Source organism: Paramormyrops kingsleyae, chromosome 24 (assembly GCF_048594095.1).
Source record: "Paramormyrops kingsleyae isolate MSU_618 chromosome 24, PKINGS_0.4, whole genome shotgun sequence".
NCBI lineage: Eukaryota > Metazoa > Chordata > Actinopteri > Osteoglossiformes > Mormyridae > Paramormyrops > Paramormyrops kingsleyae.
In genome coordinates this window covers 9210515-9488500 of record NC_132820.1, presented here as the reverse complement: position 1 = coordinate 9488500, position 277986 = coordinate 9210515, and the positions used below count along the sequence as shown (strand labels likewise).

The following is a 277986-nucleotide window of genomic DNA, read 5'->3' as shown; positions in this document are numbered from 1 at the left end:
GGAAAAACTGTACCAAAATCTCCACCATCTTTTCTTATCTATATACAAATAATTAAACACACACATATGTTTATTTATTTGTTTGTTTGTTTGCAATTCATTTATTTGCTTACTTACTTTTCTGTGTGGCATCCTGGGTGGTTCCCAGCAAAGATCAGGAAAAACAATGAGGAGAAATTGCCTTTTGTCTCCAGTCACTGGAGAACTTTTGTGTATTGTTCATTTACTGCTTTGTAATGAGCTTTGAACATACTGCTTTGCCGGCAGAAGCCAAGGCTTGACCCACCTCTCTCCCCACCCCCTGCTGGCTGTAATTCTGAGAGTTAAAAGTATATTTTCATCCTCCCGTTCTTGCAAAACTCTGCCCCCCTCCATTACATTATTTCAGTACTGTCTACAATTGGACTGATCTCTCGGAAAAAAAAAAATATGATTTCCTTTTGAATAATGTATGAGCGGTGCTGGACACTAAAACAGCAGACTCAATTACTGCATCCTTTATGTATCGGGAACTTGTGAAACTCATATCCTGTGCCGCAGTGTTATAAACCCTGGGTCTTTCCTCTGTCGGGGGAAGTGAGGCCAGTGTAATGTCCACCCATCCATTCTCAGCATCCTCCAAACCAGTCGGCATCACGTCAACTGAGATCCTATCCCAGGATGCACAAGCCTAAAGATAAAGTACGAGGGGGTTGTGTTCTGACATGCGTGATGAAGGACGTGAAGGCAGGTGCTTGGCGAACAAAAATGGTTCGTTGAACGGGAATAGGGAAACAAACAAGGCCACAAGGTATCAAAACAAGAAGGCAAGTACAGAGAAGGACATAGGAAATGATCAGACTGCAGCAGATGAGACAGACAGATACTTAAATACAAAGACTAATGAGGGGTAACAAGCAACAGGTGTGGCTCATCGGGGCCACGTTAGGGAGGCATGAGGATCAGCTGGGCAGGGCGTAACAGTGGGTTATCCGTATGACAGGTTCTTCTGTCCCATGGTGTTGACGAGAGCAGTAAGAGTGGCAGATTCATACAAATGCACCAAAACACTTTATAGTAAATTGTATTGCTCGGTAAGAAGAGCGGCATACAAACAAAAGGTTATTGCAACCAGCAACCCCAGGACTCTAAGAAAACAACCCGCTGCTGGACTGCAACCCATGTAGCACCATTTTCCCATAATGCAGTGTAGACAAAAATGGTAAATGCCCCTATAAACCTATGCCGAACTCCAAACTTGTCTCTCTGTTAATTGTGCCCAGTGATCTGGCCTGGGATCCATCCGTAAAATCAAGTATTGAAGGAACTCACACTTTCTGGAAGGATCTTTGATGAAGACATACAGTGTTAGTGTATTCATATCCAGGCACACTGTGAACATAGAGAGAAAACAGAATGCATCCCCTGTTAAGCTAGACTTTATTAGACAGTTATCCCAGTGTATGAGAATCTTGTGGTCTTTGATTGTCCCCTTATTTCCATTAACTTCTAGGACTATTGTCTTTCAGAGTACATTATTTAAACACAATGGACTACTAGAATAGCTTTAGTGCATATACAGATGAGATCATTTCTACTCCTCTTCCATTATGATATACATGCCATCACTATCAATTACAGGGTTTTTATGGGTTACTGTTAATTACCACGATTCATCATAATTGCCGGCAAGGTACATTAACAGTCGGTCACGTCAGCCACCTGAAGATAAACTATGTACCTAGTGATGTGTAAACTCCGGGCTGTGAATGAAGTGTGCATTGGGGTGGATGATCGCCTCATTAGGCCAAATTTGTAAGCAATACACCCAGCTGGCAGAGCAATTCACCCCTGGGCTGGTGTGTGCCCCGGTGGGTTAAGTCACTGTGTCTGTGGACAGATGGCTGTGGGTTTGAATCCCATCCTCTGCAGAATAGTTCCATTTTTGTTGGGCCCTTGAACAAGGCTCTTAATCCCCCCAAAATGCTCCCTGAGCACCAGATAAATGGCTGATCCTGCACTCAAACATTAATACATGGGGGTGCCTTAAAAAGGAGAACATGATGGGGTATATGAAACTGATAGAATTCCAATGTACTCGTGTAAATGGAAAATAAAAGCATCATTTCATCTTCTCAGGGTTCCGCTCAACAGCGGTACTTTCTTTAAAAACTGATATAAATTAAAGGTAATACTCATCTTATTAGGTAGACTTCAGTGTACATCATATTGTTGCAGATGGGCATGGTGAAGGATAGGCGATCCACATTGTGGCTCACAAAAAGGGACTTTAATTACTCAAAGAAAGAACACAAGAAGCAAAAGGACTACAAGGGGTCAAAAATAAACCAGCTAAAAGACAATAAAAAAAATAAATAAAGCAGGGGGCAACACAGAGACTACTGCAGGGGAACAGCAACAAACACAGGGCAACAACAGCAACAAACACAGGGCAACAACAGCAGCAAACACACAAAGATCAACTGAGGAACAAGGGCAACGGCAGGCACATATATACACAGATAACGAGGGACAGGTGTGGGCCAGTTACAATCAACCAAACTGTAGGTCTGGGAAAAACGAGACAGAGGCGATGGTGATAATCCTGAAGGGCTCAGACACTAGGAAAGGGGCAAGCAGTGACACCTGCTGGTCAGGCAGGGGGTGATCCTGACACATAGCAAAAAATATATAAATACATATATCAGAGTGTCAGAGGGGGTGAGGTAATCAGATTGTGAATATTAAAGGAACTAAAACAAATTTATTGCAACAATCCGACTAGCAATGGGTGCGTTTGATTTTTAATTGCACCTCATTACGGTTTTTATATTGGGAACAAAGTATTAATGTGATACAAAGTAAGATAAATGGTGTTAGATTGTATAATTGTAATAATACGGTAAATGTGATAAATAAACGATAATGGATTGCATAGGCGGGAGAGAACACAAGCGATTACAGTATGATACAAAGTAATGCGTATTATGCTCATGTAAATGTGATAGATAATAAAATAAAAGATGAACGAGGCAGTATAATGTGATTTATAGCCGTGTAAATAAAATGAACATGATAGTATAACTATGATAGATAACAGTAACAAAAAAGATACTTTGTATAAACGCAGAAATGTAATATAATGAGATTGATGGAAACATAAATGATGAATTCTGTACTATTGTTTCATTTTTATTCAGTATTCGTAGTACAGGGAGTATGGTAGCGGGGGGTCTTTAATATTAACCATCAACCCCTGGGGTGCCGTTGAAAGCATATCATTTTGGGCCCCCAACCCAGACTAATCATATTACATTCCAAATTTTTCGAGCCCTTGGAATCCCCCTAACTCACTGCATCCCCCCCCCCCCCCCCCCATTTACGGCACCCCTGTCTGTAAATACTGGGCACTTTCATATCCAGAACATTGTGGGGGAAGTCTGACGATTCCCACTTGAGAGGAAACCTAAAAAGGCACTAAGCAGGTCTTTGAAGCCTCTGAAGACACTCTGCCCGGGTGCTCTGTTCTCCTGGCATCTCGGTGCGGATCCGTCGTTAGCTGGTTCCGTCCTCGTCGGTGATCCTGTCACCCGTTTGTTTTGTTCTAAGCCTCTTCAGATCCAGCGTCATTCGTAACGGAAATCTCTGAAGTTTTCGCCGTGAAATGTGACCTTGCTGGGGAGCTCGTCTCTACGTAATTAATTGCACCTTTTTTCTTCATGGGCCTGTTATTTAAGGTCATGTTTAAATTGCAGTGTGGCGAGATTTTTCTTTTTTTTTTTTGTGGTAATATCTAATATTTATCATGTTGAATTCCGTGTGAGCCAGTTGAGATTAGATTAGTTGCCCATTAAATTGGTCTTTCCTTTAATTGCTGTGGTAAATGCGATCTTTTGGGCGGCGGCTATTAAATTGCTATTTGAAAACTTACAGTCTGCATTAATCAATAACTGTAAGAATTTTAAATAAAGTTTTTCATAGCTACATATCCATCCATCCATCCATTCATAAACACATGGATACATACACATATATGCAAATAGAACACCCTGAATGAACTACCAGTATAATGAAATCCATACATAAAAGTATTCTTCATTCCTTTAAAGCATGAAAGCAAAGAGTAAAAGTATTTGATATTTATAAATAAATGATGCCATTCATTAGTTTAATTTAAAAGATAAAAGTTTTTGTTATTATCTCAAAAATATTATAATAAACAGTAGCATAATTGTAGATGAATCATTCTAACAGCTACCCAATTTAACGATAAACAGTCTGATTGCTTTAATCAAAGAGAAACCAAAGTAATTTTCCCTCATCTCGCTCTAATTGATAAACAGCTTACATCTGTTGCCTCGATCCGAATAGATCAAAGCAATTGTATATCATAAAGTAACTACAGTGTCACGTAAGGATTGAGACATTATTGCAATTTGCCAGTTTCGCTAATAAGATAGTCTGCGCTAATGTGCCGTCGTAATGTAATCCAAGAAAAGCTGGAGTAAGTAAAGCCATGGCCTGTCAGGAGACACACTGGAGCTGAGCTAGGAGAGACGTCAGGGGTCATTACTCGCAAGTGCCAGTCATTTGTTTTGATCAGCTGGGGCAGCCATTGACACGGAACAAGCATCAAGACACTGTCACCCTGCTGCCTATTTAGTGGACATATACAACCACAGAAGTACCACAGCGAAGACATACACGGATCACAATTACAGTTTCTCTTTGTTTCTTATAAGATTTTTTTTCATGCATTTTGTCAGCTCTAAAGACATGCGAGCAGAACGGCAGAACTATTTCCCGTCGCATGTGCGTCAGTTACCAGTGCTAATGGGCTTTTTTGCAAACCATTAGACGCAGTGATCATCTGATAGCACCGAAATCGCGTGAAAGTCCCAGGCCAAGCTAACAACAAGAAAATCTCCGCGGTTGCTAAGGCTCTCTCTCAAAAAACTGACTCAAATTGGCCTAGTCCTGCAATTGAAGACACACTTGCTGCGAATCATGCCTCTAAACCAGGGGTGTGAAACTCCAGTCCAGCGCCAGTCCAGTCCACTGCACAGTTTTTGGTTTACCCTCTTTAACACACCTGATTCAACTCCTTGTGCTAATTACAACACAGCTCTTGAGCTGAGTCTTTTGTAGCGGAATAGGAATGAACTAAGCTATACAAGGAAAGGAGACAGGATGCCGGGCTCAATGGTGTATATTATGTAGTCATAAGGGGCAATGTGGCAATGTCCCTTTCCATCACTCGTCTGCAGTGATGCAGTGGTTTAGGCAGTGTTTCCCAACGCAGTCCTCAGGGAACCCCCGGACAGTCCACGTTTTTGCTTCCTCTCAGCAACAACGTAGACTGTCCGGGGTTCCCCAAGGGCTGGGTTGGGAAATACTGGTTTAGGGCACATCCAAGCATGTCCGTTGACTTCATTCCTCCATATTCACTGTTTCTCAATCCTATTGAGAAGTTTTTTTTTCTCCCTGTAGATGGAGTTTTTATGACCACTGTCCTTACAGCCCAACGCCGCTGCTGGATGCTATATGACTGAGACTAGCAGGGCAATCACAGCATCTGAGTGCCCGGATAGGATCAGCTGTGCCGTAAAGGTATTTATCACGTTACATTGCCAAAGACACTATTTTATGTGATGCTGACCAAGGTCAGTATTGATCAGGCAAAGTTGTAGACTTTGATTTTGATTCTCAACCTAAAGGTACTTCTTATTGCACCCTAACTGTATAATATATTTGTAAATCTTAGATTTTTTTGCTCAGGATCAGGTTTGAGTTTGATCCTACCAGTATATTGCCCAATACATTTAAAATTTAATTCCAGTAAATAGGCATCTTCTCTTTTTCGCATTTCACTGTGTTGGACCGCTATGCGTACTCGTGTTTAGTCGGTAATGATTATGATGGGTTAAAATAAATATTATGCTATAATACCTACCATGGTTTCTCTGCCTCAGTAAGATGATTGGTTGGTGTTTTGCTTGTGAATTTCCAGTGAACGCTTGGATGTGTTACTGTTGTAATGCCTCGCGTGACTGTGTCAGTGAATTATGCAGTTTTGCAGCATATATTTATTGTTCAGAATGAAGGACTGAGTTTTGCAGTGAAAACGAAGACTTTTGTCGAACATGTCATTGTTTCACAGCTTTTGTTGATCGTTAAGAGAATGTGATTACCGTTACCATCACTGTGGAAAAGCAACAGGGAAAAACTGTTATGCTGTGAAGTCTTCATTTCATCCTTCCGTTTTAATCTGTTTTATAAAAACGCATGATAAGATTAGCATTAGTCTGATCTTAGTCTCAGTTTAGTTTTATTCTCATCCTTGCTATGTTTTGTTCAGTATCACAGTAACAAAAGTGCAGGTGTGTTCTGTTTTGTTTTATCTTTACGCACCGGTGCCAGTCGTTTGTTTTGATCTGTTGGTGCAGCCGTTGACACAAACAAGCATCAAGTTGGGGCTTTTGAAGCGATGACGGCCGTTTGTGCTCCAGTGTGGGGAATCGTTTACTGCCGTGGTGATAAATGAGAGCGATAGAGAGAAAGCAAGGCGAAGCACATTTCCGTGTAAGGAGGTAAAGACGTTCAGAGGCTGGGTCAGTTTGTCTGGCGGCCTAGTGGTAGGGATTCTCCTGCAACTTCCCACACTCGTTAAACAAAAGGAAACGATGGGTGCAGCAGCCACGTATCACAATGGGCACAATAAATTACAGGGAAAATCCTGGAAACGCATCCAGCCATTCTCCACAAATGTCACAATGCTAAATGCAGCAGCCGGTCTTTGCATAAAACTACCCCTGTGCATTTCCCAAAACAACAACAACAAAAATCACCCTCACAGACAAACTGATAAATCATTACCGGGTACAATATTTGCTCGTCTGCGGTGCACTTCCTGAAAATTATGACAACGAACTCCGGGAAAGACTCATTATGTTAAAAGTGCCGAGCCGAATCTGCTTCGGGCGGCGACAGATCACTCCCCAGTCAACTTTATCTCTTTCAAGGAGAGCAGGAAAGGTACAAGACTAACATATTAAACATATTTACCTCAAACACAGGCTTCAGTAACATCCCCACACCTATATTTCACATGGTTCTCAATGCTGTACACATTTCACAGTAAGTCTCTGTTCTATTTGTTCTCCTTTAGACCCCATTAGATAACAAAGGTTTCACGCCTGACCAGTCCTGACCTTTCTGCTTACTTGTAATGGAAAGGGCTGGAATCTGATCTCTAGGGACTGAAAGGCAGCATGAAGATGCTGGGATCTAGAATGGGAGCTATTATTAGCTATAATTGTGGCTAGGAAGCTATTGACAAGGAGCAGCAGATGTACAGGTGTCTAGGCCATCAAAGAGAAATGAGAGGAGATCTTGCTGAAGATGCCGAAACCCCGTATGACAACTGACAATGCCGCATCTCCATTACCGGCTTCGCCATCCGTCACCTTGGAGTCACTCTGCCATCAACAGGTTACGCATGAAGACCACGACGCAAGATCTCCTCAAGTTAGCGGTCCCTGGCTGACACGGAGTCAGGTGCCTGTCGATCTTTATAAGCAGCTCTACAAGTCAGAAATCAACAGGGGACAGTGTGGGGCTCAGGAGGTTAGGATGCTATAATCAGAAGGTTGTTGGTTCAAATCCCAGCATTGGTAGGGTGACTCCACCACTGGGCCCCTGAGCAAGGCTCTTAGTCTACAATTTCTCCAGGGATTGTCTGGCCCTGCTTTCTCAAGGAAAAGAATACAGCTAAAAACACCTGTCATATAAATTACACATACTAACATCCAAGATATCGATTACTAACATATTCAACAATGTGCTTGGCTGTTGTACCATCTACTGCCTGAGTTAAAAATATCTGCCTGAAGCTCAGTTGGCTAAGACACTAATCTGGATCACTCAACAGAACAATATCAAAGCAATCATTTGCTACTTGGAATCTGAACCTTTTCCAGCAGATAATCAATCATTTGCATGACAAATAAGACAGAAATTACTGTAGCAAACTGCTGAGAGAAGGACGCAACAAGGTTAGTCCCACAAGCTGCGTGAAGCGCACTGAACGTATTTTAGGGTACTTAAAAATGGCGGATTTATGAATAAGCTAAGCAAATTTAATTTTGCCACTTTGGATTCCTCATGTAAAGGTTGTTTTTTTAATGTGAATGCTGTTTCAACAGGGATAGCCAAATATATTATTTATCTTTGTTTATTTTATCAAATATCAAACAATCTGGGGAAAGTTATGGATTTGTTTCGTATATAAAGGGAAGTCTAATTTAATTAGTTTCTGATAGAAAGCAGTCAATTTCACAGTAAGGGAGAGAGCAGATTTAAAATTGGGGCCACGCTGGTTTGATATATGAGCCAATAACCTATAGTGTAATGAAGTCACCTCCAGTGCAAGACCTCTGTCAGGGAAGTAAGAATGAATTATAAGTCGTATAATAGTATTTAGGTTTGACATGGCAGTCACTGGATAAAGTGAATAAAGTGTGAGTTATACTGTCTGTGGACAGAATGCACAGAGGCAAATTTGTTCTGCAAGCTCTTTATTGTAAGACATAACTTTGAATTATATAAGAAGGCTATATATCAAGCTCAGGACCGGTAAATTTTGCAGTCAATCGTGGGTGACCATCGACACATGGACCAAAACGCCGTGTGTGGGACAGACCTGATACATTAATTAAGCCCCTGGCAGCTCACCCCTCGGTATAAATGGAATAGCATGTAGCTTGACGTCGTTTGGTAATGGTGGTTGGAACGTAGTCAATTAACCCGGTTGATACCCAGTGAAAATCTGTCAAGGGGAGACTCTGAAGGAGGTGCTCTTCACCGCTTGATGACATGCTTCAGGTCCGTAGCGGCCGGCGAGGATTCCTCAATGACGGCTCAACTGGACCACTGCCTGCCACCTGCTACGTCTCTTAATCAACAGGGCGACGGGCCCAACTCACCCCCACTCTGCCATTCCACCCTCGAGTGACAGATACACCCCCCCACGGTGAGTCCAATAAAAACAATGGGGAGATGCTGGAACAAACATGAGGTGTGAATCTTCACCATAGAAGAAGATACAAGTGAGCCGGACAATCTGTGTCTGGACAAAGCAGAGGCGGAGATGTCAGGTCCAGAGAGTAAAAATCCAGACCAAGATTTTGTTTCAACCAAACAGATGAGTACTTGGTGACTGTGACTATTTATACTCAACTGGTTGGTTGAAACAGGGGTCTTTGTGGTTCAGTGAACTTTATCCACACCAGACTCACCCAACCATGCATTTATGGACCTTGCTTTGTGCACTGGGTACAGTCATGCTGGTACAGAAAGGGCCTCTTCCCCAAACTGTTACCACGAAGTTGGAAGCATAGAATTGTCCAAAATGTCTTGGTATGCTGAAGCATTGAGTTCCATTCACTGGAACTATGGGGCCCAGTTCAACCCCTGAAAAACACCCCCATACCATTATCCCTCCTCCACCAAACTTTACAGTTAGACTCGACCATCAGACTGCCAGACAGAGAAGCGTGATTCGTCACTCCATAGAACACGTTTCTACTGCTCCAGAGTCCAGTGGCACCGTGCTTTACATCACTGCATCTGACGCTTGCCATTGGTGATGTGAGGCTTGCATGCAGCTGCTCGGCCATGGAAGCCCATTCCATGAAGCTCCCGGCACACAGTTATTCTGCTGCAGTTAATGCCAGAGGAAGTTTAGAAGTCTGCAGTTACTGAGTCAACAGAGCGCTGGCGACATTTACGCACTATGCACCTCAGCACTCAGAGACCCCGCTCTGTCAATTTACATGGTCCGCCACTTCATTGCTGAGTTTCTGTTGTTCGTAAACGCTTCCACTTTGCAATAATACCACTTACAGTTGACCGTGGAATATCCAACAGGAAAGAAATTTCACAGACTGGCTTAATGCAAAGGTAGCATCCCATGACTGCACCACGCTTGAATTCACTGAGCTCCTCCGAATGACCCATTCTGTCACAAATGTTTGTAAACCTGACTGCATGGCTGGGTGCTTGATTTTATATGCCTGTGGCGATGGGTCTGAATGAAACACCTGAATTCAATGATTAAGAGGCGTGTCCAGGGTGGTTGGTGCTGCTGCTTCACAGTGAGAAGGTCCTGGGTTCGGTCCCAGGTCTTTTCTGTGTGATGTTCACACGCTCTCCCTGTGTTTCTGTGCGTTTCTGCCAGAGGCTCTGGTTTCCTCCCACAGTCCAAAAGTGTGCAGGGCAGGTTGATTGGTGAGTCTAAATCTGCCCTGTGGTGTGTTGGCAACTGCCCAGGGTTGGTGCCCATTGTTCCCAGGATAGGCTCCTGTGACCACAGTTGGGATTAAGCAGTTATGGAGGTGGGTCCCAATACATTTTCCGATATAGAGTATCGACACACACGTGTGGTCTTTCTGCTAGTTCTAAAGCTTTAACGGGGCAGATCTCCGCAAAGCTAGACTCCACACACCAATCATATTTTTCAAATGTATTTTCTGGCGTTTTAATTACCACAAGAAGAATGCCATTCACTCGCATTGTATTTCAGAGATGCTGACATTTCTACGGCCAGTATCTCCAAAACTAGGCAACTCCCAGCAGAACAACCTAGATGGATAGATAGTACTAAAGCCCTTCTAAAATATATCTATTTCAGTTTTGGGGTGAATTGCACCATTAACAATTCTAGCCATTATCCTCTAACATTTCTAATTAGCAAGGTGCTTGATAATAATCGTATAGATCCCCATGGGGAAATTCTGTTTTTACCACCCCAATCTTGCTCTCCATGAGAGCAAGTTTGGCTGTGAAAGGCAACCACTTGCTGTGGCACCTAGGGAGTTGTCAGTAAAGGGGCCTGCTAAAGAACATGCCGGAACACTGAGGTCAGGCTTGAACTAGCAACCTTCCGATCACAAGCATAGCGCCGTAGCTCGCCGAGCCACACACGGCCCTCACTACTGAACGGGGGCTTAGTCAACACTCTCTGTTTGTCACGCCATTCTCTGTAAACTCTACACACTGTAGTGTTGGAAAATCTCAGGAGGGAGCCTATTTCTGAGATGCTGGGACCTCCATGTGTGGTAGCAATAATCACGTTCGGCCATCTTAGCCTTTGGATGATTATCTACACAGTCACTGTCTGCCTGCTGAATGTGTTCTCTCGCTGCCACATGATTGGCTGTTTGGAGGAGTAGCCTGTTTGCTTTAGTGGACAGGCATGTACCCAATAAACTGGTCACTGAGCACACGCATCTCATTGTGTGCCACCATTCGGCTGGAAGAAAGATATTGTTTATTCTGGTGTACTGTTGTGTTCCAATGCTCAACAAAGCCTCATTAAACCTGCTGTCCCTGTACAGTGGTCAGTGCCATGATTAGATCTCTAGAGAGTCACGGTAAATATGTCAGCAGGCTAGGTTCCAAAATCCAGGACTTGCTGCTCGGCAATTGGTCAGTTGACCATAAAAACACATAAGAAATACTGCCAGATTTTTTTTCATAGCACACCAATCAATGGAATACATGCAAATATTCCTTATATCTGACGATTCCCTTGTCTCCCACTCTGTTTTTGATTTCTCGTAACTAAAGCAGAGTATTAAATTTTTTAAGGGCAATTACTTTTAAGAATCCCGAGAACTGTGACGTGTCAGGCTGCATTAATACACGTCGCATTTTTAATTCCACATATTATTGTCGGTCTCAAAGTCACCTGACGAGAAATATCCCCACAGACCAACCCAATGTAAACTTTCTCGCACACACAACACATATACTCAGGAAAAAAGAGTTATTTATGATGAAGTGCTTTTGCACAGCTGAACAGTTCGGCTAACCTAATATGACTCCGCGCTCCCTAAATGCTCCAGTTTCTGCTGGTTGCATCGTTCTCTTATTAGGTTTTTGATTTGTTTGGGAGATGTTGTGTAGCTCTTGCTCCAAAACTGCTTACCTGTATGTGGGCATTCATTGGAAGCGCAGCCTTGCTGCACTTATGCCGAGTCGACTCTACAGCAGCACATGTGCTTGTAATGAGCTACTTACTTCACTTTGAGGTTCTTTGGACGAAAGTATCTGCAAAATAAAATCAACGTAAAGGTAGATGAACCTTGGCTTCTATTGGTCAATGATGTTTGTAAAACACCACATTTTCATGCTCCTGGATGTTCAGAGGATTGGGAAGGTGTACCTAATTACCACAAGGAGGCGCTGTAGTTAACAGCATAGGTTTGTAAGCTGACAGTCCCAGAAGGAGTCTTCCTGTCATGTTCTATCATACATTTTTTTAAAAATCTTGTAAAGTTGTGTCGGGAGGACCTCTTGCGACTATTCTCCCGCCAGCATAATGTCAGTAAGAGAGAAAAGGAGTTACATGTGTGTGAGAGAGATAAATGCACGTGCACAATCGCTGGCGCTTGTGTCATTGTGCGCTGGTGTGTGTGTTAGCCTGTTAGCGCATGCAGCTATGCATGATTGCACATCATCTTGCGATATCGTGTTGTGTAGGATCCCCATTGCTGGGGGTGCACGAGATTTGGGGGCCTCTTCTTGACCACATGGAGTGACTATGTCGGGGGGGGAGGGGCGGGGGGCCAAGGTGACTTTTTGAGCGTGAAACAACAAACTCACCCTTGCCCACAATCAGAAACAGCTTAGTCCTGATTTACAGGAGAAGAATAAGCAGCAACTTGGAAGCTCGAGAAATGTTCCCTTGAATGTTTATTGTGATAAATTCCAGTGCACTGTTACCTTCTGCTGCAGTGCCTATTTATTTAACTTTATTTATTTATTTACCAAAAAAGCCACACGCCGCTCTGTTCCGGAAAAGCCGCCCCGCAGTGGAGACGATGCGGACGCCTCCCACTGCAATTCGCGCCCCCGCTATAAAAACGGCCTCCGATCTGCTCCGACTGTGGTAACATCATCATTAACCTCTCAGTGTCGGTTGTCGCGCGCCATCAGGCTCTCCTCAGGGTCCGAAATGATGCACATGTGTCCTCTTTGTCTCAAAATGAGCGATAAGTAAACGTGTCGGTGCGCAGTGAAGGCCCCCCCCCCCCCCCCTCAAGACTGCAACAGAATTCCAGTGGTTCAAATTAATTGAATTTGTTCCTTAATAGCTGCAAATGCCCCTTTTATGTAAATAAATTAAGCTTGCCAGCCTAATTTATTTCTGTTATTAGTTGGTTTGTGTGAGATTTTATTCGGGGATAATTGTTAACCTGTGTAGCCAGGTTTTCAAAGTATAATGCATCTAGGTGACCCTCTCGCCCCCTTAAAACTACATGATTAAGCCCCTAAGAATTATGGGAATTATAGATGTTATGGAAGATGGCCATAGATTGTGTACAGAGAAAGTAGGGCAGCACAGGCAGCTCTGCTCAGGGAATTAGTGCAAATGGTACACTGAGCAAGATCTACGCTCATGGGAGTTTTACTTACACAAAAATGTTCTTTCTGAGGGCAGAAAGAGCAATGATTGGTGTAGATAGATAACCAATCAGATTGTAGAGGAGGTGGGTCCAAGCAACTAGAGGAGGTGGGACCAACCAATCAGATGTCTATTGTTAATGTCTTAATTTATATGATGAGTATACTTACGTTGTTAATCTGTAAACAGCTGTATGATGTTTTCTGGGGCAATAAATAACTTCTCTCTAGTTTCCCCCATAGGCCAAAAACATTTGCAGTTGCCAAGTTTCCTGCAGGTGTGTGAATGTTGTATGTGCCTTGCGATGGGTGGGCGCCCCACCCTGAGTTATTTTGGGGAATGGCTCCCCCCCCCCCCGTCCCTGCGTAGGTCAAGCGAGCATGGAAAATGAATGGATGAATGCACATTAAATGTCGAGGAACAGCCAATGTGAGACTGATTTTTATTAGATGTCCATAAATAAAATGCAGTTGTTTATTGTGAAATTAATTTTAAAATCTATTTTTCCTGCTGATATTTCAGTAAGCAAGTGGGTTGTGAAGGTATCACCAGACACCGAGTCCTGGTCTCCACTTTCATCCTGCAGGTTCGAATGCAGCCCTAAGCCCTTGTGAACGTCATGTCTACGTCGTCTCTTCCTTTGACCACGTCAGATCACCCCTAATTTTCCTCATTCTTCCATATGAAACGAAATCCCGAAGCAACCAAAGCTCGCTCCACCTCCTTCCCAGGATAGGACCTGGAAAACTGCAATCCAGAGCAGATTGTGATGGATTATGGGTAGGAGAGCAGGGATCAACTAAATATACAATTTTCTCCTAGACAGATCCTGCGTCAGCTACTTCCACAGTCGAAACTGTAAATCACTCTTGGATTCTAATAACAATGTACATCCTAGACTATGTTTTTCCAATTTCTTTAAACCACCTTCCCTCATTTCTTGAATTTATTGGCTAGGTAGTACACCATAGCAAAAGAGAAACAAGCTTGATAAGCACTATTAAGGTTTTTGATTTGATATCAGCTGACGTACAGCAGGTGATAGAAGAGCATCTGACTCGCGTCCCTCCTGGAAAAGATCAGCTCACCTGCCAGGCTTTCATGTCGTGGTGGGAGCTAAAGCGGCTACCCAGAATGCTCATTGCGGTTCGTTCTCTGACGAATCACGGTACGAGTTCAACCCACATCAGCATTCAAGGTCTGAAGTCTGCAGAGTCTGAGGGAACTGACCAGGAATTCAAACCAGATCCAGTCTTTTCTTTTTGGGGGGGGGGATGCATCAAAAATAATTGCCCTCCTTTCAGACTTCCAAGGCATGTTTTCAAATTTTAAGCTTGGCAGGAACATTTGACTTGATTGTGCTCCCAATTGCAGGGGGCTGTTTAAAATTTCAGAAGGCTCACCGTAGTCATTGTCACAATGAATAATGCGCCATTGATCATTCCATGTCTCTGAGTGTGATGTCTTATTTTAATGTGTGAAATCTGCTTGGCCCTTGACAGCATTCTTCAGCAAACAGTCCGGGAGATGAAGTCAGAGCAAATCTGAAGTATTTCCCCAACAAGCCTGGGCGCTTAAAGGCCAAGAGCGGCGCATATGGAAAGACCCCAGAGATTTCAGTAAAAGGGCATTATCATACACACTTAGTGTGTGTTAGGATGATCTAGAAAGGCAGCATGTTCAAGAGCAAATCAATATTCCGCCTAAATATTCACTTCGCAACCCGTTGTCTGAGATGTCGCTAGAGATTTTGGGCCCCGTGAAAGCATATCATATCAGGCCCCCAACCCAGACCAATACAATCATGTTCCAAATTTCGGGCCCCCAACCCAGACCAATACAATCATGTTCCAAATTTCAGGCTCCCAACCCAGACCAATACAATCATGTTCCAAATTTCAGGCTCCCAACCCAGAATAATACAATCATGTTCCAAATTTCGGGCTCCCAACCCAGACCAATACAATCATGTTCCAAATTTCGGGCCCCCAACCCACACCAATACAATCATGTTCCAAATTTCGGGCTCCCAACCCAGACCAATACAATCATGTTCCAAATTTCGGGCCCCCAACCCAGACCAATACAATCATGTTCCAAATTTCGGGCCCCCAACCCAGACCAAAACAATCATGTTCCAAATTTCGGGCCCCCAACCCAGACCAATACAATCATGTTCCAAATTTCAGGCCCCCAACCCAGACCAATACAATCATGTTCCAAATTTTGGGCTCCCAACCCAGACCAATACAATCATGTTCCAAATTTCGGGCCCCCAATCCAGGCCAATACAATTATGGTCCAAATTTCAGGCCCCCAATCCAGGCCAATACAATTATGGTCCAAATTTCAGGTCCCCAACCCAGACCAATACAATCATGTTTTTCGGGGCCCCTGTCACTCAGGGGCACTTGGTCATGGTTACACTCAATACTTGCACATATTGAAGACATACAAATTCCTCGTCATGATAGCACATCTAGGACTTGAATGGTGGACGGTTGACCCTACCCTGTAGCCAGGGGTTTTAAACCCCTCCCCCCCAAATAAAAGTACACGGATTAGTTTAAATACTGTGTTCTCATTCGCCTTCATTACAATCAGCCCCCCTCCCCCCCAGTAAAGGCTTAGCCCCCCTTTTCAAAAATCTCTGAAGACGCCCCTGACCTTCGTTACCGGAATTTCAGGACCGGCAGTATTCTGGACGCCCGTAGAGCACACAATCATGTGGTCACACCCCAGCTGTAGAAGACCGGGAGACGGCTAATGACCCCCGCTGCCGCCGCCACACTCCCATCGCCCAGAGCTCCCATTAAAAGCGGCAAATGCCGAGTGAGTCACGTAGGTAATTACCGGCTGGACCTCTGGCCGTAGTCACCGCCCCAACCCACCGGCCGCTTAAAGCTCACCGCCGTTTTCTTCCTCATTTCCTCTTCTCCCTTGTTTTCTCTTCTTTTTTTTCTCTGTCCGTGGTGGGGGTGCGGGTCTGGCACAGTATAACGATGCTGGATTCGGAAGCTGCAGGCCCAGCACCTACTGCAGCTCGGGATTCGCCCACTGCCCCAAATCCACATCTCCGGGGCTCGTGCTCGGCCAGTTGACGTCACCAACGTGTTTCCGTCCTCAAACCCCAGTATTATAAGAATTAATTAGTAGAGGATTAGAAGACAAAAAAAACTGAGTTTGCAGAGTAAATTGTTCCTAGTGGCGATTCTAGGATTTTTTAAGGGGGGGAGGGGATAAGAGGGGCCATAATTCACACAGTGGGGACAACCTTACCATTAGCCAATCATATGCTTCGAATCGGTGAGTGACAGGTGAGGAGGCACTCCGGGGTCCAATCAGCTTTCAGCTGGGGTCAGTGCCCCTGTGGCCCCGCCCCTGTAAAATTGTGTTAAAGCGCATAAGTGAACCAATTTGTGGAGCTAAATGTGCGGCTAATTCAATTTGTAGAAACCACACCATATCAGAGTGACACTGTTATTTATTTACTGCACTATTCCACACATCTGAGCTCCAGCAAACGTGTCCTTGACAGCTCAGTTACCTTCCGGGGCTTGTTGCTTCGTGATGTCCCGGTTGTGTTTGCTGGAGGAGGAAAGTGACATAACCTTTCCCCGTCTCCCAGCCCTCTTTCTCGGCAGACATGCCAGTCAAGTTAATCAGGCCATCTCGGATGCCCAGCAACGGTGCCTTGGCGGTAGATTTCCGGAACCTTCTGCCCCCACTTCACATGGCTCAGCAGTCCCCCCCCCCACCTCTAGTCTGCCAATTAGCAGCGACCGTGTAAGCTGTTCTTTGTCACCGGTTCGTTTTGGTCAAACATGCCAGGTCACATGACCTCTTGACACTGTCTGAAATACTTTTTAAAAACCCTTCTACTGAAATAATATCAATGCAGACATTCTTTGGCTGGCATTTTCAAGAAATAGGGGCTTTTCGCATAGCTAGGATGTACTTCTGATATTGTCATGTGTGAAGATTTGAGGGTAAAAAGTAAAAAAAAAAAAAAATGAGTACTGCCAACAATGTCCACTCCTGTGCATAAAAACAACAAAATTATCAACATTTATCAACATCATGCTCAGATGATCACATCTGCATCACAACGATGGCTCATATGAGTTTAGCCATGTCAATCAGCATTCAAATTATTCTTTGGCCAAATATTGTATTTCTAGTCAATTTTATTTTGAAAAAATATTTTATAATTTGGGTATTTGGCACTATTGCATTGCACCTCTGGGACCAGGGTTCGAGTCTCCGCCATGGCTCCAATGTGGGTGGAGTTTGCATGATCTCCCCGTGTCGTCGTGGGGTTTCCTCTGGGTCCTGGGGTTTCCCCCCCAGTCCAAAAACATGAATTTAATTGAAGCTACCAAATTGCCTGTAGCTGTGAATGGTGTGTGAGTGTGTGTGAGTGTGCCCAGCGATGGGTTGGCGCCCCATCCTGGGTTATTCCCAGCCTTGTGCCAGTAGCTTCTGGGATAGACTCCAGACCCCCGCAACCCTGAATAGGACAAGTGGGTACAGGAGAAGGATGGATGGATGGATGGATAGATAGATTTTATAATTTCTTTTAGCCTTGTTCACCTTAAATGCTAATTGGCAAGTGATTAAACTAACCAGTTATGAGAAAGTGGTCGTTTGTATGACGTATGTCAGGTAGTTTAGGTCAAAACGTAAAGGATTTAAAAAAAAATTCCTCTGTCTTACAGTTTTCCATGGTTAAGAATAAGTATAAAAAAAGTTTATGCTACTTCATTATCTTACAAGCGCCTCTGACGGTTTCACAGGCTTCATAAGGTGATATACCCAGCTGTATTGTGGTGCTACTCTAAAAATACATTGTGCTTTCAAGAGAGGAAGTAAAATGTTGCTTTTTTAAATTCAGTTTCTCTACAAAAGATGTTTTTAAAGGCTTGTTTGAGTTTCACTTTCACAAAAAAACGTCCTGAGGGCAGAAAGAAAAATCATTGGTTCAGAGAGATAACCAATCAGATTGTAGAGAAGGCAGGACCAGGACATCTGATTGGTTGGTCCCGCCTGCTCTAGTTGCTTGGATCCACCTGCTCTACAATCTGGTTATCTCTCTGAACCAAACATCTTTCATTTTGCCCTCAGAACATTTTTGTGTAGGTAAAACTCCCATGAGATTTTTAGGGAGGAATGTTACCGTGACTTAAACAGAGAGATTAGTAATGTCTGGATTTTTTATTTCAGATTTATTGAACTAGGGCAGCAAGTTCAAACCTAGGCCATCTCTGAATCTGGATTTATTATGCAATATTTTTTTTGTCTTAAATTCATAGTTTCCCTAAGGAAGATGTTTCCATGGAGGAATGTTACCATGTCATGGAGCGATTAGTAATGTCTGGAATTTTTTTTTTTTTTCAGATTAATTGCGCAAGTTCAAACCAACGCCATCTCTGAATCTGGTTCAGTTGGTACAGGCAACCCTTGCCCCCCTCCCCCCAGCCCCCAACCACACTGGAAGCTGTGCAGGATCGCCCAGATGTGAAAGCTTCCTAGGATTTATGCCTCACCACTTCCGGAGGGGCCAAGGTTGTCATCAGCGACTTCTCTATTTATCTTAGCGCAGGAGAACGGCTGCGACACAGTTAGGTGGTGATGAAGTGCATCCCCTAGTCCCCCAGTCTCCACGGTGGGGGGGTGCATAGGGGTCACATTCCCGGCAAGGAATCAGATTTACGGCTGCCCTCTCCAGAGTCAAAGGCCCCATGATCGCACGAGGACGGGCCTTTAAGCACCCGGCCCATTGCGCTAGATCCTCCAATCTGACTGGATGGGATTATTATTTACAGGGCCAGTTGGAGACCAATCAAATCACACCATAAAGTAGCATAGACACCTCGCTTCAGCGGTCTGTCCCAGCAACCATAAATCTTTATTACCTACAATAACACCTCCCTTACTTTCAATTATGGCTGTGACATTGCTATGTTCTTTTGGAGAACCTGAAATGATCTTGGGCGCCCACTGAATCGCATGAATATCGTTACATGTATGTATTCATTACAGTTCATTCAGTCCAATCTGCAGGGTTCCGGTCCGGGAATTGAAAAGCCGGCTCTGGGAATCTGGGATGCTTCGGAAGACGTGTCACAAACCAGTCATCCTAGGAAATGCATCTTCTTCAAGTACATGCTGAAATTTGTGGGGGGTCTTGGTGATCATGTGGTCTTATCTGTGTCTCAGTATCTGTGCAGAAAGCATTGCCTACTCTTTTCCTAATCGGATTTACTGGTGTTTGGGAACAGGCCACCTGCAAACAGTAATTTTAGACGCTGAGCAGCCAGTATTCACCGCTCTAAAATAAAAAAAAAGTCTTGTTTTACAAGTGGAGTCCATTAGGATTAGTGCAGATGGAATCTCGTATCACAGGGAACATGCTGACATCATTCACGCGCACGGTCAAGACGGCCGGACGCTAAAAGCCAACCCATCGAAATCTGCTCCTTTTTTCCCGAAACCTTCCATTTTGAATCGTTCTAATTTTTTTTATATGTATTTCTCAGGTATCCAGGTAACAACTAAGCATAGAACATTAAAAGTATTTTTAAAACCCGCACTTCCTGCCTTTCCTCTACTGTTCATATTGCTGTATCGCTCCTGAAACTTATAACAATGAATGGCAAAAGTGGGTGGTGTACTCCGATGGAATAATTTACACTGCTCGGGAGCAAAGATTATATCCCAACATTATGATGCAGATGAAATATTACCTTTTCGCAATATATAGTTGCTTTTCTCAGCGGGGTGATTAATGATGCAGCTGGGAAAGTGATTTGGTTCTGAAGATGACATGTACATTACCACAGTTTATGTTCAATAGTTCATCCCACCCACCCCAAGGAAAATAGTTTATTGCGCTCCCAGAAAACAAAAGAAATTAATCTCATTTTAACTCGGCTGTAGTTGAAGAACTCATCGGAAAATGTAGAGCCCTTGCACGGAGTTTATTTATTCCACTCTCCGTGAAATGGTAGCTCCAGAAAGTCGACTGATTGAGATAATACATTTGAAGTGTTAATAACGCCATCTTAAGTGCCGCTGGTAGAAGGGGGCAAATTAATAGTCTCCATGCCTGGATCTCTGGCGGCTGAATTATCCCTTGATTTATGAAACAACAAACTTAGATAGGAGGGTAACCTTGAGTCTGAGGAACTGAGTGCGAAATGCGATCACCGTTCCGAAGGCGAGATTCTCCCCAGCCTCAGTAAGACCGCTTTGTTCTGCACGACTGTTCCGGTGATTAACGCCTTTTTTTTTAATACGGCCCCGTTTTAATAGCCATCGTGTGTTTGTTTACATAAATTATTTCTGAGGACGCCGCATAATTAACCGCCGTCACCTTGGGAAAAAACGATAACCCTTAACTGGAAAAGGTACTTGAATTCCGATCGTTTCGTGAGCTGCCCTCATAAAACGGAATGATTGTTCGGTTCCGTTGCCTTCAGCTCTGGTGTCGAATATTTTCAGGTATAATTTTGTATCCTTGTTTGAATCGGGATTGCAGCGAGAACACTGTACGTGTTTGCTTATTCAATAGTGTGTACTTAATACAGGGTACACCCCCATCTCGTACCTTATTCTCTCTAACCAGGATAAGCAGTTGGATGATAGATCCTGTTTGTTCTTCCCTCAGTCCTGTTCTGACTCTCTGACCATTTGATGCTCTGACTGTCTGATGTTCTGACTCTTCGATGCTCTGATTCTCTGACACTGTGAAGCTCTGACTCTGATGCTCTGATGCTCAGACTCATTCACTCTCTGATGCTCGATGCTCTGACTCTCTGACTCTGACCCTTTGACGCTGACTATCTGATACATGCACTCTCTGACACTCTGACTCTCTTAACTCTCTGATGCTCTGACTCTCTAATGCTCTGACTCTCTGATCTCATCCTCAGCTGTTAATGTTTTGTTCCTACAGTCCTATCTAGCCACCTCGTGTCTGTACCTTCGCAGTCAGCAATCCCATCCCTGTCACTACTTTGTCCTCAGTGACCAACTTGTCTAAAAGAAAGTCAGAAAAGCTGAAAGGCTGGACACCACATGTGCCCGTGGCGTGGGGTGTCAGTTTGTTGATGTGCATTTTGAACGTTAAAGTTACATTTATTTTGCGCTTTTGTAATTCCTTTATATTAACACCCCAGTATCTACACAGCATTAAAACACAGTTGGGCTGCTTATGATCAGTGTGCAGCAGCAAGGCGTGTCACAAACCCATTGTGGGAATAACATCCGGCTGCTTCCGATGTGTTCAAAAATATTGGCCCCCATTGGATGCACAGCTGGTCATAATTACGCCTCTGAAATAATTACACGCATTGTTGAGTTTTAGAAAAGTTAAGTGTCACATTAAAAATCTAACTTACGTGGGAGCTGACGCTTATGGGGATTTTCTGTAGCTCTGTTGGTTAGAGACCTATGGCAACATCCAGCAGGTCATGGGTTTCAATCCCCCAGCCAAGCAAGTAATTACATCTCTATAGGGCTCTTACACATCCCCAACTAATCCAGGATTGCTGGTTGGCTAGGTGGGCTGTTCCACAAAGCAGGATTTCTTAGTTGGCTGGGTCAGCTTAAGCTAGCAGTTATGATCGTCCAATAAGAGTTTAGGTATAGAGCATTCCTATTGGACAATCATGACTTAAAGCTTAAGGTAACTTTTGGACAAAAGCTTCTGATGAATAAATAATTTATCTGACATCTGAAACTGGACAGTGTAAAACTGAAGACAGGATATACAGAGTCTGTGTTTCATTAGTTCTGGTATTTCATATATATATATATACACATATGCACTATGTCAGCCCCAATGTGGTTATACAGTCTTAGATTTACATCCACCTATAAAATCTGCACCCCAGGGTCCTCTCAGCCCCCCCCCCCACCACCATCCCCAAGACGCCAAACCCAGCAGTTCACGAATGGGGAAGGGCGCGGTACATGGTACGTGCCCCCATGACCAAACTGAGACTGGGAAAGGAGACCCACTGGTCCAATCACTGCTGAGGAATTATTTATTAGCTAATTAGCGCGACACAGAGCAGATAAACCGCACGCCTTGTGTACGGATAACGGCAGAAGAATAGTGATTCAGACATGGCGGCTAAGAACTGCAGATTATAGGCTTGTGACTTTAAAATCAAATCCGTAGAGATAGATTCGTACCTAGAAGGCTCAGTCTGGAGGCAACGCTAAATCATAGATAGTGTAAGTTCTCTAGATGTGAAAGTGTATCCTCAGAAAGCTTCTACGGTGTGAGGAACACAACTGGAAATCCAAAATGTCACACTGTCAGCTGAGCAGCCACACCTCTCCGCCAAGAAGCTTCACTGTAAAGAACTTTTATGATTGACGGTTCTATACTTAGACGAATATAGCCACAGATGATGACTGTTGATTGCCTCCGAGGTGCGAGAGAGCCTGACATAAAAATTCCAATAATAGCGTAATGTTGAATGTAATTTAAATGTATATTTGTGCCTGCTTTAATGACGCCAGACTTCTGTCAGAAATACATGATATGTGTCTGTGCTGGTCAGTCACATGATTCAGGATCAGGGGCGATTCTAGGATTTTTAAGGTGGGAGGAGTAAAAGGGGATATTCTTCACAGAGAGGGGGCAACCTTATCATTAGCCAGTGATATGTTTTGACTTGGTGAGTGACAGGGGAGGGGGAACTTGGGGGCCAATCAGCTGGAGGTGGTGCCTCTGTGGCCCAGCCTCTATACATGCCTCTGTTCATGTTCATTTTTTTAAAAGGCCGCCACTGTTATGAAAAGCAAAGATAATAATCAATATTCCCATTCGCCAAAGTAGGGAAAGTGATTTTTTAGGTAGACAAATCCTCCCTCTGCCTCTTGTTTTAGCTGTCGTTCTAAAAGCCGTTACTTTAAAAGAACTCGATTACAACAGTGATAAAGCTGACCTTCTGCACCATAGGGTTGTAAAAGTATGCAGACACACATGCACGCACTTACAAGCCCGCTATGAAAGGTACTCTTTAATCCTGGATCATAGACTGGACCGTACCATCTCGGTTCTTCATGGGGTCCAAAACAGGGTGCCCTAAAATGGTCCAGTCCGGAAAAATCGATGGAAAAGTTATCTTGTGCTTTCCTGGGCAACAGGCTACATAAATTGCGCAATAAATGTTTTATTTCGCACAGGAGCCCAGGGAAACTAATTCTGCATCATCGATTGTGTATGCATGCGCGAGTTCACTTTAATTCACTTTCTGAAAGTCCGTGTGATGAACTTATTTGGTGGGAAACGTGCAAGTGCATTAGCAAGATTAATTACTCTCATTTTACTCAATATATTAATTTCTAAGTGTTATATTACTGTTACAATATTTACTGTAGTTTTAATAGCCTAGTTATGTATAAATATAATTTCCAGTCCTCAGTAATAGTGTTTTTCAGCCTGATTGTATAATATTCAAAGTGGCTGTAATTATTTACGCAGTCTCATAATTCTGTTTCATTCCAATAAATTCAGTCGGGGCTGCGACGCAATGTCTGACCTACACTCCGGCAGACGCCTGACCTGTTACCCAACGCGCATTAGCGCTCAATTAGTGTTGTCATGACACGGTAGGGCACCGGGTTCCAGAAGAGTGACAGGGTCTCAGGAAGGAGCAGTGCTAAGCCTCCTTTGCTAGGTGTTGAGTGGGTAAATGATGAGCTACTGGCAGTGACACGGGGTAGGCCTCTGTGCCCATCATCAGGTTGCCTGTTCGAATCCCATCCTTGGCAGAATAGCCACATATCCATTGGGCCCTTGAGAGAGGCCCTTAACTGCCCAAAATATGTCAGGAGTACCAGATAAATGACTGACCCAGTGCTCAGACCATAAACTTTGCTCTTACCTGTATAAATGTGTATGTATGTCTCAAAAAGTTAGTAAAATGGGATATGTGAAAGCAGTTCTGGTGTATTTCTAAATGGAAAATAAAGCACAATTTCAGGAAGCCTGCTGCTGGCTCCCCAAGTCTAGCTAAAGCCCGGACTCCTTTGTAAAACATGGTTATGGTGACAGTTTTTCATGAGAATAACACGTTACAGGTATTTCCGCTGAGTCCGTGAAAGTCGAGGATATATTGTTGCAGGACAGTAAGAAGCCGGTCATGAATCTATACAACTATACCCTCCGCACCTTGTAAAATATTAGACACGCGAAATGTTTTCCTTGTCGTCTATAGGAATTTTCGTCGGAAGGCTATTCTCAGTAATACGATCTGGAGTGACACACTCAATCAATAGGGCAGCCAGGTGAGGAAAGTGGGGGGGGGGGGGGGAATTGGCCAAAGGCGAATGAGACCCCAAAGGACGTTAAAGCAGGAATCGTCCTCGCCAGACCCAGGGCTGTTTGTTTCCAGGATGTCGCAACAACAATGGCGAAGACACGTGAACAAAAAACAGTTTTTTTATTTATTGACGTGCAGACGAACGGTGGGCGTGGGACACCTGCTCGTGTAAATCTGTGTGCCGTGCATATCCAGTGCGGCTCTGACTTTCTGCATTCATTTGGTCAAAAATAAGACAGGCTGTTCGCTGAATTCGACTCGAATTACATTTTATTTATTAAGGTATTAAAAAAAGAGGATCGATCCCACCCTGCACACACACTCCCACTGGGGGGGGGCATTGCACATGTCTGCCTCATATATTTGTTGCATGAAACGTAAGATGTGACTTAGGATTCATTAGTCAATGGTGATTCTTTAGCTGCATTCCTGGACCTTTCTGGTCTGAAGACGAACTTGTGTGGGAGTGTCAAAACAGAAACCAGAGCTCCCAGTGCTTCTCTGTTCAATTCAGGATGGTATACTGGTTTCTCCTTTCTCCTCTCCCCAACCACAACCAGTACCAACCAGGGCCACACAAAGACATGGCTGAGCACCTGAAAAACTCTACCCTTCCTGTGGTGTTATCTGCCTCCCCTGCTGCCTGCTCGCCCTTCTGCCTGTGACGTCTCTCCTTCATGCCCTGCTGCTGTACCACTGTTCGTCCTTCCATCTAAAGCAGCATCAGCACCGCCTGCCCCCCACTTTGAGCCTCAAACGTTAAAGTTAGGACAGTGTGAACTGGGATTTTTCCATCTTGTTCATTTGACTCTCCCTGCCAGCCCCTGGAGGATGGGCTCCCCCTTTGAGTCTGGTTCCACCCAAGGTTTCTCCCTTCTACGGAGTTTTTCCTTGTCACTGTCGCCTCTGGCTTTCTCACTGGGGGCTTTTAGCAGGGTTCATGTAAAGTGCTTTGAGACAATGTAATGTTGTGAAAATACGCTATATAAATAAAATTGAATTGAATTGAATTGAATTGAATTGAATTGAATTGAATTGAATTGAAAATTCTACTGCCCTCACACACTCATTACCGCTCCCTGGTGTCTGGCCCACTAAAAGTTCTCCCCTTTTCCCTCCAAATGTGCAGCCCTGTCCCCAACACACACACACACATACACACAGGTTTGTAATTATATCTTTGTGGGGACTCTCCATTCATTTCTATGTGAAAAACTGTAGTCCCAACATGACGACCTTAACCCCCATCCAGCCCTAAACTTATCCATAAGTAGCTAAACAAAATTCGAGACTTTTGCCATTTATACTTTTTTTGCATTCATAGATCTTTGTGGGGACCTGAAAAATGCTCCCCACCACATCCAAATAACAGGTTTTTATTACATTGTGGGGGACATTTTGTCCCCACAATGTAATATAAACATACTCCACACACACATACACACACCCATCACCTCCCCCACAGCCGTTTGCTCCTTGTGTTCGTTTGTTCCACTTTCCCCAACCGCTCCCCCCCCCCCCCCCCCAAAAAAAAAAAACTCATTTGTTCTCCTTTCTGTCCTAAAGGAACCATTAGCAATAGAGCTATGGGGGTAAGAATGAACTAGATGCGTCTTTTTTTTTGTTCACCACGGACCCCCACCCCATTCCCCCACAGGACCCATCTCGAGGACCAAGGCCAGAGCAGACAAATTAGCATCAACACGTATGCATGGGTCAAGTGCATAGGGGGTCACCAGTTAATTAGCGCAGGCTAGCCGAGCCGGGCTACTTATGTCTAGACTGGGGGGGATGGAAGGTTATATAAATGATTGGGAGGAGGCGGACTCCAGCGTCGAGTGTTCTGCCACCTCGGTTTCACCGCCACTTACCCACGATGCAAAGCGTAGATCCTCAAATGTCCCATTTAAACTGTGTCATGTAGAAGAAGTCAATTAACAAGCAGAGATGAGCCAACCCATTAAAAGCGGGATGACTCTTTCAGAGTGCCTGACACTTGTGTCAAAAATGGGAAATATCCTTGGTCCTACTGGCAATAAAATCCAACAGGCAATGAAGCACAGAGGTCACAAGATTCTGACAATACGAGAAATGGGAGCATTTGGACTTATAAATCCGATCCCTCAAACTGTGGCATTTTAGACGGTGGCTTTTATGGGGTCAAGCATGAATGCATGTCTGCTACACAATTTAAGGGGGATTTTATGTAGGGTCAGGCTGTGGGTTATGAGAAACTTAATATTATGAATGAATCTAGAAAAAAAATGTGTTACGTAAGTGTTAAAAATGTGCTTAAACGGTGTTAAGATAGGAGACCTCATTCATAAAGTATTAATTAAATTATAAGAGATATATTTAAATTGTCCAACTCAAACCCTCAAAAACGGTAGTACAGTTTTTCCAATTAAGGGTTTAATTAGTGTAATCTAAAAGCTGCACCACTAAGCGATGAATTTAAGACGATGAAAAATGCTGCTCTCACAGTAAAAGGGTCTAATGATTCATTCGGTGACGTGAAATGAAACAGTGCGCTTAATCTTTAAATTAAGTTAGATTTCCGCGGAGATTAGTAGCCCTGATCACGATGGCGGTCTTCATTATTTATGAATCAGATGAACTTCGGGCAGCCAATAACATTTGTTCTGTCACATAAACGGGGAGGGGGGGGGCTGATTTTCGTCGCCAATGCCTCGGATAAGAGGCAAGGAGCAAATTTATGTCGTCTTTGTGTCCCGCTATCTTGTTTTTATCGCATTTTGTGTTAGGCCTACTATCGCGTTAGTCCACGTGCTGCCGTTTTGGTCTGAGGATATTATCTGTGGGAGGCGGGGCCGGTCAATCATATAGGCGACATAGGCGGCTGCCTCGGGCGCAAAACCTTCACTTTGCCTCGGGCTGGGGGGCGCTGACGTTGATGCTTGCCTAGGGCGCCACATTTGGGGGGGGGGTGGCATTAAAACAACTGAATTTGCATGAGATTAGACATTGAACTTTTCATTATATTTGAAACCACTCAATTCACAGGAAAGTAATTTTTTGTTAAATATGGCAATGTGTGAATGTGTGCGTTTACCTGACTATCACACAGCCAATCACTTATCTTACTGAAAGAGAGGAAGGTAAATATTTCAAAAATATTGATTAAGAATTGGTTATTTAAATAAAATTATATTTTTTGGATCTCTACACATTTTACGATATCTTACTTAACATTTTGAGCCAGACTTTTTAAGAATTCAGTAACAGCTCGTTCATCCTCCTTTATCATCCCACCTCGATATGTCGATGATCATGCAGCCTGACCCGTCCTGTCAGCCCCTCACTGGCCACGCTTGCTCTCAGTCGCCTCTCTATGTCTTTCCGCAGCGGAGAATGATCTCTCACAAGAGCAGGATGCGAGAGCAAAGTCGGAAAGAGCGCAGACAGGGGGACATACCGATCTGCCTGCAGACGAGCGTCACTGAACGAGTCCGGATTATACAAAAGCAAATAGCACGCCGGTGCACACAATTATTTCTCAGTAAGCGCTGAAAAATTATGTAAACACCAGACGCTTTGTTCTGATCGTTCTTGATGAAATCTTCCGTGCTGCGCGGACTAAAGACTGCCCTAAATATCATGCATGGGGTGCATTTTTCATGTAAGGTGCAAAGGATTGGATACTTCCACCTCCTTATAGACCAACACCACTCATTAAAGTAACGATTCAATTAATATCGTTTCTCCACTATCAGTTTAAAGTCGTAGAAACAGGGGTTGAGTAATTTGGTACAAACCACTAAACACTTTAAAAGCTTCCAGGTTTTCACTACATTTCAAAATCAATATTTCATTAACGGGATAGAAAGAAGAATAAAAAACTGTTATTCCCGGTTTAATGGCGAAAGTGTCTCCACTGGATCTAACGGGTCTTGAGCCCTTCTCTTTATGGCGTTAATGCTCCGTGGCCGCGCAGCGAGCGCTCGTGTGGATGTGGCCTAAGGTAATGTTGCGATGTGAAATACGACGTCTATGGTACCAACAACAAGACGGGATGTTTTGGATTGTGTCATGGAAAGCACATGATTCTAAAATTGAAGGTTTTATGAGTGACGTTTTTTAAAAAGTCTTTCTCATATGTAATGTAGTGGATACGGTGTATTTGGAATCGCAACGCGTTTATGGGGACTGCAGTTACTCGGATTTTAACACTCCCACTAACAATATCTGCATCAACCAGGTGACTAATACCAAAGTACAGGTCTACTACATTACGTGTTATAGGCCTATAGATTGCATCTTGTTAATAAAATAACTAGTTCAAAATATAGCATTACAGAGCTATTTATTTCAAACATAAAAAGTCGAAAGAACACAATATTCCGCTTATTTATGCATAAGCTCGGAAAACGGGTCCAAGTGGAGTCATGATTTTATATAAATGAAATAGAGGCCTATAAAATGTTATGCGTAACAACAGTGACGCCTGCAGTGAGACAGCGGACATTACAACAAATTCAGCGCTATAAATAGACAACGCAGCTCCAGCCACAATCCGATGGACAAAATAAATGTAACAAATTGCAAATATGCATTAGAACATGTATATCTATTTGCAATTCTTGGCGTGAATGTGTATGTTTAAAATGTAATTATCTACTTAGGTTATATAAAGGCCTACATGCACATTTCCCGCTAGCTTTTGCAACTGTTTATTAATGGTGTATGTGTATAACTTGGAAAATTTTACTTTGACGATACTGATAGTCATACAATCATGTCAATACAGTATAATTAAACTTGATTGAAATTTGCCGCTAGGCATTTAGTTTTGGTATCAGCCTGCCTATGAATATTTAGCGTATGAATAATTGTAACCGCGAATAAATACATGCACATAATTTCCTTTAATTAACAAAAATGTTTAAATACTAAATATTTGGGTAACTGTTGAGTGAATTTGTTTGTTTATTAGAAATTTGAATATATGAATAATCAATACTCCATAAAACAACGTTATCATCCTGAGATAAAAGAAATTGCATAACAACAACAAAAACAATAATAATAATAATAATAATAATAATAAAAAATATGTTAAATCGTTTTCAGGAAACCAGTAACTATAATCTATATCTTCAATTCATATACCATACACGGTTTCAAGAAACAGACATGTAAGAGTTGAAAGCTTGATTTTTTATTTTTGTACTTTTAATAGAGGTAGCTGAGCGACGGGGGGAATGCAAAAAATAGTAAGCAATTAACATTCGCAAATAGCAGGTAGGTTCCCTGCAGCACCAATGAGGGGGCTTGCTGTCAAAATGACGGAAAAACAGGAAAAAGGCGAAGCGGGAAAATAGAAAGAGAGACGCGATAAAACGGCATCTATATATTTTCCGTAACAAGGTGATAATTTCCTGGTCACGCGCTTTGCCTGAGGTCCTATATTATGGGAACAATTAAAAAATGACACCTGGACTAACGTATAATCTGTGCATATAAAAAGATATTCACTTACCATTTACCTGTATATCATTAAAGGTAATTAGCGGCAGGGGGGTAGATCCTCTCTTAGCTCCCGGTCGAGGTCACGTGCTTGATGAGCTTTATTAGATGGATGCTGCACTTAATCGCTTTATTAAAAGCGCGCCAGTTTTTCACGTTTCAGTTTATTTTTAAGAAGCGTTTCTTCCGGGTATTCGGAGCATCACGATAAATCATTTGATTAATCTAAGATTTTCGGGATAATATTTATTGAGTTTTCCCTGCGTAGTGTTGCATTTGTACTAATATGTAACCTCTCCACTGACTTACGAACTAACTTTGCTATTAATGTGAATTCTTATGCGCGGACAGATATCATGATTCAAGCGATTATTATTATAATTAGAACGATAAAACACTGCCTGTGGTGTTTATATGCAATGCATCTTCCCTGAGTGCTAATCCAGTCCGGGGTTGTGGTGTCTGGAGTCGATCTCAGGAAAAACAGAGCACGGGACTATAGGCAAGATGCTAATGCATCGCAGTGCACGAAGACATTCAAATGTTGTGCATAACTCAGAAATGCCAATTCACATAAGCCCATATTATACTGTGCAACTCAGCCACCTAGTGTGCAAATATCATCCCCCAGAAATGCCTTTATACTGCCAAACACATTTTAGATTGACACCTACATTGCAATCCCAAAATATATCATTTTCACATCATTCAGGTCAATGTATTTTAAAATGTTTACACCTTTCGTTCAATTCCCCCTTGTGAAAAAAACAGCACACTCACAAAAATGACATAACAAATTCTTTAATTTAACAATACAGCCTTTATCGATTATCCACCTAAAGGGAATACCGGGAAAGTGCCAGGAGTGGTCTTTACATTTGCAAGTTTTCACTCCCTTGTGTAACCAGTAGGGTGTGGGGTCTCGGCCCATCTACAGCGAGTGAATAATGGTGCGGTTCCTCAGCTGCTGGACGTACTCCTTGGCCTGGTCGAAGTTGGTCTTCTGCTCCACCTTCGGGGGCAGCCCCTCTACCAGCTTCACAAAATAGTGGCAGTGTACTTTGTCCATGATCCCAAACCGGCCCCTGCCATGAATCCTGATGCGTTTCAGATACATCCCCTTCCCAGAGAAGGACTCAGCTGCCAAGCAGACAGACATTGACTTAAACACTATACATTTGTATTCAAACGGCACATTGAACTGCTCAGTAAATCAGAGTATATCAATGAGGAAAAACTACCTGGGAATCAATAATTCAGACACATTATTTATGTGAACAATCCAATCCAATCGTTCTATATAAATCTATGCAGGATGTTTTTTGCCTGTCAGACATTTGTAAAGGAAATTTTGTCAGTCTCCAGAGATTCAGGATGATGGTTCCCTCCATAATTCTGCAATAAACATTTCTACCATTTTCAGTTCCACCCAAAGTCTTAAATCTCTAAACTCTCAAATCATACCATAAGAATGCTTTTAAGGGTGGTGGTGGTGGTGGTGGTGGTGGTGGTGGTGGTGGTGGTGGGGGGGGGGGTGTTTAGCAATGGTAAAATGTGTAAACCCCCAATACACTTACCGACATATAAATTGGATCTGTACTCTACATTGTGGTTTTTAACAGCCATTTCTTGGGCCTCTAATAGGACCTAAAATTGAAAAAGAGATGTTTGTATAAATACGATGGCTAATTAATGCAAATTGGATGTACCACTCAGCTTCAGGGGGAAAGTGGGGGAAAGTAGGTGCAGCAGCCAAACTGGTGGAAATGAATTCAACTGAATACGTAAGAAATGTTAAAGCATAGATAGTTACAAATCACGTACCTCCTTGATTATCTTGGCCCCCTTTTTATCACTGAACTCAAGCTGTCCGAGGGCCTGGTCTATAGTCATCCCTCTTATCTATACAACAAAACAATATTACCCAAAATATTTATTATTATATGTGAACAGAATGCACAAATATACAACTTACATTAAAATTTAATTTCACTATACAGTAAAGCTAAATGGTATACAAATTACCTTGGACGAAAGAAAAAATGTACTTACCAATTTTGCTAGATACCACATCTTATCCTTACTATACTTTATTTGGTATCTGCAATGATGTATCTCCTAAATAAACAAATACGTGTAATTAGTAAACTGATCTTGCAAGCTTGGGCATTTAGACGACACAAGGCAAACTTGTGAACAATCGATGATCGTACGTTTACTTTACAACGATTACCCAGACGATGGTAATACAGTGCTCAAAACTCACGGCTGGTCTGCGTGGCTCTCCTGGTAATTGGGGAGGATAAACTATACGATTCTTTCTCTCCCAGTTTTTGGCATCTACCGTTGCGGTTGTGTGGAAGTTTGCATGATGGAGATTGCTGAATGAAGCGAGTAACCTGAAAAGCAATGCAGGAGCTGGATCAGACTACCAAGTAACGGAATCCAAAAGACATAATGACCACAGGAAAAACCTGTAAAACCATGCCATATATACAAGATGGTTACATTTTACAACTCTGAACTGAAAAACAAATATGCTGTCTTTCATTTTTCCTATTGCCACCTATCACAGGTCACGAACACTAGCCAGTTAATTAACTTCTCTTTACCTTGAATGGATCTGTCGCGCAAAGTTTCCAATGAGAGAGAACCCTAGAATAATAAAGAAACTGTAAGTTTAATCGCAGTAAAAATGTAACATTGTATGCAGAATTATTCTTTAAAAAATTATATTGGCCGTACCCACTCCTGCCACACTGGAGGTCGCCATGTTACATCTTTTGACACAAATCACTTTACGGTAAAGTTCAGTAAGAGAGATATAACAATACTCATACGCAGTATTAAAAGTGCAAATGAAAATGGACATGTACCGTGTAAAAGAAAAGTACTGAATAATATATAGTTCAATATCCGTTTCCCCATTTACAGTTAAATGATGCCATTGATTATATATCCATTGTCCTTTAAAGGACACCGTAGTTTTTGCGACGCTGTAAAAGGTATCGGTTTTCGGTACTTTTGCTATGCGGCGTGATAAGCCTTGAAATGCGTGAGAGTGGCAGTGGTGCTCGTTGACGATTTGATAACTGTTACACAGTCGTGAATGATTTTCTTGGCGTGGCATTTTTGGATATTAGTGTCAGAATGCATGAGCGACTTCTTCCAGCTTCTCCAAACTGGTATTGCTCCCGGTCCAGTGACATAAATAGCAAAGGAGTTTTTGGCTTTGCTGCTAAAAACACTATATATTTAATCAGTGTAACCGAATCCTCGACTGCAGTAGTGGGTAAGCACAGTGTTTTTCCTCTTAATGTTTTATTGCTTTCTTTACCCAGCTCCACTGTAGTAGTTAGAGAGCATGTTACATCTATGCAGTACGCACATCATCCATGCTTTTTTTTTTTATCCAGTATAAGGTATATAAGTTTTAAAACATTTTAAATTTTTGAAATGATGTTACATTAGTACGCGCAATAGTTCTTTCTTGATAATGGATCCTTTCTTTGCTCTCAGGTGAATTGGCAGGCCACAGAGAGAGAGTATCGGGCTTTACGTTCTGCCACCATCCCGGTCAAGAAAATGTATGTGCAAGTGCCTCTGACGACGGAACGGTTAAAATCTGGGACATCGAGCAAAAGGTTTCACTGAAAGACCATAAAGCTCACCAGGTAACGGCTTTCAAACTGCCATTGTTCAAACACACATAAAAATAAAAACTGAGAATCTTGCCTGTTGCCTCTTAACTCCCGGTACCTAATGGATACTGTTCCTTCTACTTGTAAAAAGAATGAGCCAATATGATGCCAGTCTGTTTTTCCTTCAGAGCACAATCACAGCCCTCCACTGGTCTCCAGTCCAGAAGGACTTGGTGGTTTCTGGTGATGAAAAGGGCATCATCATCTGCTACTGGCACAACAGGAATGAGACTCTCAGCTTCTTTCCAGAGCCCAGAAACATCTTCTGCCTGTCTTGCTCTCCTCATAATGAAAATCACATTGCAGTGGGGTAAGCTCTGATTCTGGGGGAAACCCCCATGTGTGGTGCCACCTGTGGAATCATTGTCATGACGACCACAGAAAATTCCATCATTGATATCTCCAGTGGTTATTTGACACATCACTGTAATCTTAGCCTTGATTTGAAAGTATGCAGATCTTGGCTGTTTCTCAGTTCCAAGAACGCAAAGATCGTACTTGTGCTTTTGGCAAGATCGGTCTTGCTAAGTTGCCTCTCAAGAACGAATTTGGGTTTGATCTCATTTGGCAAGGATGCAGCCAATGTATCCTTGATATTTGGGGCGGGGCTCTAACGATATCTGGGATGTTTGCCGCCTTCTGAGTATTGGAACTGGTCTCCGGCAATGAAATATGACAAAAAATGTGTACGCGACAACACGAGTGCGGTCAAGTGGACCTTGAGATGTTCTGATAGTGATTTTTATTTTAAAGCTACAAAGATGGGATGATCATAGTCATGGACATCAGTAGGAAAAACGAGGTGGTCCATCGCTTAAGAGGCCATGATGACGAAGTTCACGGCCTCTCCTGGAGCCCTCAGCCCGGCGAGGAACTGCTGTACAGTCGCCTTGGGGAGAGCCCAGGTTCGAGAGTCTTCAGGGCTTTGCGTCTTTCTGAGTGACGCGGTGAAGCACACAGGGTGCGATAAAAGCTTTGGGCTGAATAGTTGCAGTGAGGCGATTTTTAACTTCTGGCTTGGTCTCCAGAGGCAAGCAGTGAGGTGTCAACTGGTGTTGAGACAGGCTGCTATCTGGCTTCGGGGAGTAAGGACCAGACCGTCCGGATCTGGAGCACCGCAAGGGGGAAAGGTAAAATAAAATTTTAAAAAAATCAAAGTGACATTTTTATATAGATCCGGAGCTTCAAGTCTGCACGTACTAGCAGTGCTACTGTGCTACTTTGAATATTATTGGGTTAGGCGTGTTGTCTGTCCCCCGACAGGTGTGATGACCCTTAAGCTGCCCTCCCTGAAACGCAGGGGCGTCGGAGTCGACCCAGGAGTCAAGGAGAGACTCTGGCTGACGGTGCACTGGCCCAAGGGGAGGCCGACGCATGTCGTCTCCAGCTGCTTCGGGTAAAACTGCAGCCAGTGTTTTACAACAGTCATTCAGATGCGATCCATTAATTCTAAAGCAAATCTGCTCACGCTTGGCTGCTACATATACGGTTTATTCGGCGTCCGCTTTGATTTGAAAGCAGCTACATATTAAACGTCCGGTGATGGTCTGACTCGGCTGGAAAACGTCCAGGTTTTTTCGGAATTAGAATCTGCTTTATTTGAGGAAATTCCCAGAAACTATTTTAAGAATTTTTATTTATTTTTTTAACCCTTGGCCCTAATGAGTTGCACTAGTAACTCTTACTGCTCCAGCCAAAATTTCAAAAGAAGCCCCAACAAAGAACACAGTACGTCCATCTGTCCGCTCGCGTTCGCATTTGGGACTGGGATCACCGGACACAAGTCAGTTCGGGCCTCGATAGCTGTCCATCACGTATACATTACTGTATGCTTACTGAGTTATATGCTCGATATGGACAGTGGGCCATTGAACGGTTGATGGCCCATTCTCATGCACCTGTTACACTAAGCCTGGGTGGGCAATAACATTTAGGTCAGCTGTTCAAACCCAGGTGTAGAGGACCTGTCAGTCCTCTAATTAGTAATCTAATTAGGGAGCTTCAGCGAAAACCCACATACGCAAAGGCCCTTTCTGAATAACATTGCCCACCCTTGCACTAAGTAATAGAACCACAAACATTCTGTGTATATTACTTAATGTGGACTTTGGACATAAATGCGATTGGACGCAACTTGATCAGGCGTAACTTGGCTTTTTTTTTTTTCCAGCTGCTTCAGGTCACTTTTGAGTTCCTCTTGGTCCTCAGGTTGGGTTTTTTTTTTCCTCCCATCCCTTGATCGTTGCACTTTTAGGGGCGAGCTGGTGATTTGGGATCTCGCCAAATCGGGCAAGCAGAAGTGGAGCCTCCTGGGGGCGGCGGCCGACAACCAGGCGCACAGTCGCATCGTCTTCAACATGAGCTCCGTGTGCCTGGGGGAGCACCGACTCCTGCTCAGCACCTCCATGGACAGGGAGGTGAGAAGCTGGGACCGGGAAGCACTTGGCGGATGAACGTTCCGGTCACATCCACAGCATAAGCGCTACACGACGTTAATAATCAACTTTTTAGAAATCAGTCCAATTACTGAACAGATGGTAAAAGTTACCTTTAAAAATCAACGGGACCGAGTCGTCTGTGCGATGTGTCACATGGGCAGTACTAGGCGGATTCAAGTGAAGATCCGTACGTGTGTCCTACGTGTAAAACTCCTTTAACTCTTAAGCACATTTTTTTGTTTTGTCCTTTGAACTCCCTCAGGTTTGGTTACCATTTTACTGACTCTTCAGAAGACTAATTTAATAAAGTCAAGCCAGTGGCTTTTTCTGTTATATGTCTTATCGTGCTAATCTTAGCTATTTTATTTAGATAATTAAATAATAATTAGATAATTAATTGGATAAAAGTTTTTCCATTTTGGTTATTCAGTCTGTATTAATGTCCATATACTCTCGCCGTGAATATAGGTCTAGTTGCTGCCATGGCGTTAAGAATCAACCTAGCTAGCTAATAAGCGCTTTGCTGCCCTCTGGTGGTAATGCATAGTTTTTTTTTTTGTGTTTTTTTTTAATTGGGAAAATTGCTCCTCAGATTAAATGCTGGGACCTGGAAACCATGGAGTGCTGCTGGACGTTGCCCACCCTAGGGGGCTTCGTGTACACGCTGACCTTCTCCCCGGTGGGCACGGGCTGCCTGGCCATGGGGGTGGGGGACAGTATGATCCGCGTGTGGAACACGCTCTCCGTCACCAACAAGTACGACACGAAGACCTTCTGGCAGGGCGTCAAGTCCAAAGTTACTGCCGTGAGTGTCTGGAGGTCGCTCCTCAACGACGCCATAAAGTGCCGTGAGAATCTCACATTAACCCCGCCCTTTCCTCGACTCCTCCCCACACAGTTGTCTTGGCACCCAGCAAAAGAAGGATCGTTGGCGTTCGGGACCGATGACGGCAAAGTTGGCATTTACGACGTTTTCTCAAACAAGTAGGTTATTTCTATTCAAGATCGATATTTCCCACGGGGGAAGTATGCAACTCGCCTCAACTCGCATTTTATTTATGAATCATATTATTTATTGTTACATTCTATTCTATTGTCTATTTAAGTACTTCACGATATGTCGCTAAACGCCTTATGAGATGTTTACGCTTGCAATTGCTACAGAGACCGTAAGCATGGATGCCACTGTCGCCTGGCATCAGTAGAAAATACCGTATGCCGTTGAACGTGCGTCGCAATGGCACCGTCGTAAAACGGGGAGCCTCAATACTGTTGCTCTGTGTGATGTTTACACTAAGAGAGCCAGCGACCTCCTTTTGTTGTGCATTTGACAATAAAGCTGACTAACTTAATGTTTTTGTAACGGTATTTTTGTTTGTTGTTTTTTCGAGAATGCATATTGACCTCGCCTACGTTTTCATACTTTCCTGTGTTCATTTATTTTTGTTTGTTGTTTTTTCGAGAATGCATATTGACCTCGCCTACGTTTTCATACTTTTCTGTGTTCGTTTATTTTTTTCTTGCGTTGGTAGTGCATCCAGCGTCTGTCGTCGTGACTTTTCTACCCGTGTGGCTTGTTTGAAGACACTAACGCGCAGTACTTTTGCAGACCACCACAGATATCCAGCACTTACCATCGCAAGACCGTGTACACGTTGGCATGGGGTCCCCCTGTCCCCCTTCTGCCTGGTAAATAATTTAAAAGCATCATACCAAAACACCCCCATCCCCCAAATCTTGCAATTGAAATTTGCTCCTATCCTGCTGGCTCTGACGGTAAATGTCATTCTAGCGGGGGCCGCTGAGACCTGGACTGGGTGGGTGGCACTTTTTTACGAGCAGCTTTCTCTGTCTGTCCCAGGGCCGGACGAGCCCCCCTTCAGCCTGTACAGCTGTGCTGGGGAGGGCATCATCTTCCAGCACAACCCCTGGAGGTTGGCGGACGAGGCCGTCGACATCGACGGGATCATCCGCAGAACCAACAACATCAAGGTAACTGCGCGTAGGAGTCTGTGGTGGTGTGGGGCTCAGTGGGTTTGGACATGAGCAGAAGGTCGTTGGTTCAAATCCCCGGGTCGGCAGAGTGATTTCACCATTGAGGCCCTTAACCCCAATGTACAACATAAATATGTTAATTATGTCTCACTTTGTACCTTCATACATTCAGGCCTTGGAACCTGTCCACAATACGACGTTTATTTTTTCGTCAAAGGTGGGTGGGTGTTGCAATGGTGTTTACTGTGTTTACTGTGCAGCACAAGCTGTCCCCCCACACGGATCTCAGCTGGAAGCCAGACGGCAAAGTACTGGCGATCGGGAACGAGGATGGGTGCGTAGTGATGCCGTGTCCCGCGCCCCCACCCCCCACCGTGTTTCCATGGTGACGCCCTCTCCGCGCCCCTCAGGTCCGTAGACGTGTACCAGGCCCCAGCTCTGCGGCTCCTCTGCAGCGTGCAGCAGCACCACAAGATCATTAACGTGCTGCGTTGGCACCACGAGCACGCCGGCCAGCCTGGCGTGGGGCACCTGCTGGCGTCGGGCTCCAGCAACGCCGTGGTCTACGTGCACGACCTGCAGGCCGTCGTTGGTGAGCGTCCAGACTCTCTCCCACTGCTGCCTCTTAAACGTCCCCGCCCCAGGCTTCCCCTGTCGCTGCTGCCTCTTACCCCCCCCCCCCCCCCCCCACACTCTGCTCAGAGTCCCCCCCCGAGAGCCCCGTCCTGATCACGGAGGCCTTCCGCAGCCTGACAGGACACACCGCGAAGATCACTGGCCTGGCCTGGAGCCCCCACCACAGCGGGCGTCTGGTGACTGTCTGCTATGACGGCACTGCCCAGGTCAGTCACCACCGGGGGGCGGGGGGGGCAACCCCTGGCGGGGGCTCATTCCCGCCCGTTGCCCAGGCTTTTACTGGACCCCTCGGTGCCATTTATCCATGTCTCAGAATTCCCCACGGAAACATGCCGCCTTTCTTTTTCTGGACATGCGTATGTGTGACCGGGGAGGGCTGATTTTTGCCCTGGGGAGCTGGAGAAAGGCACGTCGACCTGGGGGCCGCATCACACCGAACGACGGAGCTCATGTGCCTCTTGCTGTAGTCAATAAGTTTAATAAAAAATAATAGAGTGCGTGTGAACGAGGCAGTGTGTGGCTCCGCGGGTCAGGACTCGCTGGTCCAAATCCCGGCATAGAGATTTTGCCATTGGGCCCCTCAGCAAGGCCCTTAACCCCCAATGGCTGCAGGTACTGGCTGACCCGCTTTCTCAGTTGTACATCGGCTTAGGTAACAAACGTAAATGTAAACCCGGTTTGTCACACAGGTGTGGGACGTTCTGGGCGAGGAGCCCGTGCGCAACTACAGGGGCCACCATGGCCGCCTCCTGTGTGTGCAGTGGTCCCCGGTGGACCCAGACGTGGTCTGGACCGGTGGCGACGACTTCACCGTGCAGGAGTGGGCCGTGTCCAAGCAGGAGCACACCCGACCCCCCCGAGGTGAGCCACTGGTGCGCTCAAGGTCGCGTCTCAAGGGACGCGACCTTGGCCCGATGTGCCTGAAGGCGGAACACCCCCCAGCCCACTGGGACTAATTAGCGGTGTGCGCCGTTTATGCTAATGCTAATACCAGCACACCCCCAGAACCACCAGAGGGGAGCGTGATATTAAGTAGAGGGCAGAGGAGAAGTATTTAACTCCAGAAATGGCCTGTTTGTTTGTATCAGTGGCCATTAAGGCGAAACACTCGCTCTAGACCAGTGTTTCTCAACCCAGTTCTCAGCGAACCCCAGCCAGTCCACGTTTTTGCTTCCTCTCAGCTCCCAGCGCACCTGTACCAGCTATTCGGTGTTCCTGATTGGCTGGGAGCTGGGAGGGAGCAAAAACGTGGACTGGCTGGGGTTCGCTGAGGACTGGGTTGAGAAACACTGCTCTAGACTGTGTTTGAGACCTTTTGGCTCAATCCTCATACTCTGCTAGCGACGCTTGGCATATTTGCCACAGAAATTGCTGGAAACGGGGTTTACTTTTGCAGTTTTTTCATTTCTGTGCATGCTGTTCGCGCTGATCCCAGCTCTTAAGGCCAGGTTTGTTCGACCTATTAAGATGATGTCATCAGCATCACCCACTCCCATTGGTTGACGAGCCCGTTGCCCAGGCGACATGCAGGAAGTCACCGCCGATCACTCTAAATGGCCCTCCCAGGTAAAAAAGGCATGGAGCTGGAGAAGAAGAGGGCACTGCAGCCCAAAAGCAAAACCAAGAAGAAGAAGCCTGCAGATAAGGGGCCGGCCAGGACGGAGGAAGCGGAAACCCCGAACGGGCAAGAAGAGAGAGCTGGAGGAGAGAGGCCGTCGGACAACGACGAGGCTGAATGTGAGGCCGTCGACAAGCTAGCCCTCTCGGGTATGGAGCCGTCTGCCTCTAGCACAGCTCTGCCCCTCAACTCTGAAACGTTCTGCAAGGTTAAGTTGTCCCTTGCGGAGATGATAGTAATAATTCATGTTTCCTAAAGCCACCTCACTTTCTATATGACAGAGTTTCATGAACATAAGTCTGAATTTATTGGGGGGTGATCATTTGTGCTTGTGGTCGGAAGGTTGCTGGTTCAAATCCCAGGGTCAGAGCCGTGATTTCACTTCTGAGCCCCCGAACAAGGCCCTTAAACCCACAGGACTGGCTGACCCCACTTGCAATTGTACGAGGATAGAAACGTTTGCTTAATAAGTAATTATAGTTGAATTACACTGTGCATTCAGTGTAATCCACCCAACGCTCTCCTGTCCGCCCCCTCCAGCAGTGAAGGAGCCCAATGGCCTGGCAGACAGAGGCGTCCCGGAGAAACTGCAGAATGGAGGGAAGCCTCCCCCCTTCGCCAAGAAGGAGAGCAGGGATGACAAAAGACGAGAGAGACCAGGTTCGTCCCCTGGTGCGAGTCTCCAGAGTCACATCTGGTGTCAGAAACTAAAACGAGAGGGTCAGAAAATCCTGTACCGCTTTAAAAGCTTAAGTTAGTTGAATCAGCTCTTCACTGCTGTGTTTTGATTAGTCGTACAGACTGATGGTGGCTTTGTGGTGAGCGGTGAACTTTTCCCTCTAACTGCTGTCCGCAGAGACCCTCCTGAAGAAGAGAAAGGGACGCTCCATCCTTCCCCTGAGCACCTCCATGGACCACCGGCCCAAGGAGGAGCTCCAAGAGGACTGCTTGACGCTGGCTGCCGTCAGGCACTCGGAAGGTCAGACCAGCTCCTGAGCCAAGCTGAGTCTCTCCGTCGAGGTCCCCTCTGGGGTGGCCATGCCCATTGCCTGTAGATAACCACCTACTGTCTTCCCTAGCAGTGCCCAGTCAATGCCTACCCGGATCGGGAGAGCATCTGCATCTGGGCCTGTTTGCGGACAGGCAAGCGCTCTACAGGATGTTCCAGGAAGAAGGTGAGGAAGACTTCTGTGATAAGGGTTGCAAGAAGCTGTTTTGATCACTTATGGATGACTCTCTTTCAATTGGACAGGGCAGAGTCACGTAGAGGGAGGTCACTATGACTCTGCCATCTACCTGCTGCTGTGGAAGGGGGACATCACGGGGGCACTGCAGCTGGCTACCGACAGAGGAGAACTCACTGACCATCTGGTCTCCATGGCTCCCATAGGTAGGGGACACCAATGGCTAGAGGTCATTCAAAACATCCGATTCTTGGCTTCCATAATCTGGGAAGAACATATCTCATTTTCCGGTGAACCGGTCTTTCGTGAGCAGACGAACCAGACTCCCACCTCTTCTCCTCTTAGCTGGTTACCAGGTGTGGTCCAGGACGGTGGAGGCCTTCGCCAAGCAGCTGAGCTTCCAGGAGCAGTTCGTGAAGGCCGCCTCGTATCTCCTTTCCATCAACAGAGTTTACGAGGCCATCAACCTTCTCAAGTCTCACAGCCTTTACAGGTGAATGATAGGTGGAGCACTAACAACTACAACATCATGTAGCAAGTAGCAGAAATCTAGAAGGACCACAAGGGAGCGCATATACATTAAACCTTCTAGTCAGTGTGGGAGAGACCATAGACTAACCCTTGCACACCTGCTTTCAGGGAGGCCATAGCATTGGCTAAAGCCAGACTGCAGCCTGATGACCACGTGCTCAAAGACCTCTACACTACCTGGGCAGCTGTGCTCGAGAAGGACGGCCATTACTCCACCGCTGCCAAGTGGTACGTGACGGAAGGCTGGTCCACCTCAAAACTTCTCAGCCGTATTCCCATGACTATCAATCTTTATTTTTACCGGTTAAGTTCCTTGGAACCTCATGAGCTTTGATGTCGTAGCTACCTCGCGGCAGACTGCCCCTTCGAGGCGGCGAAGGTCATTGCCAAGAAGGGGGACATCGCCTCGATGAAGACCGCCGCCGAGCTGGCGAGGATCGTGGGGGAGAAGGAGCTGGCGCATTCCCTCGCCCTGAGGTGCGCCAAAGAGCTGCTGGCAGCTCAGGATTGGCTGGGGGCCCAGGAAGTGCTGAGAAGCCAAGACAGCTTATTGGTCAGTACCATTGTCTTGCCACACCCATAACAGGACGTCGGTACCACTTATCTTGACATTTTTTTTTTAATATACAGGCAGAAATTTTGCAATTTAAAGGAACTTTTCATGTAAACTCCTCTACCAATAAGCCAATCCTGATCCACAGGGACACCAGTTATTGTTCTGCACCAATGAGCTACTTCTCGTCAGGCTGGCTGGAACCAATGGGATCGGTCCAAGCTCCAGCCCCACCCACAGCTGGTCGGTGCCTCATGCCCAGAGCTTCCTTGAAAATGTGAAGGACGTGTGGGAACAGGAGTTTGGTGTCTCGCCTGACGAAATGGAGAAAATGCGTGCAGTCCACAGCCAGCTTAAGGCATTAGAGAATCCCTCTGTGGCCAGTAGTGTCACCATGAAGCAGGTAAGCCTGCATGTTGGAAGTTTAAGAAGCTGAAACGGGATGCGGTACAGAAGCCTGAAGGACTTTTATTATGGTGACATTAGTCATCCGATGCAGGACTTTTATTATGGCGGCATTAGTAACTTGATGTCGGTGTAGAAGATGGCAAGTAGAGTATTGATTGCACTTTGTGACTGTTTGTACCCTCTTCTTTTGCCCCCCAAGCTGCTGTTCCACGTGTCCCTGGACATGACACACTGCGTGCTGAGCTGGTTGCTGGGAGACTGGGGGGCGGGGCTGGAGGAGCTGCTGGGGGCAGTGGCCAGAAGTGGGGACGTGGGGAGCTTCTGCCTGATGTCTGATGTCTGTCGGCTGCTCTTTCCCCAAGGTGAGCTTATCCCTGGCATCTTGGGGCGGGGGTACACTTGCCAGTCCACGGGACACGTGAACACACATACACACACATACATATTGGCATACCTATCTAAATGGGGATCTTTCATTCATTTCTACAGGAAAAACCTCATTCACGAATGTCTGAAAGTAAGGAGGCTTCGGGTTTTACCCCCCAAATATGGTCTATGCAAACACCCACACACACATGCAGCGGAGGCTGGATTCGAACCTCCAACCCTGGAGGTGTGAGACAGTGGTACAGGCTGCTTCCCTTTAATCAGACTTTGAACAATCACTAGATCTAGGGGGCATATAAATAATGCAGATGACTTCAGGAACTTCGCAGCACCAAAACTCCCGTGAGGGTAACCGTGACTGATGAGGTACTTAGGAGGGTAATAGAGAGAGCAGCCTGACGTCCTGAGAGGATTGGTCTGTTTAGCCCGTCCGCTGACTGACGTGTATAAATGTACTGGTTTTCAGGCATCGAATCCATCTCCCAGTACAAAGCCAAGCTGGATCCCAGTGATGAGCAGGGCGCGGCCGTCGCGAGGGGCCTGGAGGCCTTCCTGAGCTACGTGCAACTGTATGCAGTGTGGTGGGCCAGCAGCGGTACCACTGAGACCTCTGCTGGTTCTCTTCTGGAGAACAGGCTGGAGGGAGGTCCGGATGTGGAATCCGGTTCAGAAGTGGGACCCGGCCTGGACTTCTGCCAGACCCTGCTATCGGAGCCCCATGCCTCCTTCCAAGCCACGCAGAGAGCTATAGCTGAGGTTCAGCGGAGGCTGTCCAGCATGGTCCAGCAGCACACCCAGACCCAGAAGTCCCAGGCCACCGCCGGGGACTCTGAGTGCGGAGAAGCCCCAGAGCAGAGGTGCTGTGCCTGGTTCAGAAAATTAGCGATTAGCTTAACATTAGCATTTAGCATCAAATTAGCGATTAGCTTAAAATTAGCAATTAGCATCTAATTAGCATTTAAAAAGTACTAGAGCTGCCAGTGACCTGCAGCGTTCCTGTCTCCCTTTGCCTTCAGCTTGTTACCGTTAATCCTTTCTGCAGCTCTTATGTGGCCACACTGTGCCCTTATCCTGCTAGGGACTGAAATGGTTTCTTACCCCTTGGGTTCTGGTTAACAGCTCGGAGTCCCTGCCGGCCTTGATCGCCCGGGTGTCGGAGCACCGCAAGGAGCTGGCCGCTCTGCCTGACCACCTGAAAGTGAGTCGTGTCGGTCTGGAGCCTCTGTTCTAATCTTGATGGGAGGGTGAGAGAGGTCAGTGACTGGAGTCTCTTTTTCCTCCCCCCCCCCCCCTTTCAGAATATTCCCTTCCCCGAGGTCGTCGAATGCTGCCTTGTTCTCCTGTACATGGCCAGGACTCTCCACACTGTCCCTCCCCAGCTGACAGACCAAGCACTCCAGCTGCTACGCAAACACGGACCTGCTGTTTACCCCAAAGCCTCCCAGAATGCCTTAGCGGACTACCAGCAATGCTCTGCTCTTATGACGCAGACCAATAATGTCTAACTGTCCTTTTTTTTATTATGATGACATATCTATGTTTAGTATGAGCAGAATAAAATTGTAGATGGAGGGGCTGCCAGCCTGGGGCCCCCCCCTACCCCTGGGGGGGAACGTCATCCATGTGCATGAGAGTCCGATTTTTATACCAATTCACCAGCAGCAGCTTCTGTTTTACGCCTATAGAAATGTTTGGTATTATATTGGAGTAATTCACACCACGTCTTGGGTAAAGTTTAAACTGGGACAGTGAAATATTTTCACTGGGATCGCACCTGAGAAACCGGAAGCACATCAGTCCCAAAGCGGTGATCCCAAGACGCTTAGTCTGGCGTAAGTTTGCAAAATGTCAACTTCACGGTCGGCACCGGATGCTGAAACATTTCCCGAAAACTGAGCAATTGTACCTGTTTTACTTAATAGAATTTAATATATGTCCCCCCCCCCCTTGTAATTCATTGTCAGTCATTGAAGGAAACTGGCCAGCAAAATGGGGGGAGAAAAAACATGCCAATTCAACAAAAGGCCAGAGGGTGAAGTATGCAGAGATGGGAGGCTAAGTGGGCATTTCCACTGGGTACACTGGCGACCGAGGGGCCCCAATCTCCTGCTAGGGGCCACAGGAGCGCAGCACCAGGGGAAGCTTACTGTGGCATCAGGTTCAACTGCTGCCCCTCCCGTACCTCAGCTGGGGGTTAAACGGTACAACAGCAGTCACCACCTTTGGTAGGGGTCCAATGCGAGACCACCCCCAAGGTCTGATAGCCTGTAGGTCACCTCCTGTCCTTAAATTCAAGTCATGTTCCTCGATCCGGTCGACGTGTCCGGCCGTGCAAATGTTTTTCTTTGAATTTTTACAAAAGGTATTTAAAAAAGCACTGGATTTGAATCCATCAGTTGCGCTGTAACTCTGAATAGCCAACAGTGTCCCTGTGGTTTACAGTCACTGAACAGTGATCAAATCATAAGGTTCGTGACGTGCTGCACACGAGCGCTAACGCGATTGGTCCACTCCATCACATGTCAATTTACAACTAATGCCACGAATGGCGCTAATCATGAGCATATCACAGCAACCTGACATAGCAATTTATACACTCTCCTCCAGAGGGCTCTCTAACACCTTTTTGCAGTGGTTCTCAACTGGTTTAGCCTCAGGATGTACATTATTGCTCAGTCATTTCATATTTCATGTTCATATTTATTTATTACATGGGGGTGAAGGGAGGGGGTGCTGGCAATAAAACAATAATTTACCACGAAAACACTGCATGTCCCTTGCAGCCACAATATTTCCAAAATATGTATTTTTAACCACAGTATCTGTGACTGGCAACTGTTCTGTGATCCACGTTAAGGTCACAACCCACCCGTTGAGAACCACTGCCCAGTAACACATGCCAGTCCTTTCACACGGTACACAGACACAAACGTAGAGGGTGTATGACATCTTAACCGCTTCATGTTATAAACGTTACATTGCAAATGTTACAAATTGGACAAATTACAATAAAAGGAAGCACATTTATCGATTCTATAACAATTTTAAAATTAGTGAAATGGGACTGTTTGCTTGAAGTGGTTCGTCATCAACTATACATAAAAAATGTATAAACTATAAACTCCCTCTTGAAGAAAAATTTACAATTTCCGTCCCACACGACTGCGAAAAATTCTTAAGCTGAATTCTTAAGCTGTTCTAGTGCCGCAAGGACAGAGCAGACGGACGGCCCTCTGTCATAATCCCGCAGGTGGAAACGCGACAGCCAGTCAGTGCCGAGAGGAGCCCACGCTCTTCTGGATGTGTGACATCTGCAGTATGGGCAGCAGCAGCTGAAAAGCGTCCTGGACGTATGAGGCGCTGTTGGAGGCCTGAAGACGGCGAGAAAGCAGCTCGGCGTCATCGCATGTCACATGACACACGCGTGCGCACTGTACACACGCCGTCCGGAATGAGGGGTCACATTCCCTGTGTGTTAACTAGTCACCAGCCAAGTAAATGAGACAATAAAACTGTACTGACCTCCAGAAAAACACATGTTATCAGTGGATTCAAGATCTCCCCTTTTTCATTTGACTGCAAAATAAAACAAACAACCTTTACAAATCAAATCAGAGATGAGAAGGCGCAACAGAGCAGCAGCAGGCAATGAAATGATACGAGTTATAGTAAATTAATAAGTAAAGGTTAAGGACAAATAAATTAAATAAGAATGATAAAATAAAGCAAGAAAGAAATATGAAAAATGTCAAAGTGTCCATACCAAGAGTCTGATCTGCTGTAGAATAGCCTTACTGTGACACATCAAAATGCATAAAAAATACTTCTTAATAAAAACGTACCCCAACAGTAGTCAAACACGATGTGAACTTCTTGGACAACAGGGAGATCTCCTTGCACAATATGATAGTGATTCTGCAGAAGAAGAAAATCATACATTCTGAGCTGGAATAGGCACACGCCAGTACTGAGACATACGATATGGTGCCTGGACATGAGTCACGGTGGGGGGGGGGGCACTTACTGGGAGAGGGTGCGGGCCTGGCCCACGGCGCTCGACCCGGGGCTGTCGCAGTGCAGGACCAGCTCCGCCACCTTGTGGAAGTGCTCGATGGAGCGGGCCGTCAGCTCGGCCAGAGTCCTGATGGCTGACGAGTGGATGTCCTGAAAAAGGACAGAAGACAAGATACAGACAATACTGGGAAGGTGATTAAAGCACTTCGGCTGATCAACATGAAAAGCCTTCTAACACACACACACACACACACACACACACACAGACAGACAGAGTAAAAGACAGAGACAAAGTCAGGTGACAGGCAGACAGTGAAAGAGAGAGATGGGCATAGAGAGCAACAGAGAGAGCAGGAGACAGAGACAGGAAGAGACAGGGACAAACAGACATGCAGAGAGAGAGAGAGGTAGACAAACCTCCACAGTGCACGATGGCACTCCATCTCCTTTCTCACAAGGCTCCTCCTCCCCATTCCCTCCTTCCTCCCGTGACAAGCTTCCGGTTGCCTCGGCGATGCGCTCACATGCGTTCCTGCTGGCCTTAAATGAGACAGCACGCCCCCTTCAGGCCAGGCCATGGCAGATGTCATATCAGACTTAAGAAGTTCAGTACCGTGTATGTAACGTAATGAGTCTGTCCCACATACTGCTCTCCATCACACTGCCACCGCTTATCCGAACCGTTTCCCAGGCGTATTGTCGTGCACCAACAGCTGAAAATGCTCCAAATACCTTGCTGAGTTTGTCCACAGACACGGCTATCTGCAGCTCAGCCAGGGCGTCCGTCAGCTCCGTTACGAACTCAGAACCGTCATCGTCTTAAAGAGAAACACACAGAGATCAGGACCAATGACAGCCATCCAGAAACCACAATCTTAGCATTTTCATTATACCACTACTCAACCACAAAGCTATCTTGCGACTTCTTGGTTTTGAAGTTCCTCTATTCCAAAGGAGAGATACCCCATGGGACGCTGGCCTACACACCTATCCTGTCATCGAGCTCCTCTTCATCAAAATCGACCAGTGAGAAAGGAGCACTGATGAGCTGCAGGTCCTCCTTTAGCTGCACCAGCTCCTGACCGGAGAGGGTGGACAGCACAGACTTGACCTGCAGCAGGAGGGACCTAATCAGACTAATGGTCCAGTTGCTTGGATTTAAGGATAACATTTTCCTGGGGTTTAAAGAAGTAAAAGGGGAAAAAAAAGAATAGTAATTTTAAAAAGAAATCAACCTTGGTTTCACTCTCTCTAGAGAGGATTTCTAGAGCCTCCAAGTGAGACAGACCCTGGAATTCGTCAAACAACATTCCGTAATGGGCCTTCTTATCCATGTCCGTGGAAACCTCTTCTGATGTTTCCATCTCTTCCCTCTCCTTGGCTTCCCTTAGAACCTACCGGAAACACAGAACTTAACAGGTAAGCAGCACAGTATGTTACCTTTCACGTTAGAATATTTCATCATAGCCATTTTGCCTGTTATATACCAAGTTTTTTCTCCTTTTATAATTAACTTAAATGACTACACATCGCAACTAATTCTTAGGCTTCAGGTTTGATTTCAAGACCCGTTTGCCGCATTTAAGCAATTCACCTGGGACAGTGTGGACGTCCTGTTCATCAGGCCCTTGGTTCTTTTAAATCCCGGATCCCCTTCTGCGATGACGTCCATGGTTTTCTTCCCAATGAACTCCAAAGCATCCAGACCGCCAGTTATCACCGTTTTTCCCTAGAAAAAACGGCACTCACTGTCAGCCCGCCGCCTATGTATTCACAGTAAAACATGATGATAAAGTGAAGAATGGAGACAGTAGGACACAGAATCCCGACCCAGGCTTACATTGTCACCTGACCGCCAACTGTCGGGGGAACCCAGCAAACCTCAGACCAAGTTAAAGCAGTATTAATAACCAGTAGGGCTGCAAAATTCTGGGAATTATCCCATTAACTTCCCATGGAAAGTTTCCAACTTGAAATATTTCCAAAATTCCCCAGCTTAACTTCCCATGGAATGGAGAGTTTCAGAAAAATTTCCAACTCTTGTGCAACCCTACTAGCTACTTAACCTTTACTCCAGTGTTTCTCAACCCAGTCCTCATGAACCCCCAGCCAGTCCACATTTTTCTCCCTCCCAGCTCCCAGAACATCTGTAACCAAGCAATCAAGCGATCACAGACACCGAATATCTATTAGAGGTGTGCTTCGAGCAAGCAAAAATGTGGATTGTCTGAGGACTGGGTTGACAAACACTGCTCTCCACCACTACCTACATAAAAACCGGTGATGTCACTTACGGTGCTCTGAACCACGCTTGAGAGCGATGACAACATTCCCATGGCTCCGCCCATTACGAAGGAGCCACTTTCATCCTCTTCTCCGTGGTCAGCTTCACCTGCGCAACAAAACACATTTAACATGACACAAACCACTACTCCACTCTATAATGCAGAACTTATTCATCATCAAACAAGACCCTGCTCCCCCACACAACAAAATACACGAGGTCGGTCATTACCTTCCGCTGCTGCAGCTGCTGTGGCTTCCTCCTCGTGTAGCTGTGCAGAGAGTTCTGTGGGGCTGGGTACGCCAAGTGACGTCTCTGCTTTTTCAATCACTTGAGAAATCCCTTGACCTTAAAGGACAAATTTGCATTGGAATGTGACCTGAGATTACAGTGGTCACGTTAATACAATTTTTACAAACGCCAAGTTTGACTTATTCCCTGATCTTGTACAGTCAGAGCCCTTCGGTGTAAGAGTAACAAGTCACCGTCTCCACCGATCCTCCACCAAGCTTGCCTACAGCACCCCTGTGCCAGATCGCTGCTCACCTACGCTGGCCACTGTGGCCGAGGCCGTGGAGATGATGGACTTGCCCCAGCTCCCCCAGTAGCCCCACCCCTCCTCAGACACTGTCTTAACAGGCTCCTGCAGGGGAGACAGACATATGACACATTCATCAATTGTGCATTTAAAGGTAATGCCATCTTCATAAATGATGTGTACTCGTGCAAAATATCTGATCACAATGTTTGATTTCTACGTTTCTTTATCTGACACTTTTCTCCCGAGCAACGTGTATTTCTGTGGACGCGGGATCAGACAACTCGGAGCAACTCAGGTTTAAGGACCTCGCTTACGTGCCCAACAGTGTGTATTTAACCTAAAATTTCAGCAGAACCACCTGGAATTCTGAGTTTGATCATTTGAACAAAAAGAGATGCAACAGAACTAACTGCTGGGCGGTGCTCCGCAGATTTCGGCGATTCAGCTTCCGGCTCAGTGGGAGATCTGTTCTCGGGTCTCCTGCGGGTCTTCCAGGCTGGTGCCGCATTCCCGTCATTCTCTCCTTGAGTCTCTGCAGCAGCACTGTCTGCCGTAGAGGGTGGTCGCCCCAGGGAATCCGCATTAGAGGCCCCTTCCTTCTTTTCGGCATCCGTTTGGCTCTCAGTGTCCGACATCTTAACACATTCCTGCCTCTACGAGACACACAGGAACATTTCAATACAAACCGAGGTTACATATGATTTGCTGCATTTATGATACTCCCTAGTTAATCCATAACTGCCCTTTCCACTTGCAATGACAGACTCCAATCTGATAAATGTTTTCTTTCCATAACCAATGTATGCAATCTAAATCAATTAGTCAGATAATCTCGGTTAAAACAGGTGCAAAGAATTTAAAAAAATCCTTTTTGAGGTCTAAACAAAAATTAATTAACCATAAAAAGATAATAGATATTTCAGTGCATCTTCAAGGTGTAATAGGATATTCTAATTAAAGTAAGGATACAATAACGAAATGACCATAGTGAATGCCCATTTGAGAAATATTGCTTTTTAATTTTATACGTAAACCCAAGAGCTCTACAGAAATAATAACTAATATAAAAAAAACTGATTTCTGTGGAGTCTCGTAACAGGCACATAAACAGATAGCTAAAACGTTTCTTTACTTCACTAGACCCACTTTTTCCAGATTCTTAGAGCCCAGACGTCCGGCCAAAACACCCTTAACAAACCTGTTTTTGTCCTTGAGTGATTTCGGATCTTAAAACAACGCAGCAGATCTCACCCTGACAGCCACGTCACTTTCGCTCCTTATGTTTTGGTCGAATTTTTCCCTTCAGAACCGGATATTTCGTAACTGGGAAAACTTCCGGTTCCTGTTTATCTTAAGGGTAAGCCACGCCCTCAGAAATCAGGAAGTAGATAGGCGAAGATTGAGAAATGCTGTAGCAGGTGGACAAGAGCACAATTATGGTATTAAAAAATATTGTGGGTTTTATACTGACAGTTGTCCTTTCATATTATTTTCATTACAATGATCTGTAGTTGAAATGATCAAATTTAGCTTGATAAACGGCTTTTTGTATATTGTGATTGTATCGGTATAGAACAGGTTGGATTTCTATATGTTTCAAAAATAAACTGTAGGAATGACCTAAACGGAGTGTTTTTTCCCTTTAGCTACATGACGCCTAATCAAGGTGCAAAGTGTAATTGTCGAAAGCCATCATGTTGCTAAAACGCAGACGCAGCGTTTGGCGTCGAATAGTCCTCGCATTCTTCGCGAGCCTGCTGGTCGATGTTAGTCCGGGAACTGCTCTGGAAATCTTCGGCCACAACAGGACTCACATTCCCATGCACCGGCTCGCGGAATTGCCCGCTTCCCAGGAACTGGTGGTGAAGGAGGGCTCCAGCACGTCAATTGAATGCAACGTGAATGGCACGAGGGATGACATTTTGTGGTACAACTCCAAGGGACACGTACTTGATCAGGAAGAGGGTGGTAAGTAAGATTCCATATTGGTATCAAGGTACTTTATTTTGAATTAATATATTTACTAATGTTAAAAAGACCACAACGATATGTGTTTCACCATTATTTGCGTACATGCCTATATCTGTAGGAGGAAAATGGCTGATATCGGACAGAGGAATCTTGAACATCACAGCTGTCACCTTTGAAGACAGAGGGAGGTATACATGTATAGCGTTCAGCTCGGCTGAAAGCTCGAACTACACTGTGACCCTGCGGGTGGCTTACATCCACAGTGGGCTTGGTCTGTACTACGTCCTGGTGTGCCTGGTGTCCTTCACTATCACCATGATCCTCAACATCACGCGCCTCTGCATGGTGAGCAGCCACCTGCGCAAGACCGAGAAGGCCATCAACGAGTTCTTCCGCACGGAGGGCGCCGAGAAGCTGCAGAAGGCCTTCGAGATCGCCAAGCGCATCCCCATCATCACCTCGGCCAAGACTCTGGAGTTGGCCAAGGTGACGCAGTTCAAGACTCTGGAGTTGGCTCGTCACATCGAGGAGTTGGCTCGCAGTGTGCCTCTTCCACCGCTCATCCTGAACTGCCGGACCTTCGTGGGTGAGATGTTTGAAGTGGTCCAGCCAGGTGGCTTTGACCCGGCCTGTGCTGACCTGAGGTGTCGACAGGCCATTGAGGAGAACCCGAGTAGGAGGGACGCAGAGGTGGGGTGCGAGGAGAGTGCCGAAAACCCCAAAGGCACTAACCCGGGTCCTCCTGAGAAAAGCCTGGAAGAAGTTGCCATCTGCGTTTCCATTTTGGGGACCAAAGGCACCAAGTGTGTCATTTATGAAAGTCATATATAAACCAGCAGGTCTGCATGACCTCGGGAAAGATCTCTGGTAATCAAACTTCGTAGTACAGGAACAGGGGCCATCTAATTATTCTGTACATATTGTCTTTGTTTATAGATTTTGTCGATCATATTAATGAATGGTATTTCCTAAACGTGGTGAATGAAGAGGAAATTACAAGACACAGTATCTTGGAAGGTTTTATTGAAGAATTCTTTAAAAGTTCTCATGTTGTATTTCAGTAAATGTTTTGGAGGTGAGGTCTTCTTAGCTTGAACTTAGTCATCAAGTTTCCCTTCTCTGGTGCTAGATTTCTTTCTATGAATGGTGTACTATATTGGGTGATTTATAAGTGGGTAATATTACGGTGACCTTCATGGATCACATTGAAGGATCAGTGGTTATAGTAAGTAACAGCTGACTATGACCCTTTAAAATTAAGTTGCCCCTATTGGTGAACCCTAAATAGGTTGTGCTGGACGTAGGTTGCCCCCATAATGTGTGAATATGGCTGATTGTCTGTAGCAGTCAGTAGTCCTTAGTTTCCCCAAATTCGGTCTTTTCAATAAGAAACTTTTGTGATGTCACGTCAAAGCCATTATGACATCACTGTCAGCTCGGCCAGACTTATGTGACACAAGCGGAGAGACCAGGGCTTTTCATGTATTCTTTACTCACTAACTTTCCCCTTGCCCAAATGATTTGCTGTTAATATTCCCTGAAATGAAACAGACTGGGGCAGTAACTTAAGGGCCCCAACAGATGGAGCCCTTGGCAAATAAAAGCTATGAATAGCTTAGCGGTTGAGCTCTGTGATTTGCACATATATAGAATATTATAGAATGTTTTCTATAGTACTACGCTTCATTTTTTCATTTTCATTTGCTTTAAAGTGTCTTTCCCAAAGTATGTCATTGTGATGCCCAAAGTAAATGCGATGTCACATTTTTCAGGGATCAGAGAATGTCTCCCGTCAAGTTTCTGCTCACACGTTCAAATCTCTTTATCTTCCTCAAACCTCCCATAAGAGTCTGTAATAAAGCTTAAGGGCATAATCTACGTAGGAATTGAACACAGAGTAGAGGTGCCCTACATTCAGAGCTACTTCATTTATACGTGCCCAATATCAGTGTTGTCAGCCAATCACAGACTGTGAAATGTGCTGATTTCTCTTCGGAAATAGCATCGGTGTCGAGTTCCAGCCACCACCAGAGTTCATTGAGTTTACGTGGTGCTGGAAGGTGGAATTTGGGTTTGGCCTCATCAGCCCTCTCCAGTAATGTACAGAGGGTGTTACAGCCGTATTTATCATAGCAATACCACCGGTAGGAGCAGGAATGTGTGTGAATGGGAATGCAATACCAATACTATGATCTTAAAAGACTGTTGGGTTGTTATTGCATCAAGTTATTTGGAAATAAATCGTTGCCATGGGATACTTTACAAAATGTCATTGCAGGAAATGGAGATTAATTAACCATTCTGGCCGTTGTAATTTATGCACTCTCCCTTGCCTTTAAATGCCCGTTGGGTTCAGCATAGGACGCTGCTGTTCTGTAGAAAGTAACCAAAACCTCACGAGAGATGAATACTATGATGGGATTAACTTTCGTCCAGAAGAGTTTTGTCCAGTCACGAATTCACATTTGTCCGTTTGTGGTACTTTCCTCCTACACGGCATGGAACTGCATTTCCAAACATAGACCAAGTACAACTGTAACAATGTTTCAGTTAATTGTCCTCAGTGTTACTATAGGAACTGCAGAAAGAAACAATGGCATGATCATAACAATATATTACACAAACAAATAGTTCACCAACAGCCACACCCTGCTTTGTAATACTGTAATTATGTGTGAGAACTTTATTTTTTTCTGCCCAGTAATGTTCCATGGTGCCATGAGCTGAAGGACAAATACCTAATTTCTCATTCTTAATTTTAATAATTTGATGTTTTTAATGTCTAAGGTGAATGGACTTTTCTATATATTACTCGTAATGAAATGTATATATTTGTATTTGGATTCTGTGAAAATTCGATTTCTGCATGAGCACCGTGACTCAAAACTGATATGTTTCTGGTTTTTGGACTCCTGGTCTGATGTGTTGGGCTGGAGCTCCACTGCAGGCTTTGCATCCGTTCCATTATTATTTGACTAATAACGTGTCATTTTAAGATAAGATGGAAATAGTTTTTTTTTCCTTCCAACAAACAGAGCGATGCATATTTTTTTGCTTGGTGCTAACAATTTTAGAAATCGTCATTTCAGTTGATGGTGATGATTCGTTTACAAAAGAGTCCTTGATGTCCATTTTCTATACATAAAAATATATTTGTTATTTTTTACACTTTTATTTTGTATAATAACTGCGAGTTCCTTTTTCCATTCGGTTCGGCGTGTATGGTAACAATTCAGCCTGAAAGGAACAAAAAGCTTCAGGAACGGGGGAGGAAAAACGTGAGAGTCCTCCTAAAATCTGCTATTGAGAGCTGAGGTTAAACTACAAAGCCGGGGAATTGAATTCTGGGCTTTCTTTCATTCCCTTATGCCGCGGTGATCGAATGTCATTGAGCGTAAAACAAACTGTGAATTGATTCGTGGAGGGTGAGTGTTTGTCTGCCCGTCCCTGTCCAGCGACCTCCCCCCCTCTCCCTCCCCCTCCGGTCTCTTCTGCTGACTTGCTACTTGCTTCGTGTGCTGGAGGCGAATTTTCGTTTTGCAGGGTGGTTCGGGAAAATCTATTAATATTCATGAGAGATGTGCCACCTGGTTGGCCAGTAGCGCTCATTAATAGCCATGTTAATAGCTAATTTGGTTAAGTTGTTACTACATTCGACGTGTCTATTTAAGGACATAACCTGTATTGGCAGAAAGACTACATGACGCAATTTAATAGTAACGCCACTCTACATAATCTACCTTTCCGCCATCATCCAAACCTTTGACAGCAAAAACAGGTGGCACATGTAGATGGGGCCTTTCATCGGCCAATCAGGTACCGCTCTATCATGAAAATTAATGAGTTGCCCTGAACTATCTTGTAAAACGAAAATTTGCTTGTGGGACGTATTTACCAGGTGGGATCTATGGGATTTCGCCAACCCTTACCCCTCAAATGTAAGGAAAACACTACTAAGCCCGAAGTGGCCGCTTCGTTGAGTGTGGATTTATTCTGATCACTTATATAAAGGCGATTTCTAAGACGGAGAGTCAGACATACATCGACATCTATACAGTACGTGCTGCTGTCATTTCCCAGGAAGGCAATCTGATTTCAGCGGGCAGTTTCACCCGAGTCCCCTGCGTGTGTTGAACTATATTGTGTCAAAGATGTGCCGTAAAATGACACAATAGTTACTCTTGTGCATTTGTTTTTTTTTTCTATCGTTTCGCTTTATCATCCGTGACGTATCCGATTTACGCTGCAAGTGCATTTGCCTCATCTGGGCTTTGGGGCGTTTTGTGTTCGCTTGAGAGGTTTAACAGTAACTTGCGTATTCAAGTTTCTGCTTTTATAGGTTGGTATGGAGTCTGTGGGACCAGCCATAATAATCACCAGGGTGGACTCAGTGGTAAATGTTATTTAATCTGCTTTTGAACTTTGTTCTGCTTCAGTTGATAATTAAGTGCTTTTTAAATGATTAAGTTCCCACAAAGAGAGGGCTGAGTGTGTTTGTGTTTGCTTCTATAAAAATAACAACCCTAAAAGACGCCATGTTTTTTTTTCTCTCTTTTAAAAAATTAGGGCATGAAACAATTGTAAATCAATTGCAAATCTTGTAAGATTAATTAAATTGAGAGAAGCCCACCTTAATTGTAAGCCTTGTTGTCTTGCACGTTTCCGAAGATTGGCTAAATGTGTGATTCTTTTCCCCTTGATTTTCTTTCATTTATGGCTCCTGTGTTTAAGCTTTACTGAAAACAATGTTTGGACACTTTTTAATACCCACGGTGCTCTTGAGTGTCTTTTGCAGATGGAGTACGTATTTATTAGTCAAATAAGAATATTTTTAGAAGTTTGTTACCGTGAACTGTGAAGAAGACACACGGTGGAATAAAATCAAGATTTAATTAATCGCCTTAGAGGATGTCCTTTCCGCCAGGTGATTTTATTTTTACAGATCTTGTGCTTTTATGATACACATATGGTGTGTAAACACTTTTTTGCTAAAAGTATGAAGGCTACAATTGAACTACTATATGACTTTTGTGCAAAGTAACACGTGTCCACATGCATCTAGTTTTTCAACACCTACATTATATGGATGTAGACAAAGCTCTTTTCAGATCTGACCCTCATTGCAAATTCCCTTTAAAGTTCCTTTTTCAGATTAACAAAAAGTATTTTAACGAGGGATGTGAGCACTATGCTAATTCTGAAAAACCGAATGATCAAAAAAAAAAAAGCAATTACAAAGAATGACATTTCAATGGAAATAATAATCCTAAGAAAATAAGGGTCCATTGCACTACGTGCTTTGGACCCTTAATGAAGCGTCACGTTCTTAAAGTTCAACGTGGAACAACTGGGACGTTTCCTGCGTAAAGGCTGTTCCTTGACATCGCCGCGTACGGATGGCGCCCCCTGGCGGTCATGCAGGCATGGCAGGCAACTGCAGAGAGACCAGTTCTTCTAGCTTCTGAATTCGTTGAAGAAAAGTACGCGTATTGATCTGGTTAAATAATTTATTATCTTTAATTAAGCCCCAATTGTAGAAAGTAGGTTAACTGGCCAGGGCCTCCTGAGTCGCCTATAGGGGACCCCCCACCCCACCCAGGGTGAAATTAACTTTTTGGGGGGAGGGAGACAGTTCGTTAGATCCAGTTCACCTAAAAGATTAATTCCAATTCGTTTACCAACTATTTCAGTGGTTATTCCTGTTCGCATAAAATTGATTTGAAATAATTGTGTTTGGTTTGTCAAAGAAGCCTATTATTTAGGGTTAGATAGGGTTAAATAGTGCCAATGATTAAGCTATAAATACCACCAATAAGTCATATGAGAAAAATAATATGTTACGGCTCATCACAGTCAGCTAATTAGACCAAATGCTAACAAACTTTGGTTAAAATTGCTTTAAATCATGAAAATGTTGCATCTCTAACATCAATTTGCAGCATATGAGGAGTCTCTACACATGTAAGCTATATACTACACTAGTAGATGGTGTAACCAACTCCACTCTTTCCGGTCTCTCGTTCAGCATGAATGAAAGAGGTGGTGAGTAGGTGAACGAGAGACTCTTGGATCGTGTCCAAATTCAGGGCTGCATGCTTCTAAGGCTGCATTTAAAGACTGAATGCATCACAGTAACATAAGACTGTCCCAATTTCAAGGGCTCCTTCAAATGCCGTCTAGAAATGCGTCCTCCTTTTACGAAGTTGCGAAGGATTCACCCGTCGGATCCTTCACAGCCCAACATATCCCAAGAACCATTGCATTAACCTTCAAGTAACATCCACAAAGGCTACATAGACCATGTCCTTCAAATGATGCAGCCACTGAATTCGGACACAGCTTCGGTCGTTTGTTCACTGTAAGCTTATACGTTTAGATTCCAGCCAATCATATGCTCGCTTACAGCAATTCATGTAAAATTTCTGAGGACAAGCGAAACTAACGAAAAGAACGAATCTGCGCAGGGAAGTGAACGTGTGTGTATAGTCCCCGTAAGGGACTCGTTTCCCAAGAACGAATTGTTCAGGAAAGTCACACCATTGCTTATTATACTATGGTAATGGGGTTGCGGTTTTAAAGAATTTCACAGTAAAGAAGAATCACGGAAGAAGCTGTCATCTGCATTTTCTTAGCTTAATCACCAAGGTGTCCGACAGGAGCTCAAGACACCTGACTGGCTGTTTCCATCCAGGGCATCTCATTCATGAACTGAGATTAATTGCTTTGCCCAGTTTCTATGTAGAAAGTGCCGGAACCAGAAAGATGCACCAATTGCTATTAATAAATTCCACAGAACAGTCCTGTAGCTTTATAATATTTATAATATTTAAACTCAATCTAGTAATGTTCTAACCCTAGGAATAACTCATTCGAAAATCAGCTCATCGAAGTTTTACTTACACAAAAATGGTCTGAGGGCAGAATGAAAAATGATTGGTTCGGAGAGACAAACCAATCAGATTGTCAAAGAGGTGTTGAAGAAGTGGGTCCAAGTGACTAGCGGGGGCAGACTTGATTGTTTGGTCCCATCTCCTCTAGCTGCTTGGATCTACCTCTTCTACAATCTGATTGGTTATTGGATCATTTTCACAGTCACAATCCTGGAAGCAGGTGGGAAAAGCGTTTCACTACAGAGATATACAGCATATGACTGTGTTTGTGACAAATAAAACTTGAATTTGTATATGGACAGCATGACGAAGAAGCCAACTTTACTTGATTTGAGTTTGCTAAGGAGAAGGGAGCCACACTAACAGGAATGTCTCACCCTGACCCAGATATTTTGGCTGAATTTTGGATTTTGACACCTCGAAATGGGGACAAACAGGCAGTTCCAGCCATATGGTGAGATGCCTGGCCAGGGATTGACTAAATGTTTATTAAAATAATTATTTGGCCCCACACATCTGCAGCCTGCCCCCTTCCTGTACCTTTGAGCAGGTGGCTTGGATGCTCTTGCTGCTTATTTCTGGGGGGTGGCAGCCAAATGTCACCTGACTGCCACTGTTCTGGTCGATTCTATCCATCTGTCTCTATTTGTCAGTGAAGTGATAATTCTTTGCGTTTCGTTTATCTGCCGTGGTGAACACAGCCAGACTCTGATTCTGGCCCGGGCCGGTTCCGCCACGTACAGCATATTTTCACACACGCGCTTCATTTCAGGGTTTGTGTTTCGCCTCTGTATAGGTGTGATCCTGCCGCAGTACAGACTCCCTAGAAACCTTAATAAGAGAACTACTATCCCCAATTAAGTTAATTCCCCAACCCTTATTACAGAAATCTGTCCACTAGAGTTGTTTTTACATATATTTTATATACTTTTATTAACTAGCAGATGCTCTTATCCAAAGCGACATACATTCTTGAGAAAGCAGGGACAGACAGTCCCTTGGCCCATTTGTAGAAGCCACTTTCCTGATGGTGGGATTTGTCCTTCTGATTACAAGCACTGTATCTTAACCTACTGCGCCACACACCACCTTCTTTAGCTGCTCGCGTTTCTTTGCTAGATAAATATATAAACACAAGCATGGTGAAGGTACCGCAGATATCTAGATCTGTCAATAATAGTCAAAAATGACCGTAATAAAAATTACACATTCTCCTTCGTATTCTGTAGAATGTGCTGAAAATCAGGGCATGGTTGGGTTGGTGAGAGAAGATTCACAATGTATAAAAGTTTGAGTTTCAGCCCCTGAGGCTGCCCTACCCCCCCCCAGCTAACAGCACGGGGGTTCTCTATACTGTCATAGTGAGTCAGAAAGCACCGGATCAGCAGCAGTCAGTCGAAAATGCTTCTTTTCTTCACTCTCTGTATCCCTTCCTCCAGCACATAATACAATGCAGCAAATCACCAAACGAAACCATCTCGTTTAGGCCCTGAGCTTTAAATAATTTGAGCATCGGGGATCAGGGGAGAAAAGGAGGCGGAGATCAAAACACAGCGGGGAGGAAGGCGGATGAGTGTGTGGGTCGCGGTTCCTCCTGATCAGAGTCCTGGAACGCAGGCGGCGCGCGGCCCACAGTGCCTTCAAAGGCCTGCAAGGTGCGCTAACGACGCAGCGTGATGATTAGCTTCTTCCAGGCAGAAGAAATGGCGGGAGGTGATGACAGATCGCATTCCAAAACCCACCGGCAAGATGACACTCGCAAAAACCGAAACCGTTATTTTGTCCCGGAGCTGACAAAAGCGGATCGTTCGCAGACGAAAATGTGCCGCTTCCGACGGCTTTCGTTTCCGAGTTCTCATCGCTCCTGTATTCTGTCTGTGTTGCCCGAATAAGCGCTACTAAAACAACTACGGTATTAACGAGAATGCTTAGGAATCACTGCGGTATGAAATGCAGCCCCTCACTGAAGAATCTTAATTAGGTCAAATCGGCACCGACAAGCCGTATAGTTTCAAACTGCTATTGCTATTCCGAAAATGGCCGATTAAAGCAGAAGCTGCCCTAGGCTATACCCTAGGGGCCTGGCAAATATCGGGCTCTGCCTCGAGAGAAAAAAAAAAAAAGAAAGTTAAATCAGCAACACTTTAGTGGCCGTGCTGATGTCAGCCTAGGGCCCACGGATAAATTAATCCTCCCCTGGCACTTGCACAGAACAGGGGGGTCATTTTAGGAGTAACATGACAATGCGACAATGCGAGATGGTTGAAATTCAAGAATGAGAGTATCGTCAGGCTCTGTTGTCACGTGTCAAACACAAAGGAAGCAGGAGTGGACATAAGGGCAAACGATAAGGGGTTTATTGAAAGGGAGCAGGGCAAACTAAACAGATCACATGGGGTCAAACAAAAGGCACAACCAGCCAAAGGATAGGCAGTGAAGCATACACTGAGATGACATCAGTGACTGGACTGGGGAGCACAGCACTGGGAGGCACTCTTATACAGCACTAATGAGGGAGCAGACAAGGGGCAGCTGGAGTGAGGCGCACGGGGTGAAATGAGAGGTAGGACAAATTAGCAACAGGCATGGCTCGTTAGAGTCACACCGGGGACAGAACAAGCGGGCAGGAATGCAGGGCGTGACATCAATGCCCTGAGCAGAGACTGATTCAGCTCACCACTCTCAGGATGGAAGCCTCCTCCATTTTAGAACAGCCCCCCGTAGAACGTTACATTCAGACCACGTATAACACACTATCAGCTGTTGGGTTAGACACTCGGAGCGGCCCTGACGGTGCTCGCTAATTAACTAATGCACCGTGTCATTAGCGTACTGTCATCTGCATTGATTGCACTGTGCTCTCGCTATATAAAGCAAACATACAAAATGTGAATTTTAATTCTTTTTTTAAAAGGGGCTGGCAGAGATTAATCTTTAGACAAAATATTGATTTATTTAAGGGCTGAGTTTATATATAAAGGCCGATGGGGATTCTGGTAATTAATTAATTTAATTTAGAATGTAAACAAACAAGCACTGTGCCAAATGGGATGATTTTTTTAAAACCAAGTAGCTAGAGGTACAACTCACACTAATCAAAGCACTCCAATTACTGATAGTAACTGGATTTGCGCTTTGGATTAGAACAACCCCTTTAATGCATAGTGGTGCTGTAAGTAGCATGAGGAATTTATTAGAGAACTTGGCTTTCAAGTAAAGGTGGGTGCTACCTGGGATTTCGCCTGCTAGTCTGGTTTTCTGTCACAGTCCAAAATACGCTGTTAGGCAAGCTGGCATCTCCAAATTGCCCATAATGCGAGTAAGTACCTTGGGAAGAACTTGCATCCCATGCAGAATGTTGATTACCTGCTCCTGCGATAGAATTGAGGTTTACTGTGACTTTGTACTGGATAATTGGTCATAGAAGATGGACAGATGACGATGTAAGCACATCACTTAAGAGAAAGAAAGAGAATCGGGGTCTAATTTGGTTACCTGAGCTCATTTTTATTCTATACGACGAACCAGGATACCTTTAGTGATTGACGGAGACATCAGGCACAGTGTGAATGTGACCAAACTGTGAGACCCAAAGATACCGTGACAGATTCAGCTATCAAGATGTCAGTCACAGAGTCTGAGGTAGGGGCCAGCAGTGTTCTAGATATCCAGCAATCCTTCTGTATTCCTGAACCTCTTATGCAGCACAGGGTACAGGGAGCGCAGGACATAAGGCACAGATAGATAGATTAGATAGATAGATAGATAGATAGATAGATAGATAGATAGATAGATAGATAGAATGTAGCTTTCACTCACTGCCCTTGTCAAAAAGTGAAAAAACTTTGAAGGCATTTGAGTAGTATATGTTTTCTTGCCCATGTACACCATGTGTCAGAATCTATTCCTACGATGTTTGTCATGTCCCTGTTTGGCCAGCAGATGTCACTGGTCATTCCGTTTTCTTCCTTATTCCCAGTCCTTATGAGTGGGTAATCGGTTGATTGTTCACACCTGTCCCTCATGTAGCCCTCATTATTGGAGTATATATGTGTCTATCCCTGCCTTGTTCCTTTGTTGGTTATTATAGATGCGAGTGCTGTGTTAGGTTCTGCTGGTAGTGAATTTGTTATCCCTGTTAGTGTTTCTTCGTTCCTGCTCGCCCTACTTAACCCTTTGTTTAGATTAGCAGGCTCTTTCGCGCTTCATCGCCCTACCTACCTTTGTTTTGACCCCATGTGGTCCATTTGTTTCTTGTATATTTTATTCATGGTAAAGTTTACTTCCCCGCTTCCTTGATTGTCTCTTGTTCTCCCAATCCATTTGTGACATTATGCAAATACATTTTCAAGCAGTTGTCTGTTAGCAAGACATATAAGAATATCAGCAGAAAGTCCTATAACCTTAACCCACTATACGAAGCCAGCAGTAGTTTGTTTGCATCCTGCTAACACTATTTACAACAATAACATATCACATCGAAAAACAGGGTATTATTACTGATAAAATACTGGCGGGGGCACCGCTACCACTTTTAAGTTGATTGCTATGTAAAACTGCTAATTAAACAACCTTCAAAACACAATGCTTTTCAGCTCAGATACATCAAGTAACGTAACAGAAATTAAAGGCCCTGACGTTTAGACTGTAACCTTAATTAAACGGATTAATTAATTCGATTTAATTATAAACAATGCCAGCGAAAAGCCTTTCTGTTTCATGTGAGAATTTCTGCGGCATTGTTTATAATTACAAAAAAAAACCCGCCTGCACATTTCTAGCTAACGGTTCGTTATTTTAATTCTCTGCTTGTAGGGAGCGTTGGGGTTGGTTGCGTTCCAGAAATAATTATCTCAACCAGTTGAAAACAACCCTTTTTATTTCTTCTCAGCCCACTGGATGCAGACATCAAAGAGCGCGTAGAACATGAAAGTGGGGTGGTGGTGAGGACGAGGGGGGGGCTGTTTACTGATGCTGGATGGCGGACTGCCCCTCCCCCCACCCGAAAGAGTGCGCAATTCATTGGTGAAAAGGGCTTTATTGAAGGAGGCCCGCGATAGAGCGCCGCCAAGCGGCGGGGAAAAAACACGGCGAGAGACGAGAGGTGTATTTTGCGGGCGTCCCGGGAGCACGAATCCGCGGCGTCCCTTCGGCGTCCAAGTAAAAGCGGCTGTATTCCGCTCCACCCGTAGATCTTCTTGTCAACTGTCTGTCAGGAAAATAATCATAATAATTAGTTAATTTTTACAGACATGTGAGCACAGTTCAGCGACTGTTTTTAGTTATTTCCTCTGACAATTATGTTAATTGTTAATTGTTTAAATCCTGACGCGTGTAGACAAGTGGCTGAAACAGCTGGAGTCTCCAGGAACGAAGTGCGACGGGGTGATTTAGGTTTGTGTAAAATTATAATTCAAAGGTTCGATACTAAAATGTTACATATATTGATCTAGGAGCAATAATGAGCAATATCTTGGGTTCTTAGAGATGTGCATTACAGCAGATGTAAGATTTGGGGGGTTGGATGACCTGGGGCGGGTGCGATCATGTGACAAGCCCATTCCTTCACTTCTCCAGTATCACCAATCATGTAAGATTTGATTTAAGTGTTGATGAGCCTGTTAGTACAAAACACAATAAATTTTTCTTTCTCTCTCTCCCTTTAACAGTGGGCTAACTGTCCGTCCCTGTGATTGGAAAATTGCCAGTTTGGACCAAAGCAGAAAGGTCACATGTCTGTGGGCCCTTGAGCAAGGTTCTTAACCCCCAGCTCTAGGGGCAATACACATTGGATGACCCTGTGCTGTGACCCCCCCCCCCCCCAAGCTATGGAGAGCAAGATTGGGTAGGCAAAGAGAAGAATTCCAATGTACCTGTACTTCTGCAAATGGACACACACACACACACGAAAGTGTCTCTATAGAGAACACTTACAACTCAGGAGGGGCTCACATGTACAACAGGGGAGGGATTTGAACCCATAGCCCTACTGGTGTGCAGCCTCAGTGCGCTATAATGAGCCACCGTTACCCCCTAGGTGTCCTTATGTGCCCCAATTTGTCCTAAAACTACTTATTTGTCCGAAGCTACTTATTTAAACATTAATTAAAGCTTTAATTTTCTTATAATAATTTAACTTTGCTTGAGCTGTATAAGAAGATTAAGGCCATTTTTCTGCTGTTTGTTTTTGCTCTTATATCCTAAGAACATTTCATATGCTTCTGAAAATGAGAGATTTCAAAAGTCCTGTTGTTTTAGCTTATTAATTCTGCCCAAACCACCTCTATTGATTCTTAGCAGTCGGGTACAATTGGATTTTGTTTTTAAAATGCATTTTATGAGCCGGTACCAGTGATACAATTTTATTAAATGGGTATTTTATGTTTCATTGGCTGATGCTGGTTTACCTGCAAGCAGATTAAAAGGCTTATCGATTGCCATTTCAGACACTTTCTCTTCTTGTGGTTGTTGTGAAATAATACATATTGAGCAAAGATACATTAAAGATATGTCTTTTCAACATCTTGTTGGATGTTGAAAAGAGGACCTGTGAGGAGCCAGAATGAAAATATTCATGTTTTTTTATGACGTCTTCTGAACGTCCAATATTGGGTTCTGCATTTGTCTCACACGGTCACAGACATCCAGAAAAAATCTCCTAGCCAGTTTGAACCTTTGCTTGTCACTTGGTCTGTACCTCAAGGGTCTGCCAATTGTACCCTTAGCTGTATGTAATTGTACCTTTTAAGGTATAGAAATGGACTCTGAGGAACATCCCCGAGGTACAAACAGCATTAATGTACCCCGATTGATACAAAAATGTTCTTCAGAGTCCATTTCTGTACCTTAAAAGGTACAAGTTCCTACAGCTAAGGTACAATTGGCGGACTCCTAAGGGTACAGCCCCAGTGACAAGCAAAGGTACAAATTGAGCAGACTTCTACTGACTTGAGATTTAATGGAACCGAACTAAAAAAAAAAAAAACTCACTATGACTGCAATTTAATTAATCTCATAACGCAGCCTGTCACTGACGTAAGTCGTAGAAATCACTCTTTGTTACCGTATGACAGGGGAGCCAGATGTGTCCTATAGCCGCATTTGGCCGTCGGGAGATTCTGCCGCATCCTAAAAACCCTCAAAGTAAATGCAGCACCCAGTAATCCTGATCGGAGAAGCAGCATCCTGATGTCCTCTAAGGAGAGGCGATGCTTTATATTCCAGAGAGACTTCCATCCCCCCTCCCACAAACCCCAACTGGGCCCTCGGTGTTCATGTTACGAGTCACACACCAATCACCAGTGATGGCTCTCCAGTGGAGCACGTCAGAAGCTTCAACCTTCTCACCCTCCGGACCTCAGAAAGGCTGAGGTGGGCAGAGAAACACGGGATGAATCCTCACAAGATCCTGTCAGCGCCATCTGCTCCTGAAGTGGGCCGGGACCTCCTATACCCACTTCTACGGCAATACCATGGAAAGTCCTCGCCAATGGTGTTACTGAAATACGTGCTTGTGGGTGTTTTACGTGCACAAAAATGTTCTGAAGGCGAAATAAAAAATGATTGGTTTAGAGAAACAACCAATCAGATTGTAGAGGAGGTGGGTACAAGCAACTACAGAAGATGGGACCAAGATGTCTGATTGGTCGGTCCTGCCTCCTCTAATTGCTTGGACCCACCTCCTCTACAATCTGATTGGTTATCTCTCTGAATCAATCATTTCTCCTTCTGCCCTCAGAATTTTGTTGCGTAAGTAAAACTCAATTTTGTATAGATGATGATGTAATGGATTGCCACACACTCCTGTCAAGTGCCTTGGGGCACTGAACTATGTCGTGAAAGGTGCTATATAAAAACAAGTTGAATTACTTTGGTATGGTGGAGCCACAGCTCTGGAAAGCATTACAGGATTGTGAGGTCAGACCAGAAGATCTGAGGAATGAGATGTCATCCATTGATCAGATCTACAATGATCTAAATCACTACCAGATGTTTTCCCTCAGGGGTCTGGTAGAAGGACTTTCAGGATCAGAAATCTTCCTCCCCATCCCAGCTCCATCAAAAATATCTAATTCTGGACCACTGCACTTTATTTCAATTGTTGTGCATCTAGCACAATGTTGAGGGGGTCCCCTTGTCACCGAGGACAGCAATTATGTAAATGTGTGGATTTCCTAGACAAACCCAATTACCTCTTCTGTGGAGTCCTGCCGTTCTACATATACTGTCTTTTAACATAGGGGTACCCAACTTTTTTGATATCCGTGGGCCTTTTTACATTCTACAAGCAATTCACTGACCTGTGAAACGGCCTGGGGTTACTAGCGAATAAACGAATCATGGGTTAGATCATTTCCATTTTTCAGAGGAGAACGGAACACATGAACGTGAGAGGTCATAAAAAACTGAAAATGTGAATGTGATTTTTTTGGGAATTAACAAGCCCTTCTACAAAAGTCAGGAGCCCCCTACTTTAACAGATTCGATTTTAATGCTACATATCAGTTAGCAGGGAAGCTAACACATTTCAGTGCTTTTCTTCAATTCTTGCAAGCAACAAATACGCTGCAAAAGTAAGTGGGTAATATATTACATAAATGGCTATAGTAATAAGTAACTTGTTTTGTATTCTGTTGATAAAACCAGTATTTTTATGTATATTTATGTATTGTTGATGCTGGACAAGGGTTCTAGGAAGTTCCTCAAGGAGTTTTTGTGGCTCTGCTCAGGAGCCGAATACAGATCCCTTCATTTAGTCCCTGATGGTTCTTCAGGGTTGCTGAACTCCCTTTTTCATCCTCTTGAATATAAAACCCAGTAATTATTGTCATTTACTTAATGGCTGAATACAAAATGGAGTATACTCAAGATATTTCTGAGACATCTAAAAATGGCTGAATGCCTCTTGCGGTTCTTCCATAGGCAGGCTGCACTTACACAGGAATTTCGAAGAAGTTCTTCAGCAAATATCTTACAGAGAATTAAACCCTTGACACTTTCAAAAAGCTGGATACAGAATTACTTTAATTCCAGTTAAGTTGCTCAATGATAAGTCAGCCTAGATTCTTTGACAGGTTTACCTAACTTCTACGTTTTTAGTTCTCCATTCCCCTGCTCATTACTAGGCTTACTGAAAATAATATCATGCGATTTAACAGGAAGTAAAAAGTAGCTTCAAGGTTGAACCCAAAAACTGCAGTTATTGTGATCATGTATTACTAAGGAACTGAGAGCCTTATGTAATGATTGTGCCAAATTAAAAGCCCACTCTCCCTTTTCTCTTCTGCATGGGTGTAACTTTTAATTAGAAATGTATTTCATTAACGATCTCGAAATATTACTTCCCTTGTGATATGCTCTTATTTAAACTAGCACTATGTTAGTTAAATGTTTTAATTTGTCTAATCCTCATAAATAATTTAAAGTATTAGAATTTTTTACAGGCAGCTATTAAAAAAAAAATACAATTATCTTATGGATTAACATTCTTGATTGCTGCTTAATTTTATCATAGATAGACTCATTTTGAAAAGTGAAGCTAACACTATGATGTACCAAATGTCTTGTTTTTATTTGAGAGTTATATCTAAATATTTTTTTGAAGACGAGGAGGAGGGATGAGTACAAACATGGCTGTATCCCATGAGATCTGCGGGTCTCGGCTGTTATACTCTAGATGAAGTAAGTTACAGTAAGATGAATTATGGTGCTTCTCCACCAGGAACTGAACCATACCTTAGCCAAAGCGTGAAGAAACGATTTTCCATTGCAAAGTATGCAAGCCGTACCCGAACCCTAACCATGCTGACAGGGCCAAAAGTGTGACCAAACCAAGCTGGTTATATCGCCACCATCTGATTGGTTGAAATCCACGCAGATACCGGTGATCTGCATCAATATGCATGAATCATATGAAGGGAAAAGGGGTATATTATATATATAAAATTCATTATTAGTAGTATCACGATATATTGATGCATTCCTGATAACTCAGAACTGGAATGCTAGCCAATTGTATAATGAGACGTAAATTGTACCCTACACTTGATTGATTGATAGATAGGTAGGTAGATAGATAGATAGATAGATAGATAGATAGATAGATAGATAGATAGATAGATAGATAGATAGATAGATAGATAGATAGATAGTTTTATGGTGGTACAAATCTGGCTATAGACACACATGCATTTCATGCAGCCATGCGATGTTGCAACCCTGCAGCAGGTAAAGCCTTTGCTTTGACATTTCACAGTGGATCTCAGGGTAGAGGATGTTACAAAGAAAACTATCACTCGGCATAAAAATCTTTACTGCTTGTATTGTGCAGAACAAATTTTTAGAATTTTCCAACAACTGATGTGTACCAAAGAAAAGAAAGAGGTCTTCACATGGATGCCAATGAATGAACTGGCATGTGATTAAGCACTAACCAAGAAACTTCACTGGACAAGCACAGGTCGGGACGGTGATCGCTTCCCAAATTCTTCGTTAATTCTACTTAAGGTTTCATTTGGAAATAATCCTGCTTCAAGCTTTCTGTCACTGTCTTAAGACAGAGGACTCATCAAATATAGTCTCCAAGACATTTTTTTTTCAACCAATCAGATAAAGGGGGATCAAAAACACCGAACACTGTGATTGGGCGAAGGGAAAAAGCAGGATCCTCCCTCTGCCAATCAATCCCCGACTGCTTGAATGCTCATTGATTCCCTCATCATTACTGAAACTTACCAAACATCAGGATTGCCTTTCTGATAAGACATTCCTCTGTTTACTGTTATTTTCCTTTTTATTGAATATGAAATGTATCCCCATTCACCACTGCATCTAATGAAATTATCCTGCAGAGTAATGGCGGCTAAGGTTTGCCGAAGGTAATGGGGTTTGTTTCTGCCGGTCTTTGACGCTGACCAGGGATTTGAATGGATGAGCGGCTTTTCAGGTCGAAATTACTACCTACTGCATATTTCAAAAGGGGTTTAAATCTAATGTGACAGGAATCGGCTTTGACAAAGAAGGATGCTTATGAATATAACTCAGAATGATTGTGTTCAAGTGTGGCAGCTTGGGGAGACGCTGTTGTCTCATGTCAATACGCTTCAGCCAGGAAATCATACTTAAAGTACATAATGTCCAGGTTCTTTTTAAAATGTGCTTGACCCCCCGTGCTAAATTTAAAGCTAATTAGAAACCCATGGCGATTTTGATTGCTCTTAATTAGGCCTTGAGTTTAACGGGATGTTGATATGGATTTTGCAGATAGGAAAGCCATATGAACTGCAGTTCTGGAAATCAACCGTCATAAAATGCTAAATGGTAAGCATTATGTAAATGTATTCACGATGCCTGGTGAACGCACATGGCCTTAAATCTGCTGCCTAATTAGACGTTCAGTCGGTCTGGGACGGGTGGGTGGGGGGGGACGGGGGGGGGGTTGTCTGACCATGATTGTGAATCCATCAAGATCTTTGGGCTGGGGAGAGCGGGATGTGATGCATGCTGGGAAATCTAGGGTGGGCCACCGCAAATTCCCCGTCGCCACTGTATTCATAACTCTCCAAAGACTGCATAGCAATGGCAAGACGTATTTCAGCATCGAACCTAGGAATTCTGGGCCCCCTGACAAAATGTCGCTTTGGCCCAGGGGTGCCGGGGGGGGGGATTAAGACAATTCCAAAGATCCTTGGGTGCCTGGGGCCTGAAAAAAGTTGGAAAAGAATTGGTTTTGCCCCCCATGCCCAGTTGTCCATATAATTCAATGTATTCTGGGCACCTTGAACCTCCCAGGGTATTTATGAACCACCGATAGCCCTGGTCATTCTTACCACACTTGTCCTGGGGAGGCGAAATCGTCTGATCAGATGATCCACCAATGGTAGGATGTGACTCAGGCAAAGGCGTGGTCATGAGTGGCCAGGGGCTGGGCCGTGCCACCGAAATGGATAGCCCCCTCCCCCCTGAATAATTCGTGATTTAATAATGCAGTTACCGCCTAAGACCTATGGCACAATCCAAACACTGGTGCTGACCCAAAAGCCCACTCTAGGATGGCATCTTGGTACCAGGCCTCCGGCTGCTTGTTAATCTCATACATTCGGGTTAGAAACCGAGAAATCACAAATTCAAAGGAACTGGAAAAAAAAACATGTTTCTTACCCTACACTTTTAATGAAGCTACACGGAGGTACTTTACTGCAGCAACTGAGATATATCAGGTTGCTTAGGGGAAGTACAACAAGATTTACCTATGACTTTAACCGAGAACCTTAACCACTACGCCCCCTGCTGCCCTCAAGGTTTGAGCTCATGAATAATATAGAGGCAACAGCAAAATGCCCTCTGAGACAACACATGACGAACGAGTGTGCAAACCCAAGCAGCACCACGGGGGAGACGTGATGCTCTGTTCTGAAAAAGTCAGGGTGTCTGTCGTTGCCAAGGGCAACAGTCCCCCCAGAAAACAGGGATGTCTGAGTCTGTTCGACGATCCTCCCTGCTGGATGAAAGACAAAGCGATGACGTGTGTGCACTCCTCCGAAGTCTCACGCCTTCCATGCAGAGAATGGAGGATAAACGGTGGAATGACTGCAGGGCTCCCCGCACCACTTTTCCTCACTGAGACTGACCTGCAGGGGGCAGTGTGCGGCTCAGCACGCTAAAGTCGCTATGGTTGTGACCGGAAGGTCGCCGGTTTAAAGCCCAGCATCGGCAGAGTGATTTTACCATCGGGCCCCTGTGCAAGGCCCTTAACCCCAATCGACTCTGCTTTCTCAAAAATGCACATTGCCCTGGATAAAAGCACGAGTTGAATGAATAAAATGTAAATAAATAAATGTAAAAAATTTCCTCACCGGGCTGATTGCTTGTGTATGTGAAGGTTGTGCTGGTGTCGGCGGTCGAGCCGTATCAAAGCACCCCTCCCTACCTTACTACGGTAGTGTATCCAAGAGGATTTTATGTACTGATGAGCCTACCTAATAAGCTAAACAACATCTGTGGTGAAGATCTCTTCAGAACGAGTGAAGAAGTATTTCAAAGATTTTAGTGCTTTCTGCGGCCAATAAAAGTGGGACTAACAAAAACAACACCGTAAAAATCTTCACGCAACGGCATGAGAAAGAAATAATTTTTATCAAACGGTCCGCATTTACCCAGCTGAATATTTTACTGGAAGTATTCACATTCAATCCTCTTCTCAAGTATAAAATATTACGCTCCTTCCTGGGATTGTAACCAATAACCATCAAACTACAATTTTGAAAACCTTCCCAACATATGAGCCACTGTCCTGTTTTAAAGCAGGTTCATGATATGAAGCAGTGAATTAAAAGTTAATGTTATTGTAATGTAAAAGCTTGAAATAGCCTTCATAGATCTGTTGGGATTATGTTCTGTTTGAGACCGCTGAAATATTTATTACTGCAGTAATGTACAAATCCTCTTTGTTTGAAGACTGGGCGGCTTGTGCTTTGTGAAGTGTGCAGAGTCTGTCAAAGCATTTCAGAAAACAATCACCTCCTGTCCTCACCGAGATGTTCTTCGAGAAGAACGCGGGAAGGGAAGTTTGTGATTGCCCGCCCGGGGCATTGCTCGGAATCTGCTAGAACAAAGCGTGTCACTCGTTTGTCTTTGATCTTCAGAAATGCGTTTCCTCTGCCCAGAATCCGACACCCCTTCGGGACTGACGCTCTCGTCGAGGAGACGATGAATGCAAATCGAACACGGAAGATGCTGTAAACTAGGCAGAATGCTGGCTGTTCGTCAAAATGAAAATGCAAAACCGAATGTTTCTTCTGTTTTCAAACACGACAGAGACTTGAAGTAATATCCACCCGACCAGTCACTTACCTAGGGTCACCGCAAGCCTGGGACATCGCAAACAGCATGGGGCACAAGGTAGGGGGCGCCCAGAACAGTCACACACACTGACAAACTATGGCCAATTTCAAAACAACAATCCCCCCAACTGCATGCAGGAAGCGGTGTATGGCTCAGCAGAAGGTTGTTGGTTCAAATCCCATGCTCAGCAGAGTAGCCATATCTCTATTTTGCCCTTAAACAGGTCCTTTACAGCCCCCCCCCCCTGAAAAAAATGCTCCAGGAATGCTCAATGGATGGCTGACCCTGCGCTAAAATTCCAAGCTTGTCTCTCACCTGTATATATGGTTTTTTTTTTTTAAAAAAAAGAAGAGCAAAATGGGATGTGTGAAAAAATACATTCCGGTGTGTCTCTTTTCATACTTGTACAACCAGCAAATATGGGTTCATTTCATGTCTTTGGACCGTGGGAGGACATCTGCACAACGCAGGGGGAACACAAACAGAGTGCGGCTGGGATTTGAACCCCAACCCTGCAGGTGGGCGTTGACAGCGCCACCTGCTGTCTACCGCATAGCTCTTGATACTGCTTCAAAAATGTAAAGGATCCCTCCTCGGGGAGGATGCGTGGGCATGAGGCGCGGCCGTCTGTGTGAAAACCCGTCTCGCTTAAAAATAAATAAATAAACAAACAAAACACAACTGCACTGATGCGGCACGTCGACCCTAAAATGCAAGAGGAAATGAATCTGCAGCAGATGGCCGGGCAGATGGAAACCCGAATGCAAGCCGTCAAGTCGGCTCGAGTGGCACTCCTCTTGCCGCTACCGCCGCTCACTCGCTCTTACCGTGGAGCTGCTTACTGTAAAAAAAATGGCTTAAAGGTTTCCCAGGAATCAGTTCAGCGGTGACCTGGCAAGCCAGATCAGTGATGAGATAGAGCAAGCCAGAAGACCTAGGGTTCAAGCCAACTAGTATGTCTGGACGTTATCTTCCCAACGAGTGGCAACGAACCGTGGCATACCCTGCCTCAGTGCATTCTGGGATGGGCTCCAGGTTTACTGTGACCCCGCGGTAGATAACTGTTTCAGGGGGAAATAGATGTTTAGTCTATTAAGATCTGAAAGTGAGTCCTTTAGATTATCATACCCCAATTTAGATAATTCCATTTTCCTGCATACATGATATGCCCTGTTGTTTATTTGTCTGGAACACTCTCAAACCCTTTGCAGTTGAGGGATGAAGGGATTGCATTTTGAATGAGAGTTACTAACCCTGGCTTATCTGACTATACATGCACCTGCCTTTATGATCCTTACACATTTCTGATTACAAAATTATTTTTTGTCTTTTTTTGTGAGCCATTTTTCTCCTTAGCCTTTCAGAATGTAACACAAGTAAGCTAGACTGATTAGAAGGGCTTGTGGGAGTGTTACTTACACAAAAATGTTCTGAGGGCAGAAGGAAAAGTGATTGGTTCGCAGAGATTACCAATCAGATTGTAGAGGGGGCGGATCCAAGCAGCTATTAAATGTTTCATAAAGGGCAGAATACAGAACGGCTTCTAGTTCTGTCGCTCCATCGGGCGGTGGGGGAGATTTGCTCCCGGCGATAAGTCAATAACATCACAAGTCACGTATTTTATTTCTGAAGTGGATTAGGTGCCTGAAGTGTCAAAACGTAGTGGGGAAAAGGTCTGCGGGAAGATTGTTTCCGGACCAAACTTGGTTGCCAATCGGTGTTGCACAGCGCAAGTAAAAGATGCAGGTGTGTTATTTCCTGCGTGGAGATGGTTATCGGGGGCGAGTCAAACACACAGTGCATACAGAAGGCAGGGCTGCTCTTATGAGGTCCAAGATACAGTGCATCTTATCGACATTAAGAGCTACCTGTTTGTTTACATCACCACACACCCATGACAATCTGGTCGCACAATCACATGTGCCATGGACGCCATGCACAATACAGAACAGTGCATAACTTTTAGTCAGTGAAAGAAAATGTCTATAGCTATTTATCTGCCGCAAATACTTTGCAATACAGTACATTTATTTTTTATATAGCGCCTTTCACAACAAAGTTATCCCAAAGCGCGTTACAGGGCTGTGTTGTGATACATAAAACATAATTAGAGAGAGATACAGAAGGGAAAAATGAAGGAAAGGAATTGAATAAAGAAAGTCAGAAGACAACGGAGGAGAGGGACCAAAAACTCACAAGTAGGGAGAAAAAAAACCTCTGGGGGTCTGAGGTCACCTGGCTGCACCCCCCCCCTCCCCCCCTGGCTGGGATCAAGAATGAAGACGAAGTCTATCAATGAGTCTGTTATCCATGTCGGTCCGGTATCCAATACTGGGCTGACTTTTGAGGAGGTTTTGAAATACACTTACAGAGAGAAATCATAGTCCAATAGGAAGAACATTTAAACGTCATTTTATTTTACTGCCTAAGACTCTTGTGTTGTATGCATGGATGTATTGATGTATGTTGTCTGTATTGTGCCTGTGTCACCTTCCTGCATTGCACTGCTTGAATTTGCATATCTTGCATTTACGCCCCTCTGATGTATATCTCATGTCTTGTATTTATTCTCTGGCTGCTTTATGCCTCTTTTCATTGTGTCATCAACCGTTTCATGCTGCGGCAACAAAAATTTCCGTCAGCCTCGGTCATGTGGCAAAGATTCTGATTTTTCCAGGGGGTTTTGTCAAAAGTGAGTATCTGCCCTTTATTAATTATATGGATCTTCTGCTTTTCCACGGACACCTCACTGTATTTCATTTATCTGAGGATGCGGACGCCTTTGGGGACACCCAGAGAGGAATCGCCACTGACTGTTTTTCTGCCTTATTGGAGACGAGCGTGTTTGGCAGATGGCGGACGTGGGGTACGAATTACCCGGGGAGGCGGGGAAGGGGACTGGAGAGCGTCACTGACAACATTCCCTCATCCGAGCTGACAGGACGCAGGAGATGATGGGGGGGGGGGGTGTATGGAGGATCTCGCTTGTGGGGGCTGGCGGAGGTTTAGGAATAACTTTGAGGAGAAGTAAAACACAATGTCCCTCCAGTAAGGTGCCACGTAACTGTGAAAATGTTCATGACATCACCTTTGATTCTGCAGTAAGGGGGTGGATACGGCTAATCACAGCTCCGATGTCTGTCCATCCATCCATCCCACCATCCATTCATCCATCCATCAATCCATCTATGCATATCCTAACAGCTTTTCCTGGTCAGGGACATGGAAAGAAAACTACAGTTCAGCAATAAATCAGCACAGCCGTATCCCAGCATGCTGACTCACAAACCGTATGGAACTGCAGCTTCCATCAGAAGGAACTGGGTCCTCATGATGGAACAGAGCAGAACCAAATACAAGTTTGGTCTCTCTGTCTGTCTGTCTGTCTGTCTGTCTGTCTATCTGCCTTATGTCTTGCCCTCCCTGTACCCTGAACTGGATAAGCGGTTAAGGAATACAGATGAATGGATTGGTGGATATCTTGGACATTGCTGGCCCCTACATCCATCCATCCATCCACCTATCTATCTATCTATCTATCTATCTAATCTTTATCTAATCAATCTATCTATATCTAACATACTGCCACTGCTTAGTTTCGAAATGCACATTCCCTGTTTGTCCGGCCTGACTGCGCTGATCCCAGACATTTTATACTAAATAAAAACCAAAGGGACAGCAGCTTAAGCAAACTGTAACCGCTCTGGGTCTCCACAGAGCTGCTGGTCTCCGGCTTGTCCTCCGACTGCGCACGCCAAAGCACTTGGAAATTAAGTGCATCCAACTGAGTGAGCGCAATTGGCGTTTCATTAATTAAAACGACGGCATAATTCATTAATCCCAAAATCATTAGAATCAAGGTGCCACAGAGGATTAATCGTTGTTGGACTTGAATGTTCCTTTTCAGCGTGAGACTTTTAACAATGTAAAAACAGATGCCTGGGTAGATTCCCAGGAAATAAAAAGATTTCCTGATTTGAATATTTATTTATGATTGTAGTTATTAGAACTTTAGTTTTTGTCATGTTAGTATTGAGACTGGAGGGATGTCATGTGACCTCCCCCACTCCCATCCTGTGAGTCTTCATTTAAAAACCCTGTGTAACCCCCCCCCCCATCCCCCCGTCCCCCCCACAAGACATGGGAATCACCCTGATGCCAGGTCAGCTCAGAAGAGGGACAGAGAGGCATCATCAAATGAGCGATACAATGTGGAGCACAGGATTTAAGGTAGGAGTGATCGATGGGAGAGGTGAGTTGAATTAGTGCACAGTAGTGAAAAACAATCGATTTCCTCCAAAACGGGGCTCATTTTTTTGTCTTTCATGGGTTGCCAGATTATACACGTCGTGTGAGAATTTGACATGGGCGTCTCGATAAGAGCAGCACAGCTAAAATCTGTCAGTGTCAGACTTGCTCTAATAGGTTCCAGCTGAGTCACTGCCCCCCCCGTGTCTGTCAAAGAAACACTCGTCTCCTCTGGATTCACAGATGCTCTGTTAGTCAGAGCCACTGATTGCCAAGGCAACAGCCCTGCGTTGCCCCACAGGCAATATCACGCACAATTGTGACTGGGATTTGCAATTTAAGACACTGCCCCCTGGTGGTGGACGTATGGCCTCGTTTGGTCCCAGACCTCATTAACTGGAAATCAGTGTTTTTAGCATCTGTACTGCACTGCCATCCGTGGTGGCAGATGTTTAGGAATAAATTAAATCTATATATAAAGGTTATAAATAAAGACTGTATGAGTAAAGACTGTTGATTTGGTCTCAGGAGAACTTAGCAGACGCTGTCATGACTATATAGAACGAGTTTCTCCATGTAATCAGCTGAATGCTGAAATACAGTGTTTGTATTTTACCGTGGTCAAAAGGTATAATAGCTGTGTACTTTGGGCAGGTGGGGGAGGGGGAAGCACAAGTCAAAATTTTTTCATGGCCTCCCCAAGCTGCTGGCTCGTGGGGCACGAGGTGAAAACATCCCCCTCTATGCAGATTTTCCCCACCAGGTCACATGTGTGCAGACACTTGGTGGCAGCTCATGGAGCGTCAGAGCCGAGTGCCTCACCGCCACGCCCCCTATAGGCGGAGCACAGTTACAGCGCCGGTCAGCACCGGGGGGTCCCACGGAGACATGCTGCTGGGGCCACAACGTAGCGTTTTGATTTCGCTCCACCGGAAACTGAGGCACCATCGAAGGAGAAGGATTCTATTAAACCCTCCCAGCGACTTCCGAGGCTTCTTTAAAGACCGCCTCCCCCGATGGAATGGAAATCTGGTGTTTCTGTGAAGGACTAAATTCTTCGAATGGTTTTGAAAGTGCCTCAGAAATAACCTCAAGCCATGACACACAAAAAACAAAAGGCCCCCGTCAGTCCTGCATGAGTCCACTTTTGGAGACCTGCCCCCACCCGCACAGTACAGAACCACACCCAGATAGCCTCTCCCAACCAAACATAAGTAGCTATTTTTATTTCGTTTTGTTTTACCGTGACCAGCAGTCATTATGCCATTAAAAATGAAATCCCATTGGATAACAAGCATCCTTAAAGATACATTTCAAGAGGCCCGATCCAGGCGGCCCTGTGGTTCGGGTGGTGCCGCCCCCACTTCCGACTTGGCAGGGGATTCCGTCGGCCGCATGTGCCGTTTCCGTCGGCGAGGGCGCCGTAATACCGAAACGGTGGATCTCCAGACCCACTAACGTCCCTCCGGAGAGATAATTGACCTCTAAGCGTTAGCATTATGGCTTCTTGACAAGCGCAATTTGTTATTCCTGCAGGGAAGTTGAACGAGCATGTTTCACTGTTGACTGGGGTGGCAGGGGGGCTATGAACTGCGGGGGGGGGGGCTGTTTCAACTTTACAGCAGCACAGAACAGTGATGGGTCATGAAATAAAGAAGAATCGACCGCATTAGCTTGCTCATTAATTAAAAATACTCTGGCCTACGGTACCTTATAATCTCAGGCTTCTGGCTACCCATGTCTCTGACACTGCTGCAATTACAATTACAATTACAATTATAGTTACAATTATAATTACAGCCCCCATATAACCCCTCTCTCCCCCCAGCATCAGAGAGGCAGCCACTGCTCCTAGTGTTCACCGAGAGAGGGGCGTAATCACGGCTAATGGCTCGCTGTGGCCCCACGTCCACGCCGCGCATCCATCTCCTGCAGACAGATGGCAGCGTGCTTCAGAAACCCCATTCATAATTCTATATTATCCATCTTGCCAAAAAAAGATGCCCCCCCCCCCCCTTTCCCCAGATGCCATTGATCGATCGCACTTAGAGAAGTGCTTTTATTAAACCAAGACCTTTTTTAGCGCTTGACCGTGACTTGGGTCGTAGGTAGGAATTTCACAGCTTGGGTATTTCTCTGTGTTTTTTATTCATTTCCTTTAAGGGCAAAATTTTGCATCACAGAAAAATCTGTTAAGATGTGCTGTTATGGGCGTTCATGCACATAAAGGTTATCCATCCTTCCATCTTTTACAGGATGATGGGGTGGGGGCTGCAGCCTATCGCAGACATAAAGGTGAACAAAACTGGGGAACACCGTCTGGGATGACAGACCACATCACACACTGCGCCCCCTAGTGGCCATGAGTACACCTTGTCCGGAAGACTCATGTCATGCTGCTGCTGCTCATCCAGGTTCACCATGTTCCAGCCCACGTTCTCGTCCATCTCCTATTCTGACGAACTGTCCCCTTTCCCTGCCCACAAGTTAACCAAATGACTTTGGACTGCAGTTGGAATCCAGTGCGCCGAGAGGAGATCCACACACACAGGGAGAGCATGCCAACTCCACACATACAGACAGGGGAGGGATTCGAACCCACAAGCAATAGTGCTACCCACTGAAAGGCTAATTATACAATGACAATAAACAGGTGTCTGAAAAGACACCATTCAAGACTAGGGTTGCAAAATTCGGGAAGTTTCCTGGAAACCTTCCATCCCTTTGCAACCCTACTTCCCATCAAAAGTTTGTGGAAAGTTTATGGATATTTGCCAGAATTTTTCCATTCCTTTGCAACCCTATACCCAAGACTGCAGAATATATTCCATATAGAGCTGGAGAAGCTATAGCAGGGAGTCTTTGTTCTTCAGACAGTCTTGTGGGATCTCTGCATATCATCTTCCATAGCACTTATGGCCAAAGTCGGAACTCATTTAAGGCAGAACATCTCTCCATCATTATCAAAAGGATGGTCCTAAGGGGCAAGCAGGAGCTCAGAAATGCTGAGTTTGAATTTTATCCACCGTTTTGCTCCCATGTCTGATGAGCAGGTCCCTTTTCGTTGTATTGCAAGGATTGTGTGTGTAAGTTTGGGGGTGTGGCCCACATATATAAAGAGGCTTATGGGGTGTTACCTTCCGTGCATAAAATGGATCAGGGGGTGTGGCCACATATATAATCAGAGATGATGCAGGGGGCGTGACCAAGTGTGTGTCCAATGAGGAGCTTCAGAGAAGTGACCAATCAGAACAGAGAAAAACCAGTTCACTTTTTTTTATTATCTTTAAACGACCACACAAGGCTGCCATAACTATAAGCAGTAGGCGATTTTGTGGGGGGGGTGGGGGTGCTATCTCCAATGTTACCAAAAATTTTAAATTGCATCCCCCTTGTTGACCTTTCAGTCACTGAAATTTAAAAAAAAATACTCCTTCGATGTCAAGTAAAACCCGAGATTCACATCTGAAAGCGCAAGGTAGAGCAGAGTCTGGCTTTAATCCGCACCCCTGAGCTGCGTGCCTTTATCTGTGGGCGTTCTGCGTTGTTGAATATTTTTGGCGGCTTTTCCTCGGGCCGCGGCCATTTCGCAGTTTCACAGTGTACGAGCTGCACCCTGACGCGTGGGGCCAGATTGCGAGCCAGCGAGCGGTAGATGGAGGACGCTGTGGTCATCGGTGACAGCCAGCCAGTTCACCTCACGTGACCCCTCCATCTCCACACTGCCCAGCTGGCTACAATCGAGTTAAGGGATGCTGGAAGCGTGGGTCAACTCGGCTGAAGATGGGAGGGAGACCCTGTTTCGGGTAACCACTCTTAAAAGCCATGTGTATTGGCCAATCCCATCTCAGACGTCCTCAAGAAGCTTAACAGGATCCACATCCCTACAGCTCACATCCTTTCACATCTACTTTTTATGGATCTAGCAGACTTGCAGGTTTACTGTAGCACAGCACATACATTTAGACAGTTAAGAAAGACATTTACATGGTAATAAGCTGCAGCAGTGCAAAGAATGTCACGAAAAGCATTGAACAGAATTCAGTAGTAATGATTCAGACATAAATAGTACTGCACAGCGAACAGATGACTGTTCTGGGGATGTGTCTAAGCGGTTCACGTCCATTCAGGTTAATACCCAACCCACCCCAATAGAGTGACTCACAGTAGAAGTTAATCAAATATTTACAGGGAACTGTGCAAAAAAAGGCTGCAGGAATGTCAAGATATTATTACTAAACAGAGCCGCTGCTCTGGAACATCAAAATAATGAATCAAGTAAAAGTTCTGAAAACTCAGTCATGATCGTGGCAATTATCATTGCAGTTGAATAATTAACAAACAAAAACTGCAAGACAATTTATAACAATGCTGTCTCTGTAAAAAATTTAAAAAAAAAGCATAATTAGCTTCTCTGTTTACGCATCACTCCCGCGGCATTTATCACGGAGCGATACGAAAGGCCGCCCGCATTGTAATTCACAAGCCGGTGCGTACAGCAGTTCTATCGGTAATGGCTTAGTCGTGTATTAATTTTCGGTTACAAGATCTCGGCTGCTGAGCAAGCTGCTAGGACACAGACAGTCAAGTTTGATGCCAACTTTAAAACAAACTTCAAGGCAAACCTGTAAAAATAAAATATGACTTGCCTCTCGCTCTGCAACAGAGCACATTTTATTTATTTAGCACATGCTTTTCACAAAGTGACAAACAAGTGGGAAAGCAAGGTCACACAATCCCTGGAGTAACACGGGACTAATGCTGGGTTCCGTTTGAACTTGGAAGTCGGAATTGCAGCGGGAATACTCCCTGAGGTTGGAGTTCCAGAAGAACCTCCGCAACACTGACCTAAGAATTCAAGATGGCGGCACCCTTCATCAACAGAAGTTAAAGCTGTGGTTATATACTGTTCAATAGCACTTACTTCTTATTTGTAGCTCATTAAATCGGTCGTACATACAATACTGTCTGACCGCTATCTATGGGCATGTAGCTATGGTGCTTTTATGTGCAAAATACCTGTAATGCATTGTTGTGGCGTTGAGTTGCTAACAATGGCTAACAATGAACCTGCCACGAACTGGGGCCGGTTTCAGAAAGCAGGATTTCTTACTTAGCCAGATAACTTGTCAGATTTAAGGGGTTTGTTGGTAATCCAAATAACTTGTCGGATTTAAGGCCATTTAAACTAGGATACCTTAAATCCGACAAGTTATTTGGATTACCAAGAAACCCCGCAGTTTGAAACAGGTCCCTGGTATTGCTAAATGGCTTTTCGAGTTCTTGTACTGGAACATGGCTAACACGAATGTGATGTCATTCTCAGTTCCAACTTCCAACATTTGTGGTAAATGGAACGCAGCATAAGGGCCAATGGTGACATCACTCTGTTGACCCTGGGATTTGAGCCAGCAACCTTCTGATCACAATCACAGCATCCTAACCCACTGAGCTGTACAACACAACCAAATCCCAGCGATTAGTCTGGGTTCCCAGCTTATTATTCAGCTGCCTGGAACTAACATATTTATATCCATCCCCCAATGAGGTAATTATGTTTCAGACCACAATTCTTATAAAGAAAAGGTTATTTCAGGCTTTTAACATACTATTTACAGCCCATCATTCTAATAAATGAGGCAGATTTTGTTTATTGCATTCTATGACACTTAATGTTAATGAATAATTAGCAAAGCGTTGACATAACCAAATTTAAATGTAAATTACGAGACATACACTCAGTGTGAAATACCAGATAATTAGTACCAGTCAAAACTGTGGGGGGAAAAAATATAAGTTATTAGTCAGACATGGATATTTTGAAAAATGAAACTTTGAGTGTGTGTTGATGAGAGCTGGGAATGTTTCACCCGGAGTGTTTGAGAAACTGCTGATCTGCACTCAAAGTAGAAAAACACATTTATTTAAAATAAAAATAGAGAATAAAGTTTTGCAGAGAAAGTGGAAAACACAAATAAATAAGACTCTGACTCCCCCATGGACTTCTGGGTGAACTGGAGAGTACTGCTCGATAAACACGTCAGTACATTAAGTCGAGGTCCAAAAAGAAAGAATTGAATAGCAGTACTTCATTCATCCCCATGGAGAAACTCGTTAGTCTTTGCAAATCCCTTCTCCACGAGAGACATGGACACACACATATATACAGAAGACTGCAAGCTTGTAATTAAAGCACAAACCCTGCTACCATCTAGCGCCCCCTAGAGCAATAGGAGTTAAGGACGTTGATCATATGATCAGTGCCAGCCAACCCAGTAGGTTACACTGACACCTTTCTGGGTTGCCTCCTCTGAGGAGTACAGATTTAGCAAGTCAGTTTTGGTCAGACAGCAAAGCGTGCCTAGGGGCCACGTGGCCTTCAACCAGTACTGGATATGGTTACACCACTGGTTATGGGATTCGATCCCACAACCTTCCAGATACAGGTGCCTAACACTACTCCATCTCTGGTCGGCATTACCGTCAACAGACCTCACCAGCATCACCACAGGGCCCCAGAATCAGCGCAGACCTGCTCCCTCTCTCCACACACGGTGCGGCAGAAACTGACAAAACCTGCTGCCAGGCCATGCAGAGCCTCACTCCGCACTCCGGTCCCACTCAGACTGCTTTCAATTCCCTTTTAACCTTGGATCCGCCTGCTTCCCCTGTTCGGTGCCAGAGATGAAAGAAGCGGATTGCACAACCGAGACGCAACCTCGCAGCTACAAAAACAAAAAAGTCCTAGTGCCTAGAAATTAAATCAAATACATAAATCGCCACTATAGGAAGGTGGGCGTTGTCCTGATCCGTTCAAAGATTCATATTTGGGGGGAGATGAGTGAGTCTCAACTGGAAGTTTAAGTTATAAAATACGCACCCGGTTGTGTGCGAAGCACGCTGCGTGGCCGTAGTGTGTGGGGAACGTGGATCCGTACAGAGTACCGCAGCCCAGGGGCTGAGAACAGGCTGATCTCAGGCTCAGGAAAACTGCCAAGGCTGACTTTAAACAGCAAATCCCAAATCTGCAACTGGCAAGGACCCTGTACTGAGGATGATGAGATTTAAACCCATATTTTACCCTCCGGGACCAGAATGTCATTTTTCAAATGCATTCATCTCCCTATACATCCAACAACCGAAAACAGATGGATGTTAAATTGAAAATAAAAATCCAAAGGAGATCAGTCCGGTTTTATTCAGCGTAGAGGGTTACAGGCAGAAAAGTCGCGAAATGATCCTCCGCTGGAGAGACTTTTTAAATAATGAGGAGTTTTAGGTGAGAGCTTTATAATCCTGGCCTTGGGGAACTGTGTGTATGTTTTTTTTCCCCAGTAGAATAAAAAGCTTCACATTCAGCCTCCTTCCATTGTTTCCTTTCACTAAATAAGCATAAACTGAACTTTGGATTTTCCTTTTTGTTTGTGGGGTGGAATATGACTCAAATGAACGCGAAGGGGGGTGTGGCCAAGGCTGTCATTTCTAGGGGGAGGGTGTTGTAAAGACTAAGGTAACAGTACATAGGCTCAATTAACCATTAATGAATTATATTAATGGCCCCTAGTGTACTGACTGCCTGTGGCCACCAGGGGGCTCCAAAACCTCGGGGGCCCCACGCAAATGTGTGATTTGAGTGGTGGTAAACACCGCCTCTGATTGGCCAGTACTATGATGTAACTTCATACAAGGGTCATACATAATAGCTGTAAGCATTTTGCAAGAACGTCCAAAGACAACCGGTTTTATGGACATCTCCAAAGTCGTGCAGCTCCTGGCCATGCTAGCCAGATAAAGGAGTTGCAGACGGAAAAAAAAATCCCAGGATAGCAGCTCATGCTGCCCCTGGCAACAGAGGACAGCCATCTCCAGCCAAACCACTGGGGATCATCCCAGCTCCGGTGCTTCTGAAAGCTACTTACAATGGTCACGTAACCCGCTCCATTGGGAAAACCAGACTAAAACACCAGAAAATGACTGTCTTGTGCTTTAACTGGTGTCCACATCTTCTGCCTCTTCTACCCAGCCCTGAAGTTTCTCCTCCGCAATTCTTAGATGATGCAAAGCACACGGCGCCTCTAAACTCAACTGCGGCAAGGATGTGGGGCAGCGGGAACCGTCAGGGACGGATTCTGCAGGAATTCATAGCTTCGCTGCTGTGGAAAATGACTTTCAGGGATAGAGGAAATCTTCCCCATGGCCGGAAGAAAGAATGGCAGGGATAAACGTAGAGAATGGACACTGTGACTGATTGGTAGATCAGAGGCAGAACAGATATAGCAGACGGTCTTGTGGCCAAAACACGACACGTTACTCCTGAAGGACCGGAGGGAGATATTCAACAACTAGGAGAGAATAGGGGATAAACAGGAGAAAGCTAATGACTGGAGATGTAAAAAGCAGGTTAATCTGTGAGGTCAGACCATCGTCCACAGTGCCCTAGTCAGAAGTTTTCACGGACAATGAAGCGTGGCTTGTGGTATAATTTCCCCACTGGGAAAGTTTGCCTGATGGTAGGTTATCGGGCAAATGGTGCGCATGCCTGATCGCCGATGGACCATAGTTTTCAGTTAAAAAAATAGACGGGGTTTTTCTCTTTTTTTCATCTACTGCACCAAATATGGAGGAATCCCTTCCGTCAAGCTGAATAAGTCAGTGCGTGGCAGACTGAGCCGCGCTGACACGGGGCTGACACCTGCCACGTCGCTCGGCACTTTCTGCAGACGAGGCGGCTCAGTCTCCAGTCCTCGGCTGGTTCCCGACCCTCTTTTCTTAACAACGTTAACGCCACTAGCATGGAACATACTTCCCTGGAGCGCCAAAGCCAAAGTACCTAATTCCTCCTCTCTGAATTATCAATTTCCACAAAAAAAAAAACGCAGAATACCAGCCCGTATCAGGGCTGGAAGAAGAATACCCTAACAATTGCATATTCTTGTTTACCGTAACATGTCGCACAGGGGTATTTGTTTTTATTTTTAAAATGCACCATAAAGAACTTTCCCCATTATACACCGCATAGAAGATGATGGATGGCGTGATTAATGCAGCATTCATCTCCCCCGCAAAAGGAAGCGCCGAGTCTGAGGCTGATGAGGGCAGCTCAACTACAGCACTGCAATCTCAAACATAATGTTAATGAATTCAAGCCTGTGATGGTGGGACATCGTTTCTTTCACGCTGCTGGTTTGATTACCGCAGAGACGCGTCGTCGCTCAATTACAAAGCAAATGCGGTGATGGCTGATTGCGGGGTCTAAGCGGTTTGCTCTTAGTCACGCAGCTCTGATTTACTCCATACTCTTTTATTAAACTTGTTTTTAACCTCTCTAATTAGACATTGCCTCACGGCTTTCCGCAAATTATTACAATTTATCCACTGAGCAGATATATTTTTAAGCATTTTAAACACACTTTTACATATTTATAAGCCTGGGTGGGTTCGCTAAAGCAAATCAGGCGATTTGGGAAATGGATTTGTATCTATGTGTATTAATCCATCAAGAGAACAAACAAAGCGTGAACGATGTAAGTCCCTTCTGATGAAATGGTCCGTTAAGCTCGGCAATTAATGATTATAAAAAGCCGAATCAGCGTGATCTAACTATTGTAGAATGTTAACTTAACCGCTTTTGTAAAAAGGGCTTTTGTAAAACAAAAGGTACGTACTGAGCCCTTCGTGGAATTTAACGGAATATTACAGGCAATGAGAACTCCAACGGAAATCCATGCATAAAAGAATTATGCAAATGAAATGTATAATTCACGTTAGACAGGTCCGATAGTGTGGAGGACATTATTGAGAAAGTAATTCAGGAAATTCTACGGTACATTTCCTCCACCTAAGTTTCTCATCCGACTTGTTCCCTGCATTTGTGGGCTTTCGACATAGGCCTAACTGGTAATTGTGTTTAGATTATCGATTCCAATTCGTTATTCACGACAAACAATAGTAGTATTTTAAAAATGCCTCTCTTCTGGGTCCCAAGTGCGTCATTATGGAGCCACCGTCGCCATCCCCACAAACGCCCCCCCCCACCATCATCCAGAAGTGCGCGAGATAAAGTGAAATTCGGCGCCGAACGCATATAAATGCGTGTGCGGACTTGCTCTGCTAGTTTCGCTGACCCGTTCTAAGCCCTAACTGTGTTGTTTACTCTGTGTTGACATCCTTACTGCTGTAATCAAAATAGCAATGCTGAGCAAACAGCATAGTAAAATAAACCCTTATTGCTAGATTGAGACTAACGTGTCAACTAAACAGAGGTGGAGATTTCAAGTCCAGAGAGTACAAATCCAGACCAGGATTTTGTTTCAACCAACCAGTTGAGTATTAAGAGTCACAGTCACAGAGTACTCAACTGGTTGGTTCAAACAAAATCCTGGTCTGGATTTGTACTCTCTAGACCTGAAATCTCTAGCTCTGCAACTAAACGGTTGACAAACTGGTATAGGATGAATGTTATTCTTAGAATTACCTAACCAGAAATCAATATTGTATTGACATGCACATTACTCTTTATTTATTTGTATAGAAAAATGTATAGTAAAATTTATAATGTTGGTGAGTCTGTATAGTTCAGTGCGTTAGTCAGGATTTATCTTGACAGAGCAACATTCTATGTTAACGGTGTATAAATGGTGTATACAGTACAAAATATGCCTGACATGAAATGGTTCTTCCACCACTCCATCAGTGCTGAGATGTCTGCAGACGTAGGATCCAGGCATGGAGACTCGCTTGCGTCCACCAAGTGCAACGTGAGAGAGCTCTACAACTCGGGGGAAGAGAGCCAGGCTGCAGGGCGATGGATAGATGGATAGATGAATTGGGAAGATTTTAAACATATATTCTGAGATGGTCACACCTGCACACGTACAGCGGATGGCGGCAGAGAAGAGTGATAAAGGCATCATTAGCCAAAACTCATTTTAAATAATCGTTATAGGTAATGAGTAGTAAAGGTGTAAGTGAGAGACGGGAGACTTCACAAGCAGGCGGACTGACATACTGTGGCTGTCAGCATCCATAAATATAGCACTGGATTTCAAATTTGAGGCTACTCATCTTAGTAAGGCTGTCCGTGACATTCAGGATTATATGATTAGGGCTATAAAAAAAAAATAGACGGCTTTCAGGCAACATGCAGACTCCATCCTTACTGCCCGAAGGCTATCTTCATTACTACATCTGCCACATCACCTGAAGGCAGGCATAAAACCAACTTCACAGAGAGGCAGGTTATTAATTAAACATACACACCTCACCACTGCGGGCACTGGCGGCCCATATAGGCAGTGTGGCCTACATTTTCACACACTGCAAATGCTTGGTGCAGTTTTACAGGTAATTTTATTCACATCACCACTACCAATGGAGGTATACTCGTATACCAGGCATAGACACGGTATAGACTGATCTTGTTTCGGGTATTAATGACATTCATTTATATTAATTTACTACTGCTATAATAATAATCATTATTATTATTATCATTATCATCACTATTGTTATTATTATTATCATTATTATTACTATTAGTAGTAATAGTTACTAGTAAATTACTTGTTTGTTTGTTTATTTCATATTCTGTTTTCAGGGTGTTCTATTTGTATACCGTGTATTTCTAAGTTGTCTGAACTGCATCTATTGTCTCTGCACTGGGTCTGTTTTGCCATTTATGTACATTCAATCTGTGCTGCACATGCCATGCTGCTGAACGGCCAAGCATTTACCCCCAGGATCAATAAAGTTGATCTTATCTCATCCTATGTTACTCAATCCATCCACCTTCCATAAACCTTTTATGGAGAAGAGGGCGAGGTGACGCCTGTCTCGGGAATCACGGGGCACCTTGTGCACGCCTGCTCTGGTCGGGTTGCCTGTAATTGGCTAAATCGCTCGGCAGGCTTTTAGCTGTGCGGGATGGGGAGTCGGTGGGGGATTTTTCATCTGACAGCTGACCCGCAAGCAGCCTAAAATCTTCATGGAGGAGCTGTGAATTACTGCTGCGGGCATCGTTTTACCTAGTCCTGAGCATTTGCTACAGCGGTTCAGAGGATGGATAGATGAATGATTGAATGCATGAATGAGTGGATGAATGAATTGATTGGTGAACTGATGAATGGCAAATCGATGGTTGAACCTGCTCACAGTTAATGATGAAGATTCAGTTATAGTTGACAAAAAAAGGGGGTTTATGGGTCTTTTAAGAGAAATCAGGGCCTTTTATGTGTGCTGTGCTTCAGTAATTTATTTCCTCACCCCCCCCCCCCCCCCCAGTAGTTCAATGACTGAAGAACTATTTTGTCATTAAAAAAAAAAAACAGCTGGTCAAACTTAAATGGGCTAGTGGCAGGTGCCGGAGAGGACGAGGGCCAATAGGCCGGGGCAGAGGTGAAGGACAGCAGATTCAACCAATCAAAAGGGCTCTATTATTCAAATGGCCAACGTAGCCCTAACCCTATCTGCACTGCATTACTGACAAATTCTCCCAACATCCATGCACCCATTTGACCCCTTTTAAAATCTCCCCAAGTTAATTGGTTCGGTCACAGCCAGTTAGGCTTCATTAAGTAGAGTTTGCGGGCAGAGACTATTGCGATGCTTTATCCTGGCTAACACTACAATCAACAAAAACACTTCTTGCCTATTTTCCTCCATATACTTGAAAGGCATCTGCAAGGAACAATGATTATCTTTTACCCCTGATAACTGAGACTGATTTTTATAATCACAAAATACTCTAATAGTAACACTTATAACGTTGTTTTGGATGTAGGCAAAGGGTAGTGGAAAATTTGTTTGTTCGTTTGACCCAGGTAAATGCTTCAAAAGTGTTAAGGTTTAATATTATAAAATGAGACTGGCATCTTCTAGATGGGACCATAGTGGGTAAACTGGAATAACCAGAGGGCCTTGTGATGTATTAAACGGGAAAGCGGGCGTAAAATGCATGAGCACTTACATCTCGCAACTTACCGGCGTTCCTGAAAACATCAAGAAAGCCATAATGATCCATTATAGAAAGTCAGATAAAAAAATACAGGGTTATAGTTTGGAGGACATTATGTAAAGACATCCAGCCTGGAGATTTGAAATGCAATCCGCTCGATGCTAAAGACATTTGACAGAGCAATTTTAGATGTCCGAAAAGTCATGTTATAAAGCACGACAAGGTTACCCTCTCTGCTAGCAGACGGGGAGCTGAACGTATATCGGAAACCCTGAGGGAGGCGTCCCATTTAGCTGTGGGATTCCAAGTATCTGTTGCCCGTAATGGGGCAGTTTTCGAAAAGCCTGCAGATCAATCCGGGCCAGAGGATGACGATTGACTACAAAAGCGTGCGATGGTCACCTCGCTAGCCGTGGCGTAGAAGCTGAAAGGGGAGATGAGCTAAGAGACATTGGGGGGGGGGGGGGTGGGTCCGACGAGGAATCAAGGGAGAGTCAATAGCGGCATGGGGGCTGTCCCAGAGCATGCTGGGAAGTCTGGGAAACACGTGCACTGGCTGCGGCGATCGGGCTGGGAGAAAGTGGTGTTTAATGAGGCACCAAATGAGAAGCTAACTAGATAGAGGTATGGACAGATCCAGATAGGGGGAACTCTGACTGGTGCTCATGCAGTATTGAGCAGCAGAAAGCTCGGAATGCTGAGGAAATCAGCAGCGCAAAGTCTGTTTCACCAAAATAATGTAAAATTCATGTGGTATAATGGAACAATTTAGACCCCGAAAATGTCCAGGATATGAGACTCTCCAACGCGGGAGCCGTGCATTATCTGCTGACGAGTAAAAACCCCGTCAGCTTCTCCCCACCAGGACAGCAGCTCGGGAGTTTGTTACGTCTGTACGGGAAGGAGAAACGTGTCCACATAGATGCTTCCAGGAGCAAATTAGATCGAAATGAATTACCAGACTGTGAGCAAATTCAAGACAAAAAAACGTCGACCCACTAAGTATAAGATTTATATCAAAACTCATTCTTGTGTAGTAGGCACAAAAAGACCAACTATCTCTCACACCAAGGTTCAATTTATTAGTGCAACATGTTTCTCTTGAAGAGCAATCAACCTCACACACAAGTGCAAAATTCAGCAGTCAAATTCACTAAACCTTCAAATAGACTATCTGCATAGATATAAATGCTAAATTTTTAACTTAGCTTTACAATAAGGCAAAAATAAAACGCCGCGGTTTCTTGTAGCACACATGCACTTACCGCTTTTATCACTGTCCCCGTTGTTGCTGACTTTTAGCATACAGTAAAATCCCGTTATAGTGGACTCGCTTATATATCGTTTGTAACGGACAAGGTCCGCTGGTCCTGGCCGTGCGCCTTTAAGAACATGCAGAAAAAGCATCGGATATAGTGGACTCGCATATAACGGAATTTTGCTTATAATGGACAAACAATTTGGGCGGCTTTTAGCTGTAGTTTTGTTCGGCTATAACGGACATGCAGCTCCACCTACAAGGCGTGTGGCGTGCCGGCGATATCCAGCGCAGATACGGAGTCGGGATTATTAATAATCACGCATCTGGTCAGGTAAAGTTGGATTACTACATGTACAATATAATAATCTACACCACAAGTGTGTCTGCTGGGGTGTGACATGAGTAAATGGTGTCCTGTTGTTGTGCTCTGGGCAAACTGGGCAACTCTGGATATAATGGACTGTTTTGCCAGATCCCTTGAAGTCCGTTATAACAGGATTTTACTGTATTGTTACTGTACATAGTGGTTGAATGTGGTGTTTCTGAAAAGTGCCACCGGTATATGTCACGATAACATTTCTCTCCCTCAATTATGTTTGCGTCTCTGCAAATTTCTTGAAATTTTGTTCAACAATGTAATATTTGCATTTTTTTTTATACAGTGAAAATAGAGCAAGCACCCTATGCCAGCACAAGAAGAAATCTACTGTGCATTGCATAATACAAAGTGTATTATCTAGCAATACTGGATTTTGTAATGATTCAAGAGATTGAATAAAATGTATTTCAAATGGGCTAGATACACTTATAGAGCAAAGAAAGCACTGTTCATTTGACCGCTGGGATCTTCCAAGATCTTCTGTTTTGCCTCACCCGGAATCAGTTTAAAGAATTGTCTTTGTAGCCTTAAATTGACTGTATTGATATCAACACATACCCTTCGGATTTCATGGTGCGTCGACCACCTTACAAAAACTGAGTGGACAATTACAAGCAGCCCATGAGAATTGTTATGTGGCTCATGAACTGAAGGTGATCCCATCAGCCATTAAAGTTTGTGATACAGCAATTCAGAATGATATTATGAATTTTGATACAATGTATTTGGAACATCTTAGTAAGGAAAAGTAGAATACGATTACGAGGTTTGGCATTTGTGACAATAAAAGCAAAAAACCATTTGTTCAGAAGGGATGTTTATGTGAAAAAGCCTCAATTGTCTATCAACCGTAAACATAAAAAACATAATTCTGGACTGACAATTGAACAACAATAAGAATGTGTTATTCGTCTATGATTATTCTAGGCAAACCACACAAGCACAGCATAAAATCAGAAGATATGTCTGCAGGGAATCCTACAAACAACTGTTTTTCTTTCGTTCAAGATCTCCTTGGAGACAAGGTCTTTCTGTTCTAGATTTTTTTCTAACAAATTGCTAATATTACAATGTGTGTAAGAAGTGCCAATACAAACGTTTCACTGCAGCAAGGTTAAATATGCTCTTTCACAGCATGTTGTAGGTATCAGTACTGTGTGTTCCTGTTCGGGGGGGGGCGTCTTGTTATTCAAAACATTGTAAACATAAATCCAAGCATTGATGTGCAAATCTATCCCAGCCTGCAGGGAGATGAAAAACAAAAACACAATGCTTGATAACCTTATCAACAAACTGGACTTTTCTGTTCGAAATGCTGACTGCAAAGTCTTTGGCAGGTTTCTGGGACCCCACTCAAGAATTCATTGCAGTCGTGACACTGCAGCACATTCAGCGTTCACAGCGAGCGATGTAGTACGATAAAACGAATGTGTCTGACACGCCTTTATGTGCCTGGTCAGATCAATTGGACAAAATGTTCTGTTGGGAGGAAAATAGATTTTTCTTTCTCTTTATTAATTTGGTCTTAGTAATGCCACTGGCTATTTAAAAACTGATAAAAAATAAAAATATGTAATTGAGTCTGCAGTGTGCATTTTGTTGCCAAGCGAATCGTTACAGGGCTGGCCCATCTGATTTCCTGCCAGCACACACACACGCTATGATTTCTGGCTCCGTTGTTGATAAACATAATAAGTGGCCTTTTCTGGACAGCCCATTATCATAAAAGCCGCCTCTGCGATCATAACACTGTATAGATAAGATATACTGTATTGATCCCAGGAGGAAATTTGTCTGCATGCAGCGGCATAGGGATATGAAGTCCACAGACACAAACACAGTGCAAAGACTCGAGATGAACTGTAGACAGTCCACATGTAGTGCAAACTGTAGCTACAAACTATCCACACCTAAGCAGATTCCTTCTAATAAAGGAGATTCTTCTGTAGGTGATATTCCTGTTAAATTGTATTATTTTAGGCATTTCGTAAAGCACAGATCACTTTTTACTGAAGAAAACTGTAGATATGCTGTAGTCTCAATGGTACATTTCCACTGATTAAACGCTCAAGACAAAACATCAGCGTGATAAGGGTTTGGATTCCTCCAGAAGCTTCAATGCAGGGTCAAGATGTCAGCAGGTGTCTGAGGTCATCCAATCATTTCTCACTTACAATGAGGTCGACCACAGTTCGCTTTAAATCTCGGTTTGCCTCAGGAATCGAGAAATATCTGCTGCAGCCATCTATATTATGCTAATTATAAAGTACAATTTTCACACAAGAATTGCCCAAGTGGACAATTTATTTGATTAGTATAATAGGAAGGCGCGTTCAAAGTTGTCTAATGCTTAAACAGAAGTTACGAAAATCAGGTAAATATGCTCAAAGCATGACCTCTGAGTCATCACTGCGCATCATAATGAACACTGGTAATAGTTATGCATTTTTTTAAAGAATCGATGCGGGCGATGCTTAAATGCAGGCGCTCAGGAGAAAAATGCCTTCTGGTCGCTGGAAAAAATCAACAGGTGCTGGTGTGAGATACTTAAAAATGGTCAGGTGGGTTTGCATAGCAACGCACATGGCGGGGGGGAGGGGGGGGGGGCGCTGTGAGGACACTGGTGGATGCTTCTAGAAAAGGCCTAGGCTACTGATACAATCTGATTGTCAGGACATAAACTGCATAGCACTTTGGAGAAAGTAGATTTTCTATGTCTTTTAAACCTGTTGATTTTACAGAATATTCTTTTAGGACACAAAGATAATATGACGGAGGCATTCCCAGTTTATGCTCTCCCAGCAAGAAGTTTGACGTACCAACTGCAGGCGCATTATTCACTGGTGGCAATCAACAACATGCGATCACCTGAAAGGCCTGCAGGGGGCGCTGGTGCTCCGGCCTCATGGGGTGCTTACCCCAGCCGGCTTACACCCCCCCCCCCCCTCTCATGTGTCGATCTGGTGCCAGCTCTGCTCTGCTGGTGCGGAACAGGCAGCAGATGAGCCCCCCCCCCCCAGTCCCAAAACGCGGTCCATGCGACCCAAGGGCATCATCACCAGCGGAGCCGCTAGTAACCCTTCTGTTTGTTGTCTTATTTTTTCTTTTTCAATCTGTCACCGTTTTATGTAAGCGCCCGCCAGCCCCTCCTGCCCCCCCCCCCCATCTAATTCCTGGGTGATGTAGGTCAGAGCATCCCGACAGCGGCTCTAGACGGCGCTTCCATCCTCGCCGCCAGCGTATCAGACAGAGGCTGCCCCGGGCCGGCGGGAGATAAAGAAGAGATCGTTCTAAGGGGGCAATTAATACTCAACGCCATACTTCACGGTTACTCTGGGCACCCGGCTGACAGTGTTTGTGATTCTGCAGGAAAGGCGGGGCTGATCTGTCAAAGATCAGGCTACATATAAAAAGCAGAAAAGCCATCTTTGTGCTTTCATGCACGCAGGCCTGCGTATCTTTTTTTCCATGTAGCCGAAACACAATTTCCTGTATCTGCACCACAGTACTCCACTCACCTCTCATGTTATACTCTCAAACATGAGTATTGTTACTTAATACACTTCAGTGTCATTTTCAACAGGAAGAGGTGATGCATTTTCTAGTCAGTTTCCACGTAATGTATTTATAGTCTTTCAGATATTACAGGAAGTTCTTGTCACACAAAAAAATATAACACATACACAATACTGTGCAAAAGTCTTAGGCAGTCAAAGAGTGTCTACGTATATCTTGTGATGCTTCACTTCTTCGTCATTCCGTAATGACTGCAGCCTTTAGCCAGGAGGTTGTGTCGTCAGATAGTTACCAGCACTCACTGGGTGTTTCGACCCTTAACCATAACACCCTCCTGGCTGCCAGCTTGCCTCCTCCCTCCTGCTCCATATCCACCAGGAGGTTCTCTCTGCCGCCTCCCCCAGTCTTCGTGCCGCCTTCTTCCTCTCGCTTCCTGTCAGTCCCACCGCTGTCAGCAGCTTCCAGGCTCATTGGGCTGGGAAGCCTCTGCACCCGACCTCAATCGGGCACAACCATGTCCGCCATCCTTTGTCCCTGCAGTCCTGCACCAGATCTCTATGGCGCTCGGATTTCCTCTCCAATGCCTCTTCACACGCCCCCTCACATGGCACAGTGAGCTCCACTAGGATGATCTTTTCCCCTTCGGTGGAGAACAGGACTGCATCAGGCCATAAGGTTGTGTGGATGACATCCAGGGCCTGGAACCTTCTCTTCAGATCCACCCTCAGCCCCCACGCTTGGGCTGAATGCAGGAGACTCGCCCTGATGTTAGTGTACCTTGCCGGCTTTGCTCCCCCCTTGACAAATGTGAAAATGATGCTTAAATGATCTTCATGTTGGTGTAAAATGATTGTATAATGCCGGTCAAACTGTGTCTGTTTAGCCATTTCTAAACCTCTCTTAAAGTCATCACATTTACATTTGCAGCAACCAACCTATTCAATACCCCCCCCCCCCACACACCTTCTTTGGCTAATCACACTTCCTTGAGTTTATTTAACTAATTAAGTCAAGTAATTAATTGTGCCGGTGGTGGGTACATGGCTGGGGAGCCCATGAGGAGAGGTTTGGGACCTGAAGCTGTGTTCATCTATCCATCCATAACCTTTCGGAGAACAGAAGAAAAGCTTGTTCATTTTTTTATTGTATCTCTCTTAATTTGTACACGTTCTAGTGTTAAATTGCATTTTTTTTCTGACCAAATATACAATACCCCAATAGCCTTAAACATTTTCTTTGCCTAAGACTTTTGTATAATACCATATCCATCCATCCATCCATATAACTCTCTTCCTCCACAGGGTCAAAGGTCAACCTATGGCCTAAATTAGTAGCATAAGGCACAGAGCTGGCATGCACTCCGAATATGGTGATAATCTATCACAAAACATATCCGATATATGACAACATAACTGAATTTGTAAATAATGAACACAGCATAACTATTCACACAAATGAACATGACATGACTCTTCACACAAAATCTATTCACACAAAATCCCTTTTCTACTGTGTTAAATGCCTGAATATTTCTCTGTTTATGGTGCCTTGTTACAATGGTTTTTCACACATATGCAGACACTGCAATAAACTTGACAACAAAGTATTTTTGCTTTCATTTTTTTTTTTACAATGGAGAGAAAAAACGGATGGAGACAAGCTATAATTTAAGCTCGTATTTGCTCTCTAAACGTTCCACTTTGCTTACCTCATAAGGAAACGATAATTGTGCACAAGGGCAACTTTACTCAGTACTTTCAGAAGATTTTGCAGAACGTAAATACAGTCATGTAATATATTCAATTCAATACAGTGACTAAACAGAAAAATAATCATAGTCTTTATGATTGTGTTGGTGAGGCAGCATTCTATAATGTAACAAAGGCACTGTCTGCGAAAGATAAAATTCAAGCGCACAGACCTGAAGGGTAATCATCTCCCAACTATGTTGGGGTATAATTGAAACATTGTTATATAAAGAAAGATAAAGTGTCTAATGGAAAATGCAGCTAGTAAGGGATGGTTTCACTCCCACCGCTATGTTCCAGCCATTGTTATCAACAACGCCGAAGCGGATCGCAGATTAAAACAGTGTAATGTCCGGCTGGGATCAGCCCAGCATGCACAGCAAAGCCTTTCACATCCCATTTCCACCCATAACAGGGAGCTCCTGGGAGCTTTACTCACGAAAAAAATGTTCTGAGGGCAGAGGGGAAAATGATTGGTTCAGAGAGATAACCAATCAGACTGGGTTTTTGTTATTCCCGGCACATCCATCCACGTGCATCTCACTCCAGTCCTGATTATGAGAACTTACTGTTGGACAGTTGGGCAATTATTGTTTTTGAAATTCCTTTAAAAATACCACATCCATTCACCCAGTTAAAGGGATACAAACAGTATGTTAGAGCTTTAAATAAGTTGTTTATTGTTGCTAATTATAACAAGAAACTTTTTTTCGTTATAGGCTGACCACCTCTTTGCGTCAAAGAAGTCAGCTTTGTTACTAAAAGATTTTTTTTGGTAACATTGTACTTGACGGGGTACAGATACTTTGTAATAACTTAATTGCTACTGAAGTACAAATCATGAACAGATATAGCAGCTACTTCAGAAAAAACATGCGTCACGATTCATTAATGATCGACAAATATGAGCTCAGTATTTAACTTGTGTTATTCATGACTTGGTCCTTCAGTAGTTCACAAAGGTTTACAGAATGCACAGATATAGTAACTGCTTGAGATAAAACATGCGTCACGATTCATTAATGATGAATTAACATGAGATCAGTATGTATGTGGTTAATCAAAACATACGTAATAGTATTATACTACATTATTTGTACCCCGTCAAGTAAAGAGTTACCTTGTTTCATAGATAATGTATTCATATCCCAATTTATACCTGCTTCTAATTCGCATTCTGTGGTGGTGGGACAATTAACGGATCAGCGTCTCCATTAGCGCAACTTCTTGCAATATATTTTACGTCACCTTGTCGTTTCCTTAACAGCATTCGGGGAAATTTCACCGCCAGCGCAGCTTTTAATTTGATGGTTCTGCTGCTTGATGCGCTCGCGTATCTCGGACAGCGCGTGTCGGCGTGCTGATAACTGAAAGCGGCAGATAGGCAGCAAATGCGTGTTTATTAATCTGAAATGGGCAAAAACCTAATTTGCCGGCTTTGTTTCTGAATGCATAAACTGTGGGGAAAGAAAGCCGAGAAACAAACATTTTAACTCCTAACTGGTTTATGCATGGATGTGAGTATTACTGGGCTGTATCGCAAACAGGCACCTGCATCCTGATAAGCTGAGAACAGCCAGGATAACAAGCCGCAGATATCTGGGAGGGGTAGGGGGCAGGTCCAAGGTTCGGGGGGCAAGCAGATGTTTGTGCAGATGGTTTATGCGCGTTCACGACGCGGGCGCGGCGCTCCTGGGACTGTGACATACTTTAACAGCGAACAAACACCTACTCAGCACCAAATTGCTAGCGACGCGACACTAAATAAGTATGGGAAACCCGCGGAAATATACAGACTCATTAAACCAGACCGTAAACAAACACGGCTGTTTTCACGTCTAGATTAGCGTCCCTCTGTTCCCATTCTCTCCTCGAATGTCCTAAATATTCTACATTTTAATCACACAAAATCATCATCCATCCCAACAAACATAAATTTCACCACTGTAACTCTATTAACTCACAAATTCTTTTTAATTATCGACCTAAAACATTATTATTATATTTTGCAGAAATTGACCCAGTGTAAGGCAATTAGATGTAGCCAAGGGCGTAGGAACTGGGAAGGACGTGCGTTCCCCAATATTTAATTTGCCTTCATTCCCCCCCACCCCCACCGCCCATACACACACACACACAGAAAAGAACTTTCTATTTAAATTAGAAAAGTGTGTTCTCCCCAATATCAAACTCTCTCCTGTACCCTTGACTGTAGCATTTACTTGTCACAAACAGAGGTGGCGCTAGAGTATTTGGCCCCCATGAAATCATATAATATTGAGCCCCCAACCCAGACCAATCCAATTACATTCCAATATTTTTAGGACCCCTATTACTCAGGGGCCCTCAGAATCATCCTAACTTGCAGTGTTTCTCATTCCCTCTGCTTGTCACTAGACAAAATGTCCTTGGTAGTTCGGAGCCCAGACCCAATTCCTGCTGCTGGTGTTGAGCTAAAGCCAAATGCTAACTGCTAATCGCTAACGCTAATTATTTTTTAGCTAGTAACTGGAAGCATAAGTACAGCAGGATCAGGCTTGGCCTGGCTTTGGGGGTCACGTCCTCCAGGCTGAAGCAATGTACTCCTCCTGGGAGAAAATATTCTTAATAATTTGCAGCCCAGATCCAACTCCTGCTGCCCAGAGCTGAGCGTTAGCCAAATGTTAATCATTTTTTTTGCTAACGCAAATTTTTTTTAGCTAGTTACTGGATGCAGATGTACAGCGGGATCGGACCCAACCTGGTTTAGGGGGCACATCCACCTGGCAGAAGCGATGTACACCCCCTGGTGGAAAGTACCACCGGGTTTTGACATGTGGGACCAGGCACATCCACACACCACGAGGATGGTTACAGGAGCCAGATGTGAGATTACGCCCTAAGAGCTGGGCAGGTTGGCTGGCTTCCACACAGAGAGCCAGGTCTGTTTTTAGTCTTTCTGTTGTGTGTGTTTTGGTCTTTGTTTGAAGTATCTAAATGCGTTACGTAAGCATCACAGCAGCCCAGAAGAGACAGCACACCTCCCACCCAAGATCAGGCAGTCGCAGAGGGACATGATAGCTGATGATTCACCATCATTCATCCGCTTTACTATAAAAACATTGACTGTTGCAAAAATATCGTTAAAAATACAAGGTTTATGGACACAGCAGGAAATTAATTGTGTGACCAACAGGATGGGTTTGTGGCTCATTCAGTAGCTGACCTAGTACGTTATTAATGTATGCAGAAATTAAATATTACATTTTGTTTCTATGACACCAGAGTAATACATAAGCCACCAAATTATGGGGGGGGTGGATGTTTTTTGGGGGTCAGTGGTGAGTGTGACCGAAACATCACTGGTTTAAATCCCAGCGTCAGCAGAGTGATTTCCTTGCCGGACCCCTGAGTGCGGCCCCCAACCCTCAGTTCTCAAAAATGTATGTCGCTTTGGATAAAAGCATCTAAAAGTAAAATGTTTTATTCCTGTACTTGTGCTATATTACTGTAGCTGCAGCCTGTCTTCTGTGTTGACTGGACTGATGATTTCATTCCTCCACACTCTTTCATTTAGTTCCCCCCACACCCTTTCCTTCCTTCCATCTGGGTCACATGCTTCTCCTCACATCACCACCCAGAGCAAAGCATATAGGGAAATCTCTCCCCCAGGATGATGCAAGAGCAACCCTGCATTGCTGACTTTGGCACCGCGAGTTTTTAGTCTCCCAGGGTGACAGAAACATAAGTCAGCTTGATTCATTTTCCTAAGCGGCATCTTCCCCCTGTATGAAAAGTGCTTAAGAACACATTTAGCGAGGATGTTGCAAGCAGATTTGAAGCCATTATAATGAGCTTACATCATAAGTTAATGAGTAATAAGTTAAGCCAGAGTGGGGGGGATCAGCATTCAGCCGTGATGACCCCTGGTGCCGTTTCAACGGGATGTAAAGATCCAGCCAGCTAAACGGGAAAAGACCCCCGATTGCTTCAGCTGATGCAAATGAAAATAAATAATGCACAATTTTCCTTCCCTTCTAATAATCACCCAGTAAGAAGAGACACCTCTGCAGCTGTGGATTTGTTTACCTGTGCTCACCTATCTTCAAACTATTTTTCTTCGACTCACTGGAAATATGTTATTTTTTCTTGGTCTAGATCAGTGTTTCTCAACCCAGTCCTCAGCGAACCCCAGCCAGTCCAAGTTTTTGCTCCCTCCCAGCTCCCAGCGCACCTGTACCAGCTATTCGGTGTTCCTGATTGGCTGGGAGCTGGGAGGGAGCAAAAACGTGGACTGGCTGGGGTTCGCTGAGGACTGGGTTGAGAAACACTGGTCTAGATAAATGTCTCCTACCATAAGTCCATTCCAGCTTACAGGACGATAGCTCTGCTGGTCGCTGCGGTAGCAGATTATCCGATTATTCTGCCATCCACTTTCCTCCATATTTCCTGTCCCTTTCTATCTTCATTCTTGTTCTTATAGCAGTAACCTCCAAGGAGGGCCCATTGTGAACCTGACCCAACCAATCAACAGCTTAGCCTACCTTGTCATAGGCTTGGCCCAACCAACCAAAAGCTTAGCCCACCCTGTCATAGGCTTGTTCCACCCAATCATAAACGTCACCCATCCCCCGGCCGCCTTATGGCACTTTTCCACTGTCACCAAGAACCGAACCATACCCAACAGAATGAAAAAAATACTGGTGTTCTGCACATGGAATATCTGAAGAAAAATTGATTGATGCATTCCCGATATCTCATGACCTCCTACATGAAAAGGTAACATAGAACAGCTAAACCGAATGGTTTCATAATGCAAATGAATGAAAATAAATAAATGAAATAGCACATAGTAAATCATGACATACACCGTGTGAACAGTAACTACATACCTCTTCAGTTTCACGTGACAGTCGTTCTCCAACACCCATAACGCCCATCTTTCCGTCTTCAAACTTTTATCTATTACAAGCACAAGGCATAGCGTAAAATTCCCAGCCCTCTGACAAAGTCTTACCTTGGGGCCCTCAGTGGATTTTTCCCAATCGGTGGGGGTCCACTTTGGCAGATTTTGCCAACTGGGGGGTGGGGCGATGTTGCATTTGCATTTTGGGGGCCATATACAGTGCTGGGCCCCTTGTCTAACAGAGTATCCATGCCCCCTCCGACCCCCTTCAGAGTCAAGGAGACGTTTCAAATATCAAATTTAAAATTTCAACGGGGGTGAAGAAGGGTGGACGAATGAGACGCCAGTTTGTAAGGCCAGAATCACGCATCACTTCAAGACTTCAAGACTTTTTATTGTCATTGTACAGTTGCCCGGACAACGAAATTAGCTGGCAAGACCACAAAGATGCAAGAAAGTGTCAGTACAAGATATAAGAACAATATAAAAACACAGTATATACAATGTATAGGTACAAGACACATTGGGAGGTATATGCAAGGGTGTCATAAATGTAATAAATAAGGGGGGAGGGCTTTAGTCATAGATAAGTGACACTATTGGGTAGGTTGGTAATTCCTGACATGGTAACACCATGCTAATGAATACAGATCAACTAAAAGGCTTCTTCACCCGCCCCTATGTCTTCCACTGTGACCATGGTGGACCAAGGCCACACTGTCACCTGGGGTGACATGCTTGTCCCTCATACATATTTATTGGATTTCATGTAGAGGGCATTAGTTTCCACAAACGGTATCCATGAAACTCTATTAAAGATTCATATTCTGGCTCGCAGAGATAACCAATGTGGGCTTTAGTGTTTAATCAAAGTTTCATTTGAGGTCTTAATGGGACAGTCTCTCGCAAATGAATCCTTTCAGGAATGTCACAGCGCAAACTATCTATCTATACAGTTGGGTAAATAGGCAGGGCCTTTTCAGGCATGTGTACTGGAACCATTACGGACTTGAATTCTTTTCTCTGGCACAACGCGTCTGTCGCCAGAATGGATTTGCCGAAGAAAGGGAGAAGGCATGAAAAGGGGAGCCGATCGGGAAATTTCTGGAAGCCGTCGTCTCGGGCCGTGTGTCGGCCCAGAGAGAGAAAGTCTTTTGAAGGCTTGACTTTGTCGTAATGAAACTCCTGTTTTAACTCTGGCCGTCTGGAGGGACACTGAGCTGATGGTGCAGCTGGGAGGAGGGGACGTTCCTCCCTGCTTCTGCTCTTAGAGCTGAAACCAGTGGGATTAAGACCTGCTCTGGCATCTGTGTGCGTTAATGCTCCTCAGTAAAATAACAGAAGACACATTTTGTTTGACTCATCTGCCGGCCCCTGGAGGATGGGCTCCCCCTTTGGGTCTGGTTCCTCCCAAGGTTTCTTCCTCTTAGGGAGTTTTTCCTTGCCACCGTTGCCTTTGGCTTACTCACTGGGGGGTCCTTAGGAGGCAGAAATGTAAAGCGCATCGAGACAATGTAATGTTGTGATAATGCGCTATATAAATAAAATTGAATTGAATTGAATTGAATTAAGCATCAGTTTTTCTACAAGAATAGCGCAGTTACGCAAAACACGGTAGCGGCCTCCACACAAGCAGACGGGAATTTCTCCTCTGTTGCACGTAAGTCCGCAATGCAGATGTGCATTAAAAATCGCAGACATCTCACAGATCCCGGAAGTTCAGGAAGGCTCCCGCAAAGTGTCAGAGGCTCCCTGACACCCGCAAACGATGCACAACGGCCCGGGAATCTGCCTTTCCACTATTCAGCTGTGGTAAAAAGAAGATTTACCACCAAAACTCCCGCCCCACCCAGTCGGCCAACTTTACTACCACCTCCAAATTATTCCCGTATTAGCCAATAAAATTTCCTGAGGATGCGGGGTTGGGGATATTTTTTTATTAAAATACCACGGTATACTGTGTTATCCTAAACCACTGAAACCTAGCCAGCTTGGTCCCCCCCCCCCCCCCCCCGCCTCCCTGAAATCATGCCAAAGGTGGGACGGGACGTATGAAGTTACATGTTGCTCCTTGTTCCCCCAGCAAAAAATACCCCCTGAATTTGTCCGAAAAAAGTATCAAGTCACATATACAATGCCGTCCCATTACAGCTCGGACCGACCAGGAGAACATTCCATTCCGCGGTTTTCACAATGCAGCATAATTTACGCGGGACCAGTAAACGTTCAGCCGAGAATCTACTTACCCGGAAGATTAACAGCAGTATTGGCAGAACTGTAGAAAATTGCATATCAAACCACATCTGTTACACACAGACAGGATCCTATCCACAGCGCCCCAAAAAAGATTAATTTCATCTCCCGGCGATACATTTTCCCTGTCAAAAGCATGCAGACATTTTCAGGGGATAATTCAATTCCAAGATAATCTTTGATTATTTTTGTTCAAATGCTCATTCACATGTGTATAGAGCGCAGTAATATATAGTACTGAAGTTATTGCATTTCAAGAAATATTCCCTGCAATATTTCAACGTGTAATAACCTAATGTTGAATTGGATGTTACTGGGGTATAATCAATAATTGAACATCTTGAAAAAATAATTGAAAGTCTTTTATTAATTTACATTTATTTTTTTGTGATGAGACCACCAATGACTTAAAGTCAGACTTGTTCATCATATGTTACAGTGTGTTGGGAATCCAACAAAGAACTTTCGTTAAATTTCAACAGAAAATTTCTTGAAAATGTATCCTGTCAACTGAGTGAATTTTGGATTTTTCTTCTTCAATTTCCACTATATAGACGCATGGTCTGGGTTGAATGCTGGGAAATCACTAAGGTAGGCTCAAGAAGCTATATTGTGGTCAAGTCACCTGTGGTCTGAAGAAGCTTGGTGAGGTGGTTGGCTGGTTGGGAGGGGGGGAGTTTTATAGCCTGTAGAGAGCCTTTGGGGCAATTCAAGTGGATCTAGTTAAACATTCAGCTTCATAAACGAGTGTAAATTCCAAGGCAGCCTTGAATAACACAATCAGATAAACATGTCAGAATCAGTCCCTGCTGTCTGCATTTCCCCGTTTGGCCAGCAGGAGTTGCTGGCCATCTCATTCCTCTCTTGCTTAGTATCTTTCACAGTCCCTAGTGTGTTTCCCTGCTACTCAGGCCACCATGTGGCTGAATGGAGTGATCATGCGGCTGAGAACTGAGCTCCCCACTACTGTCTTGGGGACATTGGATATTTGCTGGACATTTTTGGATTTTGGTTTTCCCCTTGTTGCGTACGTTGTTCATCTATTTCTGTATTGGTTGCTTTGTGCCTTTGTTCATGGTCATCCTTACTTGTATCTAGTCTTGTAGTAATGCTCTGTACCTTTGATTCTACTCTCTCCTAGTGATTGAGTCTGTAGTGGTTATTGGTTACACGTATCTGTTTCATGTTTATCACAGTCCCTTGTGTTCTGGTTGATTTAGTAATAGCCCACACCTGTCCCTTGTTCAAGCCCTCATTATTTGTGCATTTAAGTGCCTGCTTGCCCTTCCCTTGTTCCCCAGTTGGTCATTGCATTAGCTCTGTTTGCTTTAAGTGTTGTGTGTTCGATTCCTCTGTGTTCCTTCTACGTGCTACATTTGGTCTTGTACATTTCATGCCTGTGATTCCCGTAGCTCTTTGGTGTTTTTCCTCTGTGTTTAGTTTAGCCTGTTCAGTTAAAAAAAAAAATCCTGTCTTTGTTTTGACTCTTTGCAGTCCCATTGTTTCTTGATAGTTTGTCAGTTCCAATAAAACCCCACGTCTCTGACCTGCTTAGTGGATCGCCCCTTCCTTCATGCCCTGCTATAACAGAACAAGGAAATGAGTACGATCAATGCCTTACACAGTGTGCTGTGATCTCTTACAGAACGATGGATGTGCAGGTTAGCATGTTAGCATGTGTTAGCCTCAGTCGCTCATGCGCTTGGCCTGTGATCTTTTGTATCAAGGCCCATTCAAAACCCATAACACTTGTTAGAGCTCTCAGCTCCTGAGAGTATCATTTTGGGGGTGTAGAGGGAGGTCTGGCTGTGGCGCACCAGGTCTGCACTGTCAGCATCTCTGTTAACATGACCGTTAGTGTCCTACTCCAGTTCCAGAATCCTCATGTATATAGGTGGGAAAATTCAGGTCCAGAATGTACAAATCCAGACCAAGGTTTTGTTTCAACCAACCAGTTGAATATTCTGTGACTGTGACTCTTTATACGCAAGTGGTTGGTTCAAACAAAACCTTGGTCTGGATTTGTACTTTCTGGACCTAAACTGTCCATCTGTCCTGTATTTATACCTCTACATCTTTATCTATTAGAAGCACATTCTGATTTCTTCAATCTCTTTTTCTTCTATCCATTTTTATTCTACAGTATGTATTTTTTTTTTGTCTTCACAGTATGTTTAAATGCATGCCACCATCTGCATGGAAACAAACCCTTTGTACTTTTTCTGTTTGGCAAATAAAAGGATTTTACAGTAATTCCGATATATTAAAATATTTCTTTGTGTTAGACATGACAGGTCACAAAAAAGATACCACAGCACCATAAAATAATACTTTAATAACTGGAGTTTAAACATCCCTAAAATAATCAAATTTTTCATGACATTTGCATTTCCTACATTTCCCAATACAGAATTCAAACTGCTCTCCTGAAGACCATCACTGACTTTTCATATCCACTTATCACTCTGGAAAATGCAAATGTCGGATGTTTTTTCATTTAGAGTCGGAAAAAAACATCCAATGATGCGTGGGTTGTGTACATGAATCAGCCAATGAGGATGCGTGAGATTAAAATAAGCACGAGGCATCGAGCCCCATTAGCACTGTCATTCAAAGTGTGTCACATGTGACCCTCGGAGTCAGAAGGCCGGTTCCTCAAACGCTTCTCCGGAAAGGTCACTGCACTGTTTGCAAACTGAGTGTGACACATTATAACAGAAAACTTCAATACAGAAAATGAAAAATGTTTCACAAAGATTCCACAGGACTTTAAAGTATACTGATTTGTACTTCTGTTTAGTTTCTGCTGGAGGTACCCCAGACCGGGATAAACCATTAGACGGCTGATGGAAATGTAAGCTATTATTAGGCAAGCATCTATTAGCTACAAAGCATTAGAGAACGCACTGAGCAGTTCGACCTTGGCAGTGATTTTATGCGGGGAAATTGCTTAAAAATGATTTTTCACACACTTTCAGCAAAAGCTATGGAATCTCCAGGATGCGGCAGAGCGTGGAACACAGCTGGTGCGTTACTATGACGATATCTATGGGAAGCTGAACAATAAAGGAGAACTTTGCTGGTTAAATATCTCACAGCTCCGCATCCTCATACAGAGCAGACATGTACAGCAGGGTAGAGGGCATTGTGCTGCGTTTCTTGTGATGATGAGTCCTCATCACTTCCAGTATTGCACTCAATGCTCTCTGTTGGTGACACTCGTCAGCTCTTGAACTCAGTTGGTTCAGACTGTAATAAATGAGTCAGCTTAGATGAAAAAGGGAGATAAGAGTGAGGAAGAACGCCAGCGTAGTTTCAACTGTATGTTTGCATGCAGCTCTGGCTTGAAGTTTTAAAGGGGCTGAATCCATAATTTATGCTGGTTTATTTATCCTTGGGGGGGCGATGTGTGGCTTAGCAGACAGGCTGTGCCTGTGATCAGAAGGTTGTTGGTTCAAATCCCAGCATCGACAGGGTGATGTTACCCTTGGGCCCCCGAGCAAGGCCCTTAATCCCCGCTGCCCCCCCCCAAAATTGCTCCAGGGGCTGCCTGACCCTGCCTTTTCAAAAAAACATACAGCACTTTGCATAAAAGCACATGTTAAATAATTAAAATACTTATTTATTAATAATAATCTGTACATCCCCATGCCTCTGCATGTACAGCACTCTAACCTTTTTTCAGAACAATGGATAGGTTATCCTCTCCTGAGTGAAGACCGCAGACAAAAACACTGACATTTTCCAGCATGCTTGGTTACACACATCCAATAATAACCTCAAGACAACACATCAACAAACGTTAGCAGACACCCTTCAGTAAAATGGGCTACATATGGATATAGTCACAGAAGGCCCCAGTCCTTATTAAATACAAAATGATGTCTGAAGCGTCCTTCAGGCTAATACCTACCCAGCGAGTTTGACTCCATTTCTCCTTCTGCTTGAGCCTTCCCCGTTTCCCGCTGAACGTGATCAATCTGCGCCCGCGATGTACTTTTGACAAATGCAGTTCAGTTGGCGAGGGCGTCCAGCGGAGGTGCAATTATGAGGACGGGCAGACAAAAGGGAAGAACTGCTTCGTTTTTAGCTGAGGATTCTGGGGGAAGAAAAAAAATAACGGGGAGAAAAAAAAAAAAAAGTTGCAGAAGACTTTGAAGTAGCAGTCTGTGCCCATACGCTCTCGGTGTCCCAGAGCTTGGCACTGGAGATGCTGGGGATTGTGAGAGGTGGGCTTTTCTGCTCTCTCAGCTTTGATGAATAATAGATTGAAGCACAATTTAAAACACTTTCTATTTGATTTGAAATATTTATACTTTTTCTTCCTTCTAGGAGACAGACAGGTGGGAGTATTGGAGCTGGGAGGCAGTGGAGTGATATTTACGCCTCTTCTGCAGTGCCAGACTTAATTAGCACTCGTGAACCGATGTTTACAGAGGGTGATGACCGTAACAGTCTCAGGCGTCAAAGGAAAAGTCAGAACGCTTTGCAAACGCTTCACCGCCAACCTGCCGTGTTTAAATAGTAGACAACACTTGCATTCTAACTATGCTCTCAGATCAGCGCTCTTATAATCTGTTTAACAAAAACTCGCGCATTTGCAAAATGAGTGTTTCCGTTTAGGCGTGCGGTGTGTCAGTTGTAAAGCCCTCCACGGATGCCTTCAGGGCAAATGTGACAGGGTAGGTGACGCTTACGACCCCTCTGGCTGCCACATTGACATTCACCCCGAAAAATGCAGTCATATCTCCCAGGCTCTACTTGGATGATGTCAGAACATCAGAACCCCAAGCCTTGATTGCCATGACGGTGCCAAATTGGATGACACATTAATATTCTGCATTCATGACTGTCTGTTAGAACAAATTAAAAGCAAGTGTTTCTACGAACCGAATCTTACTGGAGGAAAACTAGCCTGTTTAGACATTTTGGTGTAAGGTGCCATTAATGTGAATTGCAGAACATTAACATAGTAATGATTTATGAATGCATTAATCCGTGCATTAAACATTTATCAGATACCCCAGAATTCTTTTTCAATCTTTATTTTAAATTTTATGTTAATATTCAGCTAAATATAGTGCATAGTGCTGAACAGCAAATGCCTTTAAGCAAACAAGTCTGAGGATTATTTCCATCATAACCATAAACACCACAAGATATTTTGGCCAAAATCACCTTTTATTAATCTCTGCCAGTTTTTCTCTCCAGTGCTGATTTGGAACGAAGTGTTCCCCACATATCACACATTTAATGTGATAGATGACAGCTTTCGAAAAAAAACAGCAATAAAAGCTGGATTAAAAAACAAAGAGTTTAAAAATGAGAATAAGAAAATGTTCCTGGTTAAGGGAATAGGCCTAATTAGTAACAATCTGCCTTTATAGTATGTATTGTGGTTACGTCATCATCACCGTCATCATTATAATAATAATCATCATCATCTATGATTACATCATCATAATAATAATCATCATCATAATCATTACCGTAAACATGATCACCATCAGCATTATCATAATCATCACCATCATCATCATCTTCATCACCAACACCATCATCATCACCGTCATCATTATCATCAGAATCATCACCATCAGATCATCACCCTTATCATAATCATCATCATCCTCACCATCACCTTCATCACCATCATCATTATCATCAGCACCTTCATCACCATGGTCATAATCATCATCATCATCATCATCATCACTGTCATCATCATTATCATTATAATCATCATCATCCTCACCAACATCATCATCATCACCAACACTGTCGTCAGCATCATCATCTTTATCACATCTTCATCATTTTCCACCACTAATCCCAATGAAGGCTGCACTTTGTAGCTACACTAATAGTCTATTTTTGATATTGTTGCTATGGTCTGTCTGAGCTCCTCTAGGGGAGAAACATGTTGTTAAGAGTTTTATATAAAAATAAACCCAATTAGCCACCTGAAGCTGGGGGGTCAGAGAGCTTGATGTCCCATGGCTCAACCTACGCATGCCTTGCCGGTCGCTTTCAATCCCCAGCGGTGTGTAAGAGAAGGTCGGTGTGTGAGCGCATCACACACTGCCAGCCTACCATCCACTCTGCCCTTTTCCCTCCAGGGTCAGACGCCACATCAGAAGGTCACTGAATATAAATTGAACATTTAGAATAAATATCATGTCAGATAAACCAGTTATGAGACACTTTCGGCTTTGTTCTCAAAGTCCAAGGGCAGACTGGGTTCACTGTTCCATTTCAGGATCATCATTGTCCAACCCTCCCCTCCTCCGTCAACCACACCCATGATCGCACCATTCACAGCGACGCTCCTTCAATATTTAATGGTGTCATAGACTTCCTGAAGATTTCTCTATTCGCAATCGAGGTCCAGCTTTGATCACAGCACTGAAATTACTTTAGTAAAGTATTCTGCTATATAAAACAGGCACTCTGAATAAAAGCACCAGCTAGACAACTAAATCTGAATCTGTTTTTTAAGCCACTCAGTAAAGGCAGTAAACAGGAAAGTGGCGACATGTGTCGATTGCCTCGGGGGCCAATTCGGGAAACTCATTGTCTTGCTGATCCTGATTACTTCAGAAAAGTCTCCCATGGACCATCTCTGATCTCCTTTCTCTTCTATATCTCCTCCCTTTTATTCCTTGAGTATCACTTGTGACCTTCACTAGGATAAGTGGTTTGAAGATGGATGGATTTATGGATGGGTGGATGGATGGATGGATGGATGGATGGATGGATGGATGGAATTTCTCTATAGTTTCAAGCAGATAGTTTATCTGCCACTTCACTATCCCAGGGCTCTCCAGTTCCACCGAAAGTTTGGAGTGAGATTACATCGGATAGGGGCACAGCCTATCAGTGCGAGACACCTTAGAGGCCGGCCAACCGCATTCATCAGATCATGCTCTTCCAATCCCACCTTGTCTGTACTCCATGTATGTGTACATCCATGTAATAACCTGCTTGCAACAAGATTACATGTAACTTATTTTGGAATTTAACCAGAAATACAAACGCCATTAATTCCATACAACAGGACACCTTGGTGGGCGTTACCCTTCGCCTCTCAGCGTGAGAAACACAAGGAGTGACGTGTGAGCGAGTGAAATGGCTGAAATCCATGTATCTCACGGTTAACGCGTGAGACTAAAAAGTTCTGCCGTCCTATTCCTGATCTACGAAGCTCATTACGATTTTGTCCTGCAAAAGGCCTGGCATCCTCCTGTCACATCCACTGACAGGCCGCACGGACGGCTCCTTCTGCGGCAGTGAGATATTATGCCCTCTGGCATAATGACAGCCTTTTATCACACACGCTTGCAGCTGTGTGATGACACCTTGTCCCAGCAGATATGTTTAGGGCATGTCTGTCCACGCTCATCAGGACCCCACAGGCTCAGCCAGACGCTAACTCTCGATAATGTTTAATCGATGCTGCTAAATCGCTAACATTTGTACAAAACACCTTTATTAATGAGTTCCTGGAGGAAATGAAAAGCGGACAAACAGAAAAGTGGCAACGACGAACCACCCATTTCTCCCGATGGGCAATAAAACTGACGGAAACCTGCAGTCCCCACAGGTGAGCAGGTTGTCAGTCAAACAGAAACACCTTTTGAAGGACCCTCAGGAGCTGCCCAGAGTCCTGCCCGACTCGACCATCCGCAATGGCTGTGTCCTTTATTGAGGAGAGCCAGGAGCCTCTTTGGAGCGTGCCAAGCGTGCTAGAGGCCTGGGGGATGTTCTGCTATCTATCATGACTGAGCCACATTTTCAAAAAGGTCTTGTGATGGGATCTTGAAGTGGACTGCAGAAGCACCCAACTCCCCCCTTTAAAATTCTCAGATTTTACAGAGGACGGGAAAATTCCCCGGATGTTGGTCTTGCTCCGCCCCAAATATCAAGGATACATTGGTTGCATCCTCACTGAACAAGACCAATCCAATGATTCATTGTCCCCCCCAGGTTCACTCTTGGAAGGCAAGTTAGCAAGACCGGTCTTGGCAAGACCACAAGTATGATCTTTGGATGTATTCGGTATTGAGAAACATTCTCTGTTTTGCTCCTTTAGCTTCTAGGATAGGCTCTGCACAGGACAAACAGCCACAGAGGACAGATGGACGAACATACAGATATTCTTCCTGGCGTTATTTTTATTGTGCATTCATAGTCTCTCACAGTAAAGTCCAAAATAAGCATTCACCTGCAAACCTTTAAGGAAAATCAAAAACTGAAAAATAAGCAAAGTATTCAGCTCCCACACACAGTGTTTGGTAGAGCAACTTCTTGTTGAAATAACAGCTCTAAGAGTTTTGATGGAAGTAGCTGTCCAGTGCTATGTCTTGCCCGACTGGACCTGCTAGTTTTCTCCCCTGGTTTGGCTATGAACTAGCCATGCCTGTTGTTCAGCTGTAGTACCTCTTGTTCCAGCACTCTTGTGGCTCACTCCAGCTGCCTCCTGTTTTTTCCCTTATTAGTCTGGTATTCGAGTATTTCCTAGTCCAGTGTCTCGGTCTGGCATGGAGGTTGTTGTCTTGTATGTTGTTTCCCTGCCTGCTGTTTCTTCCCTTATTTTGGACCCATCGAGGTGGAGTTTGGTTCCTGTCAGTGATCGCTCATGTGAATAAACCCCTTTTTGTCTGCTCCTGTCTCCTCCATGCTTAAAGTCGTGACACAGGGTGTTCGGACGTCGCTTGTCGACTCCAGATTGCAGAGAAAGCCACAGGTTCTCCATATGACTCAGATCTGGACTCTGTCTTGGTCATTACAGAACATTCACGTTTTTGTTTTCTAACCACTCCTGTGTTGCGACGGCCTTGTGCTCAGGATTGTTCTTTCTGGTGCGTAAATCACACGCGCGTGTGCTTGCCGTGTTTTTTCCCCAGTACAGTTTAGGATGTTTAATAACCTTCTGAAAATCCCAGCCCAGCCTGAGCCCAATGCCACTGAAATAAAGATCAATAAGAAGAAACTAGATGGAATCATCTGTGAAACATCCTTTTATTGCCTTTCCAGCCCTGGAGTCTCAAACTCCCTCTCCTTTGTCGCTCTCACCTGTGAGAGAGCGAGTCATTGATTAATGCGGCTGTCATTACATCTCAGGATTGCATTAGAGTGCCCAGTTAACCAGGGACCAAACCTCCTGATGGTTTTTTCCCTCAAACGAGAGGCCCGTTCATTGATTCTCGGTGACGAGACGTGAATAGCAGGATCGCCCGGACATCGAGATGGCCGCCATATCCCACCGCACTTTCTGATTTTCTGCATTTGACTAACAGTGGCTGAGAGACAAGAGCTTCCAGTAGCAGATGGGGGAAGCTGGGGCCAGACTGCCATATTCCCCTAGTGCCCCCACATTTCCTGTAATCTAATAGAAGTCTGTGATATATCGAAGCCCCTTCTTCATTTCAAGTTCACTGTAATTCAGACGAATTTATTCATTGACCGTAAATAGGAATCATTCATTCACAGATTGTAACTGGGAGCCATTCATTAATTGGTTGTAACTGGGAGTCATTCATTCACAGATTGTAACTGGGAGTCATCCATTAATTGGTTGTAACTGGGAGTCATTCATTCACAGATTGTAACTGGGAGTCATTCATCCACTGATTATAACTGGCAGTCATTCATCCTCTGACTAACTGGGAGTCATTCATCCTCTGGCTGTAACTGGAAGTCATTCATAAACCAGTTGCAATTGGGAGTCATTCATTCATGATGACACACTGAACAAGACCGGAGATTTTTTTTTTTTTTACATTTAACACCACATTACATAAATAAAAGCTAGAAGCTTACTGTCCCCAATCGGTGTGGTTTATGATTTTGCTGGGGGGTAAAAGACTTTGAAGGTGATGACTCGACTCTCTGATGACATCAGTGCCAATACCTATAGTGGAGAAACCAAAACACCATGCAAACCACGTGTCCCATTCAAGGGCATAACTTTGGGTTAAGCATTAGGAGCGGTTGAGCTCTCCACCCATTTAAGGGGGTCCTGGGGCTGTATTGGCTGATTTTGATTATTAGCGGGGTTACTGTATTAATCGAAGCCTGAATTATATCAAAAACATTATTTTTAGGTAAGGCAAATGATATTGGATACACAGTGAGTGTTATAAATTGAGATCTATCAATCAACTGTTTAGGCTGTATATTTAATGTTGCATGCCTGGCAAAGAAATTATCCCCGGCCCCCAGGTTCAGACGCATCCCTCTCTCCATGACATATACTGTGACCGTCAAAAGTCTGGACACACCTAATGGAAATCTTTTGTTTTTCAACAAAATAACCACCTTAAGCACACCTCGAGGTTATGTATGTACTGTATTATCTTATGAACAAGGAAAGAGATGGAGTGCCCCCCCAAAATCCCCCCTGACCTAAACCCTACATAACTGGTTTGGGATGAGTTGGATCGAAGAGTAAGAGCAAGGTAGCCAACTTGTGCCCAGTACTTGTGGAAGCTCCTTTAGGGCTGTTGGAGAAGAATCCTAGGTGGCTCTATCTGCAATGCTGTCATCACAGCCAAAGGGGGCTATTTTGAACAGTGTAACATTTGAGAAGATTTTGAGATGTTGAACACTTCTCTTGGTCGTTGCAGTATTTCATATGTATTACGTCATTGCCTCAAGGTCATTTACTATAAGGTGAATGTCATAGCTAAAATAGAGACATATGCATTAAAAGCAGATGTTGCCAGACTTCTGACTGGTACCCTACCTATGATCTATGATCAATTAAAGCTCTGATTGGTCCATTCCTTTTATTTCTCGGCCACTTAAGGCTTTGATTGGTCCATTCCTTTTATCTCTCGGCCACTTAAGGCTTTGATTGGTCCATTCCTTTTAACCCTGTCAATTAGCCAGTGCTGGTAAAATGAACAAAAAGAGACCTCAGACAGGGCTCATCATTCATTTTGCTTTTTGAGTTCTTTCTCCTCTTTTAAACACTCACAGCAGAATAGCCACTCGTTAGCAGATATCTAATTAATTCCCGTTTTAATTTTTTCTCCCCAAAGCTACCAGCGCCTTACCGTGGCTCTCATAATTGTCCTCGCCGACCTTCCCCCAAAACACGGCCGACTGTCTCCGCTCCTCTGGCTCATGCATATTTCAGCAGCGCCAACCCCCCCCCCCACCCGCCCCCGTCTCCGCTGCCCCCCCGTCGACCCAGCAGCACACCACCGACGCTGTTGCATATCCACCAGCGCCTCCTGGGATTTCTACTCTGGCGTGACGGAGCCTAATTTTTGATATCGGTCTCAATTAAACCATGAAGGTCAAAGCTGCAGGTTTTTATTCCAAGGAGAGAGAAAAAAGTGACATTACTGTTATTTAATTGCTTAGCTGGCGCCTTCATACAGAGGTTTAACTGGAGCAATGTGGGTTAAGTACCGCACTCATAGCTAAAATGGCCAGTCGTTCACAGAAAGGAACCAGTGATGGGTATAATCCCTGTGTTACTGGCTCGGCTACAAAGAGAGAATGATATTATACAGGAAAAGACATGGATGAGCATTAATGGTACAACAGCAGCAGCCTATAACCCACTCAGATGTTCCTGATCCTGCTCCTGCACATTTGTGGTTCACTATGATTTGTCTGAAACTTTTGAGGGAGGGGGGGGGTAAAGCAAAGAAGGGTTAGGGTTTCAGGTGAGAGGTTAGGGTATACCAGAGATGGTTTAGGGTACAGAAAAGAAGTTAGGGTACAGTAGAGAAGGGTTAGGGTTAGGGTACAGGAGAGAGGTTAGGATACAGCAGAGTAGGGCTGGGGTTAGGGTACAGGAGAGAGGTTAGGGTATGGTAAAGAAGGGTTAGGGTATAGGAGAGAGGTTAGAGTACAGCAGAGAGATGGAGTTATGGTTAGGATACAGTAGAAAGGTGGAAGACAGGGTAATTTGGGTGACCTTAGCACTCAAGTGGTGAAACAAAATCATGCCAACAGTTGGCAGGTGTACGGCTTCAGGGATCGTTTAATCATCCAGCCCGGTGACTGGTCAGGGATCGTTTAACCATCCTGCCCGGTGTCTGGTCAGGGATCGTTTAACCATCCTGCCCGGTGTCTGGTCAGGGATCGTTTAACCATCCTGCCCGGTGACTGGTCAGGGATCGTTTAATCATCCTGCCCGGTGTCTGGTCAGGGATCGTTTAACCATCCTGCCCGGTGTCTGGTCAGGGATCGTTTAATCATCCTGCCCGGTGTCTGGTCAGGGATCGTTTAACCATCCTGCCCGGTGACTGGTCAGGGATCGTTTAATCATCCTGCCCGGTGTCTGGTCAGGGATCGTTTAACCATCCTGCCCGGTGACTGGTCAGGGATCGTTTAACCATCCTGCCCGGTGACTGGTCAGGGATCGTTTAATCATCCTGCCCGGTGTCTGGTCAGGGATCGTTTAACCATCCTGCCCGGTGACTGGTCAGGGATCGTTTAATCATCCTGCCCGGTGTCTGGTCAGGGATCGTTTAACCATCCTGCCTGGTGTCTGGTCAGGGATCGTTTAATCATCCTGCCCGGTGTCTGGCTGTGAGAGTCGCTCGGGGAGGGATCCTGACATGGGAGGAAGGTATAGGAGAACGATGAACAAAACAAAAGACAAAAGAAGAAACTTGAAATTTAAAACTATTTTTCTGCCTGTCTTATGTTCATGTCTCAATACGTCTTGTTTAAATGTCTTTCATATTATATTCTGTTTATCACTGTTTCTTGCACTATGAACAAGAAGATTGAAGTTTCATCTGAACACATGTTCCATGGATGATATAGCTGAAGATGATAATAAAGATACTTTGACTTTTGACCTTTGACTTTGAAATGGACAGGTGTCGACTGGGGCAAATTCAGGGGCGGGACCACATGGACACTGGCTTCAGCTGAAATCTGATTGGTTCTCGGGGCATCCCCTCATCTGTCACTCACCAACACAAAACATATCATTAGCTCATGATAAGGTTGGCTCACTCTTATGCTCTCCACCTTAAAATGTAGAATCGCTCCCTGGCTGTCGAGTCTTGGGAAAGGGTGCAAGATCAGACGTATTTTTTTTTAAATATAAAATTACGGTTGAATTAAATGAAAAGGTGCGGATCAAACCCCCCTTGACTCAGACCGACCTGTGCAGTTGTAATATGATACACTAATTCATCTATGTTCAATCCCCTCCATCTGCTACGGCCACAATGGAACAACCTGTCCCTGATGTCTGATTTGACATTTTTTTCCTTTCAAGTGGAGGAACGATTCGCTTCTGTGGCTCCGTCAACATCAGACGCCTCTGTCACCCACAGCAACACGCAAGCATGCTGGCGTGAATATGAATCAGGCTCCCTGACGCTGCACATTCTCTGACTGTCCAGCGGTTTTCCTGCAGGACGGGTGCCGACCCTCCCCCCGTGAGAGTGTGAGTTTGGACATATGCTTAGATTTTACATTTTTTATTTAGTAGAGGCTTTTAACCAAACTGACATACAATCAAGAAAGCAGGACAGACAGTCCATGGAGCAATTAGAGGTTAATGGCCATGCTCATGGGCTCTGGGGTACTCAGCCGACCCCGGGATTCGAACCAACAACCTTCTGCACCAAGCCCTTGTTATCTGCCTTATGGTCTCTTATGCTTCCTCTTGGTTTCCAAGAAAGGATGCTCTTTTTCAGCTGAATGACACAGGCATTTACAGCTCATTCTCTGCTCTTCCTCTGCCGCTGATACATTTACCGTAACGTTTACCGCACCTCGCTAGGCGCTGCGATCCTGAACGCTGACACCCCCCCCCCCCCCCATCTCTCTGGGGGACCCGACGACAGAGTGGGATCCGAGAACAGCTCGTCCGCTATCAGCGCTAAGTGCGCCGGTGCACATCTCAGTGCCGAGAGTCTCGCATTGTCATTTCTCGCCCTGCGGAAATGCGAGAGAGCGAGAGGGAGGGATGAAGACGGGGGGAGGAAACATCGGCGGGGCGGACGCTGGCAGGGACCCGATTCTCACTCGTTTCTGTGTTATTTTTGGACCCGCGACAGAATCTCAATCCTATTTTCGGGCGTGTTACATTGCAATGCAGATGAACTGCATACACTTATGTTCTGCTGAAAACTACAGCCGTCATCAAAATAGGTGCCATGTGCAAACTTGGGCAGCAATGCAGTAAACAGTGTTTCCCAATCCGGTCCGCAGGGACACCCAGACAGTCCACATTTTTGCTCCCTCCCAGCTTTCAACACACCAGTACCAGGTACTCAGTGTGCGGGAGGGAGCAAAACTGTGGACTATCTGAGGGTCCCTGCGGACCGGATTGAGAAACACTGCATTAAACTGTAAGCACGTTAAGGGTGAGCCCTATGATGGACTGGCATCCCATTCAGAGTGTCCCTTGCCTTGTACTCTGTGCTGCTGGGCACAGACTCCAGTCCCCCCTATCCTGAATTGGCATCTAGAAGGTGGTGGATGGATGGATGGATGGATGCATGAATGCTTGAATGATGAACCCATCAGGAACAAACAGTAACAACAACAGTAACTTCCTTCAGGAAATGCTTTCCTTCTGAGGGATTATCAGATAAAGCAGCCTCGTTCGGCTCCGTTTCAGGGCACAGCGGCCTGTCACCATGGCCCAAGAGCCGTTCGGGCCGGACAGCGTGAGGAGGATCGTCACAGTCTCACGCACCAATCAGCCACCGCAACCTTCCCCACTAGTGTACGTCTAGGCAAGATGCTTTTCGTTCCTGCTGCTGGAATCAGCTGAAATGCCCACAACTACGGCACCGAGTACGATAGGACATCTGCTTGGGCCAGAGAGGAAAAGACGTTAGCAAGTTTTGGGGACAAAAGGCTCTTGTGCAGCATCAAAGCTCCTGGAAAGTCTACAGTGTCTAGCGTACTGTTTTAAGTCCGTGGAGCACTTGGTCTTGTTAAGGGCCCAACAATGAAGTAACTTTGCAGGCTCTGAGATTTGAACCAACAACCTTCTGATAACACTGAGTCCCAACCTACCGAGCTAAATAACTCACCCCATGTGATCAAACTGATGATCGCTTGCTGAAGGCGAGTAACATAAATAACCGGCACCGGTATATCATGCTATCACAAGCCCAGCGGTGCCGGTACATCATGCTATCACAAGCCCAGCGGTGCCGGTATATCATGCTATCACAAGCCCAGCGGTGCCGGTACATCATGCTATCACAAGCCCAGCGGTGCCAGTACATCATGCTATCGCAAGCCCAGCGGTGCCGGTACATCATGCTATCGCAAACCCAGCGGTGCCGGTACATCATGCTATCGCAAGCCCAGCGGTGCCGGTACATCATGCTATCGCAAGCCCAGCGGTGCCGGTACATCATGCTATCGCAAGCCCAGCGGTGCCGGTACATCATGCTATCGCAAGCCCAGCGGTGCCGGTACATCATGCTATCGCAAGCCCAGCGGTGCCGGTACATCATGCTATCGCAAGTCCAGCGGTGGCGGTACATCATGCTATCACAAGCCCAGCGGTGCCGGTACATCATGCTATCGCAAGCCCAGCGGTGCCGGTACATCATGCTATCATACCCCTGTAGTCTCTAGGGCCACCATTTCCCAGCCCATCGCTACTTCGCAGCAGCACTTTCAGGAGAAATGTCATCTCGGGTCATAAATAGATATTTAACCACCGGCACTGAGGCACTGAAGAAAGGGAACGAAGTGTCATCAATAACGTGCGGAGGGGTCAGCTCAATGAAATTATGCCCCCCCCCCCCTTCCCCCCGGGACTGATCCTTCAAGTAAACATGACAACAGGTATCGATTTCACATGAAGTAAAACAATGGATGTCAATATTGGTGGTGGGGGGGGGGGGACCTCCGCCGTGTGGAATATTAAATGGTTTACGAGCCAGACAAGATGGGGGAAAGTCACGGAGCCCATCCCTGACCCTGTTCCACCCCCACCCCCCTAGGCGAGGAGCCGGATCTCCATCAACAGCAGCTTGATTCTCAAGGGCGGTCCTGTGCACCAGCGACACGTAAACGACTTTCTGGCCAAGGTGCACATCATCTTCTGCCTTGGTCGAGCAATGGGATCAGGGAGCAAAATAATACAAATAAATGATAGATAGATAGACAGATAGATAGACAGATAGATAGATAGATAGCAATAAACAGTTTCAGTGCAAAGTTCCAGGAAATCAGGAAAGTAGTTGACTGGATAAGATTGTCACCTGACTTTGCCCCGCCCCTTGAAGCCACGCCCCTTCTTAGTTTGATGACTCAGATAGACTGGTACCATTGAGGCATCGCAGTTATGCGGACAAAGAACGACAGGAGTGACGCCGACGGCAACAGCAGGTGTGAATAAAAGGCGAGACGCGGCCGTCGGTGTTGTTTAAAATAGAGTTTTGGTACCACAGCAGGTGGGGAACCATGCGGAATCTTATTAACTTCACGTGGCTGCTCTGGGACGCGCCGAGTTCTGGAGGCAGGAAGGGTGACCTCTGACTCACCCCTAAACGGCACGCCTCGCGAGCTCGGTGAGAGATCAAGAGGAGGAGAGAGCAGAATCGCGCCCCGGCGACAACAACAGCATCGCTCCATTAAAGCTCCCCGTAGGACTGACGGCATAGCAACGGCGGAATACCGCGCAACAGTCCAGAGAGCAGAAACACCGCCCGCAATCACACCCCCCCTCAGGGGCCGCGGACGGCCTGAGGCCTGCAATTTGAAACATCTATCCGTGACCGAGGGAGTCGCAGCGCGTCCACGACTGTCCAAACAAAAGATCTTAACCTCGAGCCGCAGGGAACTGTACTGTGTCAAACAGGCGTGAGAAAACAGGAAAGACCAGCATTATTCTGTGCTGAATATACACAGAATGCCCAGAAAATAACACCTGGCTCTCTCATGCGTGTGCTATATCCACATTGACTTCAATTCACCCAAACTGGGGGAAAATGTTCTCCAGTGATATTTTACTATATCTCCGGACAAATTTATGTTACTTGGTCACCAAAAATGACAAGCAAGGGCCGGCATTAAAAAACGCTGGATCTGTGCGAGATCTGCCGACAAATATATATCTAGTCACTTTCACTTCGTGACGTTCAGGTGCAGGGTTCAGGACTGGCATCCGGTCTGGTCTGTTCATCTTCCTTGTGGCCCTAGGTTACCAGAGAAAGGCACCCCCTCCCTCCCCCCCCCGACACCCCCAAGACCCTGTACTGGATAAACATTTACATGATGGAGGGATTCATAGAGTATTCATAGAATATCACCAGTTCAAATCCTAGTGTCAGAGCGATTTCTCCACTGGGCCCCAGAATGAGGCCCTTAACACCCAGTTGCTCCAGGGTCAGTCCCTGCTTTCTCAAAGATGTACATCGCTTTGGATAAATAAATAAAAATGTAAAACGATTTTTACAAAACCTTTTAAGGTATGACTTACATTTGTCATTTTGTTAATATTTTACTAGGCAAGCAACTGCACAGCAGAGGTTGCGGCGCTGAAAGTGAGTCAAATCCCTCTTCCCCGGCATCCATATAAACCCAACACCCATTGAGGTAGTATTAACCAGTACGAGTTGAGCTCCCTACTCAAATGGACCTGGCGTTCCTGAACAGCATTGCCATATAGGATAATTCTAGACAGGATATACTGAGGAACTTATGAAAAAAAATTATGAACGCAAATAAAAGCACAGCTGAGATGCCCTTGGGCAGATGACTACGCAGGATATGACCTCACGCAGGATATGACCTCATGCACGCTTCACTTTCGTTACACATTATGTCAAGGCCCTGTGATCAGTGTCCAGGCCAGATGTTCCTTCTAATTAAGTGAATCCTCTTCAGCTGTCATTTGGGGCAACATCTGTCAAGTCTGAGACACTGAAACATGGTAGGAAAGAAGATAAATATGGAATTTTTTAGGAAATGCACACGCTTATTTACTTCCATTTAACAGCGGGAAAACTTGCAGTCACCCTAAAATGGAGTCGCAATATTCCCCTCTGATTTAGCACCTCGCCAAGGAGGACTTAACATTCTGCACACTGGTGCTGATTTCCCCCTGCAGCTGGATATTTATGTGGTCTTCTGGACATATAATGGGCTGCTCTTTTATATTCGCTAAGCACTGCCAAGCTGGCATTTGATTGGGTGAGCCACGGACCAATGGCCGAGCTGCCTTTGACCTTTCCCCTCCCTCTATGATTGGTCCCGGGCAAGGTTGCGATATCGAAGTGATTTATAGCACGTGTGGGATGTTAGCATCTAATGTCAGCTGAGTCTCTCCTTCCTAAAGCCCATTAAAGCTTAAAATCTTTGGAACGACTATTCCGAGAGTGTTTCAGGCTAGCAATTAGCACGCATCATCTTTTTGCTGTGAAAGACTTTGGCGAGGGGCCAAATGTCGATAAAATAACCTCAGGCTCTATATTAGATACATTTATATGAATTACTGTCCATTATTTGTTAGAATAAATGTAACAGACGTTTAAAACCTCTATGTTGTACTCCATTATTCATTTACGTATAACAGCTAAATGAATTGAGGAAACAGACCATAATCCCATAATTCATCGCCATGGAAACATTAGTCATTCCATTTTCAGCCCCTTCATCTTGGTTTAGGATAGAGCCCTTTTCTGGTTCTTAAGGATATTTTGTAGCATGTTTTAATTAACACCTGTTTGACGCCTGAATCACTAAGTACGATGTCTCCCTACCAAAGGATCACGTTAACGACCCAATTAAGCGCTGACGTGCAGTGAAGAGGAGCGGAGGAGCGGTGAAGAGGAGCAGATCGTGTGGATGCTGAGGATCAAGGCACATCGTCTTGCGTTTAGGAGAGTGCCTGTCCTTTTTTTCAACCCGCGTCTTTGGAAAAGGTCAGTGATTAGTGGCCGACAATTCCAACGACGTAAGAGTCCATGTGATTTAGATTAGGAAACTGATGTCTTATTATCCTCCCATACAAAGTTCCCCCCCGACTTGTGTCGTCTTCTTCTTGGACAACAGGCTCCAGAAGTCTCCAAGAGCCTCTACTGGATAAGCAGGCCTCATAACATCCCTCTCCCCCAGCACGAGGACCCTCTCTTCCCTGGCAGTAACCAAACATAACATAGACCTTTATGTTTCTCTCCATGTGATGAGAATGACCATGTGGTGGAGAAACTGTTATGGGATGGATGGATGGATGGAGTAACCAAATCAGTAATTGTAAAATCTTTTCAAGACTCAAAACACACTTTGGATAAAAAAAAGTCACCTAAATTATTATACACTCATTAAGAACCTCCATCCATCCATCCACCTGTCCATCCATTTTGTATACCTCCTTGTATGACTCAGGGCTGCGGGGGTCCTGAGCCCATCCCAGATGCTATGGGCACAAAGCACAGCATAATTAACCCAAGATGGGGCGGATATTATACAGAAAACCACGTTTCTTTGGCTACTTAACCGCAACAACGCCTTGATAAAAGATATTAGTCTGCAAGTATGACTCGCCTAATTAGTCAATCGTTGTCAAAAACAATGTTACACAATTTTTTCATTAAGGTGTGTATGTAAACTTTCTATACTCCTGGGAGATTAGTCAGCACAATAAGTTTGTAAGTAATTCCAAAAACAAAAATGCAATTAATTAAAGCTAACACAGTGCCTAATCGCATTGCATATTTTTTCATTTTCTTTCATTCGGACGTACCTTTTCCTCATTAGGTTATAAATAATAATACGGGGCTTGGGCGCCGTTAGGTCCTATATATCACTCGGGGCCCCGAGTATTTTAACCCCGATGCCAAAAAAAAACGTCAAGCCCGTGACCTTGTCAATAGCTAGAAACTCCTCTGATGCGGAGTGCATGCCAACAATGTCATACCATTTTATTCGCGGAATTTCTAGATTTTATAGACATACTAATTCGATAAATCGATTATATCACAATACGGGCACGTTTTTGTAATTTCATTTTGCCTGACGGATTGTGCCCTCAGCTAATAAAGCCGCCCAGATTTCAATTACAACCGTTTTTACTGAATTTTCTGGTGCTTCAATAGTTAACGTGCACAAGCAACAGCCTGCGCCCGTAATAAAACGTAAGAGCGACTTGCAGTCACTTCTCCCGCTGCACATGTACGGCTGCTGCAGTCTGCGTCTGCGTGTCTGCGCCTTAACGCCACAAAGGGCTGCATGAATTAATCTAACGGGAATATAAACACGTCATGAAAAGATTTTATATAATCTAAAGCAAAAAAAAAATGTTTATGATGTGCTGCCCCGGTAAGTAGGCGCGCGCTTCCCCAATCAGGGCCGCGGTAACGCCCCCTAGCGGAAGCGCTGCGCAGTCAGATCAGCGCCGCCTCGGAGTGAAACTTGTCTCCACCTGGATCGAGCCGGACTTGGGGCTTTACTGTCCGGCGAGCGGGAGAGAAAAAGAAGGGGAGAGAAAGAAGGAAAGGCGGAGAGACGATGCGACGGAAACAGAAGCGGCTGCTGCAGTTGGCGGGGCTGCTGCTGGCGGCTCTGCTCTTTTTGCCCAACGTGGGTCTCTGGTCCCTCTACCGGGACCGGGTGTTTGAGAACTCGCCGGGGATCGCAGACGGGCCGGCCGGCATCGCGCAGATCCAGGTAAGGGAACAGTGAGTGGATGTGCGCGCCGTGCATAGCGATGTATGCGGCTTCCTGGTTTAGAAGGACTCGCCGCGGTGCGGACGGTAGCCGGCGGCGGGGAGCTGTACGCTGGTAGACGGGCTCGGCCGGCGCCTTTGCGGCGTAGAGCCGCTGCGTGGCGGCGGCGGCGCTCCTGCTGTCTTCCCGTCTTTTTAACCCTAACCCTCCTCTCCCCCCTCTCTCCAAGTCCGATCTGTTGCGTATGGTTGAGTCTGATCGTGCGTGTATTTCCGAGCGGGAGGCGAAGAGGCCAGCGCGACCCTGCGGCAGGACCGACTCGCTTTCAGGAAGTCGGCGCTTTGCCGAAAAACTTTTGCGGCGTCTCTTCGCCGAACCTGCGGGCTGTCCCCCCTCGGGGCTCCGGCTCCGTGGCGTGATAGGAGCCCGGAGTCGCCACTACAGCAGCCGGCATGCTCATCTTCTGTTCCGTCGTGGAATTGCGGAGCCCCCCCACCGGCTTGCCGTGCTTCCCGTAGCCGGACCAGGCGTGCTGTCAGCCGGCGGACTGTCGGCGTGCAAACCCCCTCATAAACTGCGGGACCCCCGGAAAGATTAAGCCTAACTTTAAATGAGCCCCAGCATAGGCCCTTTGCATTCACCTTTGAAATGCAACTAGTTGCAAAACGGTGATCCGTTTTCTTACATTTATTGGCTTCAAAAGCAAATAAATGTTCCTGAATATGACGGTACTAAACTGCGATTGTACAGGTTTTTTTTTATTTTATCAAGCTTATATTAATATTTTTAGATGTGCTGAAGTGTGTTGCATTAAATTAAGCAACAGTTGGGTGGTACTTTTTAATTTGATGACCCTGTGTAATTTGATCCGCGGGATTAAACCCGGGTTTCACTTTAAAAGCATTAATTTCCCCTGTTCGTTGGGATTATTAATGTGAGTTTTTAGGTTAGCGCTGTTATGTTTGTCTGTGGCATCACGGTCTGGTTGAGCTTGAAAAAACGATTTAATTGGACTGGCCATTTGTTTAAAGTAAAAATCTAACTAATTAATGAAGTTTTAATACGGACCCCAAAGCATGTAAATAGTTTGAAATGTGCGTGACTGCAGAAAAAGACCTGAATCTCAATGAACAAAATAATTTTTTTTTTTTAAATCGTTATTTAGGATTCCTGCATTTCCGTGATTTTCTCCTCCTTTACAATTATCAGGATGCTAATATTAGACGCGGTTATTTACGTTTTATATGGGCTGCGGTTAACAAATGGCACCTCCTGAATATCCGGGCAAATTTTTAAATTATTTTTACAATGTAGTGCGATAGGTCAGTTTTTAATTTGCTCTGATTATCAAAGCTATTAATCTTCCCAAAGAACATTTTATGTACTTCCTTGGGAACAGAGAAGGGGCAGGCCTGATACACCCATTGCTGACTGAACCTTAATACGATGAATATCAGACTCCTCAGGGTTCGTAAAAGGCAGATCAAATAAACGGAGGTGAAATATTCCACTGAACCCCCTTCATCAAAAGAAAATATAGATTTCCAAAATTCCTCATTAATGTTGGCACAGTGAGATTGCAAGCAAAAAAAAAAGTGCCTGTTTAAGTTATAAGCCGATTAAATCTTACCGGCTATTGCATGTGTTGTTCCCTCTCTGTCCCCTGGAATCCATTTGTCCAAATCAGAAGGACATTTTTTTTCCCCCAGTAAATAATTAAAGGCCTTATATTTAACAAAGATAAATATTAGCGCAGTGTGTTGGGGCCTGTGGGTAATTTCAGTGTTTGATGTGTTAATCTTTCAGAGTTGGATGCTATGAGACTGAAGTCTTGCGCACACACACACACACACACACACCCCAAAAAAAAGTATCATACATTCAGTTTTGTTCTGTTACCCTGGATCAGAGACAGAAACAGGCACACAAGAGGTGTTTGTTCACCGTTAGGCAGAGAAAAGCCGTCTTCTCCCTCCCAGACAAGGCGCGCCTTCTTCCCCGGAGCCCGCTCCCGCCAGGCCTGCCCGTACCCCCCCCTGCTCTATATTCTCCTCAGGGCCCTGGAGTCGCAGGCAGGTGTTTCCCAAGGCCGAGTTTAGCGGAGCGTCTCCAGGGAGCATTTCGGCGGGCCGACGATGGGCCCCAAATGATCAAGCTGGGGGTCACTTTAAATGTGACACATTTGGGTCCTGTAAGTGTGGCCCAGTCGGATATTAAGTGTTGGTGACAGCTCCGGATGACAGTTTCCCAACCTTTGACTCAGAATGACCTTATAGCGCCAAGCTTTTGTCTAGTGCAGGGGTTCGGAACCCGTTCCGTGGAGGGCCGGTGTGGGTTTTTGGCATGGCCTCTCAATCAGCCATTAACGAAACGGTGGTTATCAACTCCAGTCCTGGGGATCCGCTATTATTGGCTGGTTGAGAGTCCATCCCAAAAACCCGCATCCACACTGGCCCTCCATGGAACAGGACCCCCCACCCAGATCTAGTGGCTCAGCGGGTTTATCTTTTGTACCCGCAATCAGCAGGTCGCCAGTTCAAATCCCGTGCTTGGCAGAGTAGCTATCTCCATTGGGCCTTTGAGCAACGCCTTTCACAACCCCAAAAATATTCCAGGGCTCCTGGACAGATTGCTGACCCTGTGCTCAAACCATAACTAACCCTCTCGCCTCTATATAGAGCGAGCAAAACGCGATATGGAGGGGGAAAAAAAAACACATTCCTATGTACCTGTTCTCATACTTGGCAAATAAAGCTTAATTTCATTTTAATTATATTATTAATAGTATTTAGTAACCAGGTGTTTTAGCAGTCTCACTCTCTTAACATCCTTTCTAATTAAGAGTATTTCTTTGTACTTCAACAATTCGTGAGCGCAACAGGCTTGACAGTTAAGTGGGTAGTACTGTAGTCAAGGAGAAAAGACCCACGTGAATTTTAACAAACAAGTTGTGCCAGCTGGAGGGGAAACAGACGCCAAAACTGGCAGGGTTTGTCTTCCGTGCCCTCCTGGGTCCTTACCGGCTTTCGACAGAGTAGCAGGCGACATTGGAGTAGGGGGGGGAGGGGGGGTGAACCAGCAAGTAAGCAGATTCCGGGGGTGGGGATACTTGACCGTGAGGCAGTCTCAAAGAGACTGGTTTAGTAGGTCTCGGATCTTCAGGGCTACATTAATATCCTGGAGCGGATTTTCGTTTTGTGACGCTAAGCTTGGCCTGGTGATCAAGTGTCAGTTGTTAATAGATGGATTTTCCAAGGGGGTTCAGAGCTAACTTTTTTTCTTCTTCTTCTTCTTCATCTGTGATGAAGCTTTTGCAGAGTCACATCCTTGATTCTTATCTTCTGTCCTCAAAATGTAACGTGTTATCCGGAGATCAGTGCACACTGGAGGCGACCAAGTCAAGTGGCTTCGCTCAACCCCGAGTGTCGCATCTGAATAACGTTGAATTTAAAGGTCCATTTTCTTCACTGTCTCAGCCTTGGGGCTTTGAGCGTTAGTTTGTAACCCGAGGTGCTCGTATGTCCCATTTCCCCAGGCAAATTCACCTTTGCGTCTCCTCTTTGCTTTCTGGGCAGGTTTCTGTATAAATAATCTTCTGTGTGCTTCTCTGGGTGTGTCTCTGCAGAAGGGTGGGAGCAACAAATTACTGCAAAGAAGTAAACTGTTACATTTGCCAATGCTTTTAGATTGACGTAGGCAACCAGTTACGCAAACTGTTACGCGAACCATTACGCAAGTCAGATTTTACGCGAGTCGGGTTTACCTTCCCGTGCCATTCAAAACACCCGATAGCAAAAAAGACCCAAGTCAAAAATGATTCTAGTAATGCGTACCAAAGAACACATTAAATAAATTAAATGTAAATGTTAAATTTACTTAATGGTGTAGCTTTTTCCGTTAATGGTTCTGTAAACTATGAAGTTCCCCCCCCCCCCATATGTCTGGATTTTACGTAAGTTGAGAACTGGGTATATAGAAAAACACTACCATAGATGGACATGTTAAGTGTGTGTATGTGTATATACGTGGTGCAAATTTGATTCCCACCTGGAAATAGGTAATATAGCAATTACGGAAATTGACATCACAGCTTCACCTTCTGGGAGACGGCCTTGTTGTGGTCCCTTTGAGTAGGGCATTGGCCTGAACTGTTCTAGAGATTTCCTGGATGTATTAAATTAACAAATGACTGCAAATTGCCCTGGTGGAAAAAGCATGGCCCACGTGAACGTTGTTGATGGTAATTTGACAAAGGAAGGCAGTAATGTGGACTTGGCCCCTTCTGTCTTCATGGCTGTGCTGCTAAGAATGATCTGAGAGTTACTGGGCCAAATGTACCTCTCTGTCAGGGGTAATTATTAACCTAAATAGAGAGAACTGCAAGAAGCTTTACATAAAATGTGAAAAGCAAAACCACCCTGTCCAGGCCATTCCTTCCTCCACCTGTCTCTTGTTGGGACGTCCGAAGTGCCTCATTCATCACATGCCTTCCTTCTGGCAAGGTTTAGGTGCATCCATCGCAGTGGAGCCTATTCTTAGCCCGAGATTCTGAAACTTTCTTCCCGCCCACATTTTTTCTTTCATATCTCTCTCCATTTCAGATCGAGCAGATCAGGTTTGGCTGTGCAATTAACGGGTGACGTTCATAATCAGCATAATCTACCTGAATGACTTCCCTGTATCGAATTTTGGCCTTCATTTCATGTAAGGTGTTGGGAGAGGGATGCACAACTGAAAATTGGCTCCAATCCGCACTGAGACTTGCTCAGTGTATAGACTTTCTGAGCGACTGAGTCTTTTTGAAGAGGCAGCGATGCCTGAGATGGCATTAGTTTAGCTGTTAGTGCAGATAAAGACCTCGTTCTTCAGAGTCACATCTCTGCAAAGGTGATCAGCGGGACCACGTTCCTGGGCCAGACCCAGCTTGATGTGCTCAAACAGCGCTCTGTCACCTTAAGTCCGCTGGGTGAAGTTCTCGTGATGCAAGGCAGATACGGCAGAAGATGCCACCACTGCTCTCCTGTCTATAATCCTTGCAGGTTCTGCCACCTGCATGGGAAACATTTTAAAAGCAAGTTTGCAGCTGTTGTTCGCTGGATATAATTTTGACGTCGCTTGGCGCCGGAGTTTCTTGTACGCTTCAGTGCGCTTGACATCTGGGATGGTTTTGCTGTTTTTATTGGAAGAAGAGGCTGTTCACGTGTTTTTTTTAATTTTTTTTAATTTTTTTTTTCCCTCCGAAGCTTTCCCTGGATCTCATGAGGCCTCACTTGCGGCTCTTGCAAACCCATTAGCTGCCTAGCGTGTGCGGCTGTACCGTAGCTGCTTGCTAAGCTCGTTATCGTGTTGGCTAGCCGCATCGGGTGAGTTCTGCTTTTTTTTTAGCGCTCCTGCTGAAATTCCCAGATCGTAGCGACCCTTACAGCTCACAGCATGCAGTGTTCACAGAGTCTTGGGACGCTTGCTTAATTCCGTAAAAATTGTGCAAGTTCATTGGTTTTATAACAAAAATTACTCCATTCGTTTGTTTATAAAAATATCACATTAGAAACAGCCAATAGTTTTAAGTAATTAATCTCAAGTAGTTCTAAAAGAGCTGTTATGAGTTAAGTTCATTCCCAAGCAGTCTCATTGGGTGCTTTTTAATTGGTAACACGTTTGCAATAACAATGCACCAAACTTTTGTGTTAGTATCCCTTTGGGAGCCAATGACTACAACTGCAATTAATAGCAAAATTGCAAGAACAGAAATGAGTCAGTCAAAAAAAAAAAATATATATAGTAAAAAGAAAATGTATCTGTGGATGTGCACAGATATGCTAAACATTGCTTGTCAATGGACTTTTGTTATGAAACTGATATATTTGCAGCTTTTTTACTGAATTAAGCGAGTGTCCCAAGACTTTCTGTGAGCGCTGTATATAATGCAGATCTGTATGAACACCGGTAGGGCTTCTGTCTAATAAGAAGTCTGCTCTCATCACCCAACACTATAACATCAGGACCCATCTCAAAAATAAAGAGCTTTTTACTCTTCAATCAACTGTTATTCCCATTTTTGCCCTAATTTCTTATAATAACCCAAAAGAACATGACTAGAGCCCTAAGGAAGCCATGATCTCTTAACCCATTGCTATTAAATGTATTCAAAGCTGTGGACAGGTAGTAGGCTGGAGTTTTCTTTATGATTAAGAAAAAACTTAAAACCACCATCTTTGTACTCTATTCTGTGCGTCAATTTGTACTGGTAGGGTTTTGTATGTGCAGCAAGTTGCCCGAAAGGTGGTCAGAAAATATATGCTGGAAGTAATCTCTAATCTAAGTCCCGCTTATTTCGGAATGATTCTCGCAGCCTGTACTGTTAAGCTGAGGTTTCGTTCGACACCAAACGCCGCGTCGCCGTGGTGTCGATCTTAGGTTGCCCGATTTACAACCCTTCTTTCCGCCTCGATGGGCCCTGTTTCTCCGCTTCAGAATCAGGGTCCCCAAAATCCGCCCCGATAGGTTTCCTCAACAGAGCCGAGTTGCCCCCTCTGTTTGTTCCCAGCAGCCGTTTTGGTAAATCGCGCATTAAAAGGTACATTAAAGTTAATTAAAAATCACTCAGGCACGTGAAATTGCCCATTTTTCCGTCCCTGCTTTTAGTCTAATTCTTCCCACCGACCGTCATTTAGAAAAAGGAAATAAAAACAGGGACGGTTTTGTCTTCCCAGCTTGTTCAAATGTTTGCGTTGCGTCCCGAATGCTAATGACGAGGGCGCCGGTTTGTCATTGTCTCTCGCTGCCCGCCGCCACAGAAACGCAGTCGTCCTACCGATTTTTACCTTAAATGGGAATTACCGTTAGAACAATGGCTGAAAGGCAGCCGTATCTTTAATAGTATATAATAGGAATGGGATCGTTGGGCATTTGCTTTTTGTTTTTTTTACCCAAAAAGCTTTGTGTAGCTCTGGAAAAGCTGACAGGCCGCTTCTACGGCCGGTAAACGTGACGGTGGCCCCAAAAACGGGCCACTCGCTGTGCCCTGGACTGTCGACTTCCTGCTGTGAACCATATTGTCTTTTTGAAAGGTTTTTACGAGGCGGTAGGGAGGTGGGTTGAGGCTTCCTGTCATCGTGTGTGACCTCACATGGTCATCTGGCAGACGCTGTCGGGGGTCAAGCTAAAGAAATTATAAGAGAAAGGTGTGAAATGCTTGACCATGGTGATGGAGTGAGGTGTTTTGTTTTTTTTTTTTAACGACAAAAAAAGTTTGTTTTGTTTGTTTTTAATTCTCACTGTAACAGGGCTTCTTGAAATGATGATGTGCCTCTTAATTTAGTGCTAGTAACAGGAAGTTGGTCATTTTTCTCCTTGTGTTGTATGTCTGCAACGATTCGGCTGGTGTAACTACTTAAGGCGGTTCGGGCCGCTCTCAAAGCACCACACCAAGCCGCGTAAACGGATAGAAATACAAGACGGATGCCGTTAGCCGTCATTGCTGGCTGGATCTTCTGCGGTTTTTTTTTTGGTCCGCTGTGGGGTCCAAGATTCATCTCCCCCCACTGGTCTGAGAAGGGTGGAGGTGCCACCTAAAATCTCCTGTGGATGCAGAAGAAGGAGGTTTCTGAAGACATCCCCCCCCCCCCACCACCAATATCCTGTCTGTGCTTCTGTTTCTCTTTTTATTTTTTATATATATATATAACACACACACACATTTTTTTTCTTTCCAGCTCAAACATCTATTGAGTGTCTTCAGTGCAGCTGATATTGCAAAGGCGTAGAGAGGCTCTTGGCCCTCAGCTGCCACAGCACTGCCTTCTGCTGACATTTACAGAAAATCTCTCAAAATCTCAATTCGCGTTCAGCCCCGCCCCCCTCAGAACTGCCACCGCTTATTTTAATTACCAATTCTAAATTTCTATTTATAAACCTATATTTAATTATTGAATATGGCGGGCTTTCCGTCTCATATTCGTAAGTAAATATTTTCCCACGTATTGGAACACGCTCCTACTCAGCTAGCTAATATGATTCTGGTAGTAATGCCGTCTCCTTGGTAACCGTGGAACACATTTAGCGCTCCTGCTGAAACTTTCTTGGTCGTTTCCCTCAGTAACAGCAACAGAATGGATTTCAGCTCGGTTAGTTAAAGCCTCAGTTAAAGTTCGTTAACGGCGTGTGAGCGGACGCTGACCGATCCATGAATTCGTACCGTAACTCGACCCCCATGGAGATGCACTCCCACACCTCGCCGTTTTGGGCTGAGGCTCATCGTAATTCAGGACTTGGGGTGTTTCTCTCCGTTGGGGGGGGGGGGGGGTTGCTCCCTTGTCTCAGGCAGCATATGTTAACACTGGCGAGATGATTGAACTGCAGCTTCAAATAGATGGTAGACACGGCATGAAAGGGCCTTGAGCGGAGACTGGTGTGTGCCCAGTACAGAGGGCCTCTCTGACGGACAAGCCCCCAACCCATCTTTGGTGATAAGAACTAATAAAACATTGATGCTCCCCTTCTGACAAAATTATGAAGCTGGCTATTTTTTTTGACTGTAACTTTAATAAATGACTGCTTCTGCTAGACGAGTCGCTTCAGCCTGGTGTAACGCCGTGCTTTTATGTAATTCCGGTAGACGGGCCAACTGTCTGTGTCAGGATCTGACTCTTACATATAAGCTGGTAACTTTTTAATATTCATTTGGCTCCACCGCTGTTCTCTTATGACATTATTTTTCAGACAGCATCTGTGTCTTTAAGAATTTATTCAAAGGGTTTGGCAAAAGAGTATCCCAAAAAGTGCTGTTTTAAATCATTGCTATCCACTTCTTTTGCCATTAATCCTGAACATTTTCTTCATGTTATGTCATTCAGTAAAAATAACACTTACCTTGTCTATGCTACACACGTCCCTGTTTGTCTTTAACAAATAAGAAATATTAGGCACGTAAAATAATGTTGCTGCTGCTTTGTAATTCGTTATTAAAAATAAAAGCTCAATATGGATTGAGGGATTGTTATCAGACGGTTATAGCAGGAGCTTCTAGGGCAGGGTTCTTCAACTCTGGACCTCGATTCCAAATCCAGGCCGTGTTTTCAGTTCTCCCAGGTAGTTAGTTTAATAATTACTGATTCTGATTGGTCAGAGGCTTCACACCTGACTTTCAGGTAAAGGAAGGCTGGAAAACCAGCAGTGCTCGGACCTCGAGGACCGTGAGTTGAACAACCCTGTTCTAGGGCATAGAAGCTTTTAGAAGGAATACCATTAGCAAATAGTGGAATTAATGCAGGGGGGCCAACCGCGTCTTGGGTGGGTGTCACAGTGTAGGGTCAGCCAATATGCAGCATGTCTCTGGACCTGGGGGCTAAGGCCTTTGCTCGAGGGCCTACAGACATGTGACTGTTTTGCCAAGACCGGGGCCCAAATCTGTAATCTTCTGTTCACAGACACAGAGACTTAGCCCACTGAGCCACTCACCGCCGATGTGGCTTAACGTGTTCGGGGGGAGGTGTGGCCAACCCAGGGGCGGAGACTAGCAGTCAGGTGACACACACGGTCCAATAAAGCTTTATTGATGTCTCAGCCATGCACAATACACAATGAAACAAAATAACGTTCCTTCTGAACCCATGCAGACATCGTGCAACATTGTGACGCATTTTCATTCAGCAGGTGCTTTTGTGCATAGTGACGTACAGGCGAGGCAGACGGCACAATGCAGACACACTGAATGTGCCGTCGAGGAGTGGCCTGGGTTTGAGGGCGACTAGGCTGAGCTTCCAGTGAATGCCCAGGTTGAGGGGTGATCCGTTTGGGAGCAGGAGCTACACAGGATCTTACAAACACGGCATTACAGTGCTAAAGACGGAGTTTTTGGAATAATTTACATACTGCAAAAAAAAAATTAAAAATCCAATATGTGACCAGCACAGACAATCGCATCTCCTGTGAATTATTACTGATCCCCAGGATCGTGTTCAGTTTTGCTTGGAAAATCCCCCCCCCCCCCCCAAAACCTTAATTCCTGCCTCTGTTGCCGTCCTTCCCGCAGTTTGTCTCCTGTTTTGTTTTTCCTCCGTTTCTCGTTCGTTTCCCCGCCCGTCGATGTTACCCTTATCTCCACTCCTCCAGCCAAACTCATCCTCGTTCCCCCCCCCCCCCCCCCGCTTGACATATCTACCTTTTACTGTTCCGATGTTTACGTGTGGCTGAAAGTGCTCTCTGCCTCAGTGTCCGGATTACTCATCTGATACACGTCATTAACGATACAGCGGAATAATGTTCGTAGTGCGCAAGGCCCGGCATAATGCAAAAGTCTGCTCTATATTCACTGTGTTGAGCAGCTTATAGATGGATCCTTGGGAGGATTCTTAAAGGTAGAACTTTTATCGACATAATAATGGAAATGGTATGATGCAGATCCACAGTTGTCGAGGCTCGAAGCTTCCGCTGGCTTTTAACGCCTCAAGGCTGTCTGTTAAGTTGTTCACACATCAGAATGACCTGGTGAATTTTTATGCTTTTTCTTTTCCAAGGTCTTGTCTATAATCTACAATCGCAGGAACATTCCCCCCCCCCCCCCCCCCTCCACTTTTTAGCTTTTTTCACTTAATTTGTCGTTAAATCGGGGTGGGGGGGGGGGGCGGGTGAAAAGGTATGTCGTCATGAGCTGTGCTGGAGGAGAGCACACATGAGAAACTTCTCTGGGCGCTGTGTGTTTCAACAGTGGCTGAACCCGAGGCCACGGAAGGAGGCGCTGGTGGGGCAGGACGGCGTGAGGAGACGAGACTGGCATGACTACGAGGTCATCAGGAGGGACACGGCACGCTCAGGTGCGCCCCCATCCTGCCGCACACTGCCAACACGCACAAAGGCGCATCATATGCAACTGGTATAATGGGATTGCTGACGTGTTCTTCTTCCCTCTAGGCAATGGAGAGCAAGGCAAGCCCTTTCCACTGACGGACGCCGACCGCGTGGATCAGGCTTACAGGGAGAACGGGTTCAACATCTACGTCAGCGACCGGATCTCCCTCAACCGCTCCCTGCCCGACATCAGACACCAAAAGTGCGTGTGCTTTTTGACACAGTAATTAACCCTAAACCTCCCCACCGTGGTAGAGGAGCAGGTTGGCCAATTCAATCCCATAATCCTTTTCACTTATTTTTCAATTTGTTGTAAAAAGCTACCTTAGCACAATTTGATGCTTTAATATGGTGGTATGACTTCTTTCCCAAATTTAAGCACGTCTTGACTTCCTCCCCAAAGATGTTTAGTGTTTCATCAAGTCTTCCTAAATTGAATTCTGCCTGGGCCTCTCCCGTAAATCAACTCCCCAACTCCCCCCCCCCCCCCCCCCCCCCCCCCCATCCTGAACTGCCCCCAAAGACAAAGGGGGCAGCGTGTGGCTCAGTGGGCTAAGCCCGTGTGCCTGTAATCAGAAGGTCGTCGGTTCAAACCTCAGCCTGCAGCTCCTTGAGCTTAGACCCTTAACCGTACGGGTGGCTGCCCTTCGCGGCCAACTTACTCTGCAAAGAGCAAGTTGAGGGAGGTGTAAAGACAATAAAGTATCGATTATTATTAAACATGTGCATGATATAGCTGTAATGCATGTAATAACTGCCCCCACACGATATGAATGTAATGCTACCAGCCCTGGAAAAAACACTCCAACTAGTAGTTCGCTAATAATTTCTTCCCATCTGTTTATTTTTCAATGCATGAATTTTAAAAAATTGCTTTTTTTGTTCCATCTTCATTAAAATTCGAATGATTTTAATTACATTTCGCAAGTAATGGTGCAGGTAGCATTGATTCTGAAATATTTGTCGTTTGGTAATTTTGCACAAACTCAAGAAATGTTGATAAGCTTTTCCTCTAAGTCAAAACCGATGAATGCCGACTGTTCCAGTAAAGAGAGGAAGGCTGATTCGCCGGTATATGCTTGTGTATGTGCGCACATTTAATTCATGTGTGACTGCAGTCCTATGACTGGGCAGTATATCTACATCTTATTTAGCTCTTATCCAAAGAGAGGTACTTCTTCGAGATGGCGGGGTCAGCCAGTCCCTGGTGCAATTAGGGGTTAGGGGCTTTGCTCAGGAGCCCTGCGGTGAAGTCACTCTGCCGACCCTGGTATTGGAACCCACAACATTCCGATCACAGACCCAGTGCCCTGACTCGTTGAGTCACATGCAACCCTCAATTCTTGCCCCCCAGATTCAGGGACATCTCTTTTCTCCACCCCCCCCCCCCCCCCCCCAGCACTGCCTTTCCTGGTTCTGGCCCCTGGTAGAGACCCGGTCATGTTCTGGTTCTTCCTAAAGCGCAGACCACTCCTGAACCCCTCCCCTAGCCCCCCCTCCCTTAGTGTGTACCCTGCCAGTGTTTCCTGGCATGAAATCAGTCAGTCCTGGGTGAAAGTCATAACAAGAACATCAGGACTGTGAAATGTGAATTGAATAGAAATTGGATTTATAGTAAAAGAAAAATAAAGGCGTCGGACACAGACTGATAGCAGGATTGACAGGCACAGTTGGGTAGAGTAACAGAAGAGTTCCTTGTATCTCCAGGGGATTGAGGCTCTGCCCATTTTAATCCATCCAGTCTTTTCCTGTGAAACTGAAAAGTCTCATTGCATCCTACTAGTTTGTCGGGTTAGTAACCACCCCCACAGCAGACGAGTTAGTCACCATTCCGATAACCCATGCGTGACATCACTCTGTCCCAACCCCCATTAAATCTGCAAATGATGTTATCATTTCAGTCAACATCCCTAAAATGATCAAAGACTTCAGAACATTGTTGTATGTTGATGAGCCAGCATAGCATTAAGATGGGGAGTGAATAGCGATCGAAATGGCTGTTGGGGTCGACCCTTCGTGTTGCTAAGGCGACGGTCTCCTTGTGTCGCAGCTGCAAGCGGAAGCTGTATGCGGAGAAGCTTCCCAACACCAGCGTCATCATCCCGTTCCACAACGAGGGCTGGTCCTCGCTGCTCCGCACCGTGCACAGCGTGCTGAACCGCTCCCCCCCGGAGCTCGTGGCCGAGATCATCCTGGTTGATGATTTCAGCGATAAAGGTACCACCCCCCACCCCACCCTCTGAATCTGCCCACTTGTGTGGCCTCATCCCCTGATATGGCCACACCCCTTTATGGCCACACCCCCACGAGTAGCTCTGCCCTAGTGTAGCCACACCCCCATGAGTAGCTCTGCCCTAGTGTAGCTACACCCCCATGAGTAGCTCTCCCCTAGTGTAACCACACCCCTTTGTGGCCACGCCCCCACGAGTAGCTCTGCCCCTGATGTAGCCACACCCCTTTTGGCCACACCCCCACACGTAGCCCCGCCCCCACATTGACACCTCTTCACATGCCGCTTTTGTTCCCTCCTATCCATCGATGAATGGTGAGGTCGACACGCAGTCCAGCCAAACACCACATGGTTAAAACGAGGCTTTATGACTAAATACTTAATTAAACTTTAATTAGACCTCCCTGACATGTCTCACATTGAAGGATGTTTACCGTCTGTATTACTAATGAATTTTTCTGCTCGTTAGAGGATGAGGGAATGGAGTTGTTAATTTGCCTTCGATCCTATGACTGAAGGGTACATGGATGAGTTCAGTCTGTATTGGGATGTTTACCCTGCCACCTCCCCCCTTTTCTGGGAAGAAATGACACCTTCTGCACCCCCATATAATGAACCAGAGGCCCCCTAGCACATTGGGATAGTGATGGTTTGGCGGTGTTCATTTGGGGCTGTATATTCATATATTACACCCCCACGTCAACTAACATGGACAAAAGCCCCGTTTTCAAAAAAGCTCCTGTAATTTCCAGGCCCCTCCTGTTTAAAAATCCAGTCACGGTGCTAACCAGTTACATTTCCCGATTTGTTGACACAGAGTGGATGAATATTTGTACATGATTTAGTTTGGATTGACTCATGGTCACTTTTAAAAAGCTGGAGCTGCCCCATTTTGATTGACGCGTAATGTCAATATTTAAAGTGACGGATGCCTCTTTTCGCTCAGTGTTCACTGTGGAGAGTTTGTGGGCTCAGAAGACTGTTAATCAGTTCTGCTTTTTCCCATTTTTTTTCTGTTTTTGTTTTCCCCACTTATCCTTCAGAAATTTTGCAACCTCTGGTTCCTAACATTTGTGCGATTGAACATCATATAGTCAGCTTTCTGCATTTCTCTAAGTAGGGAAAGTTTATATTCATGCTCATCTGATAACTTTTGGTGTTAGCTAAAGTTGTCCTAGAACATCATTTCCTTAAGCCCAAAGCACATGTGATCACTGAGCGGCATCCAATCACAGCTTAATGTGCGCCCACGATGGCTAATAAAGGTATTATGAAGTCTAGGCCGAATGCCTGGTTATTCACAGTAAGCTCTAAATTCTGTCCAATCCCTGCTTAGTGTCCGCCCACAAAGGCTTATTAATTAAGGCCGAATAGTCAATGATTGGCAGTAAGCTCCAAACCCCGCCCACCTGGGCTTTCCATCTCCCATCAGTTAATAACCGAGTAGATGCGTGATGGCTTCACCTGCACTGAGAAGATAACCGCTTCTAATGCTGCGTTCCAGTTGCCCCGTAAGTCGGAAGTCGGAGCTGGGAAGGATGTCACAGCTGAGTTAACTGCGTTCCAGTAGAAGAAGTCGGAAAGCCATTTAGCAGTACCAGTCCTAGCCAGGTTCATTGTATTTTGCACATGCAAAGACTACGTACAACAAGTCCACAGATAGCGGTCGGACAGTACTGTGTGTATACAGCCGATTTAACAAAACGTAAAGATGTAAGTACTACTTAAATATATAACTACAGCTCTCACTTCCTTCTGTCTATGAAGGGTGCAGCCATCTTGAATTCTGAGGTCTGGCCTGCAGAGGTTCCTCCGACGGAGTCGGAACTCAGAGTCTGGGGGGAGTGCAAGTCGATTTTTCTGACTTGGAACTCAGATTTTCAGAGTTCCGAGGCCAAGTGGAACGCGGCATAGACATCTGAGGCCTGTGACCTTGGATGTTTTCCTGAATGTCCGGCTTTGCTTCTGAAAGTCCAAATGCATAGGGAGACCACCTCTTTGTGGAGGGAGACCCCCTTAATGGAGGAAAGTGGTCTTTGTGGTAATGGGAATTAGGATGGCAGAACCCCCCCCCCGCAACTGAAATCAGTGTCCATAAATCCTGACAGAGGTTGTGCGTCTCTACATGTACACATGGAGTATATAGTTGGGTCTGATTTGTTTTTCACATCTTTAAATATCAGTCGATGACTGTTAGACGTCTCCTCATTCATCCTGGTAGCTCCATAAACAATGCTGCAAGCTACCCATAGATATTAATAATTGCTTGTATCCACTGCCGTTTAACGAGGGGTAATTCATCGCAGGAAAAACCCATAAGTCTCATAAGTCTCTGATAAGCAACATGTCGCACTTGTGAAGATCGGCATTGATATTCATGATACTCATGTCGCTATTTTAAGTTTCCGAAACAGAAAATAAGCAGAGAGTAAAGGCAGAACTGCACTTTTGTGTGTGTTTTGGTTTTTTTTTTTGTACAGTTATTCATCTTTAAGTCGCAAGTGGTAGCTAATGGATACGGATGCGGGATCATTACCAGTGTTTAAAACGGCGGGCCTGAATACTGGGTCTGCACTTTTCTGAAAAGGTATTGGTTTGTGAGATGGTCTCATGAGCACTAAAGATCCTGTGCTGTTATATGTGCCCTGTAGTAGATTGACATCCCACCCAATGTGTCCCCCAACCTGGGGCTGGTTTGCTAGTGCTAGTTCAGACATTCCACTCCCACCCCCCCTAGTGTAGTGACTATTTGTAGCCAACATGGGCCCCCCCCCAAATGGCTGGTTTAAGTCTACCACTGACCTCGGACTTGTCTGGGATGGGCTCCAGGGCTCTGGGATGGATGGATGGATGGATGGATGGATGGATGGATGGGCTACACGCATGAAGACATTCATATGACCAGACGTAAGATCTCGATCGTCCCGACCCGTCTGCGTCGCACCCCAGCTCTGCTTTCATTGCCGCTTTAATTTCCGCGTCTCCGACTCCCCCGCTCTCCTCCATCCGTCTCCCCGTCTCCCGTACCGCCTTCTCTAAAAGTCTGCGATCTCATTCTCTTCATCTTCGCTCAGATTCATGAGTCTCCTTCATTCCCCAGATAAGAAATTATGAGCTTTTCGTTTAGTTTTTTTTTTTTTTTAAATAAAAAGTCACTTCTTTGGATTATTTCCCCCTTAGAAGCAGAAAAGCCGCAGACGCCAGGGATTTTCTCGATGCAGTGTTTAATTCTGGCGAGAGCTCTTAGTGCCTGTTATGCAGATTTTTGGCTTTACATGTGACATTACAGTTTATTTACCTCAGTGACCAGTCAGACACCCTGCCCCCCCCCCCAGGACTTGAACCGCACCCTTATCCGCTGGGGGCAGTCCTGCCCCAGGCCCTGCTCAGCTCAGACTGGTCTGTGTCCCTGAGATGGCTGAATTAATCTCAGACTCTGCCTCCGTTATTAATTGATTTGTGTATGGGGGAAACAGGCATAATTAAAAGAGCATTTTTCTATGGTAACAAATGTGCATTCTTATCAAAAGCATGTCAAAATTAGTGTGATACCAGTCAGGACAACATTATGATAAAATCATTCATGCAGGCTGAATAAATTGTGCGCAGTGAATTTAATTTATCTTTGACATATAAATTAAAGATTAAAGTATTGATTTTCTTTTTTTTCTCTCATCAAAGGAAAAACAGTGTGGCTCCCCCCCCCCCCCAATCCCCCGCCTTAATACCTCCCCTGTAATCTGTTTCCTCACGCCCATCGATTCGGACCTTTAAAGGTCTCCCTGGTTTTGCCCGCGTAGCTGGACCTGCTAGCGTGTTTTACATGCCCAGCCTGCTGCTCCTTGTTTCCTGTGATAAACTCCTTTGATGTTATATATCTGCCTGTAATTCAGTAGTTGGGGGTGGGTGGGTGGGGGGGGGGATGGGTGATCGATGGATGACATCCCCACCTCTGGTCCTTTCTGGGGTCTTGACAGTGGCAGTTTTCCATCCATCCATCCATCCATCCATCCATCCATCCCATAACGTCGTCTCCACCACGTTGGATTTTCATCACATGGAGATACACGTCAAGGTCTCTCCTTAAGGTTGGTTTCTATCAGGGCAGAGAGAGGGTCCTCCTGGTGGGTGGGGCCGTGGGTTCTTTGGGGTGTTATGAGGGCATGTGGCAGCTCAGCAAATGGGGGGGGGGGGGGTGTATTCACAGGGTTTAAGAGGACTGGAGTCCGGATATAGCCTGGACACTGAGGAGCAGAGAGAGACGGAGGTTCCTCTGTTTTCTAATATTATTGGCATCAGGAGAACGTCGAGAACGACAAGTTCCCCACCTCACATCACCCCCCCCCCCCATCTTACAGTCTCCTAAAAGGGATAAACTCATTTCCATTAGCTTTAACAAGTGTAGCCCTGTGCTCAGGAGACTTCAATTAATTTAAACACCTCTCAGTCTTTAAATCATTAATGACTGGAGATTATATTGGCTTTGCTGTATGAGGTCCGTGAGTCACGTTTCCCGGGGGCGTCTTTGGGACGTTCAGGACCCCCCCCCCCCCGCCTCTGCCTCACCCCAAAACGACGCTGCCCTTCGTCGTCCGCAGGTCCTCGGGCGGTGAAGCGCAGTTTTGGAGACTTTCTGTGACATTTCACACTCGCCCTAAAATCCCTCCGAGGCTTTGAGTGCTTGTGTGGGTTGGCCCACGTGAGCAGTTAGTGTCTTTAAACCACCCTGTATGCCGGCTTTTCCTTCAGTGAGGAAGCCCACCAGTGTTTATATCGTCCTGGGTAACAGACGGGGCGTGTTTGAGCTGCCAGCAGAGTCTGTCAGTCGGGCTGCATTTAATGGGAAATTACAGCAAGATAAGGCCCTGTTTGGGGGCGGGTGGTCTTTTATAGGTGGGGTACGTGTCGATGAGGGGCTGGAGATTGAGTTAAAATAAGGAGCTTTGAGCTCAGATCCATACCGACTGGGGTATGAAGGACAAATCTCATCTCCCCATTATTCTCCTGTGACCTGCCGGAACCTTCCACGGGGGGCAGGGAGGGGCAAGGTTGCTGCGCCGTAAACCTGTCCAGCCCACCTGCTCTTTCCCCGCTGGGCTGCTCCCGATCGATCAGAGCACTAAGGAGACTTAGGGCTGTAATTACATAAAGCGTGAGAATGTTGCCCCCCCCCCCCCTTATGTGTCTGTCTGCTGTTCAGTTGCCCTCAGAGAGCAAATTAGACTTCGACACAGGTTAGTCAGCATCCATTTGTACGGTAGAACTTTGCATCACTGCGATTGGCCGATTTGGTCTGTCAATCATCCATCTCCTCTTATCCTCCAATCAAAACCTGCTTTCCAGACTTGATCAAAGATGCATGTTTATGATTGTGTGCAAGTCAATAGTTATTCATTACCGGTGATCGCCGTGTGTGTGTTGCGTTGGAGGTTCACCGACGGTGTCTGGCTGTACGAAGGGGATGCGTTATAAGGCACATTCCTCCTCCAGTTTTCATGGATGAAGGGCTGGCTGCTAACCGCTAACCAGATGAGACGAACGCGTAATGCACCAGCAGAGGCTCTGAGGGCTGAAGCTGGCGTCGGCTCCTCAGCTGTGTGTCTCGCACACGGGGCTAATTACGCAGTTCGGCGTCACACTGGAGGGCGTCACACTGGAGGGCGTCACACTGCCCATTAGGCACTAAGTGATTTTTGGCGGCACCTGCCCTGCATGCCTAGGTTTGCGGTCATGAGGGGGGGTTGGGTGAGGGGGGGTGGGCGGGAATCCGTGACCTATGGGCTGAGTCTATTGTCAAAATCATCAGTAAATCCAACAAAAAAAAAAAAAACAAGCAAAATGCGTTTGAAGCTGCAATTCTATTCTCTCAGCTTCATTACTGTTGACATCGTCGCCGTGGCGATTGTAGATTTCAGACCCATCATCGCTTGGCCCATGAAGCACTACCAGAAAGTTCCAGGTTCTTATTTAAAGCCAAAATTAGGGCCGTAAGTCATGTTGCTTGGTGTTTTTTTTCAGGAGTACATCAGCCTTAATACATACAGGACTGCTGGATTTAGGCTTGTAATGGAATTCCGGCTTTAAAAGCTGTAAAAATGGGGGCATAAATTTCCTTGCACAGCATCTTTCTATATGGGATCTTAGAGGCTCTGTGGGGTAGGACTCCGTGCCTCTGATCAGCAGCTTGCTGGTTCAAATCCCAGGGACAGCAGAATGAGTGACTTCAGCATTAGGCCTTTTCATTTGCCGCACTTCCGGTAAAAGCGTCTGCAAACTGCATAAGTATAAATGTGGCAAAGCTCGTTAAGCGCGGGGAGAATACTATAGGTTGTTACTTCAGTGTTACTAACCCCCTTCTTGATTGGCTTTAGAATGAGGCTGAATGTGAATGGTCCTCCAATAGTCTGTGTTTCTCCCCGAATCCTGGCCCATCTCGCTGCAAGGCGTCCTGGAGGAGTCGCGATTCTGCGCCAAGAGTCCGGGATAGAATTCAGCCCCTCGGACTGCTGAGCGTGTCTCGCGCTGCAGGTGATTGCAGGGTAATGGAGTCATCCCTTTAAGAGATGAGGCAGAGCCGCCGGGAGCATGAGAATTCATCCCGACGAGGATCCGACGGTGAATTACGGGGGCGATTTGGGAGCGTGAGGTCTAGCCCAGGAGAGAGGCACTTCCTGCTACGGTCTAGCCGCTGGGGGGGGCCCAGGATCGGAGAGGGTATTAGCGTCCCTTGTGTGCCGTTATGCGCAAGCCATCGCGCAAAAGGCAGTCTCGCATCTTTATTAAACACGGGCTCTGCGGCGACAGCCGGACAGCATGCAGTCGCATCAGAAGGTTTCTCAAAGATCTCAGCGGATGTGCATGTCTGGAGGCGTTTAGAGATGTCGCGTTCGTCCCCAGAGGACGAAGCCCGTGTTTTGAGTCCAGTGTGGTTCTCAAACGCAGTGGAATCCAGAAGCAACTGGACAGGACGCTGGTCCATCAGTGGACACGCGGGTTCATATACACGCTAAGGGCCAGTATGAGATACCAGTCAACCTGACTGCAAACACACACACACACACACACACACCTTTTACAGCTGTGATGACTATTCACTTCAGCATTGCCAGGTCTGGCATCAGGCACACAACTACATCCTAAGTATTCCATATATGACTTATTACTCATATTACTGTAGCTATTTAGGGAAAACGGAGCTTAAGGACTTTAATATGCAAACTAGACATAATTACCTTATATATTCAGCCATATAAAATGTCAAAGAAATTATGCAGTGCAAAATGAATCATGGAGTTAAGTAGCATGCACTTGAAATGCAGGAACATGTGTTTTTTTATTTTGCATGCTGGATATGGAAACCACTGGATGAGCATATTGTCATAGCAACATTCTGTGGTTGGAACAGGTTCCATAAACACAGGTGTTTTGTGCATATGAATTTCGTGTGTGAAGTATATTAGAAGGTTTATGGTATTGTATTGATTTACAATACTCTGACACTAGTAGAGTGACTGAGTTCCTGAGTTTGTGGTGATGCAGGATGATTTATTGTGGGTAGAATGTTTTATATGGCCTTATTTATAGACACGTCCAGGCCTCCTAGGCAGAGTTTGCTGCCGTTTGCTCCCGCTAAGCTTTTAATTAATTAGCTTTCATTAAGCTGTTTGGTAAATTAGCCGTCATTCAAATCAAACAACTTAAGCCTGGGGGATGATATGTGGTGGGATCAAGATGAACAGGAACCTTCCGGAGAATGCAGGCTTTTCCCGAGAATGCAGGCCTGCCCTTCCTTTTCATAAAAATGTGTGCCGTACCTTTAAATGATCAATTCATTAATCGATTGCACTTGGCCCCTAAACAATTCACCCAAATTGAATCGGATGCTAATTTTTGTGTGTTTCTAAGGAAGAATTGGGTAACTGGGGCATGTCTTAATGTGACAAAGGTGACTTTATTAGGTTGTCAGCAGAACTGTTTGGCTAGACTTAAATAGTGCAAATTAAGCCGACAGCTCTGTCAAGACTAATGAATTAAGAGCTCAGCAGTTGGAAAAACCAGCACGCCTTCCCGCTCTGGGGAGTGCAGCTTTTCCATCTCTGAGTTGTAGGATAATTGTCTGAATGCAGAGTTTTTTTTACTTGGTAAGTTCACTGTCAATTTGAAGTTTTATTTTTTCTTTTCACACCTCCGATTACAAGAAACTTCTTGTCAACCGTCCCTGGGACGTGTGAAAATTGTTCGAGACGGTGGCGTGTTGGAAAGACCCCCTTCGCCAAGTCGTGGTTAAACCTGGGGCCCAACTCATCAGACGCCGTCGCGTGGAATATCCCGTCCAATTAGGATTCTTGAATCGAAATGTCTGTGTAATTTCCATGGCAACACTGCCTTAAATGAATGCGACTTTGATGGAAACATCCTCGTTTAAGAATGTTTATCTTAGTCAAGAAATGGGTCCGTTGATGATATTTCAATAGCTGTGTCTGAAGCCTCCCCGTTAATAAAAACGTATGTGTTTCTGCAGCAGACGATCGTTTATAGAACTCGTGATTAATGGACTCTACATTTTTTTTTTTTTAATTGGTTATCAGTTTTTATGCAAAATGAATCCATTTGAGTTTGACGTGGTAACCTTTCTCCCTGTCACTTTGTGATATGAATTTGCACTGAGGGGATAATGGTTCTGACTGTTATATTATGGTCCTGTCAAAGTATTTCTGTTCGGAGGAACAAAAAACAGTCTCCGTTTGGTCATCTCATTACGGTGTTTTGTCACCTACATTTGTCATCCTGAAAATACGAAAATGCCACAGGTGGCTTATCAGTCTAGGCCATGGATTGACCATAATTTTGTTAGTTCGGGTCCCAGGAGCCTTTAAAATGAATGCAGCAGTTGTTTTGAGTGCTTTTTGAATGTCCCCGGGGGGGGGGGGGGGGGGGTTAGGGTTAGAAGGCTGTATCTGTACCATGTGGCCATCCTGATGAACTAGATGGGGGGTTAAACTTGTGTGTTTTCACAAATGCTGGGGGCTTAATCTAAGTTGTTCGCCACGTTTCCAAATGTCACAATGGCCCCCCCATTTGCCAGGATTCACGTCACACCTGTTCGTCCTCCCAGACATTCAGTGGGAGCGCCCTAATTTTGCGCAATACTGTAAAATTCCATATGGGGGCCGTCATCTGAATATTAACATTTTAACTGTGTAGCAGACAGTTTTATCCAAAGTGATTTGTTTGTTTTGTTTGTTTTGAGGAAGTCGGGGTCAGACAGTCCCCGGAGCAATTGCCGGTTAAGGGCCTCGTTCAGGGGCCCAACAGTGACATCACTCTGCCAACCCTGGGATTGGAACCGGTGACCTTCCGGTGACAGCATTCTAACCCTCCTAGCCGTATTTTAAATGTAAATGAAGGATTAAATCTAGACTTGGGGCCAGGTTACCCGGGTTAACTTGCGCTTCCATCTGTCCATCAGTCGATCAATTTCACACACGCGTGATTAATTAAGATAACTTGCAGGAAGGAAGACCGGCGCTCAAATAGACTTAACTTGTACTCCTGCATTGGTTGCAGTGAGCAAACACCCAGCCCTACACCCCTCCCAAGGTCATAAAGGATGGAATTTCCATACTCTTGCCTAATTTGTGGTTGAAAGTTCGGGAGGTTTAACTTATCCTGGATGCTTGGATCTTGGTGCTGCTGTATTTCATTAATCCCGAGTCCGCTTGTCAGAGAGCTCCTTCCATTTCCCCAGGAAAGATGTGTGTTTTTATGCTCATCTATTTATTGGAGAAGACGACTGAAATTAACCCACTGCTTCAGCTATTCATTATTTTCTATTACCTTCCAGTAGATGAAAATCTCTTCTCCTCTGATCCAGTCAATACGCCCCTTTGCACTGACATAATTACGACGTGATGGGATAGAGCTTTAATCCTGTTATGTTGCCCCCCCACCACCAGCAGCAGCACCAGCATCCCCAGTTATCAATGGAAATTAAAGCGTTGTTGTTTTGTTTTTGTTTTTTTAATAATGTTCCCGACACGTCCCATGTCACGGATAAACGGCAGGATGGGAACACTGTGGCTTATTGGCATGAGGCTGCGAGTCATACCTGAATTTGTCTGTCTGTCTGTCTCTGTCTGTCTGTCTGTCTGTCTGTCTGTCTGTCTGTCTGTCTGTCTGTCTGTCTGTCTGTCTGTCTGTCTGTCTGTCTGTCTGTCTCTCTGTCTGTCTCTCTGTCTGTCTCTGTCTGTCTGTCTGTCTGTCTGTCTTTCTTTCTTTCTTTCTTTCTTTCTTTCTTTCTTTCTTTCTTTCTTTCTTTCTTTCTTTCTTTCTTTCTTTCTTTCTTTCTTTCTTTCTTTCTTTCTTTCTTTCTTTCTTTCTTTCTTTCTTTCTTTCTTTCTTTCTTTCTTTCTTTCTTTCTTTCTTTCTTTCTTTCTTTCTTTCTTTCTTTCTTTCTTTCTTTCTTTCTTTCTTTCTTTCTTTCTTTCTTTCTTTCTTTGTGGTAAAACCTGTTACATTTTTGCTTGTGGAGACACTTTTCTAGTCTCCACAATTTAAACTTCTATATTGTAAAATACCTGTGAATGCAATCCAAAATACGAAAAAATTGTTTGGTTACATATGGTTAGGGCTGGGTTAGGGTTATCCTAGTTATGATAAGGTTACGGCCATAGAAAATGGAAATGAATGGAGAGTCACCACAATAATAGGAATACAGCTTGTGTGTGTGTGTGTGACAGAGAGAGAGAAGCTGTGTGTGAGTGAGAGAGGTGTGTGAGAGCGATAGAGAAGGTGTGTGTGTGTGAGAGAGAGAGCAATCAAGAAGGTGTGTGTGTGTGTGAGAGAGAGAGTGATAGAGGTGTGTGTGAGAGAGAGCGATAGAGAAGGTGTGTGTGTGAGAGAGAGAGCGATAGAGAAGGTGTGTGTGTGAGAGAGAGAGAGCGATAGAGAAGGTGTGTGTGTGAGAGAGAGAGAGCGATAGAGAAGGTGTGTGTGAGAGAGAGAGAGAGCGATAGAGAAGGTGTGTGTGTGTGTGTGTGTGTGTGTGTGCGCGAGTCTGCCGGGAGCCCACGTCTTGTCGCCGCTTCCTTGGAGGTTTTCAGTCGTTGTCGGATCTGATTCCTTCGGGGCGGGGGTGTCTGAGCAGCTGCTTTCGGCTTTTCGGGGTGGGGGGTCGGTCTCACCCCATTAGAGACCTGCTAGAGTGATGAATGGCGTGGACCTCAGCCTCCTCCTCCAGGGACGACGTCTCCTGCTTCGCGGCGGCTGGCTCACCGCGTTCGCATTTACTGCAGTCAACAGGGGCTGGTGATGTCGCCTGCTGGCTGGCCGCTCCAGTTCCCCCCAAAAACACACATTGACCGCAAGCCCAAGCATGTGATCGACAGGAGAGCTAAACAGGGCATCACAAGTTCTCAATTAATTAAAATAAGTCAAATGTGTTTAAGCACATTTCATACCCTGAGGCTCTGCCCTTCTGTTTCCTTGCCTGCGGACGGATAAATGCATTGTCTTGTACAGCTAGGTCGCGGCGGGTACCGAAAAGGGTCCTCTTTCCCATAATCCCTTTCTGTCTGTCATCGATGGCGACGATGGCAATCAGCCCGCAGCAGACCCCTTGGCCGTGACCTGGCACTTTCGCCACCGCCCAGCTCAAGTTGATCGATTCCAGCAAGATGTGTCCTGATAGCTGAGAAGGGCATTCGGATTTTTGCTACAATTAATGCAGGTTTTAAAATATACAGCTTATCGGGCAGCAAATCTCCACCGCGTGGAATGCTCTGATTATACTGATTTGTGTAAATTTGATTATCTCTTCCTCAAGATTTGACTGCTTCTGGGCCCGTGAAATTAAAAGCTTGAGAAATGCGTAACTATTCTTTATGTTTGCAGTTGTAGAACTGTGATCTTCCTTATAATGTGATTACCTCTGAAAACATGTTCTACCCTTTTTTAGCAATCAGAATGCCTTTAAAATTGTAGCACGCCTTCTAACAAGGATGCCAGTAGTTCTTAAAGACCAGTCACGCTGCAATCGACTTAGAAGGTTCATTTTTTCTCGCCTGATGCCTGGGTCTGGAAGCAGATATGGCAGGTGGTTGAACCAGAAGGCATTTGAGTCGTCCATCACTTGCCTGACACCCTTCTGCTTTCCTGTTCCTCCTCCGAGTTCTTCCTTGGCCTGAGGATACATCTTGAGTCTCCTACGGCTCTTGCAGCTCCCTGTTGTGTACAAGACTCATCCTACTGTCTATATCCTACTGTCCAATTTCCACTCCTTAAAGTTTGCGTTCAGCATTTAACTCCCTCTCTCTCAGCACTTCTCACTTTTCTGAAGGTTTTTTTTTAAGGTCGGACGTCACTGCTTTCCTGTCCGTGTCCAACCAGTGAAATATCTGTGGCCCGTAGACTGACTCTCCACCTATTACTGCCATAATACCTCCAGGCCAACAGAGGGGGCCAGCTGTAATTAACCACATATCTTTCTCCACCTGTCAGAGCACCTGAAGGCCTCCTTGGAGGAGTACATGGTTCGCATGCCCAAAGTGCGGATCCTGCGCACCAAGAAGAGAGAGGGCTTGATCAGGACGAGGCTATTGGGAGCCTCTGCAGCCAGGGGTGAGGTCATCACATTCCTGGACTCCCACTGTGAGGCAAACGTGAACTGGCTGCCCCCCCTGTTGGGTAAGTGGTGCCTCAACATGTTCCTCCTTCAGCGCCTGTGATCAGAAGGTCACAGGTTCAAATCCTAGGGTCAGCAGAGTGATATCGCCATTGGTACCTTTGAGCAAGGCCCATAATCCTAATTGCTCCTGGGAGGGGACGTATGTCACTTTGGATAAAAGCGTCAGCAAAATACGTGAAATGTGAAATTAACAGGGTAATGTTTCCAAACCTGGTCTTCTGGGATCCCCATATTGTCCATTTTTTTGTGCTCTCTCAGCTCCCTGCCAGACAATCCAGTGGAAAGAGCACAGTCCAGAAGACTGTGCGGGGATCCCCGAGGAAAAGTTTGAGAAACACTGCTATAGAGCAGTGTTTCCCAAACTGATCTTTGGGTACCCCCAAACAGCCCACATTTTTGCTCCTTAGGAGCTGGAAGGGAGCAGAATAGACTGTCTGGTAGGGAGCAAAAACATGGACTGTTTGGGGATACCTGGGGACCGAGTTGGGAAAAACTGAGAGGACATTCTGTTCTGGGTGCAGATGTTACCCACTAAAGGTGGCCTTTATCTTAGCTGGAATTAAGAGCTGGCCAGGGTCCTTGCCAGTGTAGGCCCTCGCAAGAGGTCACTTGTAATCCCGTGTGCCACCCGTCTTAGATCGGATCGCCCAGAACCGCAAGTCTATCGTCTGCCCGATGATCGACGTCATCGACCATGACAACTTCGGCTATGAGACACAGGCAGGCGATGCCATGCGGGGGGCCTTCGACTGGGAGATGTACTACAAGCGCATCCCCATCCCGGCAGAGCTGCAGAAGGAGGACCCCAGCGAGCCGTTCGAGTGAGTGCCCGACGGAAAAGGAAGCGGTCACCCCCTCAGAATTTACCAGACGGAAGTTTTACTTCGTTTCAGCTTCCCACCTGCCCTTTTAGAGTGAATACTATAGGTTCAGCAGCAGGCATCGTAATCGGTAACTAGAGGAGCAAAAATATATGAACGCCAAGTTGAGAAAGGAGTTTCCACATGCGTGAGAGATTCACTTTCAGAAGCACCTAGGTTAGTATTCTGGTGACTCCAGCATTGGTAGGGGGGCAATAAATTCTGTTTTCCATTCAAAACGTGACAAGATTTTCATCTACCGCGAGTTTTTGTTTTTTTTTCCCCCCGCTAGCAGCAAGAGGTCAATATAGAGGTCAATATAGTGGAAAGGGGGGCTACTTTGCAATTCTAATTAAAAAGGGACTCTATTCATGGTTGGTTTCACAAAAATCCTAGTAAGGGCAGGAGTTATTTAGGATGGGAGATTCGAATCTGGTTGAGAGGGAAGGAATTCGCAGAAGGAATTACCGTGTGTGTGAGAGACTTTTTTTTTTTTTTTTGTTATTGAACGTCTTTTACATAAGGTGTCATCTTGCCTCTGCGTTTACCTCTCTTATCTTGGCCGTGCAGCCAGTGGCTTCACAGCCCTTGAATTCCGGATCCTGTCTTTATATCCCGGGAAGTCGATGTCAGACCCCGCACCCGCCTGAAATCGCGTGTCCTTGAAGAACTCTGATATCGCCGACACCGGCGTGACTCACGGCCCCCACCGGGGCTCGGCGCATTCATACTACCTGACCCGCCCCCTCCCTGCTTTTAATTGATCTGTAAAACAGAGGCAAGAAAAACCGATCTCTTCTCACTGCGATGGCGAAGTCAAGACGCTGCCCCAACTGTGTTTTATCCCCCCAAGAATATCATCTTGTCCTTTTGATTTAAATTTCCGTTGCCATGGCAGCCGATAGCAAACGTTCCGCTGGCGCCGCGTCGGGTCGTTCCATAGCTCTGTGCCGGGTGCCTCATTAAAATCCGCTGCCCATTTAATTGTTTCTCGCTGTTCCGCGGCCCGGCAGCATGAGTCCGGGAGAGATTTCCATGACAAGACGCTTGTCAGGCGGTGATGTTTGGCTCGGGGCTGCGACTGCCGGCCGATGTTCCATCCAGGCGGAAATCTCACCCGTGTCGCTGTAATTTCATGTACAAGCCATAGTAATTACCACTGACGGTGATTTATTGCCAGCCCATTGGCAAACTGGGCCCGTCTCTCAGACCCCTAAGTGAGTGTGGGCGTCCTCGCGGTATTCTTTCTACATTTTTTGTTCATTATTAACATTATTTTCTTTCCCGTCTGTTCATCCAATGGTAGCTTACAGACACATTCATTTTCCAGGCCTGGACTTTTATTGGGAATTTGTCACTTTGTGATCCGCTAGCTTGTAAAGGCTCTTCCTTGGACACCTCAAACCTACACACGCTAAAATCAGTTACCGTTAATATATCCTCTGTTTTGCCTTTCGGCACCTGTTTGTCATCCCCTGAGAAACATGTCGGATTTTGGACCTTTTTTGTAAGATGTCTTAATTTGTTAAAGTGTCGACCTTATATTCAGAGGTGGAAATTTCAAGTCCAGAAATTACAAATCCAGACGATATTTCACCCCCGTGTACGACTCCACACGTCATGGATCTGAAGTTGACAATGAGATGCTTCGATTTTGATTGAGTAACAGCAAAGCAGAGCTGAAGTTAGCTATGCTAAGCTAAGCCGATTACTGTAGCGTTGGGTTTGTGCTCCACCCTACAGGTCTCCCGTCATGGCTGGAGGACTCTTCGCCGTCAACAGGAAGTGGTTCTGGGAGCTCGGAGGATATGACGCGGGGCTTGAGATCTGGGGAGGGGAGCAGTATGAGATCTCCTTCAAGGTATGTAACCGGAAGGGGGCTAGCAGGATCTGGGTGTTGTTGATCGTGTGAGAATCGGATAAATGATTGCCGACGGCTAAACGTGTTGCTGGTCTTAAAGCCGTTCGACGAGACCAATTTAACACCGTAAGGGGAATCTAGGGGTATGATGCATGCGGCGATTAGGCGGTGAAGAGGATCTCGCTTATTATTAAGAGATAATGGCCTGCGCTCCACTGAACAACAATCCCTCACAAGAGGAGCGCTTGACTTGCCTGGCCCAAACGGTATCCATCATATCCCAAAACGATTAGGCCGGCAGTTAGATTGCGGCATACCCATGTCTATGGGAGGGCTTCCTCACACACGCTCCCACCGTGGGCACAGAGCAGAGCCCCTTCCACTCGCTGGTCCCTCGAGTCAATGAGAATAACCGAGCAGAATCCAAGATGACGGCCCTCATTGGTTAACCGGTGATTAACCATAACAAGGTCTTACAGGAAGTGATGTTCCCTAGCTGGCACCATAGAGAGAACATTAGAACCCCAGTTACCCCCTAACCCTCAAGCAAAGGGACTCTTTCACTACAGCTGATACTAGGGTTGTGTATTGACAAGAATCTGGCGATACGATACGTGTCACGATACAGAGGTTATTTTACAATATATTACACTAAGAAAGGCGATATTGCGTTTTTTATTTGTTTATTAATTTTTATCTAATTTTAGGAAAACTTGCAGTATAAAGAACACTCCTCATGCACAAAATCTGAGTTTAAAAAAGTTAACTCTTTTTATCTTTCGGATTCAGCTATCAGTGGTAGCATTTCTAGTTAGCTAGGTTTGCTAATGCTAATGTTAGTGGCACGCACTTGCTCTAGTTTCTGTCTGAGTTTACGTTGTTCCGTTGGAGCGGAAGAGACAAATGGATGAAGATAGACTACAGCGCTGTTATCTAGTAGGCCTGTTCAAACACAACATAAAATGAGTCGTCGTTTGGCAGTAATCTTATGGATTAAAACTATGAATTAAAATTGATAGTGTTTTTGAATCGGTGCAGTATCTCAAGACATCATATCACGATACTCAAGTATCAATATTTTCTTACAGCGCTAGTTCACACCTAGAAAGACATCCAGCCATGACGTTTTTGGATACTTTTATAAATCGTTTGCAACCCATTATAATAGGTCAAGGAAGGCAATTTTTTTATGTATGTAGAATGATTCTCTGAGGAAAACCGGCCCCCAGATGCACAAGGAGCTTGCAGAAGCCTCTCACTGGGGTCGGAAAGGGAATCTGAGACCAGAAAAAGGGGATTTAGAACCTATTACTCAAACTAGGCAGTAAATTTACTCCAGGACTGTATTCAGAGAAGGATAGGAGGAAGAATCTCCTGGTACGGGGGGGGGGGTATCCCCACAACCCCATAACCGCATTACAGGTCTCCGTCTCCCCCCGCTGCCATGTCTGATACTGCTGTGGTACTGTGCTACAGTACTAAATCACCCAGCCCTCCTCACTCTGATCTGTAAGCACACTGTGTGTGGTTGTTGCAGGGGGGGTGCGTTTGTGATGTATTCATGCCGCACGCACTTCCACAGCGTGTCCCGCCCCCACACCTCTCCAGGCCCGGCTGCCATCAAATATTCTTGCAGCTGAAGCGCATTGATGAAGCAACCTCTGGGCCCATCGGAAGCTGGGCCGGACTTTGCCTCAAATACCCGAAGCATTCAGTTTGCATTTGTATAAAGCCCCACCCACACCCAGACATAGCATCTGATTGGTTCAGCACTGCTAAGGGATGCCCCTCCCTGCATCTCCCCCATTCCTGGCACAATGGTACTGAACACTATAGAAATGAAGTAGCATATGGCCTGTACCACTTTGCTGGTGAAGGGGGGATTTTTCCCCCATGTACTACTCCGACCTCCCGCGGCTCACCCCTGGTGGCTTCGCCGTCCTGCACTGTACCTGTCACTGCTGCCTCACACCCCCTTGTTTATTTAATGCCTACGTCCTCGGCTCTTCGGAGCGTTCACTTCGTTTTCTGGGCAAATCTCCCAGCTCATATAGCCAGCCTGCACAGAGATGGCCCCGAACGCCGCCCTTCATCAATCATATGCCCCCACTGCGAGCCTATGGCGCAAAGACAGCACCCCCCCCCCCCCCCCTCCATATCTCCATGTCACCCCTGTCAGTGCGGCCCTCAGCCACGCTACGTACTTTCTGGAAGCTGACACTCAATTAACCCCCCCCCCTCCCACAGGTCTGGATGTGTGGCGGCCGAATGGAGGACATTCCGTGCTCCCGGGTCGGCCACATCTACAGGAAGTACGTCCCGTACAAGGTCCCGGGCGGCGTCAGTCTGGCCAGGGTGAGTCCGGCGTCCCCCCCCGTCTCTCTGTCCTCCGCAACTTTCGGGGCTCCTGATTAATCGCCGGAAACTCAACGGTAACATTGCCCACGGCTTTTCTCTCTTAAAACTTTAAACCGTCCGCCATATCCGGCCTCGAACGGCGAGCTGTTTCTCTCCGATCTGGAGCCAGTGGACTCCGAACTTCGGCATGTGTGAGCGCTGAGCTGCTGTCCCACCGGGCCACAACTGGGACTCCAGTGAAACCAGTTTCCCGGCTGCGAATAAAGTTCTGGTTACTCCTTGACAGACCGAGAAGCATTTAAACCAACTCTGGCTGAAATATGCGGCCATGCGGTCGGGTCTCCCTACGCTGGCAAGTTCGCCGTCCTGATTTGTCCTTGCGAGGTATCGATTTCCTTCTGGCTCGCGGCGCTCTGGATTAGTGACCCTGATTGGCGATGCAGCGTATCAATTCATCATTACCGTATAATACAGAAGCTGCTTCCCACCTTCCCTGAGTTATCTCTTACCAAGACAACACACCCTGCATTCCTGCGTGGAAATTAAATGGCTTACATAAACCAATCCATGTCCGAGACCAGGTTTCATTTGGTTGAGGTCAGTGCTTATTTTTTTAATTAGTTCCGGTTGTTTTAATTTTCCATCTCGGATTATTTAGAGCATTGACTTAATTAATTGTGAAACCTTTGCAGATGGCATAAGGCCGTGGGCTTTAGCTTAAGGTTTTAGCTGTGGGTAAGTCTTCAATCGGGGGGGCGGCGTTCCCAAATCCCAAGTCTCGGACAGCCGGCCTTGACGACGGCGGGAGCACGGTGCAGCTGCCAGGCTGGGATCCTTGAAGGAGATACTGACCTTGGGCCGGAGACAGGAAGCCGTGTAGGGTCGATGTGTTTGTCAGGTCCTCTACTGCCCATCATTTCCTGAGTGGTCACCAGGGGCGGAGCCACAGGGGCACCGGCCCCAGTTGAACGCTGATTGGCCTCCGGAGTGCCCCCTCCCCTGTCACTCAGCGATTCAAAGCATTTGATTGGCTAATCTTAGACAAGTCGCTATTCCCCCCCCCCCTGAGGGCAGTGGTGAGTCTAACCAGCCCGTTTGTCAGAGATGGCCGAGTGGGGGGGGGGGGGGGGTCCTTGAGGCAGGCCCTTCTGACAGGAGTGATGCCGATGTTGCAGAACCTGAAGCGTGTGGCGGAGGTGTGGATGGACGAGTACGCCGAGTACATCTACCAGCGGCGGCCCGAGTACCGGCACCTGTCCGCCGGGGACGTAGCGTCGCAGAAGGAGCTGCGGAGCAGTCTGGGCTGCAAGAGCTTCAAGTGGTTCATGGCGGAGGTGGCCTGGGACCTGCCCAAACACTACCCGCCAGTGGAGCCGCCTGCCGCTGCCTGGGGAGAGGTAGGCTTCCGGCCCCCACCCTCCTGGGCAGAGCTGGGGGGGGTGGGGCAGTTCATGCTGTACCCTAACCCTCCCACACTCTCCCCAACTTGCCGGAACTCTCCCCCGGAACACATCAGCCGTTTCAAAGGGAATTGTAAAAAGGAGAGAAAAAAAAAGATAACATTCTCAGTTCAGTTTGTCTAACAAAAATATTGGCCTGAATGCTAATGTACCCTTTCCTTAGTCGTACCCGCGTTGAGTCGTTAGTTTCGCCTTTCCTTTCCCCCCTGATTCGTAGAAGATTTTTTTCAGTTTCGAACAAGTGATACTGGCTGCATTTTAAGGAAACGACCTCTAGGGGGCGCCACATGCTTCTTTGAAACAGTACCCATCTTACAGTGGATATGTGGGTTTAATGCTCGCCATGCCCTGCATCGAGTGGACACACAGGGTGTGCGGCCGTCCACTCGGGTTAGGGGTCAGGGTCCCTGCTCGAACGTGATTGGGCGCTTCTCTTCCAGCTACGCAACTCGGGCGGCGGCCTGTGCGTCGAAAGCAAGCACTTCGCCTCGGGGTCGCCGATCCGTCTGGAGAAGTGCCAGAAGGGGCGGGGCGAGGCAGGCTGGAGCCACGGACAGGTGAGGGGTGAGGGGTGAGGGCGGGGCCCGTTATTTCCATTGACGGTGTCCCAGAATGTTCACTTAAACAATAAGTTAGGATTTCTCTCGTGTTGTAGATCATATAGCTGTAGCTGAATTTTTGCGTATGTTAAGTCGCACAGCACTGAGCAGGATAAGTGATTAGAGGGAGGATGGATGCATGCAAATTTGAAAGGCATTTAGTGTTGAGAGCTATAGTCCCTTTTCAGGGTAACCCCCCCCCCCCCCACTTGATTAGAGAATCCAAACCTGTCATTATTAGTTTCATAGCTGTATCTGATCCACGACCCCTCTCTGTCGCCCCCCCCCCCCCGGTCAGGTGTTTACGTTCGGCTGGAGGGAGGACATACGAGTGGGTGACCCCTTGCACACTAAGAAGGTGTGCTTTGATGCCATCTCGCCCAACAGCCCCGTTACGCTATACGACTGCCACGGCATGCGGGGGAATCAGCTGTGGAAGTACAGGAAGGTACGAGGCCCCACCCCGACCTCTCTGCTCTCCCCAGTCCCCTCCCAAACTGTCTAAATAGAATCTGCGTTGTGCTCCAGTCGACGTGGACGAGCCCGCGTGTCACTATTTAAATGGTCTAGCTACCTGAGTAACCATTTCGGTGTTTTTGTACGATTATAAAAAAAAAAACACCAGGATGTTTCAATTAGTCAACTAGTTAATTAGTTGAACTGATCATACTTTAGTCTTCTGTCCTTTGTTTGCAGTCCCAAAAAAGTGCTTTTCGGTCTTGCGTTTCGGATACGACGTCTCGTTGAGAATCACAATTGGCCTCGTTAGCGTTTTGGCTCAAACCGGCGAGAAGCTGCAAACTCCCAGATCAAATATGCCGAGTCGACGAGTCACCGGAGCGTTACGAGGCCTTAATTTGGCAGAGCTGAACCGTGGCCACCGTCCCCCCCCCCCCCCCCCCGACTCTGGGTTCCTATCCTCCTGCCCATCTTTTTCGTCTCCAATTATTTGCCCTTAACTTTGCCCCCGCCCCCCCCCACGCAGGATAAGAGTCTGTACCACCCAGTCAGTAACAGCTGCATGGACGGCAGCACCTCGGAGAAGAAGGTCTTCATGAGCACGTGTGACTCCAGCTCTCCGAGCCAGCGCTGGATATTCGAGAAAACCAACAGCACTGTGCTGGAGCAGTTCGGCAACGACATCTGAGTTCCGGCGACCTCTTCCACCTGCTCCCTTCCGACGAGGAAGAAACCAACTCAGGAATGTGCTCTGCGGTGGGGTTGGGTTTGGTTGGGGCGTGGGATGAAGTAGTTTCAGTAACTATGTACATATTGAAATCACTACAGAGACCAACTGGGCCGGTTGAAATGCAGCCGTGTTTGGAGGGAGGAGGCAAGGGATGAGAAACTTACCTTGGCCAGGAGAGGGCGCCAGCAAGTACTTCAGGATCTGGACACTGGTCTGGTTCAGGTTACCTTCTGCCGAGCCAGGCTTCCAGGAAGCTCGCGGATGTGTCCTCTGGTGCATCTGTCCCCGTTACGGACGTCAGCCTCTCGCCCACGGTCCCTACTACCCCCCCCCCCACACACACACACACACGCAGCAGCACGTCCACCATCTGTGACACCGAGGGACTTCTCAGTCGGCAAAACCTAGGGCATCATTGTGGATGCTGGCAGATGGTAGAGATTCTGTGCGGAGTCTGTACCCTTGATGCTATGGGATGCTGTGGCATCGGAACAGGAGAAATGTCTATAGAAGAATGCTGTTTGTTTTTTTTTTTCTTTCTTTAATGTCAGATGTGTGGCTTATTTGAGTGTAAATTATGGTATAAGAGGCAGTCCCCACTTTTAGAAGTAAGGGCTTGGATACCATTAATGCATTACACACTTTTTTTTTTTTTTAGTTATACGCCCTCTGATAAGCTGAGTCAACATTACGGTGCATATAGTGCAGTAGATGACATGGAACTTTATCTTCAGTTGCCATAGGAGCTTCCGGAAAGAGTTCAGTAGGGGATCCCAGGGTGTTGCTTGGGATGGCTGTATGACGTCACCCCTGGACTGGCCTGGTCCTCGGGCAGCTGCCGAGGTGACACTCCTGTAACACGGGGGCACTTTAAACGTTAAACTTGAATGAAATCTCAGTGCCTTGTCGGGCGGCGGAAGAGAGAAGCGTGGCCTGGTCAAAACGCCGGCTTCTCTCGTCTCTTGTTTGGTCTGAAAATCATGCCTTCTGTCTTTCTTCCCCTGGGTATTGACTCTCTCTTTCTTTTGATGGGTTGTATTTATTCCTGTATGTTTCTATTGGGAGTGAAGAGGAATACCCACCTGAAGAGCCCAACAATGAAACGTTATAAAGGGTTAAAACAGGTCAGGCATCCACACATGGCCCTCACATCCCATCCCATCCCATGCAGTTCCACCCCATCCTATCCCATCCCATGCAGTCCAATCTTGCTCCATCCCATTCCATCCTATCCCATGCAGTTCTCCCATCCAATGCAATCCCATGCAGTCCCATCCCACCCCATGCAGTCCAATCTTGCTCCATCCCATTCCATCCAGTCCCATTATATTCCATCCTATCCCATGCAGTTCTCCCATCCAATGCAATCCCATGCAGTCCCATCCCACCCCATGCAGTCCAGTCCTGTTCCATCCCATTCCATCCCATGCGGTCCCATCCTGATCCGTCCCATCCCATGATGCTCCATCCCACCCCATGCCGTTCCATCACATGCTGTCATGCGATGCAAAACTTACACACCGCAAAGCCACATTTGGAACTTCATGCAAAGTCTTTGTAAAGAAGTGATGGCAGAGCCTTTTAATTCAGTCATTGCCCTTCTGATGTTTTCCCAGGTGTGAATGGGGGGGGGGGTGGTGTTTCCTCTGTGTGGTTATAGGATGGTTTCAGGTTCATAACCGATTCATACTGCATGTCATTAAAGACTGGGGGGGGGGGGTGTCTGCGTGCCTATTAATGCTCACTGCATTTCAGGTGATGGTCAGATCGATTTGAACGGGACAATGCATTAATGTGCACTTATATTTAAGTATTTAAGCGTTGTGTTTGTTTTAGAGGATATTTTATTTCCCCTCTTTTCTGGTTTTAGTTTTTTTTTTCTGGAGTGTGGTGCATTTTTTTATGAGACATCTTAAAATCCACATTGTAGTATTTGAAGCATAAAAATGCACATACCTAACTAGATTCCAAATACGCTGAACAAGAAGATGTTTAGTTTAAAGGAGCTGGGAGTGGAGTTTGCACCTTAATGTCGCATCTGCACTTTGACCGGGGGGCACCTAGTCTGTGTCACTGCATTGCTTTGGTTATGAATGTGGAGCGACTCGAATATTAACCTAGACGTGGGGCTGTACAGCAGATCAGGGTAGCATAATCAAATCAGACCTGGCTGTTCAACAATATTCTCGTTAATACTGATATTACTAAGAGAGGTAGCTGTAATACTGATGACGAATGGCATTAAGCGATGACCTCATACGATTCAGAGAGATCTGTGATTACGTGAAATCCGCAGCTCGGGGGTCAAAGTTCATTCAACAGCGACGTACCGAATTTCATTTAGCTGTGGTGTTCCAGTTCTTGTCTCTATTTCTTGTTCTTTAAATGTTTCTTTAGTAGTTTGATCTACCGGTAAACTGTTCAAACGAATGCTTTAAATAGATTCTGATGAGAAAAGAAAATCAATAGGGAGTAATTCATTGACCTGTTCTGTCTTCGTTGGCGAGTGACAAAAATCCCACAGAAGTAGGCCTAAATGTAGCCGAGTGATGCTTATTTGAATGATCCATTTGTGCGAATGATCCGAAGAGCGAGTGTGCCCTTGATATCGACATCCCTTTAGTTGTGATCCACTTTTTTTATTTTAATTTCATTAAAATACTTTATTGTAAACTAAGAATTTGTTAACATGTGGATTGGGAATATGTACGTTAGTTTAACATAATTTGAATTTAACCTGCTGACGACTTTAAGGTTTAGGTAAATGTACCTTTTTCTGTTGTAGACTGTCCGTTTCACGAAGTCTGTAATCTGGAACTGTACAATTTTAGAAGCGATTACGGACTCGATATTTTATACAGAGCATATTCTTTCATTAACTCATGTCGGGGATAGAATACTAAGACAGTTTCCTTTTTAATACTGTTTTTGTTTGTTACAGTTCGTGATTCATGCTAAACTACGTACACGTCTTGTTTTGAGAATCTGTGTACATTTTGTATCTCATTCAGTATTTTTTTTTGTACTGACACAGAAGTAAAAAGATATTTAGATATACAATGAACTGTAAAACTAAACTGGAATCCTATCATATTTTTGCTGAAATGTGAAATTAAAAAAAAAATCTATATTTGAATAATTTTCTGCTTGTGTGTGACTTTCCTTAAATTAAAAGTGGTTTAATTTATGTTTTATATGAAAAGAAATGGAAGCCGTTACAGGAAGCCGCTTATAATAAACACCCTGAACGTGAGCTTCGAAAGCATAGTCTGGCGATCTACATAAGTTACTTGCACTATTTCCAAGTTGGGAATATTCATAGAGGCTATGCTCTGGAGTGCGTTCGCATGTCGAACTGTAGCTCCCTCTAGTGCTGGTAATTAGGCAGGGTGCCCAATTAAGTGCTGTAATTGAGGGGGAAAGGAATGAGATTTACTGAAATTAAAACCATTTCAGTCTGAAATAAAATATTTTGGGTATTAAAATGAAATTAAGTTAACAGTTGGATGTACACGCTTTAGTGATGTTTAAATCGTGGTCGTACTTTCTCATTTTCCACCTGCTTCTTGTTTCATTCTAAATTAACAAATATGTTTTAAATAACGATCAACCTCCGCTTAAATTATAACCGATCGTTCACCATATGTGAATAGTGTCTTATTTAATACAGTAATTTAATAGGCCCACTCACAAATATGTTATATAACGGGTATATAAATAAATATATGTAAAAGATTACACACTTCATGTAAGAGATATGGTCGCTTTCCCGCATCCAGTGCCTATGAAGTATTGCTGAAAAGAGACTGTGCGGGAATCGGGAACCAGGAAGAAAGCGAACCGAATAAGCTGATTGGTCAGAGGTAGAACATTATTACACGAACGCCCGCCTACATCTGAAATCGGACCAATGTGGATTTAGAAACAACACTTCCGCTTCACGGGCCGAACATGTTTCATTGTACCGACAGTTCAGAAGAGTCGTGTGATTGTTGTTTCTAGCTAGGGTAGGCGAATGAGCCAGAAGTACGGATATATGTTTTAAAAAAGACTTCTGCACGGAAACGGTAAAGCCGACTGGAGTGCTGCGTTTTGCCCGTGGCTGTCTTGGCACAACGGCAAAGTCGACGCAGCTATTTGGATTAGCTAGCTGTTAGCCAGCGTGTCTGTCTGTGCTCGCTGTCGATGTCCTGGCCGATAGCGAAACGCGTCGTAGCTGCTCTGGAGAACCCGCTCGTCATTTCGACTGAGTGCATCGTCCCCTAAAACCTTTGCAAATAACATCAACTTGTAAAAGTCAGCTATTTTTAAATGATCTTTTAAAATTTCCTGGCAGTGCGGTATTTGCAGACGACTTTACGTGGGACATCCCGTTTGATTTGCTGTAACGCGCGATCTGGAATCTTTAAATAATATTAATTTTTCATAAACACGCAGTCCGGCACTTATTTCTGGTAGTTGCTGGTTACTTTGCCGGTAGTTGTGCGCGCACCGGCCCGCAAAACGGGGAACTGCGGACACGAGTGACGGCGATCCATAGGAGTCCACCATGAACGGCTTCAGCACGGAGGAGGACAGCCACGACGGACCCCCGGCGCCGCCGTTTTACGGCCAGAGCTGCTGTCTCATCGAGGACGGCGAGCGCTGCGGCAGGGCCGCTGGAAACGCCTCCTTCAGCAAGCGCATCCAGAAGAGCATTTCGCAGAAGAAGCTCAAACTGGATATTGACAAGAGCGTACGTATGAACTTAATTTTGCTGTTATATGCCAGGGCTGTGCTTTGCAAGTTGGGACACATGGGTGTTCACTTTGGCCGCACTCTTTAGCCGCTGCAAGTAGACAATCCTTTAACTGATAGAATGCGAGCAAATACGGACGTTTTTCCAAAATTAAAAAAACAAACTGACCGCTTCAGCTGACTGCACATATGATTTAGTTTCCGAGTTTGTCCTTTTATTCTGTTCCTGCTCGTACGTGCACGTCTGCTGGCTAAGATGGTGGATGTTTCCGCAACTCTGGCTGTGTAAAAACTGTTTAGTTCCTGCGGGGTGGCGTTTAAGCCTTGTGAGCAAGCTTGCTCTTCCCGGGGACGTCCTTAGAGGCCTTCAGACTGTTGTTTGTCGCAGCAGGGCTGCATTGGTCAGATGCCATGTCCTGGAAAAAGTACCAGTCAGTCCGTGTTGCCACGCCCCCAACTCCTCCCCCACAACCCCGCCCACACATCCAATCCCAGCGTGATTTAGCCCCTCCCACTCAAAGATGGCCGTTGCCAAGGATACTCAGGCCATGGGCATGACGCATCACTGCGAGAGCTGCCTTGAATTTGGCTCCATGCTGGCCCCTATTTTAAAGGGAAAGATTGAGTATTGTTGTAATCGTGCTTTTCTGTGAGTTGTGCTGGACAAGTGCCCAGCCTTTGCTGAAGGGGAAATGATTCTATCATCAGGTCAGGCACCTGTACATCTGCGACTTCCATAAGAACTTCATCCAGAGCGTTCGTAACAAGCGGAAGAGGAAGACGAGCGACGACGGCGGAGAATCCCCAGACCACGACGTAGAAGTGCCGGAGGTGCTTACAGTGACTTTTTGGCGATCGTATCTAATCGGTCGTTTTAACGACCTAGCGTAAAACCAGGTCCTGACACTTAATGTTTCCTGGTGTTTTTAAACATGGGACAGTGCACGTCTCCAACTGCTTGTCGAGTTGAATTTTTTATCCAGCTGTTTTATCCAAATGTGGATTTTTAAGGTAGCGTTAATCTGAGCTGACACAGATCCATTGTTAGTTTGAAGTTTCCCCCCCTTTAAATAAACAATACGGCAGAGTTAGCTTGTAAGATACTAAGCTGCCTTAACGTTAAGCGGTTGCCATGGTAACGCTACAGGAGGTGACCTCAGAGAGCAGGATGGCGATGGCTGTTTGTGTGCCCGCAGGTCGACCTGTTCCAACTTCAGGTAAACACGCTGAGGCGCTACAAGCGACACTACAAGCTGCAGACGAGACCGGGTCTGAACAAAGCACAGCTGGCTGAGGTAATCATTCTGTGCGTCTGTGGTCCTCTGCGTACTACGTTGTAGGGACCAAATGTCCCCACGACATGCCATTTTGACCTTGGGACATTTATCTGGAAATTTGCGAACGCAATCAAAAAATGGCAATGTATTTAGTTTGGTTACTTAAGGTTAAGGTTAGGGCTGAGTAGGAGTTAAGTTTGTCCTTGTCGGGATTAGGGTTATGCCTGTAGAAATGGAGAGTCCCCAGAAAGATATTGATATTTAATCTGTGTGTTTTTTTTGGAATGATGTTCACTAGCGGCGCTGATGTAAGCCGTCGCCCATTTCAGGTTTCCGCTAGTAATCCCATCCTTGCTAGAAGTGTCAGAGTGCTTCATCACTTCTTAATTACCTGTTCTGGCTACTTAATTATGTTTCCTGCTGAAAATGGTATTGTTAATTCATTTTGGGGTTTTTTTTTTTTTGCAAAATGGACTACCTGAAAGAGGACAGGCTAGCAGGAAGCTCGGCAAACCATTACAGGAGTGCGTTGCCGTGACGCGTCATTGAGACAAATATTTGCAGTAGGGGATGGGGTCCAATATACGAGATCCCGAGACGAAACCAGCGATGTCTGCAGAGCACCATGAGGGTTTCAGGTCACAGTTAAGGAAGAAAAATGTAGTACCAGCACTAAAATGACTGTTTTAAACCCCCCCCCCCTCCTCCCCCAGCAGTGTAACTAGCTGCTTAATTGGCAGCTAGACTCAAGCCTCTAGGGAGTATCACAATCTTATGTTTCCATACCCTTCAGTCTGAGTTAGCATGCTAACTTATTTAGCGTCCCTGCACTCTGAATCGCACATGCTGCACGCTGTCATCTGCCTGCTCTCTGCGTCAGCCTCAGCCTTACACTCTATTAATAACATTTCTCCTGAATCTTCAGACAAAGCCGGGCCTTCCGGAACAGTCCGTGGTGTTCAGCTGCCGCACGGACGGGTGGGGGGGGGATGGGGGGGGGTAAGAAAATCTGTTTCCTGTCAAACGTGTTTAGTTACCTTATAGGTAGCTATATTTCTTGTTTTTAGTAATAGATTTAGCATTTCTGGAAAGTTACATTTCATACCCAAGTCAGAAAACATTTTTTTTTTTTCCCTTCGCGGTTGGCGTGGTTTGGGGATATTTATGACTGCAGTTTGCGTTAAGTTTTGAGCTTCGGTTTTGCTAAAACTTCCGTTGTCGGTCTCTCTCAGTTACACTTTCTCTTATGTCATTCCTTAAGTGTTTATTCAACGCTTTGGTAGTTTTGTTTTTGCCATTTAACGACTTCCCCACTCAGTCATGCACCGTCACAAGGCAGGTACTGCACATATATGTGGGATTGATCTGAGGTCCTTTGGTGCATTTCCAATAATGACTTGTACGCATGACACTTTAAAGCAGCTATTCTCGACCTGTGGGTCGCGAACCAAATCTGGGTCGCGGCAAGTTCTGAAAGGGTCGTGAGGCAGAGTTGGAAATGTAAGTGTTTTAAAACCAGCAAGCCTTATGCTGATCCACGATCAGATTCCCCAGCCCCAATCCTAGGACTAACCTATATAAACAGGTCTTGGGTCTGCTTAGTGCAAAACTAGTGAATATTTAACCAATCCAAGAAGCCAAACCACAGATGCTTAATTTAAAATTCACTGGCACATCCAATCAGATTTGTGCGATAGGCATTGATTGGCGTAAATTGCACAATGCACCGCGTGCTTGATCATAGCGTTCATTTAAACCTATACTTGATATAGGGTCGAGACCTGAGCTGACATGGTAAAGGTTGAGAACCGCTGATGTAAAGGCCATTTTAAAAGTGAGAGAGGGGGTCTAAAACACAGACTACCAGGGAGAATATTAACGAGAGCCTGACATCCCATCTTCAGCTGATTCAGGGCTGTGAAGCTTCGAGAAAGTCAACATAAAGTAATAGCTGTGATTTCATGAATGAACTTGAATGGATTATTGGTTTTTAGCTTAACAACATATGCTATTGATTGGAGGTGGGGGGGGGGGTTCTCCACCCATGTTTCATAACTGGATTTGGAGGAACCCAAGGACAGTCATCTCTTTGGCTTTGATCTATTTGCTTTGTCTTTTGTGATGTAAAAAAAAAAAGAAGAAAATTCCATGATCAATACACAAGGGGGTCACAGATTAACAGCAAAGGAAACGTAGGTTGCTTTGTGCTGTTTGAAGATGGGGAAACTGGATATTTTTCTTTACATCTGCTGCTTAAACAACAGTGAGGTACCTTGATTAAATGTGTATGTCTTTGATCTATAAACATTTCAAGGTATGTGTTGTAACTGAGCATGTTACTGTGTGTCTTGTAGTCTTTTCTTACTGTACCGAGGCTCATTCTGTTCAGGCAGTGTTACACGTTGACTTTTTAAAACTAAAAGTAACATGAGGGAAAGTCAGCCTACAAAGTTCGGCACTTTGGACGGGCTGCTCGCCGGAACATCAAGAGGCCATCAAACTGCTGCAGCGGTCGCTGAAGTCGGGGGTTCTAGGAAGGACGGAGGGTGTAGCGTGTAGAGGGGCACTCGATGGTAGAAAATGGTTTGGGCGTTCCTTATGTAAACTCATTTCCAGTGAAAATAAGCCTGTTTCAGCGAACGGCCCGGAATCCTGTTTAGTATCAATATACCGAGATGCCAAACTGGTTCCTCTTTGTTGTCAGTAGGACAGAAGGCAGAGCTTTAGGAATATCAAACATTGTTTTCCATTGCATGCAAACCCCCCCAACCCCCCCCACCCCCCCTTTCTCCGTTCATGCATTCCTGCGACCTTAAGCTTTGCGGTCATTTGCGATCCCGCAGTTCACGTTGACGCTTTGTCTATCTCAGGTGCATCTTTGATCTCACTGCAGGCAGCTGGACTTTCGATGCATTCTGCCCAAAATCATTTTTCGCGGTGACGTGACGGCCTTGATTGAGAGACAAGTAGCTTGTTATATGGAGAAAAACGTTAAACAGTCCATAACGAGGGGGAAAAAAAAACAAAGCACGTCCCTCAGACTGCAACAAAAACACTCTCCGATTAAAAAATAAACTACAGGCCTTTGTGTTTTTTTTCACCGGTACCGAGCTGGCTCTCCAGCCTCAGCTTGCGTGACGCCCTCAGATGTGAAATATTAAACGGAATGTTCCCTTTTCAAGACGTTGATCTTATTAATGAAAGCCACACAATGCCTTGCCGGTGATTTATGTGGTGAAAGCGATTCGGGTTCGAGAGCTAGCGGTCACTTAGTAATTACTGAGCATTTCTGGAAAAAAATCAACAGGTGAACTCATTCCGATGTGGCAGCTGGCATAGAATTACTGAAACGACCCTCTCAATGTGTCATTCCCAGCCTGTTTGGGAGCGGGGGGGTTGGGTGGTTGCGAAAATAAATTAACCTGACCAGGTCTGCCTAGGCTGCAGAGGTCCAGACATTCTATAATGAGACTTGCACACCGTTAATAAAGTTCAAGTCAACGATTCAGTCCAATTACCTCTCTCCCCGAATCACGCCACCGAAACTAGCTTTTGGATGAAAACTTTCAATCTCCTTTTGTTTGTTTTCCATATGCATTATTATTATTAATAATAATGATAATAATAATGATAATAATAATAATATCATTATTATTCTCTGATTGCCCAGAATGTGAAAGAGGCTTCAATACATTGCTCTGACTTCCAGTCTGTTAACGTTAAAAGTGACGTGCATGGAAACGGCCACTGTAGGGGGGAAAAATCACGACTTTCCCCTGCAATTACGGCGGATCCCGTAATCACGGACACACAGGCTCCCTCCACGCTTCTCCACCATCGCTGACCCACTCGTCTGTTTACGTTTTCAGACGGTCAGCCGTCACTTCCGCAACATCCCCGTGAACGAGAAGGAGACCCTGACCTACTTCATCTACATGGTGAAGAGCAACAAGAGCCGACTGGACCAGAAGTCGGACGGCGGCAAGCAGCTGGATTGATGGGCCCGCACTCCGTGGCGGATCGTAATAAAAACGGACATGCGAGTCTGAGCCGTCCCGACGCGAGGACCGCACGCACGCAGGCGGTGGGGTAAAACTGTGTTGTGAATATACTGTACAAAAAAAGAGTACGCTTCTGGAGGAGAGTATTGTAGGTATTTCTGCCTTACATTTATTTTTTATTTTTTCATTTTCGTTAGACGTACAGCGTGAAAAATCGAGCTTGGGCGCGCCAGCACGGTAGTAAAAACGCTTCGGAAACGTGAGACCACGATTTGGCTCCAGGCAAGGAACTTGGGATCAAATTTCCTGTTACCTGTTTTTGTAGTTTAACAGGGATCTCTGTCGTGAAACTGAACGCTGTTGGTGGTCACTGTGCCTAGACTGGGTATTTCATGGTCACATGTCTCGTTTGCCCAATCAGATTCCACAATGTTACGTTTTTATTTGTTATTTTCAGTACTCTCATTTTTATCTGACTAGGATGTATTTAAGCATAGAGAGTACCTGTAAGTACTTTATAAAATGTGCGTTATTTTAGTTTATCTGTGTCCATGTCCACTTGATTTCCATTCAGTGTTGCTGTGAAAAATCACTTTTTACTGTATCTGATTTGCCGTTTCATGAGCCGTGCGTAAGTCCATTGCCGATGTTTCATCGCTTCGGTCACGGCCTTACATACGACAGCTGGAGAACTGAATGAATCGTATAGGCCTACACCCTTCAGTTTTCTGGAGCGCATATCCATGTGAGGATTCCGGTATTGCAGCTTTTCACTGTTATTTATTTACGATTTTTCTAACCTACTGGGAAATGGATCCTAAGATCAGTCCCTTCTGAACCAGCATACTCCACCTTCTTTTTGCTAGAGTCTTAAAATGGCAGAATCACTTTGAAAGCGCTTAACATTTTGCAGAATATTACGGCAATCAGTCAGACAGCAGGTATATTGCACTGGATCAAAATAGGCAGTTTACTGCAACATGGTGCTGGTTATCTTCGTTACTCCAGGTTACATGCTGGGACTCGTTGCCTAGCAACATAATCCTGGATGTTACTAGTCGTGAAATGTGTTGCTGATAATTGCAAGGAACCCGAATTAGGAGCCAGTGTGATGTCACTAATGTTTTATTTAACGATTGTTCGTCTCGTTATCTTGCTTTTGACGTCATCTCTATCTCTGAAGGCTTTTGAGATCTTTCAACTTGAACTCGCAATCAAAAAATGTACTGAATTACACTGCAATCTGCGTTTTTAAGCAATTTCATTATAAACTCTGGCATAGAAATCAGGTTTTCCTCTATACCATATGCCTTCCCCTCATCTGGTTCTGGTATAAATTTGGACTTCACATAAACTAGATTTTTTTTAAATCAACAGTTTTATTTCAGTCCAGAAACTTAATTCACTTGAAATTTAAGAAGCCTTATTTGCTGAAACCTATGTCTATATGTTTTGTGTATTTTTTTTTTTCTTTTTCAAATGAGATATGAACTATAGTAGACTAGTGCAATACTCATTTTTAAATATTTGTAAGTACATCAGTTTTCTTATGTTTTCGCTTTGACATAGTTGATGTTTTAGGTTAAACATGCATATATTCTTGTGGCTTATTTAATAAAAGTGCCGTCACAGACAACAGAGTTGAGACTTTTGCTTGGTTCTTGGTTGACTTTAACCGACTAATGCCATGTAGTCAAACTAGACATAATTCCCACATTCTTTTTTCGTTAATATACGAAAGTGGATCAGAAGTCCAGAGCATCAGAAAGACAGGTTTTGGCAGATGGTTTACATGCGATCCATGGCCTCTATTCATCAGTTTCGAGCAGTAAGGATATAGGTATCACTGAATTTCGTGTCGTCAGCAGTGAGGAGTCTAGAATCTTCATTTTATGTGTTGGCCTGCAGTTGCCCAGGGTTTTTAAGTAACTGCGATCAGGATGAAGATTAAGTATATCCTGTCATATCGAATCTGAAACTTCCTCGCCGTAACAGTATCCATTGGTTATGTAGGCCTACTCTTGATATTAAATACCATAATTTGACTACTATTTAATACGAATAATATCTTGGAGTAGTTTATTTGTGACTTTTTGCTTTATAGTTTCGGAATATATATCTGGCAGTACAATTAGCATGTACTGCCAGATACTGTACTACACTGGCAGTGCAATGCAGTGGCGTAGTACAAAGCAGTGTTATATGCATTGTCCTACCACTGGGTGGCGCCATTTTATACATGTTGGCGTCCATCGCACCGTCTTCTAGAGCTGTGTCCATAAAGGGAAAACGACAAAAGACCGTTGATGAAAGTGACGATGCGTGACGACCACTTAGCGTGACGTATCAAACACATTATTTGGGACCAGCGCCGTTTTGTCGCCGCTCATTAGCCCGTTATCCCCATGGTTAGAGTAGCCCGTGTTTGCGGCTAGCTGATCGGGCTCTCCGACGTATGCACCTGCTGCTTCGTTTGGAAATAAGTTGTACGTCTATGTCTCATGTCTCCCTCATTGGAGAAGACATGCAAATTGCATGTTCAGCCGTAAATTACATAGTTGGAATGAGTTTTTCGCCTAAGAAACGAGTAATTCATGCAAGACGCGATTCCCAACCGCACCCTAAATACTAACTCAAACAAAACCGGTCAGAATTGCTATTAGACTTGCAATTAGCATCGCGAACTGGGACCTAGTTTGTTATAAAACTGCACCTATGGCCTACCTCAGCACAATGCCACTTTTTAAGTTAGTTTTACAGGAACGCTGCTGTAATGCATTGGAATAGTAGGCCTCAATCGTTATGTTGCGTTTTTAATGAAAACTTGCTAACTCACCAGTATGAAATCTTCCATCCTCTATATATCTATGCAACGGAGTTGTCACGTCGATTTTATACGACGGCAGGTATGACGCCCATTCTGTGACACGTAATATGTTAAATAACGGCAGTCTAGACAGTAGCGCTATGCAAAATTTAGGTAGTTTTTTTTATTTATTTATTGAACAAAAAAGGCAACTGATTATTGAAGCTTTTTGGCCCAAAAAAGAATAGAAAGGAATTACTCGGTCCGGATATAAATTACTGAGCTTTCTCTCCACCGAATCGTGCGTTCGTCGGTGGAAATGTGTTTTGTCACTTGCGTTGCAGAGTTTAGTTGTTAGGTGTATATCCAGTTTATTGACTTTGATCTAACTATACAATTAATGAGTTTAGAATCATTTAACAATACAATCTACATTAAAATATCTATATTTCATCGAGTACCTTATAGACGAACTCCAATGCTACTGTGGAGTTTCAACGTGGTTTTCCCGTTAACAGCGAGGGGTACCTTTCGGTCGACTTTTATTAATTTTTTTTTCCTTTTTAGGATATTTTTTTCTTATTAAAATTACCCTAATTATTTATAGTTCGTTTTTTCTTAGGACTAAATCCAACTGACAACAAAACTGCTAGTATAATAGGCCTAAACTGAAGTTAAATATAATGCATAAACTTATCGTTTGTTTTTAAATAGAGGTGTACAGTATGTATGTCTGCTGGGACAGTGTATTTAATTGCTAGTAATTAGGATTAAAACGAATGCATCTGATATTTAAATATAGGCTTATGCATAAAATGGCTGCAAATTAGAAGCACGCGTTCACCCCTCCCGTAACATGAAAAGCAGAGCCGGTTCCCGTCATTTCTTCGCGAATACACCGTCCGAGGGGAATTTAATGCGGCTCCGTCGCGTCTCGCTGCTTATTAACCCCTTCGTGTTGGCCCATCAACACCAGAGCGATAAGAACGAGTAAATAAACAGGCGATATTTTAAAACAAACACGCACCTCGAATCCATCCCTGGCCAATATACAGGGCACTCCATCTGCTGTGTGCGATGGGCATTGCTATGCAGTTTTCTAGCAAACGTAGCCTATTGCAACCAACAGTATTATTTTTGAGGTGTTGCGGCACGCGAGAGCACTTAAATTCGAGAAGGATACGAATTTAATAAGTAAATTTGTACATAGCCTAGTGAGCATGAGCGTATAATATACATTGATTTCGGATTACCTGACCTAGTGTTTCGTAAAACTGAGCATTGCTGTTTATTTTTTTTAGGAAACGTATTACAGCCAACAGTGATATTTCTGAAGTGATTTCATAATAAGCTTACTTGATGCTAGGCGTGTTAGGCCTACATGTTTATTTACTGTCCTATCGAATACCATTAGCTATGTAATTAACGGAGAGTTTGGTGGCGTTTTACTAGCCTATTTTGTGTTACAGAAATTAAAATAAAGAAATCCGACAAATCAGTCAGGCATTTTGAGGTGTAACGCGTGCTAAGAAATGTAATAAACTCGATATTTATATTTATTATATTTTAGTCTAATAGTGACATTATTTTGAGGTAGATTCAAACATACATATACAGGATACAGTACGACAGATACAATAGTTGCTTGTCAATACCACCTCAGTAGGAAAAATAGTGCTAACTTGTCAATACCAATATCAGTAACAATTTCGGGGGGGGATCACCATTTAAAAACACAAAACACAAAAAACATTTTTCCGTTATTTTGCGTTTTTATGCATATGAAGTTAAATTAAATGTCGTCATTTGGTAGGAAAAAAAAACACCGAACACATGTTTAAGGAAGGTTAAAAAATAATTGGTAGGCCTAAATTATCTTTAAAGTCTCTCGGCGTGTTCCCTGTGGTTTTTAAAACTCTTACGTTTGCACGTCGATGCAGGCCTGTACCAGCATTTGTATTCCAGGTGACACGCGGATAAATACGGAGTCTGCGAGACACGCGACTTTCACTGGCTGAGTTCCAGGGCCCAAACCTGCTGGGGCCACCCTGTCCGTCCTTTAAATTTTTTCTCGTTTCCTAGTGATTCTTGCTGATCGTCACTCTGAAAGACAAAATTAGAAAATAGTTACAACATGAGATAAATATGCAAAATTCCCTGCCTTGTTAAAGTTTCTTACAAAATTTCGATTTCACACTTCACTCCAATCAGTACTACCATTAATGTTTACTACCTGAATAATACACTGACCAAATTCAAGGCATGTTTATGAACACCATAACGTAACTAATACATAGTAAACATTTTTTCTTAAATTCTTAAACGTTTGTAGTTTTAGGCCTGCGAAAAAAAATATATAGGCCTATATATTTATCTAACTCGTTTAAAAGCCCGAAACTTACTACAAATAATTACAAAGTCCTTGCGTTAATACGGTGGCACTGTTAAATGATATTAGAAATATTTTTAAGACTTAAACGGGGTTAAATGATTCATAGTGTACAGCTTTCTGACTAATTATTTGCCCGTTATTGTTTCGTGTATAGCGATTGTTTTGTTTTAAATATAAAATAAGTTCACAATACGTTCTCATTTTGACTTTATAAGTGATACACTAATATTACCCTACATTACATAGAAAATGTGACACTCTTGAAAAATATTGTAAATATGAAAAAGGGTATTTATGACTTACTATTATGTTTCTTGTTTACTTGCTTTACTTGTAGCGATAGTTATATTTAATAGCACCAAACTATATAAAATTACATAGAATTGGTTGCAATACATATTCAATAACTTAATATCAACTCACCATTTCTCGTTTCCTCTTCAAATCTCTATTGTCAAATTTCTTGATTTCAGCCTTGAATCCTTCCGTCTCACCTGCATCTTTAGCCAGCACGTCCATTAAATATGCGATGTAACTCGTTGCCAGTCTTAACGTTTTTATTTTCGATAGTTTTGTGTCCGCGGGCACGTTCGGGATGCATTCCCGCAGCTCGGCGAAGGCCGTGTTGATGCTCTCCGTCCTGCGTCTCTCCTTCTTCGGTCCGGATGCTCGTCTCTTCCCCATCCGCCCGGCCAGTGAATCCAGCTGGGTGTCATGCGCAGGCCCCGACGCCATGAACTCTGAAGTGTAGGAGGTCTGGATCTGGAAATCTGGCTGTACCTCTGCGTGGTTTACCACCCAGCTCTGGAAGTAAGGGTTATCTTGATGACACCTTTGCACGAAGGGAAACGTCTCGTGCATCAGATGGTGATGCTGGTAACTCCCAATGAGATTCATTTCGAAACTTAGAAAAGCCCGAATAATTGTCTTCCCCAGTCTTCAATGTCTTCCGTATCTTCAATATTCTCCGTTTTCCTCTAAAGGTTCCGACTGTCCTTATATAAACACTAAGATACAAAAGCAAATAAATTGGGTACCTATCCAAGGCATCAGTTGCTGCTTCTGCGAAATATCATTTAAAGATACATGCATTACAATTAATTTACTTTGGAAGTCTGATTGTATAGTGGATCGCTGTCATAATGTCGTAATTAAAGAAGTAGTACGTAAATATGACAGATCAACGTCCCGTGCAGCTAAGGGAAAGTTCCCTTTCCGCGCAGCAAAGTCATCCGCGTGCGGGAAATGCGGCCCTTTCCGTGCATGGCCAAGTCGCAGTTTATACGGCCTTGACAGCCGAGGAGCCTCCGACCGGCCAATGGCCGTCTCAGATAAGGAGTTGGGAGGAGATTTCGTTGGGGTGGCGGCGGGGGGGGGGGGTTCTCGTTTGGCAAAGCTGCACACCACTGGACGACATTACTCTACCCTGAAAGACTGTAGTGATGATTAAGGGCACTGATTTGGTGGCTACGCCTCAAGCAGCTGTGCTAATAGCAGCATATGTAGCCTACGCATGCATGCGCGCGCGTGCATTTCTGTGTGAGAGTGTGATAGCCTAAAATTAAATGCATACCTTGGTGCTCAACGAAAATAAAAACTAAAATAAAAAGGCATCCTTTTGAATTCACTGTTTAGTTTCATTTGTGTCGAAAGGGTGTGTATACTACTAGATTTGTGATGTAAGATTTACAGTTGTTACAGTTGTAGGCTATAATATCACGAATGCTTTTTTTTTTTTTGTTTTAAAAGTTGTTCTAAATTTCATTACGAATAATTAGGGGTCCAAGGAGAGTAGGTGCGGGAATCCTATATATGTATTTTTGCGTTTGTATTTTAGTTTAAATCAACAGTATTGTCTATAACTTTGTTTGGGTAAAAAAAAAAAATCTATGACCTAATGTGAAAAACAAATAGGAAAGTGGTTCGTCGAATACAAAATGTCCTTGCAATTAAACGTCTAAGTGTAACGAAATCCTATATAATTTAAAGTAACCGTATAAATTGAGTCTTATCGTGTCGCTTTGTAGTGAACTAACGTTCGGGGAAGTGTGCTTTTTATGTACAATATTTCGCTGTGATCCGTCAGCAGGAAACCTACATTGTGAGGGCAATAGCCGGGTGATTTAAGTTTAAAGGCGGCGCGGGGGCTGGGACTCACACCAACTCCTCAAGGGCTTTGGCAACTTCATTAAACTGGCGAAGGCATTTTGCATGACTTAGAACTCACGAATGTGCAAATAAATTACTCAACGAACAGTCGCGAATTAATTGCAGATTTTTTAAGTCTCCTAGAGTAAACAAGTTATTATAGGTTTTACAGCGGAAGTTTTTTTTTTTTGCGGCGAGTTTACTTGTTTTTCCTAAATTTAGTTGGATACTGTTAAATGCAATAGATTATTATCTGTGCTGGTATAGACTATGTTTAAAGTGCGAATTGTTCGTATCTCAAAATTTTGCAAGTAAATTCAAATTTGTTAATATGAGTATTGGATTGTAAAGGGAGTTTTAATTACTTAAAATATTTTTTAATTATTTTAGAAAAGCAAATAATTATCAGCGAGTAGGCCTAATTCAATATTTAGTTTCAGAAAATACAATGCGAAATTTGTTTTATTGTAGTCTACATTTTCAACCTGACATGGTTGTATAATCAACATTTTTAAAACGATGCGTTTACAAAAAATAGTTATTCATAGTATACAATAATAATCCTCAGTAGGCCTATAACCTAATATTAAATTTACTTCTGTGCAGTTTTATAATAAATGTAGTTGCATACTCCAGAAATAATTCGGTATTCAATTTTTTTCTTTTTATTAATCAGCTAAAAATAAAAAAAATAAGAATATTTCCCCCGTGGTAGATTACCCATCTCTATGGAAAGTGTCCTTAAATTTCGAGTTTGTCAGTTCATGTAGACCTTTCTGAAACTATACGGCTACTATTGCACTATTAACAGTATTAAACACTTTGGAACAGTACTAAAACCTATTAAACACTATTTAAAACTAACAAATACTATCAATTACCGTTAAGTATAAATACAAGGCGACATGTTCTTAGGGCAAATTGAGGTGTAACAGTAAAATAAGGATGCATCTCCAAATAGGGGCAGGTTTGAGTGTTTGCTGCTCGCGCGTACAGTATTTTTAATCATCTGGAGGCAGCTGAAAGGAACGCGCCGGTTATCACTTTCTCGCGCTTGGTATTGTTCATTCCTCGTGCCTCCTTCAAGTAGCATTCTTCCCCGCGCGCTATCATCTTATCTTTATCGGGCTAAAACATTATCCTATTACATTACATGACCTTGACGCTATTTAGAAACCATTTACTGCATTTCTTATCTAAATATAGCAATAAATCAGAGGTGTCAAGTTCCAGTTAAACACACATATTCCATAAAAAGCCTCCCTACAGACCTTTTGTTTATGTTAAAGCAGTTAGCTACATCTTTTACTGTCTCCTCTGTTAATGCCAGGGAACACAGGGTTGAAAACACTATTTTATATCCTCGTGGAAAAAAATCCATAATTACCCCTACAAATTAAATAAATTGTCAGGAGATTGTCCTTTCGCGGTCCTGAAGGGGCGGCTGGGTCTCGCGGAATAGGCCTAGTTCCCGCTACCTTTGCGCTATCCATCCTGCAGAATCGCCGCTTCATTACTGTATTAATTAATTGAGCACCGTGATTGTGTAAAACGAATTTCATCAATGAAGCATTTAGTGTTTGATTTAACATATCACTCGTTTTTTACAATGGTTCCAGCCGACGTTTCCAGTAAATGGGATACGTTTTCCTAAGTAAACCTAGGTAGCTGTAGTCTCTGAAATTGCTTACAATGTAAAATAATAGTATAATAATCGTATAGTACTAAGACTATATGCAAGGTGGATAATATTTATAAACCGGTATGGTGACAGGTCTACAACAATAAACGATGACGAAGCAATTTTTACAGTCCCAAAAATACAAGCGTGTGTTCTTTCCATGGCGATTCCCATAGGCACCGGTGGGCCTGCACACACTCTTGTGAGTAGGAGCAAACTCTGACACAGCCGATTAAATCGTCAACTATCCAGATATGAAACCCAACACTGCTCATATTTTCCCAGCGCTCTTTGTAGGTGACACGTCTCAGCACCGCCAGCCATCGGCCGTCCCACCAACTTGGATGTGCCTCTGCGTTTTCATCCCAGCCAAGCATCAACGGCGGAACTCAAGTACGCTGGCAGCCATTGATGACCCCACCTCATACACTCCTCTACCTCCCCCCCCCCCCCCCCCCCGCCCAACACACACACAAACACACTCCCCCTCTCCTCAAGACCTTTCTTTCTCCTGATGCTTGAAAACACGCGGAAATGGTCGCAAATAAGTCATGGGAAGGCATCTTGGCCGTGTTATGAATTTTCCCTGTAATTGTTTGTGTCATCATGCAGGTTTCCCAAGGCGTCCCCCCTAACCCTAACCCCCCCCCCACACAACCGCCCACCCCATCCTCAGCACTTTAAAAGGCTCACTCCAGGTCCTGGCTTTTAAAATGGATATCCCCACTTCCACCTCAGCATATGTGCTTGCCCTGAAAAGTACTTTCTGCTTCTTCAGCCCCTACTCTGCACTCATCGCCTCTTCAAATCAGATGAAAGGGACACGATTTATATGCGTTGCTCGGGATTTGAACCCACAACCTCGCGTCGTCAGCACAATGCTGTACTTGTAGAGCTGCAGCTTTGGCCCAGTCCTTTCGTCTTTTGTGTTTCTTTATTTCATATTATGCAAATAGCCCCCACAGCACCCCCCCCCCCCCCACCCCGCGATCTTTTTGTCCTCCACCAATAAAGATAAGGTCCTGTGCGTGGAATGCAGCAAAGGTGGTTCTGAAAGGGCCCTGTTTTTAGGCAGATTACCCTGCTTGTTTACAGCAGCAATGAAACCATGAGAATCACCCCACTACCACCACCACAAGCCCCCCCCGAGTTGATTTATTTGCTGTGTTGCTGGAAAGCCCTGGTCTGGACAGAAGCCCACCTAGCAGACCACTGGCCGTGCGGGGTGGACCTTGTGCAGACACCACGCAAATCCCTTTATTTCAGCATTTAGACCCCGGGACCAGCTGGAGCAGAGGCGGCTGCCATTCTGCCTGAGAATCAGGTCCTGGAGCTCGAGATGCCCCGACGGGCGTGTGCAGAATTGTGCCGACGTGCCCGTCGTTACCGCCAATGTCAGAAAACAGAGTGAAAAGTGGCTTCGGAGGAGCTGTGCGTGTAGATTCATCTTGGCAGCTGCGGGATTCTTAACTGGAAGATGGAGGGGGAGATGGAGACTAAGAAAAGGTTCCCCTCAGAAGGAGACCTTGGATGAATCTCATCAGCCAATTATATTTAGTCCTTTTATCCATAGCGGCCAATTAAGACATTGCTTTTGAAGTGCAATTTAGGTTAATTACCTCGCTCGTCGACGCGCTTAAATGAGACACGATCCAGCAGCATTTAACCTCACTAGTCTGTATCTTTATTCGTTTATTATATTATGCTCGTTGGATGGTTTCATATCCAACTTGTCATACAGTTTTCCATTTACAGTTACCATTCATACTTCTAGATTTTTTTGCTGGAGAGGTTTGGCGTGCGTGCCTTGCCCCAGGATAACTGATGACACAGCAGTATTTTGCCCCTAAGCCCAGCTACCTGACCGCTGCGGTGGGATCTATACGGTCCTCAAGCAGGAGAAGCTTGGTCTGTTCCGGTGGGCCATAAACCTACGTTGGCAGCCTTAACTTTGTGGCCGGGCTGATGCAAAAGGCACCAGCGGCACTTAATGACCAGTCTTCATGCTGCCAAAACCAGGAGGGCTCTCCTTCCAGGGATAGTAATGTTTTCGTGCAGATGCATTGCTCTCGCATCATAGCGAATGCACAGTAAGGACGACCCATGCTGTTCTCGCAAATAGCGATCATGATGTCCCCGGTCGGAGATTAATGAAAGAAGCGGCAATTTTGCCACAGGAAGGATGGACGACAGCTCAGGCAGAACCGTGAAGCAAGGCTCCGGGGTCCGCCCTCCTGGCCTGTATAGCGAGGTGGCCGAGGATTCTGATTGGTCATGAGTTTGCATGTGATTTCAAGCGACTTGTCGTGTGATGAAATTCTTACATCGCTGCATGGGAGCACATTTAGGTAAAATAATAACAAAATATATCAGGCAAGGCTTCGTTTAAGAACAATCCTATTGATGACCATAATGGGGGGGGGGGCTTTTATATCCTTCTAATTTTTCATTTTAAAAGCGTCGACGCTCACTTGACTCCCTGGGTCCCCTTCCACCTGGACACTTGCAGAGTGCCGCAGGAATAAAGGCTTCAGAATGTTCTGGGGTTGCGGGGCAATCCATGCCGTGTCACCTCCAACATCACGAGGCGTAAACAGCACTTCCTGTCCACGGCGACCCCCAGCGAGCCAGCACGATGTCCCTGTGGCTTGGCCTAGGCCCAACCCCCCCCCCCCCCGCATCCCCCCCCCCCCCGAACCCGGTGCCGACTCCCCATCCCTGCGGCGGGGTCCTGTGTCGCTCACCCTGCTCTTCCATTCCCTGGCTTTTCCATGTCGGCTCCGCTCGCACAGCCAACCCCTGAGAAAAAGCAGACCCTTCCGCCCCCCCAACCCCGCCCCACCCCCCTCAGCCAGCTCCACCACTGTTGCCCCCCCTCTCATCACAGTTTTCTTTTTTTCCCCCCTCTGCAGTCCCGTTGACGCACAACCCCGGAGCTGCGTGTATTTTATCGTACGTGAAACTGACACGCCGCATGTTTTAACGTATAAATTCTCGCTCCACTTCGTGCCTCTTCTGTCACTATTTCTGTAGTAATAACACACTCCATTTGCACCTCTTTTAGAACTAAACACTCACATCTAATCAGGCTATACTTAGGAGCGTCGCTAATTCAAGTATGGAGGCTTTGGTAGTTTCTTATTGCCTTGCCGGTTTTCTTTTTCAGCGTCGCTGTAATTTTCCTTTTATTTGACGTATCTTAAAAGAAAAGTATTTAATTCAGTGCAGGACATCGCTCAAACATGTGGTTGTCGCTGTTTATTATTCTGTTACTGTAAAACATAATACTGTTTAAAATAATGATATTTACTTCATAGTATAAAAATAAGCCTATGTTTTAGCACGTTGTATATGTTACGTTGTACAGCAGAGTGGCGCAGCGGAAGCGGAACCCAGAGGTCGATGGATCGAAACCATCCTCTGCTAAGTGTGGCAGCCCCTTTCTTTTTACGGCCCCAGAAGGGTCAGTTGCTGTGCCTGTGATTGGAAGGTCGCCGGTTCAAATCCCTGACTTGGCAGAGTGATTTCAGAATTGGATCCCTTAACCTCCATATGCTCTAGGGACCGTCTTTTCTCAAAAAAATGTATTTAATTAAAGCATTTGCTAAATAAATAAATAAAAATGTACGGTGTGTGAGTGCACTGTGATGAGTTGGTGCTCCGTCCTGGGTTGTTCCCTGCCTTGTGCCTGTATCTTCCCGGATAGGCTCAGAACCTTCCACGTACCTGAATACAACAGGTGGCTACAGAACATGGAAGGATGTATGGAAATGAATGTGCTGATTCAAACGTCGCTGAACATCGGTTAGAGCATGAGCTGCATCGATTAAGCACGTGAAGTTGGCGATGCGGCGCTTGTAGTTTATGATGCGGTTTCAGAGGTCATGCCATTCTGCTCTTTCAAGGTCAGGGGTTCAGTTCTGACTCTATCACCACTAATCTTTCTAACGATGACACGCTTGGTTCCTTGTTTCTTCATTACAGACATTGTGGGTTTTTCGATATGCGTACTTGACTGTACTCGTGGTGTCATGTACCCGTTTTACGTCAACAAGACCAGTTTCAGTGTTAAGAACACAAACACAGAGGATGGTGAAAACCTCGGGATGTTGGTCTTGCTGCAGCCCAAATATGAAGGATACATCGGTTGCATCCTCACCAAACGAGACCAATCCCATGATTCACTGGTCCCCAAGTTTGTTCCTGGAAGGCGAGTTAGCAAGACTGGTCTTGCCAAGACCAGAAGTGCGGTGTTTGTGTTCTTGGAATTGAGATTCACCTACCGTCTTTTTCACCAAAGTGGTTTTCGCAAGTGGTTTGACGCTGACGGTGTATGAACTGTCTCCCAAACGTTGCCTCCTTGCCCATTTTCGTAGCGTCAAGCTGCGATTACAAGGACAGAAATGCCCAGCGGCTTCGTCCCACGCCCGAGTCTGACCTCAGACGCTACCGGTGCCGGTGCATCGTGTCATAGTGAGTCATCAAGGACAGCCTCCCTATAGGCCTTAACCGGTACAGAACCTCACCTGAAAATCCTAACCCAAAGTCTTCGTTGTGCTTTGTGCCGTTTCTGAGACACTTCTTGAGTGCCATACATTACACCTAGTTTATTTGAAAAAGAGATTTAAGCCGTCCTGGCCGAATAATCCCTTTGCATCTTTAAACATGCCTCTTTCAAATCTATGGTCTGTCATTTTGTTGAACTGTGAACCCGACATCCTCCCAATGGGCGCTGAGAGATACCGTTTGCTTACCGCCGCTGGGGCTGGACGCATTGTTTTATGGTGCGATCTGTCTTGCGTGCCTCAGCCCAAATCCTATTTTTATGGCTTGCTTATACATTCCTGTGGCAAATGGTTTACATACCAGTGCTAGGAACCCTCCTAAATCAGCTGGCAGGTTAGAGCGGCTGGGACAGGGTGGAAACCCTGTCATCAGGCCGCTCTGAGCTGGATTAATGAGCCTGGAACTGAGATAATAACATCGCCGCCTGACCCGGAGCATGGGATTACATCACTTTTGCGGAAATTCAATTTTGTGTTTTGCCATACATAATCATCGGTCACTTTTGCCTCCCGGGGGCAATCATGTGTCACGGGAGGAATCTTGAGCCTTCAGACCATGTCAAAATTGTCAAGGTCACCTCCAGGCAATGTAACAATCCGGCACCGCGGCGAGTTAGCCCTTGATCGTGGCCATGCTAATATTCATTAGCTACTTGGCTGTAGCATTTACTATCATTCCTGTTTTTTTGCTCACTGATTTTCACCTTGTTCCTGTAACAGGACAAATCTGTGGCTTCTAGATGAATTTGGTGATTTGTCTCTTGCATTTGCTGGTTTTTGGAAACCACAGCTTGTCGTTTTGCGGATAGCTTTAAGCTCCAGTCGTAATTTGTCATAGTCGGCTCGGACATATTCTAGCTACTCAAAGCTACTCAGGAGAAAGCCGTCCAAGCGTTTCTCAATATCAGCTCTCCTCACGCGCTCGGTCTGAAATTCAAGACATTTCTGTCCCATTCCTTCTCCCGAACTACTGTTTCCTGTTTCTTCACATGTGGTAGAAAAACGTTCTTAAAAGTCCACGAGTGAAAAGGATGTTACCTTATTAAAGAAACGGCAGTAAATCTGTCTTTTGCTTCAATGGCACCTGGCCACATCTGGCCTGCTGGCTTTAACTAGCCATTGTTCTACATTTTTGGTCTTCCATCCTAGATTTACACCCAATCCTCCCGCTTCTAGAAGCTCTTTCCAATCATCGGCTCACCCCGAAGCATTATGTAACATTTATACGAACCGTTTTCACAACTGACCATTATCCTGATGATTTATTGGAATGACCAAACTGGAGAAAAGTAGGAGATCAATCACACAGCTAAATGTAATGTCTGGAATAAAAGAAAATGTTTTAACATCAGCTGAAGGTTGGTGGCTTACGCCTCTTCCTGATTTGTATAGGAAGTGACAGTGAGAGATCAAAGAATTTATACAGTGATTCCACTTAATTCCAGGGATAATTCACATCTGTATCTGGTTTGGCGTGGATGCTCCAATGATGCTTTGACAGCTTTGAACAGATCTGAAATTGAGCAGAAGAATCCCTGACAAACGACCCGGAGTTATTGTTTGTTGTTTGAGGTCTGCATCATTACAGTGCTGAAAACTAGTCCAAATATGACGGCGGACTCTCTCGGTTCGGATCCAGGCGTAACGAAAATCCGTAGGCAAAAATCTGAAGTAGCGTGTAGCGCAAATAGCTGCGATGTGACATCACTAGGTATTCAGCGCGAGCACAAATTATCCTGTACCTGTAGACAGAGGCAGTAATGGCACAGTCTTCACACACAATTCCAGGTGCTTCTAATTAGCTGCTCATATTGGCCTGTGGAGCTGAAAACAGATTCTGTGTGAGGGTACAAGGCTTTCCTTACTATGGACCACAGTTATTAGAAAAAGGCAGAGCCAACACGCGTACAAGCACAACTATTCCATGTGCAAGAACAACAAGTCAGACAGAACCTAATCGACACCCTACTTGCATATTCTAAATGCACGTGCTGAAACAGCCTCCATGTAAGATTTAGTTTGCAATTCTTAAAACGGCCTATTTTAAGTTACTTTTTACACCAGCTTAAATAATTTGCACGCATGATTCTGTGAATTCATAAATAATTGGAACAAAAAAGAGGTTTATGAAAATAGGCATCAACTTTCGGCAAAAGCAAGTGAAGACTGCATCATACAGATTTCAGTCCGACAATGGAAATATTCTGTTTAGCATTCTGTCGATAGGAGTATTTACTGCAATTACTTTCTGCACTGATTTAGAAGAAACAGGGTTTGTAGTGCCAGACATGTCAGAAAATAGGTTTCTCTAATGATTCGGTTGGGCTTCAAAGGCATGGCTGTCTGGTTTGTGCCATCTGGAATTTAAAAGGCACATAACAGACGGAGACCACAAAAAGGAAGATTTTCTTTAATGTTATCAAAATCGGATCTTCACCGGCTCCACGATGACATTTTGCTTTCCCCTGCTGTTTGGCCTTTTGTTGCAGTATTTTAGATTTTATTAATTTGTTGACTGAAGTAACATCACTCGGCTACCAAATGAGATTTCCCCCCCAGAGAAATTGTGCCTGTTTTTTCCGATTCTTTCTTAGCTGTAATCATGCTGTTTTTTATCCCGAGATTAACGCTCGTTCCTTTATTCTGGAAGGAAAACAGCACCCTTTAATCGCATTTGTTATAACTGTGTTTCTCCAGCTGATTTTATTTCAGGTGTGCATTCAGATCCATTAACTCTGCATCTTTGTGTGGGATCCTTTGGCAGAGATGGTCACGAGATCAACATATTACCAAGAATTACCTGAGGTATCATAATAGTCATTAACTGTATTGTGAGTCAATGCATCTTTGACTGGAACATTGCGATTTATTTTATGTTCTGCTTTTCTGCTGGTTGACCATTGAAATTCATGTTTTCAGCAGTCAGGCTTTGTTGTGTGTTTGTTTTATGGAAAAGGCTAGACAGCTATTGCTTCATGAACTCCACTTTCTTAATCATTATGTCCCTCCGACCTCATCTTTATCCTGGATTATCCGTGGGGTCTTTGATGGAACAGTTATAGTCGTCCTTTCCACTGCCTGCTAAATTGAAATGGCATCCTTTGATGTCCAGGGTGAGGGTGATTGTTTTTGTTTGTATCGGGCCTTATCACGGTAATGCCCCACTCGGTGTCTGCCGGGCCCAGAGCCCTGCTCTCAGCGGGCCCTAACGTCGGTGCAGGCCCCACAGCCTGGGACTCCAGTGCCGCCAGACTCCCCTGATAAGGATGATGGATGGACAGAACTCTGGCTCCACCGAGGTCCAGCAGCTTCCTGGGTGCTGTAGATAGGCCTGCTATAGCCAAGGGGGGGGGGGCAAAAAACTTAATCACCCCCCCCCCCTTAACAACTCAACCATCACACTGAAATTGTGATCTTTCTTAACATAAATAGTCAGCTGACAAAATGAAATGTTGATTTTCTTTTTGAAAATAATGATTAGATGTTATCTTATTTATTTTATATATTATACTGTCTTAAAACCTTTATATAAATACAATGTCAGGCTTTTTCTGAGTGAAGTGCTAAACATTCTATTTATAAACAATGATTTTTTTTTTTAATATATAATTTACCAAATTTTAGTTTTCTCCCCCGAGATTTACAGCTGCTAGACTTAAACCAACAGTTATCTTGCCCATAAAGTGCTGCTGAAAGAGACACAAAAGCCCCCGAACAAGAATTTGCATTATGGGGAAATTCCACCAATTTAGCTGTGGATTCCAGGTCCGTAATTTTAATCGCGTTCATGATCTTATTTTATCCCCTCAGGAAACCAGCCTGTCTGCCACAACAACGTGCTCTTAGGAAGCTTGTCTTATAAGTTTGCATGCGCCTTGTGGGGACGTACGGCACAGATGCTAGCGAGCCGAAAATTGCTCTGTCAAAACGCCACACCAGCACAAGATGCCACGCATCAAACAAAACGCTATGCAAAACACACATGATGGTATGCAAAACAGAAGATGCCATACACCAAACAAGATTCTAAACACCAAACACAGTGGTATACAAAAAACAAAATGTTATACATCGATGTTATATAAAAATTAAAAAAAAGATTATATGCAATCATGCATCGCTTAATGACAGGGACAGTCGTGTTTTCATCGTGCGAACATGTACTTACAATGCGTAACAACATATTGTTTTACATTAAATTGTTATAAATTTGAAAGATTTCAGTCTAAAATAATGATTAAAAAGTACAGTATGGTAAATTTGCAAACCAGTAACACGGTTGCTTACTGTCATTATCAAGTAATATGTACTGTACATAACTGAATGTGTCGTACTCTTATACGAATGGCAACGCAGTAGGTTTCTGTACACCAGCATCACCACTATCACCAGATGACTGTATACCAAACACTATGGTATACACAAAACACAAGGGTATACAAAAAACCAAAAACAAACAAGATGGTATGCAAAAAAACATAATGGAATACACTGAACACGATGGTATACCGAAAACAAGATGTTATGCAACCAATGTGATGGTATACAAAAAACATTATGGTACACCAAACATGACACAAAAAACAAGATGCTATACACCAAATGCTATATTATACAAAAATAGGATGGTATACACTGAACACAATGGTATACCGAAAAACGAGATGCTATACACCAAACATGATGGTATACAAAAAACAGGATGATATACACCAGACATGGCGGTAAACAAAAAACAAGATGTCATACACCAAACATGATGATCTACATCACGTTTTATATGTCGGAGCCAGGCTACGGGGCCTGAGTGAAGAGGTGATGTAAAGTCGGCAGTGGAGCTCTTTCCCACAGATTCTCTCTGTCTCTTTATAGCCCCCCCCCCCCCCCCCCTCCCCCGGGCCGTACGGTCTCTCCGTTAAGCCTTGATAATATGCTGCACCTTGAGCTTTAAGAGGTGCAACTTAAGAGTAGTATTAGCTGAGAATGACAAGCTGGGATACTCTCTGCCTCCACGTCTGCCCGGCCTCTGGGGGCACAGGAGAGCCCCCCCCCCAAGCCTAATGGATTCTGCTTGACAGCATCAACGGCCTTTGAAATAAGGTAGTGAATGCCCTAACGATGAGATTAGTTGCAGCCTGTTTTATTTTAGATATTTTCTGTGCTTGTGTGCAGCTCTGTATTACTACTGTGTGTTTGTGTCATCTTATATGGTCTGTGGTTTGAATATCTTTGTGAGTCATCTGTGTTCACGATGGATAACCGTGTCGGTATGTGTAATTATGTGTGTGAGTGTGTGTGGGTCAAGACACGGGTCAGGGCGCCGTGCATCATGGGTAACAGCTTCTGATCATGACCCGTGTGCCATGACAGACGTGGCCCCTGTGAACCACTGTCACATGACCGTGAGGGCTTCCTGTTACATCATTCCCAAGACTCCTTTCACCCTACACCAATTTAAGTTTACACGAAATTCAAATAACCATTTAAAACAACATCGCTTATATATTTTATATAGCTCACTTCTGCTCAACACATCCACATATTAAAGAAGTAATTTGTTTCTCCCTAAACGATAAACTTACAAGACGTTCTTGTGTTCCTTGATTAACCCATTGCCTCCCACCACCATCTATATTTTCAGGGGAAACACGCTGTTGTTTGGTTTCTTTAAACACATCATAAATATTTCTTTCCTTGTGACTGGGCGTGCTGTTCCTCTGAACCCTCCAGAGAGGGCGCAGTAAGCGAAAGGGTTAAACCCTGATCATAAATACCCTGGACACTGGGGCCGCAGTGGAAAAGCAGCACGTGTTAAATTAAAATCTTACTCTCGTGAGAAGGCGGAAAACTGGAAGCCGCGAGCCTATAGCGGCTCAGTACATTATTTAGTACTGGCATGAAGGCTCCGCCCCCCACGCAGCCTATTAGCGGTCCCTACTCCCCCAGAGAGCGCGGCAGATAAGAGAAATTAAAAAGGGGGTTAAAAAAAATCCCCATCTACTGCCCCCTTTTTCTCTACTATCTCCTCCCTCTTGATTAATGTCGAGATTCAAGGGCCCCGTTATCAGCTTGGAAGACAGAAGTCCAGCAGGCGAGGCACGGGCAAGACGCGTGAGTTTCTGCGCACGGTGCCACTGCATCGCCTGGGAGAAAGAGCCCAGAAAACTAAAAAGACGTATAAAAGATGTTTCTGCAATACGTCTTCATAATAACAGCAACAACGGCAAAACAACAGTACTACTACTATGGTAACACTTTACTTGACGAGGTACAGATACCTAGTAATAACTCAGTTACTACTGAAGTACAAATCATGAACAAATATAGTTGCTACTTGACAAGATGCGTCACGATTCATTAATGATGAACAAACATGCGATCAGTATTTCACTTGTGTTATTCATTACTTCTTCCTTAAGGAGTTCACAAAAGTTTTCAGAATGAACAGATAAAGTAAATATAGTAACTGCCTGGGATGGAAGATGCGTCATGATTCATTAATGATGAATTAACATTAGATCAGTATGTAACAGACTTAGTTTGTAGTTGATTAATGCATAAGTAATAGTATGTTGTTTGTGTCCCGTCAAGTAAAGCCTTACCACTACTATGTCTAATACCGCTATTAATACTACTAATAATAGTAATAATACATGAAAATATAAAAAATAAGTTTGAACAATTGCCCACTCTGTATTTTGATGTTGCACTGAATTCGAAATAGCAAAGGTATCCTAAATCAGACCGATGTCATCTTTCTTTAACGGCGGGACGTGTTTGCCGGGATCTGGTGAATATTCGCCGTGTTTAGTCTACAAATCAGTCCGGTGACGGGGAGTCTGTATGCCGGGACAGGAGCAGCCGGCGGGGCGCTTTGTAACGCCGCAGCACCGCAAGTTTATCCTCAGCACTGACATTACCAAAACACAATTAAAGTGTTTCAAACGCGGCCCTGCTTTATATAATGCGCCGCCGACCGGGATAAATGGGTAAATTGAGAGATCACACGTGTGCCTTCAGTGAAAGCTTATATATAGAAAAGGCGAATGTTGTGCTTTGTTTTTATGTATATTTTACTCTGTAGACATGTAATTTTGATGCATCGGGAATATGTAACGTTAATAAGAGATGCTTGTTCTAATTACTGCGCTGTTCCGTATCGGTTAAGAATTACAATTAAGTGCTTTTTTTGTTTCCAAAGCAGAATTTCTCCTCAGTCTGGAAAGTTGGCTTTGCGTCGTTCCCGTGAAGAAAGACATCCTGACTCGAGGCGGCAGTCCTAAATTCAATACGTCAGTGCTTCCCATTTCTGCTTTTGCAGGTTTTTAGTGTACCTGAGACAATTACTGTATATATTCAGTAGGGCCAAAATAGCATATTCTCTTAGTACTGATCATGATACGAATTTAAACGCTATGAAATAAATGAACTTGCATACACTAATACCCACATCACCCTCTCTTGGGAGTCCTATGGGTGCGTCTACAGCCCAACGCAAGTTAGATAGGCCTAAGTAAACTGAGATGCCGTAAGAGACCCGAACCTACTAACGTAGCAGTAACATCTGCTTACAAATATATGCAGTGCCATCTAGTGGATAAATTAAAATATTATATATGCTTCTTTTGTACTACTGCAGATTTGACTGACGTACACGCGTTGGTATCGCAATATAGTGACTGGATGATGAATGTATGGATGAAAGTATTTGGCAGGCATCTAATAAATATATGTCTATCTGCAGTTAATGGATATTAAATAATACTCGTGAAGTGAGGCAGGTCTCCAAGCAGTTTCAGTGAGTTTATAACATAAATGCTAATGACGGAGATGACACCACTATGTATAACTTAGCTCTGTCTGTTTCATTCTTTTTTTCTGTCCACGCATTAAGCTTTAAAACCTTTAAGGTTTTGCCAAAAAGTATGATCATTTGGTGGGGGCTGGCTTCCTGCCCTGTCAGCCATTGTACAAGCTCAGCTGTGCGCAGCTTTTAATACACCGGGGGGTGGGGGGTGGAGACTGATGAGCCGCTGTCCCATTGGCTATACTTAGTGCCTTCTGGCTAAATGTTTGGCTATCTGAATGGCAGGGCTGAGTAATCAGAGGCCATGATGTTCAGGGTGAGGTCAGATTGCACCCCCCCCCCCCCCATCCATCTTACCTTTGCTGCACTTCAGCCAGTCTTGGTCTTCACTCTGCCTCTTATTAAACGGCCGTGTCCATGTATGACACTTGAGTTTCAGAGCGCTTTTGGGATTGTGTGTGTTTCAGTGTCAGAGCTTGTACAATAAAATAGAAAATAAGTCTAAGCTTTGTAGTGTAGTGAAGTGTATAGTATAGTATAGTATAGTATGGTGTAGTATAGTATAGCACAGTATAATATAGTATAGTACAAGACAAATCAGTACAGTATGTTTAAGTAGTCACAAATTGTATGTTTAGTTAAACCTGGTACAAAATATAGGTCTATAGCAGCATTTTACTGTTTTATATTTTGTGGCTGGGAATGCTGGGATTGTGCTGACAGGACTTCTACATCCAAAGAATGATCAGTATCTCTAATCTCCATCTTCTCCGTGGAGTATGACTCTGCAGATCTGGGGCTCTGGGACTGCGGAGCGCCATTTACTCCATGCGGCATTTATTCAAGTCACACGTTCTGTTCTGGAATATTCCGCACGTGAAAAGGAGGGGGAAAAACAGCTCAGGGCGAAATGAATCGGGGGGGCCGATTCTGCCCAATAAGACCCAATAAGTGAAACCCGACGCTCTATAGATGGTTCTGTCCTGGGCGGCACGTGGAGAATAAGCTGTGGGAATACACATGCTACATGCCATGTGCTGAATGTGTACTATGAGGTCACTGCCATGTCATGCTACTGTGCAAGACAACACAAGAGCACTAGGAGTCAACTTCTCATAACGTCAACATGACGCGCTCCAGGGCCTAGCTACACAGGTCTGGTACCGTCAGGTCATGTTCCCTACCATATGTAGTCTTCACCTTTCTTATCCTCTGCCCTCATGAGCTGGGGGGGGGCACGTCCCCACAGACATCCTCCATCACTACTCAGGACACCTGGATCTGTTTTAATGATCAATCCTATGATACAAAGGTGTGACACGTAAAGTTGTAAACTGTCTCACCCGCTTCGGTTAAATGCCACCCTGACCCTAATAATGATTTCCGCGACCCTGAATGGTTTAGGTGCAGAGCTTCTTAACTCGGTCCTTGGGGACAGCCAGACAGTCCATGTTTTTGCTCCCTCCCAGCTCCCAGCCAATCAGGAACACCGAATACCTGGTACAGGTACATTGGGAGCTGGGAGGGAGCAAAAATGTGGACCGGCTAGGGGTCACTGGAGGACCGGGTTGGGAATCTTTGGTAGGCCTGTAGTGGTTTAGGGAGAATAAGAGGAAACCTCAGAAAAATGAGTCTGCAGTGAGAATGAATCTAACGGCAGGAGCTTGTTATGCAGCAGAACTTCAGGTTACCCCCCTCCCTCACACACACACACACACACACACATATAATACACCCAACATGCACACCTCCCCCATCATCACGGACTTAACTCTGAGCAAGCTATTGGCACGCCTGCGTCCGTGAATCCGCATCTGCAATAATAAGAGTTTCTCTGTTCGCAAGACGTCTACTAAGCTGGTACTTACAGGGCTGCAGCGGCGAAGAGCTCCGACTGTTTCACGGAGGGTGTCTAGACACCTTTAAAAAGAAAAACTACAGGACAGTCATAGGTCCCACCGACCTGACGCCGAAATAGAAATCTGTAATTTAATTACAAAAATACACACTCAATGCATATTTTAAAACATGCCCAAAATATATTTACGACGAAGTCTCCATTCGCTAACAGGACCGAAATACATTTGGTTTAAGTAAAAACAAAGCTTAAAAACCCAAAACCTACTGACGCTAGAAAGCACCGGCCAGTTGTTGCATCTAATTGGCGAGTCCCAGAATAGGCTCTCGGGCACACGGGATCTGTGCGTGACCCCAGATTCAGCCGGCAGCTCGGGGAGAGGGCCACGGCCTAGTTAATGGGCCTGGGGGGAAGCCTGTGGTTTTTAAATCAGTTCCCGTCATGCTCTGGACCTCAAGGGGGCATAACGGAAGCCCGAGGAGAGAGAGGCCATTACAAAGGGTGGATGGGGGCGAGGCCTGGCGGGGTCACAGCTTCGACCAATTAACATTCCTCTCGGCTTTACGGGCAGGGACAAGGCCCGCCCCTTCACCGGCACCTCGTAAAAGTCACGGGCATCAATTCTCCTGAACCATAACTGTCATTATAATCCCATTAAAAACAACCTGCAGGACAATTTACAGTGCCGACCCAAGCTATGCTGCCAGCCGCATAAAAATACTCAGGCACACCGGCCCGGTGAGTGAAAAAGTTCAATTTTTTTGCCAAAAATTGCAGCAGTGCCGCAAACTTTTTCCCCTCCTTGTATTCCAAATTTGGTCATTAGTCTGGGTGTATCTGAAGGCCCCATTTTCCCTCCATGCAGTACTGAGTGAATCTGTTTGCATCCTGTGGGTCACATGATGTTCTAGGGGACGAGCTGATTGGATGAGTGGTACACACCCTCCTTGGCTGGCAACCTGCAGGCACCTAACCGGCCTGTAGGGGGTGCTCACGAAATCTTGCTTGTCAGGATATCTTAGCCAGCGTGAATTAGATGTAGACCAGATCTGCCTAATTTAAAACTAAATGTTTAATTAGTGGAGAGCCAGCTATTTCAGACTTTCATCAGTTCCCTGCTCATCCCAGCACATTCCTGGCAGGATTGTACACGTTCTTTCTGTGTTGAATTGAGTAGCCAATCTTGCCCCTAGTGTGTATGTATGCGATTCATTTTCCTGCAATAGGATAGGCTCTGGGTGAGCACTGCGCTAATCGAAAAGTGGCCATTAAAGGGGAAGAAACTTCTTTCTGCTGGGGTTAAAGGTCACAGCGCTGCATCACAATGCTGTCATTATAAAATGACCAGAAGCAATCCTGGCATTAATAACTCAGAAATCTGACATTTAACTCAACAGCACCCTCTAGTGGAATATCACCTACAAGCTGGGAGACCCGGTGTTTTTCCTATTTATTTCATCCAAAGCGCCACACATTTTTGAGAATGCAGGGGCAGCAAGTCACTGGAGCAACTGAGGGTTTAAGGCTTTTTCTCACTCAGAGACCCAATGATCACTAGACTAATTTGCAGAGGTGGATTTACGCTCAGCTGTTTGGTTGAAATAAAATCCTGGTCTGGATTTTCACTTTCTGGTCCTGAACTCAGCTGTTTGGTTGAAATAAAATCCTGGTCTGGATTTTCACTTTCTGGTCCTGAACTCAGCTGTTTGGTTGAAATAAAATCCTGGTCTGGATTTTCACTTTCTGGTCCTGAACTATTCACCTCTGCTAATTTGAACCACTGACCTTTGGGTTACAAATACAGCATTCCAACCCACTGAGCCACGCAAGACAATGTTAACATTTTTTTTTATTATTTAGCAAATGCTTTTGTTCACACTGTCATACAAGTGAGGTAAACAACACATTACGAACATTCAGTCAACTAGGCATATCTCCATCTAGGCCAAGGGTCTCAGACTCCAGTCCTGGGGGGCCGGAGCCCTGCACATTTTTGGGTTTCCCCTCATTTAACACACCAGATTCGACTCCTTGTGCTAATTACCACACAGCTCTTGAGCTGAATCACTTGTGATGGAATAGGGAAAGAACTAAGCTACACAGGGCTCCGGCCCCCCAGGACTGCGGTTTGAGACCCCTGATCTAGGCTGAGCATCCTATGAATGCCCGGGTATGATTGTAAGCTGTTTTGGAGCAGGCAGGCAAAACTATTGAAATCAGCAGAAGCGCAACACTGAGAGCATCGAGCAGATTTGATTGTCAACAATCAGACAAAACGGCAAATCAGCACATTCTGTAATGTAAAATTCACAATGAAGAAGCTTCCTCGACGTGCATTAAGTGCAACTTGTGGACTGCTGGTGATTATAATCAGGGTGTGCTTGTTCTATCCAATAAAAAAAGGGGTCTTTAATTATGTAAGAGAAAGCAGAAAGCCTGAAGGTCATGTGATTCACATTGCAAGTTAAAAATGCCCAGGTACCCCGACCTGCAGCGGTCGACGGCACCTCACATGTCTCACGTCTCCTCGTAGAGAACGTGGGTGTAGCTCAGAGCGGAAGCATGGATGACAGATTGGCAAGATCTTCAGAGACCTTGGGAAACGGAATGTCTCCAGTATGTTTTTTGGTCACCATCAGCGCCGACCCGTTCTTACTCTCGTCTGTAGCCAGTTGCAGAAATGCTTCGGCAACCACGGAAACACTGTAAATAAATAAATAAATAAAATGGGAAAATGCCATTCATTTCTGACTGTCCTGTAACACCTTACAACAAGCAGCAGTGTCATTAGGGTGCTGTGGACAGAGGCCTATTTTTTGTTTCTGGGGCAAGTACAATTCCCACAAACTTTCAAAAACTAAATAAATAGCTAGCAAGCAGTCAGAAGATTGTAGCTAGATGGGGCCTGTATCACGAAAGCTGGTTCAGCAAAGTCAGGCTTCAAAGATAAGTTTTAGCTCAACTACACCAAACGATTGAAATCCAAGGATAAATGGTATCACGATGCTATCATCAATCTATGTCATACCAGGTGTTCTTACCAAAACCAAGACTACTACTTCAGCACACGCATATAAAAGCATACTGAGTGCAACTATACATTTAATTCCGACGTATTGCCATAGGTATGTAAAATCAAGCACCTAGCCATGCAGTCAGGTTTACATACATTTGTGACAGAATGGGTCATTCTGAAGAGCTCAGTGAATTCAAGCACAGTACTGTCATAGGATGCTACCTTTCTTCCCTGCTATTCTATGGTCAGCTGTAAGTGGTATTATTGCATAGTGGAAGTGTTTATGAACAACAGAAGGTCACGTAAGGTAACAGAGCAGGGTCACAGAGTGTGTAAAAGTCGACAAATCGGCTGTGATTAAAAACAACCTGGCCTTCTTGTTGAAAGACAATACAGCGGGTAGACTGAATATCGAACATACAGCTCTGACCCTGAATGGTCAGAAAATCCCATTTGCTATGTGAGGTAATGTACCAACTTCATCTCTTTGACTGGTCCAAGCACAGTCTGAGATCCTGATCCTAATAGTTAACCCACTCTGGAGTAGGTTAGCCGTGTAGCATGAGTTACCAAGGTGATGTGTTCCTTTAAAAAGACAACCAGCATTGTGATATTGAAAAGCCAGAGTTAACACTACTCATCCTCAAAGTTATCCTCAGCAAGGAATCCAGCTTTGTGATACAGGTCCCTGGTTAACAGAACATGCTGTTTCAGCATCTCCTAAATAAGGAACGCATTTATTTAATATGTAGTGTAGTAACTCTTTTTGGCCAAGAGGGGGGGGGGGCACACCTCAGCAGCCCCATGCAAATTTGTGTTTTCAGTGGTAGTAAACAACACCGCTGTCTGTGGAACAAACCCATTTTTTGTTTTTTGCTTTTTTGAATGAAACAAAGATCTTTCAAAGTTAGAGACAGACATTAAGTTGGATTGTGTCACACTCACTCCAGAATCCCTACGGTATTTATTATCTTCCGGTTCATCTCCTGGAGGCTGGGGATGTCTTTAACGGTGTCCGCAGAATACATGGATGAGAGAATGGCTGTTTCGGCGAAAGACGGACACAGAGTGTTGATTCTCACACCAAAGTTGCATACCCTGGACAAATCCTGGGAGACACGGAAAGACATTTGTCAAAGTTGTTATATTAGGTTGTTAATTTTCTTTTTCGTACCACGTTCATGAAGTTAGGGGAGCTTTACATTGTACATATTGTGGTTTAGCACAGAGGTAGGCAACCCTGATCCTTGCATGCCGGTACCCTGCAGGTTTTCCACCCTATCTGGTGGGTTACTATCTGCCTGAGATCAGGTGTGGATGGAGAACCTGCTGGTCAACGGCACTCCAGGATCAGGGTTGCAAACTCCTGGCCTAGCGTGTTCCCTGTGATGGACTGGCATCTCCAGGGTGCTTGCTGCCTCATCTCCTACCCAAGGCAGAGGGCACATGCTATATGACGATAGACAGGAAGTGCCCATTTACAGCTGTTGGTTCTTACCCACCCTGAAGGAACTTGCCCCACCCCCTAAAATCCAAAATGGAGAAATCACTTACGGAGATAGCGCGGCTGAACCCCAGCACTCCATGTTTGGTGGCCGTGTAGATCGGAGCAGTCAGCAGGGGAAGGATCCCTGCGAGAAACATCCGTGGGCTCCCTTTAGCCTCCTAGCTGGTTCAGCTACCCATCCTTAGCTTCATTTGATAGCCTACCAGATGGTACTATAGAAGGAGCTTTTATCCTCAGGTCATAAGGCTCCTCAGGACCAGAGAGTACAAATCCAGACCTAGATTTTGTTTCAACCAACCACTTGCGTATGAAGAGTCACAGTCACAGAGTACTCATCTGTGGGGTGATGGTGGTGCAGGAGGTAGTGCTACCGTTCGGCAACCGGAGCAGGTTCGAGCCCCGGGTCCTGACCCCATCGAAGTTGGGACCTTGCATGGCAGCCTCCGCCACCGGTGTGTGAATGTGTGGTGTGAATGTGAGGCATAGATTGTAAAGCGCTTTGGTACTCGTAAGAGTAGTAAAAAGCGTTATATAAATGCAGTCCATTTACTCACCTGGTTGGTTGAAACAAAATCTTGGTCTGGATTTGTACTATCCGGCCCTAAATTCTCCACCTCTGCTCAAGATGCCTCACGTTCATTAGTACCCACACTTGACAATGCACTACTGCATTGTAGAGATGCACCGATACAGATATTCGGATCGGTATCGGCGCCGATCCAGACCTATTTCACGGATCGGGTATCGGCCATGCGTGACCGATCCATGTCCTATACTTACTTATTTAGTTTTTGGCAATCAATCGCACGACAGCTCTTTCCCATTTTACATGTGTTTTTTTGCAGCATTCAAATCGAACGCTATCGCTGCCCCTCAGTCTTTTTTGCTACTCAGTGGGTGTGAGTACAGTGACTTCCGCCTGCTGTGACGTCATGCGCATACCCTTCGCAGTACGAGGAGCGTAAGATAAGACGTGACGATCTGGGAGTATTTTACGCTTTTGACAGAAACCAGTAGCACAGCGATTTGCAATCTATGTAAAATAAAGTTTTGAGGTGGGAATAGCATTTAATGGACAATCCCATTTAACAAAGCGCACGCAGCTGCGAGATGATTTGGGAGTCGCTAACTTAATTGGACCGTTTCGCAAACTCGCTGCAGCTTGTGATACCAGAGGGGCTGCCATCGCAATAAAAGTGTAACTGCGCTGACGCCAATGGGAGAAAAACTGTGTTAAAATTTTAAGCATTCGCCACTTGTGTATACTTGCTTTGAAGAAATTCATATTGAACTGCAAATGCCTCAAAAACACTTAAAACAAATGAGGTGGAACAGTACGTTATGTATGTTTGTAGCCTTTTTGTCATACATTTTTTTCCCCATCTATATTTACTAGCTTAAAAAAAATTATATATAAAGTATAACAAAATAAAAAGAGCTCTTGTATCGGAATCTGTATCGGTATCGGCAGTGTATCGGAATCGGATCGGAACTGAAAAAATGTGGACCGCCCATCTCTACTACATTAATTGTGTATCTCAGTATTGTTTATTTCAATTCAGATCCAGCCTGTAATTTACCATTATTGTGGACACACTACCCTCATTGCTGCCATTGTGCTTATGACAATTTTACTTGCACAAAAATGTACTGAGGGCAGAAAAAAACAATGATTGGTTATGTCTCTGAACCTATCAGATTGTAGAGGAGGTTATTCCAGCACCTGCAGCAGAGGCACACAGCGGAGTGGGAGAAGTGCAGCTCCCAGCGAAATGAAAATAGCCGCAGCACCAGCACAACATCCGAAGTTCAGCAAGCAACCGTCCCTGACAAGTTTTCGAACTGTGTGCCATATGATAAGAATGGGGCACGGTGGAAGGAGATAAACGCTGTCGCGACGTATATTGCAAAAGACACGGTGTCCATACATACTGTGGAAAAGCCGGGATTCATTAACATGCTAAAAGTTTTTACAAGTTTCTAAAAGTGTTTACAATGGCGTGGTCTGCCATCTCACTTACAAGCATATTTTTTGGCTTCTCAGAATGCACTTTAAAGTAAAAAAAGTAAAAAGTTAAAACTTGTTTTGAACCATTTATTTGTCGTCTGAAGTTTGATTTTGAGTGAGGGAGGGGAAATCGATTAAAGTCGAAAATCGGATTTATTGTGAGAAAAATTGGAGATTTTATTTTCAGGACATATCGCCCGGCTCTAGCTTGAACCCATCTCCTCTACAGTCTGATTAGTTATCTCCTTGAACGAATCATTTTTCCTTCTGCCCTCAGAACACTTTTGTGCTCCATAAGCTGCCACTGCTCTCCTGCATGTCTCCTCGAAACACCATTTGCTCGTCTGTTCTAACAAAACAACAACAATTACTTTATAACCTCAGTTAAGTGCAAGTACCAATTGCTTATTTGTTATCTATTTGTTAGATTTAAGCTATTGTATCATTAGCTTTTAAGTAAACTGCAAATGGGGTAGGTCTTGACCATCATCTGTGCAACTCTCATTGCAATTGTAGGCTAATTTTAATAGCTCATGCTGTACAGCTGGGTCACTTGCGCATTAGCTGGTATGCATGATCTCTGCTGTTTGAAATGCAGACATTCTATTCACACATGGATCCAATCAGCGCCTCCTAGTGGTAGGCTATTAAGCACATACCCGCCATCGAAGCCACGTTGATGATGACCCCTCCATGGCCTCCATTTTGCTTCTTCATGTACGAAAGGGCCAGGTATGTGCCCCTTATAACTCCACCCTGCAAAGATACACCGACATCACACTAAATACAATCTTATCAGCTCACATGACTGACAGGCTTCACTATAATCTGTGCACTTGGATGTTTACTTAACGTTCTACTGAATTATTGTCCATAGACAGGGTTCATGAAGGTCTAAAAATCAGCAAGCAGTTATGGGCAAAAGGTTAATGGTTTGTATTGGTAACACATTTACAGGTGGTTAACATACTGTGTTGACACACTGAAACTCCCAGTTTCCCAATGTCTTGGCGTCATACAGGGGCAGTTCTGGGGGGGTGGGGGGAGTACCCCCATGACAACACGCATGGTCCCCCTAAATATGTATCCTACTTGGGTCTGAAATAAATGTATTATTGTTATTTACATTTATGTTTGTGGGCTAAAATTTTGTGCGCTGAGGACAGGCAAAACACAAACATAAAATAAAGGTCAAATGCATCTGGCCCCACAACCAGAGTAACTGCACCCAGTTAAAATGGTCTCGAACAGGGGTGTCAAACTCCTGTCCTGGGGGGCCGGAGCCCTGCATGTTTTTGAGTTTCCACCCGTATAACACACCCGATTCAACTCCTTGTGCTAATTACCACACAGCCCTTGAGCTGAATAATTTGTGGTGGAACAGGGAAAGAGCTAAGCTCCACAGGGCTGCGGCCCCCCAGGACTGGAGCTTGACACCCCTGATCTAGAAACTCCACTGGTGCCTTCACATTTTAATCCCCATTCTGTCCATTCCACACATTCTAAACATGCAGAAACTTGCTCTCTGCCCACGCTACAAGACTTGTACACCTCCCACTGCCTTGGCAGGGCTAAAAACATTTTGAAGAACCCCTTGCATACTGGTTTTTACCTGTTTGACCTGTCAACCTCTGGTAGCCACCACAGGTCCATCAAACAAAGCACAAGCAGACTCGGGGATAGCTTCTCTCCCACAGACACAACACTGAACTTCAAAATGCACTGACCATCTCCCTCTGGGTCTCTGTCTCCATTTCTGTCTCTCTCTCCCCTCTCTGGATATGCAATAAGTCTCATTTTCAACCTACCCAAGCTTTCCCACGCCATACCACAGCTGCGTTCCCTCCGCTGTCTTCCTGTAGTTGCCCGCATCAGATTCAAAACACTGATGTTCGCCGACAAAGCTAAAAATGTAGCAGCACCCTCCTATCTAAATGAACTTATCACACCGTCCTCCAGCACTGCTTGCCTGGTCTCACCATCTCTAAAACCAAAAGGCAGACATGCACCTAAACTCTTCTCTGTTTTGGCACCTATGTGGCGGAATGAACTTCCACTAGATGTCCAAAAAGCTAAGTCACGCCTTCAAACGACAACTAAAAATCTACCTCTTTCAAAAGTACTTGGATTGGCGCTTTCAGGATAATACTCTTTTTAAAAAAAAAAAAAAAAAAAAAAAAAACTACTTGCCAACAGAGTTTTTAGAGTGATAGTATTCTTAGCTGGGTTCTATTGAACCAGTATCAGAACGTATTGGCTAATGAGACTCCTAAGCATTTACGTAAGTTGCTCTGGTTAAGGACGTCCGCCAAATAAATGTAATTGTAAATTCTCTCTGTGAAATAATTACAGCCAAGTACAATATTTGCTCTATGTGCAATATTTTACATTTGTAATTCTGTGTGATATTCATATTATTGGTAATTCATTGCAAATAGTATTTATACGTAATACTTCTTACATTTACTGTGTAAATGACTGAATGTTTGTTTCCACATTACGTGTGCACAGTAGCTATTTTACAATTTCGTTATACATGGTATAATGACAATAAAAGGCTTTGAATTCTAAACCAGTGCGCCACCTCACCAGATTGGTGGCCAGCGCCCTTTCCCAGTCCTTCTCGTCGACGATGCCGGCATTATTGCACACGATGTCGATCTTGTGGAACTTCTTGATGGCCGCCTCGAACGCTTCTGTGGGAAATAAACGGCACAAACTTTACTACGTTTCAGCTGGGAAATGTCTGGTATGGGAATTCCAGAGAAGGCTGACGTGAATCGCATTTGTATGACTTGAACCGCGACCTGTGTTGATAGCGATGCTGGTGTCTAAGTTCTCCCCTAAACTGGACCGGTCTCATTTAAATTTCATAATCTTTGGTTCTAGGGATAACCTTCATTCATATATTTTTCCAGAATAGTAAAATATATTTCATTAATTTCTCCTATTCTTTGACTAAAAAACAACATGCATGACATCTTAATTCAGTTTTATGATTCCAATACACTCTCAAGCATATGCATATAGGACTGTTTCAAAATATCAGCTTCAGAATAACAGTCTTGCAAATATCTTGTGGTTTCCTTGTCGAATACTAAACAGTCAAATTAACTTCATGTCTGAGGCAAACAGCTGCACATTGCAACACTTCCCCCCACAAAAGAAACGCATCACCATTGTTGTGTAAAGCTTACTAAATGTCTAGCCATAGTTGAGGGTTTATAGTTGATATGGTGATAGTTTTATTATGTCTTGAAATTGTTTTGTCTGTTCTGGGTTTTGCACATTTGGATATAACTATCACTGGAATTTGACACGGAGGAAAAGAGTTACAATATACTGCATAAAAACCTTTAGATGTGCTTGTCTGCCTTTAAGACAGATTAATAATTATAGTTATAATTGTAATAAGTATAATAATATGGCGCATGTTTATTTGATTATTATTATTAATAATAATAATGATAGTAATATTAATAATACTAATAATAATAATAATAACTGGGAGCAGAAAGCAACAAGTAGCCCATCCCTGAACCGGGCCCAGGGGTGGCCAATCTTATCTGCCAAGGGCCGGTGTGTGTGCAGGTTTTTGGGATAACCCTTGGGTCAGTTGTTCAAACCCAAGGGTGAAGACTCTTCAGCCAATCAGTCCTCTAATTATGGTGTTGCAGCGAAAACCCGCACTCACAGCGGCCTTTTCTCCAAAAGATTGCCCACCCATGGGCTAGGCTGTCAGCTAAATATCCATTGGCTGAACAATCCATACATTCTTAGATATTAAGCAACGTGCAACACACATGACTCGAGTTTCGCAATGGAATTTTGGGAACTGATACAAGTAAGTAAGTAAGTGAGTGAACTTTATTGTCATTCACACCATACAACGGATGGATGATATGATATGAACTGATCTGGGAACTGATATGAAATGACAGGGAAACCCTGATTAACATCACTCAGAGCAAGGGAAATCAGGAAGTGGGGGTGGATTCCCCGTTAGCACAGCCAGTACAACGAAGAACTGAGTACTTTGTATTCCAGGTCATCGCTGCCACCCCATAATAATATTAAATCGTTTAATCAAATAGGATATGTGCTGACCGCTGAGTCTACCTAACTGCTTTTGTACGCGCCATAAACGAGAACACTCGTGAAATTTTCCTTAATATAGCCTCGCCATTAAACAGGAAAACTCAGAACAAACTCGGCTGATGGCTGATACGTATGGCTATGAAATGCAGCACTATTTTCGCGAAATCTAGTAAAGCCCCATCACCCGGTGCAATAATGCAACATGCATACCCTTAAACTGATCGTCGGACTTCACGTCGCATTTTAAGAAGACTGTGCTGTCGGGGCCATACTCCTTATCGAAAGCAGACTTCAGATCCTTCCCGACCGCTTCATTTATGTCCAGCAGAGCCACCTACAATATAGACAAGCCAGCACCGGTCAAGTTTTCAAAATCACACAATTTCTAACTTTTTGCTAATCATATGTACAATGCGTATTCGTACGTACCTTTGCACCATTTTTCAAAAGGATCTCCGCAAAGCCTTTTCCCAAGCCCTGCGCTGCGCCGGTGACAAGAGCTACTTTTCCCTGTAACGACATAACTCTGAAGGAGGAAAATAAAAATCAAAGGATTATTATTAAATGACAGTGAAAGCAAAACATGAACATGATTAGCTCGGAATGGTTAATTAATGGGTCATTCAAGTGTAATGTTGCTGCTACAAAGAAAACTGCATACGCGGTTATCTTATATGAAACTAGGCTCTAAGCCTTAACCGTACTCAACTTCCAAGACGACTTCGCACACAGAACAGGGCAACTATACATCAGACACTAAATAAGCAACACCCATCCACCCGTATGGGGGCAGACTTCACGCTACTTTGTACGTGTTCTCTAAGTCCAGGGGTAAGCAGCCGCTTATGACCCCACGCAAGAAGGAGGTCCCCGTAAAACACCTAATTGGCAATGAAAGTTAGACATCGATGGTGGTTTTTATTTATGTTTCTTAGATTTAGTAATTTAAAAAGAAACGAAAGCGCATGTTTTAGCTCTTGTTTAAATGCTCCCCCCCCTTTCTTGTGGGAAAAGTGGACTGTTCCATCATCCCTGGACCCTGCGTAGCAGGTAGCCGGCTCAAAACTTGGGGCTTTTACTGTTAGGCTGTTCTTCTATTGATTATTACAGGCGTTATTTGAAACTTTTTGTCTGATTGTATGATTTATGCCCCAGCTTTTATGAGAAAGACTTGGCTAAAACCGAATGAGTTCTTGGCACTAAATGAATCCACTCCAGCTGAATATAGCTATAAGCATAATCCTCGACCCGATCGCAAAGGTGGCGGAGTTGCTGCAATATTTAAGACCGACCTAGGAGTGCGTGAAAATACTGGTTATAGCTTTAGTACGTTTGAATTTATTATTCTAAGTCTTGCTAGCACATCTAAGTGTAGTTCTACACCTCCAATCACCATTGCCATTGTGTATAGACCGCCGGGCCCCTATAGCAATTTCCTTAAGGAATTTGCAGATTTCTTAACAAACTTGGTGGTTACTACCGACAAGGCCTTGATTGTTGGTGATTTTAATATTCATATGGAAAATGAAAGTGATCCAGTAAAAAGCATTTACTATTATTCTTGACTCTGTCGGTGTACATCAGAATGTAACTGGGCCAACTCATGCCTGTAACCACACCCTAGACCTGATTCTTAGTCATGGTGTCCTGGTAGAACACATATTAATTATCCCTCAGAATCCTCTACTTTCAGATCATTACCTTTTAACATTTCAAATACAACATAACTCCCCTAAGGCCGCAGGCCAGAGGTACGATACTAGACGTTCCATAGCCTCATTATCCGCTGCAACTTTTCTGGAACAGCTCCCACAGTCCTTTAACCTAACCTCTGAAGTGTCATGTGTATATGAACTTGAACAGGTAACCGTGAACATGGTAGAATCATTTCGTACCACTCTTGATCATGTAGCACCACTCAAGAAAATAAAACATAAAGATAAGAAACCTGCCCCCTGGTACTCTAACCGTACACGTGAACTTAAACAAGCTTCACGAAAGCTAGAACGCAAATGGCGGTCAACAAAATTAGAAGTTTTTAGATTTGCCTGGAAAGAGAGCCTGTCTAAGTATAGACATGCACTAATGACTGCTAGGTCTATGTATCTCTCTAAACTAATAGAAAATAACAAAACTAATCCTAAATTCCTATTTGAATCTGTATCTAGGTTAACAAAGAATCGTTCAATGTTAAACTCACAAGTCCCAGAAACTCTTGGTAGTGATGCCTTTATTGCGTTTTTTGATAATAAAATAACCACGATTAGACATACCATCACGAGCACGCCCACGGTTGCACACAACCACCAATCCTCTGCTAGTGCTAGTGTTATTAGTACTAATGATAACATCTTTGAATGTTTCACTCCTGTAGTGCAGACAGAACTCCTTCAGTTAATTTCCTCTTGCAAACCCACTACTAGCCTTGTTGACCCAATACCCACCAATCTACTTAAGGAAATTGCACCACTGATTAGCACTACATTGTTAAACTTGTTAAACTCATCTCTTAGTCTTGGATATGTTCCTAAATCTTTTAAAATGGCTGTTATTAGACCTATCCTAAAGAAACCAAATCTTGAACCTAGTGACTTAGGAAACTATAGACCCATCTCAAATCTTCCCTTCATTTCTAAAATTCTAGAGAAAGTTGTTGCTCACCAGCTGTCTTCCTTTCTTCAAAATAATAATGCTAACAAGCTATATCAGTCTGGTTTCAGACCCAATCATAGCACAGAAACGGCCTTAGTCAAAGTGATAAACGACTTGCTTATGGCTTCCGACCGTGGCTGTATATCGTTATTATTCTTACTGGATCTAACTGCAGCATTCGATACTGTAGACCATAATATTCTTTTGGACCAGCTGGAAACATTGATTGGCATTAAAGGGACAGCACTACTGTGGTTTCGTTCGTATTTAACTGATCGTTACCAGTTTGTCCATGTAAACAATCAGTCATCCATAGCCACTAAAGTAAGATATGGTGTCCCGCAGGGATCAGTGTTGGGCCCACTACTGTTCAATCTATATATGCTACCGCTTGGTAACATAATTAGAAATTACAGTGTTAATTTTCATTGTTATGCTGATGATACACAATTGTATCTATCTGTCAAACCTAGTGACGCATCCCAGCTCTCTTCTTTAGCCGACTGTCTGCTAGACATCCGTTGTTGGATGGCAAGGAATTTCCTCATGTTAAATACCGAAAAAACTGAGGTTCTTTTAATCGGTCCTAAGGATGCCCGCAATAAGTTTGTAAACCCCAACCCTAGCGGCCTCCCTACTCAATTTAAAACAGTGGTCAGAAATCTTGGTGTCCTGGTAGACTCCGACCTCTGCTTCAGTGCTCACATAAATAGCATTACCAGTACGGCATTTTACCATCTACGGAACATAGCCAAGCTTCGGAAGTTGCTGTCCTTTCAAGATGCAGAAAAACTAATACATGCCTTTATAACTTCTAGATTGGACTACTGTAATGCCCTCCTTTCAGGTTCTCCATCTGGATCCCTACATAAACTTCAGTTAGTACAAAATGCAGCTGCCAGAGTTCTCACAAAAACTAAAAAATTTGATCACATTAGCCCTATCCTGTTTTCCCTGCACTGACTACCGGTCAAGTTTAGGATTGACTTCAAATTATTGCTATTGACCTACAAAACTCTGAATGGCCTTGCACCACAATATCTTAATGATCTTCTGGTCCCTTACAACCCTTCTCGCCTGCTTCGATCACAAGGAGCAGGATATCTATTAGTTCCTAAAGTAGACAGGGCTACGGCAGGCTGCAGAGCATTCTCTTACAGAGCTCCGCAGCTGTGGAATGGTCTCCCGGCGGATGTGCGGGATTCAGGCACACTCTCGCTTTTCAAGTCTAGATTAAAAACGCACTTGTATAGCTTAGCGTATAGGAAACCTAGTTCTGGTTCCAGCTAGTCGCTCACTCCCAGTCAGACTAACAGTATGAGGTGATGAGCTGGGTGGGGATCGGTGTCATTGGCTTTGGATAAACTGATGCGTCAGTGCTGTCACTCTAGCTCTACACTAGAGTGCTGATGTTCAGGGAGTCCCCATGCCTGTGTTCCCGCCTGTCGCTCCCTCTTTCTCATGCTGCTATACCCAGATCTTTTTTTGCACAGTTTCCATTCTTTACACTGTAAGTGTGCACCGTATTTAAAGTGTAAGTATATGTATAGCAAATAATAAGAAATACTTTATTGACCCCCATGGGGAAATTGTTTTTACGCCTCTCTCAAAGGCAGCCACCTGTTGGCGGGCCCAGGGAGCTGGGGGTTAAGGGCTTTGCTCAAGGAGCCACAGACGTGCTGAGGCTGGGTTTGAACCGACAAGCGTGTGATTACAGGTACACAGGCTTAGCCCACTGAGCCACACGCTGTATGCATATAGTCTTCTACGTTTCGCCGTGGTCCTGGGGCAAAGGCGTAACTTTGGTTTGAATACTGGGGGGGGGTACCGTCCCCGCCCCCCTTAATTTACGCCCATATCCCGGGGAACGAAATTTCGTATCACTGAACTACCGTGTAAAGATGATATAACAGTATAATCATCTTGACTTGACTAGCAAGAGCGTAGCCAAACATTGTGCAATGGGGTGTAATATTTTGCTATGGAGTAATATTTTGCTAGCTGGGGGGGGGTCCCCTCGGTACATTTTACCGATCGCGAGCATTATCCCTCTCTTTGATAATGTTAATAGGCTATTTAATATTTATTGTATTTCCCAGTTGTCTTGTGTGTGCGTGAACCCTGTCCGATCCTCGCACGTCTTTAGCGTTGTATAAATTACCCACCGTGTGTACTTTCCTGTCCAGCGTCAGACCTCCCATGTTTGAGGTTCACATTCGGTTTGGGGTTTATTGAGCTATAGTCCCGATAAGAACTCAATAGAAAGGCTTGGTTTTTCACTCCGAGGTGGATTTCTAGTTACTCAGCTTTTATGAGCATAGAAAACCAATTCACTTTGCGGTAGCCTACCAGAAATACATTACCTGGTTTGGGGGAGAACGGCCATTAGACGGAAATTAAATAAAGATGGAAAAACAATTCAAGTAAAGAAGACGTTATATCTATTCAAAAGTTGTACTGATATGTTGTTTTAACTTAATTAGATTTGTAGAAATAAAGGCAAATAATTTTGGCTGTAGTTAAATATTTAAGTTAGTCAGGGGCGTCAGAAGCATTTTGAATGTGTGTGTGTGTGGGGGGGGGCACACTGGCATAAAACTAATATTTTATGTTAAATGTGGGGGGGTCCAAACGAATAATTATGAAATGTGAGGGGGACATGTCCCCCTCAGATTTAATGGCAGCGACGCGCATGAAGTTAGTCTAACTTTAAAATATTCATTTAGTTTACTCGATAATTGAAACCAGAAAAACGTAAAAAAATAGTAATAAAAAAAACTTTTTTATTAAAATTTTTTTCGAGTCAGCAAGCATACTAGGACTCCTCGTATCTTTAGGCCTAAATAATTTTTCATTTTAGAAGATCCTGTCTCAGCATGTCCGGACCTGTAAACTCTGACAAAACAAACTTACGGTACTTCACGCCCTTCTGTGAGTCTTGAAAATGTTCACAAATAGAAAAGATACATCTTAAATAAAATTTAAGGTATGCATCTAACCTAAAAATGACATCACTCAAAAACTATGGGCGATAGAAATTATGAATGCATTTCTGAAATCAGCCTTTAAAAGTACATAAAAGAGAGCCCTTAGTTCAGGGGTGTCAGACTCCAGTCCTGGGGGGCCGGAGCCCTGCACATTTTGGGGTTTCCCCTCATTTAACACACCTGATTCAACTCCTTGTGCTAATTACCACACAGCTCTTGAACTGAATCATTTCTGGTAAAACAGGGAAAGAGCTAAGCTACACAGGGCTCCGGCCCCCCAGGACTGGAGTTTGACACCCCTGCCTTAGTTGTTCAGTGACAAAATCTTTGTCGACCAGCGTTATCCCAAGTTTCATAACCTTGAATTAAAACGCGACCCTGCAGAGGCTGAACTGATGGGATTCTACCACTAGATGGTGACTCATAGCAGTATTTTGGCGGGACCCGAATCGTTTCTGAAGATCTATCGAAGAACAGTGAAGCCTGAAAGGTGTTTAGTTAAAGTAAAAACTGGTAAGCAAAATGCATGACGTTTCCATCAAAAATACAGCTTCTTGATTGCTTAGTCTTGATCCTTAATACGACAATACTAAGCAGTCAAATGAACGTCTTCATATCTTAGGCAATCAGTTCCACGTTATAACATTTCCCCCACCATCGTTGTGTAAAGTTGAATTAACGCTAACTGATAGTTGAGGGTGGTTTATTTGGAATATTTCGAAATTATGCAAAATTACAAAAGAGAAAAGATTTGTATGTAACTACCACTGGAATATGACACGGTGGAAATGTTAATCTAGGTTACAATATACTGCATAAAAACCTTTAGAAGCGTTTGTCTGTCTTTAAAACAGATTAATAATAATAACAGAAACAACAGTAATTATCATTATAGTTATAATTGTAATAATTATAATATGGATCATGTTTATTTGAACAAAATATTAGAAATCATACCATATAAAATCCCAGCTATAGTGAAATCAGGCAACATAACACGGAGAAATTTTCTCTCTGTTTTCTCAAGGTGTTTAGCAAATGCAAAAGCTGGTAAGCAAAATGCATAATGTTTCCATTAAAAAACAGTTTCTTAAATGCTTAGCCTTGATCCTCAATAAGACGGTCAACAACATCACCGCCACCCAGCGTATAAAATCGTTCGGTAAATATACTGTACTGTGTATTAATACAATATTTTTGAAACGCACTACATTACTGTGCTATCTAGTGTCCGATTTGCGTTTTTGCGTTTGTATTTCAGCTGTACAGGCATTTATTGGTCCGTTTGTACATGTTTCTCTAATAGTTCATCTTGTGTACTAACCATCGATTTGGAGGGAGGATTTCAAAATGCATGTCCCCAGACAGTAACAAGAACTCAAATGAGTCCCAGGAGACTCCCTGTAATATAGAAGGCTTGAAACAGGCCCCAACCTAAACTGCCTCAGTGAAATATCCATTGACCGAAAATGCGTTTTAAAATGTGTTTTAAATGTATCACCTAACCAGCTGAATGAAAAATGTACGCGTGTCCTCTACAGAATGGAAGAAGTGCGCGGTGTACATTTTAATATGCTTGTACGTGTATCAAAATTTAAAACGTACGATATACAGTCTTTCAGCTCTGGAAATAATTCACGTGTGTGTTCGTGGGGGGGGGGGTGTAAACAGCAGGAGGCTGGGTGGCGCTATCAGAGCCCCTCATGCCCAGCACACTCCACCCAGTCTGCGTGGTGCCTTGATATCTCCCGGCAGGCAGGGAGGGGTTGGTTACAATGGCAAAAACACACCCAGCTTTGCTTTGTCCCCCGCCCCCCCGTCCCCACCCACTGCAACTCTTCCGCTTACATCAATAGACTCTGTTGCTTCGTGCACGTGCCCGCTCAGCTGTCCCTTTATTTTTCTCCGCTGACGTTTTCGCCTCGCGCGCAGAGAAGGGATCCCTTATTTCTCCTGCGGGCCGCAAAGCAGCGAATGTGATCGACGCAACGAAATCAACAGCGGCACTTAATTAACGTGTCTTTTTTTTTTTTTGGTTGACTAGCTGGACAAGGACCTACATGCTTGTTTTATTACAGGAAGTAGCCAGAAATTGGTGTTTTCTTTTGGGAACTGTGACGCGAATAAGTGTACAAGTCTTAGTGTATAATAGCTGTTCTAAATTTCATAAATAGTTAACAGGCTTTCAAGTGCTTCTTATTTGTGCGTATTTAATAACACACTGAAATATAGTGAATTCAACACTTTAACAAACAATACAAGCAATGCCATTTATAGTTGTTATACTTATAATTACCAAGCTCACTCTGACATCTGTGCAAAACAACAATGCCTGCAAGAGTCACAGTGTCAGTGAATCACTAACTCCGCGTTTCAGTCATTACGTGGTTTCTAAGGCTGGGATCGATGCCAGGCGTCGCTCTCACCTGTGCGTGCTGGTGTTGTCTTAAGAGAGCGAGGTGGTTTCCAGGAAGGTTGAATTTCATTGTACGTGGTCCCTGGACAATGACAAAAAGGCACTGTTATTTTTTTTTTATATATTATGTACTAGATTATGTACTTCCTTATGTAACTACAGTTAAACACTATACAAATATACAACGTAATATCAAAATACATATTTGGGGAAATATTGGGGAAAATTTTGAGCTAACCAACAAATGACCCCACAAAAGGAAACAAGCCAGATGTTTCTCTCTGTAACTGGCGTAAAACATCTGTCTCATGTTTACAATACTTGTATGTGTCAGTCTGGGGACATGGTGTAAAAGGCTTCAATTCACCTCGTATAGACTAGCTTTTACTGTGTTTTCTCTGCTGTTTGCATGCTTCTTCTGTGGGGTAATAAACCATGAAGACTAGGGTTTCTTCACACTGCACGCCAAAGCTGCAGGACATGCAACTCCAGACTGGCCTCACCTTACTGTTGTTCTGTAATGCGGCATGTTGATTTCACACCCTGTATCTGTGTCCTGCAGTCCCAACCAACCGCTTCTCACCTCAGAAGTAGTGGTGAGTAGGAATTCATCTGAAAGTGCTCTGTTCTGACCCCCCCCCCCCCCTGGCTGATACCCGATCCGTGCCCAGTCTGTTGGCGTTTGAAGAGAGATAAAATGAATTTGAAGATCAGTGGTTACTGTTGACACACCACAACAACGAAATGTGTCCTCTGCATTTAACCCATATGTTACAAAGCAGTGGCAGCTGATCAGCGCCCGGGGAGCAGTGCTTGGGGGCGGTACCTTGCTCAGGGTACCTCAGTGGTGCCTTGCTGGTCAGGTATTCAAACCAGAATTCTTTCAGTTTCAAGTGCGCTTCCCTAACCATTAAGCCACCACTGCCCACATTAAATCACCACTTCCCACTAAAATGCAATATCAGGCAAAAGAATCTGCCACTCATGGAGCAGGTCACTATGGGCTGTGCTGCCAGGTTGCCCGATTCGAGTTCTGCTTTGGTGGTACTTGAAACATGCCCAAAAATGACCCAGAATCCCATCCTTGGCAAGATAGTCACATACAGTAACTGTTGGGCCCTAGAGCATGGATGGATGGATGGATGGATGGATGGAGTTGTTTTGACTTAAAGTACTAAAGCTGGAGAGGGAGGAGCCTGAAGTAAAGAAGATGGCTGGTATCTAAAAAGCAGTTTCAACGTTGAGTCTAATACGAGCAGCGGTTGCTCGGGGCGGGACGGCTGACCCACGAGTCGGCTGTTTCCCACAATGGCACAATAAATCCGTATTGCTTACGGGGCAATTCCGCTGCTCAGTGCTCTCGCCTGTGATCTGCTGACCAGTTGCTGACAGGAATATTTGTTACGGTAGCCCAGGGCCATTTAACCAGCGGCTCCATTGCTAGGGAGGACGAAAGGGGCCAGACAATGTTGCTGAGCATTTACACGCTGTTGATGTCATCGGCCGCTGCATTCTGCAGCTTGTGAGACAAAAAAACGAAATGGTTACCACTAAACAGTGGGGGGGGGGAGAGGGGTTTAAGGCCCCGGCTCGCTTTGTGAACGCACATGTATGGGCTGATATTTGTGCCACTAGAAACTGAATATGAATTTTGTATATTTGAATCTGCAGTTATCCGCATTACAAAACTGAATCTGAATTTAATAGTTTGAATCTGAATTCCAGTAACTCGAAATAGCATTTATCCTACCTCGAAAAATTCAGTTCGCAAATTCAATTTCAATCTAGTGTGACACACATCCGAGTCCTTGAGAAAAAGTAATCGACCACAGATTCACAGCGGAACTCATTTCCAAGTTTACGGCAGTCGACTGTCGTAAACGTGGAAATGAGTTGCGTTGTGAATCTGCGGTCGATTACTTTTTCTCAAGGACCCGGATGTGTGTCACACTAGATTGAAAAATTTGCGAATTGAATTTTTCGAGGTAGGATAAATGCTATTTGCTATTTCGAGTTACTGGAATTCAGATTCAAACTATTAAATTAAGATTCAGTTTTGTAATGCGAATAACTGCAGATTCAAATATACAAAATTCATATTCAGTTTCTAGTGGCACAAATATCAGCCCATACACGTGTGATATATTTTCAAGATTGAATATACTCACCATAAAGGGGTACATGTGCACAAAGATTTGCACAACCATGCCCTGCATGGCTACCCTGACATATCATTTCTCTAGGGCTTCAGTGCCTTCCCCGACGTGTCCCTACAAAGTTGGAAGCATAGAACTGCCCAAAATGTCTTGGAATGCTGAAGCATTAGGAGTTCCCTTCACTGGAACTAAGGGGCCCTGCCCAACCCCTGAGAAACACCCCCATACCATTATCCCTCCTCCACCAAACGTTACACTTGGCACAATGCAGTCAGGCAGGTAACGTTCTCCTGGCATCTGCCAAACCCAGACTCGTCCATCAGACTGCCAGACAGAGAAGCGTGATTCGTCACTCCATAGAATACGTTTCCAGTGCTCCAGAGTCCAGTGGCACCGTGCTTTACATCACTGCATCTGACGCTTGCCATTGGTGATGTGAGGCTTGCATGCAGCTGCTCGGCCATGGAAGCCCATTCCATGAAGCTCCCGGCACACAGTTTTAAGCTGGGATTAATGTCAGAGGAAGTTCGGAAGTCTGCAGTTACTGAGTCAACAGTGAATTGTCGACACTTACACACTATGCGCCTCAGCACTCGGCGACCAGCTCTGCCACTTTACATGGTCGACAGTTTCTGTCGTTCCTAAGCGTTTCCCCTTTGCAATAATACCACTTACAGTTGACCGTGGAATATCTTGCAGGGAAGCAATTTCACAAACTGAAATATTGCAATGGCGGTATCCTATGACAGCATCACACTTGAATTCACTGAGCTCTTCAGAATGACCCATTCTGTCACAAATGTTTGTAATCCTCACTGCATGGATAGGTGTTTGATTTTTACATATCTGTTGCAATGGGTATGAATGAACCACCTGAATTCAATGATTAAGAGGCGTGTCCCAAAACTTTTGTCCATATACTGTACTTACACAAATATATATGCATACATATTCAGGGGCATCAATTTAAACTGCTGGGCCCCCTCACTCTGCCAGGGTATCCTGGTGTGTGTGTGTGTGTGTGTGTGTGTGTGTGTGTGTGTGTGTGTGCGCGCGCGCACCAGTGAAGCAATGCTTTACAAGTGGCAATCGTCCCCCACCAGTGGCACGGGGCTTGGCGCACCACTACTTTAAACACCATGCCACCCCACCCCCCTTTTCAACAGGGGTGCAGCCTTAGCTATGAACTCTGGGAGGCTCTGAAGTTCCATGCCGGCACTCGGTACCAAGCGCACACGGCACCATCCCCCCACAGAGAGCTGAGCTCTCTACCCATAAGGAAGACGGTGGCACCGCCCGCTGTCTGCGGCATTCCTCTGCCACGCTCATTAGCGCCCGGTTTGGCCGCCCGTCCCTGTCTACAACCGTAGGCGTGCAAAAAAAAAAGTGACTCTAGTAGATACAGTCAGTTTTCACAGGGTGTGATCTGAAGAATTCCCGCTAAATTCTCCTTCCTCTGCTTCGTCATTCCCGCCGTTTGTATTCTGTGAATCCGCCAGCATTTTCTTCGGGTCACACCTCACGCTCCCCCCCCCCCACTTCGTAATTAAAATACCTGCAGTCATTTTTTCTGTAACGGGTCTGTCGCTGACGAGCCTGGGCAGTGATGATTAATGCTCATGGTCACAGGAGCTGGGCTCAAACAGACTGAATATGCAGTTTCTGCCCCTTCAAGGCCGGCGTAGGTTCTGCATGTCAAACATTGCATGTCAGCAGCATGGCGGTTCAGTGTAGCTCGCGTGTCCAGGGTGCTGGGATCGAGTCCCGTCTCTGCTTCTACTTAATTAAATGTATAATGTTCCCCTGCAGTACTGGACATGATTTTCTATCCATGGTGCCAGAAAGGAGTGGGGGGGGGGGTTATAGAACGATTCCTAGGGGGCCCTGAGTGACTGGGGCCCTAAAGATTTTCAGCATAATCAGATTGGTCTGTGATGAGGGCCCAAAATAATACACTTTCATTGGGCCCGAAATCTCTAGCAGCAATTACTGTCAGACCCCCCCTCAACCCAGTAAAGGTCGTAAATCTCTCCCCTTTTCATAAATCTCCAGTAATACTACTGATTCTGGTGCGGCCCACAGCAAGCCTCACTGTCTGCGCCCCCCAGGCCAAGACAAAGTAAAATCAGTTTGCTAAGTCAGCGTTCCCTCAGAAGATGCCGCCCTCAGTGACTGCCGATGTATCCTGTGTGTGACCGACACTGTTCTCCCTGTAGTCGTAAGGATCTCCCCCAAAACAGGTGGCTAGGTGTCTACGAATCACCTGCAGTGTGTGTGTGCGTGTGTGTGTGTGCGTGTTCTAATATCCCATCCAGGTATAGGCTCCAGACTTCCTGCAAATCTGTACTAGATAAGTGGTTATATTCAATGGATGTATGCAAAACAGCAAAACAGACCATCCATGAACAAACATCATGACTCCATAATGCGGAAGACAGTCGGCTGCTAGCTTGACTAGCAGGAAAAGGCCTTTCACCTCCGTATCTATGGATTCTTCATACACAGCAAAAGCTAAGACACTAGTGCCATTCAGGGGCCAATGCAGTAGAGTGCAGAACATGCACCGGCAGCTAATTGACCTGCTGTTGTTTTACCCTACAATCATCTGGGCTGTAGGTTTTTGAAAATGATGTTTAGAAACAAATAAATGCTTTGATGCACAGGGACACTGGGTGAAGTATTATCTGCGAAACTTTTTTTTATTATAAATAAGTGCAAGAGAGTTTTAAGCCACTGGTATGAACAATTTTAGGAAAACCATTCATTTTAATACTTATAACAAACATGCAATACTATACACGCTTTCCGCGCAAACACGTGTTAAAGCAAAGACCTGTGAAACGGAAGAAGAGGCACTCGGGGCGAACTATTACATTATCCCTACGATTACGCCTCTTGCTCTCGTCCGCGCGCGCCTCCCCCCCACCCCCCGCACCTATACGTGCTCATTACGCCCAAGCGCGTGCGGGCGCGCCACCCAGAGCCCACTGCGTGCTCACTACCCCCCCCCCCCCCTGCGCGTGCGTGCGCGCACCCCTCGATCGCGTGGTGTTCTTCCATATTGCTGCTGTTACTGGTGATTAGCGAAAAAGGATTCAAAGAGGTGTCGGAGGCGCTTTCTTTATATGTTTAGTTCAGTTTGACCACTCTGCGTCTTAGACTGAAGTGTATTTGGTCTAGGGGTGGAGTGGACGGAGGGGGGAGAAAAACAGCTGAATCGCGGAGTAGACATTTGTATTCTTGAGTTGAAGGCGAATTTGAGAAAGGGGGAAAAGGAGAAATGGCCACTCAGGTGGAGACTCTCCTGCCTAACAACCCTCTGTTAAAGCAAGACGAGCATGGGCACGCCGGCAACACCAAACGCGACGAGGGCTGCCTGGAGCAGGGGTCCAACCAGGCGGCCGCCGGGGCCGGGGGAGACAACGCGAAGGGGGGCGAGTCCGAGCAGGGAGGGCTAGCCTTGAAGGAGCAGGGCAGGCGACAGGCGAAGGACTGCGGCGGCACCCAAGACAAGGAGAGTTGCGATAAGGAGGCCGCTAACTCCAAAGACGACAGCGGTCAGGGAGAAGGAAACGCCAGGAAGGAGTTTACCGAGGCTCCCCCGCCCAAGGTGAACCCGTGGACTAAGAAAATGACCGTGGTCAGCGTGAACGGACAGGCGCATCCCGGTACGTATCCCCGCCTCCCTCTTTCTCTACGGCGTCCGAGCTTAAAAGCGGGCGGCTGCCGGTGGTCATGCGGCGGTAGATCGGGACCCGGGCCCCGCCAGTCTGACATGCAAGGCGACGGCTCCGGGGGGGGAAGAGGGCGCTGCGCGTTAGCAGGCTAGCTGCTAAGAATAGGCTATGCATTGAGCAGGGCCCGAAACCATTTTGGGAATGGGACGGCAGCTGGGCGCTGCGGAGAGCCCCCCGAGCCCGGCACGGACTGGCGTGCCGCTTCTAACTGGCGACTGGACCTGGTGTTCAGCTTTTAGTGCTGCAGCCGGTAGCCATGTGTGAGCACCCCGTCGAGCTAATGACAGGCCCCCGGTCCCGGGCGACTTAGTCCCGCATGGTGCTTAGTCCCGTCCGCACAGCGGTTCTGTCAGGCGGCCTGCTGTTCTGTGCACTTTGCTGTGTTCAGCTCACTGTTCTTTTATACTAGTCGTGCCTTGATTATTTTACGATTTATATTCTAGTGCGGTGCTGCTCTCCTAAATTGCCATTATGGCAAAAATAAACGAGGACTACATGTTTTTACCCATTTAGTACCAAGCATTCCGGTACCTGAGGCTTTTGCCCTGGAAGCAGCACACATTGACTGTTTTAAGCATCGGAGAGCATAGATCGTCCTTTCGGCTAAGTGCTTTAGCCTCCCTGTCGCTAGCCGATGGCTCGTCGGGCCTACGGCGTGGTGGCCGGGAGGCAGCTGTCATAAGGCGCCCTGCGCCCTTTTCCCCACCGTAAGCGCTCGGAGATGCACGCAGGCTATGGGTAGGATGGTGTGTTTATCTCGGGTGGGTGTTGGGGCGAAGCTGGGGCTGCAATCTCGCTTCCATGGACGTTTGTTATGGACCATCACATGGTCTCTCCACGTGTGACTCAGCCGTCGGTCGTTGGAAACACCCATCATACCAAACCGTCCCGAACGACTCGAATAAGAGGAGGATCGGAGGGTGTGCATGTGATTCGGTACGGGGGGTGTCGTGGTTATATGTCTGGTCGTGAAGATTTCTGCACCCCAAAAGCGTTTTACGAGCCTCCCTGCATATGGCGGTCCGGAGGCTGCTCGCCGCTAGCGCCTGGGCCCGTCCCACAGTCAGCATATTTGCACGGGGGGCGCGGGCATGTCCAACGATTACCGGTCCTGTAAACTGTAAATAGGAGGGGGCGTCACTGCGGGGATTTGCCCGATTAATGGAATTGTTCAATTCTTAGCTTAAAGCGGCCCTTTTGTCAGTGTAGCTTAATCGGCAATTCCCACAATCCTCCAGTGCGAGGCAACGTGGTTTAGAGACACGTGACCGTAGTACATCGGTCATTGGAAACGTGGTGTTTGTCTGCATGGCGGTGTTTCGGTGCGGCGACACGCCTAAATGAAGCGTGCTGCAGGTTCATTTAGCCGGGTCCTTGGGTCTTATTTCAGATCGTTTTAACCGACACGTAGCTGTAGTCGCCGAGGGCGCCCCACCCCCACGGGCGCAGTGACACCCTGGTTTGCTCGTCTTGCCATTGTCTTACTGCTGCCGTTTACAGCTGCTGGTGGGGGAGCTTTCGCCGGAAACGGACCCATAGTTATACAATGTGTTACTTCTCGAGATTCGTTACCATGGAAAAAGTCGAGACACGTCATTGCTTTGAAGTTTTTAAGTTCTCGACTTTTTTTAGTAGCGTGGAAACTTTGTATCAGGAAGGTCTTTTTTTCGGTCCGAATGTCTTTGATGCATTTTATAACGAGGGAAACGGTAATTGGAGTAACCCGATACACGCGCTGGCCTTCAGGTTTAGATTAACACTTCTTAGTCAATATATCCAGCTATCTTGTGCAAATTGCTCAAGGTTACATTCTGTTTGTGAAACGCTGGTGAGAATGGCCAACCTGATGTCCTTGCCTGCCGCATGTAGGTGCATTGCAGTTTGAAAGCATTTGACTTTCCACATGGAGCGGGTTGCGGGGTGTCCTGGTGTCCTTTGCTTCATGTCAAAATATTTAGAAATGGGTTTATTGGAATGTTGCATTACACACACATACACGCCCCCCCCCCCATACCTCACCAAAGGCACTGTAGGAAATGGCGTTATGTCATAAGGTAGCTGTGCATGTTTCTGTTAAAAAAAAGTGAAGCTTGGATTCCAGGAAGCAAGATTTGTTATGACACATGGGTGGGATGTGGGCAGCGTCATGTGCCTTTTTTGTTGACCTTTTATTGGCTTTCAGGATAAGTGTGTGCCAATAGTGCGACATAAACATGTCTTTGGAAAACACACCCAGAGAGTGCATTTCTGAATATGTCTGTCCTGTCCCTCGAAACGACTCCCTTGGGTTTTAAATAAATGTCTGACTGCATTCAGGGCAGGTGTCAGCGTCAGACCTTCCTCTGGATCATGGCCTGGTTGGATGTTCCCACTCGCACGATTGGACGGTGCGTCCTCTCATCCAGCCAATGAGGTCTCTAATCAGACCTTTGGTGAAACGCATGCACTCTTATAATGACAGAGGTTGTCCGTCTTCTAAACTTAATTCGTAGACATTCTCCTCGTGGGTTTAATAGGAAGGCCTAAAAACAGCCCAAAAGTGTATAATTTGCCAGCAGTGTGATAGTCTGGAGGAATGTTCTTATGGGCTTGTATGAAGCACCTTAAATTCCCCTGCTTGTAGACGCAGGTGTGTCACAGGTTCGCGCGCCTTCAGGAATACAGCAGCTGCTAGGACACATGCTGAAACCCTGCAGGTGAATCCGTGTTTTTAAGCACCGCGTTCACCCACGACCCATATTGCTTCTGACCTCATATTACTAATACACATTGAGTTATCTGTGCCAATTTTATTAACAGCCCCCCCCCCCCCCCCCCCCGCGATTTCAGCATTCTCTCTCCGTATCCCCCCTGTGATTTCGGGAATCTGCCAGTGGGAGACCCACGTTAAAGGCCAGCGACGGCCTTCTTTTAAAATCCCCCTACAGCTTTTTTTTTTTGGCCCCAGTGGCTCCTGCAGCCTCTTATCTGAAGCTCGTGTCTGGGGTGGAGTGATGTGGATGCAGCCCAACGTTCTCACTGGGCTGTGCCTTTCGGGGGGGGAGACGCTGGCGGCATGTGGTGCATTTCTCTCTCTTTTGGTGTATGTGTGTGTGTGAGAGAGAGAGAGAGAGTGGGAGGGTTGCTTGCTTTTACTTCAGGCCGAGAATCCCAATCCGCCTGCCTGCCAGTCAGCGGCCGGCGACGTCGCCGCGCGGATCACATGACCCGCTGCCGAGGCATGTTCCCAGCCGCTGCCTTTTCCCACCATATTTGGCCGCTGAATTGCCGTCCTGTGCCGCGGTTTCTCCGGCTCGCCTCAGACCTAATATTGGACATGACTGATCAGCAAACACTTAGCGTGGTTGTGTCAGTTGCGGTATTAAATTAGGCTTCAGATATAAACATAGTTCTGAGGAAAACGGCCTTTGCATGGAAGGGCTGGGCGTTCCTTAATGATTTAAATCTTGACACCATAACACAATTTTATTTTTATTAGCTTTTTTTTCTGCTTCCTGGTACATAATGTTAAGTATTCGTTGCTATGTATGAGTTAGTACAATTGCTAAGCAGGAGTCTTTCTGTGCATCTTTGTCTAGAAACGGCAAAACTTTAACCCCAATCCACCCCCCCCCCCCCCGCAACTCTGTAACCACTCTGCTGCCCTTGTGCCACACACATCTCCACCATATGATGGCTTCACCCCTGGTTTTTCCAGCCAGGCTTGGTGGCTGTCAGCCAGTCCGGCGGCCGTCCCCGGGGGGTTGCCGTCAGGCTCGGCGTTTGCCCCGCTCCCCTTGCTGGTCGTGCCCTTGCATGATCTGTACCTCCATTGGCGGCAGATGCCCAGTATAAAATATTTATGTGCCGCGATCAGCTGGTTGCGAATCTTTTTTTGGAAAAGGGAACATCAGAGAGCAGTCGGGGTGACGTGATAAGCGGCAGCACGCAGTGCCGAAAGCTCTGTTTCCATCTCCGCGATTTTCCACTTTTTAAAGATTTTTGAATTGTTTTTTTGGTACGTTGGTTTTTTTCCCCCCAGAGCTTCAGGATTCACATGTCAGCAATAAGCTATATTCGCTTTCCTAAGATTTTCACCTCGAACAAATGAAAACGATCCTTTACTTGTGTTTTGCACAATGATAAATACGGGCACGTTGGAGTGCTTCTTTTTGACTTGAGGTATGAATATACAGACCCTCACTGGGTTACAATGGTCTGTGTCACTATATTTAGACCTTATAATGGATATTCTGGTTCCATTCTGTTTGTAACTTTCAGGACATTATTCAGTAAATTACATTCAGCACTTTTTTTTTTTATAAATCAGGCTTTGTGTTAATGATTTTGCAAAACTTTAGGGTAAAATAATTGTTCCAAGCCTGTTTTAGGTGGGCTAGACTAGGCTATGATGTTTGTTAGGTTAGGTGTACTCTCTTAAAATGCATTTTTACCTTGCGATAGCCACATCGCAACCCGGGGAGAGACAATACACACAGTTGGGAGTTTAGTTTGGGTCCGGACACAGGGTCAAGGTATTTGTCTGGTGCCCCTGGTGCTTATTTTTTTTGGGGGGGGGGGGGGGGGTAAGGACCTATCCGGCGGATTGTTTTTGTTTTCTCACACGTGTGTTTGTTGCTCACGTCTGGAGATTTCTCATTTGGGATTTAAAAAAAGCTGTTAAAAGGTTGTGAGAATTTTCCAGCAGCACACACCTGAGGGGTGGGTGGGGGGGGGGGCTGGAATGCAGTCCGGTGTGTGCGGATGTGTTGTGGCCGTGGGCCGTGAGGGTGGGGGGTGCGGTTAGAGTTAGGGTTAGGGTGCTGGTAGGGGCTTGGTCTGCACTGTAGTTCCCAGGAGCTGTCAGAGACCACTGAACTCTGCACTGATGCCTGTTCACAGGTGGTGTTGGGGTCAGACCCCACCTTCAGCTGCGAGTGAGGGGCGGGGGGTGTCGAAGGTCTTTATCTTGAATTTAACAGCGTAGCATTTCAGGCGTTTTTGTTCCAAGCTATTAGCGTGTATCACGTATTTAATGGTTCGTACCGTAAAAGTCGTACTTTTATGTGACATGTTTTATTTGCGTTTTTTTTTTAATCAGCAGTGGGGTTCTCGGAAGCATTAGTATGGATAATAAATATCTCGTCTACCAACTTTCTCTGAAGCATATAATCCTTTATATTTCGGCTGCCAGGTAGTGTCCTGGTTTGCATTTTTTTTAGTCTCTACGTTCAGACCATTAAACAAGAATGATTTCTGTATTTGTGTTTTCCTACCTCGCTGAGGGTCAGTGAAAAAAATGCATCGTTATCAACAGTGGTGGTACGGTTTACTCTGGTGGGGTCGTCTTCTAAAGTACCCGACCCGACACGTTAACCAGAAAGAAGGATATTTCACTGTAAGGCGCGACGAAATCAAGAATTAATCTAGAGCGTTCCCCACACTTTCAGCTGCGTCCCTTAGGCCCGCTGAGCTCAGATGTTCGTTTGTATCCTGGGAATGCTAATTAAATTTAGCCTTAATAAGTGACATTTCAGCTGGTGGTGGGGGGGAGGATTGACGGTCTGCGGCCTTTTCATTTAAAGGTGTATTACGCCATGCCGACTGTCAAGCTTCCGTGTTCAGATTGTCAGCAGTACCGCGTCCCAGAAGTGGGGTGTATCTCATCTACAGCCTGTACACCCCCAGCCTGTACACCCCCAACCTGCCAGTACACTGGAGAAAGACACCTGACACATCGCCTGGTGATGGATTTAATTGTTTGCTTGACATCCGTTTTGCGCTGAAGCGGTTTGATGGATGAATTTTGCAGCAAGCAGCTGAAAAAAACGTACTCTTCCCACATCGCGTTGTAACTGTTTCGTACTTATTCCAACGCTCATCTTTACCTCGCAGCACTGTGGTAGATTTCAGTCGTATTCCATTGTTCATAAGTAGGACGCTGGTGTTTCAGCTGTGGTAGACAGGAGTGTGTTGGGAACCAGCTTGTGGGGGCAGAGATGCGGGAAGACGGTGAGTCTTTATCCTGCACAACAGACCAGGTCTGATTATCGCACGTTGTACCGTTGTGAAGAGTCTTCCTGGAGGAATTTCATCACCGTCACTCTGTTGGGGGTCTTTGCCTGGATAGAATGTCTTGGCTGCGTGGCCCTGCGTGCCTCGCGATTCGCCAGTTGCTCGCTCCACTGCCTGCGCCATCCAATCTGCGGCAGCTTGCCCATATCTCCATGGTGACGCAGGGTGACCTGTAGCAGTCTGTCCTGGCATGTTGGCTTGTGACGGATACTGTAGGTTGACCACGCCATTAAGAAGCTTCATCATGCTTAGTGCCCTTTTAAGTGACCTGACTCTCAATAGAGTGAAATGCTTGCCATCAAATGTCCTGTTTGTTTGATTTTGTGTGTGTGTATGTGTGTGTGTGTGCAGTGACCAAGTGAACACATGTTTTGACTGCATTGACCTAGTTTAGATTAATGCGCAGTCATCCGTCTTGCGTGCGCCTGCTGTGAAGTTGGCATACTGTCTTACTGAAAGATAAACTGTTGTAAAGAAAGTAACTTTTCTGGAATAGTGATTTATAAGCTTTCTTTACGCAGGTATGCTTTTTTTAAAAGGACTCAACAATGCTCGTTTGTGGAGTCCGCTCTGTTTTGAGAGCTTGTACTTGACGTATCTGCAAGGCTCTTGTCCATATTTAAATAACACATCTGAGCCTTTAATCTGCAGGTTGGATTTAGCAAAAATCAATACTGCTCAGACTAAAAAAGCGGTAGGGCTGGCCACTTCATCGAATTTTAAATTATGACTTTGGCTTCCAATGATTATCAAACAAAACAATTGAGATGTAACGGTTGTGCAGCATTTTGTTTCGAAATGATGCTCCCATTTTCGCTTGTTATGAATCCAGAGTAATGTTACCTGCTCCCTTTTTATTCGTTCTCAATTAAATTATATTCAGAGTTCAAGGGAAAAAAACTTGTATTTAAGTCCAAAAAATGCAAAACTCAATGAATAATTGTGTTTAATTATTGTGATTTCACTATTGAGCAAAATAATCGTGATTATGGTGTTTGCCGTGATCGAGCAGCCCCATTTTCCTGTTCATGCTGATAATTCCCTGGCTAGTGGTGCAGAATGGTAAGGCGTTTTGTCCCCATGGGGACACGAATGACCCGGAACCTGCTAAAACGGAACTGAATGACAATACAAGGCTCAGAAAGATGCCTTCGGTAAGCCTGCATTTCTGCGTAGTCTGATGTTTTGTGGGGGAATTCGGGCAAAATGATACGCATCTGAAAGTTTCTTAATAACCAGACAGATACAAAGGAAACCACTCTATGCATGTTTATCTGAACGCTAGGCTGATTTCTGGGAAAGTTTGCCTTCCAGAATCATTAAGAAGCACTTTCGCTCCTTCGTGTGGCTACTTATAGGCAAATATTTTACCGATCTCACTTCAGCTTCTTAAAATTCCATTGTGGTTTTCTGTACTGTACTAACTTTCAAAACTCATCCCCCATTAAAGACTTGCACTAGAACAATAGGTTAACACGTTATTAAGGTCATTAGTTTATTATATTAGGAAAAATACATTAAATTGGTTGCTATCAGTCAGTCTGCTTTGTTCAATGTCTGAAAGCTGCAATGATTTAACAAATATATGCAAATTTAAACTAGTCTGATCTGACTCATCTATTGTTTAGATGTTGGGGTACTAGCTGTATTCACTAACCAATGTGTTGGTTTGTGCTCGTCTGAAAATGCCGCTCTGTGATGTTTCAGCTTGAGTCTGCTGGTCTCGTACTGGTCGGTCTGCCTTAGGAATGCGGAGCGCTTTGCCGTCAAAGCAGGTAAAAGTGGTTAAGGTATGCTCCAGTCTCAGGTGAGGTGTGCCCCGCCCCGCCCCGCCCCAGCGGAGCTGCAGACTGAAACGCAGCAGCCGGCTTTGCTTTCGGAAGAGTGTCGCTTTCTTGTACGGGCGCGTTTTCACGTTCGCGGTCGCCGAACGCCGATCGAGAACCGGGTGGGTGTTGTGTCACGACCTTGCCAACCCCTTCCTTCTGCCCCCACAGAGCAATCGGGCCCAACCAAGGTGGTGAGAGCAGGCAATCCCCGTCCTCGGAGAGGAGCGAAGGTACGTTCTCCTTGCTGTCCGGCCGACGCCAGAAAAAGAGCCTTATTACGAGAGCGTGGGCATGTTTGTACGGGCTTGGTGGAATGTGGCCATCTTTGAGTAGATTACGTTCACAACCCCATAATTGGGGTTTCCATGGCAGAGGTCAGGTTTGCTGTGTAGGGTGTTCATCAGTGTCTGTGCTCGTAGGTGGGAGACTTCGGTGACGCAAACAATTGGCCAACCCCGGGAGAGATCGCCACGAAGGACCAGCAGGTAGGTGGAGCCGTGCTCCCCTGTCCTCGCGTTTTCTGACCAAGAGGTGTGGAGTACATCTGTAGTACCTACACTCTGGTTAGGAGTTAGACACGAGAGGGCGGGGTCAACGAAAGGAGACATCCGATTGGTGGAAAACACCAGTAGGCCAAAACAATGATTAGATTAAAAATAACTCTGGCACCAGACCCTGTTTTATACTGTGGCTTGCAGGATTGTTCTGGTTAAAGGCAGAGGTGGCAATTTCAGGTCCAGAAAGTAAAAATCCAGACCATGATTTACTTTCAACCAACCAATTGAGCATAAAGTGTCAGTCACAGAGTACTCAACTGGTTGGTTGAAAGTAAATCATGGTCTGGATTTTTACTTTCTGGACCTGAAATTGCCACCTCTGGTTAAAGGTAGTAGGAGGGGTCATTAGAGGGCATATGGGCATACCGTTTGTTTATATTAGAGGTGCTGCTTGAATGTGCTTGGTGAGACCTCACAGCCGAGGTACAGTTTGAGTCTCTCTGGGGGTGACACATTTGGAGGGAAGTATAGTTTGCAGCCACTGGGGCGATATTAGGACAGAGGTACGGCTTAATCCCCCCGCGGGGGTCCAATGAGTATGGGAACGGCTTCTTGCTTACATAAGAGAAGGTCCAAAGGGTATTGGTGAGTGATATTTCAGAGCGATGTCTGGTCACCTTTTTTAGACAGGGCTGCCGGTGATGTGGGTCACGGCAGGGCTAGGAATAACTGCAGCAGGATCCCCTCGGAAAGGATGCCCTTTTAGGGATTCCCGCTCCTGGACCCCCATAGCTATTCTGGTGCAGAGGGCCGGACCATTTCCGGGTGTGGGGGGGTGCCGTTTGGTTGGCTTCACGCTGGTGTTTCCCAAACCCTGGCTTGCAAGTGCTATGTTGTACCTACAGCCCTTTACACGGGCTTAGTTAAACTTTTTGGTTCACGCCTAACTCGATATTTCCGATATTTCTTGGTGAGAAATTTGGGAAAGTCTTGGAAAAACAAACTTCTGTAAAGTCTATCCAAGTTTTTCGTCTATCATAAATTAATAAATCTCCTGGTTAATATTTAATATATGTGTAATATGGTTTAATATTTATAACCTCTGCACATACAATATTTTACTACGGTGAGGTTCATGCATGCAAATCAAGGTAAAATTGGGGGGGGGGGGTTTGTGCAGAATATGTGCCGTGCCCAGGCTGTATTACAAACCCATTCAGGAAAAGCCGCTGTAATTATTCAATTTAATTTCATATATCGCCTTTCTCAACATTATGGCTATGTGGCCGCAGTGTTGGCAAATTCTGCCTTCTCATGACAGACAGCTGTATAAGCTTCCCGTTGCTATGCATGCATTCTACTGGACATGCTATGCGTCATCTGATTTCTGCGTTCATGTAGAACTAGCAAAAAGTGCCTCGTCACAGTTTAGAAGATATGCATCTCAGAAGTATGCTCATGTCCCTTCTTTTTTGGGGCGATGGTGGTGCAGGAGGTAGTGCTACCGTTCGGCAACCGGAGGGTTGCAGGTTCGAGCCCCGGGTCCTGACCCCATCCAAGTGTCCTTCAGCAAGACACTGAACCCCAAATTGCTCCCGGTGAGCTGGTTGGCGCCTTGCATGGCAGCCTCCCCCACCGGTGTGTGAATGTGTGTGTGGATGGTGAATGTGAGGCATAACTGTAAAGCGCTTTGGTGCTCGTAAGAGTAGTAAAAAGCGCTATATAAATGCAGTCCATTTACCATATTTTCATTTCTGTGGTGGATTCAGTTTGATGACTTATTGTTTAGGACAGAGGTGTGAGTTCTTGCCAGTGAGGTCCAGTAAGTCCCACAGGGACCAGAGCGTGGTAGGACTAGGCCTTTTCCAGACCCAGCAGAACCGTGAATACCTCCGTCTCAGCCTACTGGTCTTGGTCAGGTGACCCACCCAAAAGCTGTGAAGTCCGTCATTGGTTCAGTGGCCTTTATCAGCTTCTGTCCGCTTTGACAGTCAGGTGCCCCCTAGTGGTTGAAACAATCTGCCTTGAACCCGGGATTAAAGCATGGAAATGTTTCTTGCAAGACTCAAAGCACAACAGCATGACATTTTTGCTACAGTATATGAATAAGCAGGCATGATTGGGGCACTTGTCTTTTGATACCATTTGTTACTTATCCATAAAGTTCTGTTAAAAATTCTAAAATCTATTAGTCAAATAAAGATGTATTTCATAAACAAGCTTTTACCAAATACATTTTAGTGTGGACCTGTAAAGCCCAAACTTAACATTACTGTGGAACAGTACTAGATACCGGCTCAGTGCTAATGCTGATATTTCCAATTTTGTCGCATCTAAAGGCAGTGAACTGGTTGATCTTGCCGGCATTCACCGGTTGGGTTTGGCCGCTGAATCCTCACCACTGTTGACCACGGTCCATTCAAGGCACTCATGATTCATTGCATCTTTACATGCCTGTAAACCATTGAACAAACCATTTAATTTAGCTCAAGAAGGTCCTGGTTAGCTGGCCCTGGGGTACAGCTGTATAAAAAAAATAAGGGCATACCCCATGCAGTGCACTTCACACCCAGTTATCACATATACCTACTTGCTGGGTCTTTAAAAAAATACAGCTGTTAGGTGAAATGTTGTTTGAGGACATTCCTGTGGACTGTAACAGTACACTACTGGGGAAGATCCGCAATTATGAAGTCACTCATTTATCCACAGAAGGGGACAAGGGAGCTTTTTTTTGGTAAATTATTACTCATTAAGTTCCAGTTATCTCTGGAAGTCCAGTTAATATTTAAGCTTGCCTGGCTGAGTCTTTTGGACGTTTCTGAGAGTCTGCGAATATTTGCGTGTTGTTGTGCGTGTTCAGTGATCTGGTCTCTCATCTCAAGGCACGAGGGCCGATGTGATACCCGACACCTGGTGCTGGGCCAGTTTGGGGTGCCTAAAACTGATCTGGGTTCAGCTAGTCCCAGCATGTGCTTCACACCGCAGTGCTTAAAGACCCATAGCTAGACCTGATTAGTCAAACTCAGAATCGGTTCCAAATGCTGTTAATGCTTATGGACGTCTCTGCTGAGTCCCTGTTCCCGTCATCTTCTTAAAAGATTTGAAGACAGTCACATGTCATTGGGCACAAATGTTTATTGCAGCAAATAATTCTAAATGCAAACTTTATTTCGTTTAACTTTGTGCTAATGGCCAGACGTCTAATTCGAAAGCGTTTCCCCCAGTTGTGGCGTTTTGATTTTCATTTCATAATTGCGTTTTATATATTGTGGCCTTCAATGCCGGCTTGTGATGTCTGACACCTCAGGCACCCAAGAAAATGGTCGTCAAGAAGGAGTCGAAGGAGAAGCGAGAGAGTGAGGAGAGCAAGGAGAACCAGAAGGCAAAATCCGACGACTCCGGAGAAGAGAAGAACGGAGATGAGGACTCTCAGAAGAACGGGCAGAAGAAGAAAGGTGAGTACCCTCCTGACTGGTGACCACCTGCGGTCCATAAGCATCATGCTAAACCTTTGCCTGGGACTAGTCCTCTGGAGGGGCTGAACCTTTCTCTGGGGCTAGTCCTCTGGATGGGGCAGCATGTGGCTCAGTGGGCTAAGCCCTTGTGCCTCTGACCAGAAGGTTGCTGGTTCAATCCCGGCCTCAGCACGTCTGTGAGCCCTTGAGCAAGGCCTTTAACCCCCAGTTCCCTGACACTACAACAGGTTGGCTGCCCTTCGTGGCCATAGTTGCTGACATAGATGGTGGAGGTGAAGAGAATTTCCCCACGGGGATCAATAAAAGTATCTATTATTATTTATTGGTTTAAACCTTTACCTGGCACTAGTACTCTGGAATGCTCACACTGCTTAGGAAACCCATAGCTTTCTGCATAGTTGTGCTTTAAACCCTTTAGAAAGGTGCAAACATTAGTTGCTTTGTACCCCCTCCGACGCTATTTGGTTGTATCTGGGGCAGGGGGGGTTCCTCTTTAGACACCCGAGGTTTGTGGAGATTGGTGTGTCCTGCCTTTGTGAACGGCAGCCATACGACCCGCTGCTCTTTGGCAGTGGAGAGGATGGCTGTGACCAGCCGCTTCCCCGCACAGCAGTAAATCGGAGATCGAGATCAGCAAGCGAGACTCTGACCCACGCCCCCGCGGCGTACCTGTGCCCAGCGCCACGTCATTCCTGACTCCGGTCCCATGTAAACCCCATTTGCATTTAGAGGACTACTGAGGCACCCTAGAGGCCGCTGCAGGGATAGCACCTCTGCGGCCTGAGTGTCAAAAGCTGACGGACGCCCTCCCGTTCCAGGAAACAAGCACAAGTGGGTGCCGCTGATGATCGAGGTGAAGTCGGAGGGCCCCAGGGAGCGATCGGCGTCTCGGAACAATACGCGGCAGAATGAGGTCCCCCGTGTGCCCCCCAGCGGCCGCAACGACCTGAAAGGTGAGTTGAGGGGGGAGGTAGCAGGTGGAGTCCCACCACCTTAGTCTGAGGGTTATTTCATTCATTTGACTTTTACTGCACATCTGATTTTTTTTTCCCTTTTTAAATTTTCTATTGTATTTTTTTTCTTATTAATATTACCTTTAACATTACTGTTTTTATTAATTATGGTTGTTGAACACCTTTCCTTTCACTGCAAGTTATGGTCTGACTGTGTACCTCGCATGTATAAAAAATCCTTAAATTCGCGTTCCTGTCTCCCGGCAGACTGGAACAGCGGCCGGTACGAGCGGGAGTGGCGGGACGACCACGACGAGGTGTCCAGCGTGAAGAGCGAGGGCGCCCCCTTCCGGGGGGGCTACAGGGGCCGCGGCCGGGGCCGAGGGAGGGGCCGGGGTCGAGGCAGGGGCGCTGGCCGAGGTGCGTGGCCTGCTTTTTTCATTCTCGCTTTTTCTCTTTTAACAAAGCTTGACCAAATGTGATCCCTGTCACTGTGTGGCTTCTCTTCGTCGTCTGCTGTCCTTAATCCCACAATCCCTTGCTCAATTTTCACCCACTGTGGACAGACCTGAAAGAAATGACCTCTGTGTGTGTGTGTGTGTGTGTGTGTGTGTGTGTCTCTCTCTCTCTCTCTCTCCTCTTGGTCTCTCTCTCTTCTGGATGAACCCGTCGGCTGTCTGACATTCACAATCCAAAATTTGCACCCAGCTTGTTTACCAAAGCTGACCTATTTTGTGAAATCGCAATGCCGCAATCAGGGCTCCTGTGGGCCGTTGGCTTTTGGAGAAGAATCACTGGTCTGACCACTTGTTGGCTGGTGTCTGTTTTGTGGTTACCCTGTGGGGTCCTCGGTCGCTTCCAGAGTGACTGCCAGCTGCAGTTTTAAATCTGGAATGGAAGGTAGTCTTGCACACAATGTTGGGGTTCACACCTGGTGTGGCGCTGTGACCCAGAGACGTTTGCTTTGCCTGCCCCAGTCATCCAAAGCGGAGTCATCTCTGGACTCTTGTTACAAAAATGTCGCTGGGCATGTAGCCGGTTCTGAGTCTTGCATCACTGCCTCAAAGGATTTTACTTGACCTGCAGTCGTTTCTTTGGAAGGTGGAAACCGTAGACAGATGTCTGTGGGCAAGTGTGCTAACGCTGAGAGATCATTTCGGTGGGAGAGGTTCCTAAATGTTCTCAGGGACTCGCTGTCCCCACCCCGAGGAGGTGGTGGTGTGAATCACAGTCTATGTGGTCTGGGAAGCCATTGCAACATGCCTTGTTGGTCCCCATGGAAATTAGTGGGAGGAGCCTGGTCTGGTTGCCACGGGGACTCTGGAATCTAGAGCAAGGGGGCGGAAGCTTGTCACCCCTGACCCCAGATCAGGTGTCGGTTTCGCTTCAAAGCCATTCACGCAGTTGTTACTTTTCTTGTGAAAACTTCTAACCAAGTGAGTGATGAGAGTCCATATTAGGCAGGATTCCGGTGTAGTTTCAGTCATGTCTGTGTCTTAGGTCTCTGTCCTGTCTGTCCATAAACTTTATGTATATATGTTGCCCTGTGCTCCTGAGAACGTTATTTCACATCACCATGTGTCTGAATATGCCCCCCCTTCCTTTTTAGGACATTACGATTACCACTACGGCTACAAAGCCTACGACCCTAAGGACGGGGCATACGGTCACAAGTTCGGTACCGTCACCTACTACTACGACAACCTGAGCAGTAACGACCTATACACCGTCGACCAGGACCTGCTGAAGGACTACATCAAGCGCCAAATGTGAGCAGAACGTCTCCTTCCTCCTTCCTCTGCGTTATACTTCTTGGAGGCAAAGTGCTCATCGGGGCTGCCTGTTTCTTGGTATCGAGGGCAAAGACGCGAAGCCAGATTATCCATTGTGACCCGCTGTCGTTCTTGTTCTGCAGCGAATACTACTTCAGCATCGACAACCTGGAGCGGGACTTCTTCCTGCGCAGGAAGATGGACCAGGAGGGCTTCCTGCCCGTGGCCCTGATTGCCAGCTTCCACCGGGTCCAGGCCCTGTCCACCGACATCAATCTCATACTGGAGGTGAGGCTTCCAGGCTGGTGCTCATTGACTGTTCCTCCTTGGATCAGTCTGTTTTCAATTAAGGGGCTTTAAACGGTGTAGCTCAGTGGGTTAGGACTCTGTTGAAAAACAGCATCAGTTAAATAAATGGAATTTAAATGTACTAAAACAAATCGGAAAAGGTAATTGATGCCACACTAGAAACGAGATTTGATGCAATGGTAAGTGTGTAAGGAATTTCGTGGGTTATTGCAGCGGGGAATTGCGGACTGTTATATCTAGAGTGTTTATTAAAGTCCCACAACTTCCAACAGCTTCCTCCTGTCCGCTCACCCGAATGTGATTTCAGGCACTGAAGGACAGCAAGGAGGTGGAGCTGATCGACCAGAAGATCCGCCGGAAGGTGGAGCCGGAGAAGTGGCCGCTGCCTGGCCTGGCCATGCCCGATCACTCGCAGACCGACTTCTCGCAGCTCGTTCACTGCCCCGAGTTTGTGCCCCGGCAGGCTTCGGAGAAGCAGTCAGGTAACCCCGCCCCGGAGCTGCGGCGAGAGGATCACATCAGTCCTAAAACTGCCCCTGGCGCAGTAACAAAATTTAACGCATCCTTTTGGCCAGCGGCATGACAAGTTTTGGGACTTTGCTCATGTGACTAAACTGCAGCTCTGATTGGCTGGATCCACAGAGTTGACACTTCCGTTCACCTGGGCGCAAATTTTTATTTGCCCTCAGTTGCTGCTTGGGAACATTGCATCTGTGGCCCCTAGTTTCAAAGTCGTCGTCTGTTCTGATAGACGGCACTCTATATGCTTTGGCTGCGGAGTAGCTGTTCTGATGTAACAAATCCTCTTTGACATTCAGAATTTTTTTTGTTAACATGGTTCGGTACCCTGGTACCTCTAACCGACATGGTTTGACCTTTCAGAATACATCTGCTGTTCTCCTGGTTTTACTCTGCCCTTCTGGCCAGTGCAGTCACTTAACGGTCTTTAATTTCGGGAATATGAAATTGCCGTTGCACAATTAAGATGCCGTGGCCACGTGGATGGTGGCAGTTTCCCGATTTCTGCCCGGATCCATGTGACTGACCCAGTGGGTTTAGCCGTAACCGCGAACGATCCTGCTGGCCCATGTAGCCAAAGTGGCCGGAGCTTCTTCCACATCTGCGGCTTTCTAATGCACAGGGTCTGCGCCGGGGTCCCCGAGGTCCTCTACGCCAGTGCAGACCAAGGCAGAAGACGCCAGCAATCTTAAGACGATGCCCAAGGGGCTCTCCGCCAGCCTGCCGGACCTGGACTCCGAATCCTGGATTGAGGTGAAAAAGAGGCCCAGGCCGTCACCCTCCAGGTCAAAGGTGAGTCGGTGCTTCCACAGCTTCACCTGCCAGCCTTTATTGCTATTGCTCCACCCATTTGGCAAAGCACCTCCCATATATGTGTACATCACACCTCAAAGAGCTGTTGTTATTGGCCAGTCACCTTGACCCTATCTTTGCTCGGCCAACGACAGTCGTATGCAACATCGCAGAAGACGGAGGAGGCCCGCTCACCGGTGCTGCCCGGCCCTCCTGCGCGGGAGGAACAGGACGAGCCCGAGGAGCTGGACTTCATGTTCGACGAGGAGATGGAACAGATCGACGGCCGGCGGAACACGTTCACCGATTGGTCGGACGAGGACTCGGACTGCGAAATCGATGACCACGACGTCAACAAAATCCTGATCGTCACGCAGACGCCACCATACCTGCGCAAGCACCCCGGGGGTGACCGCACGGGCCACCACACATCCCGCTCCAAGCTGACCAGTGAGCTGGCCAAAGTCATCAATGACGGCCTCTACTACTACGAGCAGGACCTGTGGGACGACACATACGAGCCCGAGTACGCCACCATAAAGGTGAGAGCGGGCCATACCCGTCTTCTCCAACCTCCTTGGGTTGGGACTCTGCAGCGCCACCTATTGTAATTGTGAGGTAGTGAAGGTCAGCTTCCAGAATTTTTTTTCATTGTTGCGTAATTGTATCACTGAATCTTTTGAAAGTAACTTAAGCAATTTATTCTCCCGGGTTCTCGCGCTGAGACCATTTTTAGAGTGTCGCCCAACCCCCAAGGCCAGCTGAAATGTAGTCTTTTTGTTGAGGCTGTTTCTGGATTTGTCCGGACATTCGGAGCGTGTGACGTTGGGTCTGCCATTGTGGGCCGTTCCTTTTGAGTCGCTCACGTGCCACGTCCCACCGGCGTAGCTGTGCATTCTGGATACTCACTTGTTGTTTATAAATAAATGGCTTTGGGCTGGTTTATAAATAAAGAGACTGTGGGCTGGTTCTGAACTGAATATGGATCTCCATGGATGTCGGGTAATCCTTCTTGCGATGGCTAAATTTCCCCCTTGTGGGATTTTAAATAAAATCATAATTACGCTGGTTATCGTGAGGCATTCCATGGGGTGATACTTCATTTTTTTCTTTTCTTCTTTTTTTCTTCTTTTTTTTAAGCCAATGCTGCAGACTTTGGTCTGGCTTGAGTTGGATTTGTTCTCTTTTGTGTTTGTTATTCCTGACCGTCGCTGCTTTCCGATTGTTTTCTGAATAGAATTCCACCTAATTTACAATCCTGGTGTGTTTGTCTACAGCCCTTTCAATGTCCTGAAAGCTGATGCATTTTTGTTCGCTTACTCCTTCACAGCAAGAGGTAGAGAACTTCAAGAAGGTCCACCTCATCAGCCGAGAGGAGTTCGACTGCCTCACCCCCGAACCCCCTGTCGATCCCAATCAGGAAGTCCCACCCGGTCCCCCACGACCCCAGCAGAGTAAGTAGCCCTCACATTGTATGAGTTTGAGTGACTATTTACCACATTGGGAACAGGGTATCCTGTTCTCTGCTATTCATTGTTACTTTTGGTGGGAGGTGGTTTTTCTAATGACCTCTTAAGCTGAAATGAAATGAAATGAAATGAAATTTAAATGAATTGGAAATGAAATGATGAAATGGAAACAAAGCCCCCCTTAAAGTCAGTTGTGTGTTCAGGGCGGTTTCTTGCTTAAAATTCGACGTAACTTGAGGTTCCTCGGCCACTGAGTGCATGTGATGCTTATTCCACCCCCCCACCCGCAGTCCCAACAGACGCATTGGCCAACAAGCTGTTCGGCGCCCCTGAGCCTTCGGCAGTTGCCCGCTCCCTCCCCACCACCGTGCCCGACTCGCCCAACTACCGCAGTGCCCGAACCCCACGGACGCCCCGCACGCCGAGGCTGAAGGACCCCACGCAGACGCCCCGCTTCTACCCCGTGGTGAAGGAGGGCCGACCTGTCGACGCCAAGGTTAGAACGCTGTGTTTGTGATCGGAAGGTTGTGGGTTTGAATCCCAGAGTCGGCTGAATGGTTTCAGCATTGGGCCCTTGAGCAAGGCCCTTAATCCCTAATTGATCCAGGGATTGTCTGACCCTACCTCCACAAACACGTGCGTCGCTTTGGATAAGTTTCTGCTACATAAAATGTAAGTTTGTTTTTTTTTTCCCCCCCCCCCTCCCGTCAGACCCCCCGCAAGAGGAAGACCCGGCATAGTTCGAACCCCCCCATGGAGTGCCATGTGGGCTGGGTGATGGACTCCCGCGAGCATCGTTCCCGCACCGCCTCCGTCAGGTGAGGGCACTGTCATGCTAAGGTCACATGACTCCCACCGATTTCAGGACAAATGCGTGATGGTGCAAAATAAAAAAACGTACCTTTGCCAGGAATAAAGAATATATCCTTGGAGTCTTTAAAGTGCATTTTATCTTAGGCTGAGTTTGGGGTCTGAGGTAGGACATAAAAGCGGCTAAAGAAAGAGTTATGTAGCCGCTTGGATATTTCCTTAACATTGCTTTGTTCAGGATTGTAGCTATTAAGGGATTCGTACTGTATGTTGATTGTAAATATGAAATGTTAGTGCTGTGTTTAAGCACAGGGTTAGACCTTCTGTCCCAGGTGCCATGAAATTTTCAGCTCATTGTCTTTGAGTGAATCCTCTGCCCTCGGTCCAATCTGTCTCCGCTCTGCGTTTAAACTCCGCTCCCCAACCACAGTTCCAACGCCAGCCCCTCAGAAGGCACCCCGGCTCTGGGTAACTTTGGCTGCACGCCTCAGTCCCTGCCCAAGTTCCAGCACCCTTCGCACGAGCTGCTCAAGGAAAATGGCTTCACGCAGCATGTTTACCACAAGTACCGCCGGCGTTGCCTAAACGGTACGTGAGGAGGCCGGGGTCAAGCTGATCTGGAGCGTATTACACAGCCAGGAAATTCAAGTTTGCATGTATGGAATTAGCAAAGGATCTCTGTCCATGCCCAGATGGTTGTGGGGTCAAATCCCATGATATGTATAATTGTCATATTTATACTTATTTATTAATAAAATCATTATTTTATTATACTTAGTTGATATAAATTTGACAAGGCATGGTCAGACAATTCCTGGAGCAACTGAAGTTAAGGGCCTTACTAAAGGGTGATGTTACTCTGGCCTTGAATGTTGCTTTGTATAAAAGCATCTTCTAAATGAACGTGATGTAATGTGCATTCCCCCAAAGAAGCTCTGTGTGTGTAAGTGCAGGGTTCGTAACCCTCATCTGCTCGGCTCCCTCACAGAGCGCAAGCGGCTGGGCATTGGGCAGTCGCAGGAGATGAACACGCTCTTCCGCTTCTGGTCCTTCTTCCTGCGGGACCACTTCAACAGGAAGATGTACGAAGAGTTCAGGCAGCTGGCGGTGGAGGATGGAAAGGAGGGATACAGGTGCGACCCGCTCCCCACGCTCACGCGGCGGTCTTCATTGGTTAATGTATAATATTGACACGACCATAACCAATCACAGGCTAGCAATCAGTCTGGCCCTGGAGGCAATGTTCACTTAGGGAAGTACAGCAACTGGGCTGGTTATTGTGTAGTATAGGTCACTGTTGACTAGTTTAACACTTTGTAATCACTACCTCCTATTGTCCCTCAGGAGTTTAATCTCCTGGATTGGACTGTCGGCACAGTGCAGTTCTTACCCTTGTCTGCTGTGTCTGCTTAGGTACGGTCTGGAGTGCCTCTTCAGGTATTACAGCTACGGCCTAGAGAGGAAGTTCAGACCGGACATATTCAAAGACTTTCAGGAGGAGACCGTCAAGGACTACGAAGCTGGTGAGCTGTGCCGTCCTGTACACGTTGAACAGACTTTCTGCAGCCTTTGGTAGTTCCACTGAATTTTTTTCCCGTCTCTTCTCCCACATCCCCATTTCCTTAGGCCAACTATACGGGCTCGAAAAGTTCTGGGCCTTCCTGAAATATTCCAAAGCGAAAAGCTTGGAAATCGACCCAAAGCTACAAGAGTACCTGAGCAAGTTCAAACGCCTCGAGGACTTCAGAGTCGACGTGAGTATGATGGTCGCCTTTTAGCTCTAGGGTCCAATAGCAGAGCCCCGGCCCTGGAACCTGCAGCTCTTGGGTTTTGAGTTCTTCAGCTTAAGCTTCCAGGTGGTCGGCAGGTGTGGTAGGAAGACGTTCCTAGTCTGCTGTGCTCCTCCAGGTCACCACACTCCAACACTGCACTCTAGGGCTGCAACTATCAAATATTTTCGTTTTCGGATATTTGGTTTCTTGCGTTGCCGTACCCATTAATCATAACCACGTTTTGGAAATACCTCCATATTTTGGAGCTTTTTGGACTCTTGTCGAGGAGAACAGTCTCAACTCGTAACCGATCTCTTTTTCACTTACCTTCTTGTGTATTATGTGTGTGATTTGCGTGAAGTTCTCATTGCACCACTCTGCAGTTAGTAGAGTATGAACTGCCTTTTCCAGTGCTACAGTAAACAAGGTATTTGCCAGATATTTACTGGTTATTAACCAGTTCATCAAATGCGTATTTTTCCTCAAATGCTTTTTGTATTTACATTTTTCAAGGTCATCCTTGAATTTTGCTTGCAGCACCACTGACATAAAGGTTAATATCGTTGACGAAAGCCTATAAGTTTCGTAAACTTGACTTAAGTTACGAAAATAAAGAACAACTAAATGAAAACTACGATTATCGTTTCAGAAACTAGCTTGTACAACAAATATGAAATACTTTACCGTTTTTAAAAATACTGTTTAGCTAAAGTAATGCTTTCTTTAATACTTAAAAGTTTACTTCAAATGAAAATTGAAAATATTATAGAATTAAATAAGAACTATAATAGAGTGACTACACACCGGTGGCCCGTATTGCGAAGCCAGATGTTTTGCTTAGCCCAGATAATTTGTCGGATACAAGGTACCCCAGTTGAAATGGACTTTATCCATCCGCTTACATTTTAGCCCAGGCTACCTTAAATCCGTTATCCGGCTAAGAAATCCTGCTTGGTGGTGCAGGTCCCAGTGCGTCCGTTTTCCGCTCCCATGCACGCAGTGTTTCTGACTCTCGGTCGCTTCGTCTGTTTCAGCCCCCGATCGAGGAAGGCGGGAGGAAGAGGCACGCGTCGAGTAGAGAATCCCAGGGCCGACACCGGCACTCGTCGCAGTCCGGCGGCCAGTCCAGCGCAAGCCCCCCCCAGCCCCAGCAGGGGGCACCAAGCGACGATGCCAAACCCCCGAGCCAGCGCACTGCGCCGTCAGACGCCAAGTCACCGAAGTAGCCTTGGCGGGACCGCTAGCTGTTTAACTTAATGCCGTTATATACCACCACCACAACCCCAATGTTTTTGTTTCTCGCCACAAGGAGGTCTGGAAATTGACATGAGCACGACGGAGAAGATTTTAACGAGTGGCCTGTGACTTCGGGGCTGCGGCCGTGTTTTACACGTTATCCTTTTTCCCGTTTTGTTTTGGTTTTAATCCAAATTAGACCGGAGGGACTGCTAGGAGAGAGCTTTTAGCTGTTTTCAGTTTAAAAGGAAAAACGTTTTATTCACCCACATTTTGATGGCCGTGGATTTGAACGCCGTACGTCTTGTGGGATTTATTTTTTTTTTCTCTTTTTAATTTCTATTTAATTTTACCTTCAACTTCTCCAACTGACACCGTAACTCTGGCTCAAAGACGTCCTGTAATTCCTTACTACGCATTTGGAATTTAATTATTTACCTTATTTTTAAAATTTTATTTTTTTTTTTTCTTTTTTTGGTGGAGCGGTATTCTGGAGACTTGTGCTTTGACCGTTAATTACTTGACTGGGTTTGAGGGCTGGAAAAATATGAGGAAAAACAGAACTTAAAAAATAATAAAATACCAAAAGTTGGGGAGACAGGAAAAAAAAAAAGAAACGGACGTTGTGCAGATCCCTTGTGATGCGCTGGACCTCTTACAGTTGCCTTATTTTAATGGGGTTTCCCCCCCCCCCCCCCCCCCCACGTTGTTTGTGCCCCACCTTCCCTCACGCTAGCCGATTGTACGTCATCCTGACTGCGTTATTCTAACGCATCATGGCCGCACGGCGCCCCCCCCCCCCCCCGTCCTGCTCGCCAGAACTTTCTACCTTTTGATGGTCTTCCACGTGTCTTTTGGTCTGTTACAGCTGCCGCCTCTCCTCCCACTACGTATCGTGTTTGCAGTTTGTGGCTAAATTTGTGCTCAAGCTTCACTGGGGGAGGGCTAATCAGCTTCCTGCAGCCTGCACTACCCCGGCCCCCACCCACACACAACCCCCCCCCCCCACACACACACCGCAGCTCTTGTCTCTGGAGGAGAGTCAACGCCTTCTCTCACCGTCGCCGGAATCCCAGGCGGACTTGAACTCCGAATACTTGAAAAAAAAAATAAGAAAAAAGAGTAAACAAAACACAAACTGTATAAAGGTTATCACAGCGTACCTTAATGGTGCGGGGACCTTGGCAGAAGGAGGTGATGAGTTCTCTGCCCCCCCCCCCCCCAACACACACACAAGATGCAAGATGCATGAAGAGGAAAAAATAAAACGCAAACTGCTAGTAATCACCTTCTGGGAGATTCACCAACCGCCCCTGATCCCAGTGTTTTAAAATTGCATCCACATTCGGCCAAAGAACACAAGCCTCCCCCCCCCTGCCCATTTTGGGTCCTGCTTTGAGGCCTCATCCTGGTACACAGCTCCTTCGTCATCGCAGTCCCCGACCTGCATGGACGAAGCCCGGTTTCCCTCTTCATGCCTCCATCATCCGCCATGGCTCCTCAGCAGGGTTTTAAAGTTAATCGCATCGAATTGAATCACTGTAAATGTGAATTTACAGCGGTGAACCAAGATTACAGCTCCCAGATGCTTTTTAACCCTATATACATTTGCCTTACATGTGTAAATGCTTTTTTTTTTTTTTTTTTTTTTAATGGTCTCATAATCTTTTAGTGATTTTAAGTTTAATTTGCTGTGTTCTAGTCTGCCAGGGAGTTGGGTATGTCAGTGCTGAGTTTGTGTTAGCTATAATACCTCTGAACTGTCGCACATGGGAACGCAGTTTTGCATAAAGGGAGCTGGACTTTTAAGGAACAAATTCATGCAATTGGAATTAGAAATGGGAAGAGTCTAGAAAACAAGCTTTCTTTTAAAATAAAAATCCTTTGTTTACAAACTGCATGCCACAGTGAAACAATGGGATTGATGAAGAACTTCGATGGCAGGCATCTACGTGGCTCTGACTGTGGTCAAGCTCTGGTTCTGTGGGACTCCATAAATAGACCCTGGAACACTCTTTCAGAGGGTCCAGATGCTCACAGGCTCCCTCTGCTGGTGACTGAAGTGATCTTCAGCAAAGTTATTTAAGCATACGTTTCCATCTCAGAAATTCTGGATTGTCTCCATTTGTTTCTTTTTGTCATGGCATCTTTCAGATTATGTAAGGAATCCTTACCTCCCCCCCCCCCCCCCTGCATTTTCTTAAAGGATGAAAGTAGCTGTAGTTCTCAGAATTGATGCATCAGTCAATGATTCGTAACTATTTTGAAGCCCGAACTCTTCAGATGACAAGGGGGTGAGGCGCATGAACTCTATGGCCAGCAGGGGGTGCCCTTCCTCAAGGAGTCCCTATGTCATTTGATGACCTATATCTCTGGGATTAAGTGCCCTACGTTTCATAGGTCTGCTTTGCCGCATCACGGTGAAGCCCCCGCCACGAGCAGCTGGCGTTCTGGTTTGAGGTGTGCCACATTTTTATTATTGTGGTGTTTTTTTTTTCCTGCAGTGGGGGCACTGTTGCCTCGGGTGAAAGCCAGGGTTTGGAGGTACATGGCTATGATGTAGAGGGACAGAAAAGGACAAAAAATTCCATTAAGCCATATAAATTAAATAGCTGTATATGATCCATTATGTTAATAGTTCATAACATTGCAAAATCCTTGACTTATCACAGATTAAAAAAGGTAACTAAAAAGAAACAAAAAAATATATAAAATGAAAAAATGTAAAATACTTGAATGAGGTCTTGTATTATATCATTGAATATTCATAATATCTGCTTTGTAGGCTGATGTGATTTGCTATTAGTGTCATTTGTAATTTGTAGTAATTATGCTTTTCCTTAATAAATAAAAAAAAAAAAACAACAAAACGGACAAAAAAAACCTTAAACACCAAAAATCAGGTTGCTGTGTCTTTGTTCGTGTTGGACGATCAGTGCTTAGAACTGAATTCATCATGTCAAGTTTGTGCCTCTTGGTGGGGAAAAGTGACCTCTGCTGACCTGAGTGAGGTATTGCACCTTTATATATGGTCTGTTTGTATAACTTGCATATCGTTCCTTTTAATTATACTCGAGCTGCATTTTCCCATAGTACTGTAGAATCCTTTATTAGATTGAAACATTGCAGGAGAACAGTGTACCACAAAAAAAACAGCTACATTAGTTTGTATGACAGTGCAAGCAGTGGAATGTTAAGTGTATGCTGTCAAATCACTATTGGAAATATTTTGCAAACCAATGTACATAGATTAACATTATTCTAAATGTCTGATCAAGTCACTCGTCTATAAAAAGAAAATACCACATGGTTGTAGGAGAATAATTAAAATGCAAACAGCAAGGGATCTTTTAAAATGTATAATACTTTACATTGTAGTGTTTAAATTAATATATGTATATATTTGATATGTACAGGGTCCACTGCTTTATAATAAAAGTTTTTAAAGTTTGGACGATACTAAAAAGTGCTACAAAAATAATTAAGGCTATTTTTCCTGGAGCACAAACATCAGTAAAGTTGTTTGTTGAACCGAAGCTTTATGTAAGAGTTCTGTTCATAAGTGCTGGTCCTCCCCGTTCAGGTCATCTGGTAGATTTGTGGATGGCGCCTCCCTCTCTGCCTGAGTGTCTGGGGTCAAAGGGCAAGGGTCACTCTTTCTTCTTGGGTTGGTCGGGAATGCTCTCCGTCAGAGGGGTCAGGCCCAGCAGCAGCACGTGCCGGTCGTAGGCCTTTGTCTGCCGGAACGCCGAGTCGGTGCCGTGCAGCCGGTCGAGAACGCCGAGTACACCGAAGCACTGGTTGAACCTTCGGGGGACAGGAGGAGGAGTCACGCCGTCAGCACCACGTCTGTATGGCCGACAGCCTGCCTCGATCTAGTTTGAACCGGTTGCCGTGTTGTGGGCTCGGAAGCCGATTTAAAAACGCTGATCCAGTCTACATTGGCTATTGCTGGCGAGCTACATGATGGCATTAGCATGTTGTTAAGCTTTCAGCTGCACCTTGCATATCATCCCTGCCCAAAAAGAGCTTTTTTGCTCCTCAGTCTGCCTGGGTGACCCTTTCATGGCAGAGCATGAGAACTGGCTAACGACTCTAGCTCCTAAGGTGGTAGATCTGTATGGAACACCCAATGAGAGCTGGCTAACGACTCCAGCTCCTAAGGTGGTAGATCTGTATGGAACACCCAATGAGAGCTGGGTGGAACTCATTTAAATATTTTTGTGCTTAAATCTTTGAAATTTCTTAATTATCTTAACTTGGGGGGGGTGGGTGCCACAAAGTAGGGTTTACTTATGATTTAAGTCATGATTGTCCAATAAGAGTTGGGTACGGAGCATTCCTATTGGTAATGATGGCCAAATGAAGCTTCATGAACCAATTGCTGTATTTTCTGGCACCACTAGATGGTGCTTTCTGTTCAAAAACGGGCTCAATTCATACCCCAAAGCAAACCAAGAATGCCATCTAGTGGGGGTCAAAAAATGCATAAAATGGTTTATGACGCTTCATTTGGCTATCACTACCTATTGGACAATCATGACTTCTAGCTTAAGTTAACCCAGCTAACTAAGACATCCTGCTTTGTGGAACACCGCCCTGTTTTAAACAGGTTGTTGATATACAGCTCAGTGACTCAGTGTTTTTCTATCATTTAATGTAGACTTTGCTGGGATGTAGTTCCTTCAGTCATAAGAACAGCTCACCGCTGTCACCACGGGACTTACTTGAGGTGATGGAAGTCGTGAAATTCGGGAGATGGCAGGAAGGGGAGGTGGTACCCGCAGTGAGAGATGGTGGTGACAAGCAGCGCGATGGTGAACCACAGGGACGTGGTGGTCAGGTGGGAGCCAAGGAAAATCGGGCCAATCAGGGCAGGCAGCATGTTGGACACCTGGGGACCAATCAGAGCAGGAATGATGCTGGAGAGCTAGGGGCCAATCGGATGTTTTATGTATTGGCGTAGTCTCTCAATAGCGTGTATGGGACTGAACGTCAAACGGGTTCCCAGCTCACCACATGCTCCACTGGATGGGCATAGAGGGACACCACCCCAATGGGTGCGGTCCACTCATGATGGATCTTGTGTATGTGCTTGTAAAAGGCTGGGTGATGGAAGAGCCTGAAGAAGCGAAAGAGCACTTGAGTGAGAAGAACCGTTCAAGGATGGATAACTCTGAGGGGAAGGCTCATTAATATTCATAAGCAAGTGATTCACTGGCCAATCAGGTAGTGCTTTCTGTGAGTATTAATGAGCTATCTCACTGACCAGCCACTCATAAAGCTTGCTTTATGAATATTAAATTTTCATCCCCTGCCATCCTACTGACAAGCCAATCAGGTAGCACATCCTTTATGAATATTAATGAGCCTTTCCCTACTATCCTTTTATGGGCGTTTGAGATGGGCCCTTGCCTGTGTGAGTAGTAGAAGAGGATCTCCTCCAGGAGGCCGCAGACAGCCAGCTCCAGCATAACCCAGTGGAACGTGGGCAGCTCCAGGCTACAGGGGGTCCCTCGCCACTGCATCAGAGCGTAGGTGACCAGCACCATGGGCACGGACAGGAACAGCTGGTTCCTCAAAACCTTCCTGATGGCCTGGCGTAACCTCACCGGGTCGACCTGCAGGCGAGCATCCACAAAGCCAGCGAATGGGCGAGGCGCCCAAATCAACCACACGGCGTAAATATTGTCATACGTTGTCATTGAACCATCTGCTGATGATAGGGCATGTAAAAAAATTCAGAAATGACTTCATTCTCAAGCGTACGCTATTTCCCATTTTAGTGTTGGCCTGGCTGCAGTCTTGTCTCAGGTGACCTTTGCTCCTGGGGGGGGGGGTGATAAGGCCACTACTACACTTTGACCTCTCACCCCCCTCGGGAGCTCCCACAGGTCAGATAGCACTTTTCCGTAAAAAAATCAAAAATGGTAAACATGCCAAATGACAGAAAGCCACGGTCTAACAACATTATCTGATTTCCTTTAGCACTTTCAGCCCTTCTTTAGGCTGTAGGCAACGGCACAGGAGAGATTGTGGGGGTGACACCACTGAATAATTTAAATACAAAGATTGATTTACATGGGGGGAGGATGAATGAAGCTAAATTAAATATTGGGGGGTACACATCCCCTGGTTTCTATACCATTGGCTGTATACCCTTCTCTGTCTGCTATAGGTAAAACCAAATATATTTATATAACACCATTCATACACATGGGTAATTAAACATGCTTTACAGAAGGTAAAAACAATAGGGAAAATTAAAACTGTAGAGCCTTTTCGTTTGTGTGCGGGAGGCGGTTGTACGTCTTGCACCAATGAATTGTGCTTTAACGGCACATGCCGATGCACACCGATTTATGGTAACTGAAGTGCATCTCTGCTTATTTAACTTCCCGCTCGTGAGCAGATACTGCTTATGCGGGCAGAATTCCTGCGGCGAATATGCCGACCAACCATCTGCACTATCTCGTTAACTGGTCGTAGGCCAATGAAAGATTTATCGGTCTAATGTCAGCCACTATCTAATCAACGCTGTGGAGGGATACAGTTTGAACTGTAGTGCCCTTTATATATGGTACTCTAGTAACCTTTGCGACGGTCTTCTAGATGATTATCCCACTGACGATAAACTTGCTGGGCCATCAGACGGCGGCCAGACCTGACCCTACCGGATTGTTCTTGTCCTGCTGGATCCTGTAGCGGGTGATGAAGCTGGGCTTTCCCGTGGCGTCGGCGATGAGGAACAGGGCGTTGAGCAGCCAGAAGGACACAGTGGGCACCAACATGGTCCCTGAGTAGCAGAGGTATGAGGCTACATCAGGCTAACGGCTACGTCAGTCCCTCCACATCTGTCGTAACACAGCTACTGCTAATTCCATTATTCCCCGTTCTGCAGTTACTTTTACTTAGAGAAACTTTCTGAACCCACCCAGTCTCACCCACCCATACGGACAATGCCGGTCAATCCTCTAGGTGGCACAGGCAGGCACTTAGTGTGCCAGTCAATTACACTATGTCGCAGGTAGGGGGCGCCAGAGGTGAAGCTCGCCTATGACACCACATAGGCCTCGACCGGTACTGCATACAGACTGGATTTCATTTCAGCTGGTAGGTTCCTTTATTGTTGCGTGCAACAATGACATATTCCCAGAGGTACGCGAGCTGCAGACTTTCAACAACAAGTCTGGTTTTCTAATTCCTACATCAGACACTTCCTCCTATGCCAGACATGCACATGCTCGTTTGCCTGGGACGTCAGATGTTCAGCAAGGAACAAACGATCGAAGGTCACCTTATATAAAATCACATGGTGCTTTTTATGCGTTAAGCTTACTTTTTATTTATTAAGTTTGGTTTTAAAAACAGCTGGTGCAGTTTTGTTGAGGCAGAAGGTAGAACAGAGATCTCAGAAGCATATCGTGTCTGGAGCCTTCGGGATGGGCTCAAATTTCAGTGTGTACAGACGCTCCTCTATTTACGAATGAGTTACGTTCCGAGCTGCCGTTCGTAACTTGAAATGTTCGCAAGTCGTTATTCAGCATCATTTTAAGGGTACACGCAAGTACAAAGAACTAGGATGCTGGGAGTCCGCATGCTACGCTGCTGCGCGGCGGGAGTAGCGGGCAGAAGTCGTACTAGGTGGAATTGGGGTGCAGAACTTTGACGTTGTGGACAGGAAACGGGAGCCCAGCGAACACAATTTGGTCTTACAGTACTCTTCGTTCCTAAGTAGAGGAGCATCTGTATATGTATACCGTAATACTAAAATATGAAGTAAATTGAAACTTGAGTTCCTTACCTTTTCTCCCATCCAATAGGATAACTTTGAGTTGAACATTGAGGGGGTTAAGGTCTCTACCCATTTTGTGATTAATTGGGAGGGGGGGTTTGTCTTGGTCAGTTTTGATTATTAGGCCCAATCCCATCCATAATTTACACCCATGCTCTTGTTTTATAAATTCATACACCACATCTCTCCTGGGTCTGTATGTCTATCTTCTGGTGCCAGCTGAGCTCCACTCACCCACGAAGAACAAGGCCCACTCCCTTCCACCGAACAGTGCGTGAACTTTAGTCCACTGCATCTGCCAGAAGTCTCCAGACGCCCCCCAGAACCTCTGCAGATGCCTTGTATGTGAGACGGAGAAGTGAATTAGCCATTTTCACATCAACTCTGCTGGTACTTCTACATACAAGCCCTCATGATGAGGTGTAACACTGAATTCCCACAAAAACAGAAAAAACGCTCTCCGGGAATTGATTACATAGAAATGGGAAAAGCCTTGCACGTTCGGCCCAAATTCACGTCCCGCCCACTGGCTCCCTCCGTACCATGTGATGGAGTTCCGGAACGCAGCCAGGAAGAAGAGGCTGGATCCGATGACGAAGGCGGCCTTCCTCACAGAGTCCCAGAGCCCCGTGGAATGTTCCTGAAGGCCAGCACATGGACGTTAGTGGGCCTGCCATATCTCCTACACGACTGCAACTGCTGAGTCCACATAAATGGCTGTGGGAGCAGGGCCTGCATTTACAGCTGCAGTCGCATAACTCCGTCCAGCAAGACTTAAAAACCAGTCACAGTAACAGGCGGATTAAGTTAAACTGATCAACAAAAGTACATATTCCAGTACTGCTGTGTGATGTGCCAACAACAGACAGTGTCAACAGTAGAGCAACATGTAGGGAGAAACAGCATGATAAAATTTAGAAGTGAGACCCCAACCCAGATGATCAAATTAGTTCCAAATTTTTTCGGGCCCCTAATCCTCCTTGGGGCCCTTGGTATTGCCCGGACTTCCCCTGACTACTGGAGCTCAAAGCTGACCATCTAAATGTAGTCGTGCAGCTGATCATCACTACTCCGCTATCACTACTGATCTGTGAACCTCGGAGTTCGAAACTTCTAACCCCCCAGGCCACTGAAATTGTTAACACCGCCAATTAAATTAAACTATAGCTGCAACCTGTGCTTTAAATAATTTCTCAATTTCTTCTTAACTTTTTTTATCTTTACTTTTCATGTACATTTTATACATTTCGATATTTTCAATACTTATTTCGTTAACATTATTATTGTTATCCTTCTTGTTTGTTGCACAGTCTGGGGTAGTTTCACTGCTGGTATGCCACTACATGCATGTAACAGATGTCCTCTACTTACGAACAAGATACGTTCCGAACGGCTGTTCGCAACTTGAAATGTTCGTAAGTCATTATTCAACATCATTTTAAGGGTATACGCAAGCACTAAGATCTAGGATGCTGGGAGTTTGCACGCTACGCTGCTGCGCGGCGGGAGTAGCGGCCAGAAGTCATACTAGGCGGAATTGGCGCGCAGAAAAAAAAAATATTGCGGACAAGAAACGGGAGCCCAAGGAACACAATTTGGACTTACAGTCCTCTTTGTTCGTATGTCTGAAAGTTCATAAGTTGAAAGTTCGTAAGTAGAGGAGCGTCTGTATGTGACAAATCAAAATCTCAAATCTTGAATCCAGAGCACAGGGCCAGCTATTTATCAGGCGTGCCCCGAGCAAATTTTGGGGGTAAAGGCCTTGCTTGAGGGCGGAACAGTGATATGATCATTCTGCCAGCCACAGTATTTGGACAGGCACAGGCCCAAAAGGGACTGACACATCCTGACCAGGAGATGGGTTTCTTTAGGTGTCACAAGGCTCCTGCAGGTACATGCATGCACACACACTGCTCATCCCTGGTATTTTTGCTCCCCTTCATTAATTCCTGCTGCAGTCATGTGACTGTTGAAGCACGGGTGAGTTGCCAGTTTTTTACAGATTTATGTTGCGTCTAGTACAGAGAAAAAAAATGACGCCACGCAAGTCTGACCCGAAACCCGAGGCTATCAAGTGAGCAAGCTAAATGCCTTGACCGCAACAGCAAGCAGTATCGTGGTGGTAGCGCGTCCAGTGTCGCTTCCCACAATGCCCGACACCACACTCCAGCACATTCTTGTTGTTTTGGGATATATGAGCGTTGTTTTGGGCCATATGAGCTGTTGTGCGCAATACATAAACAAAACATGAGGCCTTACCGCTCTGTGAGTCCTCTGGCCATCCAAGGAACCAGCCATGTTTTGTGTCTGTGAGAAAATTACAAAATCAATCCCTTCACACCAGCGATTGTGAACTAGAATCCTGGCACAATTTAGTTCTTGCAAGCCGATAGTCTAGCTGAGCATGTAGGTTACTACTCAAACTAGACTAATGTAGATGTCCCTTTCAGCGATGAGGGTGTCTGCATTATGAATACACAGAGAGCTTAACCAACTTTATATCAAGGGTCAAATTCCCGCACGGATTTTAATTGGTGCCCGATTTAGCTCTGAAAACGTGACGTGGCCCTTTATCTGAAAATCGCATCAGAAAGGCAATTAGGAGCAGAGGTTGAGCAGGAACAGTGTCCCTATTAGCTCGTGCCAGGAGATGAACAACTCGCACGCTTCACCTGAAGGATTTCCTTGGCTATTTCCAGATGTGAAACAAATAAGAATCATATTCCCTAAAATAACTGGGGATCCCTTAACAAAACTGTGATAGTTACATCTGTGCAAATATAAAGAACCTCAAGTAGCACAAATTAGATAAATAATAATAGTTGAATACTATTTTCTTATTAAACATTATTATTATTAAATATGAAACAGTATGTGTAATTGTGATCATGACTAATGGATGAAGTTCAATGAAGTCTGAATAATTAATGATTCGTGTAAGAACCAACATAACGGCAGCGTTCAGTATCTGGTATTTTGATTGTTTTCTAGAATGAGGTCAGCTGTAGTCTTTTAGTTTGACTGGAAACCAGCAAATAAGAAAGCGAAAATATTTCTACGATTACTCGCAAATGCACCATTTGATTTCCTTTAAAATATGACATTTCATTGCTATTGTTATTGTGATGTTTTATTCAGCGCGACTGTCATCGCTGTGCAGTATCAGTTGATATAGCTGAATATGTACTGAAGCTGGTCAGGTTACATAGGGTATAAGGGTTCAACCGAAGTGCGCGATAAGTTTTCTTGTTCACGGGTTACCTAGCCGAGTGCTTTAGGTCCCACTTTCCGGGACCACTGTAATTTGATGCACCTAGCTGTAATGAATTAAGCACGACTGAGCTGTAGAATGAATCTTGAACTTTAAGTATCCCGCAATGTCTAAATAATTACTAAATATTTTTTTAAGAGATCGCATACACTATAAATAGTAACAATAGGCATCGGTTGATCTCGGGTGTGTGATTACGATCAGTTACGTTTATGCCGATGTGTTACGTTATTTATAAGTCCAGATCCCATCAATAATAAGCTTCAAACACACACGGGCTTTCCTTTGGATCACTGGAGAAGACCAGCCCCGAATAATATGCAAACATTTTCAGCCTTTTTTGAGATTATTTATTCATGCTTTATTCTGCTTAGGGCAATAATGAAGGTTATCAGCATTTTCCGGGTCCGCTGTGACAGTTTAACCGGAGAAGAAACGAACCATCAGTTACTAAAGGCGTCAGTATTTTCCTGCGTGGACCGTTTACTCCGTAGCTACTTTTTAAAGATGCACTTTTTAGGAAATTTACAAAGAAGAAAAGTGCATCATACCCAGCAAGCAACTGCATGGCAACACTCGCTTAATTAAACTTCGAATTATATAATAACCGTCGCGGATTTAAGATTATTGCTATCGCAATAATTATCTTCCCTGATAATAAACACCGATGTATCCTCACATTAACCATTGCGTTTATTTGCCCACACATATGTCGGCTGCATTCCTGTCACCGTGCATAGCGTTTAAAAACCTGCGACATACTTGCAGTCGTGCCTACAGCCCATATAAAGCGGCACAAAGAGCGTACGTGTTTTCATTGCGTTTAGCGTTTGCATGTACATGTCCAATGTTTGCATTTGACCCAGTGAAAACATCCTTATCGTTAACTTCGCCCTGCTTCTCATACACAAAACTGTAATTATTAACGCCGAGATATGGTGTATAGATTAGCGATAAAGCAAGAACGCGAAGGAATGATCTTACCGTCCTCTGGCGATCAGCCCCTAACACTTGGTCCTGGTTGGAACTGTTGATCTCCTAACTACATGAAATTATGAATACCGGATAGTTGGACATCGGACACGCCGCCTTCTGCTCTCCATTTGTTGTGCAACAGTCAGCTGACAACAGGGCAAAATCCCTTTTCTCCGAAAAGGCCCTTTCACCGCAAACTGAGAATCGATCTAAAAGAAAATAGTCGTGTCTTTTTGAATTGAAATTTAACTTCTTCAACCGCATTCACGAAATATTTTTCTGCCCTCGAGAGAGAGACGCCCGTAACAAAACCACGAGTTACGTAAGTGCTGCGCGCTTGAGATTGTACAACGTAGGAAATAGGAAAACGGGGGATTAACAGCACTTATCCACACATCTAACATTGCCGATAATTTTATGTTTAGTCACGATTCTTGTAATTGGAACTGTTCATTTTACGGTATCACATGTGAGAAATATATGAAAAGTATAGGGAAAACTGTTGAATATATAAGGATACATAGTCTTCTTACTAATCACTGATAATTCAAATAATGATTAGAAACAAGTGGAATATGCTTAATCAGTTTTGCATTAAGACTTACGTTTTGTACCTTATAAGTTCCGCATGTAACATGTAAACAAGCTGATCCCTGGATAAAGGGAGCAACAGTGTCCTCTAGCGTTATAATATTGCCACTACAAGGCATTTCAAAGCATATTAGCGAGTTCAAACTAGGATACTTCGCGCTAGCGCACACTGTCGTCTGGAATATGTATAATTGAACCCAATATTTAATTAGACAATACCCCCCCCCCGGGAAAAAAACAGACTTATACATTTAAATTATGAAATTGTCCCCCACTATCAACTTCTCTCCTGCGCCATTGCATGTGTACATGAAAGTATATAGGTACTATACGATCCGCATCCTAACAACAAAATATCCTTGGCATTTTATGTAACCTATCTTTAAATTTTTAATCTAGCACGTATGTCTGCCTATCCGTTTATCTTCCCGTCTGCTCATCTAGAAAGGGATGGCGTACAGACTAGAGCAGGGTTCTTCAAATCTGGATCTCGATTCCAAATCCAGGCCTTGTTTTCAGTTCTTCCAGGTAGTTAGTTTAATAATTACTGATTCTGATTGGTCAGAGGATTCACACCTGACTGACAGGTAAAGGAAGGCTGGAAAACCAGCAGTGCTCGGACCTCGAGGACCGTGATTTGAATAACCCTGGACTAGAGCCTACCTCAGGAAACATATATAGGGTACAAGGCAGTGAATATCCTGGGTTGGATACCTGTCTATTACAGACACGCACAAAGTGTTTTCAATGTGCTAGCAATTTATATACGGATATGCTTATCTGCATATATAGGTCTATACTGTCTACCAGCAATGAGCACGAGCAGCACAATTTGGAGCTCTAACGAAAGGAATACTTGCTGAAATGTTTCTGTAATCTTAAACTTGACTTTCCTTATCAAAGTTTGTATTTAAAATTTAAATTTCGCCTTATTCAACCTCAAACTTATTGGTTCGGAGTAATTTATTTTGTGGAAATTGTCTAACATTATATCAAATCAATTTACAAATATCAAATATCTGCGCTAGACACAGGGAAATATGTAAATTGCTTTATTTGTGGGCAGTGGTGGCTTGATGGTTAAGGAAGCGCACTTGTAATTGAAAGATTGCAGGTTCGAATCCCTGACCAACAAAGCACCACTGAGGTACCCTGAGCAAGGTACCACCCCCAAGCACTGCTCCCCGGGCGCTGAATTAGCTGCCCCCTGCTATGTCACAAAAAAGTCACATATGGGTTAAATGCAGAGGACACATTTCATTGTTGCGCGCTGTGGTGTGTTGACAATGACCACTGATCACCAAATTCTAAAAAAAAAAAAAATTCTAAATGCATTGTTGGCACGAAAGGTGTCTAAAACCAAGTTGAACAGGTGGTTATGCATGCAAAAACGTTACAGATGTCCATATTATTTACCTACTACTTGCTAATTAATTTACGAATCCGGTAGATAGGTTTGCACAACGTATTACTTCTTTAAAACGATAAAAAGTGCAGTTTTGACAATTTCACGAGCCCTACCCTAAGCGCACGCGTATTAAACATTATAGGAAATGGATTTCAATGTAGGAAACGGCACTTTATTATGAGGACACATACTAATCGGTGGTCGCCTGAAAAAAACAGGCGCCGCGGATGGTAAATCTCCGGCATGTACGGCCAGCGGGTTGTGATAGTCATGCTGAAAATAACGAAATAGCTTTTGCATTTCTGCGCCCGTACGCGTCCCCGCACAGCCACATGCCCCGCCGCGGCTGGCTCACGGCTCGCTGACTGCGCTCGCTGTGGATTGTGGGAGCCGGAGACGCTGCCCAGGCTCGCTATATTGGAGCTGACAGAAGACAGTAGACATATTGCCGTGCTCTGTCCTGTAAGTAATTGACGGCGTTTGACACTCATTTACACGCGTTAGGCGGCGGGGGAGAGCGGCTCTGCCGGAGCGCGTCGCCCAGCACCGCGGCTTTCACGCCTCATGCGCCCATTTCCTTAATATTTGCAGGCGGAGGCCGTATGGATTCTAAAATGTATATATCCGGCTAGGCTAGCTAGCTTCATGACGTTATGATGGCAACACCGCTGCATAAAACAAAAAAAGAAAACGCATAATCCAGAGAGATAATTACTGCCATCGGCAAAAATGCCACGCTTATAAATTAAATAAAGCATGCATATGTGTTGCTTTTTACAACACTATAGTGCATCGGTTATCTTTAACGTTGTGTTTTTCTTAACACAACGAAATAATCAGTGTACGGCACCAGAATAACTTAAATGGTATATTTTATTTGGGGAAGAGATATGTTGCGTTTGCTGGTCTGAAGGAAAAGGCAGTCGGATCGGAGCTGTTTTCCGCCGCTAAGGTTAAATGTTTAATATTTAAATTAATAATGTCTAAGCCGGGCGATCAGACCTGTGTTTGAAAGGTGTCGCGACAGCCGGCCGGTTTATTATTATTAAATGCGAATTTAAAAATCACGCCGTGGATGTGGAGAGCGCTTCGGTGACGGTGTCGCACAGGACGGGTGACGGTCAACAACGCCGAGGACGTCTTATGTGCAGTAAATAAAAGGGAAAGAAGTGAAATAAATGAAATCCAAATAGACACTGCCGCGGGCATTCATTACAAAAAGCCCAACAATAGTTTTAAAGGGCGTATAGTTAATTATGAACTGAAATGAAGAGGTGCCTCATTTGACTCACAGTTGTATCTTTGTCACTCTATTATTATTATTATTATTATTATTATTATTATTATTATTATTATTATTATGGTAATTAATTATTGGGTAACTCTTCCCAAGTTTATAAATGACATTTAATCCCAATTCTGTACATTCGCCGGTATGTATGTCGGTTCTTAATACCGCGACAGTTTTTTGTGCATTAAACAAAATTAATTTTAACTTTTAAAGCAGGGTTAGGCTTTGGGTTATAATACATTAAAAGTACACGTTTAAATGCCTTAGGGCATATGATTTAATATTTTAAATGGCAATAATTGGTAGGAATAATAAGATGTGTAATTGGTGATTTCTCATATAGTATTTCCTGACCTCTATTCCGTGCATAACATCAGGGTCTTAATCACAGATCAAGGAAAGAGAGGCTCAGTAAGGTATCCCTGGCCTGTCACAAGCAAACTGGGCAAATGCACCTATGTGCAGGTTCGCGGGGCTTTGTGGGAAATGTGTCCGAGTGGCGTTTCAGTCCCACGACGCCGGAGAGGGGGGGACCTCGTGACGCCCCCCTGTCCCGCCTGCTGAGCTGTTCTCTCCCTCTCGCATTTCCCCCGTCGCCGTGAATCCGGACCGGCAGCGTCACTATGTCCAGCAGAGGAGGGAAGAAGAAGACCACAAAGACGTCGCGGTCCACCAAGGCCGGCGTCATCTTTCCCGTGGGCCGCATGTTGCGCTACATCCGGAAAGGCCTCCCCAAGTACCGCATCGGTGTGGGGGCCCCCGTCTACATGGCAGCTGTGCTGGAGTACCTCACAGGTGACTGATCGCTTCCTTTCATACGTAAATCAAAGTGATTATTAATTTAGGTTATCCTCACGTATGCACTGCACTGTCAATACAGTATTATGTCATATAGGATCGGTTTGTTATTTCTGCCGCCCCCTCAAAAAGTGACTCTGCCCCCAGATATTTCAAAAATAAAATTAAATAATTAGCAAGTAGTGTTATATGGTCATAGCTAGTGAGCTGATTAGCGGAGCATGCTAGCTCCAGCACCTCCCAAATAAGGAACATTAACTTTAATATTTAGTGTAGTGATCTGTGGTCAACAGGGGTACGAGGTTTGAGTGCTGGTAAACGGGCATGAATGGTTCTGCACACCAGCCGGCTGGTTGCCTCATGAAGAGGAAGATCTGAAGCAGTCTGAAGGATAAGTCTTAAAATGCTTTTGTGGCAGCCAAAAATAGGCTTTTTATTTTCAAATCGCAGGTATTAAAGGGCTACGAAAGAAAACACAAAATCATTTTGTTCAGTCCTTGATGGTTTTAATCTTCCTTTCACTCCAAATAGAGCTACTATTTACTTTTTCTTTATCTCATGTGAAAAGATGTTATGGCACAAATTATTTAATAGTGTTCTTTCCTTCTGCGGTGCAGATCCACAACAGCAGGCGGTCAGGTGGCATCATTGTTTTGCTATTAAATGGGTTATAATCCTGCCACTGCTGTCTTTTCAGCCGAAATCCTAGAGCTGGCAGGCAATGCGGCGCGGGACAATAAGAAGGGCCGTGTCACACCAAGACACATCCTGTTGGCCATCGCCAACGATGAGGAACTCAACCAGGTGTGAGTCCACCTTCGGGTCCTGTTCTCCTTTAGCTGGCCTCTGTGAATGCCTGTTAGAAATCCTTATATTTTTTCCCAAGAATTAACTAAAAGCTTATGGCAGAGTAACATGCTGTGTCAGGTAACTGTGTAGAATGCCTGAGCTGTCCTCTGAGCTTAGTTGCTAGGGGGCCCAAACCAGTCCTTCAGTATGCCCCAAACAATCCCCTATCATCTTAATCATAAACGTTGTCTGACAAACCGTGGGTTGAATAAACTGCTTTCATAGTGACTGAGGTCCCATCTTGGGTGTGCCACGTCTTTTCGCCCCGATTCCGGGGACCAGCCCCTGAGCACCATGAGCCAGAGAGTAAAAATAGACAGAAGCAAACGATCACCAATCCACTCAGCGCCAATGACGAGCACATCGGTTGTAAGGGGACAAGCAGTCGTGACCTTGTGGATTCCCCCCGGCCCCCGCCGAACCCTCCCTGGGGGCTTGTTCAGATGTGCACCTGGCCCGGGCATCCATGAAAACTGCTCAGCCATGCTTCACCCCTGACCCCCCCCCCCCCCCCCCCGAAAACAGCTGCTGAAGGGCGTGACCATCGCGGCAGGGGGTGTGCTGCCCAACATCCACCCAGAGCTGCTGGCCAAGAAGAGGGGCTCTAAAGGGAAGCTGGAGGCCATCATCACCCCCCCACCCACCAAAAAGTCCAAGGCGTCGCCCGCAAAGAAATCAGCCGTCAAGAAAGCTGGCGGCCGAAAGGCCGCCGGCAAGTCAAAGGTAGGGAGGCGGGAAAATCGCAGGAGCTGTTGTGCTAGTCTGCTGTGGGGGCGGGGCCTCGGTACCGCCTTAGGCGCTCAGCCATTGGTTGTGCCCTCTGTCTGTCCCCTCGCAGAAGAAGCAGGGAGAGATGAGCAAAGCGGCCAGCGCGGACAGCACCACGGAGGGAACACCGGCCAACGGCTTCACCATCCTGTCCACCAAGAGCCTCTTCCTGGGGCAGAAGGTACTGCCGGCCTGCCTGCTACGGCCGTGTTAGGGTGGCTGCTGGTTCGAGGACGCATGGGCCACAAGTGGAGCCATGACCAGGGTCATTAAGGGGATTGGTGCAAGGCCAAATTTAGGAGGCTGGAGACCCCCCAGGAGACACTGGGCTCAACCAGAAGCATAAAAAGCTGCCGTAATGAACCATTTGCCCCACCCCTTAAACTCAGCCCATTTTAGCTCCCTAGCAGTGTGGTCAAGGCACCATCCCTACTGTATGAACATCAGAGCTCAAATTGTGTGTCCAGTTAAAGAGACAGTAGCTTCAGAAATCAAGGTGCGTCTTGCGGCACTGAGAGTGCGCGTCGCGCGAATATTGTCCATACGCTTCAGCGTAAGCTCTGGTTCTACTTGTAGCGTTGGCTGTTTCTTCACGCCACGTGACATTTAAGTGAAGTGTTACCTCAGCGCTAAGACCGCGACCGCGGTACGGCTGTCCAATGGGAGCTGGAAGAGCACCATCTGTATGCCGTAGGCGTAAGCGCTATATGAGACTCAGAAATGGCGTATCGTTCCAAAGACGCAATCTGCTGGACCCGCTTCACTGTCTCCTCCGTTAATGCCAAAAAATGCAATGTGTAAGTGTTATTTACTGGAGTTCGTCTATAAACACCACCCCCCCCCCCAACACTTTGCTGTCCAAGACGTATGTTTAGGGCTGGGGGAGAATGTTCAGTCCTGTTAGTCATGTTGCAGTTCAGTCCAATTCAATTTTATTTGTATTACACTGTCTCAAAGTGCTTTACATTATCCCAGCCCAAAGCCCCCAGTGAGCAAGCCGGAGGCGACAGTGGCAAGGAAAAACTCCCTAGAAGGAAGAAACCTTGGGAGGAACCAGAATCGAAGGGGGAGCCCATCCTCCTTGGACCAGCAGAGGAAGTCTAACAAAGTCCTGATTGATTTGCTCCAAATTGTTAAAGTCTGAGTGTAAATGCAAACGGTCCAGAGGAGTTTTGACTGCTGATGTCAGGGCAGGAGACTGATGGTGCTGCGTCCGATGGCAGGATGACCTGTGGTGCGGTCCAGACGTCGCAGCTTGGCGTCACTGTGGCCTAGTAGGGAATGTATGGAAATCAGGGTGGATGTGATTGATAAGGGGAGGGGGCATGGCCACACAGCGCACATGACACTACCAGCAGCATGGGGGGAAATTAGTGTAGCTGCAGCAATGCATTATGGGACAGTGGGAGTGGGTGCAATGCATTATGGGAAATTGAGTCAGGTTGTGTGTACTTAAAATGAGCATAGGGGGTCCAGGCCACATTGACGGTGCTTTAATTCTGAAGAAGCGGCCATGGTTGCACTGCTTGGGAACAGTTTTCCCCTGATTTGATCTAACGACCTTCTGTTCTTTCCCTTGAAGGCAGGATCAACGTGTTCTTTGGTGCTTTTTTTCTCTGCTCAACAGTACAAAAGACCCCTTAACTCTGCTTTTCAGAAGCGTCAGATCCCAATGCAAGTGGGTCCCAGTTTTTCTGGCCCGTTTTGATGGCTGGTCAGAGTGCCTAAGTCTGACCCCTTCCTTGAGGGGTTTAATTGTGAGCTTTGAAAATGTCAGAATGTTGTACAATGCGTTCAAGGCCAACCATAAAATCATCCTGCCGCAGATCATGTGGTGGTCATTTTTAGGTTCTTAATGCATCTTCCTTGCAGGAAATTGGTCGAGCTTCGAGATAAGGAAAGAGTCAAAGTTCAGATTCATGGTGATCGGATGACAGATTAACAGCTTCACACATGCTCTCTCTCTCGCTCTCTCGCTCTCTCGCTCTCTCTCTCTAATCCCCACCTGCGGAGGTTTACAGTCATACTTCTATAAAAGTGTCCTCATGTATAGCTATGCTTTGTATTGGCTGAGAGATGACCTTGGAAGCTTATTGCTCCTTCTCAGTTTCATCATTTTGGGGGGGGGGGGATGGGCGACATGTGGCTCATTGGGTTAAGACTTGTGATCGGAAGGTCGCTGGTTCAAATCCCAGAGCCAGCAGACCGATGCCGCCATCCGGCCCCTACGCAGGGAGCCTAACCCCCAGGTCCGGGGGGCGCTGCACGCTGGCTGACCCTGCACTGTGACCCCCCCCCTCCTCCCCAAGCTTTATCTCACCTGTATATGTGTCTGAGTGTTTCATAGAGAGCAAGATGGGGTAGGCGAAAAGAGAAATTAATCAAGTATCACTGTTCTGTTCTATTATGCTATTGTTATGTTTTACGAACTGTGATTTCTTCAAGCCTGTTAGAGGGGTAAACATTAATGAATTAATGAAGATGGCTGTCGGCTACCAATCAGGTTCATGTTCAGGGTTAAGGGGCCTGTAGGTTAAATGGCTGCCGGAATAGGGGCTGCTTTGCGGGGCTAAGACCCCAGTCTGACCCGGGCTGCAAGGCAACTCCTCCCCTGACATCACGTGACTCCCCACATGGGCGTGGTTTATTCACCTAATCCCGTCCACAGATCTAGATCATCCGCAGGTACGACGGAAGCGGATGGACCGCGACCTCCGCTAGGGGTCAAACACAGGGAGCCTTAACACGACCCCGCCTGGGCTGCTGTGCATGGGCTCGTGCTCTCCGTGCCCTCTAACTCGAATCAGCTCCTGCGTGATGATTTTTCTAATCGCTCTGCTTCCTGCCCCCCCCCCCCTGCCCCACTGCATGCTCTCTTTCCAGCTGAACCTCATTCACAGTGAGATCAGTAACTTGGCTGGCTTTGACGTGGAGGGTGTAATCAATCCCACCAATGCTGACATTGACCTTAAAGATGATCTAGGTGAGGCCCTGAGTCACGCCGCAAAGGTTTGAAAATGAGCAAAAACAAAACAAAAAAATCCTTGAAAACTAACCAGGAGGTCTTGGGTTTGTCACCCACTAGTTTAAAAACGAACTAAACAAATGAAATCTTTGAAAACCAGCCAGGAGGCTTTGGGCTCTGGGTCCAGTCATTTGAAAAGAAACAGAACCAAAATTACTTGAAAACCGACCAGGAGGTACTGGCTTCATGACCCACTCGTGAAAGCAATGTTGTGATTGGAGTTGCAAAACATTTCATTTGCATCAAAAGACTAAACCAAAGCACTGTGATTTGCAGTATGCATCTGTCTCGAGCGTAAAGTCAGTCTCAGATTTCAAGGATTTTCCTCAAACCTCTGTGGACCGTTTTCCCGACTGTCAGCCATCTCATTGACACCAGTGTCTGTTCGATCACCCTGAGTTACCGCCCTCCATCAGGTTAACTGGTCTATTGCCTGCCCCCCGATCCCTCTCTCCCTCTGCGCTTTCTAAAGGAAGCATCCCCCCCCCCCTTCTGTTGTCGTCGTCGTGCCCCCACCCCATCCTCTGCGCTCTCTCTCCCCCACAGTGTTTGATGCCGTGTTTGTTTGCCTGTCGTTGTCGTTTGTAGTTGCAAGTTGTGCAGGCTGACATTGCCACCATCGACAGCGACGCTGTAGTTCACCCGACCAATTCCACCTACCACACGGGTGGTGAAGTAGGTAAATGGAGCCTTTGTCACGGTGGGGGTTCTGTGTGCACTGCGCGGGCTTCCCATGATGCATTTTCCCCCCACTCCGCCTGCTACCCGTGCTTCCTCGGGCCCACTAACTCCAGCTGGTAGCAGAGGTGTATATAGGGGCGGGGCTACAGGGGCACTAGCTGAAAGCTGATTGGCCCCTGGAGTGCCCCTCCCCTGTCACTCACCGATCGATAACGTATCATTGGCTAATGATAAAGTCGGCTGCTATATGAATCATGCCCCTCCCCCCCCCCAATAGAATCCTTCTACCATCCCTGGCTGTGAGTCTGTGAGGCTCTGTGGGTTTCATGGTCTTCCCATGCGTTTGATTTCCTTTCTGGGGGGTCGGGAGAATATGCATCGATGCTTGACGTCCCACTGACTCAAAAAGAAGGCAGGAGCACCATTTTAACATGCAGTCACTCAGCTGCTTGCCCCCGCTTTCTGCGTGCCCTCTCACTGGGCAAGCTGCACCCTTCTGCATGCCCCTTCTCTCTCCCCTCTCTGGACGTTAGCTTGCATCTTCTAAGACAGCTTATTGGAAGGCTAAGACTCGATCGGCCTCCATTTGATGCCCCGTCCGGACGCTAAGACTCGATCGGCCTCCATTTGATGCCCCGTCCGGACGCTAAGACTCGATCAGCCTCCATTTGATTCCCCGTCCGGACGCTAAGACTCGATCGGCCTCCATTTGATGCCCCGCCAGGACGCTAAGGCTCGATCGGCCTCCATTTGATGCCCCGTCCGGACGCTAAGACTCGATCGGCCTCCATTTGATGCCCCGTCCGGACGCTAAGACTCGATCGGCCTCCATTTGATGCCCCGTCCGGACGCTAAGACTCGATCGGCCTCCATTTGATTGCCCCAACAATGTTACACCAAGGACTCCAAATTCTGGCGCGCCAGCGGCATGACCTGTACAGCCAGTAAGGTGTGTCCATGGCATAGGCCAGGTCTCACCCCCCCCCCCCCCCCAGATGGAGAGCCGTCCAGAGAGGCCTGAGATACACGAGTAGCCCCACCCGCTGTAGAATCGTGCCCCAACATGGGGGCTGCTTCGCAGTCTGCTCGCTAACAGCCCCACGGTGCCCAGCCCCGTCCCCGAGCTAACGGCCCAGGAATGCCCTCTCCACAGGGAGCGCCCTGGAGAAGAAGGGCGGCAAGGAGTTTGGGGAGGCGGTGGTGGAGTTGCGCAAGAAGAATGGCCCCCTGGAGGTGGCAGGAGGTAAGTATGAGGGGGGGGGGGCCCTGATTTTGTGTATTTTCCTAATAGTCCCAACAATATTAGTCCTCCAGTGACAGTGACTAATGCCGAACACTGACAAAATGGATGAGACTATGAATGACGGTGAGGGCTTCACATCTGGGGTGTAGCCCCGGCTCTTCTATGGCGTAGGCTCCAGGACCAGGAGGGTGTATACAGGGGCGGGGCCTCACCTGGGGCGGGTCCTCATCTGATTGGTCACTTCGGTGCCCGCTCCCCTGTCCACTCGCCCATTCAAAACATCATTGGCTAATAATGAGATTAGCCCCTCTGTATGAATTATGGTCCCTCCTATGCAACCCCACATCTTAGAATCGCCTCTATCCAGGCCCTCGGCCCCATCGTCCCTATCACTCTGTACTGGAGAAGTGGTTGGAGGATGATAGGATGGATGGGTGGATGGGTGGATGGATGTATATGTACCTGTACATGAGTATTGATAGACGGTGTTGAATTCCCACATCCCCTCCGCAGCGGCGCTTACCTCTGGCTGCGCCCTTCCGGCCAAGTTCGTCATCCACTGTAACAGTCCAGGCTGGGGCTCCGACAAATGCGAGGAGCTGCTAGATAAAACGGTGAAGAACTGCCTGGCACTGGCGGACGAGAAGAAGCTAAAGTCTGTGGCGTTCCCCTCTATTGGCAGCGGCAGGTAGGGAGGGGACGGGCATCTGAGGTCTAGTGTGGTCTCTATCACGACCATAGAGGTCCCCCATCGCACAGAGATCCGGGCTCCTAGGGAGTCGGCCAATAAGAAACATATCCCAGAGTTTTTTTGGGTTTTTGTTTTGGTTTTTAATGGAGTTGGCCGATAAACATAACCCGGAGTTATTTTTAATGAAGTTAGCGAAAAAGAAATGCACAACCCAGGGTGTTTCTCAATACCGAGAACGCAAAGATCGTACTTGTGGTCTTGGCAAGAGCCATCTTGCTAACTTGCCTCCCAAGAACGAACTTGGGCCTCAGTGAATCATGGGATTGGCCTCGTTCGGCGAGGATGCTACCGACGTATCCTTGATATTTGGGGCCTTGCTAGAATGACATCTGGGGATTTTTACCATCCTCTGTACTTCTGTTTTTGAGCATTGAACCTGGTCTTCGACGGTGGAAGACGACATAAAACGGGTACATGAGAACACAAGTAGCGTCACGACGCATATTGAGAAACACCCCCAGATTTTATTTTTTAATGGAGTTGGCCAATAAGAAAGATAAGCCAGAGTTTTTTCTTGTTTTTCTATAGTTAGCCAATTAGGATTTTAACCGAGTTCTTTTATTTTTTAAAGAAACGGCTTCCCAAAGCAGACTGCCGCCCAGGTCATCCTGAAAGCCATCTCCAGCTACTTCATGGGAACGATGTCCTCCTCCATCAAGACGGTCTACTTCGTTCTTTTCGACAGCGAAAGCATAGGCATCTATGTGCAGGAAATGGCAAAACTTGACGCCAACTGAATCCCTCACGCCCCCGAAAACCTTGATTTGTAAGCTCTACTTTTTTTTTTTTTCTTTGATTCACATTACTGTCATGATCTTTGAGATCATTGGGATTTTTTTTTTTTTTCAACATTTCCTGTCAATTTTGACACTGACTTCTGTTTTTACTTGCACTGTTTCGCAGGTGGTCCATGAATGGTTGTTCATGTAGACGGTATTTCTTAAAAAAAAAAAAAATATTTTTTACTGAAGGAGCTTTTGCACTACAGCGTGTTTGGTGTGCAAGAGCCGTGCAAGAGGCATTTTTGTATCTGTGCTGTGCTATTATGTGTTACCCCTGTAGATTTTTTTTCCTTTGTTTTTTTTTTGTTTTATAAATAGCTACCACAGCTTTTTGTGTATTAAAAATGTTGGAAGTTAAGTGTATTAAATGTTTCAGTAAATATTTCAATGTGAAAATCCATCGGCATTCCTTTCCTTTCACCTCTATACTTCCAGCTTAGTGTCTGTTATTTAGGGTGCTTTTCCACTGCACCAGGTACTGAACTTTTGGAATCTGTAATGTCCTTTTCTCATTGATTTCCGGTTATGTGCCGGTACCGAAGTACTAAACCAGCTGGGGTACTCCGTTGTTACTTTGGGCAGGATTTGTAAACGTGTTCATCTTCAGTTTTGATTATGCAAATAACCTGCTTCTGAAACAAAAGGTGACAACCATCCTGAAAGAGCTCAGTGACAAACTCAGGAAGCAACGACAAACGAAGTTAAATAAAACAAAAACAAAAAAAAGACGTAATATTAAGGGATGACTGAACAAATGTAGAGACTCAAGCTGTACGATCTGGTCAGAATCTAAAATGGAACATATATTCATTGCAAAGCTTGCTGAGTTTTGTTTACTATAACAGAGTAACAATGATTCAGGGAAGCTGCACCTGGACTTGGTGAATTTTATCACCAAGATTTCAAAATAGAAGAACTGTGTTACAAGATAACATTGTTTTTAAAAATACTGTATACTGCCGTATAATGTCCAGACAGTATGAAGGTATGAAAAAGCCAGATCTCAACCCAACGGACTACCAAAGTCCTTGTGGTGTGAGAATTGTATGTGTGTAACATGCAATGTTGATATTAATACTGTCTCGCGTTGTGATCATATCTTTCTGCACTGGGACCACTGACTTGAAAAATTCGCTACCTGGCGCTGTGAAAAAGCGCCCACACTCTATGTACAAAATGTGGGGGAGACGCTTTCCCTTTAAGACTGCAGAAACAAACAGGCACAATTCTCTGTATCGCCACCAGGTGTCACTCTTTGTCCACATATGGTTTTATTGCGGGCGGGCGGGGGGGGGGGGGACGGGACGTGATTGCTGTTTTAAATTTGTGAACGGAATAACTGGGACCTCTTACATTTCTGTGGTGAACGGGCTACAAATGCAGGATTTTGTAAATGCGGTTAAACATATTGCGTATACGCATGGCACGTAAACAACAGCTGCATTTGGGGCATATAGAAGGACTGGTCTCACTTTCCAGGCTTTTAGGACCTATAGTCATATGGAGTCGACCAAGTTTAATAATCAGAAAATTCTGGCACAGAAAAGGAGTTTAACTTTGTTCGGAGTGGGACGCCACCAGCTGAGGCCCGAGAATGAGGAAGGCTGCTTCTGGTGGGTAAGGCCACGCGCTCAGCCTGGACCTAAACTGACAGTGCACCCTGAGGACCAGGAGTCAGGCTGGGGTCACTTTCCCAGCGTGAGAGGGGGGCCCCGGACAGAGAAAGCCCTGTAAATTCGAAGCATGTGTGAGCGCCAATCCTGACCCACCGCGGCCTGCGTTCCCAGAGCCCCTCGTACGGATCCGTATTCCTCACATAAAAGGAATTAAAACAGCGAAGAAAAAAAAAACACAATAAAGCAAAAACAAACACTGGCGGAGATCAAGGGGGGTAAGAAGCTGACCAGAGATCTCGGCGACCTACAGAAGGAATGCGATCTGTCCTTCATTATGCTTGAGGGCCTGAGTGAACCACCTCCCTGCTACAAGCCAGACCAGCGATCACACAGAACAATTACACAGGAATTACCATTCTTTCTCCTAGGCCTTAAATTAAGCCAGTGAGTTTATTCCTGCGTTGATATACTTCCCGGCCGTTGGTAGCGACTCTACACTGCTAGGGTTCGTTCATCAACTCCAGAATCAACCACGCCGTCTACCATACCCGTAACCGCTCTGACCTTTAAATAAGCCCGCATGCCTTCTTCGTTTGATTCGATTTCGTTAGTGCTTCTTATTTATACAGATGAATATGTATGTGTATCTTGGATGTGTGTGAGCACACACACGAAGCTGCGATACACAGGAATCCCGTTTAGCGGAATGCGCTTCCTTGTGTCACATGATTCTCAACATCGGAGAAGCGGTGAGGGATATGACCCCAACCCTAACCCTACTTATAACCCTTATAGCCACTCTACCCCTATCTCCTGCCACGATCCAGTCCAAGGCACCCGTCACAGAGGACCCAAAGTGACATTTGAGTCTCACCTGTGGTTATGCGGACGAGTGAACAGTGACCGTCCTCTTCCTGCCATACACACACACACACACACCACCTGCATCAAAGCGTTCGGACACTCAGGCCCCGTTTGGCAATAGAGTAATTAAACGCAAACACGCGCATCACCAAAGGGATCAGGCCGACTCCTGCCGTCGCCGTACAAAATTCCCATGGATAGAAAAAGGAAACTTGATCGTTTTTTTCCTTCTGATGGCTTAGGAGAGTAAATTGAACTCAATTCCAGGTAAATCTGCTTTTGAGGGACTAGCTGCGAGGAGTTCTTTAGATGGGGGGGGGGGGGGAAGGAAAAGTGTGATAAAAAGTCACATATATATATAATATGCAGTCGTGAACATAATGAGCTGTCAGTCAAACTGTCAGCCAAGGCTGGCAGGGATTGACAGGGACAATGACAGACCTTCAGTCAAGCTTCTGGTGGTGTGTCTGAGACTCACAGAATCCCTGATCTCATCAGAGAAGCGTCCCCTGCTTCCAGGCGTCATTTACCAGCCTGATATTATTAATTTTGGCTAATGTGACCGACATATGCTTAAAATCTGTCTTCACCTAACAAAACAGATACAATCTGAAACATTTTATTTTACATATCTTCAGAGACCAGAAGACAGATACCTGGGTTTAATTAATGGGGAATGAAAGTGCCCCCCCCCCCCCCCTCGTTAACAGCTTATAGTAAATAATCTACACATTCAGAACAGCGTCCAGCTTTTTAACATTACAGTTCGTTCGACGCATCACCAGGTAGGCAGTAAATTGTTTTCTGTTTGACTTTTATTGGGGTTGGATGCAGGGTTACGCCGGGGTTTCCAAAAGGCCCACGACTCCCTGTTCCCAGCAGCCTTTGTTTTCGGGGTTAATCTCGACGCGAGATCAAAGAGTCTGACCTGCAGATAAACTGGAAGCAGTGAATCCCGTTACATACCTGCGGGCAATTAACCCAAAAAGTGATTCACTGCAGACCGGACTCACCGAGCAGAGCGTCTCTCCGTCCCGCGTAACGGCGGCTTTACTTGGCCTGTCCATCTGACCCATACGCTCACGGGGACACGGTCAGAAAGATAGCGGGCGCCACATATTCCAGCACCAAAAAATAAAAAACTCAAGAATCGACATGGACCTCGAATGCCAGATCTGACAGGAACGCAGCACGCGTGTTGTCGGGGAGGTAAGCTGACCGTGCTCAGTGAGCATGTGCGAAAGCTTGCGCTGGCCTGATTTACAGCGTTGGGGGGGGGGGGGGGTGGCAGACCAGACAGCCTTAATGATGAGTAGCAAAGTGTATGAGGTCATCTTGAGAAAACACCACCTCCCCACACAGTTCCCCTTATCAAACTCACTATAAGATCCACTGGCAGGGCCCCTGTTTCACCAGCAGGGCCCCTGATTTGGCCCCTACAGCGGCATGAATGTCAAGCTGAGTTTAGCCATTGAATGGGACATGTGTCTCGATGGAAGTATCTCGCACGAATCAAGTCTGCTCGGCTTCAGCCCTGGCATAACCACGGTAACCGGTAACCTCCACGTGTCTACTTCTCTGCTTCCTGTAATGCTGGTGTGTGGGGGGCGGGGCTTGATGATGTCACTTCCTCTTCCACTCCCAGCAGCGTCGCTTAGTTTGAATTCAAGGGTTTCTGAGCATCGATGAAGCTTCCAGCGTTCGCAGCGCCGCCACTAAAAGCTTCGGTCTCACGCCTGAAGTTGCCGGCTGTCCTCACAAACCGAAGCCTCCTCATTTCGTAATCGAATCGGTAATGCTTCTCTTTTTTTTTTTGTTTAAACATGCATGTGTACCTACCAGATTGTCCCTAATGATACATGTGCAGAGAAGAGGCGCGTAATCACTCACAAAACGGCAAAGGGGTAGGCTGAAAAGACAGATTACCTCGGGCGGGGGGGGGGTCGCCCGTACAGAGGAATGGACAGGTGTGGCTAAGTTGGTGGTCCAAAAAAATGAGGGGGGGGATGGGATCAAAACGGAGACAGAGCGAGGACAGGGAAGACGGGGGGGGGGGGGGGGCGCGTTCAACCTGGGCCAACGGCTCACCTCAACAAAGGGACTAGGGCTTTACACTGGCAGCAGAGTCTACAGACAGCTCAGGCGCCGGTCCGAGTCGCCCGGTTCAAAGTCCAAGAGCACAATGAGAGGCAATTAGGGGCTTAGGGGGACTCACAGCTGTCAGGCTGCTGATGGGTGCCCAGGGATGCGTCTGCAGCAGTGCCCGATTGGACCGCATCTCTTCTTATGCAGCCAGGGATGAAGGGATGGTGGCAACATGCCACTGAATGCATCACCAGGTGATAATTAATTAGCTTAATTGGCACCAATGCTGCTGGCTTTAAACAATCACACCTCCTACCAATTAAAATTCTGTACTACAAGCTAAACTGCCGGTACATATATATATATATGACCCTCATACCTGACTCAGACACTATTTCTTAATATTATGTTATTCATTCAATTGTATGTCTATTTAAATACAAAATCTACGTATGATGTGTGCACTGAGAGCCGATTACTTGATTGCCGTATAATGATGATACAGTTGACTGACTTTTCAAAAGAATTTACCGTTAATTTACCGTTCACCGGGTCTAGCTGAATCCTGCAACGTTGCGGACTCAATGCGGACTGAAATTCAGCGGCACTGAAGTCATATTAAATAGTGATTTTACGAGCCAGTCTATCTAAATAAGCCTTAAGAAAAGACAAGCACGCAGCTTTAAACATTACACAAGCCAACCTGTGAAGCTTTTGCATTCGTTGCATTTATTTTACTTATATACACTGCGGTAACGCGACTAAAAGTCCCCACGCCCGACAGCAAAGGTGGCATGTCAGCATTTTCACGAAGAATTATAAGTCCTCAACCAAGAACAGAAAGCAGACGGGAGGTCGAGACGTTCAGTGTCATACCATCCCATTCCCAAAAAAAAATGTCGACCGTGGACGGGTACACGCTATGACCTGCGACCCGGCAATCGGTGAGGAACACGGAGCTGTCAGCCCTTAGACGAGTTCCTTGTCTCAGCTGTCGTGGGATCCTTTTTGCAGGGTGTAGAGTTTCAGCTACCGGACAGTCTTATGCAAACCCTGAACTCCTGTCTGGGGGCACAGAGCTGGGAGAACGTCACATCACAACTGTCCCCTGTGCCTAAATCGGCCTCCCTTTTGTCTGCGATTAATGTAAGGGGAACCTCTACTAGACTGAGTGGCTACTGCCCCTAATCCTGTCCGATATCCCATCCAATCAATCTGAAACCCTAGAGGTGCGACTCGGGACAGGAGTGAGGCACCGGCAGCTCCGTCAGACAAAAGGCTTCACGTTTAGCGAGATTAGACCGGTCTCAGATGTCCGGCGTGTCCGAGAGGAACGCGCTGCCCCGACGAAAGGGCAGCCGCTCGACGCACCGTTGTCTTACGGGCGACATTGGGGAATGGAGCAGGTCAAGGGCAGCTTGTGTCTTCAACATTCAAACCTTTCACGTCGATGGCAAAACGACATCTCAGTGGAGCAGTTTGACACCAGAAGCTAGTAAGATCACAGGCTTCACTATGGATCTCTACAAGGAAGGGCATGCTTTCAGTATATAAATAAATATAACATCAAAAGTAAAATTATGGACAAGGGTACAAAAATAAACATCTATACTGATATTTACATTAACGTCTAAAAGTAATATCTGGGGGAAAGAAAAAAAATGAATCAAAGGTCTGCACTGAAAATGAACTAATCCGTCCTCTAGGGTGGACGTTTGGGAACTAATCCGTCCTCTAGGGTGGACGTTTGGGAACTAATCCGTCCTCTAGGGTGGACGTTTGGCTGTCCTCACTCTTCTGAAGATAGAGGCCAAGACTGGACATCTACAGAACACAGAAAACACCCTCGGCCAGCTTCATGAACCATGACCATGTTTCCTGTTAACTTACATCTCGTCGCTGTCCGATAAAAACGCTGTATGTCCACATTTGTCACTTGTCACTATACATGAAATACGCTCGTCCTTCCCTGTCCACTGATAGCATCTGACATCTAACTGATCCAATGAAATAATGTTTTATGAAGTTTTCTCTTACTAGCTAAACTAAAACTCTAAACCCTAACTAAAATGCATTGCTGTTACAAGTTGCTAGTAACAGTACTAGTTTAGTTAACATTTACATTCGTGATTGTCATTTGTATGGATTACTTTTCGCTAACTTTAACAGCTTAATGTTGATAGCTAGGTAGCTAGCTAACTAATATTGTTTATTGTGAACATAAAGTGAGATCAGTTTGAATCTAGTTGACACTGACATTTGCCAGGCTGACAACAATCCACGTAAGTCCGTTTAAAACAGCAAAATCCATTCACTGACGGCTGCGTAACGATGGGTTTCTATTGGTATCGCTAAGAGTGTCTTTTCTTTCCATGCTCCTGAAATAACAGATTCTTGAAGATTCATGTTTTTCATGGAAAACCGACAACCGACAGCCGATGGGTAAATGACATTCCCACAGCTAAATGGCCTAACTTGCGAGGTGTCGCATGAGACACTGGGCGTGTGACATTACTGGAGACATAACCAAGGTGTCCACCCCCCCCCCCCCCCCACACGCCCCTCACTAACAAGAGGGGACACTAACTTTCCGAACGACCTAATTAGGAAGATCTGCTCCGCATTCAGAGATTCAGCCCCTACTGGCTTTGAGTATACACACTGTTAGTTTGTCACCATGCCCAATGTTACACCATCTGCTTTCTATAAGCTAGCAATAGTAACAGGCTTTTGATGGTACCAGTAAACATATCATCAGCGATGTCTGTTTCCACGACAAAACAGGACGATAAATCAGTCAGTCGGATCCACTTGTGTATATGTCGTCTGATTGTGATGTCATCATGCCTGTTCTGCATGAAAGTAAATGAAATCTATTGCCTGTTCATTTAATGATATACAGGCCTAACCGCATCCATCAAATCCGCCGCTGAATATACCCTGCTCCCCCCCCACCCCCCACCCCCCAAACCAACAACATGCACTGAAATGTCACAGATGTCATCAAGCGAGCAGGACTGTCTCTATCTGCAGACGCAGGCTGCAAGGATGGGAACAGCGGACTCAGTTGAAACTGGGCACAACTGTAGAAGACATAGAGAGACACCTTCCTAACAGTTCACGTGGAATTGTGGGTAATTCTGCAAATGCAAGAGTCTCTGTTTCCGTGGGTGACCCGGCAGAGGCGTGAATACTCATCTTCCTCTCCGTTTCCATTACTCTGTGGGAAGGTGCAGGTGCTGAGGCTGACCACTAGGGGTGACAGCGAGCTCCCTTCAAAGAAGTAGGCCCCCCTTCCGCCTATGGTATCGGCGCAAGGTCAGATGGTGACACAACACATGACAGCAGTCCATTGAACTCGTGTGTTAGTAGCACATTGATTCCACACAGTCCGGTGGCCTCAATCAGGTCCATAGATAAACCGCCACATTGTGTCGTAACTTGAGATTTTTCACATGGAATCAAACCCCCAAAAAAAAGGAAAATCAATCACACACCATCCCATCTCACTGGAAATTGGACTGTTTGCAATTAACGCTCAATTAAAGCAGACATGTCCCAAGTAAATCCCGGTAAGGTAATAGATTAGCTGCCCCAGCTGGTCCAAATTCATGTGGCGATGCAGCATATTGAATTACCTTGTTAAGGTGGATAACCTCAATGACAGTATTTATATAAATTGTTTGCCCCCCCCCCCCAATGAACGACAAAGAAGCTAAAGATGTAATGACACGGCTGTAAGTGAGACTTCTGATTACTGTCTAGCAATCACACTCTGAAGAAAGAAATTTCTATAAACCCCCTCTCCCCCCCCCCCCCTTCCCTGGGGGGGGATGAATCCATTCAAGTATGTATGAAATGTTTATTGACACCACATGGTCGGCGAGGGGGGGTGCACATCCTCACATGGCCTGGTGAGGGCGCCACTTCTCACTTGTGAAGCCAAAGAAACGGCTTTTATTGCAGCGTTGGCGGTGGCACTATGGCCACAGCATGGCAGTCATGTGACTGCAGATCCAAACAGGGATGGGCGGGGGGGTCAACTTCCCCCTGAATATCTAGAAATCATTGATAATCATGGTATATTTGCCCACAATCTAGATTTTCAAAATGATTTTTGAAGCCTTTTCCTTAACCAGCATGTTAGCTACATGATGATTTTAATAACCCTATTCCTATACCATCTCCTCTTTTCCCAATTTATCAGGTTTACAGAAGAACTTATACCTGGCGTGTCAGAAAGCCCCAGTCAGGTGACTAAGGTCATTAGAATCAGCCAGCCAATCAGGCGATGGGTCATGATCTATCTGCATTTATTCTGTTAGCTCAGCAGCTATTTGTCGAGAGCTAACAGGACTTACACCTCTGCAGGTCACGGCGACCCCAAATCCAAATATCCCCCAAACCACCTTCTCTTTAAATGACACCCCAGCTACACACTGCTGCAGAAAAATGGACTCCGCTGTGTCCCAGTTTCTGACATTGCGGCTTCTGACGGAGCCCTAAAACCTGTAGCCACTTAGCGATATCTGATAATAAAGCAGCATTCCTGTGTGGCCATGCATCCCTCCATCCATCTATGCATCCCTCCAACCATCCATCTATGCATCCCTCCATCCATCTATGCATCCCTCCAACCATCCATCTATGCATCCCTCCATCCATCTATGCATCCCTCCAACCATCCATCTATGCATCCCTCTATCCATCTATGCATCCCTCCAACCATCCATCTATGCATCCCTCCGTCCATCTTCCTGGTAAACCTGGATTCTGTCCCATGATGAAAAGGGCGAGGGACAAAGTGGACTCGGTGCACAGCACATTTGGCCATTTGGAATGTCACTTAAAAGATAATTATTTGCAATTTTATTACTACCCCTGTGATAATCAAAATTCCATCCAGACTCACAGAGACCATGAAACTGATACAAAAAAAATGTACGGAGGTATAAACACTGAACCCAAAGGGGTTATTCCCTTCACGTCCGCGTCTTAAGTAAGACGGCAAACACATTTATCTATAACAAGATGTTTCCCTTATCAGATAAACACTTTTACAAAACACCTTGTTAAGCTCTTAGGGTTCAGGTTGAATCGGTACCGGTTTTCACTCAGTGTTGTGTCAAAGCGAATAAATATTTGATATATGTTTATTTGGAGACAACCTTCCTCTGAAAGGGTTAAGGTCTGGATATGCCAGAACCAGGTGATTAATACACTCAGACTACCCGGTGAACTACTTTTTTTCTATTATTTAAGTTGAATATCTCTAGGTTTAAGATAACTCCAAGTGCTAAGTGCCACATGCTCATTTTTTAACAGTTTAAGGCTTGTTAGAAAGGACGAGATAAATGAACACTGCCCTTCTGGCTTTCTAGCGATACCTGACTTATTTATGCTGCTATGACAGAAGACTGGTATCTATCTCTCAGTCCATACAACTCATTAGTGGGGAATTTGTTTACTCTCAGTCTAGAGGGATGACCCTAAATGTACCAGGAAGGCTCCAACTCAACAACAACTTACCCAGGGGCAGCCGTGTGATTGAGGCAGGCCAGTCATTCCTAGATAAGACGGCCAGGCTACTCAAGCAGCGACTCGTGATGAAGCAACCGTCCAAGCCTGGACAATAATCACCCGATTCGCGTGTCAGCATCCCGTCTGCAAGGGTTGGCACTCAAGGCGACTATTGCTCTTGAACACCATCAGCGAATGAATGAAATTTGCAATATCTGCGCATCTACCAGGACTAAAGAGTCTCTCACGCCTGTTGAGTGATCAAAGAGAATTTGACACTGCGGTATTCAATGCCCGACACCACCAAAAAGTTTGGAATTTACATGATTATTTTGTTAGTTAGTCTTTCACTTGAAAAAACATTTTTAAAAATTACATAAGGGGGCAATGTGTGGCTCAGGAAGTTAGGATGTGGTGTCTATTGCCAGTGACCAGAATGTTGCTGGTTCAAATCCCAGGGTCAGCAGAATTTTACAATTGTGCCCCTGAACAAGACTCTCAACCTCCAGTTGCTCCACTCCAGGGACCATCTGACCCTGCTTTCTCCAAAAAAAAAAAAAGTATGTCACTTCGGATCTACCCAATACATAAAATGCAAATAAGGTTCCACTACACAAAAAGTTTTGGGCACGTGAAGCAACACCCTTTAGGTTAACTGCCCTTGTCTTATCCTAGTGCGGGTGCGGTCTACATAAAAAGGAAACACCGTGAAATGTCATCACGCCGTGATTTGCGGACGCGGCGCAGCGCACGGACCCGCTCCGGCGGCGGAGCGCAGGTTACACGCTGCCGAGATCCTGACGCTGCGCTGGAACAACAGACCAGCCCTGCATGCCGTGAGGAGAGCAAACACGGGCCTGTTTGATGACTGGGAGTTTCTGCTCGGCGGTTCCGCATGGTGAACACCTTTAGTCATGCTAGCGCAACAAAAATGTAAAATGTACGGCGTGTGCAAACACCCCTCCGCCCCCAAAAAAGGCTGGGGCGATTGTCTTTCGTAACGTTACGAAGATGAGCTGGCTGTTCGATCCGCGCCCAACCGCGGGCAAACAGGGAGGACCCGACACAAATATTTGCGTTTCATCTATTATTCACAATCTGGAAATGTCATTTGCAAAACGGTGAAAAGGCACCTTGCCGGTCACAGGGCTCCGAGGAATCCCGGCATGCCTCATTCTTGCTCTGGCTGCCTTCTGTGTTTCATAAAACCAGTCAAACTCATACTTTTTGGGGAGGGGGAAGCTGGAAAGGGAAGTGGGCAGATCGAATATAGTTTGCATGCGTTATGACATTAAACCTGACAGCGACGCTCATAGACGTTACACATCCATAACAGAAAAAAAAACGTGTGAAATTCTGGCGAACACGAGATTTTCCCTGAAGGAAAAAATGTTGGGAAAGAATGGACATTAACAAAAAAAAACTGTTTCAACATAATGGAAGTTATACAGATACTCCTAAAACCACAAAAAATGCTCATAGCCTACATTATTTCAGGTATATTTCAAAAGTTATTAATTATATATTGCATTTAAATTTCAGCGCAAAATAACAATTAGTCTGCGACGTGTTTTTTTATTTTAGGTCAGTTGCTTTATTTAATTCCTAGGCTACGTGAAATGGGCCTTGGTCCTACTCTACAACAGCTAATGGATTTTGGATATCTGGTAAATGGAGTGCATATTTACAGGCATTATTTACCAACAGGATGATTAAGCATAACCTGCTTTAACAGGAACGCTTTCTTGAACTCATTGGCACTTGACCTCCGGCTAGACTACCCGGGCGCAATGTAATTAAAGAGAGTGCTGTGTATTACTCGGGGAATGATGTCCATCTCACCGGCCTGGGTGATTTTGGTGTGACTCACTGAAGCAGGTATACAGCTGACAGTTTACAGACACGCGGGCTGGGACGGCACACGTGTTTATGAGTCTTGGATAGACTTCTGCTGCCCTGACTGGAGGTGCGCCTTGCCCTCTTCCAGCCCGTCCGCCTCGGGCAGCCTGGAATCTTCTGACAAACGCTGGGCGTAGTTCCCGAGGGGGGGGGGGGGGGCTCCACGGACAGATCTGCTGTGTAAGGGCCAGCCGTTTGCAGAGGGGTGTGTGTGTGTGTGTGTGTGTGTGACAGAGAGAGAGTGAGAGAGTGAAGAGCACATGAGGCAAACGGTGGGGGGCATGTGCCTGCAGGACACTACTGGCAGCGTGCATGTATCGCGTTTGCATACTGGAACACGCTCCAGATGAACCGCGACGTGACATCAGGACGCCCTCACTTCCAACGCCATTCGCACCTCCCACCTGGCGGCTCCCTAACTTAACCTTATGCCTCAGGTGGGCCGTCGAGTTTACAGCCATCTTTATTCGTGCGGACCACCCGAAAACATATATGTATAACCTAAATTTCATCTTATTAAAGTTTTATTAAAGGTTCCTCTTATTATTATTATTATAATAATAATAATTAGTATTATTATTGTTGTTGTTAGTGTCAATATATGGCAATAATAATAAATTATAGTTTTATTTTACGTCATTTTGCGGGCACCATTTCAGAAGTCTGAAAGAAATTAACTTTTGGGCTTCAGTACCAAAATTATATGTATTTTTTTCTTTCCATTTTTTTTTTCTCTCTTTTCCGAATGTAAACGCTATATATCTTTTATAAACATATCAAATACATGAAACGTTTGAGGATCTTTGGAGCCAGAGGGGCTCTCGTTCTGCCAAGAAAATCATTTCTGATTAAATTTTAAAAACCTAGTTAAGAAAACACCAATTCATTTCTTTTGGGACATCGCTTGCGATTTAATGACTCCGCTAAAAAAAAAAAACTCTCTGGTTAATTACATAATGCAGATACCCGAGCCCGACCGGAGGCATCGGATGTGATTGTTTGAGGAAAGCAGTTGGTTACAGTTGCACCTCGTGAATGTTAATTCCCGTAATTGACTACTGTGTTTATTATGGGTGTAACCATGGACGCTGCTCCAATGTCTCAATTCATAGGCTGTTGTTTATCATGCAGGTATTGTTCTCGTTGCCGACGCGTCTAATCTTTCTCCAGAGGGGCATGCAGACACAAGTCGGCCGGCCTCCACACGGTGAATCTGTAAAAGCAGAGTGGATTGCGTGAGGAGCACCGCTAACAATACAGCGTTCGCTTAATTTTATTTCTGATATATGGGACTTTGCGATGCTAAACAAGGAGAAAAAAAAACGAAATTAACGAATTATAACTTCACAAAAACTTAAGTCAGGGGGGAAAGTTTGGTTAAAAAAATGACAGACGGAGAGAACATCCTTCCCAACTTTTTGGCCCGAACGTGCAGGAGAAAGAGGTTTTGACTTAAACGGCGATCTGAAGTGCAGGAAGGCTTTGATGTGGAACCCTAATACGGCTTGTAAAAATGGGGGGGGGGGGGGGTGCTACACTTTGATGTGCGGCCTGACGCTGTGCAGGCACAGCCCCGGCGGCGCGAGCGCCACTTGTCCCGTCCTCGTGGCTGACCCCGGTTGTAAAGTCACTGTAAACAGCGCGAGGCATCACGTCGCCGCATATAGCGCGACAGAAAGAAGTAATAGGTCCTCCCCGGTTACATACCCACCCCAAAAAAGAACAAACTTTATCTATATCATGCCATGACATTTACATTAATTATTTATTATTATTATTTTTATTGCAACTCAAAAGACTTTTGCACTGATCTGTCTCTCCCTGGAATTGATGTTTCTGTGAAAATAAACACATCAAATACATTATTCACAGACCAGAAAAGGTGCTTTTTGGGGGTCATGGTAAGGGTGGGGGGGAGTAATATATTATCCTGTAAGTAAAGGTCAGACACAGAGCTCCCAATTCTCCGCGTGATTGTAACGGATGGTGGTGCGATCTCATCGATTGGCCTCTCTATAACTCCATGCTGCTGCCAGACCCTAATGCATTCTCTTTGACCCCGGGGGCATGAATCAAAAATCTGCCCTCTGCTCCAGCCCCCGTTTGAGATGCGGCATCTGTGAAGGAGACTGTCTCTCTGCACGTCTCTCTCTCTCTCTCTCTCTCTCTCTGTGTTTATACGCGCATTTTCATTCTCCTGAGGAATTAGCAGGCAAACCGATAATCCAGTTATAATATACTTCTGCAAAATATTGTGTGGAGCAGTTGCCAATAAAACAAATAACATTTTAGAACATTTTATGGCTGCTCTAATGGGCTACTTTACTCTGTTTCTCTTTTTTTGACTGATATCGATTTAACTGACCATCAGAGTCACCTAGAATTATTATTATTATTAAGTTTTTTAACAAAACAATATTTAGGGGAATTAGTTTTTTTTCCAGACTGGATGCTTGCAGTGCTGTGGCATTTGCTTAATTTTTCTGTTTTCCTACCGTTACGCAGCGTCGTTCCCAGGCGGTAAAGTTGAGTGGCAGAAGAGGAACGGACAAAAAAAAGTACCATTTGCGTAAACTGTAAGTCAAAGGTAAGGGCAAACACCTCCGGCGTTAGATTGAGCACCTCCCCGCCCCCTCCCCCCAAATCTATTTGGGGGGGGGACGACACCATGGTATGTGGGTGTGCCTAAATAAAATACATCATCGAGTTTAACTGGTCTGGCAGTCTTTTAATTGAAAAGCATAGGTTTACCTAAACATTTCAGCCGTGAAGTTATTTTAAAGGCGCTTCCATTTCGGCTGTTGGCGGCGGCTCTACCGGCGGGACACCTGGTGGCGCGTTTGCATCAGTGACGCGCAGGGTCAAGTGACTGAGCCGACCTTCATATACATACCACCTCCATCTTCTTCAGCTCGAAGCCCCAGCGAACAATAAAGATCAATACTTGTGGCTAAGTTACAAAAAATGAAATCAGTCGCACATGGCTTCCAACTCAGCGCTGCCAACGGCTGCGTCTTGCCTCGACCTGCACACTTACGTAGCCTTTTGTTTCACCATATTTATAAAATTAAAACAAATATATTCCATTTCACTTTTTAATGAAAGGCAACGCAAGAGAACCTATGAAATCACGAGTCTTGCATGACGCAATTACGTAACATGATACGGGTCGACCTATAGAACCTATGGCGATGATTTGTTTCCATTG

At 45.2% G+C, this 277986-nt stretch overlaps 11 protein-coding genes across 24 annotated transcripts; 6 read left to right on the top strand and 5 right to left on the bottom strand.

The window, feature by feature from the left end:
* Nucleotides 1-31061: 31061 nt before the first annotated feature.
* Nucleotides 31062-33225, bottom strand: mrpl22 (mitochondrial ribosomal protein L22). Of its 2 annotated transcripts, none has more exons than XM_072706819.1 (7): nt 33153-33225; nt 32889-32931; nt 32543-32675; nt 32329-32394; nt 32101-32178; nt 31854-31923; nt 31062-31416 (listed from the first exon to the last, which is right to left on the bottom strand). In XM_072706819.1, exons 1-7 carry the CDS (start codon nt 33202-33204, stop codon nt 31208-31210), a joined length of 651 nt encoding a protein of 216 aa, XP_072562920.1. In that variant the 5' UTR covers nt 33205-33225; the 3' UTR covers nt 31062-31207. The 2 variants fall into 2 exon arrangements, with proteins under 2 accessions (XP_072562920.1, XP_023700677.1); XM_023844909.2 differs by lacking the exon at nt 33153-33225 and adding an exon at nt 33022-33148.
* A 66-nt stretch (nt 33226-33291) lies between these two features.
* On the top strand, nt 33292-45345 carry gemin5 (gem (nuclear organelle) associated protein 5). 3 transcript variants are annotated; one of them, XM_023844905.2, is made up of 28 exons: nt 33292-33568; nt 33796-33950; nt 34106-34287; nt 34731-34882; nt 35006-35107; nt 35241-35373; nt 36232-36394; nt 37008-37220; nt 37314-37399; nt 38025-38104; nt 38277-38407; nt 38671-38744; nt 38821-39002; nt 39113-39252; nt 39736-39907; nt 40613-40813; nt 41208-41324; nt 41521-41643; nt 41744-41839; nt 41917-42054; nt 42194-42341; nt 42488-42607; nt 42722-42932; nt 43081-43335; nt 43540-43702; nt 44194-44584; nt 44847-44925; nt 45026-45345. In XM_023844905.2, exons 1-28 carry the CDS (start codon nt 33427-33429, stop codon nt 45230-45232), a joined length of 4356 nt encoding a protein of 1451 aa, XP_023700673.2. In that variant the 5' UTR covers nt 33292-33426; the 3' UTR covers nt 45233-45345. The 3 variants fall into 3 exon arrangements, with proteins under 3 accessions (XP_023700673.2, XP_023700672.2, XP_023700671.2); XM_023844904.2 differs by having other exon boundaries at nt 41205-41324; nt 41747-41839; XM_023844903.2 differs by having other exon boundaries at nt 41205-41324.
* Nucleotides 45346-46670: 1325 nt separating this feature from the next.
* Nucleotides 46671-51878, bottom strand: fam114a2 (family with sequence similarity 114 member A2). The gene is made up of 14 exons (XM_023844906.2): nt 51765-51878; nt 50977-51219; nt 50572-50668; nt 50257-50373; nt 50036-50133; nt 49336-49470; nt 48977-49135; nt 48729-48852; nt 48474-48559; nt 48159-48281; nt 47752-47891; nt 47570-47642; nt 47250-47303; nt 46671-47098 (listed from the first exon to the last, which is right to left on the bottom strand). Exons 2-14 carry the CDS (start codon nt 51199-51201, stop codon nt 46997-46999), a joined length of 1533 nt encoding a protein of 510 aa, XP_023700674.2. The 5' UTR covers nt 51202-51219; nt 51765-51878; the 3' UTR covers nt 46671-46996.
* Nucleotides 51879-51903: 25 nt separating this feature from the next.
* On the top strand, nt 51904-57166 carry LOC111860848 (microfibril-associated glycoprotein 3). Its single transcript, XM_023844907.2, has 3 exons — nt 51904-52005; nt 52213-52534; nt 52656-57166. Exons 2-3 carry the CDS (start codon nt 52261-52263, stop codon nt 53366-53368), a joined length of 987 nt encoding a protein of 328 aa, XP_023700675.1. The 5' UTR covers nt 51904-52005; nt 52213-52260; the 3' UTR covers nt 53369-57166.
* A 67448-nt stretch (nt 57167-124614) lies between these two features.
* galnt10 (UDP-N-acetyl-alpha-D-galactosamine:polypeptide N-acetylgalactosaminyltransferase 10 (GalNAc-T10)) lies at nt 124615-162365 on the top strand. The gene is made up of 12 exons (XM_072706779.1): nt 124615-125136; nt 135845-135950; nt 136048-136186; nt 138035-138201; nt 150713-150898; nt 151537-151720; nt 153503-153620; nt 155868-155975; nt 157154-157375; nt 157879-157995; nt 158336-158485; nt 159023-162365. The coding sequence occupies exons 1-12, from the start codon at nt 124978-124980 to the stop codon at nt 159182-159184; spliced, it is 1818 nt and encodes a 605-aa protein (XP_072562880.1). The 5' UTR covers nt 124615-124977; the 3' UTR covers nt 159185-162365.
* A 771-nt stretch (nt 162366-163136) lies between these two features.
* LOC111860905 (histone deacetylase complex subunit SAP30L) lies at nt 163137-170881 on the top strand. Its single transcript, XM_023845075.2, has 4 exons — nt 163137-163961; nt 164672-164794; nt 165160-165258; nt 169110-170881. Exons 1-4 carry the CDS (start codon nt 163776-163778, stop codon nt 169236-169238), a joined length of 537 nt encoding a protein of 178 aa, XP_023700843.1. The 5' UTR covers nt 163137-163775; the 3' UTR covers nt 169239-170881.
* A 2704-nt stretch (nt 170882-173585) lies between these two features.
* On the bottom strand, nt 173586-175751 carry LOC111860904 (heart- and neural crest derivatives-expressed protein 1). Its single transcript, XM_023845074.2, has 2 exons — nt 174863-175751; nt 173586-174150 (listed from the first exon to the last, which is right to left on the bottom strand). The coding sequence occupies exons 1-2, from the start codon at nt 175334-175336 to the stop codon at nt 174055-174057; spliced, it is 570 nt and encodes a 189-aa protein (XP_023700842.1). The 5' UTR covers nt 175337-175751; the 3' UTR covers nt 173586-174054.
* Nucleotides 175752-194329: 18578 nt separating this feature from the next.
* LOC111860928 (15-hydroxyprostaglandin dehydrogenase [NAD(+)]) lies at nt 194330-203922 on the bottom strand. 3 transcript variants are annotated; one of them, XM_072706530.1, is made up of 8 exons: nt 203838-203922; nt 203557-203655; nt 203338-203461; nt 201619-201725; nt 199689-199785; nt 197069-197145; nt 196460-196623; nt 194330-195201 (listed from the first exon to the last, which is right to left on the bottom strand). In XM_072706530.1, exons 2-8 carry the CDS (start codon nt 203647-203649, stop codon nt 195048-195050), a joined length of 816 nt encoding a protein of 271 aa, XP_072562631.1. In that variant the 5' UTR covers nt 203650-203655; nt 203838-203922; the 3' UTR covers nt 194330-195047. The 3 variants fall into 3 exon arrangements, with proteins under 3 accessions (XP_072562631.1, XP_023700877.1, XP_023700879.1); XM_023845109.2 differs by having other exon boundaries at nt 203557-203653; nt 203789-203903; XM_023845111.2 differs by having other exon boundaries at nt 203557-203653; nt 203832-203851.
* A 12432-nt stretch (nt 203923-216354) lies between these two features.
* larp1 (La ribonucleoprotein 1, translational regulator) lies at nt 216355-241465 on the top strand. Its single transcript, XM_023845019.2, has 19 exons — nt 216355-217006; nt 225127-225188; nt 225378-225443; nt 228766-228913; nt 229753-229887; nt 230155-230307; nt 231497-231656; nt 231803-231947; nt 232276-232450; nt 233110-233279; nt 233435-233821; nt 234610-234733; nt 235039-235244; nt 235460-235566; nt 235989-236146; nt 236547-236691; nt 236972-237081; nt 237185-237312; nt 238365-241465. The coding sequence occupies exons 1-19, from the start codon at nt 216619-216621 to the stop codon at nt 238554-238556; spliced, it is 3159 nt and encodes a 1052-aa protein (XP_023700787.2). The 5' UTR covers nt 216355-216618; the 3' UTR covers nt 238557-241465.
* Nucleotides 241466-241659: 194 nt separating this feature from the next.
* faxdc2 (fatty acid hydroxylase domain containing 2) lies at nt 241660-250754 on the bottom strand. 2 transcript variants are annotated; one of them, XM_023845024.2, is made up of 9 exons: nt 250617-250754; nt 248621-248668; nt 246904-247001; nt 246596-246699; nt 245241-245362; nt 243982-244187; nt 243583-243688; nt 243294-243460; nt 241660-242373 (listed from the first exon to the last, which is right to left on the bottom strand). In XM_023845024.2, the coding sequence occupies exons 2-9, from the start codon at nt 248657-248659 to the stop codon at nt 242217-242219; spliced, it is 999 nt and encodes a 332-aa protein (XP_023700792.1). In that variant the 5' UTR covers nt 248660-248668; nt 250617-250754; the 3' UTR covers nt 241660-242216. The 2 variants fall into 2 exon arrangements, with proteins under 2 accessions (XP_023700792.1, XP_023700793.1); XM_023845025.2 differs by lacking the exon at nt 250617-250754 and having other exon boundaries at nt 248621-248870.
* A 48-nt stretch (nt 250755-250802) lies between these two features.
* On the top strand, nt 250803-263190 carry macroh2a1 (macroH2A.1 histone). Of its 8 annotated transcripts, none has more exons than XM_023845021.2 (9): nt 250803-250929; nt 254514-254692; nt 255393-255499; nt 256070-256267; nt 256383-256493; nt 259196-259295; nt 261172-261261; nt 261775-261949; nt 262584-263190. In XM_023845021.2, exons 2-9 carry the CDS (start codon nt 254521-254523, stop codon nt 262747-262749), a joined length of 1119 nt encoding a protein of 372 aa, XP_023700789.2. In that variant the 5' UTR covers nt 250803-250929; nt 254514-254520; the 3' UTR covers nt 262750-263190. The 8 variants fall into 8 exon arrangements, 3 of the variants coding, with proteins under 3 accessions (XP_023700789.2, XP_023700790.2, XP_023700788.2); XR_002842112.2 differs by lacking the exons at nt 250803-250929; nt 259196-259295 and adding exons at nt 251158-253068; nt 259926-260012 and having other exon boundaries at nt 262584-262723; XM_023845022.2 differs by lacking the exons at nt 250803-250929; nt 259196-259295 and adding exons at nt 251158-253068; nt 259926-260016.
* Nucleotides 263191-277986: the final 14796 nt, after the last annotated feature.

Excerpts from the sequence above, each read along its gene's own strand:
- mrpl22 (XM_023844909.2), bottom strand. The coding sequence starts at position 33,148 with ATGTCCATTTTCATTTGCACTTTTAATACTGCGTATGAGTATTGTTAT. Across the intron at positions 32,395-32,542 it reads GAGAGCCACGCAGACCAGCC|GAGATACATCATTGCAGATA; the intron begins GTGAGTTTTGAG and ends TTGTTTATTTAG. Across the intron at positions 32,179-32,328 it reads TGTGGTATCTAGCAAAATTG|ATAAGAGGGATGACTATAGA; the intron begins GTAAGTACATTT and ends TTTGTTGTATAG.
- fam114a2 (XM_023844906.2), bottom strand. The coding sequence starts at position 51,201 with ATGTCGGACACTGAGAGCCAAACGGATGCCGAAAAGAAGGAAGGGGCC. Across the intron at positions 49,471-50,035 it reads CAAGCGTGGTTCAGAGCACC|GGAAAAACGGTGATAACTGG; the intron begins GTAAGTGACATC and ends CGTTTTTTCTAG. Across the intron at positions 48,282-48,473 it reads CTGTGGACAAACTCAGCAAG|GCCAGCAGGAACGCATGTGA; the intron begins GTATTTGGAGCA and ends GTCTCATTTAAG.
- macroh2a1 (XM_023845021.2), top strand. The coding sequence starts at position 254,521 with ATGTCCAGCAGAGGAGGGAAGAAGAAGACCACAAAGACGTCGCGGTCC. Across the intron at positions 256,268-256,382 it reads AGGCCGCCGGCAAGTCAAAG|AAGAAGCAGGGAGAGATGAG; the intron begins GTAGGGAGGCGG and ends GTCCCCTCGCAG. Across the intron at positions 259,296-261,171 it reads TGACCTTAAAGATGATCTAG|GGAGCGCCCTGGAGAAGAAG; the intron begins GTGAGGCCCTGA and ends CCCTCTCCACAG.
- LOC111860904 (XM_023845074.2), bottom strand. The coding sequence starts at position 175,336 with ATGAATCTCATTGGGAGTTACCAGCATCACCATCTGATGCACGAGACG. Across the intron at positions 174,151-174,862 it reads TGAAGAGGAAACGAGAAATG|AGTGACGATCAGCAAGAATC; the intron begins GTGAGTTGATAT and ends TTTGTCTTTCAG.
- gemin5 (XM_023844903.2), top strand. The coding sequence starts at position 33,427 with ATGCATGAGCGACTTCTTCCAGCTTCTCCAAACTGGTATTGCTCCCGG. Across the intron at positions 38,408-38,670 it reads GCAGAACCAACAACATCAAG|CACAAGCTGTCCCCCCACAC; the intron begins GTAACTGCGCGT and ends TTTACTGTGCAG. Across the intron at positions 44,585-44,846 it reads GGAGAAGCCCCAGAGCAGAG|CTCGGAGTCCCTGCCGGCCT; the intron begins GTGCTGTGCCTG and ends TCTGGTTAACAG.
- galnt10 (XM_072706779.1), top strand. The coding sequence starts at position 124,978 with ATGCGACGGAAACAGAAGCGGCTGCTGCAGTTGGCGGGGCTGCTGCTG. Across the intron at positions 135,951-136,047 it reads GAGGGACACGGCACGCTCAG|GCAATGGAGAGCAAGGCAAG; the intron begins GTGCGCCCCCAT and ends TCTTCCCTCTAG. Across the intron at positions 155,976-157,153 it reads GCGGCGTCAGTCTGGCCAGG|AACCTGAAGCGTGTGGCGGA; the intron begins GTGAGTCCGGCG and ends CCGATGTTGCAG.
- LOC111860905 (XM_023845075.2), top strand. The coding sequence starts at position 163,776 with ATGAACGGCTTCAGCACGGAGGAGGACAGCCACGACGGACCCCCGGCG. Across the intron at positions 164,795-165,159 it reads ACGACGTAGAAGTGCCGGAG|GTCGACCTGTTCCAACTTCA; the intron begins GTGCTTACAGTG and ends GTGTGCCCGCAG. Across the intron at positions 165,259-169,109 it reads ACAAAGCACAGCTGGCTGAG|ACGGTCAGCCGTCACTTCCG; the intron begins GTAATCATTCTG and ends TTACGTTTTCAG.
- larp1 (XM_023845019.2), top strand. The coding sequence starts at position 216,619 with ATGGCCACTCAGGTGGAGACTCTCCTGCCTAACAACCCTCTGTTAAAG. Across the intron at positions 229,888-230,154 it reads CGGCCGCAACGACCTGAAAG|ACTGGAACAGCGGCCGGTAC; the intron begins GTGAGTTGAGGG and ends GTCTCCCGGCAG. Across the intron at positions 236,692-236,971 it reads GATGGAAAGGAGGGATACAG|GTACGGTCTGGAGTGCCTCT; the intron begins GTGCGACCCGCT and ends GTGTCTGCTTAG.
- LOC111860848 (XM_023844907.2), top strand. The coding sequence starts at position 52,261 with ATGTTGCTAAAACGCAGACGCAGCGTTTGGCGTCGAATAGTCCTCGCA. Across the intron at positions 52,535-52,655 it reads ACTTGATCAGGAAGAGGGTG|GAGGAAAATGGCTGATATCG; the intron begins GTAAGTAAGATT and ends CTATATCTGTAG.
- faxdc2 (XM_023845024.2), bottom strand. The coding sequence starts at position 248,659 with ATGGCTGGTTCCTTGGATGGCCAGAGGACTCACAGAGCG. Across the intron at positions 246,700-246,903 it reads TTCCGGAACTCCATCACATG|GCATCTGCAGAGGTTCTGGG; the intron begins GTACGGAGGGAG and ends CTCACATACAAG. Across the intron at positions 245,363-246,595 it reads GTGGGCCTTGTTCTTCGTGG|GGACCATGTTGGTGCCCACT; the intron begins GTGAGTGGAGCT and ends TCTGCTACTCAG.
- LOC111860928 (XM_072706530.1), bottom strand. The coding sequence starts at position 203,649 with ATGTCGTTACAGGGAAAAGTAGCTCTTGTCACCGGCGCAGCGCAGGGC. Across the intron at positions 203,462-203,556 it reads TTTTGAAAAATGGTGCAAAG|GTGGCTCTGCTGGACATAAA; the intron begins GTACGTACGAAT and ends TCTATATTGTAG. Across the intron at positions 201,726-203,337 it reads GTCCGACGATCAGTTTAAGG|AAGCGTTCGAGGCGGCCATC; the intron begins GTATGCATGTTG and ends TATTTCCCACAG.